We start from the raw sequence: 288,358 nt of genomic DNA on the forward strand, positions 1-288,358 counted from the left end.
GTTAGCTATTTGTGCACAGGGGAAGGAGGCTTCAATGAATACCAAAACCACAGAATTAATTAGTTTTTAGTACAGTCTGAACTTTTTCTGAATGAATTCTCTAGAAACCTTAACACAGCATAATTATTGAACTGAGCCCTAAATTTAAGTAATGGTTTTACAAACCTTTTGGGAAATCATATTTTTTTGTATCTCTAGTCACTCTCTAAAACACTGTAAGCAAGGATAGCTCCTCAGAGATTTTACATATTAGCAATAGGAATTACATTTAATGTATGAAATGCTGAGCAATTTTCCTGGATGTCAAAGCATATTAATATTCAAAATGAAATGTTTATATAGGTAGATGTTTTATATGTGGTCCTGCTGTGCCTTTAGGAGCTCTTCCCATCTATTAATTTATTTCAGAAGAAAGAAATGCTTCCTGCATTAGAAAGGACATATTTTTCTTCCCCTACTCCCTGTTTTTTTCTGAGGCATCAAAAAATGAGATCCAAAAAGGATATCAGAGAATTCCAAGGCCAGACTTTTTATGGTGTCAGTAATGCCTTCATCCACAAGTGTGCAAAATTCATTTTGTTAAAGCCTATTGGAAGTGTTTTGGTATGTCTGGTGGACCTGGGTATCTTCTTCCAACTGGAAAGTATTTAACCTTCACTTGATTTTGGAGTCTTCATCCTTGGAGATGGTCAAAAGCCATCTGGATATGGTCCTGGGCAACTGGCTCTAGATGGCCCTGCTTGAGCAGTGGGGCTGGACCAGGTGACTTCTAGAGATCCCTTCCAACCTCAAACATCCTGTGATCCTGTGAACCTGTCAGAATGTGGTAGCTTGCTGACTGGAGTTCCAGTGCATGAGATTGTCTACATTATACAGTACACTGATTGAGAGGATGTTACATTTTTTTTCTGCTACAAGGGAAATTTCCTGATAAAATACATGTAGTACAAATTTGTTGTTCATCAGAAGTTCTAGGTTTAAAACCCTTCAGATTTTGCAGCTGTAGAAGCATATATACCAGCCTTAGAGAAAACCCTATTGTAAAAAAAAACTTTGCTTTTGCCCTGTACATGTAATTAAAACATGCAAATGACTTCAAGGCTGAAAGTTGCAGCTGAAAAAAACCTGGAGACCAGGTATTAGCAGAAGCAAAGGGTAATGCTGCAAATCTCAGTTTATCCTTGCAGAATGCAGGTCCTGCTGCAGTATGTATCCTGGCTTTCCACTTCTGCTGACCTATCCAAATTCTTTAAGAGCCTTTCTGTCATGGCTAATTTCATCCCATTGGTCTCTCCATGAGTGAGGATGGAAAGAAAGACAGCAAAGTTATTGCTGCAGAGAGTAGTTGAGATTTCCTCCAGAAAAATCTGTGAAGCTGAATAAAATACTATTGAGAAGGACTGCTTCCCACAGCCACATGTGGTAAGACCTTCCAAAAGTGGGGTAGTTAAGGGACTTCCTTATGAGAGCTAGGCTGAGTGTGCTATTGCCTCACTCCCTGCAACTGGGAACAGAGGCTATTTTTGCCTGCTTATGCCACACAAAGAATATCCAAGGTCAGACTTGTTTCCTACGTCTGCTACATATCATGTAACTTGCACCCAGTAAAAAAGACCTGACTGAGCTTGAAGAGTTGATTATTACTTTATCACTGGGGTGCCACATGCAACCATCAGCCCTCAGATCCTTCCATATACTTCCACAGCTGCTGTTACCCTGCTACCAGTGACATGTTGCTGCTCTTCTTTTCTTGTTCCCTTCCTGGGGCTAAATGGTGAGAGCTCAGCTGCCAAAGCAGTGATATAAAGAAGCTGGAGGCAAAAAGAAAATATGGAAGAAGAAGATGATACAGCCAGCATTTGCTGTAGGTCTCCAGAGACATCCCACACCAAGATGCTTTTCTAAGGAACCTCAGCATCAACACATCAGCCCATTGAACTAGAAAGCACCATCAGTGAGAGAGACAAAAAAACCCACGTAATCACTGGCATAATTAAGCAATTAAAAACCTCAGTGTAGACACGAATGGCTTGCTCTTTGTTAGCTTAACAGCAGTTGGAGGAGACTGAGAGCAGGAGGAAGTCTGCCTGTGCTGTGTTCTACACAGTGGAACTGCAGCAGGGAGGCTCTGCTGGAGTAGCTGTGCCTGCTGGCCAGGCACTGTCCCTGTTAGGAAAGGTAAGGAAGCAGCAGTGAGCCAAGCACGTGTGCAGCTCTGCTTTCCCCTGTGTGCCCTTGTCTCTGCTGGTCTGCCCATGCTGCCACTCAGAGGTGATAATCCAGCACGGAGTCTGAAAAGGTGAGCAGAAACTTTTGTAAAATGAAACAACCAGGATCTAGAATGCACTAAGTATAGATTTGTTTGGTTCACCTTACTTCAACCTTCACAAGCACCCTTGATCCCACATCTCACCCACAAGGTTGCCCCTCTCCCTGAGCCCTCACAGTAGCTTACTAGCAGGTGAACTTTGCACCCTAGGGGAGGAACTGGGTCAGGGGAGGAGGAGAGGAGGGAAAATAAAATAAAGCCCTTGTTTGTTGACAGAGCTGTTGTCAGAGCTGTTTTCATTACTCAGAGTGCAAGTGTTGGTATATTTGGGTTCCACTGTTGGTTTTGGTCCTTTCTGGTAATACAGAACTAACCAGCTGTGGTCCCAGCAGGTCCCAGCCTTCTGTGCCTTTACCTAAATGTGACAAGGTAATATAGGGTGATATGCCAGTAGTAAGAGAAGACCTCCACTTGCCCTAACTCTGATACTGTTGTTCACCACGTATCATTTACCCAAGCCTTAAAGAAGGCAAATGTGCCAAACACATTTAGGTGCTTGTTAGGATGCTCATACCCCACCTTCCTGTGTGGTCTGAATCCCTGCCCGATTCTCAATGAAATGTACAAGTACATAAAATAGTTGGTCCATAAATATGAAATGTGTTGGCAAATAGAAAGCCTGGGACCTGTCATCAGTGTGGCCAGGAGAGGCTGTTTAGGCTACTGGTTTATCAGTTAAGTGATAGCTGAGGAAAATAGACCCACTGCGAAGGTAGGGTCTAAAGATAGGGATAGGACTTGCCCATTTGATGTGCAAGCATGGGCTGAGAGTCTACTTTGGAATGAGTCACTTGGATCTTTTTTTTTTTTTACAGATATTTTTAATTATTATGGGTGGGTTTGATTTAGACACTGGAGTTGTTCTGCAGTAACAAGGCAGTGATGGGAATAGAAAAATAACATCTCTAATTCTGCAAAGTCAGTGCTCATAGACTGCTGGTAAAGCACAAACATCTTTAGTTCTGACTTTGCAGAAAAAAACTATGTCATTTTATTAATAGTAGTTTGTTGGGGTTCCCATGTAGTGTCTGATGCTATGGATCCTGTGCACTTCCTAGGAATGCAGTAAGTTCTGTGACAAGCCTCTGCTTTGTGCCATTCTTTTCTAAACCACTTTTCTTCCCCTTGAGGAAAGAAAGCTATATGTGACACATTTTCTGTTTCCTTTTTTATTTTGTGATGTGTTTAGGACTCTCATTAGGAAGTGCAGGGTCAAAGGAATATATTTGTTTTGCAAAGGAAAAGCCTAAAATTTGATGTATTTAATATCTGACCATGTTTTGGGCTGGGTCTATAGAAAGCTGTTCCCTACGTAAGTTTTACCTTTGCAAAGCATGTGTCCTTATGGTAGAGAAGTAACAGAGATGCTGATGAGCTTTCAGTATTAGTGCTGGCTGCCCTTCACCCCCATTGTTTTTCTCTCCTTCCTTCTCTCCCCTCACCTCCTGCCAGCACTAGCCAACACCAGTGTGTCTCCAGGGTACCACAAAGCAAAGAGCAGAACTGACTCTCTGTATGAGTGGAGCCCAGTAACAGGTGACTGAAGGTTGTCTTGGACAGCTTTAGTGGAAAAGCAAGGTAGAAAATACAGTGCAGAGGGCAGTGACCTCATTTCTGTGCTATGAACATTTTGCATCTGGCAGTAGGCCAGGGGCAGGAGGAGGCATGGCTGGAACGTTTGTTCTGCTGCAGAAGACCTGGCAGGGTTTTGGCAGGAAGGAGCACAAACTGGGTAGGTAGGGTTCTCAGATAACATGAACCAAACACTACAGATGCTCACCTAAGACCTTCCCACCAATTAATTTTTTTAGGTGGGGTGGGAGGAATGCAAGAGGGTGTGAAGGGAGGGAGCTGAAATAACGAGGAACAGTACATCATCTTTACAAATCCAGCTGCACGCTAGGAGATCTGAGCAGCTAAGAGCATTCTGTGGTACTTTCCCCATTTCCCCCCTCATTCCCACCAGGCTTGGCTTGCCAGTGCAGGTGGGACCACTTCAACAGGCATACACTGAGGCCAGGATTGACAGATGGCACATGTCAAAAAAGAAAAAAAAAAAAAAAAAAGGCCCAACAAACAGGAAAAAAAAAAAAAACTAAAACAAAGGAAAACTACAAACCTTTGATTTTTCCTCCTGTTACTGAGGGTGATCATAAAAATCAGGACAAATCACAACCACATGGCATCTATGGCTTAAAAGTAGTCCAACATCCTGGCAGCAAAGTGATAGGGAGATAAAATTTGCCTTCCTTGCCTCCTTGCATTAGTTCTAATCCTAGTATACAGAAGAGTCTGGCCCAAGTCAGGCAGTCCATCCCAGAGCAGCTCAGCAGAAGTCTGTCCTGGTGAGTCCTGGCAAGATGTCACACAAGGCCAGATTGCAGATAAGAAGGCACCCATCCCTGTTGCTTTCAGGAGGAGGTTAGGAGCTAAACCGCTCTAAGAAACTGGCCTGTCATGCCCAAATGCTGTATAAAGAAACTTCTGCTCCTGGTACTTAACATTTAAAGGAAAAAGTTTCCCTAAACCTCTGTCCCTGTTAAAAACTCTGATTTCTTGCAGCTAGGATGGGAAACTGCTACCCTGCAAAATATTGACAGTAGCTTTCCACTGAATTGCTGTACTGCAAATTAATGTGATGAACATTTCCCCTGTATATATAATGATCACAAGAAAAATAACCTATTTCTGTTCGTTGGAGATCAACCTTTACATAAGGGCGATGGGGTGATAGCAGTCAGAGTGCTCTTAAGTATGTGCTGTAGCTGTGAGTTTATGATTTCCCCTCCTTTCTTCACCATTTTCCCTTGGCAATGCTGCATGACAGCTGTTCAGTGCTGGGTAGACTCCATGAAAGGACTCTAAGGTTCTGCCCAAATTTGCTGCTTCTTCATTATTCTGACACAATGATTGCCAAAATATTTTGACACCATGAATGCAATGTTATAACACAGTTGTATCCAGGTCTCACTGTAGCTCATTACAGGGAGGTTAGACTTTAATTACTTATAATGCCAAGGCTATTAACTGCTTTGCAGTGCTTTCCTTGGGAAGATCTCAAAACACTTCACAAAGAAGCTCAGTAGTATACTCATACTTTTAAATCTGGAACAGTTTGTTAGACCCCAATTGATCTGCTGACACTGACATGCAAGTAACGCCACCACATTCAGTGAGCACAACATGCGATGCCACAGAACCATGATACAGAGAGCAGAGATCTCCATGCTTTGGCTTTCCAGTTTCTACAAGCTGCTTCCCGCTCCTATTTATAATCCAAAGCTTGTGCCACCAAATGGCAGAAGGATTTTATGCCGTTTCCCTCCTGCCAGTCTCTTAGAAAATGTTATTAGTCTCCTCTCAGGCTGTTTTCTCAGGCAGGGTTGGTGCAGTCTGTTCCCACCTCTGGGACTTGCTAACTCCCACACTAATTTCTCCACGGATAAAACCAGCTGGAAAACAGCAGGGCTCTCACTTGCTTTCTCCCTTTTTATCTGCAACCACTAAGTCAAAGGAACATTCTGGAGATGAAAAGGGACCACATCTCAAGCCAAGGGAACCTTTTTCTCTGCTTTCAGAAAAAAAAAAAAAAAGGCCTGGCTTTTTAACAGGCTCCTTTTTATAACCTCTGACTTTCTGTGCAGGAAACGGCTCTTTCTAGTCTCAACGTTATCTTTTAAATGCATTAATACTGCTGCCTTGGGCTTTTCAGTGGAGAAAGGCTTTCCTACCCAGAAAACTTTTCAGTAACTTCTCTTGGAGACTGCTGCTTTGCCCAAGGCAAAGGCTTGCAGAGTGCAGACAGGATTGAAGAGGATGGGAGAAGGGGAATTAGGGTAGTGAGAGTGAAAGAAGAAAACTCATTGCAGTAAAATAGCGCTAAGCGTTCAGGAGGCAGAAGTGCAAGAAGTGTGTTTTCCCCTACGCCCCCACCCACCACTGTGCTGTCCTGCTGAGGTCAGACAACTTAACAGGAACATGTAGAAAGCAAGAGACCAGGAGAGTGTAGAAGACATTATTTAATAACTCATCTTAAATAACACGACAATGTCAACATGTGAATGATTTACACCTGTCAAAGGTGGTACAGAATATCCTCTTGTGTTTTCCCATTTATCTGGTGCATATGTTTGGAAAATAGAAAAAAATACTGCTCCTATCAGGAGCTTCAGTGTATGATCAAGGTTTAGACACCCCTTTTTAAGACACAGCTTGACAGTGAAACAGAGGTACAAAAGCAACATGATATATAAACAAGACAGGTTTTAAATAAGTTTCTGAGCAAGTTCTCTAGTGAAAGCTATTTTTTAAATGCAGTTTTAAGTCTATAAATACATAGTACAAAAATGCGAGTTTACAAGCCATTTTTCCCAATAGAGTTATGCCATTTGAGTTTTAAGTAGCATCATTCCTCCAACATAAGAAGCATACATTTAAGAACAATAATATTAAGTATTTACATATAAAGTTATTAAGTGTTTGAGGATATAAATTAGTAACAACACACAAAAATAGACATACTGTGAAATAAATAATTAAACAGCTTTACATACGAGGGTATCTATGATATTATACAAACAAAATATACAAGAGTGTAGGACTTCATCTTGCACTTGCTCATATTCGTCACTCGAGCATCTGAGTAACCCCAGGACAGTAATAAAGCTGCTTACAGGGTTACTCAGATGCTGAAAATCAGGTGCACAAAACAACTCTACTAAAACAGCTCCTGACTGAAATGTCTCCTGACTACATCAGGCCCTGTAGAAAACTTGGTGTGAATGAATGTGTTTAGTTTTATTCTTGCGAGCTGAGATACTGTTGGCATTCAGGGTCTCCTTCCATATCTGGAGATACAGGAATTCTTCTTCCATTTTTTGGATAGACACACCAGCATCCAGTAGGCTCTCCATCCAGTGAAGTTTCACACTAGAACATTATTAGCAAAAAAAACCCCACAATAAGTAACTGTAAGCAGAAGATTACATGTGAGATACTGCAATTAGAGGTCTTGGACAGAACTAGGGTCAGAAGGTTGCGACCTGCCATGCAGACTTGTTTTGCATGTGGTGGTCCCTGCCCTGACAGAGCCTCTGACCAAGACACTTGGTTAGGGAGCCATGACCCAAGCTCAGCAACCACAGTAGCAGCTTCAGATTTAGAAGTTTGTCCACTCCATGGTAAACAGCAGTATAAAAAAGCAAAATCTTCCAGAGTGAGAAACCAGAAGAAGGCAGAATATATAAGCTGGTAGGGCAAGAGCAATGACTGGCTCGTCTGTCTCTTCATGCAAGAAGGCAAATATGATGGGGTTTTTTCTTGGGGAGGGGCTTCAACAAATTTCTGTTTGTGCCTGATTAGATCCCAGGTCACAATGTTTGTGACTCACACAGTGCTGCCATGCCCAAAAACAAGGAGTCTTGGTGACACAGATTTATGCAAACCTGCTAAATTTGTGTGCGTGACCTGTGGTTACAAGGGTATGGCTTGAAGTTTGGAGCTTTAGTTAAATTTGCAGATTACACTCAATGTAACTTGCAATGGCTTTTTTTTGAGGCTATAATGGAAATGAGCATAGAACATTATCCATAGGCAGCACAAATCAGTATTTTTGTTCTGCTTTCAGAAGGCTAATCTTACTCCACAGAGATTTTTCACTGACAATGTAACTTTTTCACTGCCCAGGAGCTGAAAGCCTCCTTTCTCCATAGCGATTCTTATACATTCAGTGGGCTTTGCAGGCAGTATAGTGGATATTATGAATTAATGTCAACTGTCAATTTGCTAACAAATTAGGTACATGGAGCTTGATTTGGCCTGGGAGCAAAAAGGGTTAAAATATTTTGGAGAAGGCCTTGCCTGCACCTGTTCTGTGAATGGAAAAAGCTCCTGCCTCTGTTGCTGTCAGCCCATAGCATGCAGCTCACTTTTAAGAGAAGAAGGACAAACCATCTGCTCCCACTACTAAGTATCCCTGTTTTCACAACCTGCTCTTCCAGCAGCTGCAAACTTGGGAGTTTGCGAGCAGAGGACTGTGAAAGGGTTGGCTTTGTCAGGCTAGTTGTAGAGCTAGTGTGAATGGACAGAGGAAAAAACATGTACCTGTTTGCTGTGGTAAAACCCATTCTTGTTGCAGTTGGGCAAGTAGAATTTGTAGATCTCCCCTCCGCTTCTCTGCTGAGCCTTTGCCAATTTATACAGGGCCCTGTAGAGCTCCTTCTGACAAGGTCCCTGCAGAAATACAGTCCAAAGATCGTCAATATCAAAATTGCAAAGAAACCAGCTAAACAAGAAATGATCAGTATAAAGCTAGCAAATAGCTGAAAATACTTATTAGTCATATAATCTGCACCAGGCTGCTTTGCATTTAGTTTTTACTTGTTTCAGTAGGAGCACAGCCAGGAAAACTCTGGTGTTGCATTTAGGCCTTTGTTTTTATTCTTTGAGGTATTTTCTGTCCTCAGAAACAGGAGGATTTAAGTCCTCAAATTGCCACACAAGGAAATTTAACCTGTGTTAAGTAAACACATTACTGCTCATAGGGTACAATCTCTCCTATTATGGGGAGGTGCACGTTAGAAGGCTGGTGTACGTGAGACTAGCCACGTTTTCTGGGTTGCCATGGCCCTGTGCTCTGTTGATGTATGGAGAATAGGTGAAAGACGTATATAGACAGTGCAAGAACAAACATCTGAATGTTTGTTATCTTTTATACAGGACAGAGCTGTTGCCAAAGCAGAATAGAGAGCACCCCTGTGGCTCTGAGACCTAAAGCAAAAGTGCCTGGAATTGGGGATGAAGAACTGTTTGTAATACTCACTATTTTTACAATTTGCTTGCTCCCCTTTTCAAAGTCACAATTGCCATTTATTATTAGTACCTAACATGTTTAAATGAGTGAAAGGGGAGAAGTGACTGAACAAATACTTTTACTTTAGAGTGAAAATAATCATACTCCCTGCTTTTGCAAGACTTCTGTGTATCGGCCCCTCACATTAAGTGGTCCTATTCAGGTCACGTGCCTTATCTGTGACTCTGGGTGACAAAAGCAGAAGTCTAAAAATCAGAACTGGAGCTCACAGTACTTATGTATAATAGTTCAGACTAAATCAGTGGTTAAGTCCTGTTCTGGATGTGCAATGAGGCTTTCTAGGTGGGCTGGTGGTTTGTAGGTTTTTGCCTTTTTTTTTTTTTCATTTTGTCTTTGACCATTACAAAACTGGGCTTCCGTGATGCCCCATTCTAATTCAACGCCGTGCTGCGGGTGTGCTGGCTGCCTGGGACTGGTCTAACTGTGGTACGCTGATGCCCTCCAGTGGAACTTATACCTGCTTGCAAAGGCCTCACACCCCCATTATCCACGAGATTTTGCAGTGCCGAAGGTAAAAGCTAACTTTAATTGTTGAGCTTTATATCTTTTTGCATGCACCTGATTAACAGTGTTTCCTTGTGATCATCAAGGAACACGTTTTGGTTTGCATTGGTGTTTCACGAATAATTGTATATAGGGACTCCCTTTTATTTCACTAAGCACTGGACCAGCAACAAAAGCCTTTGATTTTTTTAACTTAAAAACAAAAGCAGTGCAAGATTTTAATCTGAGCTCCTGGAAATTAAGGGCCCATGTTATAATCTGATAACAAACATTAGGAAAGATTCAGCCTCTGCATGGAGTGTGTATTGGATATATATGATGCATACCTGTTTTTATTGCTTATGCTATTTTGCCTGTTCCTGAAGCATCTGATGAAGGCATTCCAAAAGTCTGTTTGCTGGCTACCCAAAATACTGACATGCTAGTGTTGCTGCTAAAATTTCACACACATTTTCATTTTTTATTCTGAATCAATAGCATCTACTGAAATGGTCTCTGAAAGGTTTGCAAATAAAACCTACCTGCTCTTTCCATCTCTTGAGTTCAGATATCCTCTTTGCTTTCATGTTTTCATATGCAGTGATGGCATTCCAGGGGATGAATTTGTCCTGGCCTATGGGAAACATCAATTGATAGCTCAACAGCTGATCCTGTGTCATTTCAGTGCTTTCCAAAGGCACATCCTCAGGTTCAATAGAGTCTGGAAAAAAATGATAGTAAGGGGAACATTTCAGCATTTATTTCTCCAAGTTAAAAAGGTAAAGAATAAGAAGAATCAACAACAGCAACAAAAAAGTAATATCTAGGACAGAACCATTACACTAGCTCTTGCAAGTGTAATAAATTATGTATGCAACACAGCCAATTAAACTTTTGTCATAAATTCATATGAGGACACATCAGCTGTTTGCTAAAAAGTTGATTATTTTACAATTCTTCAAAATTAATCCTAAAAAAAGAAGCTGCAGCCAGTCTGTTAGAAATGAAAAAACTTTCTTGATCACAGTGCGTTGCAGAGACCTTGCTAAATGAGGAAGGACTGGAGTTAAACTTTAGATTTACTTTAGATTTACTTTTGTCAGCATGATATGTGTCAGTTTCTATTCAGGAGAGGAACTGGTCCAGACCTGATCCTGTGGCATCCTGTACTTTTATTATGTGGCTTGTCTCACATATAAGCAGGGGTAGCAATTCACAAGAGCCAGCAGTAGCTCAAGCTGGCCTGCAGGTGATCAAATAGTCAGGCAATGGCACAAACTGGATCTGCCTGATTATGGCCTGCATGCCACTGCCAAACTCAGCACATGTGAACTCTCCCACTGGAAACAACAGAAACCATTTGCAATTGCAGGGACTCATCATGGGATAAAATTTTGTCACGTGTCTAAATAACTTGTTGGATCAAGGTTATAAACACTATCCAATTGACTAAAAATCACCTGCTTTTCCCTTTGACAGTGCTTAAGAAAAACTGGAGGTGGAAAATTGAGGAGGAAAAGAAGAAAGGGAAAGAAAGAAAGGAAGGATAAAAAGGAAGGAAGGAGGGAAAGGAGGGAAGGAGGGAGGGAGGGAGGGAGGGAGGGAGGGAGGGAAGGAAGGAAGGAAGGAAGGAAGGAAGGAAGGAAGGAAGGAAGGAAGGAAGGACGGAAAAGAAATCAAATACTAGACCTTTTAAACTGCTGGATGTTTAAACACTCAATTTAGTCACTGTTGTCTCCCCTCCTCACCTCCTCAAGTACAAGCGAAACTTCACTTACTGCCACCAATGGCCATTGTTGAGTCAACAACGATTATTTTTGTAATGCTACTGAACTACCTTAATCACCACTGCATGAACATAGCAGTAATGATGGTGAAAATATTAACAGTAATAAATTGCAAAATAATGAAATCACACTGAAGAAGTTCCTTATCATCATATAGTCTAAGATGCTTGATATGTCTTTTTGCTCAAAGATAGTTTTGGCCAGCATGGCACTACTTCAGATACATTTTATTCTTGAAATTAAGCCAGGCACAAAGTATGTTTACGTCTTTCAATTCTCTATCATGACTTTTGGAGATGGACACAAACAAAGTCTAGAAAACATTTGTCCTACTCCTCGTTTACTACTAAAGATAAACTGTCTATATCGTCCCAGAAACCTTATTCTGATTATTTTGCATTGTCCAATTACTAGGCTTTAAGGGTTTTCTTGCTGCCTGTGGGGTAACAGCCTGCTGCGAACATCTCTTGGCTCCCCACCCAGATGCCTCTCACCTGGCACAGGTCAAAGCACGTTTTCCTGGAAACCGCGGTTTGGCTTCCCTATTTTCAAACGCCTGACTAACTTTGCTCATTTTTCTAAGCTCCTGACAGCCGGTCCCCCAGCCTCAGGCGCATCCCGCCTGCTGAGCCCCTGTTCCTCCGGGCGCGGGCTCCGCCGCAGCGCCCGGCGCGCAGCTCCCCAGCCCGGCGGCGCGACCGCGCGGTACCTGCCGGCTCCGCCATGCTCATCCCGGCCTCGCTGGCGGGCAGGCACGTCCCTTGCCCCTGCATGAGGGCGGAGAGGGGCCGCGGCTCTCCTGCGGGGACGTGGCAGCGGAGCCCCTGGCGGCAGCGGGCCGTGTAAACCCCGCACGGCTGGCCCGGCCCGAGTGCGCAGGTCTGGCAGCAGCCGCAGCCGGGCTGCCGGGCCGTCTCTGGGCAGCCGGGGGCGACGGGCGGACAGAGGGCGAGCTTCTCCTGGGTGCACGGGGCGCAGTGCATGGGCTGCAGGGCCATCCCGGCGGTGAGGCGGCGGGCCAGGAGCGCCGACAGCAGCAGGGACGGCAGCCAGCAGCGGCCCAGCAGAGACCGCGGGCTGTTCATGTCGCTGATGAGAAGGGACGGCAGAGAGGGCCGCTCAGCAGGCTGAGGAGCGGGAGGCAGTTTACATACATTCAGCTCGCCCAAGCCATTTATACAGTGCTTTGCCTGGCTATTAATCTTTAACCCCGAGTTAACTATTATCTGAACAGGACGGCTAGAGAAGCATCATTTCACTGGCAGTTCAAGTCCCTGAGCACTCTTCCCCTCCCCTTTCACTTTCCCCCTTTATCTTTTTTCTTTCCTCCAGACATGCAGGAATGCTTTTATGCCCTCACCCCCACCTCTCTGTCCTGGCATAGTTAACAGGCAAAAATGTGGCGGGAGTGGAGGGGAAATAGGCAGAGGGGGATGGATGAGTGGGGGGTATCCCCTCCCCTTTTGGGGAGGTTGGTGGTGGTAGTGGGAGGGGAAGGGGGGAAAGGAAAGAGGGAGATCCCGTTGAAACTGAAGCAACTGACTTCATATTTCCACAGCAACAAATGCAACAAACCCTTGTTTAATTTTCGTCATGTGGCTGCAGGTTAGGAGGACACTGACATACCGAAGAGGAGGCCCCAGGGGTAATAAAGGCATCGGGATCCTGTAACCACTGCACATATGCACGTAGGAGTCCTTGCATTAACATCCGGAAGGGGCTGCGCAGCCGAAGCTGCGGGCATCTCTTGCGTCTGGGCTCAGTTTTGCTACTGCTGCTGGGATGAGAGGAATAACACTCCTCAAAACATCCACTTGGGGGAAACCAGTGTTTGTCAAACAGTCCTGAAATAAATGAGATAACTACTTTTCTGTCTGTCCTGTTACTCTCTGCATCTCCTCCTGTATCACCTGGGGGAAAAAAAAAAAATCTCTTTTGCATGCAACGATTGTCACTGCAATAAAAGTGAATGTATTCAAACTTCACTGTGATGAACAGATTATTTTATCCTGGCATCTGTAGCATGTACTGAGCTTGAAATAGCAAATTCCACTGTCAGGTCACCAATTGTAGCATGATTTTTGTTTGATAATTTTTTTTCATTTAGTCCTCCTCTTCTGTAACGATATAATTTGTGTGAAAGTGAAGCAGAACTGCAGAGCATTGTTTAATGTTCTGTTATTCACTCATTTTTTTCTATTATTGATGCCAAAGGTTTCATTTATAACGTAGTGAATTTTTAACCCCCTATATTCATAACTCATTTTTTAAAAGTATTCTCATTGGTTACAGACTTCTACAACTTGAGACATTTTTGCTTAACTACTTAATCTAAACTTTTTTTTTTTTTTTTACACTTCATTTTTTTTTAAGGCTTTCTATCTGGTTACACAAAAGTTGACAGTCCTTAAAACTCACTAACATTTTTAAGCAAAACTAATTTTATAGATTTTAAAATAATTCTGTGGACTTCACACGTCTGACTAGGAGCAAGTTTTGGCTGAAAACCTAGGGTACCACAATCTTTGCAGAATATTGCAATTAGACTTTTCAAACTTAATGCTCTTTCCTTCTTTCATTTGTAGTTTTTTCACATACATCTCTCTTAGAAAATCACAATTCTCTTACCATTCAATGTGAAGTGAAAAATATACAGAAGAATGTCTTCTTTCCTCCCTCAAAGAGAAAAAGAAAACAATGTAAAACAAAGTCCCTTTCATGGAGAAACATGAAAAAAATTACTAATTAAAAGTAGACCCAGTTGCAAAATGACAAACACCCAAAGAGCTCATATACATTTGTGTATATGTATGCATGTATTCATTCACTTACCTATGTATGTCTCTCTCCTGTGTTAGGTAGCTTTCTATGAACAGAACTGAGGATAATTTTACTACTGAACTGCTTAACAGAAGCTACTTGCACCCAAAATGACAACTCCAGAGTGACTGCTACCATCCTGCCTGCATTTTTTCTGTCTTTAAAAAAAAAGGATGTGAACTAGAGGAAATAGTGTTTAATGGTACACATGAAATGGTTTTTAAAATTATTTTTATAACTCATCAGCATAATTTTTAAGTAACTAGATAAAGATGATGCATGCAAGAACAGAGTCCTTGTCTGACATACAGGTCTATACCACGAAACTTCCATTGTTTTCAGAATCTTGTTATTCCAAAGCATCACTATGTGTTCAGGTCTTTGGGACATTTTTCCTTGCTGAGAGGCAGCTGGGAGTATCTGAACTGACCAGGCAGATCCTAACAACTGGCTGCCTTTTAGAAACCAGATTTTTTCAGTTTACCCAGTAAGATAAACAAAAGATAAATTACCACCCCCACGCTACCCGGATTAGGAAACATTTGAAGGTGGTTTTGTTTTGTTTTGTTTTGTTTTGCAGGTAAACTCAAACTGATGGCCAAGCCTTTTTCCCTTGCTGTCTTTTGTACAATCAAACTGAAGAAACCTAATACTGTGATAAAGCAGACTTAGTGAGCAGATGTTCTTCTGCACAAAAGGTAGACCTATAAAACTCAGTCCCTTTGTATTTTATTTATATAAATGTAATGAACATATGTTAGAACATGCTGTGATAACTTAGGACAGTACCAACCAACAAGGAAATGCTTTTTTATAGGCCATGGGACATCAATGAAGTAAAAGTAGTCTGTATGTTTATGTAGGCTCTCTTTGATATAATACTACAACTCATCTACCAATCTCCATCTCTGACCCTGACATTGCTTTAAAGAACACAAACAGATAACAGTCAGGAGGTTAAAAACATCCATGATGTAAAGTTGTGCTTTCTGAAGACTTCTGATGGTAATTTTTAATTGTTCCAACTGTTATCCCCTAATTTGGACCGCTTGTTAAAAGATACCACATGAATCTGAGGCAAGGGTTACTTTTCTTCAAGACCCTTCCAATTAGTTTCTCAATTATTCTTAGTCAATGACCTAATTTTGCATGTTAAATGAAGTCTTGGATTTTTAATTTTTTTCTTTAAAGTCACATAGAGTGACTCATAAAACATAAAGCTTTATATAAGTTTGTCTACAGGTGATCTTTATCCTCTGATCACCCAAAATTCAAGACTTGCTATGATAGAAGTACAAAACACCTAGTCCCTCCTCTGTCATTTATCCCCCAACAATAATGCTTTATTTAAGCTCTATGGATTATTAGTAATTTTTTATCCACATAATTGACAGTGCTTAGGTTACTTATGAATGATTTGATTCAAGCATTTTTTGATTGATAGTTGTAACTTTGTGGCATATATGCTATTTGGTATTGTTTGTGTATTTTGGTTGGGTAAGCATAACTTTTAGAGTTAGATTCTGGATGTAGATAATGTGTTGCAAGTTTGTGTTGCACTGATATTCTCTAACTTTTGCAGACAGAATTTTGCTATTTTTTTCGTCAGCAATTCATTTTGCTGGAATATTTTAGAAATACCTAAAACTAAAACTGCAGAAACTCTAGTGAGAGAAGTGAAAGCCTGTCTCATGGCAAGTCTAGTTAGGGAAGGCTATAGACTCTGCATCAAATCGTAGGTCAACAGGTTCAAAAAAGGGTGATTTTCTTGGTGGCATCTGAAGTATTTGGGCACTGAGTAAAACACCTCATCCACAATGTTGTGCCTGCGTGGACTAGCCAGATAATTATTTTCTAAGAACTGTTGAGTTCTTCTGGCAAGACAGGTTAAAGTCCTCCAGTCACCCTACCAGCTGCTCCATGCAGTGATGGTACAAGTGTGAGTTTGCCTAGCTGGAGAAATAAACCAGAAACACTCTCACTAGAGATAAAGCTGAAAGTATGCTGCAGAGTGTGGGTTCCTGTGTGGAGAGTCAATATAAAAAAGATTCTGCTTCACCCCTTCTGGTGTAGTCAGCATCACTAACCCCAGGTAGGGATATTCCCTTGGACCAACTATGGAAATAAAGCTTTTCAGTGCCCAGCAGAATGAGCTGTAGCTTAGCAGGGGGGTTGAAGAATGTAAATGGTCCCTGTAGCACGGGCTCCAGGCACCTAGACTAGCATCAGCTGTTCAAATCTCTTTGTATTCTTCAGCCACTGTGTCTCTCTGGTCCCAAAGATGGAAGAGAACCACCAACCAAATAATATGCTCTTTACTGCAGTCCCTGAGAGCTGTAGGGACTGACGACATGAGTCTCCAGCCTTCACCACCATTAGGTTTACTTTCTTAAGTGGTTGCTATCTTATGTTGATAACAGAAAAGGTAAATTCCCCAGAGATTAACTCTAAAAGCAATTTAAATATGATAGGGCTTTCAAATACATATTAAGGCATTTCATATGAAGGACAGTTTGAGACAGTAATAGAAGGCTACTGCTTAATGTATGGATCTGTCACATGGGTTAAATGCCAGTATGCACATGAAACTCCCCTTTCCTCCCCAAACTAATATATGGCTTTTCAGAAACAAGCCTTTTCACATGCAGTAGGGAGAAAATTAGGCAGCACTGATGGAGAAAAAGTGAGATCCAGTCCCAAACCAGGGGTATCAGAGTCAGAGCCACTTGCACAACTTAGGGGAAAAGGGTCCATGAGAAAACAGCCAACAATAATTCATTTATATTGGTTTATACCTCATCGAATGCAACAGTGGATATTTTCTTTCACAATAGAGAGGCTGGATTTTTAAAGCAGCTACTGCTAATGCAAAAATGGAGGAGCCCTCGATGTTTCAAATTCCTGCTCTTTCCTTCTGAGGCTTCATGGAGGTTTTTCTCCTCCGTGAGTATATTTGGCTGTTAGTACTAGAATTTAAAATGAGTCATATGACCCAGACCACAGTAACTTAAGAGGTCCATTTGCTCTGGTTATCCATCCTACAAAGTGGGAAGTTAAAACTGGGGGACAAGCATGCCTGAACTGTGCCTGCTATTGGAACACAGGTTGGGCTTCAGCCAGAGCAGAAGACAGCAGCTTGGAATTCTCAGCAACAGAGCAAGAGAGCTGCTACTGACAGCAAAATGATACGCTGTTAAAACAGGAGGGCACATTTTTCTGGATCATTTACAATTTTTTTTCCACATTTAGGTTCTTTACTTCTGCAGTGGTTCTTAATAAAACAGTTTGACTAGTTTCTTTTGTAAAAAAATCTGTCCCTGCCTTTAGTCCCGGCGCATTTCTGATTTCAACAATATTACTGCTGTTAATAATTATTATAATATTGTTGCCAATAATACCAAGAGTACTTTTTTTCAGGTTTCAGAGCCTCTATTTTTTCCCCAGAGGATGGCAGACAGGACTGTGTGACTTCAGTCAATCTACAGAGCTTGGTGCTTGCATGGAGAACTGAAACCAGGCAAGCTGCTGCTGGGATTCAGGGTAGCCTGAGCTATTTGAACATCACCACCATTGAATTAGTGCCTGATAGTAATCAAGTGTGAAAGCTTTTGATGCTCACTACAGACTTAATCTACATGTATTTACTATTTCAAAGTCTTTGCAGGGGATTCACAGTGAGGTATAGTCAAGTTCACACTGTCCAGAGGAACAAAGATGCTCAGAGGTGCTGGCCTCTATTTGGGAGCCCTGAACCTCTTGGTGTGAGGGGGGCAGGGTTTGCTTCCTGTGAGAAGAAGTAGGTAGATGTGGTCTATCTTGACTTGAGTAAGGCGTTTGACACAGTCTCCCACAGCATCCGTACAGCTAAACTGAGGGAGTGCAGTCTGGATGACTAAGTAGTGAGGTGGACTGCAAACTGGCTGAAGGGAAGAAGCCAGAGAGTCGTGGTCAATGGGGCAGAGTCTAGTTGTAGGCCTGTATCTAATGGAGTGCCTCAGGGGTGACTGACTGACTGGGGCCAGTATTATTCAATATATTAATCAATGATTCGGATGAGGGAATAGAGTGTACTATCAGCAAGTTTGCTGATGACGCCAAGCTGGGAGGAGCAGCTGACACACCAGAAGGCTGTGCTGCCATCCAGTGGGACCTGGACAGGTTGGAGAGTTGGGCAGGGAAAAATTCAATGAAATATAACAAGGGAAAGTGTAGAGTCTTGCATCTGGGTAGGAACAACCCCAGCTTGCGTTATAAGTTGGGGAATGACCTATTGGAGACCAGTGTAGGGGAAAGGGGTCTGGGGGTCCTGGTGGACAACAGGATGACCATGAGCCAGCACTGTGCCCTTGTGGCCAAGAAGGCCAATGGCATCCTGGGGTGTATTAGAAGGGATGTGGTTAGTAGGTCGAGAGAGGTTCTCCTCCCACTCTACTCTGCCCTTGTGAGATCACATCTGGAATATTGTGTCCAGTTCTGGGCCCCTCAGTTCAAGAAGGACAGGGAACTGCTGGAGAGAGTGCAGTGCAGGGCAACAAAGATGATTAAGGGAGTCAAGCATCTCCCTTATGAGGAAAGGCTGAGGGAGCTGAGTCTCTTTAGTTTGGAGAAGAGGAGACTGAGGGGTGACCTTGTTAATGTTTACAAATATGTAAAGGGTGAGTGTCAGGAGGATGGAGCCAGGCTCTTCTCGGTGGCAAACAATGATAGGACAAGGGGTAATGGGTTCAAATTGGAACACAGGAGGTTCCACTTAAATTTGAGAACAAACTTCTTCACAGTAAGGGTGACAGAACACTGGAACAGGCTGCCCAGGGGGGGCTGTGGAGTCTCCTACTCTGGAGACATTTAAAACCCACCTGGACACATTCCTGTGTAACCTCATTTAAGTGTTCCTGCTCTGGCAGGGGGATTGGACTAGATGATCTTTTGAGGTTCCTTCCAATTCCTAACATTCTGTGATTCTGTGATTCTGTGTGAGAAGAGCATGAAGACAAAGTAACTGTGAGACACAACAGCTTCATTTAGGCAGGTCACTCTTTGTGACACCTACTCTTAGGCAAATACATCAAGCATTTTAGAGAAAACCAAAGCTCCTAACTCTATTTGTCAGCAGTTTTAAAGGTCCTTGAAGGAGAGCACATTTTGCAAATAGAGATGTGAAAGGGTTAATCCAACCTGTGATTATATCAAAATCACACTGGAGATAAGATTGAATGTCATGTGAATATTTGCCTGACCTACTGTATAAATAATCTCTGCCATCAAACACAGAAATCACACACAGTTACTGGATTTAAAAAAAAAAATCAATATAATTAATGTATAATGAAACAAAGCAAAAAGCCAAGATTAGTTTGTCAAGACACTTCCTAACAGGTGAAAGCACAGTGCCTCTCTTTATTAATATGAATTTGACTGCATTCAGTAAATCACTGTGATTTTACCTTCTGCAGCAAAGCCACATGGAAAAGTATAAAACTTCTAGTGACCCACATCTTGGTGATGATGGGTCAGTTGTAAAAACTAAGACAGACACAGAGAAGAATTATTAGATGTCTCAAAAGCTTTTCCCTCATGAAATCTGATTAACTGACCTGTTGTAGAAAAGCTTGTATGTGTAACTACAGAAGTGAGATTTTAATTTTCTTTTTGTTGTTGCTGTTGCGATTATGATCAGTGACTGGTTGACATGGTCAACCTGACAAAAATAAACAACGCCCTCAACATCACCTTCTTTTTCATGTAATTTTCTACATTTTCACATATAGAACTTTTCCCCCACCTCTAATTTGATAATTTTATCAGTCTCAAAGATATGTATCTAGTGAAAAACATTGTGCAGACCTATTAAGTATATGCATAAAAGTTCACCTTTAAAAATATCAGTTCAAGTCTTATTTTTCTTTAACTCCATTGATCTTGCATTCTGAGAAGCTGCCAAGGCCAACTGATCTTTTAGATATCATTAATCTGCTCTTTGTTTTTGCTTGCCATGTTCATCTCTTCTCCAAACGGAGTCATCAGAGTCTTTTCATTTGGCCAGTCTCATGTAAGAGCTTTGTTCTGTGTTTTGTTTTCTTTAATCAGTTGTTATCATCACCCAGTTCTGGTCAAAAAAGTCCACCTACTACTGAATATACTAGTCAAGGTCAGGATACAATATTGATTTGTATACTTGCCACCTAACCTTTGTAGTACAATTTCCAATCCTACAGTCCAGTGGCTTTTTCTCAGCTAGCTATGGGCATTCAGGATGCCAAACAGCACTTATTTCTCCACTACACCAGTTCCGTCCCTTCTTTCTTTCCTCTAGCACAGTTACAATTATAACACGTATCCACATTAACATATCTGCTATAATTGAAGATATTTGATGGCAATTGTAAGCCTTATGTCCAATTGTAATGGCTTCCCTGTCATGGCGGCAAAGCCTGATGTTGAGCTATGGCTTATGTAGGTTTAGGGGCTTTTTTTTTTTTTTTTTTTTCCCCCAGGGAGGAGCACCAAGTGCTAAATCGCCCATCTAATTTGTATAAATAGTCTTATGCAGCACCAATTTGATTTAATTGCATGCTGTATCATGCAATAACTTGTTTGGTGCTCTCTTGGCTGGGAAGTATACTTTGAAAGGCATCTTGTAAGTGCTTTTCTGAATCCAGGTCCTCTCCCAGTAAATTTGTCAGCAGTGCTGCCCATGCTGCCCACTCCATACTAGAAAGTTGGATTATTTCATTTCTAGAAAGAGAGCTTTTGTTTTCCTGTCCTAGAGGTATGAGATATTTATTTCACCCTTTCATTGCTGGCATTTCCTCTTTAGGAGGAGATGTAAGATGTAAGCTTTAGGAAGGAGGCTTACGATATCTGCTAGTGAAAGAGGGGACAAACCTACAATGACATGAAGAGCTAAAAGCAAGCCAGTTAGAAGAGGACATGCAGTGCTAGGAAAGGCCAAAAGAACAAAATGGAGGACAATAAAATAATCAAAATGGCACCAACAGCAAGAAACAGGACTTCTTTTTTTTTTTTTTTGATCCCTATGAGTAATGAATGGTGTTTTTCCCCCTTCTTTTTTGCAGTTCTTCAATAAAAATGCATGAAGACAGAGGAAACCCCCCACAAAACCCCCAAGAAATAAAATTCCACAAATGCAAGACTGTGTATCACTGATCAATGTGATCAATGATATCAATCATGTTCAATCTTCTTTTTTAATGAGTAGTTAGGCAAAGTAGAACAACTTTAACAGGTAACTCTTAAAAGGTTTGACTTCACATTAAGTCTAGAGAGGTGATTACTGCCTTGTGGCATACGACAGTTTCAAGGTCCTACCTCAGATGAGAAGGGGATTTGAATTGCAGTCTCTCACTTCCACTAGTTTTATCCTGTGGGCTGCTGAAACTAAAGGCAGATAGATATACCTCCTGCCTGACCGGTGTCTGCTATGCATCTCCTGTGCACAAGACCCATTTCAGGGTGGAGGGATGGATCTGGTGTAAAGTATTGTGAGATCACATGCATGGGCAGAGCCAGGAGGCTGGCAACCATGAGCTGCTGTCACGCTCTACATGTAGAGTTTGCATGCCTGCTGCGACTGACTACACTATCAAACAAAATTTCATTGTATAGGAGCATTAGGCACCCACATTGCAGTACAAGGACTGAGCAGCAGATCTGAAGATTTTTTGGGGTGGCCCGTACATTCTAGGTGATGTGCTAGGATCTGTGCCTAGGTCTAGTTTTTAATAACATTTGAAAATGTTACAGAATAGCTTCAACTGGTCCAACTTTTCTAGGGGCTGCTAAGCTCAGTAAAAACTTCAATATGTTTATTCTTTTTCTAATATGTCAGAAGTGTTGAGAAATGAGCTGTTTTAATAGACATTGTGGACTACAATGACAGAGGGAGCTAAGGGAGACTTTTGTACTTGTGTGTCTTATAGAACAAAACCACACTGAAGTATGGGTCATTGACACTGCTGGGCAATTTATTATTAAAGATTTTGTCTGTAGCAGGAATGTAACTATGTTGTGATGTAGAGAAAAAAAACCCACCTGCTTTTATTTGAGAGTTTTCTACTTTTCCAAGTTATCCTACAATTGTTCAGCTATGATCAGCAAATAAGTAACTTGGTTACCAGTTCTCTGTTATTTAAATGTTAAATATGTTTAAAAATATGTTAAAAATGTGTGCTAAACATTTTTCTCTTCAATCTGGCCTCCTATAGAAGCACTGCAGCTGGGCAGAGCACTCCCAGCTCTGTCAACAGGAGTGTTGCCGTTGCTTCAGTGGGAACAAGGCTGAGCTCATAAATCCAGGGTGAAGACATTTCTGTCTCATCCCTCTGTTCTTGGTATTGTTTTTGTTCTTCTCCATCCAACATCATGCTTAGTCACCATCAGCAGGTAGATTGTGTAATATCCATTCAGAGACAAGGGTACTGAAAACAGTTCCCTAGGTCAAGGTCATAGCTTAGCTCCTGAAGGAAAAATACTGCCCTAAAAGAGCAGTGGGAATTGGGAAGGCGCTTCCAAACATGTTCAGTGTTGCATTTGAAAATCAGGACAAAAGCAAGGCTCAGGAACCTGTTGCAATTCTGATTGGCATTCATCCATTCAGAAAAAAAAAGAGTTATTTTATTTTACAAAATGTGATGCCTTGGGGGCTATCTTCTCGTAAGAATCTACTGTCTGTAGTCCCTAATCTTTTCCAGCCTTGGCACCTGCAATCTATACTTAAGGTCACCAATAATTAGAGATACCTGTTTTTTGGAGGTGTTTGACTCTGTGGCTGACACAGAGTTTTTTGTTGTTGTGTGTGTGTTTGTTTGTTTTGTTTTTTACTCTGTGTTGCTATTGCAATATAAATATGCCTAAAGGAACTTTGCACATGAAGAGAGTTGCTAACTAAACAGTAATTTGCCATTGTTGCCACTAGAGGATGAACATTAAAGAACATTGAAACTGCATACTATTACTGCCTCTCTCAAAGCCTGTTCTGTATACTATAAAAGAAAACTAGCTGTAACATTAAACTTAGACATTAAACTCCAGTAGACCCAGGAGTCTACAGAAGAAACCAATGAAAGTGCATACCCTGTGAATAAAATAAATACTATTCTTTTTCGTTATGCATATACTCACATATTGCACATGAGGTGCAATACTAGCAGTGTAGTTTTGTACATGTCATTTGATACATGTAGTTTCATATTCCCTAACATCCTGGCTTTTAAAAGTTAGAGAAAACCTCTCTTTAGCAACATCATTCACTAGGGCATAATGTGTAGCTTAGTGCTATATAGGTCTAGCTGAAATCCCTTAGTATTCTAACCTATAACTAATTATTAGGTTGGTGCAAAAGAAATAACGGTTTTTGCATTGTTGAAATTTGCCATTTGATATTTGAATATATTCGTAAATAAATGTGGTTATGCTATACATCATTTGAATAGACCTTTTTTGCTTTATTTTTTTTTCTGCTGACTTTTTAATTGCTTTTTATTTGATATTTATTTTAGACTATGGCAATTATGTTAGACAAAAAGCAAATTTGAGCAATTGTTTAATTTGAGTTCAAAATGGGTCATAAAGCAACAGAGACAACTCAGAACATCAGCGACATATTTGGCCCAGGAACTGCTAATGAACGTACAGTACAGTGGTAGTTCAAGAAATTTTCCAAAGGAGATGAGAGCCTTGAACATGAGAAGCATAGTGGCTGGCCATCAGAAGTTGAAAATGATCAATTGAGAATAATCATCAAAGCTGATCCTCTTACAACTACATGAGAAGTTGCTGAAGAACTCAACATTGACCATGCTATGATCATTTGGCATTTGAAGCAAATTGAAAAGGTGAAAAAGCTTGATAAGTGGGTGCTGCATAAGGTGGCTGAAAATAAAAAAATATTGTCATTTTGAAGTGTGGTTTTCTCTTATTCTACGAAAAAAAAAAACCAAACCAAAACCAAACACCACATTAATCAATTCTCGATCAAATTGTGACATTGATGAAAAGTGGACTTCATACGACAACCGGTGACCACCACCTCAGTGGTTGGACTGAGAAGAACATCTAAAGCACTTTCCAAAGCCAAACTTGCACAAAAAAAGGTCACAGTCACTGTTTGGTGGTGTGCTGCTTGTCTGATCCACTACAGCTTTCTGAATCCCAGCGAAACCATTACATCTGAGAAGTCTGCTCAGCAAATTGATGAGATGCACTGAAAACCGCAATGCCTGCAGCTGTCATTGGTCAACAGAAAGGGCCCAATTCTTCTTCACAACAATGCCCAACAACAAGTCACACAACCAGTGCTTCAAAAGTTGAACAAATGAAGTTTTGCCTCATCTGCCATATTCACTTGACTTCTCACCAGCCAATTACCACTTCTTCAGGCATCTCAATCACTTTTTTGCAGGCAAAATGCTTCCACAACCAGCAGGATGCAGAAAATGCTTTCCAATAGTTTGTCATACCCTGAAGCATGGATTTTTACACTACTGGAATAAACAAACATTTCTTGTTGGCAAAAATGTATTGACTGTAATGGTTACTACTTTGATTAATAAAGGTGTGTTTGAGCCTAGTTATACTGATTTAAAATTCATTATCCAAACCCAGAAGTACTTTTGCACCAACCTAATATAATACTGTTGATGTCGTATCAGACACATTTCAGAAAACCCCTGAAGCACCAATTAATTCTATTAATACTTTCTCATGAAATGCTATCAGAGCAATATTGTGACTGTTGTAAATTCATGGGGACCTAAATTAGTGGGAGATGGAAGTTATACAGTCTTCTGTATTTCTTTATAAACATTCCAAAGACAAGGAATAGAAGTGGTTTCCAAAATACTGATAGCCCTTAGTTTTGTGCATCTGTCTGCGTGATACAGCTTCATGACCTGCAAAGACCCAGTCAAAGTCAATTCTATGCTACCACTATCATCAATTTTTTTCACTCCACTGAGGAAAGTCTCTGGGATTTCATTGGAACCAACCAATTCCATGAATCTGTCAGGGTGGCAGCCCTGTTTTCTGGAAATCTTTCCCACCATTTGCTGTTCTTAATCTTAGAAAGTTTGGGGATGCACTTGGCATAAACCCAAAGATTTCTTAGATTATAAGCAGCCATATTCCCTGGATTCCTCTTACATTCAATGTAGCCTGAAGCAGGTCCTGAGAAGGACTTTCCCAGCAACTACATCTCTGGCCTGCTAAGGGCTGGAACTTGGCCCAGTTGGCCTTTAATAACCTTTCCATTTGGCCTAGCATCATTAACTTGGTCATACTAAGCAAAGGCACGTAGGGATACAACAGGTGAGTCTGATTTTCGGCAGAAGACTGACATCAGGTATCAGAGGCTACCAGCAAGTCTGTTGGTCATACAAAACTGGGAGGAATGGTTGATACACGAGAAGGCTGTGCTGCTATTCAGCGAGATCTAGATAGGCTGGAGTACTGGGCAGAGAAGAACCTAATTAAATTCAACAAAAGCAAGTGTAGGGTTCCTGTACCTAGGGAGGAATAACCCTATGCATCAGTACAGGTTAGGGGTTGACCTGCTGGAAAGCAGCATTTCAGAGAAGGAACTGGGAGTTCTGGTGAACAACAGGTTGACTATGAGCCAGCAGTGTGCCCTTGTGGCTAAGTAGGCCAATGGCATCCTGGGCTGTGTTAGGAAGAGTGTGACCAGGATGTTGAGGGAGGCTATCCTCCCACTCTACTCTGCCCTGGTGAGGCTGCATCTGGAGTATTGCATCCAGTTCTGGGAGCCCCAGTTTAAGAAGGACAAGGAATTACTGGAGGGAGTCCAGAGGAGGGCTACAAAGATGATTAGGAATCTGGAGCATCTTTCTTATGAGGAAAGACTGAGACAGCTGTGTCTGTTCAGCCTGGAGAGGAGAAGGCTGAGAGAGAATCTTATAAATGTTTATAAATATCTGAAGGGTGGATGTGAAGAGGATGGCACCAGACTCTTTTCAGTGGTGCCCAACAATAGGATGAGAGGCAGTGGGCACCGACGGAAACAATGGAGTTTACATCTGAATATGAAGAAAAAGTTCTTTACTTTGAGGGTTACAGAACACTGGAACAGGCTGCCCAGAGATGTGATGGAGCCTCCTTCTCTGGAGACATTCAAAACCCACCTGGACACATTCCTGTGTCATCTGCTCTAGGTGAAGCTGCTTTAACAGGTGGGTAGGACTAGATGATATCCAGAGGTCCCTTCCAATCCCAACCATTCTGTATCATATGGACAAGGAATTCAGCAGTGAAGACCAGGCGTGGAAGACAGAAGACTTCTATGTTTTATAAGGAAGGAAGCCACTAGAGGCCAGATTGGAGAAGACATTAGATGGAGACATTTGGAGATAAGGAACTGGATGGGCTCAAGAAGGAGCTAAGATTGACTTTGAGAGGTGATTGGTAGAGAGAAAACCAGAAGCGGTATCAAGACTTTCTGAGACCAGGATGAGAAGCCTGAAGAAGGAACAAGAGTAACTGGCTATCTGGGAAGGTACAAATAAACAAGAGACAGAACTGGGTCATTTGGATTAAGCATCAGGTCATGTGGCCAGACTAATATGTACTTGTCCTAGGAGTAAAGGAGGATTTTATGCTAACCTTGCACTTGCCTGATCTTAGTTCAGCCCCTGGCACAAATCATAGATGCTGATGAAATGCCTGCAAGCTCAAGGGGAATAGCTGCACATCTGCAACCATGCCTATTTTATCTCAAAAGCAGCTTGGGATTTACATCAGCCAGGAGCTCCCTGGTTGCCAGAGGAACCTGTGAGGGCCAGACAAGCAGCCTGGGTAACACACACAAACAAATACCAGAACACTACACTAACTAAACATCAAACCATGTGAGTGTGCTTTTGCTGTTGACCTGAGAGGAAACATCACCCCACTGCCTGGCTACCGCAGAAAGCCAGGTCTGAGGACAAGGCTGTTCTACTGAGAAACTCTGAAGTTTCACTTCAGGAATCATTAGCAAAATCATCCTGATTCCTTTTAAATCCTGAGAGAGTTTGTAAAACCACAACTCCATTTGCATTTTTGAGCATAACACAGCTGCTATTGGTTAGCCTGTTTCATAACATTGGCATGGGCCATGCTTCGGCTTCTCTGCCATCTTGGACATGAGATATTACAAGTTCAGTGTATGAGAAGGAAATGGAAAAACTTCCCTTGCCTCTGTCCTTAATTTGCAGTTTTGTTTGAACAGGGATGCTCCCCTTTGGGGTAATTAGGTAGTGCAGAGGACAGGGGCAAAACCAGAATGGCCGGGAAAGCACATATGCTAGAGCCACACAAGTATAATGCTATGTGTGCACATGTGGTAAATCTGTTCTGAGTGCCTGCTGCTGACATACCGAAGATCACTTTGCAAATGCTAAACTCTGCCTAAAGAGTAAGTAACAGACAGTAGTAGGAACTAAGATGAGCACTATGCTTTTTGCATCACTTCTTGACTGGTGCTTCAGAAAGAGCTGCTATGAGCTGAATTGCTATTTTACTAACACAGCTGTCAAGGAGATACCCTTCTTCCCCCTGCATGCAGCAGCTCCAGAGAAAAACAGAAAACCCGTACCCCGTCAAAACACACAGCTGAGCATTAGGGACCTTCAATGCATCAGAAAAGTGCATTTACCATCGGGGGCAGTGGCAAAATAATTTTGAACCAAAACTTCAAAACAAACTGTCGTGAATTAGTAATCTCTAGAGGCTGGCCTCCCTCCTTGGTGCCTCTAACTATTTCCTCATCTCCTCAGCTAGCAGCAAAAACATTCCCTATTGCATCAGTTTTGATTACTCTTTAGATGAGGAGATTCTCCTTTAGCTAACCATGATTGCACTATGTGTGGCCACTAGGACTTTGTCACTTAAGGAATGTCAGCAATCCTAAAAGATTTGAATACTACACAAAAGAGTATAGTTTGGAAGAGCTGTGGCATGATGAAGAATGATTCTTAGATAAAGTTCTCCCTCCCTTCCTTGTTCCAGGCTTTCAACCATTATAAATGAACACTGGCTCTCATGGACAGGCACTTCTTAATTTGTACCCAACTCTTCCTAGATTTAAGAGACAGAAATAATCACAAAATGAACAAACAAAAAAAACATTTTGGAATGAAAGAGTAAGTTTAACAGGCACTTTAGTTAGGTGTGCAATTTATCTGAACCAGCTGTTCCCACAAGCAGGATGTGATAGCACTAATTCCATAAGTGGTTCAATCAAGCTTCTTCAATTGTCAATTCATGTTCAGTTGCTTCCTGAATGTTTTTAAGTTGTCGAAGAAGCCATTCTCTTTGTTTCTTCCTCTGTTATAGAAAAGAAAATGTAGTCAACCAAATCCATTCAGGTGTCACCTGCTTAAAAAGAACCACCACCACAAAAATAACATAAAACCAAAACAATAAAACCGTACAACATACACAAAAGCATTATGAACTCAACTGGATTTTGGCTGAAGTTTTCAATTTGTTTTAAGTTGAGAAGACTTCACTCTTAGAGTAGGCAAGTTTTCCTGAACATTCACACACCTATGAACAATATGGTACAGGGGAAAAAACAAACTAGAATAGAATCTGATGGCTTCAAGCTGATGTGACAGCCTTCAGAGTCTGAATCTACTGCCTCCCTATCCTTTCTAGGGGCTTTCCACAGCCAGTTATCAAAGTTCCAGGGAATTGAGCTCTTGTACTCCACAGAACAGAAAAATAAAGATCTGTATAAGGTCTATTAATTTAAGCTTTCCATAGGAAACCCCACACTAATCAAAGTACAGCACACAACACTCCATTAGCAATGACTGACATTCCTTTTATAAAGTAGTATGATTTGGGTTGAACAAGGAAAGTAGTAGATTTGTTTCTTCAGTTATAGTTAACTTGCCAACATTAGGAAACCTGAGAATTTAAATCACTGATTTCTTCCCATTCTTAAGTTTATCCTAAAGAAAGATATACTAAAAAAGTGTACTTTTGCACTAGTGTACACAAGTAGTCATGCAAGTTCACAAGCTGAAGTAAATACTGGTTTGGAAAATTGCATCCCATCTACTCTATGATAAGGAATGATAACACAGAGTCTAGCAGGTTATGACTCAATTAATAAATACATGTTCTTGCTGCTGAAGTTGTGGAGATGTTCCATAACTAAAATTATCCCATATTACTAGAAAGACCTGTATATATTCAATATTTGTGGGAAATAGTATAGTTTAGCTATTTCATAACTAAGAGAAAACAATTACCACAAGAGCTTTATCAATTCTCTTCTTTCTGGTTTTTACTATTGGCAGATCTTTTATCCCTGGTATTCCAGTAACAAGCCATGAAGGTCCACTCTTGGAAGTTACTGTAGCCTCCTCAGATGATTTGGTGGGAGCTTGAGTCTCTACATTTGCAACATCATCATCTCTTGGTTCTTCATTTGATTCATCAGAGGCCAACACCGTTGAAAGCCTTCTTCTAGAAAATACAACCTGAGAGCTTTGGTTTATCTCTTTGTTCAATTCTTGTGAGTCAAACACTGCTGAAAGCTCTTTTGGGGACATATGAGGGATATATGCTTCAACACGTACTGATGATACTTGAGCTAATGTTCTACTTAGATTTGAGTTGGGCACTGGAGATCCATAAATTCTCTTAGTGGCATCTTGGTCCTTAATTGACTGATTTGTCGGATGTGTAAGAGAAGGCATTGTTCTTGAAAGCATTGAGTCCACTGGAGTGCTGTGTTTCACCATTCTCTTTTTCAGAAATCTTTTAACATTCAGAAAAGAATCTTCTTCCTCCAACATCCTGAAGTCAGGTTTATTGCTTTCAGAAAGTAAGAGAAAATTGTGTCATTGCTTACATAATGAGAGTTGTTATGTAAGGTGTTCAGGTGCTGCAAAAGCAAATCCAAGATATTCTACTTTCATATTTGAATTCTGTCCAAAAATGGAATTTATCCTTTGTATAGATCAGTGTTCTTCAAAGGTTTGGAAGAGCCATATCGAAAACAGAACATTAGAAGACAGCTTGACACACACACAACACTTACTCTTGCCCCAGATACTCCACAAATGCTAGAATTTTTTTAAGGTAGCTCATTAACTGCAACATCATTAAGACTGTGCTTTCTCCTTCAGAGTATACAAATAATATGCCTCTGGGGTTTCAACTGCTAGCACTTGGTAGGTAGATGAAAACTGTTACATGCCAGAAGAATTACCATAATGTAGCAAAAATTCAAGTGCACTAGAGAGATACGTGGAAAAGTTCTGGACTCAAACAAGCATCTCTTACTCCAATTACCATTTACTTCTCTTATTTTCTTAGAAGGGGGCTCACAAATCTATCATTCCCTCCTAGTTACAAAACACCTGTGTTTTGTGCAAGTCTGTTTTCAACTGAATTTACAACAACGGCAAGGTTGTTTTTGTTAGCAGCATTTCCCCTACCCATTTGTTAACTCCCAAAAAAAAGGGACTTGACTTCTTACACATAGAGAAGCCTAAAATAAATAAATCCACATTGAGATATATTTAAGATAAATATCTTAATTAGATGAGCAGTTAAGTATTTCTAGTAACTGTTGAACTCTTTGCTTTCATGAGGCAGTTCAGATATTTCACGCAGACTGATTTAATGAAGCTTATCAAGGGGGCAATATGTTTTAAGTGCCCATATTCTAAGCCCTGTAGATAAAAGGCCTTGTCAGGGGCTGGGACGACACTACAACGAAGTGAGGCACAGGAGTACAGGGAGATATATTTGCTGGAGTTAAAGGCATCAGTTCTCCATTCCTTGCCAATGTTTTGCACCTGTCTGAGTTTAGCAGATTTTCATATCCACTTTGTGTTTCTAAAGAACAGGAGGCAAGAGATACAGCACTGATTTTTTATTTTTTTTTTTCCTTTTTAGCCAGATTGACTTCCCATAGTCTTTATCGTAGAAGCTTACTGACAGCATGCTTGCATGATTAAACTTGGAGAGGGAATAAGGAGTTTGCAACCACCACTCCCACAAGCCCACCCTCAACTATATATTTTGATACCTTCCTCTTACTCATTAAAATTTAAATGGCCAATTAAAACCTACTTTTAATTTAAACTTAGTTTTAAAATAATGTTTTAACCAAAGTTTCTGAGAAAAACAACATTTTTTTTTAAATATCACACTTTCTCATGCTCTAGATATATATACAAACAACAACTTTTTCTGTTCAGTTGTTTCAATAAAACCATTAAAGGGGGAGAAAAGTGTAAAAACAACAAAGACAGATAAACCATTTAAGATTGTCAGAGTCTACCATGGAGAAAGTATCTTGCAGCAATTTGCCAAATTAAAAAAGCAAACAAACAAGCAGAAAACAACCAAAAAAACCACAGCCTTACCCAACCTACCAGTTTCCCTGATCTCTTCCTCTGCTCTTCATGTGATCTAGCTTCAGCTGCTCCTTCACTCCAGCTGGCTTCCCAGCATTCTATGCTGCAGAGACACATTTAGCATTTTTCAGGAGTTTCAGCTGTGCTGCTAACTGAATAAACTGCTAAATAGAAATCTCGGATGAATTAATCACAGGAAAATGGGCTAGCCAGCTTATCTATGTACTATGTTTGTTGCTGTTTATACTCTGCTGCTTGCTACCTATTTCAATCACAAAAATACATCCAGTGGTTAATTGGCTTCACATGGCTGCTTAAGGCACATTGAGGATCTGTTACAAGATAAGACGTATGTTGATGGACATATGTATGTTGATAGAATGTATCTATTCTCATTCTGATTTTATTTTCTCATTGCTTCTCTTGCCCAAAATATAAATGAGAAAACAAATGTTAAATTTGCCATGAAAACCTCTTCTATTAGGAAAACAGGTAGTGATAAACTGAAGTTTATTTTACTGCAGTCTGAATGTAATGGTGTTTTCAGCTAACAACTTTGGAAATACCAGCAGTTTATCTTGAAGGAAGTGGTTTAGAAATATCAGGTCTTAGATGAGAACTGTATTGGTCTGAAATGGTATGGTTCACATTAAGGACCATAATTATTGGTGACAGAGAAGAGCAACCAAAATGCACCAGCCCTGCTGAATTGCAAATCAGCTCTGTGGTGGATGGCAGTGAACAGCTGCTAATCACAGCACTGTAGAGCAAGAACCGGCAAGAAGTAGCATGTGCACAAATGTTGGGGTAACCCCTTTTGACAAAGCATTACTTGTGAACCTTTAAAATCTAAGCTGATCAGACAGACCTAATTTCAGGGCTCTATGTGGGTGATCTGAGGTTGTAGGGTGCATCTAGCGCAGACAGGGATGAAGGGCTGATCTTGCTGGGATTTGAACTTGTGGTTCCAGGCTGTCTGGGCATTTCAAGCCTAACCATAAACCATCCTTTCTTGCTGCATTAATAATTGCACTATGAATAGAGAATTGGAGCTACCAGTTCAATATTGAAGAATAACAGTCTGTCAGTATATGGGGAAAGTTGCTAGGTTTAAATTATGTGCCCCTAAGGAACTGAAAGAGAGCTTGAGAAATGGAGGCACTTTACAATCACATGGACTGCACAAGTAAACATCCTGGAAATAAATAGTCTGTCCAGGATAAGATATTTATTTCCTAAACTCCCAGGGGAAGTTCCTGCAGGAATATTTTGAGAACTAAACAAAAACTATTTTTGAGATATTTGTGGCTGGGCCAAAAAAAAAGAAAAAAATCTCAGTCCTTTATAAACATAGAAGAGGCTAGACCAACCCTTACCTCATTTTGAATATTAGTAGTTAGTTTTCAAACTAGTGGGCTTGTGGCTTGGTGAGCAAACCGACCAGGTCAGTCATACTGTAGCACCTTGCAAAGCTCAGCAAGCCAGTTCCTTATATAGCACTGGGTGAAGAGTGATGTCCTGACGTGGTGTTGCAATATTTGCACTGTCCTGCTGTGTCAGTGGGACACAATATCGCCTCTCGCAGTGAGGCAGTGATGCAAAAAACGCTGCACAGCATGAACATGCATAAGAGGCTTTCTGGTGAGTCTGAGCAAAATTTACGTCATTTCACTGGACCCCTTCAAAAACTCCTGGCCTTGTCTTCCAGCCTGTGTCTTGCCCGCCTTGCCATACTTGCCCTCACTTTACAGTGTATCGTTTTTGTGGCATCTCACAGTCCACCAGTGCTGTCTGTAACTGCATCATCTTTATGCCTACCATCCGTGGCCTTTTCCTGCAAACCTCTTCAAAAATAATCTTCCCTTATCCTGCAAAGCCATTACTTGCCATTTCCTCTAGTTCCTTACCAAATGTTCTCAAGATATAAATTAGGAGATTTGGAAGTTGGTCTCACTGTGAGCCATGGTTTCTCTTGTGTTCTACAGACTTAACTTTTTTATGAAGTGGTAGCAGGATGTTACAGAGAACGGGAAGAATGTAACTATGCAGAGATCAGACAGAAAAGAGTCCAAAATTAATGTAAGCATGCAGAGCTCAGCAGACCAGCTGCAGTGATGATATTATCTTGACCTTGGTGTGTCTGTAGTCTGGACATGAAACACCCAAGCTCTGGCATGAGTAGCACCTTGAAGGCTTCTTGCATCTTTCGAAGAATGACACATAGTATGTCCTGCACTCAGGCCTATTCATTATGAACCATTCCTTCACTAAAATTATAATCCTTGGTACAACCATCTTCCTCCTCAGCATTATTAGAGCAAGAACTCCATAGGTCTAGATCCATCTGTTTGGTCTACGTTTACGTATCTTCCACTTTTTTTGCTGTATGATGCAAAATGACACACAATTCTAGCAATATTATTATGCGCTTCCATATATATTATATCAAACCTCCCACTGCCTTATATTTATGACTTGAAGAATACTTTTGTTGATCTCATTTTAGGAGATAACTTCATCTCCCTTTCTAAATTTGTTCCAAAATTACAAAACCCACATAGGAAATGATTTAAATGTTTTTACTGCATCCCCTTGTGGGAAATTAATTCTTAATACTTTTACTTCCAAAACCAACAAAAGTGAGGACAACAGAAACAGCACAGTGTTTTGTTCAAATTTCAGCCTTTTCATTCCAATTCAAATACACAAATTCACTTCAGAGACATGAGAGTTTGAGGAGGCCTCATGTGGAAGAGGACAAAACTGGAATGAATTTTCAGTTTACCAAGGAATAACATACATACAGGAACACAAAGAGATACTTTTTCTCTTAGTGTTCTAGTCTAGACTGAGAGAATGCTTCTCCAATTGCTGCTCTAGTATTCATTTCTTCATTTCTCACACTGACAATGCTGCCAAACAGTTTTCCTGAAGGGAACTAGGATGCTGAACCAGCCCTTAGCTCATATGCTTCCCTGCCATATTATATTGAATTGGATATGTAATTGTAGTTTGTGAAGTCACAAATCTTGCAAAAGTGTCCAAGCAATTAGGAGCCAGGTGCAGCCTTTCTTGGGCAGAACAGTATCAGGCCTTTTCCCTACTCTTGCAACTAGTCTGATGTTTTTTGGTGCAGAGGGTGATTCCACAAAGAAGTACACAATAGGCAGTAGGAGCTGGTAAGTGGAGCTCAGCCCTCTACTCTGTCTACCCATGGTAGGATGACCTATGTTTGGAGAATTAGAAGGAAGAAGGAAGAGTCAGAAGATGATTATATGTAGTGGTGGGGAGTAAAAGGAGGGTAAAAAGAAGAAATGAACAGGGGCACACGAGGTGAAAATGCTTTCCTGAAGTTAGAGCCATGTGGAAAGAATAAATGAGAAGAAAGATTAAAGGAATAGGCAAGACAAAGGAAAAATAAAAAATAAGGGAAATTAAACTGTATTTTCTAAATTATTTATTAATAGAAGACTTGGGCCCTGATTATGAGTTATTTATGGATGAAGCTCCATTAAGATGCAAATCTGAGTCAAGTTCCCACAACCTATTCTTCATGTATCTGAGTTTTGTGTACAGGCAAGTCAAACAGGCATGGTCTAAGATTGGTGATCAGGCTGAACTCCTGGGTAAAAACATGAGTGGAACATCTCCTTTGTTGACATGAAGGCTGAAACCTGCAGGGAGCCTCATCATGAAATAACCTTTGCAGATGTAGTGCCTCCCTTGCTCTTTCCAGCATTATGGCAGAGTGGGTCATGCAAAAGGAGCAGAGCCTCTGTCCCAGTCAATCACAAGCTCTCTGGGCAGCCACAGACATTGACATGGAAACAGTCCACCACTTCCTGTGGACTTGGCCTCTTTAGGTACATAAAGCTGGAAAGAGGAAACTGGTGGGACTTTTCAAAAGCACCTCAAGCACTTTATTTCCACTTATTTCAGTGGGAATTACATGCCTGAGCACTATTGAAAATCCCAAGATTCATGATAGGGTATGCAGTGAAGGCAGTAATTTTGTATATGTGTTTAGAAGACACGAATAGGATAGATTTTTGTTTCAGTTGGAAGGGACCTACAAGGACCATTGAGTCCAACAGCCTGGTGACTTCAGGGCTGACCAAAAGTTCAAGCATGGTATAAAGGGCATTTTCCAAAAGCCTCTTAAACACCAACAGGCTTGGGTCATCAACCACCTCTCTAGGAAGCCTGTTCCAGGGTTTGACCACCCTCTTGGTAAAAGAAATGCTTTCTAATATCCTGTGTAAACCTCCCCTGGTGCAGCTTTGAGCCACTGCCACACGTCCTGGCACTGTGTACCCAGGAGCAGAGCTCAGCACCTCCTCCTTCACTTCCCCTCCTCAGGAAGCTGGAGAGAGCACCGAGGTCGCCCCTCAGCCTCCTCTTCAAACCAGACAAACCCCAAATCCTTAGCTGCTCCTCAGAGGACATGCCTTTTAGCCCTTTCACTAGCAAAACCCTTACTGAAACCTCCAGAAACCAAGGACTATATGAATTCTTTGTGGTCTGTTAAACAAGCTTTTCAATGCTTAAACAGCACTTACGTACATTTATGAATTTGCTCTCCAGCAACTTTAAAGTTTTTGTCTCATAAGCAGCATAAGAGGAAGGCTTTAGGGAAATCTGAACAGATGGTTTGGGGGTTTCATAACCTATCAGAAAAAAATGGCTGTGTACTGGCAATGCAGCCATTCATAATGTGTATTTCAGGTTACATGTTTACACATTTTGAGTAGTGTACCTCTGCTATGACTGGGTCTGTCCAGCTCGACAACAAATCTGATTTTGCACATTCAAAACCACAATCTTGATATACTAACTGTGTTTCACAGCTGCTCAGAAAGTCAAACCCTTATTTAAATCACCTTCCATATGATTAATTTCAGTGAGAGTTTGAGGAACAATGAGATTTGGCTCTTTGTCTCTGAACCATCACAAATATGCTTAAATGCTTTTAATGTAGATGTTGATGTTACAATATTTTCGGCTAGGTCCACCAATTGCAGGAAATTGGAAGTAGTATTCTAACTGCCATTTTTTTTTTTTTCTGCTTAAACATAACATTAGGACTGAGTAAACAAAAGCCTTAAGGAACACATCTTTATCCATTATAGACAAGTTCAGTGCCACGTCCTCCCTCAGCATGGACCAGCTCTGCCCTAAGATGCAGTGCTTGATGTCTATGTGAGAGGAGGATTAGGTTGTACATATTTAAAGATGCTACTATCTTAAGACCAATTATAAAACCTTAAGACATTAAAATTGTTGCCTCTCTTCGTTAAACAAGGTTATAATACACAAGCAGCGACTCTGAAACCAATGTGGGAATGCCAAATTGAGAAAAGTATCTTTTTTTATCTGGTGGATTAATATTTGATTTTGAAAAGTCTAATTGCCTCAGTAGTAAGAAACTAGGTACACTTTAGTAGCAGTAGGGGTCATTGACCTTGATAAAATCAATGTGCTACCACCTGCCTTTGTAATTACGTCAACGACTCCTCTTCATTATAGGCTTACTCACTTCAGTATTACCAGAGTCCCACAATGTGTTCTACCAGCATGTTGTTTATTCACTGGACAGTGTCCTATACACTTTCTACGTGTTTCTACACACTAGAAGTCAATCCGAGTTAATATTCAACTGGGACCTTTCCTCAGTAACTTGCTGTGTGTTTTCTGATATGACTGCTCCTTTCTAATTATGTTGGCAGTGCTGCTGAGGAACACATAATATTATTGCCAAAGTTCAATAAACATACAGAGTAACTATAGAGTTTGGAGGAAAACAGTCAGTGGTGCTTTCATGACCTTTGGCAACAGTATGAGCACAGTTTGGCTAATGCCAAACATATGTCTAACTTCAAATCTCTCAGCAACAAGAAAATGATGGATTTGCTTTACTTCATTACATCTAACAATAAACAAACAAACAAAAAAGTCATGTTTGTGCAGTGCAGTAGCGTGGTCAGACTGAGTGTAGTACTGTGCAGGAAGTCAGGCCAGATGAATATCAATGGCTCTTTCTTATCATATTAGAATCGCACAGATGACTCCCCAGATAGTCTGAGATGAGGGAATGCTAATGAAGTGATTGGAGTTCCACTGACTTAGTGAAGCAGAGCATTTGTGATAAGGAAGCTCATCTGCTTTGTCTGTGGTGCTGTAGTAATTGACACGTTTCTCTCTATGAAAGCCCTCATTGGCATCTTCAGACTATGCCTAGTAAATGGAAAGGTAAACATTCATAATAATCATGACTACTTCATCACTAGCTCCTTCTACTTCATTGTGAGCTCACTATGGCTAAATCTAATAATAGTGGACAATGTCTGGCTAGAAGTATAGAAATACCATAAGCCTAGGGAGGATCATATTAACATAATAGTAAAAGCCCGTTTATATTCTCTGAGCCTTGAGCCTGAAAACCTATGCAAATTACTGCTGTAACTGATAGCAGAAATTATCTTCACAGGATTGGATGTTTAGGATCAGATAAGGACTCCTAAGAAGCCTGGCTGTACCTCAAGATCTCCATCCTCAAATGATTTCTCCACAGTTCAGTGGGATTTACTGAGAGCCAGAATTGTCACAGGCAATTTCCATAACATGGCTCACTTTCCAACTATGGCTTTCTTTCCATCAGAATGACCCAAATGAGAACATGGTCCATGACTGGTACCTGTATAATTGTTTCCTTCCATTGAACATCATGTTCCACCAGCAGGAACAGTGCATTAGGTGACCCACTGCCCTAGGGAATGGCTGCAGAACTGGTAGGTTTTGATATATATATACTGTGGCAATACATCAATAATGCCTGGATAATGTACACAATGTTCTCATTTTCCATTTGACCCTTCCCACTATCTCAAATCAATAATATCCTCTGGTAACATTTTTTGACAAGAACGCCTGTTCTCTCTGAAATTTCTCATTCAGGTACTGCATTTCTATAGCATAAACCACCCACAACTGGAACTGGTGTTCTTGTAAAAAACTGGTACCAGAGAACATGAGCAACTCACCATTGATACAACCTCATTCTTTAAGCAGAACAAATTCTCTTACTCTGTGATTATGTTGCTCAAGTGCTTCAGCTGTGTAATGGGGCGTGGCAGAAAAATGTTTCCAAGTACCTGACCTGGGTCATTAATCCAGAATATACACTATCTCATTAACAAATGTGTGTGTGTGTGTGCATATTTTATATGCAAGCATAGATAACTCTGTGTGTATATACATTAAATCCTCCAAAACCACACAGGCAGTGTTGCACATTCAGAGAAAGACTTAAAATACCAATGTGGCACAATTAGTCCAATGAAAGATGGAGGCCAGATTTTCAGTTTGTTTATGTCCTTTTGACTTTAGTGGAGCTATTCTGATTGACACTAAGGAAGATCAGCCACAGTATTTCAGAGGCGAAGGAGAAAACTAAAAAATGGCCACATAAGGCCTCAAACACTTCCCACTGGTCTAAGGGCAAACAAAGAATGGTTCCATCCCACTCACTGTCATCAAGATAATTCTGTATAACTCACACTATGCTATCTAACCTGCAAGAGAAACAGCTTGGGAGTCTTAGTCTAGCACTTGGAATAGGAACCTTTGTATCTGAGCCCAGGCTGTTTTCCATCACAAGGGACTCTGCATTTCCAAGTTATCTCAAGGCCTATCTGCAAGGACAGGCTTGACAGACCTGAGCACCTCTGCTTTAACTCTGAACTGGCCAGGTGGGAGTCTGCTGTGATTTGGAAGTGGTACAAACTACTTTGGTTCTGTGCCCAAACTTACAGAGTCTCTCAAGAGACATGTTACCTGATACAACTTTATCACTTTTCAAATAAATGTTAAGTTAACTTATGCAATTTTACACTTAGGTTAGTTCTGTACCTTGCACAATATAAACTGTCTACACAATCTACACCTGGCCCAAGTAGTCAATTATTCCTGGCTTGTGGAAAGGGAGATATGATCTTCTCTTCCCTGTCTTTTGGTCTACGTGGCCAGTATTTTGCCAGTATTTGCACATGTTTACTTTCCACTGCTTGCACAATTAACGGAGAGCTTGGCCCAAGCTGGCTTCCGCTGTAGTCAATGCAGAAAGTCAACAAGACTCACAAGGGAGCTAAATTGTTCCCATAACGTTCTTCAGTTCAAAGCAATTGTGAAAGTACAATTGCAGGATTTCTAGATGCATGTTCATATCCTTAAAACTGAGAAGTTGTAGTTGGACCCTTGGAAAGGCAGCCTGGTATAGAATAATGATTTATTTGATTTACAAAAAAACACCCCAAACCAAAACAACAATCCCAAACAGCTCTTTATTCAAGCAATTTTTTCCTTTATTTTTAATTTTATTTCAGAAATCATAATAGTGCAAACACTCAGTATAAAAGTTGCAATAAGAAATTTACATTCACATTTAACATTTCAGTCCATTCACTTTTTAACATAAAAATAGGACAAATATTGAATTGCTCTTCTCAATTTAACAATTCTGAAAAAGACTGGAAGATACTCTACAATATTCTATTTACATAAAAATAGACCCGTATTATTAATGCAAATCTATCATTAGAAGTTACCCAGTGTTAAGTTATTGTATTGTACTATGTATATACATACATATATATATATATATAGTGTATAGCTATATAGATATAAAAATTGTTTCTAGGTTCAGTGGGCTACAATAGTTGGAAAACTGACATCTTGACTTACTAGTGCATTCCTGAAAGTTAGGACTATTAATTTTATTTACCGTGATACAGTAGGCCTCCTCCTGGTCCCTTTGAAGTCACTGACAACATGCCATTTGACATCAGTGGGAGAGGATCAGATATTAGAAGAAGGCCTGATCTAACAATCCAAAAATAATTGAGGTTAATACTTCCATTAATTTTACAGGGCTGTAAATCAGACTAAAAGATCTTCTGAAACCTCATATGCCAATTAAACAGAGAAAAGGATACATTTGGTTTTCCATTTGAGGAATGGTGTATCTTTACCTGATGCAAATCAGGTTTTTTTTGAAAGTCCAAGCAGAATATTCAAGTTAGTTTGGAAGCAATGGAGAATTTACTGCAAACATGTGCAGGTTAAGCAGGTGATAAATTTCCTCTTGCATGGTCTTCCTACTGGATACTTCAACTCAACCCACCTTATATTATAAACCCCTAAGACTGTCTATTTCCTTGCTCTTATTTTTTAGTAAAAAGTGGCAACCAGACACAGGCAACATGTCTGCCCTTGAAATGGGTTTGCACAAGTTTAGTAAGCTGCTAGGGAACAGAAATTAGGCTACTCCACTCTAGCTTATCTGTGTCTCTTGTTTGGGGACTTGAGCAGAGACTGCCTATCACTGGCAGGGTTAAGCCTCACTGCCCAGCTTGCTGTCAGCGGCTGGTGCCTGCACTCCCACCACAGGGTACATTTATTTGCCCTTTCAGGTTTGCTGTCGCATGTATTCCTCTTAACCAGATTATGTCACAGAATCACAGAATCAAAGCTGTTTCTTTTCCCCAAACACCTATTATATGAAAAAACAGATTTTTGAAAACATATTTTCTTTTTGAAAAATAGGTTGTTTAACGACCGTGTGATGGAGGACCTACAGAGGAGATGGCAAGCTGGTCTGAGTGGACAGTAACAGCCTGCACCAAAATATGATGGCACTGAACAAATGAAGTCAAGTTAAGGGCAGCAGGCATGCTGATTTCTAAGAAGCAGTGTTTTATGAGCTGCAGGTCACATTTTTATGTCCAAACAAGTGTTGAGAGGCAGGTAGGCATGCCTAGCTCCTTTTCCTCTTAGTGCTATGGTATTTATTACATTTAAGTATTTCCAGGGCTCTTAAAATCCTAGGAAAGCTTATAACGGATACTGTGCCATCATGTATAAGCAGACCAATTTTGATTGTAGAACACATGCTCCATGTGTTTTTTTGCTTCCTACTTCAGACTGCTGAACATTTCATTATAAAAAGGAATCACATACATTTTAAAATCTTTTCAAATAACAGATCAAAAAATACTTAATATCTAATTTCCAAGCAGAACCTATGGAAGTGCAAAAATTAACCTGTCAGTGGAGAGTGCAAGGACTACTCAGCAGGATAATATCCAGACAGGTATGAGTTGCAGCACGAGTTTTAGTGGCAGAGTTTATAAGAGGTCAAATTTCAATGAATCTGGTTGAAACTCTGAAATGTGTGTATTACTACTGTTTTCCACCATTTTCCACATTCCATTTCCATATTGTACACATTCTGTGTACAAACAGACAAATCTACACAAAAGCATATAATGGAAAAAGAACCTCCAAGAAAAGGCTTTTAACCTCTGTTGGAATTTAACTGAAAATAATCTCACTGCTCCAGAATTCTCCGTATTGAGTTAAATTATGCCAGAAATGGTAACTACTCTTGGACTCTGTTTTTTACACCAGTAACTCTGCAAGCATTACCTTCATTTTTACAATATCTTGTGACATTTTTCAAAGCTACCTCTGTGTAATAAGCAGCTGCTTGAATGCAGAAATAATACATTTGGTTTGTTGAAATCCAAATTTGTACAGACAATTACACTTGTAAATAGGAGCAAGTTACACCATCACTTCTTTTTTTTCTTCTTAATTGAACGCTAGTAATGTGACTGTAAAAAAGCGAAAATTCTAAGTGAAGAAGCATTTCTACTGTAACAACTTAAAAGTGTAGTTATCATGAAGCAATTTTGTGATGGCACAGGTAATTCATTTGCATCTATATTTCATTGAAAATTCTTGATTTATTGCTTGAATCGCATCTGAAATGTAGGAACAGACAATCTTTTCACCCATGTGCACTAAGGCACAAAAGGCATGAGAAATCACCTAAAAAACTTCAATGTGCCAGCTCAAATTTTTCATAAATGATGCCATCATTGACAAGTCCAGGGTCAGAGCAGCAGGACAGGCACTTGAAAGTAAGACACAATAGTGTGCACGACTGCAGTAATTAAAGCACACCTTAGCCTTGCCCACAAGAACTGCTTAGCTATTTTACCACCAGCAAGCTTATTTACATCTAACAAATCTGGCAGTGCAGTTACAAGCTGTAGGTGTGTTCTGGATGTTTTTAATCAATGTGTTGTGTAAACCTGTTCTGAAGAGGAGGGCAGCCAGCTTTTTAAAAGGAGCTCAAAACTATCTGGATAGATTTTTTGCAGAACACAGCTCACTGTCTGTGCTGAGCTATCTTGTTCTTATACCTGTGTATGGCCCTCCCATAAACACTTGGAACACACCTTGCACCCACATAGCTGTGCTGGTAGTAAACCCAAGTAGTAAAAAGCTTCACAGTGATGCAGCACTTTTTGTTCCCTCAGTTTTATGCAGGTGTAACATGTCAATGCCACAGAAGGCATAAAACAGGGATCCTAATATAAAAAAGCAGATCCTTCAGCATGCAGTAAGGCACGAGCAAAACCAAGTCCTTTCAGCACACAGGCTATGTATATTATTAACCAAAGCTAATTCAAATTTCAAGGTTCTTCCTCATTATGAGAAAATAGGCATTTAAGGTGACAACTCCCAACCATTTCTAAAGATTCCTTCTGAAATTCTGAAAGTAGTTCACAAAGAGATCTTGAACATTCTTGTGAATGTGAACAGACACCAAAACTCAGATATGGATTTGGCTGTGCAGTTACCATAAATATTAGCTTTGTTGCACTAGTAATCTGTTTGAATACTCTGCCAGCTCAGATGCTCAAGACCTGTCCCATGTCACTGAGAGCTTTGCCACTGACTTCAAAAGGAGTACTGGCTCTTCACCTTTTCCTTCCAGCATTTGCTACCTCACAGGATCCTATTCCTTTTGTTATTTTGTACTCCTATTAACTCAGTGCTTTTAAAAAATTATTTTCCTGTTTTTGTCTTTGCACCAATTAGATTATAAGTCAGACCAGGCCACCCAAGCAGTGTGACATTTTGAAGAAAAATTAAAGAGCAACAGGTAGCCCTCCTTATGTGTATTTCTTACCATTTATTTAGATTTACATATTTATTCATTATTTTGATATGGCCTGAAAACTCAGTAAGAGATGGGATTAAAAGGAATGAAGAGCTGAAAGAAGCCTATACAGAGTTCTGGAAAAAGCCAATCATAAACAGAGATGGGGTAGAGAAGCAGAGTCCAGATTGTCATTAGTTACAACAGTTATGCCACACTGACACATAAAACCCACTGAATTTGAGATAAGTTAGTTTATGACTGTTAGAAACCCTTATCTGCTGTATGAAACTAATCATCAGTACAAGGTAGTGGTTCTTATATGCAGGCAACTGGGATAGGCTGAATGAAACTACATCTTAACTCATTATGATAGAAGTACTTGCAGAAGCTATACTGCATAGTTAACCCCACAGTCAACGGCTAAAACAAACAAATTAATGGATTTCTAAGTCCTATTGTAAAACTAGATCAAATCTCTAAAATACAATAAGTCCTTATTAATCCATAGTAGAAGGTATTTACACTCCACACCCTTTTTCCTCTGCCACCAACCTCAGCTCCTACATTACTCCTCATTTATCATGCAGCAATTTTATAAGTCATTTGAGAAGTAGTCCCAAGCTGTAATGGAAGAGATAGCACAACTTTAAAAATGATGCATGCAAAATACCTCCAGAATTTCAAGTTTTGTTCAGCAGCAACACAGGGAAAGTCAGCTAGAGGATTGGATATTGAATTCTTATTCCTATGTCACTAACTGACATGGGCCTCAAGCTGTGGGTTAGACTGTTAAGCTCAAGGGAGGCATCCTTGTAAGCATGACTTCAGTGGGAGCAGCATGAGCATCAGCACAGAGCCCAGATGGCTCAAAGCCAGAGAACCCAGTGAACTTTCTCCTAATACTTTCTGTTAAGCAATATAAGTTATTTGGAAAAATGAATCCAAAAACCTAACAAAAATAAGGCAGCAAAATTAATTTATGTATATATACATATGTATGTATCTAGGAAAACAATCTATTTGCATTGTGTACTTTTCATATACAATAACTTATTACCACATTATAAATATACTCTGGGTAACATCAATGGGCCAAAAATTCACCTCCTTTTCCTTCATAGTGTTGCACCTGCATACAGCAATGATGGACTTGACACTTGGTCCTTCTTGATGACAATACTACATCAATGCAGTATCAGAGAATACCCACTGAATGTGAGATATTACACCATTATGAACTAGAATATCTGCTTGCTTTTTATATTACAGTAAGTTGAGTTTATTGCTTCTAATGACCAGAAGGTACCTTATGAAGACAGCACAGATGTTGATAACACTTTTCATATACTATGTTATGGATCTTTGAACACTGAGGTTGGCAGATCACAATAATTAAATTATTTTTCTTCTTTATTTGCTGTTTGCATTTTGATTTTGCTTTGCTGAACGCACATGCAACTAGTGGATTTAACTCTGTGCCAGAAGTGATATGTCAAAACCATTTAGGAAAACTTACTGTTTTGTTTCATTTTACCAAAGTCAGGCATGAGTGGCATGCAGTAGGTTGCAAGGAAAAGCAAAAGGACATCCATTTCCAAAGGATTTATAATACCCATGCACATGTAAAATGTCTCTTACAAAAATCATTAACATTTGTTAAAAGTGTGCCTTTTTACCTCTTTTTATACAAGTGTACATGCAATTACCTGTCTGACCTAAAACTATTTACAAAACTTCATAATACAATACACCTTTTAAAGTGAATAATACATGAAAGGCCAATGTTTTCTGTTGCTTTATAACATTGTACAAGATTAAAAAGTAAATAAGGCATTATAATACAGGTTTATCACAAATTAAAAAATGTCAGTTTTCACTGTAATAGAAAACTCTAACTTGAAAGAACATTATGGCTAAATAGTCCTCCTGCTTGGGGAGAATACATACTGAATCTGGACTTGCTGATGTAAAGAAAATGATTTGTTTCTGCTACAAGCAGGAATTCCACACATTAACATGATTTATGCTACTTTCTAATGTGTTCAGACTCCTCAAAGCACTGAAATGGCACAAGTCAGTTTCCCCTCTAACAGTGACTCCAAAGTATTTTCTTTTGCCTTACAGATAAATTACAGGCAAAAGCATGAAAGAGATTTAGGCACATGACCTACTCTTGTTTACAGTGTTGTAAAATATTCAATTCAGTACTGATGCAAGACATTGCTGTAACCCAAAGCAGAACTTGGCCTACAGAAGCTCCTGACCTTCACAAGCATGCTAAACTCCTGGTGATTTCTACAGGCCTTGTGGGTATATAGCAAATGCAGATTCGGCCCTAACAAGCTGAAGCGTTTTGGCTCTCAGCCTCACCTGGAGAAAGGAAGGGAGAATTTGCATCTGCTTTACTGAAGACAACGGAGTGCGACTTGCCACAGTGGGAAGCAGCTACAAAAAACCATGCATTTTACAGTCTGGATTAAATAGCTTTCTAGTCAATGCAAATGGAAAACATTTGGAAACATCTAGCCAGTAATTCAAATGAATGCCAGTTTGTAATCTCAGCAGAGAATAATAATTAAAAAAACATTTAAAGATAAAGGTAGCATGGCAACACTTTGAAATTAGCTCTGAAGACAGTGAAGTCTGAAGGTCTCTGATACTTATCTCCTTAAAGAAAGAAAGACTTCAGTATTACTGTTATCTGAAAGAGAAAATGTGCAAACTGATGTGAAATATTGTGCTTGCTATTGACAGATATCAACACGCCAAAATGGCATCACTTTGTTGTAGGGCTTGTATCTGTTGTTTCAAGCTGACAGCTGCACATAAACTGTGAACGGAAGAGCAGGAGGCTATTCTGCCCACAGTGCAACAAGTTACTGTCCTCAGTTAAACGTGAGGGACTTTGAGGTACTGTGAGACAGAACTGACTTCATGCTTGGGCTAAAGCAAGGTCACCCAGGCAAAAGTTAGAGCTTGACCAGAAAATTAATAAATGCAACACAGGAAAATCAACTGCATGCATTAAGGTGGAGACAACCCCAATCTCACAGAAATGCAAGGAAACCATTCTGATGATTTTCAGGGATATTAGGATGGCCCACATATTATCTTCAGCCAATTGATAATAAACATTTGTTGACAAGCTTCTCTAATTTGGCAGAAAATGTGCATTTGTGGGGTTATCAGAAGTATCACTACTACCTCTTTACATTTATAAAACTTTCTGAACATGTCAAAGAATGCAGAAGAACAGAGAGATTAAATCTATCATTTAACACTATCACACAAGAGCAGAAATAAAATGTACACATGAAAGGAAAATGGGGAAAAATTATATGAATGGGGGGGAAGCATAAAGGCAAGAGCACAGCTTCATTATATCATGATTTCAACAGGCATTTAGTTTTCCCTGTTGGAATGGCTGTTGAACATTGCCTATCATTTTCACATGGCTTTTTACTAATTTGTGCCTTGTCTTAACCTCCTTCATGATTCTGTACTATTTAGTCCAGGACTACATAGAAAAATATAGTTTTTCCCATAGTAAAATCGGCAATAACAACTACAACAAAAATACAGAAAGTGTTAAGGGTAGGAGTCAAACTAAATCTGGAAACTGACTCAAAATACATCATCATTGGTGCTGTAAGCTAGCACATGCACACTGGACTGGCTGCAGCACCAAAAAGCCGTCCTGGTCCACTCAACCTGCTCTGGAGGCAGGTTCCTGCCAAGGGCCGAATGAGAAGCTAATGATGGATTGCGCCTGTCTGGTCCTTTCTATTCAACATTGATAAAACATTATTACAAAAGTCACACACCTCATTCGACTGTTGGCCAGGAGGACCAGGCTTAGAAGAACTTTGGAACAATTCTACTAGCACCTGCTAATCTTTGAAAATATTCAAATGAATATTCCAAATTTACCTTGCTACATGATCTTCCACTGACATTACTCCAGGACTAGGCTAGGAATGAGTCTGGGAATGAGAACAGTCCTGAAAATATTAGAACAGGGGACAACTCATTTCTGCTCACTGTCCATTTAGTGATAAAAGAAACAATGGCAATACTGTGGACCTATTATAATAAAAAAGTAACAAATAATTCCATTGTAAGCTTTTGAGATGGGTCAATGGCTTTATTTGTCTATGTGTTCACATGCTACCAGATGTACTGGGGGATCTGAAAATGCTTTCAATAACTACACATGTAAAAAAATGTACTGGTGAAATTATACCAAATTCACTGATTCAAAAGTTGTGTAACTTGGGCTCTTTGTGAGTAGGACTGAGTGATTAATGCTATTGCACATAATGCTTTCGATTTAGTTAAATATATAACTTACTTATGTGATGATTTAGTTCTTACAAACCTATTAGAAATCATAAATACGCAGTGTGCTTTACATGGATACTACTTATTCAGTTTAATTATTCTCTACATGTATTTCTTTAAATGGTTTAGAATGACTCCAAACCAGAATTAAGTTATTCTAGAAGACTACCTGTGAACTTGATAGCCGTTAGAGAGACAAAGATATGCAGTGACTTTCCACAGATCAGCCAGGGTGCATAGACCTAGTACAATTAGGAAGTAGTTATCTTTTTTTAGTCATTTTAATAACAATACTAATTTTGCTAACTTTGTAATGAAGCACTCACCTGACAGGGTACATAAAAATTAAGTAAAAACCCTGCTGAACACCACTGGAGTCCCACAGCCACCTGCTATGGCTACATGGAGTATGGATACTCCTGCAGCATTTCTTCAACCGTTTGCATCTGTTGACACAGTATTTGTCCATATACTTTTAACACAAACAGTGACTGCTCCAAAACAAATGCTGATTTCAGGAGAATCAGAATATTATTTCCACTGAAATCGATAATGAAATAGGCCAACCAAAGGGAAATGTCACATCTAGTCCATGCAAGTTTTCTACTGTACTGTCTGGACAACTTCTGCAGACTTAGGTGTTTGGTTTTTTTGTTGTTTTTGTTTGTTTGTTTGTTTGTTTGTTTTTAGGTAAAAGGAAGTTTTGAATGTTTTTAAATAACATGAAGTTTTGCTTCTCTTTTGGAAAGCAGTGAGGCTAGTTAGCCTGTGCATCCCCAACAGGACAGTACGGCACCTGTCCATAGAGCACGTCACTCATCAGAATGACCTCCAACTGCTCCCACAGATCAGTGTTTCAATATGAAACCATGAACAATAGGACGTGGGCTGCACTGAAGGAAAAAGCAGTCAAAATATGTTCCCTTTTACGCCAATTAAGAGCAGGCCTCACTCTTCTGGCACGTTTACCAGTGTGCTCCTCATCTGGGCAAGGTTTGACTGTGCTTGTTTCTCAGAATTATAGCTTTCTATAATTGAACAGATTTGAAGAGTGAGCCTGGATAGAATCAAGATATAATAAAACTGTGGCGTAAATTTAAAAATCAATTAAGATGTAAGGCTATGTAGGCAAACATACAAATGTCACAAGCTAGCAACAGCATGTTTTTCACCAGCACAGAACTATTATTTGAGCTGTTTTGAAAGGTAAATCTGAATTCTGGAACTGAGCCACATGACCTGTGCTGTTTGTAAACATCTGAAATAATACCATACTTCTGCTCTTCAATAAAATCAGTACCGTACATAAAGGAATGTTTCTATATTGCATAAACATATTGCTGTGCTTGCAGGGTGGCTCCTCAGTCTTGCACAGAGTCAAATGACCTGTGAAGAGGCAGCAACTTCTAAACTCTACCACTTTTTTTTTTTTTTTAATGGAACAAATATATATTGTTCTTCTGCCAAACCTTTAAGTTCTGTAGTTCGTATACTTCATGTCCTAGTGTTATGGTTTGAATTGGATTTTTTGGACGGTTTTAGAGCATGCAAAGAGAATTTTAAAAAATATATAGGGTTTAGCAATGAGCTAAATCCACCCTTCATTAATCTGCCATTGACAGCACAATGAACACTCTTCTCATTGCTTTAACTCATGCACTGGGAGCGCAGTTTCTCTAACTCTTGCTGTAGCCCTGGAGAGTCTTCAGCTGCCCCACAATCCATGGTTAAATGCAGCTTTGCTAATGCCTGAGCTAATAATGCTGGCTATGACAGAAAGAGAAATCTCTTTGCTATGTCATTGCACATATATGTGTAAATAAATACATATTTTTATGTTTATATCTATATCTATAAATCTCCACTAAGTCTACATAGGACTGTTTGTATATGTGCATATATAGATTCAAACATATATACACACATAAATAATTGCTTGCACATTTATCTCTTTTTTGTTTTTTTTTCATTTACCCTTTGAACATGCCAAGAAAATATTCCTCGTTTCCAGAAAACCAGGTTTTTACTTTTCCTAACAGAATTGCTAGCCCTTATATGTTCCATCTCAAGAGTTCATTACACAGTCCCCAAGTTGTCTTTGGTTGGGTTGTAGTGGTCCTTGGTTAATGCCATGGCCTATGACTTCTAATCTCTTGGTAAAAATTCAGGCAACGATTGCTCTCCAAGTTCATTGCAAATGGCACAACCAAATCTCCTTTGCTCTATGCCTCCTTCACAGCTGGCACAGAAGGAAGATAATGCAGTGTTTGATTTGTTTGAGTGGCAGGTGCCTGGCCTGCCCCAAGCCCAGCTTTTACATTAAAGCTAGCAACTGAGGACACCGATGGACAGCTGGTGCCCAGTTTTGTTTGAATGTTTGCTCGCCCATACGGGTACATTTTCCGCTCTAAGTTTAAAGACCGTGTTTGTGAATTATTTCCATCAGCCTTTCCTTCCAGGAAATAGGTCAACATTTCGCCTTTTCCCTTTACACTGACTTTACCCCTGCACATGAATTCATAACTGCACCTTTTTAATATCCGCTGAACTTCTTCTGTCACCTGTAGACAGAAAAAAACAATCATTAGTTTTTCCTGTTCATGTAAGGCTGATCATTGAACTGCCCACCCCTCCTCATTTTACTTCTCTGTCACAAAATATGCATAAGCAGAATGAATTAGCACCTTCTGCTGTTCTCATGCTCAGTTAGAATTTTCTTAAGGAATTAAAAATCACTGAACAAACTGAAATCTGAGAAACAGGACTTCTGGTCTTGAGCTGAATCATTACACAGACAGATTAAGCTCTGTCCAACAAAAATGTGTAATCAAATTGTCCACTCTTGTAAGCTGGATCAGTTCCAGTGACGTTAATTTACTCCAGAAGAACTTTTGATCCCTGGAGACTAGACTGGTAGTTTGGATAAAGGACTGCAAGAGTTCATAGAGATTTTGAGAAGTGCAGCATAGTTCATAGCCAAGCTCTAGTAGAACAACAATGTTCTTTGTCTGTGTAGCTTCTCTGATCAAAAGCATTCAAGGAATTGTTAAAGCTTCATAAAAGCCTGCAAGATGCAAATGGACATGGATTCTTTCCTTGTAGTCCTTGTTCAGGCAAAATTCCTACAGTACAAGGACTGGGCCATATAGAGTTGGCCTTCCCAAGCTTGCCTCCAACTGTGTGCAATGAACTCTGTTTCTTCTGGTAGGAAATGATTTATTTGTGGATTTATTTACCTCTAAGTAGTGAAGCGTACTGGAAAACAACTATACCTCTGATGGTTGAATCATCTGGAGAATGTCGCCCTTTTCATACGAACCACAAGATCAAGTGAGGCTGTGTTGTCTAAGTGGTCTTGAAAGTGTAACCACATATAAACTAGAAGGTATGTAAAGTTTGCAAAATTGTCTCAGAATGAACTCACCTGAATTTTCCCTTGTACTCCGGTACTATCCATCCGGCTGGCAACATTTACAGTGTTTCCCCAGATATCATACTGTGGTCTTCTGGCTCCAATAACTCCAGCCACTACTGGCCCCACATTAATACCTAAAATCAAAACAATGAGTTTGGTTTCAAACACTACAGCATATTATCCAGGGGAAACATGAATCATGCAAAATAGATCTAACATGAGCACCTTAGATTTTTTTTTGGTCATAGGACATAATATATATTAAGTTAATGCCAATTGGACAAGACAAGAGTATGTGAAAATGGCTCAAGTGTCTTTTTTTGGAGGAAACTACGGAGCTCAATTCTACATTTCTGACTTATTTTGACATCTTGTTTAGAAGATAAATGAGGATGTTTATTCATCAACAACTTGGATGAGGGAATAGAGTGTACTGTCAGCAAGTTTGCTGATGACACCAAGCTGGGAGGAGTGGCTGACACGCCAGAAGGCTGTGCTGCCATCCAGTGAGACCTGAACAGGCTGGAGAGTTGGGTGGAGAAAAAATTAATGGAATATAACAAGGGCAAGTGTAGAGTCTTGCATCTGGGTAAGAACAACTCCAGGTACCAATATAAGTTGGGGAACAACCTGTTAGAGAACAGCATAGGGGAAAGGGACCTGGGGATCCTGGTGGACAGCAGGATGACCATGAGCCAGCACTGTGCCCTTGTGGCCAAGAAGGCCAATGGCATCCTGGGGTGTATTAGAAGGGGGGTGGTTAGTAGGTCGAGAGAGGTTCTCCTCCCACTCTACTCTGCCCTGGTGAGACCACATCTGGAATATTGTGTCCAGTTCTGGGCCCCTCAGTTCAAGAAGGACAGGCAACTGCTGGAGACAGTCCAGCACAGAGCCACAAAGATGATTAAGGAAGTGGAACATCTCCCTTATGAGGAAAGGCTGAGGGAGCTGGATCTCTTTAGCTTGGAGAAGAGCAGACTGAGGGGTGACCACATTAATGTTTATAAATATGTAAAGAGTGAGTGTCACGAGAATGGAGCCAGGCTCTTCTTGGTGACAACCAATGATAGGACAAGGGGTAATGGGTTCAAATTGGAACACAGGAGGTTCCACTTAAATATGAGAAGAAACTTCTTCACAGTGAGGGTGACAGAACACTGGAACGGGCTACCCAGGGAGGTTGTGGAGTCTCCTCTGGAGACATTCAAAACCCACCTGGACACATTCCTGTGTAACCTCATCTACGTGTTCCTGCTCTGGCAGCGGGATTGGACTAGGTGATCTTTTGAGGTCCCTTCCAATCCCTAACATTCTGTGATTCTGTGATTCTGTGACTCTGTGATTCTGTGATTCTGTAATGTGTCTTCTGAGCACCCTGAAGAGCTGCAGATGCTAAACCCTGAATGACATTCTGTACAAAGTATTTCCCAAGCAAATTATGCAGAAGAATGTGGGTTAGATATTTGTCTTTTGCCCCTTTGTAAACCTGGAAAGGCCAGTTATAACAGAGCTCAAAGATAATTTGGGGTTTATAATTATTAGGACCTACAGGAGGGTAAAGATGTATTAACTCTCCTATTTTCATCCTTGATATCTTTGGTGTTTCTTGACCTTCTGCTGCCAACAACCTCACTTTTCTCATTGTCCAGCCCCTATTCTCATAATTCAGCCATGAAAATATATAGATAAAGAAGCTGGAGAAAACTATCTGTGTTAGACTATGCAATGAAATGAGAACAGCAGTGGAAGTACCATTGGGGAGGAGCAGGATGCTGGGAAGGAAGGGAAGAGGGGAACTTGCTATCTAAGAAGGCTGGGAGAATGGACTCTGAGATGTAAGATGTAATAACATGTAAAGGATTTCATGACAAGGTTTGTGTTGTGAAGATAAGAGGATTTGATTTGTTGGAGAAAACAGGACTGGTTGAGGTGATCTGGCATCTGTGCACAAAATCTCCCATCACACTTCTAATGCCAACAAAGCTTTTACAGATGCAACTTAAATGAATAGTTAAGTACAATCAGACTTAGTTCTCAGCAGTTTAGCAATGCAAACCAGTGTAAGCCACAAGACTGGGAACACTAATTATATTGTATAAAATTATTGCTGCAGATTCCTTTTAGGGATGCTTAGATTAAGTAAACACAGTTGAACTGGACTCAACTATAATTCCTTAATACTGATGCTCATCATCCAGCCTGCTGATCTTCTACATGGATGTGACTCTCCAGCTTTTCAGCTTTTCAGTTTTAATCAGGAGTGTGGGACAGGTAATCCTTTGAAGACAGCACAGGGAAAGACAACAAACAACAATGTTCTGCTTGCGTGATAGTTGTAGAAATGTGACTTACCAACTCTTAGGACAAAGTCGTTGTAAGACTGATAGTTGATTTCATCAAGAACGTCAAACATCTCTATTGCAAAATCTGCCAGTGTACTCAGATGGGAATAAATTGATTTTTTAGCCTAGAAACAAAATAGTATTGCACATTAGATTTGTATGGTACTGAGAGGCAAATGAAATACCAAAGTGAAAAACAATGAAAAGCTCAAACTAGATGGCTTAGGAAAAGCATCTAAACCATTTTGTTGTTTGTGAAAAGAAACATTTGATGGTGGCCACAGCACATGCATTCTTTTCTCAAGTACTGAACTCCTTTTTCTTTTTTCATTTTTTTTTTTTTCTTCCCACTCTCTTTATGATTTCTGGGAAGAATGGAAAGCAAAGTTCCCGTGGTAAAGTGGTTCTGTTGCTAGAGAGCTGCAGATGTTTGTTGTGAGCATGGAAGGGAATGTAACCTGCTTTCTTACAAAACTGCTTTGGGTGATGATTATTAATAACTATAGTTTCTGCCCTCTTCTCCCTCTGGGGCTTTTGCTAGCTCCCAGCTCCATGGGGTGTATGTTGTTCCCATTGACAAAATTCCTGTTAGGTTTAATCCTGTGAGATGCAATACACCCCTCTTTTCTTTCCTTTCCAGGCAAGTTGAAGCGAGTTGTTATAAAATGTATCTAAATGAACTAGAGCAAAAGAACCAGAAGGGATTAAATGAAATGCTGAAGTTTGAACTTGTAAAAAAACCTGAAAATATAAGAAAATAGTTTTTACAACTTCAGTCTAATTAAAATGTTTAACTAATTTTCAGAGAATATTGTGGATTCCAAAAGTTAATAAGATTCAAACATAATTACTCAAACTCATAGAAGAAATATTTTCTACAAAGTAGTAAAAATATATGTTATCTGTAGCTCTAGAATTTCTAAAGCATCATATCATTAGGAAGTGGAAAAAGGAGGTTTGCATGTTTGTCCTGTAACTCATGCCCTTCCCCCAGGATGTACCATTGGCTAGTTAAAGACAGTTTACTAGAATAGACCTTTGACCTGACTCAGTCTGGTTGCTTTTATGTTGTGCTCTTATTTGAATAATAAATGTGAATTCTTGAACAGATTTGTAAAGTGAAAGTGGGCTAAAGGTAGGATATGGGGAAAGAAATGCAGGGTCAGTAGCAGTCTAGCTTCAGTGGGGTGTTGCACAACAGGGCTGTAGCAGCTGGCACGAGATGAGAGCTTGCTGGGTTTTTTTCATGATAGTGAGATTGTATAAATGAAGGACTTGACATTGCCTCAGAAACAGCTAGCTATTTGCTTTATTCAGCTCAGTTTGAAAGGTTTCCTTCACGTGGCTGAGAAATTTACAAAAATTAGAGCAAAGTGCTAACAAAAAATTATGAAAGTCGTCCTTCCGGCTGTACAAAGTTTTAGGAAGAATATTTTTATTTACCTGCCTGGCTTTCTGGCATTCTGCTTCTCGAAATGTCAACTAGGTCTACTCATTTCCAGCCTCAACCAAGACAAAGGAAAAACAAGAATTAAATCTAAAGAGCTAATGGCTACACTTCCAACAGAGAAGGAGAATAATATTGAATGTCTGGAGGAGGGATGGAGGAGTGTATAGTTTTATGTAATCCTCTAATCTTCCTTATATTCCTTATCCTTCCATTTCTTTGCTGCCTGATGAATGCTTTGATTTCCTGCAGTGCCCCTCGGGGTTGCAGGACAGAGAACCAGTGACAAATACTGGATGCACTGCAGGTGACAGATACCTTTCAAAAGGATTACTAGCAAACTCCTTTGAACCTGCACTGAAGAACACCACAAGGTTAGCATCCTGGTAAAATCAGGATGATGGTGAAATCACAGATGTAATTTCAAAGGATGCCGCAAAAGAACTTCATTTGTGTGCTGGCCTGGTGGTGTAACTGGAAAGAAATTATTTATTTAAACATCAGAGGAATAGTTACTGGCAAGACTGCCCAGAGCATCACAGAAAGACCACTCTGACGGAGGCAGTGTGCATTTACTATAGTCATCTGCTGAAGTCAAGCTTCAGAAACAATAGCCCTGTAAAATATGAGATTTAAATATTTGACTTCATCAGGACACTGCCTTCTCATGTAAGTAAGTATCCTCAGTTAAGAGCACAGTTAATCTCATCTACTGCCTTCTGCTAATGTCCAAATCCTAAAATAAAATAGGTGGCTCACAAACAGAGCCTGTGTCAGATCTGATGAATCTGGGGCACACCTAGCAGAGGAGAGAACTTGAGTGTCTCTGGCTCCCCATGGACACATATGACTTCGGAGGGCAGCCCGGGAGCTGTGTGAGGGCTGGCAGTGATCATCTGCACATGACGGACTACCCAGGATCATCAGACTTCTGATACGTAACTGGATGCTGAAGACCTAGGGCCAAACTGCCAAGAGGATGTGAGTAATTTCTACTCATTTGCATCACATAAAGAGTGGGAAGACATCACAGAAAAGCTGAAACTTCAAGTTGAAGTAAAAAATATTGTCTGTTTTATACAAGATCTTTAGGTTTTTTTGTAATACAGAATGTTAAATAAATACTACTTGTACAGAAATATTCAAAATTTGCCCCAAGGTCTCAGAGAAAGGCAGAGGCATGACCACCTGCAGTCATTTAAAATGCATTACTATCATAAGCTCAAAGCAGTATCTTCAGTACTGGGCTAACTCAGCTGACTCTTCAGTTAGCAACTATAAAATACAAGAGATAAACACGTTTAGGTTTTGGAACATATACGGCCAAAGTTACCCAATAACACACTTGTTTTCAGCATTGTAGTTCAAAGAGCATTTATAGCAGACACACAAGTATGCCGTTGCCTGGTTGCCTGAAATCACACTGAACAAAATTTGAAGTATCATTTTTTTTTCCTGTCTCAGGACCCAGGAGTCAAACATTTAGCATAAACAGAGTTTTAAAAATATCTTTTTGTAATGTGTAGATTTCTAGGAATGATACAAAGGAGAGCATCAGTTCTAAATACCCTGCAGACCAGAAAATTAGCTGCATGTGATATACTCCAACATGATCCTAAGAGCTGATTTCAAAATGGCCTTGTTTTTTATTTACTTAGCAAGGATAATCGTTGCTAGAAAGTTCACAGGCCATCTTCTGGCCTTTTTTGCTTTTGCACTCCAACTTGGTGTTATTTTGCTAAACCATATGCATGAGAGTACCTCTAAGACATAAGTAAATGCATATCAGAACAGGGTAGAGGTGTCTGAAAATTCTGGGCAGACTAGGTGCATGGATTGCTTTAATTTTAATTATATTCCTCATGTTATTAATTATATTATTTTTCGTAAATTAATTTTACTAATATTAATGTGCATAGTACTCTGTATACAATTTATTCAGTATACTGGCTGCAGGGTTTTCTGCTTTTCCAGATGCTGAGTGCAAATCTAGGAAATCTCTGTCCCAAGACACAAACTTAAGGTAAGAAACACACTCAGGAGTAGTAAGGAAGATATAGAATAAAAACTGTGCTGCAGAAATAGTGGGTCTGAAATTACTTTGACTTTTTATTATTAAGAGGGTAAAAAGAATGCTACCATTAGAGACAAAGAAGAGCTGATTTGGAGGGATCAGGGTAAAATGCAGCAATATACCTAAGCACTAAGTTGCCTGTCTATGATGGTGGTTGGGAGAGGCTGTTTGTTTTGCTTGTGGGTTGCACCCAGACTTCAATATTAAAAAAAAAAAAAAGAAAAAGAAAAAGAAAAAGAAAAAGAAAAAAAATAATAATATTCATGTGCTAGTTTTGCAGCAGCTCGTTACATCTAGAGTCTCCCCTTCCCTGTATATTACAAGGTCGCCTGAGATACCAGGTTTAAAACACTACCACTCTGACTTAGTAGGTTTATATGCCAATTTGCAGAGAACCCAGAGCTGCAGACAACAAAATCCTGAATGAAGCCACATGAGCAACTGCTAGCATATTTTTATTTTCCAGGCTAAAGTTGTTCTTGTAATTTCAGATTGAAATTGTGGTAAAGAAGTAGTACACGTTATCTATAATCACATAGAGTTAGTTGTGTTTCTGATGTTCTTCTGGAAATTCATAGAATCATAGAATCATTTGAGATGGAAGAGACCCTCAGGATCATCGAGTCCAGCCATAACCTAACCTAAATCTAGCACTAAGCCATATCCCTAAAAACCTTGTCTGAAGAACTTTTAAACACCTCCAGGGATGGTGACTCCACCACTTCCCTGGGCAGCCTGTTCCACTGCTTCACAACCCTTTCCATGAATAATTTTTTCCTAATATCCAATCTAAACTGCAATGCAAACTGAGGCCCTTTTCTCTTGTCCTACCACTTGTTACTTGGGAGAAGAGACCAACACCCTCCATGCTACAACCTCTTTTCAGGTAGTTGTAGACAGCAATAAAAAATGGAACGAGAATGGTTCGTTCACAGATGACTGTCATGTAAAATCATCTTACCTTAGTTCCTGAAGTAGGTACGAGTCCCACAGCTGCCATATATGTACTTCCAATTGTCTTGATTTTTTCTATGTCCTTATAATATTCTTTGTCCATAAGCTTTGTTTAAAACATAAAACTGTTAAATATTACATAATATTTTAGACAAGCAACCATAGTCATCAGATAATATGTGCAAGTTGATTAAACCATATTATTTTTGGTAAGTTGAGGCTTGCCCACTTTGAAGTAATTGAAAAAATGACCATTAACTCACATTTTAATACACTACCTATATTAGAGGAATTTGAGGTCAGACTCATTTGCCTAAAAATACAAACTAGGCACTTAGGAGAAGCCCAGTGGACACCAGCTACAATTAAACAGGAAGTTTACAGCACTGTTTGATTAGGCAGTGCAAGATAGGCTGAGTTGCTACAGATAATCTCTGTTGATAGCAATTAGGTAGAACTGAAATGGTCAAAAGACAAAGTGTTTAGACCTTACCTCATCAAAATCAGCAATGATTTCATTTAACAGGCGTAAACATTCCACTCCCATATTATTGCCGTCCAATTCGATGTAAAAATCATTGAAATTTGGGATGGAAGCAAACATCACTCCCACTTGTGAATATGACTGGTAATAAAGGTCCTGCAGTTCATGAGCAGATACATTTTTTATTTTAAAAGATTAATCAAACCAGACATCATTATTATTATCTCTATTCTACTACTAAGCAATAGAATCATGGTATCATAGAATCATTTCAGTTGGAAGAGACCCTCAGGATCATTGAGTCCAACCACAACCTAAATCTAGCATGAAACCATGTCCCTAAGAACCTCGTTTAAACACCTTTCAAACACCTCCACAGGTGGCGACTGCACTGCTTCCCTGGGCAGCCTGTTCCAATGCCTGACAATGCTTTCTGTGAAGAATTTTTTTCCTAATATCCAATCTGAACCTTCCCTGGTGCAACCTGAGGACATTTCCTCTTGTCCCATCACTTGCTACTTGGGAGAAGAGACCAACACCCTCCATGCTACAACTTCCTTTCAGGTAGCTGTAGACAGCAATAAGGTTTCCCCTCAGCCTCCTTTTCTCCAGGCTAAACAGTCCCAGTTCTCTGAACTGCTCCTCATAAGACTTCTGCTCCAGGCCTCTCACCAGCTTTGTCACCCTCCTCTGCACTCTCTGTAGTAGGAGAGTAGCTAGGACAAAAGCCATCTTTTTTGGCAAAGACAAAGACAGGTTTATTAAAAAAAATGTTGAAAGATCTCTCCACTCAAAAACACTAAAGAAAATTAACACTCAGCTATTAAACCCTTTTAAACCAGCTTAGTATTTTTCTCTGTTTAGGCAGGGAAGTAGTGAGTAAAAATTCTGCAGAAAGTCTTAACAGTTGTAGAACTTTTGTTATATGAGAAATATAATTGCATTTTCTCAGCTTCATTTTATAACTAATATAGGAGACATAACAATTTTACCCAGCAGCACAAAACCAGCCTCCCTCCTTCATGTCATTCCCTGAATTGCAGAGTCCCGTATTCAACACTAACAATACAATGCTGTTATCTACAGTAAGGTTTCTGCTTAAGAATTTGGAGGGCTCATGGAAAGTAAACCCACTCTTCTGTGGTTCAAATACATTGAACAAACTCTCAAGAGCAGTATCATGGCCATTACAACTACTCCAGTGCTGCAGGTATTGCAGCTACACCAGGACTATGGGAAAGGGCTTCCTGAACCACTTACACTGCAGCCATTGATGTTAATAGCTACTCTGTCTTTCTTGGTTCTGTACAAGTCTCTGTTTTTAGCTTTAAATGGATGGGTTTGAAAATGGCAGCACATTTCCAGAACTAGAGTGGTTCATATGAAAGTATCTGGCAGTTAATACACTATTTCACCATTCAGAACCAAACTGACCTCATGAAATACTATGATAAATTCCAATATTCAAAACTGATTGAAAAAAAAAATTAGTGATTTGCACACAGACACTTGACTGCATTAATATTGAATGACACAACATTCCCTAATCCTGCTTTTTATGAAAATGCTTCAGAAAATTAGGACACTATAGTGAAAGAAATAATCCAAATCTAGTTATTGAACGCAAGTTTTTACAAAACTATCCCTTTTAACACAAAAACATACAGTTGAAATGTGATGCAAGCTACACAGGGTCACACCCATACAACATCACCATGTATTTAAATTTTATCTTGGTTTACCATATTTCTTGGATTAGACATAAGAAAGTGCTGTGCAACATGTGCTGGCAACAGGTTGAAGAGAATTCTTTTATTATCCAGCTTGACTCTCTCCATATCGTCTCTCTCTTCTTCTGCCTGTGGGGACAGAGAAAAAGAAAAACCTTTCCAAAAAGCAAAAATTTATAGAATCATCGAATCATAGAATATCCTCAGTTGGAAGGGACCCACAAGGATCATTGAGTCCAACTCCTGTCTCTGCATAGAACAACTCCTTAGTTCACACCATGTGTCTGAGGGCATTATCCAGTCTCTTCCTGAACACTGTCAGGCTTGGGGCCATGACACCTCCCTGGGGAGCCTGTTCCAGTGCTCCACCAACCAAACCTCCCCTGTCACATCTTCCTGCCATTTCCTCGGGTTCTGTCATTGGTCACCAGAGAGAAGAGATCAGCGCCTGCCCCTCCTCCTCCCCTTGGAACCCCTCAGTCTCCTCTTCTCCAGGCTGAACAAACCCAGTGACTTTAGCTGCTCCTCATACAGCTTCCCCTCCAAATGATATGCCATTAAAAAAAAAAAAAAAAAAAAGAAGAAGAAAAAAAGAAAGTAAAAAAAAAAGAAACAAAAGGCATTTCTAGAGGTGTTTTAATTACTCTGGTATTTGGCATGAAAACATAAACAGTTCCTGTGCACAGAAATTTCCATGCACAACAGCAACAGAAATTCTACCATTCATGTGAATGTGAGCATTCAGAAGGAATCCCTAGGACTTAACACATCTGAAGTCCTTAATTCAAGATAGTGGTATCTTATTGCAAGTGCCTTGACTCACAGGAGTTAGTGGAAGTCATGCCTTAGGAAACAATTCTAAAAATCAGAGACCTCTTATTGGAAAAATACTGAATATCTAGGGAACTCATTTGGGATTCCTAGATTTGCAAATTCCAGGCTAGTCCTTAGCAGACTCTCTGCAAAATTACTTCTCTGGAATTTGGTCCTTGTTGTTAGAGTGCCTTTTGGCCCCACATTCTGATTTAATTTAGAAAACATTTGATCAGTACCATATAATTCTTCTTATATAAATCACAGCTTATTCTTTGCTCTTCCATCACACTTAAGAGAACTATAACACAAATCTGCTGTGATGCCTGTATGATTTTGTCTACCTTGTTACAGACTGGAAGGCCAAATCTCAGGCATTGTTGAGAAACTACAATCATGTAAACCAGTGAAGAAAACCAGTGAAGAATCTGCTGTAATCTTTGTTAGTGCCCCTTTTGTATCTAGAATTTGCTATCCTGATCTATTACAAAGTCCACATACTTTTCCCACTATACATTTCTGTCTAAGTAGGCGGAAATCAGTCACCTCTTGCCTTTGTACAGTCCTAATATAGTATTTCTCGTTTTTTTTGTTCCCCCCCCCCCCCCCCCCCCCCCCCCGGAAGCTAATTTTTGCTTTCTATGACAAAACTTAGGAAACAGCCTTTTTACTCAAATCACCCAGTCCACTTTGCCTTGCAGTTTACTTCTGTATTACTAAATTTCTTTACAAGTGGAAAGAACGCTATAAAAGAATTGGTTTTGTAAACATAACTTCTTCAGGAATCATTTCCTTTTGAAATACATTCTTAGCTCCTCCTCTAATTTGTGCAATAAGAATCAGAATTTACCCCAGGGGTGAAATATCAGTAAACATTAAGTAGTAGTTAAGCTTTGTAAGAAATAAGCTGAAATTTTTATTCTAAGTAAATACCTATTTCTTGTTTGTGTCCTGTTTTCCTGACACTTTTTTTTTTGCTGTTTAAATTCCTATCCTGTTTTCTTAAAATATTCTTCCCCTATTTTGGTGGTATAATTCCATCTCTGACTTATTGTTGTCAATAAATGTGATAATGGCCTCTTGTGTTTATTCTGATTGTTGGAATTTCAGTGTTCTAATGGCAAAAATAAAAAGCTTTTTCCAGCTGAAAATCCAAACTAAGCTTAGAACTCCATTTTTACATCACACTGGAATATGGAAACTTTTACTTTGATGACAGCAAAAAGATTTGCAAACTGAATCCATGCTCTTTGTAAAAAAATCCACTTTGGGCTTACTTATCCATTCCTCTATTCTTTGAATAAGAAACTTCTTTGTTACTTTTTTCCTAGGAGTGTTAAAGGTTCTCAGTTACACCCCCAATACAATATGGGGCAGAATAGCAGCCTAAAGAACAATACACCTTTGGGCCAGGGTGCAGAGATTTCTGGACAAGTCAAAGTAATCAAGTAGGAGTAGGTAAATGGAGTAATCAGTTTGACGCATTGCATGGATAGTGATGTTGCTCAATCACTGGCAGCTGCTGTTCATTTCTGATCTGGAAATGTGTGATCAGATTCCTCTCCCTTGCCCAGTAGTGGACCAATGCATTTATTTTGGAAGAAATTATTGAGAAGGTTCTTCAGCAATTCGTAAGGTTTCTTATCATTGTGTATGATTCACAACGAAGGCTTTAGAGCAAGCCATAGCACAAGGACAAACCTGCCAGCACTGAAACAGACCTTTGTGACCATGGTCACGTTGCTGAAGTTCTGCCCAGCCTTTGATGCACAGAAATAAAAGACAATTCTAATACACCAACATAAAGTGAGAAAGGACACTCTAGCCTGCTGGTTTTCTTGTTGTTTCCCTCTGATGGCAATTTAAGGCATGTGATGGCTTTTCTCCTTCTTTCTGTCTTGCTTCACTACAGTCATGAAACTACTGGGAAAGAAATGCCAGTGACATCACTGTGTGCATGCAGGTATGGGTGTGACAATGTTCACAATGATGGGATCACAGCTGTGACTAAGGCTGAGAATTGAGCTCTGCAGTGAAGAGCTAGTGGCTCAAACCAAACCACAAAAGTCATGACTGAAGTGGTGGCAAAATCCTCTAAGAACAGTAGAATGCTACATTTCAAACGCACCTAGCAAGTGCCTCTTCCTCTCTTTGGGTGCAAAGCTGTTAACTACAACTTTGACTCAGAAGGTTCAGTTGCCAGAAATGAGATGAAAGCCACTAAGGTCATGGTAGGCCCTTGAATAATACCATGGTGAGTAACCGTAGCAAACACTAAATAGAGACATATTATGCAAACAGCAGAACAAAGGGAAGGTAGGTCAAGTGCTCTTAGCTTTTTGTGCCCTGGCCTATTTCATGTTAGGCACTTCCTAGCCAACAGGGAGAGGAGTGCAGTCTCTCCCTGTGGTTCAGGGAGACATTTGCACTGGCAATGGCTATGTAGGGCAATGAAGAGTAGGCTGTGTTAGCTCTGCCTGACCTAGGCCCAGACATAGAAGCAGAATGTTCACGTAATTAGCATAGCACTCCTTCTGAGCTACTTAGTCATGTTGAAAAGCAAGGTACAATAGCCTAGACCACATGCTGAGTTAATACTGTGTCCTGGTTTTGTTAAAAAACAAGTTTCTCTTTTAGTGAATTTGCCTGTCAGCTAAAGCTTCATATTAGCTGCATTTTCCTGGAGAGCCAGATAAATGTTTTGGTAAAGATAGCAATGGTATGTGAAGTTATTGACAAGCACGGATGGACATCTCGCAAGAGGGGCGACGAGGAACTGGTGACCAAGAAACTGACCAACTGTGTATAACATTCCATTCACATGAATACTTCATATAAAAGTGGGAGATCACGAGGATCTCGTCCCTTTTTCCTTATGGCCGACATTAGGAGAGGACCTTGCTAGTTGCCCCTGCGAACTGAGGCCTAGTGACAGACTGAATCCAGCTCTGGTTGGCTGTGGAGTCTAATCCAGGACTTTGGGTGCCGGCTCTGCAGTTGCTGAGACTTTCAAGATTGGTTTTCTATATTTTTTATTATTTTCTCTATTCTTATTAGTAGCATTAGTAAAACATCTTTAATTTTTTCCAACTCTCTTCTCTCTGTCCTTCTTTCCCTCACGATTGCCTGTCCTGAGTGGGAAGGGGGGAGAGGGAGAGGCAAAAGGGGGAAGTGAGGGGGAGAGGAGGTTAACAATACATCTGCCAGGGTTTTATTGTCACCCCGCAATCTAAATCCTCGACATACTGCTATATTATTGCTGGTACCCCAGCCAGAGTTTCTGCATGGACTGCACCTCTACCATCAAGACATACCAAATGTCTTAACATCCTGCCTTTCTTACAGTGATATCTAGGAATGTTAACTCAAATGTACCTTCGCTCAGTAGGGCTTGTTGCAATAGGACAAGGGGAAATTATTTTTAACTAAAAAAGGGTGGATTCAGGCTAGACATGAGAAAGAAATTGTTTACAACGAGGGTGGTGAAACACTGGCACAGGTTGCCCAGAGAGGTGGTAGATGTCCCATGCCTGGAGACACTCAAGGCCAGGCTGGACAGGGTTCTGAGCAACCTGATCTGGTTGAAGATGTCCCTGCTTATTGCAGGGGGGTTGGACTAGATGACCTTTGATGATCCCTTCCAACCCAAACTATTTAATGATTCTCTGCTACTACTGCATAGAGTTTGAGTACCCATTCTCTTAACCTGCACTGCCTTAGACAGCTCTCATTTATGCAGCTCTTCAGAGAAAGAGCTGGGAAAAGAAGAAAGATCTCCCTGTGTCTCTTGCAAGGGAAGATAAGGAGTGAAGGCGAGGTAAAAAAAGACTTGATCATGCTCGGCAGTGAGGACTCTCAAAGTATTCCATCACATGGCTCGAAGGGAAGTAAACCAATTACTGATATTTTCTGGACCTTTTTCCAGCTTCCTGCTTTCTGCCCTTAGGGGGAATACAATGAATACTGTCCTTCTTGTGACTCATAACTCCTACTAGTGCCTACTCTTTGAGCACCTAAGATAAAAGGAAATGTACGCATCACCCTTTCACAGGCAAAACAGACACTTGAGTGTCTTGGGGCTGGAGAAAGAAGATTAAAATAGCACAGGGAGAAAGAAGGCTAAAATAACACATATCACAGGTATTTACATTCCTGGTGGAAATATTATCCAGACAGCTAAATAGCATCCAAAGCTTCATCTATTTGCTCCTATTCCAATTCGTTAAAGAAAGATGCCAGCATGATATTTATGCAGTACCTGCTGGATCAAAAAACAAGGCAGATTATTGTGAAAATAAACAAGAAAGAAAATACATAGGCATGAGTAACATAATTTTTTATATTTTGCTTTTTCCTTATGCCTATTTGGTATTTGTGGCAGGTACGTAATTTTGCAGAACTTAACTGTATTTGCAGAGCTGCAGTATTTAAAAGCAGGCTTTGTTTTTGCTTTGGATCTGGTGACAAAATTTAAAATGTTCTTTGGTACTATGGCTTTTGACATCAATGTAATTTACAGCTATTGCATTTTACAAAGTTTCATGGCATCCCAGAATTTTTACTATGTTGGTTACTGGTTACACATTCTCTCTTCAGGAAGTGGTTTGAGCTGTTTTATCACCTGAGGTATCAGGTGACTGTTTAATAAGTGGAAAAATGCTGTATCAATGCCACTGACGGAAGTTACCCCATGAAAATAAACTGTCTCAAGATACAGCTAAGCCGGGCACCAGCACCACAGAAACAAAATCTCTGTACCTGAAGGTGGCACTAAAACCACGGGGAAGAGACTCATCACGCTGTTTCTAGAGGGCCAGATTTTTAAGAGGAAGTGTAAGCAAACCTGGCCAGTCTTGCCTGCCGAGTGTAAAATACATATTTCTTGCAAGTGTCATGGATTAGAAAAGACAGCTGAATGATATTCTAGTATTCCCTAAAGAATGCAACAGTCAGTCATATGATTGTATTATTCTTATTTTCCTCCCCTGACAAATCCTGGGTGAGCGAGCAACTCAGCGGTTTTTGGAAGTTTTAGCTTCATACATTTATTGCTTGTATTTATTTGCTTGGGTTTTTTTCAGTTTTGTTGAAGAATTTGCATAAGCAAAAGTGATTATCAGTCACCAATAAGTAAAATCCTTCTCTATTTGCTATTCACAGTTATTGTCATATGAGGCACACAGTCACTCAACGACATTAGGTAGCAAATGAAATTCTTCTCCCACTGCCTATTTAAAAAAAAACCAAACCAACAGATATTTTCTAGAAATACTGTGATATTCAGGAAGGTTAAGTCTGGCACAGAAAAAACTAGCGAAATCAACAGGAACCTATAACATCATTGACATGTGAAGAGTAAGTACAAATATAAATGTTTTAACAACTTTGCATCAGTCAGAAAAATGTATTTTTTTCCAAATAAGTCATATTGTATCATCTCTGTTCTGGTTATATAACCTAGGTGCAGGGAAATTAAATCAACTTGTCTTCAAACTCTATGATTTTTCTAAATCAGTTTTTCTTGTTTGAAATCTGCTTTTTCTCAAAAGACATTTTTTTTTCCTGATGTGGCAGACAAAATCTATGGGAATGTGTTTTCCTCACACCTTAGATAGACCACCGAGCATCTATCTTACTAATAATGGTATTGGTTGCAGGATACTTTCAGTGTTTAAAATATTATTTATTTAGCACTAGACTGTTCGTTGTTCATGATAAAGTAAATGAAAATATTTATCAAATACTTGTTCTTGTAGCTTATGCTACAAATGGTTTTATTCATCTGAGAACATTTTTACCGGATTAGCCTCACAATGAGCCTTACTAAAAGTAAGCAAAGTGCTTACAGCTTCCAGAATAGCCATTGAGTCTGAAATTCTCTCAGTTGTAAGGTAACAAATGTGAATCTTTCTAAAAATGGATGTACCACGTTAGCACACCTTTCACACAGCAGTGTCTGATTACTGGGAGATGTGAATCTCCAGCTCTAGCAGTGGTTCATGGCATAAAACAGTGTTTGCATAAAGAACTCTACACACACTCACTCTGTAAAATGGAAGAAAATCTCCACAGCCCCTGTGCACTAAGTCAATGGTCTTTCTAAAACTTCTGCGACCAAGAATGTAGCCAAGTTAAGCCAACATGGTGCAATAGTAAGTAGTAATGTGGCTGTAAAGAAACATGACTGAGAATGCACAGGGCTCCTGCAGTCCTGCAGCTAGAGAAAACTGTCACTCAGGAAGTTTTTACCCTTGCCTCCTCTTAAAGACTTAACAGTCTTAGCTTGGACTTTGCTTACTATTCAAAGACAGTGTTGACATATAGATATTTCCAACCAAGTCTTCCCAGAGCTCTTAATACTCAGATTTTTACTATGCCAAAGAGCATAACAAGTACAAAGACAATGTTTTCTTTTTACTTGTCCATTTGAATAGGTAAGCAGTATATGCATTTCTGTAACATCCATCATGATGGTAATTCTGCATGTTATGTTAATTAGCCCTTGTATTCAATATAATTTACAACCAATACACAGAGCATAAACTAGGAAGTCATTCCTTATGACTTCCCCCATGTTACTCACTATTATTTATTCCTCTCACTGGAGCAGGAAGACCTAGATAATGTTACACAGGAAGGCATCCAGGTGGGTTTTGAATGTCTCCAGAGAAGGAGACTCCACAACTCCACTGGGCAGCCTGTTCCAGTGCTCTGTTACCCTCACTGAGAAGTAGTTTTATCTCACATTTAAGTGGAACCTCCTGTGTTCCAGTTTGCATCCATTACCCCTTGCCCTTGTTATATTTAATTGAATTTTTCCCCACCCAACTCTTCAGTCTATTCAGGTCTTGCTGGATGGCAGCATAGCCTTCAGGCATGTCAGCCACTCCTCCCAGCTTGGTGTCTTCAGCAAATCTGCTGATAGTACACTCTATTCCCTCATCCAAGTCACGGATGAATATATTGAATAATACCGGCACCATTACTGACCCTAGAGGCCCTCCACTAGATACAGGCCTCCAAATAGACTCTCTCATTGACCACGACACTCTGGTTTCTTTCCTTCAGCCAGTTCACAGTACACCTCACTACCCAGTCGTCCAGACCACACTTCGTCAGTTTAGCTGTGAGAATGCTGTGGGAGACTGTGTCAAACGCTTTACTGAAATCAAGATAGAACACATCCACTGCTTTGCCATCATCTATCCACCTGGTTATGTCCTCATAAATACTATGAGGTTGGTTATGTATGACTTCCACTTGCTGAAGCCATGTTAACTGCCCCTAATGACCCTCTTACCATTGATATGCCTTGAGATGGAGCCAATGATAAGTTGTTCTATCACCTTTCCAGGGATGGAGGTGAAGCTGACTGGTCTATAGTTACCCTTGTCCTCCTTCTTGCCCTTTTTGAAGACTGGAGTGACATTTACTTTCCTCCAGTCCTCAGGCACCTCTCCCATTTTGCATGACTTGGCAAAGATGATGGAGAGTGGCCTAGCAATGGTTTCAGCCAGCTCTCTCAGCACCTGCAGGTGCATCCCATCTGGACCCATGGATTTATGGATGTCCAGATTACTTAACTGGTCCTTAACCCAGTCCTCATCAACCAAGGGAAACTCCTCCATTGTCCTGACTTCCTGTGAGGCTTCAGCAGTACCGGGCTCCTCAGGACAGCCTTCGGCAGAGTAGACAAAGACAAAGAAGGCATCCAGTAACTCTGCCTTCTCTGTATCTTCTGGCACCAGGGCACCCACCTCATTGATCAGTGGGCCTACATTGCCTCTGGTGTTAGTTTTATCTGCAATGTATTTGGAAAAGCTCTTTCTGTTGTCCTTAACCCCTCTTGTAAGTTTTAATTCTAAGGAGGGCTTAGCTTTCCTAGTTGCCTCCCTACATCTTCTGACAACAGCCTTAAATTCTTCCCAAGTGGCCAGCCACTCCTTCCATGAGCTGTAAACTCTCCTCCACCACTTGAGCTTACTCAGCAGTTGGCAACTTATATAAAGATATCCGCTATACAGCTAGTCATGTGCTGCTCTGAGTTTCAAAGTCAGGGGATATTTTTTCCACCTGAAAAGTATATTTGATGCTACAGCAAGCAGAAGCTATTATAACTTTGTCCTAAACAAACTTCTGATGCTGACAGGCACAGCACCTATCTATACTGCAGGTTATAGTACAAAAATTAAACTAAGTGATCACATATTGTTGACTCTGTTAAACAGCACTACTAAACACTCTAAAAACAGCACTACTAAACAGTCTACAAAAGTTGTGGAACAAGATAAACCTAATCATAAAGGGGGTGAAAATGGTCTTGGACGTCAAGACAAACAAAAAATCCTGACAGAGCTTGTTGAACAATTGGTAGGTCGAAAAACTTTAAAAGCAGAAAATAACAGAGCTAAGTCATTCCTGATTTCTCCATTCTAGGTAACACAGTAGAGCCAGTGATGTGTTTAACCCATGTGTTCCAGCCTTGATCTTACACGCAAAAGCAAGCACTCTGATGATTTATACAGTTCTGTTAACAACTTAGTTAACAGGGTGTAGATGAGAACAGGATGTGATCTCTGTGAACTAAAAGAGTGTAAATTTTATCATAAAAGCAACTTCCAAATTCCATCAAAACAAACTTACATCTTCTTCGACTTTCTCTTTCCCTCAGGGGTCAGTGTGAAACCCTTCAGAGGTGGGAACAGGACTGCAGAGAGGCATGACAGGATGTAGACATTTCCTGATGTTCCTGCTTATGGCTAATAAAATTTCTATGGGTTTTGCTGTGATTATGATAGGAAATATATATACATATATATATATATAAAAGTCCACGCTCTTTGTATCTAAATAAATTCCTGATCTTCCTTTGGGAAAGAGTTCCAGAGTTTCATTGCATGATATTTCAACAGGTTTATTTCTTCTTTTCAGTTTACCTGAACATCAACTTATTTTCATCCCTTTATGTATTGTAAGATGAAACAACAACATGGATTTAATATCTTTATCTCAAGTTGATATTGCTAACAGTCAGTTTCCCATGTTTGAAATTCTTACTATTCATAATGCATCTTGGATATAGATATATTACTTTATTAATAACATATTGTTATGGAACAACTGCGAACAAACAAAAGAATCACTTATCCAGAGCAAATGAGTTTTATAGGTCTGTGGAAAGAAAGCTCTACTAATTTTTCTCTGTTAACCCCAACAGACCTGAAAATTTGAAAGTGTCTTAATCCAACTAATTTGTTCTGAAAGTATTTGCAAGCCACTTCAAAAAGTCAGACATCATTTTGTGTGCATGGATACTAGAAAGAAAAGTTCTATGACTTACCTGCACAGCCCAGAGGTAGTCCAGACGCAGCTTCAAGTCCACCTGTCTGGAATGCAGTGCCAAAGCACAAGAAAATAGCAAAATGGCTAGTATTGGTTCATAGCCACGCATATAAAAGGAGCCACCCCTTAAAAATAAAAGGAAAGTAAATGGGTTATTCCAGGTTTTCTAATACCTAGCACTCAGTGTTTTTAATATCAGATCTTTAGTTTAGAACACATGGGCACCTCCTAGTCACTAGCCTCTTCTGAAAAGGCTCACAAGGGCAGTGAGGAGGGTGAGAATAAACCTGATCACATCAACATTCAGCTTCTTGAGGATTTTATAATGCTATACATTATTATAATGTGTGTGCACGCTTTTAATTAGGAAATATAAAACCACTCAAAAGCTCAAAAGCTTAAATGGAAATGGAATTGGAATTGGTTAAGGGTTGCTGAAATGTGGAAGTGAAGTTTTTCACAGTGTTTTTCTATTTCATATTTTAATTAGACTGAAGTGTATTCAGCTGAGGTATGCTGGCATAAAACTACAGAATAATGGTGCAACATTTGCTATTTCACAAAAGCTGATCTCCTGTTGATGGATATTACTAGACCCTAAAATTGTTGGGGGGAGGATGGCTTAAGTATTTCCTGTGCTCTACTGAGTATATAGTCCTAAGCAGCACTGAGTGCTAGAGGACAGTTCATAGATGAGTAGTCAATGTTGTGACTATCCATACAGAAATATGCATAGCTTTTACTTTGCAAGATACCTACCCCACCACTTTTCTGTAACCACTGAGTTCCAGAATAACTATGTACAAAATTGTAACAAAAAGCAGAAGAATCATTTTTGGCAAGGAAGATACTCGTAGAAATATTGCCAAGGTGAGAGTCCCCACGACACAGGAAAGGAAAGCATAGTGGGCTGTGTCACATGGAAGTTCATTCATTGTTTTATTTGTTCCACCAGAAGAAATTATAACTATTGAACTGCTGGAATTGATATTCCAAACCCAAGGCATACAGCCAACCTAGAAAAGAGAGAAGAGGTGAGAGGGGGAAAAAGTTAAATATAAACCAAAAAGAAATGGAGCTGCGATGCGGGCTGACTGTAGGTCATTTCTAATTGGGAAAATACGGCTGTGAAATCCCCATCCAGCCACTCCCCTACTAGAATCTCTCTCCTTTTCCTGTAACACTTCACTCAGTCTTAGGTGGGAGACACTCTTTATTCATTAGATGCCAGTAAGGTCAACCAATTAAGGTCTGGCCTTAGTTGAAAAGTTTCCTGCTCAGTGCTCAAAACCAAAAGATTTTCAAGCTAACATATTCCTGCAAAACTAGGGAACTTCAGTAAACACATTATGTGGTTGTGTGAGTGAGAAACGTTCTCACATAGAGAACATGAAGAAATTTGTTTGTTTTATTGACTACATAAATTGTAACAATTTTAGTTAATAAAATATAAATTAAAAACTAAACATAAATAATATATTTTCTCCACTTCAGAACTACTTCTGTTATCACATGTGATTCAAATACAAGGCCTCATATTTAATTATCCCTGCCATTTCAGTTACCCAAGGAGTTCCATTTCCTCCCTAGACTGGGAAGTAAAAACATGTTTTAGTGCATTTTCTATGGGAAATTTGAGGAAATTTAACCTGCTTCTTACAAAGGCAACATCATGTATATTGGAGCTGTTACCCAAGGAAGGGAGGAATTTCTGTCAAACAGTGCAAGTCCTTAGAGCTCCAATTTGTAATTGCACTCCAATTTTCACTCCTTATGAAGGGAGAGGATAAGAGTATAAGTGCGGAGAGTGGGATGGTAGTGTGAAATCAATTTTATCAGGAACCACCACATAAGCCCTGCACTGTACTTAAGCTTCACTTTTGAACTGTGTTATTAAACCTTTTTATTTCATCCTAACCATTGATAATGAAATTTTATAGCATGCTGTAAAATAACTGACAACCTGAAAGGCAATTAAGCAGTATATATTAAAGGGGGTTGTAGTAATTTAAAAAGATGAGACATAACAGATAAAATGTGAGTTAAACTCATAAAGGCTAATATAATGAAATAAGATGAGAAAGAGTGAAGTGAAAAACGTTTAATGTGATTTTGTTCAATATCCTAAAAATGCTGTTCATACTAAACTCATCCGAAAACACAGGCATGCATGAGGGCTTCATAAATGATGTGCAATCCATACAGGAAAACACTGTCTACCCTACAGCTAAAAGTGAAACCTCAACATCTAGCTCCTCCAACAGCTGAGAATTCTAGAGGTATTACTCGGCAGGAACAAATAATTTCTACCCTAAACATTTCTCCTAAGCATTTCAATTGTTACAGGCTATTCTTGCTTCAGTAAAGGATAAAGTTATACTTGTGATCTATTCTAAGTTGCAACTGAATGATCACTGCCTTGTTGGAGGCCAGAAATTACGAATTCTAATCTGCTGCCTTCTACCGATGTTCAGCATTGCCTTAGGCCTTATGATGTCTGTTTCCCATTCTCACTGTCTTTAAGTGGCAATAATGGTGTTTGTTTCATATGGTCAAAGTAAGTGTCAGATCTATGGGGGCTGATCCAGAAAGGTTCTAGCTGTCACAATATTAATCTCAATCCCAAAGTCAGAAACAGAGCTTGCTGAGATGCTAGCTAGCCTGGATGCACTGCACATATCTATGTGGTTTGGGTTTATATGCACATTAAGAAACATGTATATGTCTGTGTGCTATTGAGGCTGTGTGTTACTCACACAGCTGATGTTCAGGAATTCCCAGAAATGTCTGAACAACGCTAATTCTTGGTACCTCTCAGGACACTGGAATTAGCGGACAAGGGATCCTCTGCCCATTCAGTTCATGGGAATCAGCTTGGCAGATGCTCTCAGGACAGGTCCAGGGATGAAGTGAATACACAAAATAAAAAACAAGGGGCTTGGCATTTCAGCACTGTGAATTACTCAGGAAATCACTGTCTTCCTATTGGTCAGAACATATTACCTAAATCCCACAGGGAGGCATGATTTGAGACATCTGCCTCCTCAGCATTTCCAATTGTGTTTATCATACTACTTTTCTGTGGATTCTTTCCTTTGGGTAACCTAACAGGTTTAATTAATTAGCATTAGCAGCCAAAATACTGAAAATAAGTGCTAGGAATTTGACAAAGCAACTTAATGCCAAATACTTAAGGGAAGTTTAAATCCCATTTGACATTGAAGTCCAAGAAGTATTGAGAAAGTTCACATCATAAAAGAGAAGCTTCCTAGACATTAGATGTGAAAGGATCATGTAAGTAGCACAGTGTAAGCACCTCACCTCGTTACGCAATACTGTCTATATTTTAAGATCTTGTTATCTTTTCTGATCTGCCTAGACTAAAAATATCCCCGTTATTAGAAAGAAATATGTTCTATAAGTTGCCACATCATAATGTTGTTTGACATCATTCCTTGTCTGTCACAAAATTTTAGCCATTGAACTAGTAAGTAAGTTGAACATTTAAAAATTGTTTTCCCATGAAGTACATGACATCAGCAGACTATGTGATACTAAGGTTCGATATTAAAATTTCTGTAGGTCTTGACTAGGCATTATCTGTGTAATTTGCTAATAGCTTTGGCATTATTAATTCAACACCCTGACTCAGGGCAGTGAAAGTTCAATTTATTAGCAAAGGGTTTTATTTTTGAAGAAATATGATCTGCAAGTTTGAATAATAAAACCAGTAGGAATTAACCAGATGAGAATATGGTATGTGTTTAACAGATCCATACCAGGTTGTTCATTAAAAAGAATGCTAAATTAAGCAATACTTGATTTAAATACTCACCACACATCCTTGAGCCACAGAGTATATTAAGATCACAATAAAAATACACAAAATGGTACGAATTTGTATTGTCAGGCACCCTGGAAAACACTAAGGAAGACAAAAAAATATTTATAGATAAATAAATAAATAAATATATTTTAAAGAATAGCTGTTATTTTTTAGTAGTCTATAAAAATAAGTGAATAAGGGATATAGAAATTTTGCCTGGAGTGCAAATTATGAAACAAGCATGCAGTTATTATTTTGTATATGTGTTTTAATGGTAACTGCATTTTTGGAGGTAACAAATGTAAAATTATTATTACTATACACTATTTCTCGCCAGAATTGAAACTCTTTGACAGGTTAGTGGGATGTCTGCTTATAAAGCAAATAATAAACTAGGAAGGCATTTGATTTTTTTTTCTCATGGGCAAATACCCAAAGCATATTTTGCCTCATAAATGATCAGATAAAATTATGAACCAAGAGAACATATTGTCATAGCACAGAATTTTGGAGTGGTATTTGTGTCTTCTGCTGATACTCCTGTTAAATGCCAGGGTAGTTTTAATTATCAGGACTCATTTAAAATATTGAAATTGTCAGAGCAGAAAAAGCAGCAGAAAACAAAACGGTCTGGTGCAATGGAGTCCTGTGAATCTCTTGCTCATCTCCATTTTTACCCTGATTCCATCACTGTGAAGTGCTTGCTGCTGTAAGCATTTATGAAGCCAGTGGCAGAAGGTAAGAGAGAAAGGATAAGTTTGTCAGGCTGTGGCACTTATGGTTGTTCTAGTCATACTGATCTCTGTTTTCAGGGAAACCTGCTTTCCACCGTTTTCCCTTGCATTAAGAATGTTTGGGGCCTCTATTATCAACTGGATCCACAACATGTCCTTCAGACCACAGAATTTCTTCCAGTGACTTCAAGGGACAAGAATGAACTTCAGGAAACAAACAGATTTAAAGGAGGAACAATCCTGTGTCCCTTAAAAGGAGGAGTCTCAGACTTATCAAGGCTGGATTTGACTAAATATCAAATGGAACAAGCAAACATCTAATTTTTGGATGAAAGTGACCAGTCCTGAAGAAAAGCTGTTTACTTCAAGGGTATTATCTACATCAAAAGCATAGCTTCCAGCAGGCAGCGAAGTACCCATACAGAGGGCCTTCTCTGGCCTTGACACAACAGAAATTATGTGTTGAAAATCCTCCCCTTGCATTCACATAAGCAGAGACTTTTCTGCTGTATGTGTGACCATGAATTAGAAGTCTGAGATAGCTATAGGTGAATCAACTTAATCTGGGTTGTGAAACATGAAAATACAGCAATTACAGAAAAGATAAAAAACCATGTGTGATCTGCAAATACATTTTGGCTTCAGTGTGGATTAAGTCTATGTAAATGGAAGTAGGGAACAACCAGCGTAACACCAATAGTAGATTTATATAAGCATGTTATGGGCTTGAGTTAATTGGATACACCAGAAACCAATTCAGCTGTTAGTCAGCATCAGTGAAATATATTGGGATACCAGAGGTCTATCACCTTTAATAAAACAGTGAGCATATTGTAGAACAAAAACCTTGAATTGTAAGAATCTCACATTGAAAAGCTGTCTCTCAAGGGAGGGGATATAGCAGTGTTCAAAATTACACTGTGAAAAAAAGATACAGATTATTTCTGCATTTATTCATTGTTATCATACATTTCAGGTTGGAAGGGACCTCGAGAGACCCAAAAGTACTGTCTGCCTTGACCCTCAGAGACATTTTTTCAGATCTGATCAGTCCCCAGATTGGTCATTGCAGAGGTTCTTCCTTCTCAAGGTTGGACTTTGCATTTATCCATACTGTATTTTATAAAAGTCCTGATGACTCATTCTGCCAACGTATGTGAGTTCCCTTCAGTTACCCGAAAACTGGAATTACTGGAAAACCTTACATGAGTATACTCCACATCTTTCTCCAGGTCATTGATAAAAATGTTTAACATGACAGGTCCCAGGACAAACTCCTTTGGTCCCAGGACAAACACCACTTATTACTGGCTTTCATGTAGAGTATGACCATAAACTGCTATGCTCCGAATGTGATCATTCAGACATTTTTTTACCCATCGAGTTGTCCACTCAACTAGATCAAAATCTATGCACACATGAGGTGGAACATGTGTGTTTTTTTCTATATAAATAAAATACAAAACAATAATTTTGTTTGAAGGAAATATATATTCTATTAATTCGTTCTGCAACCAAATAAATTATCTGACGCTTGTTAAGGGGAGAATCCCCATAGTTCGAAGTTAATGCTGTATTGTTAATAGTGACAAAGCAAAGTGCAAATTCAAAGACAATGTGTCCTGGCACATTGTGTAGACATTTTTTTTTGTCTGTAGTACGCATATGTTTTAAATGTTGACATGCTAGGCTATTGGTTTAAAAAGGAAAACAAACCTTTAAAAGGCAAGGTATGATACATGTCTGAATTAAAACTCTGATGACATTTAAAAGAATTATACTTCTCACTTTTTATCATTCTAAGATTCTATCTCAGCTTTTATGATAGCATAGCATCTGAGGCTTAATTTTCTTTGTTTTCTTTTATTTGTGGAATTTTTATTAACTAAATAAGTACTGTCAGATCCCTGAAACACTAGATAATTGGTACCGTAAAGCAGTATATTAATGGTTTTGAGAGAGAAGTAGTGCATGCTAAAGCATGGAGAAGTTGAATCTCTTGTCCAGTGTAAAATAGCAAATAAATGCCAGAAAACGAATTAACTTCGTGGAATGACCATTTTACAATTTCATATTTATTATACATAGGATATTAATTTTATTTGACTTATTATATGAGGCAAATTTTCACCACAAACTTTCAAACTGCTGTATTCTGAGTTTTTATATTTCTTTATTTTCCTAATGCTGGATTTGATCCTGTGAGGTACTGAATTTCTAGAGGAACCTGGAATCACAGAGAATCAAAGAATCATAGACTGTTAGGGATTGGAAGGGACCTCGAAAGATCATCTAGTCCAATCCCCCTGCCGGAACAGGAACACCCAGTTGAGGTTACACAGGAATGTGACCAGGTGGGTTTTGAATGTCTCCAGAGAAGGAGACTCCACATCATCCCTGGGTAGCCTGTTTCAGTGTTCTGTTATCCTCATTGTGAAGAAGTTTCTTCTCATATTTAAGTGGAACCTTGTGTGTTCCAGTTTGTATCCATCACCCCTTGTCGTATCATTGGTTGTCACCAAGAAGAGCCTGGCTCCATCCTCGTGACACTCACTCTTTACATATTTATAACCATTAATGTGGTCACCCTTCAGTCTGCTCTTCTCCAAGCTAAAGAGATCCAGCTCCCTCAGCCTTTCCTCATAAGGGAGGTGCTCCACTCCCTTAATCATCATTGTTGCCCTGCACTGGACTCTCTCCAGCAGTTCTCTGTCCTTCTTGAACTGAGGGGCCCAGAACTGGACACATTATTCAAGATGGGGTCTCACCAGGGCAGAGTAGAGGGGGAGGAGAACCTCTCTCGACCTACTAACCACCCCCCTTCTAATACACCCCAGGATGCCATTGGCCTTCTTGGCCACAAGGGCACAGTGCTGGCTCATGGTCATCCTGCTGTCCACCAGGATCCCCAGGTCCCTTTCCCCTATGCTGCTCTCTAACAGGTCATTCCCCAACTTATACTGGTAACTGGAATTTTTCTTGCCCAGATATAAGACTCTACACTTGCCCTTGTTATATTTCATTAAATTTTTCCCTGCTCAACTCTCCAGCCTATTCACGTTTTGCTGGATGACAGCACAGCCTTCTGGTGTGTCAGCCACTCCTCCCAGTTTTGTGTCATCAGCAAAGTTGCTGACAGTGCACTCTATTCCCTCATCCAAGTCACCGATGAATATACTGAATAGTGCTGGTCCCAGTACCAATCCCTGAGGCACTCCACTAGATACAGGCCTCCAACTAGACTCTCTCTCATTGACCATGACTCTCTGGTTTCTTTCCTTCAGCCAGCTCACAGTACACCTCACTACCCAATCGTCCAGACCACACTTCCTCAGTTCAACTGTGAGGATGCTGTGGGAGACTGTGTCAAATGCTTTACTGAAATCAAGATAGAACATATCCACTGCTTTGCCATCATCTATCCACCTGGTTATGTCCTCATAAATACTATGAGGTTGGTTATGTATGACTTCCCCTTGCTGAAGCCATGTTGACTATCCTTACTGACCACCTTACCCTTGATATGCCTTGAGATGGCGCCAATGATAAGTTGCTCTATCACCTTTCCAGGAATGGAGGTGTGTCTGACCTGCACCTGCAGGTGCATCCTATCTGGACCTATGGATTTATGGATGTCCACATTGCTTACTTGGTCCTTAACCCAGTCCTCAACAACTGAGGCAAACTTCTCCGTTGTCCTGACTTCCTGTGAGGCTTCAGCAGTACCGGGCTCCTCAGGACAGCCTTCGGCAGAGTAGACAAAGACAAAGAAGGCATCCAGTAACTCTGCCTTCTCTGTATCTTCTGGCACCAGGGCACCCACCTCATTGATCAGTGGGCCTACACTGCCTCTGGTGTTAGTTTTATCTGCAATGTATTTGGAAAAGCTCTTTATGTTGTCTTTGACCCCTCTTGCAAGGTTTAATTCTAAGGAAGGCTTAGCTTTCCTAGTTGCCTCCCTACATCTTCTGACAACAGCCTTATATTCTTCCCAAGTGGCCAGCCCCTCCTTCCATGATCTCTAGACTCTCCTTTTCCACTTTAGTTTGCCCAGCACTTCCCTCTTCAATCAAGCAGGTCTCTTGGCTCCCTTTCTTGACTTCCTACATGCTGGGATGCTCTGATCTTGAGTTTGGAAGAAGCAGTCCCTGAATGCTAACCAACTATCTTGGGAACCTTTAACTTCAAGAACCCTGTCCCATTGGATTTCCCCTAGCAATTGCTTGAAAAGGCCAACGTTGGCCCTACTGAAGTCCAGGGTTGCAGTTTTGCTCGGTATTCTGTTCCTGCCACATGAGATCCTGAACTCCACCATCTCATGGTCACTGCAGCCAAGGCAGCCCTTAACCTTTACGGCTTCAACTAGACCCTTCTTGTTAGTGAGGATGAGATCCAGCAGCGCTCCTCTTCTAGTTGGCTCATCCACCATTTTCATCAGGAAGTTATCATCAATGCACTGGAGGAACCTCCTGGATTGTAGATGGCTGTCTGAGTAGTCCTTCCAGCAAACATCAGGGTAGTTAAAATCCCCCATGACAACCAGGGCCTGTAATTGCGAGGCTGCTCTCATTAATAAATAATAATTAATAAATAATTAATAAATTAAAATTCTGTTGACTGCCAAAACAGCTGAAACAAACCTTAAGTTTGCACTAGCTCCATGGAAATGTTATAAAGAGGAGCAATTTCCTACAAAATTAATCTATGTTTCTACTGTCCATAGACAGAACAGATGATAAACTACTGTGCTTTTATGAAAGAAAAGAGATCATCAAAACTACTCTCAAATAATTGTGTAAGTTTATAAATAAAGATATGCTCTGTACCAGATACTCTGCTAATATACTATTTATGTTTCCACAAAAGCAATTACTTTCCTCCTGTCAAGGGGCATTTTTCTTAACTAACAATTAGTGTGTGTTAATCAGCAAAGCTGATTAAATTTGTAGGTGTTTTCTTCTGCTATTTTTCTGAAAACACAAAATTTACATTAAGCCACTACAGATTTCTTTCATCAAAAAATTAGCCTGTAGGTGCTTTATTCTGATCTGGCAGACCTAGTTCTCTCCTACAACAACCAAATGTCCTTCTACATCATTACTGTTGTGAAAATGTAATGTAGGAGAAATAATCATTACTAAAGGTTTCAAAAAGACCAAGGGTTTCATGTGCAAAACACTGTGCTTCACCATCAAAATTGCTGCTGCTTTGGCAGGAAATGTTTTGAAAACAGAGAGGAAGTTTGCAGGACTTTACACCCAGATACAGTTGGAATGGGAGAACCTGTGTGCTCTCTAGTCAGAAAGGAGAAAAAGCTAGATTAAAGCAGCTGTTTATCTGAACAGTGGAATGATTCAGTAGCTAGTGGTAGGTGTTCAGGGAAGAGATAGCAAAAAAATGACAAAAAACATATCATTAATAGCACTGAATGCTACACTGCTGTAATGATTACTCATGTAAAAAGTCTACTTTCAGGTGAACCATCTTTGGTTTTGAAGTGCCTAATATATTACTTACAATGGACTTGAAAAACCACATAGATTTCAGATTCTATGAATCTGTGAAGAACGTGCCAATGACTTAATACTCCAAAGGACAAACAAAACATAGCCACCAAAAGCAAGAATAGCAATAAAATCTTAAATCACTTACCTGTACTTGTGTGACATGTAGGTACATAATACAAGCCACTAGGAAGCATATGCAGAAAACCAGAAGAACGAGAACTACGGTACTCCTAGAATCAAAACACAATAGAAATAAAGCAATGCAACTCAATAGCAGATGAGAACAAACAGCACAGAGGTCCTTCTGAAGTGGTATTTTGGATGTATGGTGGAGGATCTCCCCCTCACCTTTGCTGTAATACTAACTGTTGCAGAGGAAATTTCACAGTGAATTACATTGCTCTCAAGAATGAGGAACTGGTAAATGCTCTTGTATATGGTGCCCACTCTGACCTCAGCAAGGAGAGCAAAGTGCCTCAAAAATTCAAACTGTATGGTGTGTCAGGGGAGACACTTTCTAATTGTAGGCTAACGCAGAATATTCAGCATGATGACTCTTGTAAGTGGAGTCTGTAACCTAATTACTTGGCCTTGGCAGCTGTATAACAGTTACCAGATGCTCTTCCCTTATAATCTCCTTCTCCAAATTCAGAAATCAGAGGTCAAAGAAGCTTCAATAATTTTTAAAATTCTTAATCTTCCCTCTCCTGATCTTTCAAAATAGGCTTGTTCTTCATGAGAAGTGCGGACCAAGCACTTCCCCAGAAAGCCTGTGTTATTAGAACAGTACCTTATGGATGTGAGTAAGCTGGCAAAAATTAGTTCACCAGTGCTGCTGCTCTGATTTATGCTCAGGGTTAGCCTGGACCCAAGCTAGTCATGGAACAAGGGCCATATGATAGCAGCATAACATGATCTTCACATCTTCTTTTCTAGTCTCATAAGAACAACCCAGACAGTCCAGAAGATGTGAACCATCTGCAGACATTTATTTATCTGTGTCCCTGACCATCACTGGAGAAAGATTGCTTATACAGGGTTTCTAAAAGCAGAAGAGTGCAGTTCCTATGCTCTAGAATTTCTCAGTATTTGGCTTTGATCTCAAATTCATGTAACAATTCCAACCAATACACTAACAGGGAAAATTCTGTGGTGTAGTATGTGTATCCAGAATGGGGTGTGACTGTAGATGCTGTCAGTGCAGATTCTGAATACAAGTATTAATAGATAGCAGGGTGTGTTTTTAGAGAACTGGCTTTTATTCAGGATGATAGTGTGCTAGAAAAAATGTAGAGGACATGATTGTGTCTTTTAAGGCAGCAACAGCCAGCCAACAACCAACACTAGTGCTGAGTGGGACACTGACAGAGATTTGGGTTAACAAGGGGCTACATTGTTTTTTAAAAATAAACTCAGCATAAGACATCATCAAGGCTATTAGTGGCTACACTGCATGTGTGCCTCCATAGTTGGGAGGCTTAGATTGACAGGGACATAGCCTTACTTTCACCACCTCCAACTGAGGATGTAAAATATGTCTTTAACTGAGAAGCTGTTTTGCTCGGATCATCAAAGGAATTGTGAGAAAGTCAAGCCAATTGCTTTCTTTGTATTTATCCAGCAATTCACTTTTCTACAACATTTTATTGTCTCCAGATTTTGATCCTCCTTGGAATACTGTGATACATGTCAAACACTATTCTCATTACTTCCCCCATTATAGTAACACATTACACTTGTTCTCTTGGCTTTTGAGTTCTTTTGTTATACTTAAAACTACTTCAGCAATCTAATACTATATGACTCTTGGAAATTCATTCTAGTTTCAACTATGCTAATACTCTTTTTCTCTTCGTGTTCTAAATTGCTATGTACTGAGCTTTACTTCAGAAGTAGGTGAAAGAGTTCTTAATTATGCTTTAATTACTCATCAGAGGCCATTAGTCTGGAAATTAGACAATTTTTGTAAATGTCTTTGAATTCTTCAGATGAAAGGTGATATATAACAAATTTAAATGATGATAATTATTATTAAAGTCAAAAAGTTGTTTCTCAAACTTCCAATTAGAAATAATAGACTATAAGAGTAAGTGTTATTCTGGCTAGGGATTTTTGAATAGAAAAGACCAGAATTTAAAATAGGATTTTCAAAAACATTATTCTGTGGCCAGTTGTATTCCCACTGAAGTCCTAACAATTAGTAAAAATAAGAGAAGCTTACTTTGAATGTTTTGATATTCTCATCTGGAAAAACTTATTGCTAGTAATTTTTATAGCTTGAACATGATTACATCTACTTATTATACCCCCAGATTTGAAAGGGAAGTCTAATTATTTTATTATTTAATAAGCATCCACACAAAATTGACAAAATCTGAAGTAATCACTAAAATATATCACTCAGCAATAGGCATCAGACACCCATCAAACAAATCACAAGTATTTGGTTATGTCTGCTTTAGTGCAGCCAAGGTCTGACTGCAACTCATGCGGGAATGACGAAACTATGTACTAAGCAGTTTGTGTAGTGATAGCACTGATACCAAAAACCTCAATGCAGCCCGTAAATTTGGGTTGAAAAGCTGGATGGATATTTCAGTACTTAGTTCCCATTAAGATCTGTATAGTTTTATCTACATTGCTATCAATACCTGAAGTACCTTATCCAAAGCCAGCACAACTACATTTAGAAAAGCTGCAGTAACACCTTTGCAGTGCAAAATGCTTTAAATAAGTTTAGCAGATTCCTGTGGTTTTGTTTTCAAAGTGCACCCTTCTGCCAAAAAAACCCCCAAAGCCAACAAAAAACAACAAACAAACCAACCAAACAAAAAACCCTCACCAAAACCAGGGATTATTTATTTGTATAAATATATATATCTATATTTTTATATATATTTAATAATATAGCAAAATGTGGCTCGTTTGGACAAATGGAAGAGATAACACTTAAGACTGAGAGTATACCAACAGAGATCCTCCTGTCTGAAAAGATACCGACCTGGGAGCTAATTCCCATTCCAAAGACATTAACATCTTTAACTGTGAGGGATGCTTGAAGATGTTCCACCTCGAATTATAATGGCCAAAGACAGAAACTTACTGTGGTATTATTAGAAGGTAGACAAGGCCAAATAAGGCAGCTAGAATTAGTGAGAGAACTACAGCACTGGTGAAATACTCGTCCTGAAGCTGGTGGTACTGTTAAAGGAAGGAAGAAAGGAAGACACTGAGCATTTTACACACACCCAGCACCCATGCTTGTCCATTCTCATTAAGAAAGAACTATAATCTAAAATAAAACAAGCCCTTATCCATTTTACAAACATACTAGTAATTATTGCTTAGTTTACATGAAAAAAAAGATGAGGCAAGTCTGCACAACATTTTCCTTGACAGCCTTCCGTTCAGCTGCTCCTGTTGGCCTAGCTGCTTAGATTTCACCCTGTCAGTAGTCAAATCTGGATTAGGCTCAGATATAAATTTATCTTTTGGAGCAAAGAGGATTCAGCTGTTTTGAACCAGAGGGAGGTGGCACTCCCTGCTCTCCACTTATTCCTCACAAAAAGAGGCCAGAACTCCCTTGGTGCTGCCTTGAAGGAGTTCTGTCATTTCATTTGCTCAGGACAGGACATAATGGGTGGGCTGGAGGCAGCTACTACTGAGACACAGGCTCAGTTTTGAGCAGTTACTGTCCCTGATTCCACTAAGACACACAGTCCTTACAACACAGTGCTTTTTAGTGTTGGAAACATAAGTGTTTTCTCAGAAAGATCAAACTTTCAATCTCATTTACACCAAAAGACTTTCTTATTTTGAAAGAAAACAGTTTAAATAACAAATCACTGTGGAAACTGGAAATCAAAGTTAATGCTCAAAACCTTAAAAAAATTTAGTTCAGTGTGACACAGAGCCACAAAACAGTAGTGATGTGAAATCTTAAGGCAAAAGATTAAAATTAAGTACAAAAGTAAATGCTACTGCCAAGTTAATCCAAAATCATATCACATTTGCTTTTTCAAACACATAACCCAAAAGCTTTTTTTATTTTTCCAATTAAACCAATTTATATTTACAACAAAACTCCATACATGATAGGAACAAACAGCTCTACTTTGTTAACTTATATGCATGCTTATAAGTTTGGAGTAAGTTCAGTGCTTTCAGCACAGTCACACTGGCATAAGTTCACAACTTAGTCCAGAGAGTTAAGATTTTTTTTGTATTTTCTAGGATTGATGGGATCAATACTTATCAGGCTACTTATGCAGATGGAAGCATCCTCCTGTCCTTAACACTTCTCCAGAGCAGATTAATCAGTAGGAAGCCAAATTGCCATGTGACAGCATTAAACAGGTGACGCAGGTCAGGCAGTTTAGAGAAGCAAGAGGAAAGCCAAAAATAATGGATGTGTAACTTTATGGGGAAGGATCTTTATGAGTAGAAAGATACTGATCTTTCTTTTTATGGTGTCCAAGAGCTTCCATAGACGGTGGAAATAATGTCTCCCTCTTAACTGAGAGACAGTGTTTAAAGATAGTGCATAGAATTTAAATACTATCTAAAACCAAACAAAAAAACAATGCTAGTTGGCTCATGGTCAGAGAAATCAGTAAAAATAATTTAAAAACCCCTTACTTTATTTTCGCGCTCAACTTGCTTATACTTCAGTGTAATGAAGTTCAAGTCAGCCATCTCAGACTCAGTTTGCCGGGCCTCTATCAAACGACTGATGTATCTGTTTACTCGAGTTCCTGGAGTGTTGTATACAACATTGGTAGAAAAAGAGGAACGATTCCTGAGTTTTTCAGAGGCTGTCCTTAATGCTCTCCTCTGTAGCACAGATGAAGAAAGAAGCACAGATTTATTAACACGGAAATTTTTTGTTGTTGTTCATATAATCTCAAACTAACAGCTAGGATGAGGAATTCATTAAGCAGAACAGCTACAAAAGACAGAGATCTTATCTTTATCTTCTAAAACCTCCTTAGTATAAATGAGAAAACCTCCGCTGCCTTCCTGAATTTCAGTGTTTGAGGACTGATATTGCTGAAGAAACCCTGCATTGCGAGACAGTGTATTTATATTAAAATCATATATCATGCTGCACAATAAATTTTACGTATTAGGTCCCAAAGCTCAGAACAACTGGTTCAGTTAAAGATAGCTTTGTGGAACTTCACTGTGAATGTTCTGACATGAGAAAATTTTCATCAGATCCCTACAAACCCATGTTAGGATTTTCTGTGTATACTATCATATCTATACATATACATATACAAGATACATTGTAAAGTATTGAATGTGCTTCAAAAATGTGTGGGTTATTTTTTAAAAATACAAAAAGAACAGTATTAATTCACAATTGGAAGGCCTTGCACATGGTCAGTTTCAAAATAAAATCTGGAATTCCTGAAAGTCTTCACTGACACTCTGTTTTCTGGAACTAATGAACTTTCCTACTCTTTTCCCACAGAAGAAACACAAATGCATTTAAAATAAAAAATATGAAAGTTAAAAAGCTTTCTGAAAGTAAGATTGAGGCTGATTCTTCAATAAAAGGACATTCTTAAAAAAAAAAAAAAATCAAGCAATCAAGCAATCAATCAAGATGAATTCCAACGCACACATGCCCTGCTCTGGAAAACTGGTGGAGTGATCTAAATAATATTGCCACCTGCTGGCAAAAACACTGGAATGAGCAACCTTTCAAAAGTTTCTTCATAAATTTCTGGATAGAACCACCCATAGAAAAAGAAGTAAGCCAGGTTGCTGGTATGTAAAGCAATTTTGAGTTACAGCGTTACTAGTCACTCAAGAAAGTGGTATTCATATTTTTAAGAGGGACTTTTGAATTTAGCATTTATATTAGGGACTAAGAGGTCATTTGGCTAATCGGTTGCCTGTCATTTTTAGAGAACCATCTAAAGATGCAAAATTATTCTGTTATTTTGCATTTGCTGCCATCAGCTTCAGACTGTGATAGACTCATGATGCAAAAGAACAGCTCTTGGTAATTGTAGAAAAGCCTCAGAAACTCTAATTCCTGCCAAGGAAGCCCTTATTGGGAGCCACATAGGTCAACTGTGGTGGCTTGTTCAAGAGGAAATCCAAATCTGAGGCCTGTTATAATTAATTTTTGTCTTTATTTTGAGAAGGCTGTAGGCATGAGACAGTGGTAGCTCCAGCAGGAACATCAGAAACTCCTCTATCAGTTGGTCAGATCACCCCATAGGTTCTCAGAGTACATGTGCTTGATGCAGCCCTGGAACCAATACCAAAGATGCATGGATTACCTTATCATCATCCTCACATGTCATGACATTGGAGAAAGGGATCTCTGCTTTGAACATCTTACGACAGTGCATGAGCTGAACAAGCAGGTAGCAGACTGTCTTGAACTTCATTCTTTTGGCAGGCTTAATGTCTGAGAGAATCAGTCCAGGAAATATCTGTTGGTCAGAAAACTTATATTTCTAACTGTGTCACCACATTCCCTGGCAGACATTTACACCATCTAGTGGTCAGAACAAAGTAATACTCTAATCAAGAAACACATTTTGATAAACGTATATTTGCAGATGAAGATTACTTCACATTTTCTAACCTGAGATACAACAAATCTATCAAATAGGCAGTATTTAGACACATACATAACATTTTGGGAACTGTTTTCTATGTAGAAATGTAGACTATAAAAAGCATATTAATGAGGAAATCATAAAAGAGGCAATATTTGTATTTCTTTCACCTTAAAATAAATTCTGGAAAAATATGGGAAAAAATAAGAAGGAAATCAGCATTTTTATCAATTGATATTAAAAGTATAGTTTAAATCTTTTTTCTTATTTCCTCATTTTGTAACTTCAGCCACTGGTAAATGCATTAAAATCACAAGAGGGTAGCTTTTGCTTTAAAGATACACTTACATACATGTCCTAAAATGAGGATGCGAGGCACTGAGGTTACATCTTACTTCTTATTTCTTCAAAGCAAGAAGTGTTATACTCAAAAGGTTGGGTATATTCTATTACTTTTACCCCAAAGCACCCAGTTAAGCAAGGACAAATATTTTCTTGGTTAACTCTCAAGTATGTGTTTAACTCCTGGTGACTTTGGTAAACCCTTAGCACATGTTCAGATGCTTTCACAGATCAGACTAAGAGTGCTCCTTTATTCTACTGTCAGTATTATGCCAATCTGGCATGTGGAATGGGTAATGAAGTGTTCATGGGAAATGTGGAAGGACTCCATGCCACCACAGTATGGGACCTGAAGTTTGTAAAATTAGTCTTTTCTGAAACAACAAAAGAAAGAAGCACAGAGGTTTGGTCCTTAGTGTTCCTAGGTACAAAAGACAGAGCAAATCACACTCCAAATACTTTATTCAAATGCTCTAGAACTCACAAATGGCACTGAGGATTTGTTGTCCAGTCTTCAGAATACTATGTTTTACTAGAGCAGTTTACAACATTACTTCACTGACCAGGGAATGAAGAAGGAAGTAATCTGGAAGCATTTGTTTAATGCATATTTTCATGGATACCTAAATTTAGAAGGACAGGACAAATGACACTGCTTATATTCTGAATAGCATTGCAGATATTGATTTGCTATTTGTTTAAGATGTACAGCTATGTACTTGCATTTTCTGGAGAATTCAGGGTATGTCCTATTGACTGACCAATATTGTACATTTTTTATTAGTAGCTAGCTGTGTTATAAATATGTGACATGTTTCAAATGTGGAAAGGTGCCTAGGTATGCACATGTGCTTTATTGTGCAATGAAAGGCTGACTGAAGCTAGCTAGCATCACCACTACTGTACTGCATGGTCATCAGCTGGAGTGTAAAAGGACACCAGTGTATATAGTGTATAATAACGTGTATAAGTGACAGCTTAACAAAAATCTCCATGAAAGGATTCCCAATATGAACCCTTTCTTTTGAGGGCTTTCTGGCAGAAGACTTACCATTGTATTGCAAGAGCCAGATACAGAGAAGATACTGTACCAGGACATTTACATACTAATCATCCTTTAGGTATTCCTAAGGATACCATGTAGATAGTTGCTAGGCTTGAGTATGGCAGATGTGATCAGCTTTGGAGCTACCATTCCCAACAGCTAAAATATACTTTTTGGACAGGTACTCCATGTACAAATTGTCCTAAGGTAGCCATAATTCCTCTAGAAGTACTATATATTTTACGCAGTTGCCATATCAGCATTTTGACACCAAAAAATGAGCAATTTTCTTGAAACTCCCTGCACTTTTGCATTTTTGTTCATTTATTTTTTAAGACAGAGAGATAAAAAGGGAACCAGAGTGATTAAATAAAATTAAATTTGCAGAGAAAGAAATCTCCTACAAATATAGATGAAAATTTAATTTGAATGCAAACAACAAATTTAAAATAATTAATTTTAATTAAGTAATTTAATTAAAAATAAGTAATTTTAGATCTATTGTTTCACTCAGTTTAATTTTTTCTTCTGTAGTCATGTTTTTTCTTTTATTATTGTTCATATGATAATGTCAAGATGACATCTTTTAATCATGTCAGACAAAATCCAACAATCTGCTATCAAAAATCCTAGTAACATATGGATTATATACATCAAATTGCTTCACTTTAAAAAGTCATCTGAAAGTATTATTAAGATATGACAGAACACATCTCAAGAGTGTATATGAGCCATTATACTTTTGAAATATGCTAGTTGCCAATAACGATTCACAGGTAAAAGATATTCGCCAATAAAGTCAAAAGGTAAGCACATGTAGTTTCTATGTATTTCATTTATACAACACAATAAAGCCATCATGAATCTATGTTGTTTTCTCTGTGCTGTATTGCATAAAGTTCATTCCACACTAGGGAAAAAAAAATCAAATCAGCCACAGGAAAGACATAAGCAGACAAAAACCTGTTGGTTGTTGGTAGAAAGATATGGACCCTAGTATTTTACTTTAACATAGAAGGCAGATAATCTGCTTTATGCAACAAAGCCAAGCTGACTAAGAGTGAAGGAGGATATTGTACTCCAAATCAAAAAATACTGCCTTCTCCAGCAGGAGAGTGATAGAATATTCCTTTATTTTCCTGTTACCCTTTGGTAATGGGACTGTAAGGCAGGAAGTTTAAAATCACATTTGTTTATGCTAGGTGAAAAAACAACATATAAAAGTGATGTGACAGCCAGCCTTTCCCACTTTTCTTGCAGCTGCTGTCATCCCAATTAGAACAAATCTCAGATTGCTGAATTTCAGCCTATTTGATCATGAGTCAAAGAAATAAACTGATCAACCTTTTGAGCTGTTAAATCCATCTGCAGTTCACAGCAAATTATGTCACAGGTGTATAGTGTACATAATTGCTCTAGATCTTTCTGACAGTTGCAAGCATTTTTACATTTTAAATAGTATTTTCCAAAGGATACTCCTAAGCTGTGTTTGCTTATTGAGAGGATTCTTGAACCTTCAGGCTTTTGACTGAGTTTTCCTGAAATCAAAAGACCGAGAAGAGTTCTCTTCCTCAACTATTGTTTTAACTTCTCTTTTAAAATACTGCTGGTATTTTGGTTTGGGTATAATTATTTTTTGGACAAAAATAAAACTGAAATTTTATCCACCTGCATTGGAACATTTAGGGCATGATTCAACACAGCAAACCAGGCAGGAGACAGAGGACCATTCCTGTTATAAGCATGCACTTCCTTCCAGCTGGGTAACTAAACAAGGATTCAGAAAAAAAAAACCAACAAAAACCAAACCCCCCAAAATATTACACACTTTTACCTGGGATTTTCAGGATGGTCATAGCATTAGTCAGAGATTGCAGATAATAAAGCAGGGCTGTTTGTGCTACAGAAAAGATTTTCTGAGACTGCTTGGCATGGCTTTGTATGTATGTGGTAACGTAGGAAGAGAGATGTCAGCCTTTACAGACAAACAGCTAATTTTCAAAGGGTGAAGAGATGTGATACTCACTTTCATGGACTTTTCATGAATGTCCGTCACTGTGTGCTATTCAAATGGTAGATGCAGATTTCACGCGATTTACGTTGCCAGAAATAAAAGATTACTAATATAATTGTATACACATTTAGCTGGTGAATAACTCATTAGCACATCAGCAGATATTTTGCAGATGGTGATTAGCAACCTATCAGAAGCTAATTTTTGATTGTATTTTATATTTGAGGTATGCTGTCAGATCTATGAGATACTTATGAATATATAGGTATCATTTATAAGTTGTGTCTGTATGATTTTTTTAATTTTTATTACGCCCTTTCCTGGACACAGCATTATTTGTCCTCGCCTTAGCTCTGGAGCCAGCTGGCAGTGAGTAATAGTGACGGCAGGCCCACTTCTGTAAATGTAAAAACTAACACAGTCTAACAAATCTTTCCCCTCACAAAAACTTGATCACTTCTGCCCATTGCTTGGCTGTCTGTAAAAGTACCTTAGAAGTTTTGCTTAGCTGTCTGTGCTGGGCTGTTTCTCAGCTGGTGAAATTAATGAGCCTTTTCAAAACTTGAGAAGTGCCATCAGAGAGTGAATTGCTGCAACAAATACAGAGAAGTAAGGCCAAGTACAAAACCATCTGGTTATCACTGAAGTTGTGGTCAAACCTTAGGAGGTGTTATACTGCAGGAGAATCATACTTTCTAGAGAAACCATAGAAGTGAAGAAGACAGTCCAACTAAGCTCACTACCTCTTGCTGTGCTTCTGGGAGCCAGCTGTGCCAGCTATAAAACTGAGGCAAAGATACTTCGACAATGAAAGAACAAAGAATTCTGGTGAAAGCCAGATCAACTCTATTAAAAACATATAAATTAAATGTTAAGCATACAGTTTGAAAGTCAGAACAGGATTAGTCAGGTAGATTACCAAGGAATCATGAATGGAAAAAGTTATTTAGCTAGGTATGAATTATAAAGTTCTTATAAAGGGCTCTAAGATTAATACAGAGTAATATGTACAGTACTTCAAAAAGCTAGGATATTTTGAAACTAAGAGAATGTCCATGTGTCTAAAGCGTAGAATATGGTTCTTGTGAATATTTAATATATTAGAAAGACATCTGTTTTTCTAACTGGGTCAGACCCATTTTAAAAGTCCAAGATGTTCATATATGTGATCTGATTTATGGCTAGTTAAATAAATCAAACTCTTCAAATCTTGTCTCAGTGCAATATTTTGGTCACACCACTGTAAGTTCTAGTATAAATATAAAATATATTGAAGACATAATTAAACTTTATTTAAAGGGGAAGTACTGGAATTTTTGAAACTAGAAACTTTCTCAAGACATTATAACATTTTGTATTATCATTAAAAAACATATTTGCATAAGTTTTTAATTACAATAGCCAGCAAAAAAATCTAATTTAATTCAAAAAATTTCTGTATAACTTTGGAAATCTGATGAATTACTTAAATCTGTTTAGAAGCTGAATGTTGTCCAGTTAGACATGCATAATTATTGCTGAATAATAATCATAATAGACTAATATAATGTCTACCAAAATAAAAACAGCAACAAACCAAAAAAGTATTCCTCCAGTGGTGACTTAGAAGTACTCTCACACATAGTGGCTTATACACCAAACTAACTGTCAGATAGGATCACAGAATTGTGATTGTTAGCTGATTCAATAAAAAAATTAAAAAATTTGGAATACTTTATAATTTGTTCACATCTAAAATGTAACTTATCTTCTACTGTTATTCTCATTCTTGGCTTGGGCAATATTTGTGATGGACGATTTTCCTGTCAGACCAAATACGGAAGAACGTGGGGCATGTATCTTCTAAACAAGTAAATAAAATTTTTTTAAAAAATTTAAGTGGGCCTATTTACCTTTCAAATTCAACAGATTCTTGGTCATCTGTTAATCATAACATTGTTTTTCATTCCTGTTGGCATCATACCTGTTAAAGTAGTTTCATATTAATGTCAGAGATGATGCATGAAGAATAACAAACGTGTCTGCATTTCAGCTACTGAGGCTCTGGAGGAAGAAATACAACATTAAACCAGTTGATACCTCAGTTGAGCAACAGAAAGTCCACCTTGTCTGTGCTTCATGAGTAGCTTTCAGTTTCTATGTGTCTGAAGAGTTAATGACTGAATCGGGGTAGGAGGGGAGAACAGGTATTTATTTTTAAGGTAAATAATACTATTATGTGTCTTATGGTCCAATAACCAGTATGCAAGTATATGAAGACTGGAGACAGCTGTTATGTACTGTGACAAACAGTGAAGTAACATGCTGATTCATCTGTGAGCCCAGTGGAGAAGTCAGTCAATATCAGTAAAATTAATGATGTGTTTCTGTCTGCCTGTTTGGCTGACACGCTGTGGATGCATGCCATAGAGCTAATGTCATTAGCCAAGCTGTAGCACAGCATCTGCCACTTCTACAAACGCATCAGTGACACCCATGGGTAAGACAGCATTTGGTATATGTAGCTGATAACAAACTGATCAGTCATTTCTCAGCAGTCACCGGTAGTTTCTCAGCAATCTTGCAAAGATAAAGAAACGTGCTCACACAGTAGCAGGCTCTCATCCTTGCACATGAAGACATGCATTGACCCGGTTTACTTTAATATGTGAATATCAAACTTCTGCTCCTCAATCACTGGTTTATGCAGCAGAATTGACACAACACAGCTTCTATATGTAAGAGCCATATTTATCCTCCTTTCTCTATTTGTCTCTGTAAACAAATCTACCAATAATTTCCTGAAATTCAGCTATTTCACTTCTCATTATTAAATGAAACCTGATACATAATAACATAGGAAACAAAATTATACATAATGCTGCAGGAATGAAAACAAGACAAACAAATCTAGTAGCAATAAGCAACACACCTACCTTAATGGAACCCTCCCTTGTGATTTCTTCTTTATTGGGATTGACTAATTTAGAAACTAATTCTGATTTCAAGAAAGCCACCAGAATTCTCTCTCACTGATTGCTCAAAGAGAATCTAGTCCACTGTTTTTCCACCTGTTTTCTTTCATGCTACCTAAAAACCAATCCAATCATATATACCAGCAGAAGAATAAAATGTGAGCTTGCATGATTTTTGCAGTGGATAAGAACACTTCATCTCTCTAATAACAAAGTGCTTTAGAGGAAGTACATAAGAAACATAATAGCAGCAACCTTTCTGGGATAAAACAACAAGAGTTTTCACTCCTAGAATCAAATTCCCATGGTGACTGGACTCCCAATGTTTCCATAAAAACTTCCTGAGTCATCAAATTCAGGCAAAGAAACTGACTGCAGACGTGGAATTCAAGATGACCTGCTTTTTCCCTGTTTACATTTTTGTCAGGCATCCATTGGTTAACACCCCCAAGCATGGAGCTTTGCCATCACTTCAAAAACTCCTCTGTGTTGTTTTCACACTTACTTTCAGAATCGGATAATTTTCCCTATAAAGGTCAAATCCCTCAATGAAGCTTGTTTGGGCAGAGTCTCAGAAAGTAAGGCTGCAAGCATCTGTATCCTGAGTTGTCTGGCTAAGATAAAGAGCAATAACGTTCCTCTTGGCCTGTAAACATGTTATGGTGGATAACTTCTAAGATAATCTTCATTTGATGTGGAAAAGTTTGGAACAAATTGTATGTGTTTAAATGACGATTATGGACTCTCAAGGCTCCTACTGAAGTCACAATACATTTTGTAGTAGAACAAAAAGCTGCCCTAAACGCAGTAATTGGTAGAGGATGAAAGATGTGACTATAAATGAATCCATTGGGAAACCACTGTTGCCACCTTCATTGCATGCCGACACTCAAGATATTACCATCACACTGCTGAGCCTCTGTTCTCCTTATCCTGAAAATCTGGTTAGAACAAGGAGTCACATTCATCTCCATTAGGGGTGGCTAAATCCTGAGCAACAGCTAAAAAATTAAGTTCCTGCTCAAATATGCTAAAATATTATCTTACTATATTCTTTCCATACTTTTCATTTTCTGTTCTCTGCCAAAAAAAAAAAGAAAAGAGCAGAAAATGTTATTGTCCCTCAATAGCACTGCTGATTTCCTCCTTTTTCCCTAGTACGTCTCCAGGGGTCTGATAAAAGGAAGAAGCTGAAGGTAAGGGGGAGCTTCAGAAAATTTGGAGGGAAGGGCAATTAAGAAAGGGATGACCAAAATAATTGCCGGCGTCAGAGGTGGCAGAGCAAGCAGGGAAAACATTGAATTTGTCATGAGCAGCTCAAGCTAGGAAAAACATGCATGTTTTGGACAGTGAATATTATTTGTTGCAGTAATCTTAGAAAATTTATGCAGCTCCAGCATAAATACCTGATCTGTGGTTCAGTGGTATATACATTTGAAAGCAGGATGGTTGACTTCAGCGTCTTCCTCTGACCTGGATAAAGGGCTTAAGTTGTACAGCTTGGCAACATGGTGGATTTTCCAAACTTCCATGTGATGTTAGTTCAGTCACTGCTGAATTAATTTCATTAACTTCTCTGCTGTGGGCATGACATATCTGCAAATTCTACTTTTTCTGTGTCTATTCATTGGGGAATCCTCCAGGTCCAGTAAAGGAGCCACCAGTATCACAAGTTGTTGCAGAAAGTGTTAGGAGAGCATGAGTAAAATGGCATGGGTATTCCCATGGGAAAGAAAGAGTAAGGAAAACCAGAAAAAAAATAGCCAACCTGTAAGCATTAACATTCTGAAACACCCTTTTGAAGTGAGAGGGAAGGGAAGAGTGAATTAATTTTTTGAAGGAACATATAATATAATTTCTGGTAGAATAATTACAGAATCTGAACAAAACATCAGTGTTGTTGTTGATGGTGGTTTTTTTGGGGGGGGAATAAAGGGAATCAAAGTTTTATTTTTAAACTTCAAAAGTAAATTGATCACCTTCTCTGTATAGTATTCAAGGTTAGCTATTTTAGCATTCCTGTCTCAGTCAAAATCAAAATATCTAATTTCAAGAGTATTTGAAGAGCCTTTAGAGATAAGAAATACCAGTATTGCCTCTGCTTTTAGAATATCATGGAACAGCTGTTAAACTATGAAAGCATATCACAGAATAAGCTAGAATTTGTGGACCTTACCTTCCTACGATGAGATGGCACAATAAAATATGTTTCAATATTATGCTTCTTCAAGAAACTATTTCTTTCATGACCATGTCCTGGTTCTACCTCGTAGTCCCCATTTAGGCACTCTAAGGTGGTCTTTGTAATGTGAACTTTCCTGAAGAGAAAAATTGGACATTGTTGTTCAAAGAAAAGATACATTATGACCGAGTTGTTACTGAAATACACTCTTGTGCAGAAGATCACAAAGAGGCCAAATTACATGCAAAATCCTATTTTTGATGTAAAAAATTTTTTTTATTTAGTCCTTTCAACTAAATAGAACATTGAAATAATTCTATTACTTGCATTTTCTAAATTTAAGCAAAGTGAACAGAAAGATAACTATTGATTGTCCAAACACCTGCAGATTTGTTGATTTGTAGAAAGTGAAAGTCTACACATCATCTTCTACACTGTGTGGCTTTCTTAAGCATTTACCTAACTGCCTGCTTAGAAAAACATCTTGCAGTTTGAAACCTGTGACTTCAAACTCCAAATCTCTTTTGTGCATAAAGGAGAAACTTATTTTTCTGCTCCTCTTCATGTCTCTGACTTGTTTCTTTTAGCACTCTGTTTCATAGGCAGCTTTCTAATTCAATTTGTTTTGGCAGCATAGCCATCTTTGACACTATTGGTGAGCTCTTATCCTGAAAACTTCACATTTTCTTCTGAAAACCCCTTTTATATGAAATGTCTTCACAGAAGACATCTGAAAATATACTACTGTTTTCCTCTATTAAATATGTCTTCAGACTTTTTTCATTGGAAAGCCTTAAAGTAATGAACTTACAAAATACACTGCCAAAATTGTGTAAGGTGGACATATGTAACAAACAGAAATTCACTCATCTTGAGGTTCCATTGTCCCTCTGTTCAGCAAATCATGATCTTGTAAAAAACCAACAGAAGATGGTAGGTCCCAGTCCAAATGTGAGTTGCACACAGAAGTACACCCGTGTACCTTTGCAAAAGTGACTGTATGCACTTAAGTTTGGTCCAAGGAGCACTTAGAATTCCAGGATGTGCCCCATGAAATGGCTGTAGGTTTATGTGCTACTGCATCATTTGCACACACATTATCAATATTTGAGTGCATAAGCAAGTATTTTTTCTATAGCACACTGCTAGTATTGGAAATCTTGCCATGTAAAAGGAGTAAGACATACACCCCCAATATGTGTAGAGGTGCAAGGGTAAAAGTTTCATGAAATAATTAGAGGGTTTTACTTTTATAACATAAAATGGTGAAAACCAAGCATTCCTGCATTCCTAGCATTCCCTCATTCCTACTCTTTATATTTGGCAACCTAACCTTTTACTAACATAAATACCACGGTAATTTAGAGAATTCCACGGGAGAGACTGTACAATACATTGCTGTTATCAAATACAACCCTTCTTATCGATAGCAATTACACTGCAAATGCCTCAAAGAAGGAAATAAATTCTTCAACCATACAGGTTTCTGGGTTTTTTTTCTATGATTCTTTCTCAGACTTACCCAGGCAGTCCTCCAGCTTCCATGACATTAGCTAAAGTCACGTCATTTGACCAGACATCATATTGCCATTTTCGGAGACCCAGGACCCCACAAAGCACCCTGCCTGTATGCAATCCAACTCTCATGTTGAGATCAACCTCTGTGGCTTCTGCAACAGATCTGGGATAGACAGCATTAGAACATTAGTCTTTAGACAATGACATTGCTCTTGATTTCCTTTTTCATTCCTTCCCCCCAAATTAACATATATTTATATGTATATATATATATACATGACTGAATAGACAAGATATTTTTAAAAATCTCAGATGATATATTGAGGTACTGTTATTTTCCTTCACTAGTTTCAAAGCCCTGGTTGTAATTCCAAATAAATAATTTTCTTGGTCATATATTAATTATTGTTAAACCAAAATCTCAGTATCTGCAGCACACAGGGTTAAAAATATTTTTAAAGAAGTTATTGTCTCATGTATGTGGTCACAGTTTAGATTTCTGATGTTCTTTAAGTTCATAATTTAATAAAATTTCAGCTCAATGAAAACCTACTTGGTTAAAAATTAATTTTTTTTTTTCCCAATTGTCTAAGATTGTCACTCTTCTTGGGTAAAACTTCTTTAATATTTCACGTTTTCTCTTTTTTTCAACCGATATCTTTTCCTGTTGCTACTGCTAGGAAAGTGTTGCAATTACTAATAGTCACAGAGAGTTGTGCTGCACCTTCACGGTACACACAGCTAAGCATCATTTCCTATGGTGAAACTGAAAGGGCACAGACATATTTAAATGCTCTTACACTTTCTGCAAATAGAGAAGGCAAATGGATAAGCAACGACTCCACTCTACTATGTTCTAACTGGTTCAGTTACCCAGTTACAGGAGTATAGGACAAATAAAAGGATAAAACCAATAAATCAGTGCATGAGCAGGAGACGAAGAGTGATTAGAAACACTAATATATTTCCAAAGCTCCTGCAACAGTGGCACAGAAATCACCTGCAACTATGCATTTGTACCTGTAAATTAAAACTAACCTTCAGAGATTTTAATTGTGTAGCTGGAAAAGGAGGAATTAATTGGCAAAGTCATTATTAAAAGCATTTTTTATTTTGGTGCCACAGTAAGGAAGGATTCCTCATTTCTGTGAATGCAGGACATGCTATGACTTCCACTCTACGCAATTTATGAATACTGAAAAGGAGCCTTGAAGTCTTACACATTACCTGCAGAGATAACACTGCATAAATCTTTGCAGCTTTTTCTGTTACAGAGACACCTGTCATTCCCCAGTTGAGTTGTAGTCCAAAAGGACATAATATTGGTGAATAAATGAAACTGACTAATCAGCGTAAGACTTGATTTTCATCAGGTTTTTAAATTAAAAGTTTCCAATGCATTTAATAAAAGAAGACCTTAAACTGAGGCTCTGGCTGTAATTTTCACTTGATCACATTTGACAAATATATTTTTTAGAGTTTCATCCAGCTACACTGGATTTGGCAGAAACATCTTTAGGAAGACTTTTCAACTATTTCAGGAGCAGTCACTGTGTCTCTTGTATCATTGTACTTGTTTAAATACAGTTAATGGAAAGGGCATCACAGGTCAGGATGGGGAGTAAGCAGCACAAGCCTCAATGTAAGTAAGGAACTCTGCAGCCATGAAATGCTGAAGTATAAACCATGTCAGCCATCACTAATGTGAGTAACATGGAGATCTCTTTTCTCCCCATAGATGTAGGCATACCACATTTTTCAGTTGTATTTTATGCAACAGCATATAAAGGCTTATGCACAGCTTTCTGAAAGATTAATTATTTCCTTGTCCTATTTCTGCTCACTGCAAGTCAGCTTTCCTTTATTCAGTATCTGTTCTCATTAAAGCCGCAAAAAAGACTTCAAGAAGTCATAAAAGGACTCAAATGTTACAGGACTTATTGTGTACACTGTCTGCTTGACAAAGCCTTCAGGAAATGAAAGGAACTAATAATATAAGTCACCTAATGATAACTTAACCTTTGTATCTTCACCTGTGCATGTGTATTGTGCCATTAACAGACTGATCTTACACCAAGATCATGCCCTGCAGGCCAAAGCCCTTCAGGATTACATCTTGCTTGCCTGTCTATATTCTCCTGCAAAACTAAGTAATATTAGGTTGGTGCAAAAGTAATTGCAGTTTTGGATTGTCAATTTTAAATCATTATATCTAGTTTCAAATACATCTTCATAAATCAAAATAGGAACCATTAGAATCAAGACATTTTTGACAATGAGAAATAAGTTTGTTTATTCCTGTAGAGTAAAAATCTGTGCTTCGGGATTCGACGAACTCTTGGAAAGCATTTTCTCCATCCTGTGGTTTGTGGAAGCCTTTTCCATGCAACAAGTTGTCGAGATGCTTGAATAAGTGGTAGTGGGTTGGCAAGAGGTCAGGCGACTGTGGTGGATAAAAAAAAACTTCATAGCCCAATTTGTTCAACTTTTTAAACATTGGTTGTGCAATGTGTGGTCGGGTGTTGTCATGGAGAAGAATCGAGCCCTTTCTGTTGACCAACGCTAGCTGCAGGTGTTGCAATTCTCAGTGCATCTTATTGATTTGCTGAGCAGACTTCTCGGATGTAATGATTCCACCAGGATCGAGAAAGCTGTAGCGGATAAGACTGGCAGCAGACCACCAGTGACCATGACCTTTCTTTGGTGCAAGTCTGGCTTTGGGAAGTGCTTTGGAGGTTCTTCTCAGTCCAACCACTGAGCTCGTGGTCACCAGTTGTCATATAAAATCCACTTTTCATTGCATATCACAATCCAATTGAGAAATGGTTCATTGTTGTTGCATAGAATAAGAGAAGATGACGCTTCAAAATGACAATGCTTTGGATTTTTGGTCAGCTCATGAGTCATCCACTTATCAAGCTTTTTCACCTTTCCAATTTGCTTCAAATACTGAATGACTGCAGAATGGTTAATGTTGAGTTCTTCAGGAGCTTCTCATGCAGTTGTAAGAGGATCAGCTTCGATGATTACTCTCAATTGGTTGTCAACTTCCGATGGTTGGCCACTACACTACTCTTCTTCAAGGCTTTTGTCTCCGTTGTGAACCATCACTGCACTGCATGTTTGTTAGCAGTTCCTGGGCCAACTGCATTGTTGACATTGCAAGTTGTCTTCACTGCTTTATGACCCATTTTGAACTCAAATAAGAGAATTTCTCAAATTTGCTTTTTGTCTAATATAATTTCCATAGTCTAAAGTAAATTTCAAATAAACAGCAAGTAAGAAGTCAGCATAAAAAAAAAAAGGTGAGAAAAGTGCATTCAAATTATGTATAGAATAACCATATTTGTTTAAGAATGTATTCCAATATCAAATGGCAAATTTCAACTATGTAAAAACCACAATTACTTTTGCACAAACCTAGTAGTGAATTATCTTCTTTGGAGAACATGCAAGTGCATGAGTTTCTCTGTTCACAAATTAATGTCATATATTTCAGATTTAAAACAGTACATAAAACCTCTGGCTAAATCTAAGCGGAAAGGCAGTGGAATTCAAACATTGATAAAGACCACTGTAGACCTTTGACTTTGCCTTTTCCCAACCTGCTTGAGGGGGAAATTTCATCTGCTTTTAGAAATCTGAATAGCAAAATGAGAAGTGAGCAGAGAAATACAACATGGCTGATCAAACTCCTTGTTAAACAGGCTGGACTGTATAATGTACCAACAAAACATAAAGCAGAATCTGAAAACACTTCATGTTTTGAACGAAAGTTTTCCAGAAGTAGTCGCTTAGTAAAAAATCCAAATGAGAAAGCATTTCTACATTTCCCCCAGAAACTACAGTGTTTTCCAGGGGTGCTTTCACCACTATTAAATTTGAGTAGGAAAAAAAAGCTCATGAGCAGTTCACTAAACTTTTTGAATTTACCTTTAAGATCTGTGTGCCCTTTATGCAGTTAATTTCCATAAATATACCCTACTAAACTATCAAAAATGAGGAATGTTAAGTAACAGATAAAGAACAAAGGCAATTAAGTTTTGTTGTTTGAAAACCTTTTCTGCATGCTTTCACAGTACATTGCTCATCCAGAGCATTGCAGCAGAGAGCTAGGGCAGAGACCCTGAGCTGTGGCAGTCTGATGGCTTCAGTGGTCAAGAGACTCACTTTAACAGAGGTGCAAGCTGACTAAGCTTCCATGAATGGTAGACAGATTTCTCCATTTCTGAAAAATGCAGTTGCTGGTTCTCCCAGAATTCAAGGTCAACTCACTCCTGCCAGTCCAAACTTTCTCAGGCCCCAGACCTCCAGAGGAACAGAGCAAAAGCAACAGTGTTGACATCTGGAAAGTTAGTGCTTCTGTCTTCTTCCTCAGACAAAAGATCATATTTGAGATTTCAGGTGGGCTTCCTCAAACTGGCTACTGTAGTTTCTCTCCTTTCTTTAGTGCCTTTGGTGAGCCAATGACCAAACCCATAGGAAGGAGACAATTCAAGCATCAACCTCCACAATGCCCCATGGAACCAACCAGCAACACAATGTGCAGATGCAAAGTAAGCCAAACTTCCATCTGTTACTGGAGGAGTAATTCATATTAGATGGAGTCATCCATATGAGATAAACTCACCTATGTGACACAAAGAAAAGCTTATAGACCCCATTGTGGTGCCTAGATTTCAAGAAGCACAGGTTCACAGACACTTTTCTTCAGACCTCTTCAAATCCCCCAGGGAATAGGAACATTCAATCCAGGGGTCCAGACAAGACCTTTTCTAAAGTAATCCTCTCCCTTCTCCGCCCTGTTATATGTATAGGTTAAACTGAAGTAGTCAGCTCCTGTGATCTACAAATGTGCTCCTACTGTGCCATGTTATCTGCTAACGTAGACATCACTAATGATGCGGCTGTTGGTGCAATTCCCTCTGAGTCACTACTAAAATGGCATCCTAGTAAGATGTAGTAAGGAATATAATGAAAATGTACCATTTATGTGACAACATGAATGACTACAGGATCCTATTACACTTTTGATAAGTTTGTGAATGTTAACCCAAATATTTTGGTCCAGTCCCAAATCTAGTATTTATATCCTGTTCACCCAGATTCCCTCCTCATTTCCAATTGGAAACATTACAGTTTGCTTCTTGCCCTATGGCATTATTGAATGCATTTAAATAACTCCCTCGTTTCATCCCATTTAATCTCCTACGAGGTTACATTTCTGGACTAAGCCAAAGAACTGTTTAATATAATTTATGTCAGTTGATGAAGTGCTCTGTAAAGAAAGACAAACTATGGCTAAGAATGTGTAAAATTGCCCCTGTAACACTAGCTTAAACCTGAACTCTACCCAATTTATGGGAGAGAGAGAGGGAAGAGATTGGGCAGCTGGGTAAAACTTTTCTACATGGCAATTAGGTAACAAATATATCTATTTAGAAGGCAAAATACTGTAGTAAATAGAGTGGAACCTTCAAGTGTGGCAAGCAACTTAAGTAAGATGAAGACCCTGCTTGGCCTAACACATTGTTCAAAATCAAGGTGAGGACAACATCTGCCACATTAGAGTAACATCTGGCCCATTAGAGACATTAATGAACATGACCATTTTTATTATATTACTAACAAAAATATGACACTTAAAACTCACCTGATGAAAGCAACATCGGTGGTATCCAATACTTTACTTCCACTTAAATATTGCCATGATGGCTTAAGTGACTCTGAAGCAGAACAAAAACCTGACCTGTACTGACACATTGACAAAAAACTCATTGGCAGCAGAATTTTTTTTGCATAGGAAAAGAATATAACACTATCTGTTTTGTTGGGGTGTTTTTTAGAAAAATATCCTCCCATAATGGTTCTGGTCTGACTTTAACTGTGTCCTTGAAAAAAAATACTTTGTAGAAGGCAGATGAAACTCTGAAGATTTTAAGTATTTTATAATGTTATTTGAAAATTACCTTGAAGATCTCAATCAAAAAGTAATGAGACAACATTCTCAGATGATACTTATATGCAGCACCATACTCTAGGATAGTTAAGTAACGGTTATATGGAATATGAAGAGCATAGAAAGCATCCATTTATATAGGATCATAGCATCACAGAATAGTTTAGGTTGGAAGGGACCTTCAAAGGTCATCTAGTCCAACCTCAACATGAACTGTGATTCAGCTGATGGATGTCAAAAGTATGCACAAAGATGTGCTTTTTCCAGGAAATGAAGAAATACAAACTTCTAGTGGCTGATTGCTGGATCTGTGATTTCACTGATTCTAATGTTATAATGAGTTTATATATCTGAGTTCAGGGCCACAAAAATTATCAGAGGGATGGAACACCTCTCCTATGAGGACTGGCTGAGAGAACTGGAATTGTTCAGCCAGCAGAAGAGAAGGTTCTGGGGAGACCTTATTGCATCTTTTCAGTACTTCCAAGGAGCCATAAGAAAGATGGGGACAGACTTTTTAGCAGGGCTTGTTGCAATAAGACAAAGGACTAAAGGACTAAACTAAAAGAGGGGAGATTCAGGCTAGACATGAACAAGAATGTTTTTTACAGTGAGGGTGGGGACACTGGAACAGGTTGCCCAGAGATGTGGTAGATGTCCCATCCATGGGGATTCAATAATCACATATGATTCTATAATTCTATGCATAATCATACAAATAGAAGATAAAATATTGCATTCCAACTTCACCGACATAGGCTCTTCACTTCTTCCTTTCATTTGCTCAATATATTTTCAAACAAATTAATTTGAGGAATCCACCTACTAACTTTGGTTTCTGTGAAGGAATGAACAGCTTTTTTCCTAATATTCAGCAGAATCTATTTCCTGATTTGGACATTTTTGTGCAGTTGGCACATGCTTCTGTCAACAAAAGAACCTCACTCAGAATCCACCAATAGCTGAACAGGCGATGCTCCACTTGCAGTAAAAGAAAAAATAGTACTGCCATCCACGGCTAGGGTACTTGTCATGCACCATCTTCCTGTTTCCTAATGTAAGAAGAACAGGTGCATTCATTTCACTAAAATAAACAATATGCATTGAACATGGATCTTACAGTCCTTACTCGCTCTATTAATTCCTCATGGAAAAAAAAAAATGGAATTAATTAATTCTGCATATGTACAAAGGATGCAAAATCAGTCTCTAGCCATTCAACAACCCTAAATAAATCTGGCACTCTCCTACAACCTTGCGTCTTCCCCATCTTGCCCTCTCACCATGCTCTAGCCACTGACTATACTAAAGACTTACAATTTATGAATGCTTCAAAAACCAAAATGCTGAAATTGTCAGTTAGTTATCTTCTACTACAACATCTGACTAAACATGCCTAGATAACAGACTATAGTCCATCCACTTGGAATCAGAGTTGCTGGCATTGAAAGGGGCCTCTGGGTCAGAGGAGACTTGTCTGGTTAGAGGAGAATGTTGCCCAGGACTACATCCAGCTGAGTTTTAAATCTTTCCAAAGATGCAAACTGCACAACTTTTCATTGCAACCTCGCCAGTATGGGACCACTCCGCATAAAATAACAACAACAACAACAACAACAACAATTTATATTTAAATTGAATTTCTTGTATTTCAGTTTGTACCCGTTTCCTCTTGTCCTGACACTGGAAACAACTGACAAAAGTTTAGCTTTGTCTTTTTTACACCCTCTCATCAGATATTTGTTTGCATTCATAAAATTCTCCCTGAGCTTTCTCTTCTCAAGGCTGAACAGTCCCAGTTCATTCCTTCCTTTTTAATTCAACTCCTTTTTTAAGTTTACATTATCATGACAGCAGCCAAAAAATTATAACATAAAAAGGGAACATGTTTAATTTCTAGTATTAAAAAAATTGAAACATTCAAAAAAGGAAAATTCAGACAGTTATATCACTACCTTATTTGTGTACTTGAAACACAGCACAACATTTAAAGATTAACGCTAGATTTAGAAGAGAATGAGAGTTTTCCAGGGAATTAGTAAAACCAAAAGACTTAGGAAAATGTGTACAAGGCCTGTATATGTAACTATGCTTCCAAAGGCCAAGGCTTCCTAATCAATGGAGTATCCATATACTGCTGGAAGAATGCACATATGTATAGTCTGCAGATTTAGGATATTCTGTCAGGATTTTATAGTATCATTTATTATAATAGATTACAAAGTCTATCTATCAATTTTACAAAGTTTACAATAATGATGAACTTGCATTGAATGACAGGGAGAGTATGTATTCATTTGCCCATCTCTTTATACTTTGAGATATTTTATAAATGAACTTATAAATAAAAACACATGGATTGAGATAGAAATGACAAGCAGTCTTCAATTGCTTTAAGTACTCTCATTTTTTTTCTATGCTTTCAAGTCCTCTGTAAAGAAAGCTCAGTGAATCCAGGGTCAAAGAAAAGTTTAAGGTTGATATCAAACAACAAAAATGTGTGGTCATGTCCACGTTCCCCTAAGGCATTAGCAGGGTTTGAACCACTAGTCATTACCTCCAGAGAGATAAACCTAACTTTCTTGAGTAAAACTTACAGTGAACTCTGTGAGAGGATCAAAATACACTCTTCTACAAAAACAAGACTTTCCAGAAAAAAAGCATAAATTTGATTTGGAAAAACAACTTCTTTTTTGTATATTTGTGCATAAATACCCTCACATGCAAATGGAAGACATAAAATATAAGATGTGGTAAAAACTTTATTAGGAACAAGAAAGAAGGTGAAATGTTCCAAACAAAAAATGCATAATTTGAACTGGTAAATCTTATGTTTGCTTATTTGATATATTTTTCTTTATTTAACTGTTTACTATTAATTTTTAAATTTAGATTACACTGTGGTCGATTCACCTTCACAGAGAAGGCATACAATGCAATTTTGCATTGTATACAATGCAAAATTTAGCAATTAGGTGAGGGGAAGCAGAACCTTGAGTCAACTCCATATTCCCAACAGTCCAGCTGACAAGAGAGAGAAAGAATAACTGGCTCACTCTCTCACATTCACATTTTTCACCTTGAGAAAATAATAATCAATGCAGAGCTCTCAAGCATAAAAAAAATATTTTGATCAGCAAAGTGAATTTCACGTTTTTGAAAAGCAAAATAAATTCAAGGATTAAACATGACATACAGAAATGACCACCAAAACAACCAACAAGCTATCATTTTGAGAATACAAACACATATACAAAATGCATACATCAGGACTGGCTTTGAATTTACATACTGGTGTGCAAAACAAGTGGTGTTTATCGCTGTAAAACAAGAAATTGAACTCCTTTCTTTGTGGCAAATGGCAATACGAATATTTCATTATTTCCCAGTAGATTTCTGTTCCCTAGTAAGTACATTTATGTGACTCTGCATACCCATATTTGTGCACTTTTTCCTCACAGTGATTAAATGGAGTGGAAAAATTGATGTCTAGAATGACCCCTCCTAAAATCAGTATCCTGTGACCTGAATGTAGCAGTGTGAATTGCTAGGTGGGCAGTGCTAGCAGACATTGGTGTTTTTCTGAGAACACACTTCCTGAATGCCACATAGAAGATGTAGCGCTCCTGTCTTGGGTTCACTGTCCACAGTACTTACGTGATGGTGTCAATCATATCTAGCCCCATTTCAACACAGCAGTGGGCATGATCTGTTTTGGGCTGGGTCAATCCTGATACACAGTAGTAACAGTCTCCTAGGATTTTTATTCTTCTGCAGTGGTTTTCCTTTAATAAAAACAGAATGGGAAAAGTTTTACAATTCAAATAAATATTCCAATATTTAGAAGATAAATTTTTCTCCAATACTATGCAATCATTGAGGGAATCTTCTTGTGGTCAAATGAAGTAATCGCACTTGCAGATCAGAAGATGCAGTCAGTTTGCATTACCATTGAATTTATCTCCTGTTTGCATACAGTTTAATTTCTACAGCCAAAGACATCGGGATAAATCCCTCCTATTTTGAAAAACCTATGACGGCATGTCATGATTGCTACATCTATCTGAGCAGAAAGTTCATTTCTAAACAAAGAGCACATAATAAAAGGCCTTTAACAAAGCTGTGACTTTAACTAACAAACTACGAGGAAACATGACAAGATGATACTATTCCTTGCAGCTAGACTATGGGGACTTGTACCCATCCAGAGTATGGCACAGAAAAGTAAATAACCTGATTTAATGAATCCAACTTTATAAGAGCCATGCAAAATCAGCATTGTGAATATAATGAGACAGGATTAACAAAAATCTGATTCCTTCCCCAGCAGTGTTCTATATAGACTTGACTTCAGTGGCACAGAAAGGAAGAAAGGAAAAAAAAAAATAAAAAAAGAGAGAGGGCTGTGGTGGGAAAATTTAAAATTTCTGCAAAAGAAATGACCTAATCATACTGGTCTTATACAGGCACATATTCTCATCCTGTCTCCTGTCTACAAGAATCAAAACCTTCCAGAGCTGACCACACTCTCCACATTATTAACCATATTCCAGCTCAGAAGTGACAGCTATATCTACAGCAATCCCATTCTCTGACATGTCAGACACCAGCATTTGGGGCTGGTTTTTACACTCTTTTTCAGCTGTAGACATTACTACACCTGTTGTCTTTAGAACTGTTTCTGAGTATTGAACAAATAGTATAAAATGAGAATTATCTCTATTCAGGCATGGAAGAAGGCATGCTAACACTGTTTGGAAAAATGGGTTTATCTATTTGTCTACTTGTTTTTATAAATTAAGCAGTAAATTCAGATCTTGAATCAAAGAAGGGAACAATCCTTTTGGCTATGCTTAAGTAGTAGAAAAGACTTTTCTAAGAGTGACTACTGAATATATCTTCTGCAGTACAGCAGGATTTAAAATATACTGCCATTTATCATTGCTAAGATATATTTTAATCAAGCATAATTATTCTAGAAGCATTATTACTGGGGCCTTAAAATATTCCCACAGCCTACAGTCACAAATGCCTCACCAATTTTGCTTAGAGTTTTAATTGTGTGCTTTGAGATCCTTGGCTAAATGGTATTATATTAATAAAATCATTATTGATGTACACAAAATAATATGCAGAGCTCCAAATCTATCCTGACACAAAGCACGCCTTCCAAATCAAGGTTTTGGGACAAAAATGACTAAGTTTTTTTAATAGAAAGCCCCAAATTTTTTAGTAGAAGCCACTAAATTATATTGCCAAAATAAGCCGTTAAAAAAAAAAAAAAAAGCAAATCTTAAAGCAGTAAAGGGTACTAAGTAGTTAAAGCTGGAACTCACTTTCCAAAATGAATCCAGTTTTGATTCACACCTTACAATCCTCTATAAAGCCCCTTTCATCTTCAAATTTCATGTGCATGATCTATGGCCAGGCAATGGCTATTTGACCCAGTTAAAAGTTATTCAGAAAAGCCTTTTCAGTAACCTGGGCTTGACAATACAACTGATCAGTGTTCCTATTCAGTGTCTACCTCCAAAATGGCTCATTTCTAATGACTTAGTTTTCTTAGAGAGCTTCCTGTGCTATAAAGCAGTGCTGCACATTTTATAACAGGATACACAAAATTACTGTCAGATTGGCACAGAAAAACTAGCAGTCTGGTAGATAGATTAAGAAAGGAAAAACAAACAAACAAAAACATAAAAAAGCTTGATCCATTACCACTTTTTCAAGTCAGTTTATTACTTGTGCAGGAGAAAAATAAAAGAAAATAAGGGCTACAGCATCTTCTAGAGAGAGATAATTTAAATGGAGGACATATGCCTAAATCATCTGCTGTTTTTGAAACCACCACTCCGTTCCTTATCAGATGTATCCTCACTGTCCTTATTTATAACAATCAATTAATATACAGTAATATCTAGAAAAAAATGTTTGTTTTCTTTTTCTTGACATGTGAAGCAGACTTCCAGGAAGGAGAGTCAGCACAGCTTTGTAATAGCAATCTTTTTAAGGATTGATATGCAAATTAACAAAACAAACCCTTTCCCTCTCTTTGTTTTGTTTCCTCAGCAACTTCCAAAGAAGCCCTCGACACAGCAATATTTTTCACATTTGTGACAGTGATGAATTCAAGTGTGATAGTTACAAATTCCAGTCACAGTTTATACAAGCAATGTCTGTTTAGTAACAGCTGATTATTTGGTTTTATGAACATGATAAAAAGCACCAGAGATTGCTAGCACTGCGTCAGCCAGGCAGCTTCCCCACCTGCAGTGCCTTACTGAGATTATTCCAAGCGGATCTGCAGAATTCTCTCTGGCACAACTGTCAGTCACAGGGCTTGTCAGTGTGAAGTGGAGACCCAGCTGGGAAAGCAGAGAATACTTCAAAGTTGCTAAGCGCTTTCTTTACACTTTCAGACAAGCACTTTATAAAGAAATTGATTCTACCTATGTGTTAGGTAGAATGGGGAGGGCCTTCTGTTTCAAACAAATCTGGGTTTTTGCTGTTGTAGGGTTTGTTTTTTGGTTTTGGTTTTTGTTTTGTTGTTGTTGTTGTTGTTTTGTTTTGGTTTTGTTTTTTAAATGTATTCTGCAGATAGAGTGAAGTCTGCCACCTTAGACAGCAAAACTGGAAATTTGGACCATTATCGCCATATTATTGTACTATACAAATCAAATAATGTTTAGTAAACTCACGATGAGGGTTCTTTTTTTAATAAAAAATAAAGTGAAAATAATTTTATCAAAAAAGGTTGTCTCAAAGAAATAACAAAGTGTAAGGAGCTTGAAGACCTCTCCCAGCTAGGTGTTCTCTTGAACAGAGGGACTGTACTGCATAAATGTAAAGTCTTTTAAAGGAAGATCTTCCTCAGATGTCGGATTGCAACAATTCTTACTGTTTCTGCTGGATTTTTTTTTAATAGACTATCCAAGTTAAGTATTTTTTACACAAATAGATCCAAAGTCAGGGATGCTCAGCACCTTATTTTTGTTTCTTGTAACACTGTCTGGTAGGAGAAGAGCCTCTTTAAAGCTTTTATTTATTTTAGAGATGGCAGATGCTAATCCAGGAAAGAGTCCCTGCTCTGTCTTCTGTCATTGAAACAATCTATGTATTTCTACATACTCATGTGTCTTCATGATATGTGAGTACCTATGAAAGTGAGCCAAAAAGGAAGGTCAGCCGTAAAACAATTTTAAAAGCTAAACACTGAACTTCTCTCTCTCACAAGTCCACTAACTGCAGTGGAATTACACCAAGGATGATTCTGACTCTGTTTGACTTATTTACAGTATCTTTTATGTTTATTGTACACATCTATTTATTTTTCTGCAAGCCTGCTAGCAACCTGATTTGCAGGTGTTCTCTTCAGACTTTTACTATCCTGCCCTCCTAGAATCAGTCTATGAGTAGGAGGGATTTTATTTATCCATAAGTTAGAAAGACACTTTTTTTACTGTTCCTACTAATAAAAACTGCATCAGCTAAGGTACATAATAAAGATTCTTTACCATATTCAGACAATTTGGATTTAGTTATGACGTGCAGAGTAAGAGAAAATATTAATAAGGACTACAAAAAGATGCAACTCGAACCCTACCAGTCTTACACTTTTCTAGAATGCTCTTGGATGTGAGCAGTAGTAACATTCAGTTTTGTTTAGGCTAGAAAAATGTGAACAGGAGTTTGGTCACTACCTATGATGCTTACTGGTTGCAAAGTTAGACTGTAAAAAAATTTTAAAAAAGACAAAAAAGAGAAAACCAAAACCTGGACATGTCCAGGTTCAGCTGCTTATATGTTGAGGTAAAAGGGAGGAGATTTATTAGGCCTGGACTTACACTGAAGGCTTTACTTTGTCAGGGGAAGGCTTTGGCATCCTCACCAAACCTCAGACTTCAGCGTTAGTGACATGTCTGGATATTGCCCCTGCACAGCTTCAAATTAGTACAAATTAGCACTGCATGAAGCAGAGGAGTGGCAGGAGGTGCACTGGCAGCACAGTGAACAGTTCTTGATCTCAAAAACCCTTCATGCCCCCTTCATCCATTCACTGTCTGAAACTGTTTGAATCTGTGGAGTAAAAAACATTACCTGGCTCCCTAAAAAATAAAATAAAATAAATGTGTTAGCTCAATGTTTTCTTCACACATTGAAGAGAAGTGTTGGGTAAAGGGAAACCATCCAAATGCAAATCTCTGATGGCTCAGTTTTCACTGAGAGTAGACTTAATTCTAGGGGGACAGTGGTGAACTATGAGGGTTGAAGAAGGAATATACAACACTCTCCTGGCCCTGTCACTGCTGTCAAGATCCTCATCACTGGAGCCAGGCAGTGCCACAGAGGGGCATCATCACTCTCCTTTACAGGAGTTCAATGAGACAAAAGGAAGATCACAGTGACCCTGAGGAAAGGACCCATCACAGAAATACTTTCATGTTGTTCTTCTTGTTTTCCTTTCTTGGTTTATCAGTCATTTTGGTTTGGAAAGCCCCATTCCAACAGCTTCCTATGAGCAGCCTGCTGTGTGCTCAGAGCTGAAATGTTTGCATCAGGCAGGCAGTTTATATTAATCAGCATGGCATCATGAGTTCAGAGGAAGTACACTAACTTATACCAGCTGTCCCTCTAATCCTCAGAGATCCAAGCCATGATTCAGTAATCCAGGTTAATAACATGACAGTTACAGTCCTTTCTTAGTTATTACAGTATAAAATGACTATTTGGGGAAAAAATGTGATAGCAATAAAATGCACTCCTTATTTATCTCTCTTTACAAACCCAGAACTTCATTCTACATTGTCCTGGGCTTGGCTGTGATAGAGTTAATTTTCACAGCAAGCTGGGAGCCAGGACACAGCCAGGACAGCTGACCCAAACTAGCCAAAGGGATATTCAATACCATATAACATTATGCTCAGTATACAAACAATCTCAATAGAAAATCGGCATAGAAAGCTTTGAATCACTCTAGAAATTAATCTAAATTTATCTATACTATATATGTGTACAAAGACACAAAAGAAACTGGCAGAAAGAATAGCATTTTCTACTGCATCCTCTAAAACTGGAATGATGTCTCTATTTGATTGCATTGAATTCATCCATTAGGCTGGAACAGAAGTGGAAAAAAACCTATATTTTGGGTATCATACTGTGTAAATATATGAACCCATAGATATATATGTGCATTTACAAGATGTACAAACACACAGTTCTGAAAACTTACCTACACTGTCTTGCATATATACACGACATATGTGATAAATGCAAATTTTTATAATTCATCCTCTGCACTATTGATATATTAACCAAGTTGATTCTGCCTGACAGTTATGGGTCAGATACCTGTTTTGAGCCCCCCTTTCAACAGATTTCAACACGGAAGATGCCTGGGTTTTGATGTCTGTTCCCAACATTACTAATCCACTCTTTCCTTTATAGAGAGAGAGAGCGAATGCCTTACTGTTCCAAGTACATTTGAAAGGGCATAATTCAGTGTTCTGCTGTTAAGGAAATGGTGAAGGACAAGCCATTCTCCTTCAGGATCATAGAAGAAAAGGCACTGAATTGGATGGAGTTAGTTGGAAAGCTGTACAGTACAACTAAGCAATACCATATTAAGTTATTTAAGTTCAGTGCACAGTGGGAGGAACAGGAACAGATTCTTTCTGAGATATCAGTTTGCATTTTTGATATTTGTACTTTCCTACTATACTTAATTTCCCTATAAAATTAGGGAACATAATAAAACATAAAAGATCTTGCTATTTTTTTTTCATTCAGCTGTATTATATCTCTTAGACTACAGCAGTATTTACAACAGTGCAGCTAGATACAGAAAAAGATGAAAAAAATGGGTTTAGATTCCCATGAAAAACACTCCTTAGAACCCTGCTTTGAAGCCCCTTTGAAAGGGCCCTCTTTCTGTGCTGATAAAATGTGAGCCTACTTAAGCTAAATTCTCACAGTTAAACTTGTGAAAATCAAAAAATCACAGAATCAGGATGGTTTGGGTTGGAAAGATCATCTAGTTCAAACTCCCCTGTCACACGTAGTGACATCTTCCACTAGATCAGGTTGCTCAAAGCTCAATCCAGCCTGACACTTCCAGGGATGAGGTATCTACATCATCCCTGAGAAACCTGTTCCAGTGTCTCATCACCCTAATCATAAATTATTTATTCCTTATATCTCCTCTAAATCTACTGTCTTTCGGTTTAAAACCTTTTCGCCTTGTCCTATCAATATAGACTCTGGAAAAAACCTCTCTCAAACTTTCTTAGAAGCTCCCTAAATAAAGGCCTAAATAACGTCTCCCTGGACCCTTCTCTTCTCCGAGTTGAACAAACCCAGTTCTCTCAGCCTTTCTTCATCAGGGAGGTGTTCTCTTTGTTACTCTCTTCTGGACCCTCTCCAACAGGTCCATGGCTGTCTTGTGTTGGGTTTCCCAGAGGTGGATGCAGAATTTACCCACACCATCTGCAGCCTTCATTAATGACAGACAATAATTTCACTTATCATTTTACACTGTTTTCAGTAAAACAAAAATATTTACCAGCATGGTTTCTCTGTCTAGTACCAAAATCTATTTTATAACTTGATGAATGTGGGCCAAAATGTGAGAGGTTATTTAAGCCATTTTATCAGATATACTTCATACTCCAATCCTGAGTGTAATAAAGTGACATGGAAATTACCAGCCGGTCCATTAAATTGCAGCATGCTAATAATGATAATACACTTTTGAAAACTGTCCAGCCCATTAGAAAATTTCATTGATTCTTGTCAATTACTGCATATACATTTTAACATTTCTTTTCACCCAGGTTTTGAACTGTCTGTTTAAAAACTGAAACAACTATTTTGATAACCTTTTAATGGAATGCCAGCAAATAGTAACTTTACTGACGTATATATGTGCATATCTGCCAGTCCCAGCATAAAAAACCTTGAGAATAGGCTAACTGCAATACTCCATAGAGTTCAATTTAGCAGGGTAATGGAGACATACTCATAGCAATAAGAACGAATACAGACTTAACAAGAAGAGCTTCTACTGAGGGGCAGAAATAATAGGAAAGGAAAACAAATCTGGTTATGACATAGGAAGTACTACAGAAAATTGCTTGATAAGCTCTGATTGAGGAAAGCTGACAATCTCCAGATGAGCATATGTAAGCTTGTAATTTAGAACTGTACTTGAGAAGTCATGACAAATTATCTGCCACCATGGGAGTCATATCATACATGAACCAATGTAAAATTAGTCAAGATAGCTATAAAAAGGAAGATATTTTTCTTCAATTTTATTGGTAGTTATATTTGCTGACTTGCAATAACCTACTGGTTCTTGGCCTACCTTTTCTGTGCATTCTCATTGCCACAATAAATTCCTTCCCTACTCCACATGGAGCATAATTTTACAAAACAAGGAGGTTAAATGTTTTTAGTACTGGAGAGTGAGAACATATTTAACAGTCATATATGTTCATTTACTTACAAATGAAAAAGGATTTTAGGAAGAATATTTTATGCAGTCATCATGACTAATATGCATGCTTGTCTCCTTTCCAGCTTTCACTAAGTATCCTTTAAGATGCCATCTTTTTATGAAGAGGAATATCCCAGGAGAAACAAGTCTAAACCAAATACACTCTAAATGTTGAAAAACTAAGCCCTAAATTTCAGGAAATGTATATTTTTCCAGATTCTTCTGGAAACAACACAACAGATTTAAAAGATATAAGATTTAAAAAAAACCCTGTCACGTTTGTGCACCAACAAAAGTATGAAATTCAGTTATTCTCCAAACAAAAAGCATGGGAAATCTTTAAGACCTAATCACTGGAAACAGGCATTCCTTTCCATTTGTCAGAATTACTGAAAAATGACAGCATGGAAAGAACTAGCAAGATATTGTATACAGCTGGCTATAAAGATAGTAGTTTCCAGAGAGATTTCCATAAGAGATAAAAAGCGTGGCTTGAGAAGAGCAAAGCTGACTGCTCTGAAGATAGGGCTTCTGGACTCCACTGTGGGAGACATGGTGACCTCGAGGCTGAGGAGAGGTTCTAATAACTGCTCTCCTGATGTACTGCCATGCCCCACATAATAGAACTGCACATAGGCAAAGGACTCCAGGTAGGATTGTGTATACAAAGTCCATTACACACACCTGACTTATCAGACAAACTGCCTCTACAACGATGAAGTGAAACAGGCACTTCTGGGGTGCAATTACACAGCCTCCTTGGATGACACATATTGGATTGAACAGGTTTACTCTTTCCTGGGTCAAAAACTGCCTGGATGGCCAGGCTGAAAGATTTATGGCAAATGGTGTTAAATGAGGTTGGTGGCTGCTTGCAAGTGGTGTTCCTCAGGGCTCAGTATTGTGGCAAGTTCTCTTTAATATCTTTATCAATAATCTGGATGAGAGGTTTGAGTCCACCCTTGGTAAATTTGCAGATGACATCAAATAGGAGAGTGTTGATCTGCTGGAGGGTAGGACAGCCATACTGAGGGATCTGGACTGGCTGGATTGATGGGCTGAGGCCAACTGTATGAGGTTCAACAAGGCCAAGTGCTGGGTCCTGCACTTGGGTTCCAACAACCCCAAGCACTACTACAGTCTTGGCGAAGAGTTGCTGGAAAGCTGCCTGACAGAAAAGGATCTGGGGGTGTTGGTCGACAGGCGGTTGAATATGAGACAGCAGTATGCCCAGGTAGTCAAGAAGGCCAACAGCATCCTAGTGTGTATCAAGAACAGTGTGGTCAACAGGACTAGAGAAGCGATCATCCCCCTGTACTTGGTACTGGTGAGGCCCCACCTTGAATATTATGTTCAGTTTTGGGCCCTGCACTACAGGAAAGACATTGAGGTTCTAGAGAGAGTTCCGAGAAGGGTCTGGAGCTCAAGTCTTACGAGGAGCAGCTGAAGGAACTAAGGTTGTTTAGCCTGGAGAAAAGAAGGCTGAGGGGGAGAACTTTTCGGATGTTGTAGCGAAGTGTTGTAACAAGGTGGGTGTTGGTCTCTTTTCCCAAGTAACAAGTAATAGGACGATAGGAAACAGTCTCAAGTTGCACCAGAGGAGGTTTAGATTGCATGTTAGGAAAAATTTCTTCATGGAAGCTGTTATCAAACATTGGAACAGGTTTCCTAGGGAAGTGGTTAGAGTCACCATCCCTGGAGGTGTTTAAAAGATGTGTAGATGTGGCACTTAGGCACATGGTTTAGTGGTGGATTTGGCAGTGTTTGGTTTGCTGTTGGACTGGATGATCTTAAAGGTCTTTTCTAATCTAAATGATTCTACGAACTCCAGAAATTCCTTTCTCTGTGATAACTGAATGAAGAATCAAAACAATTTGTTTCAGTACAAATGCCCACACTGCAAACATCTGAAGCTGATCAGAATAATTCAACACAGTCCTAGACAAAGATGCATATCTCGGATTTGTGGAATGCACACTCAGGAAGCATACATGACACAGAACTGGCACACCAAGCTCTGTATCCTCCTACCTAAAAAGTACCGTAAAGGAGATTAGGAAAGACCTAACATCTGTAGTACCTGCCCATTTAGATGTTCCTAAAATACTTAAAGCATGTAACATTGTCTTCCTCCCTTGAAAAGTGTTGCACAAACACTTACCTTAGCCATACACACATCATTTGTCCTTAATCCTATAGAGTCTCAGGCATATTCAATATGACTATTCTAATTAAAGCAAGCTTACTTCCTTAGGTCTCTCTAGAAGACCTCTCCAGACAGTTGTTCAGACTGAATTCAAGCTGACCTGCATGATCTGCCTCAGTGGCATCCTGTGTCTGCACTGGTTCTCAAAGGAACTAGGTAGACAAGTCTCCTTAAAATTAGCCTTTGTAAACATCTCCACCTAGTGCACACGAACCAATTTCCACAAAGAAGGATTACATGCTGCAAGTTTATGTTTTCCAGCACTAAATTTCCCATCTTAACCAGCCCACAAAACTTTGTTCATTTTATAGTTTAGAAATACATTTTAATTATCTTCTCATAAACTAAAAGCATTCTATATATTCAATAGAATCAATTTCTTAAAGTGTTGTTTTTTGCAGAAACAGCTAGTTTGAAGCACAGCAAAGGACTGACCTTGACACAGCTAAGAAAACAAAACAAAACAAAAACACAGAAGCTGATTAAAAATATTACTTACTGACCCTTTGCCTAAGGCTCAGCAGCAATGTACAAGACGAGCGTTTGAAAAACATTTTTTCTATAGAGGCGAATAAAAAAGAAAGGACGCAATAAAAATACAAATGATTTCTACTAGGGATTAAGAAGATCAGGATTTTTCTTCCCTGAAAGTTTTCTTCTCTGAACAGAATGCACAAGCAAACTTTCGAAAGAGTTGAATGACAATAAATTGAAACCTAAGGTTTGCTTTCAGAACTCTCTGTCATGAGCTGTAATTATATTGAAGATACTGTGATTTTAAAAATAAGGAGTAGCATTTCAAAAAGAGCAAAACTATTTGCCTTACCAAACAAACAAAAAAAAAATCAAAGAAACAGCATAGAGAAAGAAGGAAAAACCTAATGCTAAAAAGCATAAGCCAGCTTCTGAATGTCAGAAGAACAAACTTTAGGATTACATTGTCCTGGATCTCTCTACAAGAATTTTTTATGCTCATCGGAAGCACCTGTTTCTGGTCAGCTTCAGAACTACACTGTCAAAAAGCAGACTCATTATTCCTACAATATGTCAATGTTCCAAAATGCCAAAGCTCTTCCTAAGTGTCCCAGCAAATATGTTGCCTTACACTTATTAGACTTCCCACAGTAGCGACAGGGATTTTTTTTTAAGCATTACAATTTTAAGACAGGATAATTTTTTTAACATGGATTGCCATAAACTGCCCCTTTCAGTTGACCTTGCTTCCTAAGAAGCAGCAGCACACACCATGCACACTCACACATCACACCTTAGTAGTCACAGGGAATGTAACTATTGCCACTACATTTTTCTTTAAAGTCCCTGCAGTTTGCTCCTTCATCATGCTGAATGTTCAAGCACAGCACTGTTTTAAAATCAGCTTAGTTCTCTGTTTTGACCTAATAATTAATACCTAGAAGTTGATTTAACACAGAGATCATAATCCTTCTGAAAAATTGCACTTCTCAGCACATTTCTTCCAACTGCAGGAGACACAATAACAAGCGGCCCTTTACCACATCAGAAGGTGTCAAGGAAAGCTCCTGTGTTCTGTCCTTAATCACAGCCCAATACAGCATAATTTGAACTAGAGGGACATGTAAATAACAAATCTTCACATAGCTGAAAGAAACCATGAGGTTTATTTTCAAATGTGGAAGAAGAATGTAGAAAGTCTGAACAGAAAAGCCAAGGCTTTTTAGCTCTTCTGCTGTCTCTGATGTGCTTCTTTCCCTGACAAACTGACCTTGCACTAAAAGCTGGCATCTGCCTGTTACCCTGGCTTCAGGTGTCACTGAGATCTCCAGTTGACTGTACCTGGCCACTGCTAAGGGAGGAAGCATGGTGCAGTAGCCATCTCCCTGGCTTCAATGCCATGTCACATGTCACAGCCCATGTGCATTTGTGTGTGCACATGTGGCATCTCCTGTTATGTCACAGTACTTGGGTGTTATTACATTGCTTTATTTTTCACGGCAATGATGACTCCAAAAATTATAGCATTATAAGTTTTAAAAGAGCTTATTAGATGTCTGGTTGACATTTGGAGGATGAAATTCAGTAATGAAATGAAAGTAAGGAGACTATCTGAACTTTTAAAGCCATTTAAACTCTTGCCAATGATTATGGCAGTCTCTTTTATTTCTACGGTATACATCTCTGAAGTACTCTTGTCTGGGGACCTGTACTCTCTATGAGGCACTGCCAGTAGTTCCAGTCATGAATCAATTACACAAAGTGTGTTACAAATTCACACCAAACCAGCACCTCCATTGCATCTTTATTCAGCATTTAAGTTAATCTTCTGTTTTTCATGCAAAAAGGGAACACACAATAATCCCTCTCTGTTCAGATTTGAATAGAAGATCTAGTACAAATCAGGACAAAGCACTTGATCAAATGATAACCCATTTAACTAAGAACAGGTCTTCCTCAACCCTAGCATCTTGCGGAGCAGTAGACTTATTTCTTCTTGGGGTCCTTGACAGCTGTTTATCAAGAGGGAGTGTCTTGCTTTTGGCTGGGACAGAGTTGATTTTCTTCCTAGTAGCTGGTGTGGTGCTGTGTTTTGGATTTATAATATGAATAATGCTGATCATACACTACTGATTTAGTTGTTGCTAAGCAGTCAAGGACTTTTCAGCTTCTCATACTGGCCTGCCAACAAAAAAGCAGGGATTGCACAAGAAGTTGGGAGGGCACATAGGCAGGATAGTTGACCCAAACTGAGTCCACAGACTTCAGATCTCTCATGTTGAAGACTACATCAAGGAGAAGTGAGTTTGGACTGAAAAAATGTGGATGCTGTTTATGTTTGGGACCTGAAGAAATATGTCCTCTTGGCTGCTGTGCAGAGTTTGAAGACAAGATAGACAATGAAGAAGTATAACTTATGTGGAGGTGATAGTTCTCAGCAATGAAGGCTCTGAGGACATGGTTGGCAAACAAGATAGATTTGATGAAATTATGCTTTGTTCAAGAGGAAAACACATTTTCAGCATATTGTTAAATGAAATTTGAAACAAGATATGTGGCTTTTTCAGGTACATCCATTCCTCTCATTTCTTGTTAAATGCTTGTGGTACCATTAGACTGCTAGGAGTTATATGCTATGAACATTTCTCTCATTTTCCTTTTCCTTGGGGAATCTGGTACAATATAAGTGCAATGACCCAAAACATAAGCTTCAGTTATGATATGGATCCCATTTTGCCTACAATAGCCTATCTGAAAAACTAACATCATTTCTGTGACAAGGAGTGCTCTCTATCAAGAACTAATTTTACTCTGTAGCTTCTTATTATCACAGACAGTAGTTTTATGTCATACTGCCAATATTCATATTTTCCATTATCCTGTTTTTTTTCCATGCAGGACAGAAATGTAAATATTGAACTATTTTCTCTCTTTTGTGCAAACAAAACCAGTGACGAACACTGATGGCCTGCAAGGAGGGGGAAGAAAAGTATATTTAAAAATAGCAACTTAAGCTTCTTTCCTAAACAATTAAAATAGACTGTTTTCTCTCCAGAATATTAATTAAGAATGGAAGCTCTAGAAATTCATGATACATGGGGCTAAATCAATCTATTACAGATTTCTGACATATATAGCCCATGCATCATTTTTCAGAAGGGAATTTAAATTAAATTGAAATAAGGATGTTATACTTACTGTAGCTAATTCATCAAATTTGCCAAAGAGCTCATTCAGCAGCTTCACCAGCTCTTGGGCAGTACATTGTGATGCCAAACTTGTGAACCCCACAATATCTGCAAACAAAATGCTGTAAAGAAGGAAAAAGACAAAGAGATATCAGTACAGAAGACATATTGAAATTCTCATTACTTTTATAGCATGAATGTGATGCAAAGCACAAAATCCAAACAAGCCCTTAAATACTACCAATAAAGTGCTAGTTTGAACAAAAATGACAAAGAGTCAGACCAATACACATCAGCCTGGTGCTGTCAACTGTTGTAGAGAACCCTGGGACACTTTCAATGCCTATACACTTATCCAGTGTACATATGGCAAAGCACTTCATTCATGAGGTTGCCCCACCAGCACTCCAGGAGTACAGAGAACAATTGCTTTTCCTCCAGCTGGGATTTTCTCAGCTGGATTGGTTTCAAAGACAGTTTTTCACTAGCAGAGTTCCACTGCCAAATTGATAAACCTTGAACGAGGTTTACTAAGTACTGAAAAACAGGAGTTAGTTAATAACTTGTATACAGTAGCTCTGTGATGTGGTTTTACTGCTCCTTCTGAGGAGCTAGCATCCACAGGGTAAGGCCAGGCTTCTCTGTACTGTGCTGCATGTCTTGGGTAAGTGTCCAGCTTTCATCAGTGTTAGCAAGGTTTTAATGTCCAACAGTTTAATCTGCCTTAACAATTACTTATCATCTGTGATGATAAGGGGAGAGACCTGAAAAAGTGCATATACTATTGTGACAGAGTGAATAAAAATTATTGTGCAGATCCTGAACTTAACAGCATGGAGGTGTGATCCTTTTAATTATTCAGATCCCTTTAACTGTTGGCAGGGGCCCAGACACTGCTGCAGAAACCTAATGCATTTATCTCCTACACCCAGACTACAGATGTCAAACAAGTCTTTATTTATACAAATGCTAACAAACAGTCCCATGCTACATGTCTTAGGTATACTTGACATAGTGTAAAACTTAGCTTGCAAATTGTAAATTAAATTAAACATTACCTACTCCTCTTTCCCTCAACAAAGTTTCACCATATAGATAAAATAGCAGATGCTAGAAAAACAGGACTAATAAGTCTACTGTTTCCCGTTTAACATAACCAGGTCTGAGCTCTTCCATGAAGCTACAAAAAAGAGCAAACACAACTCATGAGCCAGCCCCGTTTCTATAATTTTATTTAACCCAGTCACTAAAATCTCTTGTTATTCAGCGCAGGTTAGGCAACATATTCCAGCACAAAACCAACTCATCTGAAGTTCAACCACTTTAGTCTACAAATAAAAGCTCTAAGTTATCATATTAATCCTTGGGGTGGTCTCTCCACTCTCTTCTCCTTTGAGCATGCTTTATGACAACATTGCTCAAGATGTCCCTGGTTCAGGGGAACAATAGCTATTATGAAACACTCTGCTGTTTAAGCACAACAAAAGGGCTTCTTAAAATATTCAGAATTTAGTAAATTTTACTGATTTGTGACTCTGCTACCACAAATGTGAACGAAGCAAGTGGTGATGGGTATGGTAAAAAGCATTAACAGACTGAAATAACACCAGCGAAGTTCTCTGCCCATTTGCTTCTGAGGATCTACTAATTCTCGTAAATCTGGACTCATATCCTTGTTGTTTGACAGCCCTAGGATGGTCTTTCTGGAAAACCATCAGTCAATATCAAATTATCCTCCTAAATTCCTTGAAGATTTTTCAAATGTATTTAAATGTGCATCAAGGTCTCTCACATGGTTTGCTTTATAACCCATTTGCTTTATGACCTAAATTCACATCAGAATTCATACAACTACAGTTGTTGTAGTTCAACATGTCATATAGTTTCCAGGTTTTAGTTAGTACGGAGGGGGAATGTAGATGCTATTTTATAACAACAGCTTCTGCTAGCTGCCATTTTACATCTCATCCTTTGCACATTCTACATTTTTATTCTTTTCATTTTTCTATTTAGATTTTAAATATGGCAGTTCACATTTTTGTGTGTGTGACCATATTTACAGTAACAGTAATATCTCCCGCAGCATCAACAACATCCACTTGAAAAAAATTAGCTTTTATGGTTGGTTAGGCCTTTGAGGTAATAGCAATGTTTATCTGTTTACCAAGGTCTTTAACAATGAAGAACACACACATACACACAAACCAGAAATGTCCAGTGTTTGTAGATAGTATATAACTATGTCTTAAGAGCAAACAGAGCAACCATTACACTGCTGACTTGTACACTTAAATCAAAACCTTGCAAGTAGTTAAGTACAAAGCACAGGAAATACATTCATGCAGAATTATTCAGTTAAAAGGAAAGTTATTTTATATACGACTACCTTAATAAGTCAGTCTGAGATCCTTGCTAATCCTTTAAACATGTTGAAAGAGTATCTATTAATGCTTAACCCTCAGAATTTGATTCAAAAATAGGTAATTATACAAAAAAGCTAAGTCCAGAAAAATACCCATGAAACATAACTGAACATGTAATTGCAACTTCAGGTAAAATACTTAATTACAGTGTTCTGAGACACAGCTGTAGTTCAGTTATGCTTGTGAATTACTTCATACAACAGTTAACTGCATATATATATCTTAAGGCTAATGGAATATGTTAGGTTACATAATTACTGATGCACTTTTTTAGCATAAGGATTGTTAAAAAAATTGTAATTGCTTTTTTTTTTTTTTTTACAAAATTTCTAACTGCTTTAGTACAATATTCTTAAAGTGTGCAAAGTATAACTCCCATGACTGGACATGGCACAGTAGATGCTGTGAGTACAAGCCTTGCTTTTTTTTTTTTTAGAGAAATTATTTATTTCTATCACCACAAAATATTACAACCATAGCAGCTGCTGCATTTCTTTTGAAGGTAGGCTGAAATAGAAATGACCAAAACTGATTTTTCAGCAGACATTACAGGAAACAGCCTTGCAGACACAAAGTGCAACTGGGACTGAGAACCTGCTGCTTCTGTGGTCAATTGCCATTCAGGGGTAGCAGTCCTGAGGAGGGTGACCCCCTCTCACACACATGGAGCTCTGATATTCTAAAAATGGCATTGAAACTCATTAGCCAGTTCATTTTATTTTAGCTACTGTGCTGACCGATACTGTCTCTTGCACTTCTTCACCTCTTCATGTCCATCTGTTGCCTCTTCCCTTACTACTCGGGCTGCAAGTGTTGTTGTGGCAGTGCCACTACTTACTCTTCATTGTATGATGTCCTTAACACAAATTTTGGCAGCATCTTGGTCTGTGACACAGAGTTTTGACTATGGAGTCAAATAACCCATCTTCACACGAAAATAATAAGACTCTCAAATGTAGGCCATGACTAATATTTATATATTTAGAAAAGCTAAGACAAAGCTACTACAAAAATTATGTCAGTTTTAAGGTGCATTAATCACTCCAGTAGGTGCACCCATTCAAAAGCAAAGTAGTCTTGCTTCACAGTAACTTAATCACTAATTGCCATGGAGGTTCAACATCCTCAGAGAGGATTAAAGCAGAGTAAACTAGGGCTACATTATTTTTACATGAGAGTCCTCGTAATGATATAGTGTAGAAAGGAACACTTCACAGTGATTGCCATTACAAAAACCCCATGCATTAGCATATATAGAAACAGCAAGTGAGAAGCTACTCATTAACAATTGTTTCTCTTAACAACCATTCAGGGATATGACTCTATCTGCTTTAATTCCACAGAAATCTTAACAATGCCATTAGGGCACTCTGGTGAAAAACAAAACAAAACAACAATCTCAATTAAACTGCAACTATTAAAGAAAGAAGAGAAATGAAAGTGGAAAGTGAAAACAAAGGGTATTTCTGTCCAGCAGCATAGCTTGCACATGATTCGAGCACCACTCTCTGTGACAAGTGGTGTGAATGTGAGGGTTAGGAAGGCTAAGTAGTTATCTCAGTGCTAAGCCTGGTGTTGCCTCATTGCCTAGAGACTCAGTAATGCTCTTACTCCTCCATTCCACAACTGAGCAAAAGGACCCCAAGGTTCTATCACTCTTTTTGCTTGTGGGCTACAGCAAAAATCCTGCAAGACTATGCTTTTTGAGATATTCAGCATTTCTCCTGTATTTTCAGTCATACCAAGGTTTTACCAACAAGTTCACAGGATCAGGAAGTTTGGCTAATTAGATAAAAACTTAAATCACTTCAGCTTTTAGACAGACAAGTTATTAGCATCATAAATTCCAACAGAATGTCAATATTCTAATTAAATCCTAGGGGAAAAAGTATCTAGTTATTGAGCAGAGCTTTGTCAAACTTCTGCTCTACTCTCGATTTTAAAGTCTGCTAGAGTGCTGTCCTGGGTATAGCAGTAGAAGGAGGCTAATTTGAAATCTTTCCTTGTGATGGCTTCATTTGAGATGCAAGGAATGCCTTTGCTACTGGTTTTCTCTCTCAGGGTAACAGCTACAATTACCCCGTCCATGACTTAAAACTCCCATTGTTCCTGTAACATCTTCTGATCATAGCTAACAACTGCTTGTAGTTGCAGCTGCACGTGCATTAGCATTGCCTTTCTTCTTGCAGCACTCTCAAAGCAAGGCAAAAACCCCGTTTTGATTCTAGCATTTCTGTGGCTATTTTCTGAAATTTTTGACCAGTCTTACTCTCATTTAGTAAAATAAGCTTAAAACTACTTGTGTTTTTGTATAATAATATTTTAGTTTTAACATTTTTTTAAATGTTGATTGCTAGAGTGAAGCTTAAATACTGTACAGTGTACAGCAATTGCATCTACAATTACCAATGAACAGTTCCTGCTAGATGTTCTATATACAGACAACATGCCTCAACTCTAAAATCCACATAAATTTGGTATAAGACTGTATGCCAGACCATTGCAACAGAGCATATATGGTAGATATCTGTATCTTAATGTGTAAATACAGATTTGTAAGCATTGAAGAGCAGTGTTTTTCTTTCGATTATTCATTTCCCTCCTTATTTATTACTGTCATAGACAGAGGGAAGGAGTGTGCTCTTAGCAAGATTGCTGATGATGCCAAGCTGAGTGGTGCAGTTGAAACACTACAAGCAAGGAACACCATTCAGAGGGACCTTGACACACTTGATGAGTAGACCCATGCAAATTTCATGAAGTTTAACAAGGTAAAGTGCAAGGTCCTGCACCTGGGTCGGGGCAATCCCAAACCTGGATACAGACTGAGAGATGAATAGATTGAGAGCAGCCCTGCGAGTAGGACTTGAGAGTACTGGTGGATGAAATATCAGACGAGTCAGCACAGTGCATCTGCAGCCCAGAAAGCCAATTATATCTCAAGATGTATAACATACTTGCATACCAGCACATTGAAGGAGATGATTTTTCCCTCTCTACTCCACTCTCATGAGTCCTCATCTGGATCACTGTATCCAGCTCTGTGGTCCTCAGCACAATAGACATGGACCTGTTAGAGTGGGTCCAGATGAGGGTCATGAAAATGATCAGAGGGCTGGAACACCTCTCCTATTAAGAAAGGCTGAGAAAGTTGGGGTCGTTCAGCCTGGAGAAAAGGTTCCAGGGAGACCTTATTGCTGCCTTTTAATATATGAAAAAGGCTTATAAGAAAGACAATGAGAGAGTTTTTACCAGAGTTTGTACTCACAGGACAAGGAGTAATGGTTTAAACTAAAAGAGGGTAGATTTAGATTAGATACAAGCAAGAAATTCTTTACTATGAGTGCAGAACAAGTTTCCCAGAGAAGCTGTGGATGTCTTATCCCTGGAAGTGTTCAGGGTCAGGCAGGTCAGGGTTTTGAGCAACTTGATCTAGTAAAACATGTCCTGGACCATGAGAGGGGGATTGGATTAGATGAACTTTAAAGGTCCCTTCCAACTCAAATCATTCTATGACTCCATGAGTCATACTTTTAATGGAGGTTTCCTAAGAATCTTTCTTAAAGTTACCTGGACTATTTGATTTGATATGCAAACAGCTGTTTTGAATTGCTTCTGATATAAAAATTCTGAACAAAATCAAAGCAACAATACAGTGTGCAACTGCAGGAAAGAAAACATAAAGAGACATTTCTCTCATCTCTGTCACAAACAAGGAGTTGAGCTGATTCAGCACAGGCATACAGGTTACATACATCATTATCTCATACTCCTTGACGATCTGGAGCACTTCTGTATTGGCAAGCACTGAGTCATCCCTCTATGACCCTCTGTATTCCTATTTTCTCCTCTGTGATCCCTGCACACCAGCATAGCCAGCACCTGCCCAGTGACTCTGCAGCCCTCCCACAGCACTGCAGGAAGCTGCTGCACCTATTTGGAAAGCCTATGGTTTGGTTTAAGAGATTTTAACTGCTTCCCAACTGCGAGTACTGATGGAGCAAGCCTTTTCTATTTTACTCTGTGGGGTGTTCACAAGCAGAATGCCTGTCAAGTTACACAAGACATTTAAGAGCTTGTTAGGTGGTAAATGTTCACTTTTAACAGCACTCATTCATGTGCTTTATGCACTTGAATAGTCCTGCCGGTTTCAATGGAGCCACTTGTATATAAACCAATACTCAGCAAAATAAGGAGGAGTTGAATGCCCTGTTTTTTCTTTCCTCTTGGGTCATTTGTTTAATTAGAGTACAACTAACAATAAGAATGATATTTTAATGGCACATGCTACCCCAGAAAGGAACCTGTAGGTCTTGGTTTTTGTTTTTGTTTTGGGGGTTTTTTTGTGGATTTTTTTTGTTTGGTTGGTTGGTTTTGGTTTGGTTTTTTGTTATTTTTTTTCTTAAAGATCAACCATAGGGGAAAATTATTAATAACTTTATCTATAACTCACTGTCACAATGAAGAAGCAAGTGCTCTCAAAAAATTAAAGAGGGCTATTAAAGTTAAAAACAAAGGGAGGGTTGTTTTTACAGAAAAATCATTAATGAAAACTAGTTAACTGGGAAGTCTCATGAGCTCAGAAAGCCTACATGCAAAAAGCCTGTTCATAGGTGTCATGATCATGGCTTTTTAAAATGTTGGAATAGGTAAGCTAAATCCCATTTTTTTTTTTTAATCCTGATGCTTTCTAGAAGACAGGACAGATCAGAAGGATTTGTATGTATATTTGTATGTATATTTGCTGCAGACTGTGCTCTGGCCTCAGACTGGGTCAACAACCTCTAAATGGCCATGAGGAATCTTTTTAGTGGTAGCTTTGAATCAGGAAGTATGTTGCCTGAAATTAACATATCTTCTTACAAAGCAACCAGTTCTATTTCACACTTGTAAAAATTAGGCTAAATGAAATTGCTGTAACAGAGGCTTAAGAAATTGGTAGCAGTTCAGTGTTCACTTTCTGTCTCTTGAACTTTTTTTGAATCATAGAATCACAGAATCATTTCAGTTGGAAGAGACACTTGATATCATCATGTCCAACCATAGCTTAACTCCAGCACTAAACCATGTCTGTAAGAACCTCATCTATAGATCTTTTAAAAACCTCCAGGGATGGTGACTCAACCACTTCCCTAGGCAGCCTGTTCTAATGTCTGACAAACCTCTCCATGAATATTTTTTTTCCTAATATCCAATCTGAATCTTCTCTGGCACAACTTGAGGCCATTTCCTCTTGTCCTGTCACTTGCTACTTGGGAGAAGAGACCAACACCTTCAACGCTATCATCTCCTTTCAGGTAGTTGTAGAGAGCAATAAGGTCTCCCTTCAGCCTCCTTTACTCCAGGCTAAACAGCCCCAGTTCCCTCAACTGCTCCTCATCAGTCCTGTGCTCCAGACCCCTCACCAGCTTTGTTGCCCTCTTCTGAACTCCCTCCAGCACCTCAATGTCTTTCCTATAGTGAGGGGCACAAAACTGGACACAGTATTCGAGGTGGGGTCACACCACACCAAACGCAGTAAAATGATCTCTCCTCTAGTCCTGCTGGTCACACTATTCCTGATAGAAACCAGAATGCTGTTGGCCTTTTTGGCCACCTGGGCACACTGCTGGCTCATGTTCAGTCAGCTGTCCATCAACATCCCCAGATGCTTTTCCTCCAGGCAGCTTTCCAGACACTCTTCCCCAAGCCTGTAGCATTTCATGGGGTTGTTGTGACCCAAGTGCAGGACTCGGCAATTGGCCTCAGCCCAACGATCCAGCTGACCCAGATCCCTCTAAGGAACCTTTCTACCCTCCAGCAGATCAACACTCCCACCTAACTAGCTGTCATCTGCAAACTTACTGAGTACTGAGGGTGCACTCAACCCCCTCATCCAGATCACTGATAAAGAATGGGCTGCAGTACTGAGCCCTGAGGAACACCAGTCGTAACCAGCCACCAACTGGATTTGACTCTGTTCATCACAACTCTTTGTGCCCGGCCATCCCGCCAGTTCTTTATCCATAGGAGAGGACACGCATCCAGGCCATGAGCTGCCAGCTTCTCCAGGAGAATGCTGTGGGATACGGTGTCAAAAGCTTTACTGAACTCTAAGTACACAACATCCACAGCCTTTCCCTCATCCACTAAGTGGGTCACCTTGTCATAGACAGAGATCAGGTGGGTCAAGCAGGACTTGCCCTTCATAAACCCATGCTGACTGGGCCTGATTGCTTGGTTGTTTTGTTTTGAGTTGCATGATGCTACTCAAAATGGTGTGTTCCATGATCTTCCCTAGCACCAAGGTCAGACTGACCGGCCTATAATCTTCCGGATCTTCCTTCCAACCCTTCTTGTAGATGGGCATCACATTCATCAGCTTCCAGTAAACTTTCCTGGACACAGGAAATAATAAAACTTCCCTGGGAAATATTTCTTGTTCCCCTTTTCTCATGCACAAATACATGGAGAGGGTTGGAATGGATAACAAAATTTTTTTGTACCATTATCTCGCTTTCAAAATGAGGTGAATTTGTGCCTACTGATCTTTCTTTTTTTTTTGATATGAAACTGCTACTAAATAGAGAGCTTTGATGCTCTTCAAAAATTAACAGTTAATTAAGGAAAAGAGCAGTTATTTCCTTATGTTTCACTTAATCTCCAAATATAGCTAAGACAAAAAAAAATTGCAGAACCACCACAAAACTGCACTAGGAGAAACCAAATAAAAGGAAGGGGAATCATGCAAATAAAGGTGATAAAAAGTTAACATAAACAAAATATTCAGAGCAATTAATTTGGAAATATAAAAGCTAAATAAAAAATAAAGAGTTACAGATCAAAGGGGCCAAACTACATTCCAGATGTGGACTGTCAGTATTTGTTTCTGCAAAGCTCAAGCAGTAAGCATAGGCATTGTGCAAAGGATCTGCTTCTACTGGAAGTAAATTATAGAAATTCAAGCTCTGGCATTGGAGGAACATGGAAGCTTCAGTCTTTCATCTTTCCTCTGCACTTCTGGCACTTTCAGTAAAGTTATATAATAGATTTTCCCTAAGGTACAAGCTTGCACATGTCTCTCTTAGCAGGAATTTTTCATTTGCTAAGTGTGAGCATTTTGGAGGAAAGAAGGGTTTTCCCCACAAACCACTACAGTTCCCAGTGCCCTTGCAAGTTACTTTGATGACACTGTAATTTGTTGTAGTAAGCCATCTATTCAGTGCTCATTTATGGGCTATATTCATTGATGCTCTTCGAAATGTCTCAAATTGAAATATAAAGTGAGTTTTAAACTGGCACCCTCTCCACACAGAAATTTTCAATTGATATTGAAGGGGTTTAATGCTTTGTACTGCAGAAATAAAAATAAAATCCTGGGTACTAAGGTGGTGGTCTGAAGTGATTTCTAACTGAAAAAAAGCTATCTGTAAGCAAAATAAAATCCTCTCTTTACTACAGATGTGGGAATAGCTTATTGAAGCATGACACAACACTGAGGGCTCTGACCTCAATATGGAGAGCCATGTTTGCATTCCCTTCCAGGGGTCTGGTCAGTTGCAGGCAGTCATTCAACAATTATTTGATAGTTGGTAAAATATTGATCAGCTAAATGATAAACCAGGGCTGTTGCCACATGTATTTGAAATATGCCAGTATCTTTTCCCAGTCCATTATTCAATTCTTGCAGGGGTGTATACATATATAAATATATATATGACCGTAATGTATCAGCCTGCGTTTTTCTGGGAGAAAGTGAGGAAGCTACCTGTGTGAATCTCTTATTTTTCACATGCAAGATCTAATACTTAAAGATTTGTTGTTGTTGCTGCTCTTTTATGGGGTTTGTTTGTTTGTTTTGGGTTTTTTTTCTTTCATGCAGCTATTTAGAAGACTGAAACAGATGGGTTTTGTTGCTGGTGAGGCTTTTCCTTTTCCTTCCTTTCCTTCTGTTCCTTCTTTTCCTTTTCCCTTTTTTCCTTTCCCCTTCTTTTTTTTTTTTTTTCTTTCTTTCTTTTATTTTATTGAAAAATCATGTAGTTTACTAACTGCATGCCTACCTCCTCCAGCCTATCCTTTCTGGAGGATAAGGCTCTGACACTTCCATCTATTTGCTGGGAGAAAAAGAGAGCATTGTAATAGTAAAGTTGAAAGTGCAGCTCATTTTGTATTTTCCACTGTGTAGCTCTAGTGTTAAAAACTCCAGAAGTTTAGAACAATAGTTTTTTTGTTAGTTTGTTTTAAAAGTCGCATTTTACAGAATGCTTCATGTGAAGAGGGCAGCTTATAACAATATGGGAATGGTCTCTTAGGTCTGCCCAGCATAGCACTAAACTGCCACTACTCAGAAGAAAAAAAGTTGTTTTCATCTCCTAAAAAGGTAAAGCCCACATCTTACTATTGGCACTCACACCCAGCAGCACTTCCTGGAGGGATGCTGCAGTGCTGTCACCCACACTGGTGTCAGGGTGGCACCTGTAGGGAGTTCCCTGGCATAATTCAGATCAGCAGAGTCACACAGCCCCTATGATGAAACTGGTTTATCAGGACCTGCTAGCTACATCTTGCTGGGTATTTACTCGGACACTATGCCCCCCCTTATCTTTTTTTTTTTTTTCTTTAATTAATATAGTAGTTCCATTACTGAAATATAATGTAATACAGTTTCTTAAAGTACAGATGGTGAGGAGAGGTCTCCTGTTTTCAGTTCTCTTCTCTGAGGGTCTTTCCTTTGACACTAAAATGAGACCATCTTTGCCTCCACTAGCCCCAAAAGTACCATCTTAATGTCAGAGAATGAATTCATCTCTCCAGATGGGGTATTCAGGTTCAAAATCTTTTATGAACTTCACATCAAGCAGTCAGGAAGCCATAGCAGCCTTAGTGGTTATGTGAAACATCATTTCATGTAGAAAACAAAAAGGGTACTCCTGAGGTTACATTTCAAAAAGATCTCGGTGAGGGAGCGGTCTCAGAAGCATTATAATCAACCAGTTCAGCTGCAAAGCAATACCTTTTAAGAAGACTACCCATACTGCAACCAATGTGCTAATCAGGATATAATTATCATTGGCTTGCCTTTAATCTGAATGTAAGTGCAACCAACAGTAGTATACATGTATTCCATAGCACTGTGACAGCATAGCTAGACACAATTTTTGTAAGTATATAAGCAATGTGATCACAAAAGGGACAAAGACAGTAGAAGGCACTCAAGCAACAGAAATCTGGCAGATAGAACACAAGATAAGCACAAGTGACTGAAAATAGACAGGACATCATCCAAAAGCAAAAGATTGGCAAGAAAAAGAAGAAGAAGAAAATGGTGTTGGAGGGGAGAACAACATAAAAGCATGAGGCATAAACAAGGAAAATTGGAGAAGGAGGAAGACAATCCACCTTGATTTTGAATTCTCTCCTTTAGGAGCTCTCAAGTCTGACTTTGGCATTTGAGAACCATCAAGGACCGTAACCAATAATACTAACTTTGCAGCATGAACTCTGGGGTACTGTACACTTAGATCTAACTTTAGATTGGATTGTTAAAGATGAAATGTTTTGTATACATAGTGGTGACGATGATAAAAATTACGTAAGGTTTAACCATTAGCAAGAAGTGAGCTTTTAATGAATAAATTGAGTAATGTTTAATTTTACAGTGTAATACTGACCTAATTTTTCTGTTTTCTAAACACCCCCGTTGCAGCCATCTCTGATTCCCTCAATGACACAAATGCCTTTAGTTGCAACAGCTTAGTCACTAAAAAGTGATCCTGGTAAATATTAGTCAGCTCAATGGTAGACTGAACTCCAAGAGAAGGAACTTAACAGTTGATGAGGGAGAGGAGGAGGTGCTAATGGAGTTTACTCCTTTGCCACATGAGTACACAGTGCAAATCAAAGTAGCTCTGCAGCACCACTTATTAAGCCTGCACCTTGCTTAGTGCTAGGGTGGCACCAAGTAAACCTTTCCGACACTGTTTTTAGTGTGGAAGCAAGGCACTTGGAGAAAAAGTCACTAGAAACAGTATGATAAAACAATACCATTCAGGCAAGACTTATAAGAAATTTGGTTTGGAGGGCAGAGAAGAATAGCAAATGAGAATGCACTTTAACAACAGCCAGTATAAATGAGGGCACTTGCACAACAGTCTGTTACTGAACAGAGCAAGAAGTAGAATGGAGCCTCAGCCAATAACCTCTGAGGAGAAATGGTCATATGATGGGGACAGACACACATTTTTTTTTAGTTTACATCCCACTTTCTTTACGCATCTCCATGCTGTTACACAGAAAATCTACTGCATTAGAAGTAACCCATCTTACTTTCAGGAAAATATAAATGTGTAAAAGTTACCATGTTAAATAAATACTCCTGTTCACCCAAAACATAATACAGTGCAAAAAGCATGAGTACTCATTCGATAATTATACCTGCCTCCCAGCACTGCTATTCTAAATCATTTATTGATTCACCATTATCTCCTGAGAAGACAATTAATTATTCCTGGTGGCCCATTCTCCTCCTCTGCATTAATGACCAATCTTCATTGTACTGCTTGTTTGTGGATTTTGAGGGAGTTTCTGTTTGTTCATTTGTTTGTGGTTTTTGTCTGTGTTGTTTTGTTTTGTTTTGTTTTTCTGTACGACCTGACTGCAATTGCATGTCACTGTATTTGTACTGAATATTCTTTTTTAAAAATTATTTCTTAGGAGATATCAATCCTACCTAACGTTGTCATGCCTTTGAATGTAAATCTTGTGGAAAATCCTTTCAGGAGGCTTCAGGAAATCTTCCTTCATTTCCATTGCAACATTCCTGGGCAAAAGACTCATCAAGAGGCGTTCCTAAAAGAAAACATAAACAACATCAGTTTTGTGGAGCAGTGTGTGACCATTTCCCTCCACCTTCTACAGCCTGTGTGGGTGTCTTTTTTAAGTCTTATGCACTATAAATAAATGAATAAATGAAATAAAACTATACAGAAAGGGGAGATACAGCTTCAAGAGCAGATAATTGTCCATAATTTTCATTAACATCACAATGCTAATAATAACGACTTACTTTATTGTTAGTAACATTTATCTGTCTGGGAAATACTGCCCAGAATCATTTGCTATGCTTTTGCGTGTCCTATTTCTGAATCTAGTGGATGTGTTACATTACAAGGACTATGACAGCTGCTTATTAAGCAGGGAGAGTGGATGACAGATCTATACACAGTCTGAATCAGCAGAGCAGTAATAAGGGTGCAGTTTTAATTGCATCTTATCCAGTGTGGCAATGTCTGTTCCAGCCAGCTCAGTAATGGAATGCATCAGTACAAACCCCTGGTTTAACACATCTCTTCTTGCTATACACTCAGAGAGATTTTAGGCATGGATCACCAACCTCACAAAAAGGACCTCTGATATTTTCGATCTTGTAAGTATTGACCATAAAGGCATACATAGTTTTTCCATATATTCATGGGTATCACCTGGAAAACTTGCAGCAGGTGTTCTTAGGTGTTGTGAGGTGTCCTTAGATACCTGCTTAAGTTTTGTTTTCACACAGAAAGCACTTGCCATTTAAAATGCAGTTCCAAGCTTATCCATCAGGTCTGCTGTCCTCAGCCATGGCAACAGTCTGAATGAATTCACATATATGCATCTGATCTGATTCAGGAATCCCAAGTTCCAGAGAACATGGTAAAAGACTAGATGGAGCAAGGAAAATGTACCCTTGGTGGAAGAGGATCAAGTCACTCAGTGTTCATTGTAGCTTCTATTTAAGTGATGACATTAAACAAGATCTTCGCCATTTTGCTGAAATGGATAAATAAATTCCAAAACTTTTATGGACAAAGAGTGGGGTTTCAGCTTTCCTAGAAAATCAGACTGAAAAAACAGACAAACAACCAAATGACTGACGGACTCTTACAAAGACCAGTGCTGACTGAATAGTTTTTCTATGGCTGTAAACACAATTACAATACAAGACGTGAATAAAAACCTCACAGATAACTTCTGCAGTGCATGGCAAATAGCGCAGAAGCCAGGGAAGTAATAACAATCATTATTACTAGGAAGGTAGCATTGGAGAGCTGCAAGATGCAGCACTTGACAACATTGAAACCTGCAGATGTCAGGTACTACTGTATTAAGGGAGGCTACAAAAAATGGTGATTCCTGTACATGTGAGCCTGACTATTACAACACCTGAAGCAAACTTATGAAAATACTACATCAAATTGTTGTTGCTTGCTTCTTCATTAGAGATGGGGGGGAAAAAAAAAAAAAGGTAGATTACTGAGGAACAAAGAGTTATAGTGTTTTTACAAAGAGGGTTAGCAACCTCAGATTCACCGAGCAAGGAAAGACTTAATTATGGCTTTCTCAAAGGGCAGCCACTGCTGACCTTTCAAGCCAAGAATGGAAGCAACATTATGGCTGTAAAGAATTGTCACTGGAAGAGAGACTGGAAAATGTAAGAAACAAGTCCACACTGGAAAGTATCGGAACACTGAAAATAAATGAAAGACAGCATCTAGCTCTCTAGAAAAAATATAAGAAAAGTCTCTTCTATTTTGGGCAAAATCTCATCTGTCAGTCAAAGCAGGATTGCCCTTCAGGTCAGCTTAAGGAATGATCAAGGACTCAGAGGCTGGAGCTGCAAGAGTATACCAAAACCGTTGGAAGGTTTGGGAAAGGTCTCTGCCTGGTTCTCTGTTCAGCAAGTCCTACCATCATTGTCTGTTTTTTTCATGTGCTCCTGTATGGTTGATCTGATTATAAAAATAGTCTGAAAACCAGGTTAAAGTGAAAACTAGAGGTGCATGACTTGCATAGTGTATTGAATGGAACAAGTGACAACACATTTGTGGTGACATTCATGCTTGAGTGGTTGTTGCCTCTGACAGGGATGGGTGATGACAGAAGAAAATTGAATGAGTGAGACAGGGAACACTAATCAATTGGCAACAACTCTGACTAGAATAAAACAATACTCATGGTGCAGATGTTCTTATTGGTGATAAATGATGTACTGAGGTAGACTCAACACGTGGCAGATTCCAAAACACAGGGAGAGAAAAATGTTTCCATATTTTCACCTTTCTCACTGTTTCACAATGCTGTTTAGGCTTATTACAGCTGGTTTCTACCCAGAAAATTAAAACTTGGCCCTATGACCAACTTATGTTATTTTAGAAATCTGTACTCTCTTACTCTCCTGCTGTAAATCCTCATTCAGCATTAATGTGGTGTAAAGTGAAACCACGTGCTGAAAAAAAAGTTTAGTTTCAGAGACTGCAATTGTCTGCCAATGATTTTGCATGCCCTGCACAAATCTCACTAACAAAATGACAGATGAGTATCTGTATTTCCTTCGTTCACTGCATTTTTCATTAAATTTGTATTTTAAATTGCCAGTCCTAGCTTGGGATTTGAAATGTCAAACTGGGCTGCCTCTGCCAGCCATTTTATCCTCACTAATGAGGATTTCTGCACCATTAATGAAGACTTAGTTAATTTTGAAAAGGACACTTGAATTAGAAAAAATCCAGATTTTTTTCTCCCACAGTAATGAAGCATTGCTAGAAATAAGAGAAGGAACAAACATTTATTTGACTCCAAGGCAAGTCAAAATGTGCATACCAAGCCAGTTAGGAAGTATTCAGTGCTACCTTGGCACTATTCAAAAACTAGGACGATTATGCACATGGTAAAGAAGGAAAATATGCAAAAACAGAGAAATTGAAATAAAACCAAATTGTTTCCCACTGTTAATGACCAAAAGGACCCTATATTACTACTTGTTTTTTGGAATGGTCTCAACCCTAATTGCAAGTACAAGCTCCTGTAATTCGATGCTCACTCCAAGTTGGACCTAGGGAAAAACTAAGTTTTGTAGTTATTCAAGACTTGGTTAGACAAAGCCACAGTTGACCAGACCTGATGTTGCTGGCAGTCCTGCTTTGAGAAGGTTGTTCGACTGGATGTTCTCCAGAAGTCCCTTCTAACCATTGTGTGCCAACAAGGGGGACAACAGCACAAGGATCAGGAGTGGAGGATGCCTGTGGCTTCCTGGCTGAAGCTATCCTGCCACCCTGACACATACAAGTGTGGCTTCTAAAACAGCAGTGAAGCTCAAGGCTCAGCACCCTTTAGCAGTAGTATGATTTCTCTTTCCTGAGAGGAGAAGCAGAAAGAAGCAAGCAGACAACTGAGACTGTTGAAACAACAGTTTCCATCATCTGCACACATTCTGCCCCAATGCTCTCTTCAGTTTTCACAAATTTGGAAGCTTCTCAGTACAACTCCTCCCATCCCCATTCCTGGCCTGCACAGCTTCTCCAACCTGCATCCTGACTCTGCTTTTATGCAAATGCCCAGTGCACGTTCCTAGTACATTTCTTCTGCCTGTCTCCAAATGAAGATGGCCTTCCCCTCCCATTTTGAAAAATCATTGTCTTTTTTATTTTACTGCTTCTTCCAAACACTTACAACTTTCTCAAAGTCCCTTTGAAATTTTCACCTTGATTTATAATATTTCATGCTGCTCACCAAACAATACTATCTAGTCCAATACCACATTGTATTCCTATTGTACAAAATGATTTATTTCAACATCCGTATGGGGAACGACTGTGAAATATTTTCGAATTCCTTCAGCAGGTTGTAAATAATTTATGAACCCACTCTCCCTTAATCAGAAAAGACTGAAATGCAGAAAAATGTTTTAATGCTTCCAGATAGCATCCTTTCCTTTCTTTCCCACTGCCTACTGTGTACTTGGATGACCCTTTACAAATTTCTGCCCATTAAATGGATGCACTTGCTGTGCTTCTCCATGCTAAATTGTATTCCTGTAGATTATCATATGAGATAAATAGAAAACAAAGTGGAAATCTTAGTTATAGTCAGTGCAGACTATTTTATCAAAGGAAATAGTTGTTGACATTTTTTTCTGAGATACAGAAGAGAAGCAACCAGAGGAACTGTAGCATGGCCTCAAAGCTGCAGGCTCTCTTGTGTCCCTGGTTCTTTGAATCTCATTACTCCTTGTCCTCCCACGCTACTGTATACACACATGGAGTGGAATTCAGGACATCCTGAAGGGCCATGCAGAAAAATTTACTGCACTTCATGCCTTTCAATCCCGTGAGAGCAGGACTGTAATGGAGGTAACTCAGTCTCTTTTAGTGAGGTTCACTAGGTTCCTTCTGAACTGCTGCTTACAGCCAGCCTGCTGGTACTGCTGCCGTTGCCCACCAAGGAGGAGCCTGAGCCCAATGCCTGTCTTGGCAGAGAGCTCTGCCTCTTGCAGCTTGCTCAAAATGAGACTCAGAGGCTTCCCAAGCTCATGCTGGGGAAAGCAGTAACTCTGGATAGCACGCCAGATCCTGGTCCTTTCTCATGCTCCCTGGCATCGAACCACATTATTCAGGTTAGACTGCATGCCCATGGGCCACTGTTTTCTGCATTTTCATAAGGACTTTTAAAAAAAAAAAAGAAAGAAGGAGAGAAGGAGGGACGGAAGGAGGAAGGGAGGGAGGAAAGAAAGAGAGAGAAAAAGAGAGATGGAAAGAGAGAGAGGGAAAGAGAGAGCAAGAGCAAGAGCAAGAGCAAGTGAAAGAGAAAGAGAAAGAGAAAGAGAAGAGAAGAGAAGAGAAGAGAAAGAGAAAGAGAGAGAGAAAGAGAGAGAGAGGAGGGAGAGGGAGGAGTGGGAGGGAGAGGGAGGAGGGAGAGGGGGAGGGGGAAGGGGAAAGGAAAAGGAAAAGGAAAAGGGAAGGGAAGGGAAGGGAAGGGAAGGGAAGGGAAGGGAAGGGAAGGGAAGGGAAGGAAAGGAAAGGAAAGGAAAGGAAAGGAAAGGAAAGGAAAGGAAAGGAAAGGAAAGGAAAGGAAAGGAAAGGAAAGGAAAGGAAAGGAAAGGAAAGGAAAGGAAAGGAGGAAGTATTTAACAAAACCAGGTTTGGCACCTTTGTACCTGGCTGATAAAATATGAATATTCTTGTTTGTTATAGTAACACTCCAACAATGATGACAAATAGGAACATGAGCTCACAAAAGAAAGGAGCATTTTGATCATCTGTTCTACAAGTTTTTTTTACAATACAAAACATGAAGTCTAACCCACCATGTTTTGCATTCTACCACAGATCTTCTTTTGTTATTGGTATACTTAAAAGGAGAGTGCCACCATAATTACAAAGGATTTTGTTCCTGGAGAAGACAAGCATTGGATATGCATAAAAATATTAATAAGACTGTTTCAGTGTCAACTCATCTATACAATTTTGAGATTCACTTTATACGTTCTACATCTGTGACTCCAAAGTACATCTTAAATATTACCACCTGCTACCTAATTATACTTTGATAAGTTCATTCTTGCATAATTTTAAAATCCACAGCTTAGTGGGTTTATGGTCTCTGTCATCCTTATATTACACTGCACAGCCATTTTAAATTCCCTGTAACGAAAATTTAAAAAATGAGAGAGAAATGAAGCCCAGTGCAATGCATGGAAGAAAATCTTTGTGTAAAACTATTAGGATTCATTTATACTTCCTGTAAGCTGGGAAAAAAGAGAGCAGATTTCATTAGTGAATTATTTTAAACTATGCTATGGCCTTTCTTCCAAGTAAACACAAAAAAAGCACTGTCAAAGATGGTGACATTAAAAGCCACAAGGTGGCAATGTTTCAGAGCGTTCCTGAGATTTCTTGAAAAATTATGCTTATCAGTAAGTCATTATTACAATCATAATCATAAAAGATCATTCAAAAAGCTGCCATATAATGCACAGGTTTTTGAGTAGTAAGAGGATGGCTAACAACATACAGGTATGGTAGATGATCAATATACTATGTATGAACTGCACAATGGATTCAGGATGAGTTAACAGATGGGTACCAGACCTATTTGACATATTTCTATGGTTAAAATTAAATGTATCCACAAAACCATTGCATAAAACTTAACAAGAAATGCATGATAATTCTTTCAGTTAATGGAAATCTTCCTACTAGAAGTGAACTTGAGTAGGAAGCTAAATTCACAAAACCAACCAGTGCCTTTATACTTAAGTCATCTTTATTTGCCTCACTATGGTGCTGATACTGCAGGCAAGTAGCTATACAGATATAATCAGATGTGTGGTTTAGCCCCTCCTTCCTTCTTCTTCCCCTAGCTTTATATGCTGAGCATGAAATCATATGGTAAAGAATATCCCTTTGGTCCGTTGGGGTCAACTGTCCCAGCTGTGTCTCCTCCCAAATTTTTGTGTACGACCAGCTTACTCACCAGTGGGGCGATCTACTAGGAAAACAAAACAAAACAAAACAAACAAACAAACAAAAATCAAATGGGAGTTTTCAAATTTTCTCATATTTATTGTTAGTTTAATAACTGCCCTTGTTTCTATCAAGCTCCAGTAGGATTTTAATTAATGGTATATCAATGAAGATGAAACTTTTTTTTGGCACAGAGCAGCCACTGAGCATATAATTCTAAATCTTCCCACATAGAAAGAAGATGATTTGCCCCTTCTATTGCAGAGTAAGGAAGACCAGGTTTCAGCTTTCAATGAAATGATCACCTCACAGTAGCACTGACAGCATGCATATGTTTTGAGTACATATGTTAAAAACAAAAAGACATACTTAAAGCACAATGTTCAAAAATTTAATCTCTTTATGAAAACACTTTTGTGATTTAAGTAAAGAGCATCCTTAAAAATGATCAGAAAGACTACCAATCATCTGCCAATGTTGATCAGAGGAAACACAGAAGTGTTATTGCAATTCATAGGCAGGCCTGCAGCCAAGACATGTGAGCTCAGGCTTGCTGGAGGCTGAAGCGCCGCACAGAGGGATCTGTTCCACCCCGAACAGGACTAGGATAACAATTCCATCATTGTACCTCACTCTCTTCTTTTCTTCTGAAGATGCTAGAAAGATGGGATCACAGGCAGCATCAGCTTCACCAACACTACTTCCTTCCGGGGAAAATGGAAGAGCAGATAGAGCTTCACTGGCTTAACCCTGCTGTACTAAGTTTGCTCTAGAGTTATACATTCACGTCTTTCCAGTCCACAGCTATGTCTGGTTTGTTCCATCAATGTAACACTGTATACTTGGGCTAGCATGTATGTATTCCTCGGGAAGTGGAAGTCACAGAGCTCAACCTTCAATAAGGCTGACACATACCCCTCTTCTGCCCTCACTAATCTTCCAGTCCCCAGCTAGTGGGACTTTTCTTGAACACACTACATGTTCCAGCTCAAGATGATACTGGGACTGTGGCCCTCTGTGCTTTTCCTCTGCCCCATGAGATATGACTTTCTTCCTCACCCCACTCCTTCTCCAAAAATCCATATATCTTCACCAGCTCCACACAGATACGTAGCAAACTTTCTGTGGTCTGCTCTGGCACCTTGCTAGGAAATGGGGTCAGCATAGAGGAGAGGGTGGAGAAAGGCCACAGACATCTCCAGTCTTCTTTCCTCGCTACTGGAGCAGACACTCTGTGCAGCTGAGGGTCCAGAATGGAGGAAGAACCAGAGGAATCTTAAGGTCACACTACTGTGCTAGCACCGGTGCTTTACAACATTCTTACTGTCTGACACAGCACATATTTAAAGCTGCACTAGCCACTCAGTATTAATACATGCCATTTCTTATTACAGATTTTTGCTGGCAGTGGAACAAGCAAGAACTCTTCAGTAAATATAAAGCTTTTGATTGCTAGTGATAGAAACATGAGCTTAGAAGTGGATGTAAGCAGACTAAGGATTTTAAAGAAAAAGGAACCTCAAATCAAAAGCAATACTTTTAGAACCTAAGACATACTAAGTGGTAAGCAGTTACCATTTTTTTTTTCAAAAACCACAGATGCCTTTGGTATAGCAATATGAAAGCAAATTATAGCAAAAACCAGTAAAACGGAATAGACACCAAAATCTCCAGGCACTAAGATAAAATACTTTGCTTTGAAAAATCCACCATTTTTCTAATCTAGATTAGAAAATTCTAAAAGCTTTTATCCTTTGCTGCTCATCCTCATTTTGTCTTCACAGAGCAGGGAAGTGAGCCTAACCCACCACCAGAAAATCACATTATCTTCCGAAGAGGAAAAAAATGAGGACCAGCCATGAACATGCTAAGGAAGCAATTAGTGTATGCACTCACTTGAATTGACAAGAGTGTTTCAGATTTAGTCCATTATTACCTTGTCAAACTGGGAAACTCCTAATCAAATGTACCTGAAGGGAAGCTAAACTCCACATAAAATCAGTTTATATTGAAGAGGTAATGAGGAACAGAAACTTTGGTAATAATCTAAATTATGTGACAAATGGAAGTTCATTCTAGAATGGCAGACCTGAAAAAAAATTACCTTAGAATGTATTTTTTTTCCAGTTAACAGGATGTGGTCTAATTCTTTTCCTTCACAGAAGATTGACCAAAAGAAACAGGAAATACATCTATGAAACTATGTGTGTGCAAACAGTGTATACTGTCCAACACTGGAATGAAAGCAAAGTGCTCTCCTCAGTACCCTGTTCATGGAGATAATCTGTGCTTAAGCAGTAACATAGCAACTCAGAAACCACTTGGCAAACTGCATGTGTGGCTACACCAGCTGCTGTAATGTGAAGCACCTATGTGGCACAGGTGCTGGTCTACGGTAGAAGCACCATTTGCATTTAAAGAGTGGCACGGCAAAAGTTGTGTCAGGCTTGTGTTAAAGCATTAGCCATCTTTTTGTTACAGTTAAGACACTTCTAGAAGTTAAAACAATTCTGTGGATAACAATAAAAACACATGTAAGGAAACTTTCCTAATGACATTTTAAAGCTCCTTATGAATTCCCTCTGCTGCGAGAAGAACATCAGGAATCAGTCCTGAGGTTGCATTACTTTATACCATGACATCCTACTAAAATACATAAAAGCATTGCATGAGTGTCCACATAGCACTGCTGTCATGGATATTTATCTAAATTTAGAAATCAGTCATAAGAAAGTGCTTTTGAAGTATCTTTCTTACTATTTAACTTGAGGATCTGATGCACTACAGCCAGAGTTGTTACCAATGACAATTTACCTTAGCAATTGTTATCCATGATGTTATCTGTTATAGATGTATGGTAGTGTATTTTTAATCATCTAATGACAGGTTTGTGTTCTCTTATTTTTCCCTCCTCCTCCATTCTCTCTAAGAGACAATACACAGAGCAAGCAGGAAAAATAAACTGAAAAGTTCAGAGTTAAACACCTCCAGCATATTTGACATTTCCCAATATTTATTTCAAAACTCCTAATAGCCAAAGTATTAACATGGTTTAGAATGATACAACTAGCTTTTAACTTATCTATTTATGTTTGTCTACTCTACTCAGTGTAAGCCAGCATCCACTACAACATAGAAGAGCTTAACATAGGTGGCATGAATATATGTCACACATAAATATATGAGAAAAAACAAACTGCAACAAACAGCAGTCCAAGGAATCCCCCTAGTATGAATGACTACATAGACTTATACTAAAAAGAAAAATTCACATGCCCTAATTTCTTCCTTAGAAATCTGTTCAGTTGCCATATTTCAAACCTTGTGTCCAAAAATGAAATGGTTGATGACTGATCTAATTGACATAGTAACATCAGGAAGCTTTCAGGGAGTGAAATAAAGTTAAAGCAAGTTGTTAAAGTACTCATCTGGCCTGCTGTTACAATTGTGTCTTTTTAAAGGGTTTTATTGATTTTTCTATAATATCATATGCTACATTTTGCAAATAAAATACTTGGGTAGAGTAACACAATTACAAGGAAATTAAAATACATGTACTTTGTATGATTTAGAAGAATATGTTTTTTCTTGTGTGTTACTGAGTTTATACAGTTTGCCATTTCAAGTCCAGTTGCAAGACAACTCTCTCTTACCATTCAGCTGTGTAGCCCTAAGCTTATGTGTCTACCTGATACCACTCCCAGGATAAAACCTCATCTCATCATCAGCAAGGATAGAAGGGATTAACTACCCTTGTTCGTGTCTATTACTACTGAGGATTACTACCTATATGTTAAAAAGTTAGACCACAAGTTTCACTTTCACTTGGTCAAAGTTAGGTAAGAAGAACAGCAATGGTATCCCAAACAATGCAGCTTCTGGCACCAACTGCATTCAGATGACATTGTTGTTCTGCATAAAAAGAGGTGAAACAGAGCTGTAAAACTAGAACACATTTATTGCAACCCCACCTTGCAAGCGGTAACAAGCAGTTCCTAATGACTCCAGGTTGAAGCTGAAGCCTTCCACCTGAAGGTTCACATTTAACCTCAGTAGCCCTCAGATTTATTATTTGCTGTATCAAGGATAGACATGTGCATGACTATTGCAGGACTGGGAACTACCTGATGCTAGTCAGTGGAAAGCTTCTGGGCAATTAGTACTGTGAGGGACAGAGAAATGTGCCTCTTCACAACTCTTTTTACTTGAGAAAGGTGGAAGACAGACCAAGGTTGCCACATAGGTTCATCCCAGCTCTGTGTAAGGATCTAAGCAGCCAAAGGTTGCAAACAAAGCACAGAGTAGGACAAGTTCCCATCACTGCTGCTGCGGTTATTTGGCTAAGAAGTATTGCTGGCCAGCCTGCATGAGTGGGCATGAAGCCGAGCAGTTCAAACTGAGAGCCTGGAATTGCAACATTCCTTATTTTCTCTTTTCCCTATCCTAGAAAAGAACAGATAGATTTTTGAAGGTGGACTTTCCTGTGTAAGATGTGGTTTGATGACAAAATAAATTCAATTTTAAGCATCCTCCTAACAGAACACAGTGCTAATGTGGTACAGGCTCAACCTGTTACCTAAAATTAGTCCACCTAAATTTTTCAAAGATTGCTCTGGCTAGCTTTTGCAGAGGATCAGGTATCACCTCTCACCCTGCAATTTGTGTACACTCAGGATCACCTCCCTGTTGCACACTAGGTAATTTTACAAGAACATTTTTTTGTGCCCACACATGATCCAGATGAAATGTTTGCTGCAGGGCAATTTGCTGATGCATATAGCCAGTATCAATGATTACAGACACAGGTCCAGTGTTTTAATGATAAATTTCATATTTTCTTCTCTGTGTAATATCAAGATTGTTTTGAAGGGGAATCTGAACTCAGCAGGGAATTTGAATCTAAAACACCCTAAGTGGCAGTTCAGAGTATTCTGCACTGAGACTCATGGTATCTTCTATTGAGGCTGGTTCATTTTCCATGAATAGGTATTAATCAAATCTCTGACTCTGAGATGTCCCAGTTACTATACGCAATATTAAGGATATTGCCCTAGAATGAAGCAGACACTTGGAATGCATAGACATATACACACAGACATTTGTTTGCATGATTTAGCATTGCATAAAGACAATTTAGTTAGCTTCAAATGACCTGGTGAACATCTATTGAAGCACTGAAGAGCAACAGCAAGGTGCTAGGCTGTCTCCCAGAACCATCATTACTCCACTAGCATGGTGTACTAGTAAAGGGAACAGTCTTACCTCACAGCAAAACCAATCAGACTAGCTGGAATGCTGTGCTTCCAACCCTGAAGCACAGAGCTGGCTGCCTCAGCCCAGTGCTTCCTAACTCCCTGTAGTTTTTAGTGCTTCCTTCAGCTTCTTATGTTGAAGCCTGCAATGAACTTAAATTTCATGCATGGTGGTGGAGTACATAACTATTTCATGAAAGACAGATGCCACCACTGAATACATTTCTCCAGTCCCAGTGGTTTGAAAGGCTAAATGTGAATTCATAAATAGTTTTTAAGATAGGCAACCCCCCATTCTGGAGACTTCGCTGTTCTCCTGTTGTTTTTCCACCATCATGTTCTAATTGTAAGCAAGTATAAAAGTAACACTTAGAAGTTAAGGAAAGGTATAAGAAGTTGCTTGAAAGATGGTCTTTATTTTGCAACCATATTTGCAGGTACTTATGCAATTAAGACCCAGTGATGATATCTAAGCTGTCTTTGTGGGCTTTGGAGGTTTGAATGATGTCAAACATTTTTCCAGCTTTCCTCGTACAAAAACAACATGCACTTTTCACATCAGCCTATGCTGCAGCAAGTGCAGCGATGGAAATTATAAAGTTTATCTCCAAATCCAATTCATGAATATGCATAAAAATATTCGTATTGTTGTGGAGGGGGAAGGAGATGAGTAAGATTCATTACAAAGTTGGCAAGATTGGGGTAGGAAATAGCTTCCATACATTGGAGACTAAACAGGCTACAATTCTTTAGTTTGGACAGGGAGCTGAGCAGGGCTATGAGAGAAGTCTACAGTATCGTGAATGGCATGGAGGAGGTTACTGTAGAATGACTACTCATAATTTATCACAAAATAAGAGCTGGAGAGCACCCAATCAAGTCATTAGACAGTAAGCCTATGACAAATAAAACGAAGTCATGTTTCACAGAGTGTATAATTAAAGTCAAATTAACCATCACAAAACTGTGGTGAGGACAAACCTATACAGACACTGAAAGAGAGACTAGAAAAATGGAAGATGGTAGTCTACAGGCCTGTAAACACAGTGGTCCAGTTGTACTTCAATTTCAGATAGCCTCAGAATTGCAATGCTACCATTTCCTTGGAGCATCGCACCACTTCAAGAGTTGCCACGCTGGGAATTAATAAGTGGTGATCTACAACTTCCTTTCTGGTTTCTCCTTTGAATCAGATGGCAAGCAGCCTCAGTCAGCAGCAGATTACTTCTTTCTCTATGCTGAACGCATCCCTCATTCCCCATTCCTGCTCACTCCTTTCTCACTCACTTGGGAAGGGGTGAAGCACTGCCTGGAGGCCACTCGCAGAATCGGTAGAGACATCTAATGCTGGGAGTCCTCCAGGGAGCAGGGTGACAATGCCTTGCATGAAGTGGACACAGAGAAAGTGTGCAGTGGGAGTAGAGGGGAAGGGCTCAGGTGCTCTGAAGGAGCAGGAACAGAACAAATGGAGTTCCAGGGAACAGGTTCCACCTCACAATATTTATTCTTAACTGCCTGTTCTGAAAAGGATCGTCTTCATGCTGAGATTTATAGACAATGAAAAACCTTATCCCAGGTGAATTATTATTATTATTTGCTCATGGTCTAAAACTCATTTGGTTCTTGGCCTTCACTCCTGGTGTTACTCTGGAACTGCAGTCTAACATTCAGCAATGTAACAAAAGTATGAAGCCACCATTGAGGCCAGTTATTTGTTGTGACCAAAGAGAACAGGTAACAGGATGAACATCAAACTTAAGTTTAAAAGAGTCCATCTGCTCCCCTTCTCCCCAGCAACGCCTCCAAAGCCTCCTTGCAAACTCCTACATGATAACTCCAAAAATGCTACATGAGATCTTTGCTCAAGCTCATAGAAATTGATTTATCAAAATCATCACATGGTGCTTTTACTACAAATGCATCCCATATAAGGAGAATTGCTGTAAGTAGGACACAGAGGAAGAAACCTCAGTTATGTTTTCAGCAGTAGTATCTGTGTCACAGAGTCAACACTTTAACTCCAGAAGGCTGTTTATGTTCAAAAGCCAAGACCATGTTCTTTCCTTTTCCATTAGAGACTTGCACAGAAATACCATGGAAAGGTGTTCACGTTTTGGATTACAATTGTCAGTGTAAAAGGTCTATGGTATTTAGGCCAAAGCATTTGAATAAGACATGAAAATCTAACCAAAAAAATCATTCCTTTTTATCATGTAATGTCGGTACTTCAAAGAACAAAAATACATGAATGAACACAGAAACTGAACTAGGTCAGCAACATCGCTTTTGCTCTCAAACACTTTTGAGTGTTGCCAGCTGGAAACTTGGGCTAAGTTATGCCACAGCAACTGCAGAATAATTTTGTAGCCTGTAATCACATCTTTATTGTTACGATGATTTTAGAGGTGTTCTAATACAGTGTGAGAGCTGTCATATAAAGTATTTTGTGGTACTTTTGACAGTTAATTAGTGTATTTCACACATGTATTCAGTTTTACACCGTGTTGCATAAGGTTAATTTCATAAGTGTAGGAGAAAATTGTCTTCTCTTCACTGACCTGTATACTGCATTGGAAAAACATTTGCAGGATTCTCTAGGTATACTATCAACAGTAATGGTACTTATAGATAATGTTTTTGCTTTCTTGTGTTTCTATATGCACGGATAAAATATAAAACAAGATAGATTGCTAATGTGCTAACTAGAGAAGCACAATAATCAATATTATTTTAATGTTGGATCCTAGAAGTGGGTTTTCAAAGGCACAAATGGCAGAGTTGCCTAAGTCCTGTGGAAATTCACTGCTGGCACATTTATGCCTTTGAAAATCTGCAGCTTTGGATTACAAAAGACCAGACTCAAACCTAAGGGCTTTGATCCTAATACCATTTTTACACAGTGAACAGAAAAATGCAGTTGTTCAAAGAAAATGTCTACTTATTATAGAGTACGTTCAGATCATAAAAATGCATTCAGTCAGTGAACAGAAAATACTTAATGACTCGCATTATTTCATGCATAGGAACAGACTTGCTAGAGAAAATGCAAGTGAAGGGAAGCAAAAGTGTATGAGGTATACAAGCTTTAAGGACTCTGACATCTTGTATCGCAAGGTTTGAATACCGCTGAAGTCTTTTATCAGCATAAGTTACCATCGTTCCACAGAGGTCAATGGAGTTGTATCTAATGGATTCCAGTGTGGTCCACTGCTATCACCTAGACAGAAAGAAAAATCTCATCCAAACCTTACTGATGAACAGACCTTATTAGGTTTAAGATTCAGATCTGTGAATAACAACACCAAGCTCCAAAATATAGCATTTTTTTGATTGCTTCCAAATCTGCTTGGAAGATTGCTTGATAAAACTGTGTGAAATAAACCATCAAACTACTAAGGTGGCTTTTGAAAAAAGGAATAGGTTGTTATCACAGTTATTGATGTATATCAGTGCAGCCCTCTCTCCTCAAAACGTTTACTTGTGTTTATAGGTCTCATGAATGCAAACAGGTTATAGCACACACAGCCAGACGAGAAGTATTTACAGCATAACACCCACCTAAAAACATCCATGCTGAAAACAAACAAACAAACAAATAAAAAAACCCACAACCAAACAACAGCATCTTAAGTTGCAATAGAATGTTATCTTTGCCTCAGCCCTAAAATGCAACCCCCCGTGGTACTGGAGCCGACAGCAGCTGTGGGATTAGCCTGCACCTCCTGTGTGTGATGCAGATGAAGAGTGAAGAGTGTGTTTGCACTGGGGAGGAAAAGCTGAAGCAGGCAGGGGGAAGCAGCACCCTTCCTTCACCATGGAAACACACACATACCCTATCATGCACTCAGCAGCAACGTCCTGACTTGTAGTTCACATAGCTACAGTCATCTCAGAAGAAACAGAGAAAAAGAAATAAGGCTTAGAAACTGACCTGTTTTTCATTTTCATCCTCCAGCCTCAGCCTGTCCTCAATGCAGTTCCTGGCCTGAAGGAATGCCTTCCTCTGAGCCCTTTCTGTCAAAATCCTCACAAAGACCCCATACAAATTTACACTGACAAAAAGGATTGCATTGGCCACAAGCTGTAAGAAAGAAAGAAAAGTAAATGAATATTTTAAAACACAGATTTTTATGTTACATTTCTGGTCAGCAAAATTTAAAACAAAAAAAAAGGAAAAAAAAGAAAATAATTTAAAAGTGCACCATCTTTAAAAATTCTGCCTTGCTAGCCATGTCACAGATATCCCTTCCCACAACCCAGCTGCAGCGAAACAATTATAGCAGCTACCACAAGTCCAGGCAAGCAAAACTGCAAAATACACAACTTTGCGTCTTCTGAAGTTAATTTCTCTTATGATGATCTGTAGCTTATCACTTTTATTTAGCATAGGTTCTTTCATCAGCCCATTGGCATATCTGTCAATCTAATAAAGAAAGCAGTATCTTCAGCATTTGTTCTATTGCAAGATGCCCAGAAGACTAAAATTATTTTACTATGCCTTTGCAAAGCAGGGAGACTACTGTCCCTTTCTTTATAGTTGAGATGCAAGGCATTGACAAAATCTGTGACTAAATCAAAATGTATGCTTGGGTACCCCAAGCTTCCATAATGTGCAATTTGCACTTGGAAAATCTGCTTTGCTTCCCATGTCTATACTGTTAGCAACCACACTGTATTTTTTGAGAAATCATCCAAAATATTGTTGATGCTATCCTGTAGCAGACCTCTCAGAAGGTGCTGAGTGCTTTCAATTGATGGCCCTTGGCACAAACCAAGCCTCATCACAATAATATAAACAGGAACAATTAATTACTTTGGAATGACTTCTATGAACAGTGCTTTGATGGAGACAGAAATGACCCAATTACCCTTCTGGGTTTTTACAGTATGTGATAAAGTTGTTAACTAACCTAAATAATTCAACAGTGGCTTGCATACAACCTCCCTAAGACAATACTGCCCAAGTTTCTCACCGCATCTCTAATGTCTGTAACCTGTCTTCAGATGGCAAATTCTGCAATGCAATGCAATGCAGTAGTTGATTAGAAAGGAGGCAATAAGACCTATTTACCCCATACATTTTAAGTCTCATTCTCCATATTTACTCTAGTTACTACCACAGCATCATGATAAGGGTTCATGGAACTCACAAATTCCAATATTTGAGAAATCAGCTGGCACATGAATTGGCCATGACTGGGTATAATAAGAGCAAAGAAAGGCATTACAGCAAGTAATATAATTCAAGTACAATTCCTGTTCACCTAAAATAGTTCATAAATACCATATACCTGACATTTATTTCTTAATTCAAGGTATACATTTCAAGCTAGCACATCTCTACTATTCTGTGATCTGCTACTGTAAATTGGAGACCACTGCCATTGTTAGCACTGCATAGTGAGTCCAGCTGTGCCAAAAACACAATAAAGTTTTAAGAAAAATAGAACCATTGACATCATTGTAGAGAATGTTCACTGACTAACAGGACTAGTGCTGAAGGCTTAAATCCAGCCAATATAGTAAGTAAAGATCCAAAATTACATCCAGAAACTCCTTGCTGATTTTGGAGAAACTTTGGGAAATGTTTCACCCTACAAAATCAAGAAGAAAGCTTCTGACGTGTATAACTAATAGCAGTATACATCTCCACTTCCTATGATCTCAGTATAGTGGGGAGAATTGAAAGATTCATTTTGGGTGGGTTCTCCTGACCTTCACGGATTCACAGCTCCTCTTTTACCTTCATACCTGGTTCATACTACTTAACAGGACATCAACAACAATTTCCCTGCAAACATTTTCACCAGCACAAAATCAAAAGATACCCTGTGATAATAAAGGGAGCTGTGCCCAGTGTTAGCATTTTCTTTCTCCTCAGATATTGAAAAAGAAAGAGTTATCTCACAGGAGCTAACACTAGTGAAGAATGGTGTTATGGCTTCCTGTTGAGAACTGTAAAATGTGGGTTCAGGTGTCATCAGTCAGATTAATTTCAACCTGAGGATCTCATATACCAGTTACTTACATGTCATTTCTCAGGTCTGTAGATGGTAAAACATTGAAGATGAGCAGTACATAAGCATGTTATTTCATGATATAGGCTGAGCATGAAGAGTGCAATTCCTATACTGCCTTATTTTGTGTTATCACAGAGAAATGTTTGAGGGATATAAATTTTCAGCGCAAGTTAAAGCCTACTAAAATAAAATTTCTGTATAAATTCCAGTAGAATCCTATGTTTAGAGATATGAATGTGGCCATACTCACCTTTATCCCTGCATTTTATCATGCTGCAATGTCAAGACAACAGTGTATTTTAAAGCTAATTCTTAGAAGTATAATGGAATAAAAATACAAAAGGATTTGTAAAGGCCATATTCAAAGGCAGTAGAAAGAACCCACAGAATAACCTGTTAAGACAGTTACACAGTGCAACTACTTGACTGTGTCCATATACAAACCAGCTCCTAATTATGCAGGGTGAAAAACTAATACTATCTTTATGTGTTGATATCACAGTGGCCCAAGACATAAATAATTACTTCCAGAGAGAATTAAAAAAAAAAAAAAAAGTCAACTCAGTTTCTGGACTTTAACTGGAAACAGTAAAAGACCGTATATTGTAACAATTTGCCAGCTGTTCTGGGACTATCATTATGATTTCACCCAAGTGATGGTGATCACCTGGACTGGGGGTAACCAGTAAGTGCGTTCCTGCAATCATCCAGCTGCTTTCAGACTCAGCAGGGTAAGTAATTTTCTGACATGCTTTGAACAGTTTAAGATAAAACAGAGGCTTAGCTGTCAGCTCTGGCCTGCAGGGAATCAGGAAAAGTGATAAAGCAAGTAAAATATTCATAGATTTCAAAATGTGAGAAAAGAAAGTAGGGCACATTGTCTCCTGAGGTATGAGTTCCTTCCCTCCACAACCCATTTTCTGCTTAATTACTGTTTTTTTCCCAATTGCAAACTACATACATCTCTCTCTTTAGGTTTCTCAAATGCATGCCATTTCTTGGTCCTTTTCATTTTAGTATGTAAATATGTAACACTATATATATACACACAGGCATACATATATAACTTAACATACATTATGTGCCATAACTCCGTAAGAGGTTGAGAGACTTGCTGTTAAAACTAAGAATCATTGAAGATGTACTGAGGCCTTCAGAACTGCTGAAATATCAAGGAATTAAATTTTAAATCCTTCCTACAATATTCACTATACTACTGCTTAGTAGCAGAGAGTGCTCTTCAGGTTTCATCATTGCCTTCTATTTACAGTACTACCAAAGAAACAATTTACTTAATGCAACACAAAGTGTCTCAAAGACATTTTTATGATGCAACCTCTTTCAAACACTGTTACTCTCACATTCCATAATGAGATTATAGGTCAGACAGAGTAAAACAAAAAGGAATCTGGGTCATTAAAGACTTTTTAAAAATTTATTTATAGTTGTCGCTGAATCTTATTGTGCATTCAGCATATGTGCTGCACTTCCGTACCGACATCCTGAGATTTAGGTTTCTCTAGTCTTTGGTTGGGTAGACTTTCTGCCACTGGATGAACTCTGGCATAGTTCCTTGTGCTGGCTCTAGAGGGTGTTACCAAAGGAAGACTTCCAACACAGAGAGCTAGTTCTTGTGGGCTGCCTAGTCAGTGAAGAGGGACTGGCAGCTCCAGCAGGTATTTTAACCAAATTTTTGTCTCTCCTGATTTTTTATCCGTTGAAGTTCCCACGTCTCAAGTTAGTTTTGGTAGGGAACTCCCATCAGGGAGTGAGCAAATAATTCTGGAGGTAAGAAGCATGTAACATTCACATGCATACACAGGGCTTGTGGAGTTCAATTAAAGATCTCCTTTTTTTTTTTTTTTAATTCCCCAGAATCATCTCCCACTTTTTGAGTGTCCCTTGGGATTAGCTGAGAGGCTCTTTGAAGAGTGTCTCAAAACTTTTCTCTCTATTCCAGATAGGATTTATTCTCCACTTCTTTTACCGTCAAAGAAGGAACCCTCATGTGTACACTCATGGCATGCACTTGTTTTCTCAAACAAATGGTGAAAGCTCCTGTTGAGACGCCTCTGTTTACTCAGCACACTAACTCTGCTATCAGGTAAACAGTTGCATAGTAGATGATTCAAACCTGAGGCTGATTTTCATTGTGGAATAGCTTTCTGCTTGACTCACAAAATTGCCTCATAGGAAGATGTGGCTATTTCGCAAACATGCAAATGACTTCTGGATCACTCCAAGACTACAAAGTGGCATTAATATTGATAGATATTGAAATACTCAACTGAAGTACACTAAATGAGAAATACAAATTCCCAGAAAACTTCAGGAGACTCCCTCAGAACTTCATTGTGATTTCTAAAACTTGTCACATGAATGGGACTGAGAAGGCATTTCAATAGCTACCACACCAAGGGTTATAATTTAGTGGCTAATATCAATATTTTATTTGTTCTCAGCAGCATGAGTTCTCCCGATATCCCATGAAGTAGAGTGGAACACGTAGGAAAAATGGCTGGCATTTCCAGGTGAAGGTTGAAATTTGAAGAAAAGACAAGATCAATGCAGTTCTTGTATGTCCTAACCCTCACAAAACTCATTAAGATGAGAGTTATGCAGGGGTCGGATTCTACTTCCGGTTTTCCCTGTTAAGTGAATTTTACTGCAAGTAATTTCTGTGCCACTATTGTTCCTGTTATGTAGACAATGTCACATTTACTCATTCTGTCAAAATGCTTTGAGATATGGCAATGAAATGTGTTTTTGTAAAACACGAATGTCTATTGTGAGGCATGCCTTTAAGGAGTGTCATGAGCAGCTTACCAAAATGAGTCAGTGCTTCCACCATTAAAACTCTTGAAGAGGAAAGCAAGACTGTGCTGTTCATGAAAATTATTGATATCATGAAGAAGACCTTTTAAAAGTTTAAACAAAAATCATTTATCTTTTTCCTGTTATGGAAAATGTTACCATTAAAGCAGTGTTTTATTTACAGCACAAGACTACATAAAAGAGAATGCATGATTGCCTCTTGATCCTGACATGATTTTGTCAAGTTTAGTAATTCACTCTATCAACTCACTTTGTAACCTTTTGAGAACACTTAATTACTGTATCTGCTCCCTCTGTTTGCTTCAAGTGACATAACATAGGAGCAGAACTTCTCCCTAGTTCCTCACTGCATCCCAGAAAACACATCATCCTACTAGAGAAGGCAGCTGAACTAATTTTCTCCAGATTAAATAAACGTATTCCCATTTTTAATAAATATCCTGTTTTAATTTTGTTAGTTTTGTCCTAACTGGTTTATGCCACGTACTAAGAAAATACTGTTCTGCTGTGCTATTCTCTGTGATGTTTGTCTTCATTTGCATCCCTCCTGAATCTACAGCATATTCTCAGAGGGAATTAGTGACTAATTATTTCAGTGATAACACGTTGAATGAGAGCAGATGTCACTGCTGAGGAAAATACAGGAGCACTGGAGTGTCTATAACCATACAAGTGAAGAGAGACTTTCAGGATACCCAGGATGCTATGTCTGTTAACCACAGCTAGTTTTTTTTAAATGTACAGGCACAATGTATAATTGCAGAAGTACACTCTGTGTCTCTCTCTCTGTTTGCATACGTTTGACTAAAGTACAAGACATAATTTATAGCCACTATTTAAAATACATGCCATAAACCTTTCTAATAAATGCCCCCTACAAAAACAAAGTCATTGAGCTCCTCAGTGTTAAAAGTTCATTTGTTGCACCTTTCTTTAAAGGCCATGTCCTTTTAACTTGGAAACATGCACTGGGAGGACCGTTAGTGCAAGGCAACAAACTCTTTCCAAAGCCAACAGAAGTGCTGAGGCTATCACAGACAGAAGAGAATATATGAAGAATATTGCATGTGAAGAAGTACAGTTTCCCAGTCATCCATACTAATCAGTCAAGTCTAGGTACAAAAGAGAACTGGCTGATCTCCAGTTTTTCACTATATGAGAGGCTATGAATGCCTCTCAGATAAGATATGAGAGAGATGATATCTCAGCTATTATATTGCTTTCTTTTGCTGTTACATTATGGTAGTGCACTCCAGACTGTGTAACAGGTTCACAGCAGAACATACACCTTAAATGTATTAATATAATCTCAGTCACTTCAATCTGTGGAAAGCTAACATAATGAGCTACCCAGTAAAAAGTCAAAATATTCACTGGCTTACATGCCACACCCCACTAATTTCTTTGTGCTGAGAGAGGCAAATGGGCAAACGTCACATGTCTTTCCTGATTTAGTTGTTGCATTCTTTTATGGTATATTGTAAGTCACGATCAAACAAATAAGACCTCAGTTCTTTTGTGCTTTTGGGGTGGGTTGTTATGGTTTGGAGGTTTTTGGACATTGCAATTGTTCCTAAGCATCTATCACAAAAATATTTTGCCAAAGCTATTTGAAATAATTTCTATAGAAATACTGGCCAATAGTTTTATTTATTTGTGCATGTTATTTACTTGCTTGACAGAGTCCAGGTGATCAGCCCTTGAAGATGTTCTATATCAAGCAAAAAAATGCAGCTTTCTCTCCTTTTCCTATTAGTTAGTATAATGACATGTTGTGCAATTAGAGAGTAGTACAGTAATCTCTTGTCCAAAATCTGTCTGCGTTTGCTGTATGCAACACATGGTTCCTTGCCAGTACTTGTTCCCCCACTAGAACCCATCTGAACATCTTAATACATTTTATTTTTAAAGCTGCAGTAATTAAATACATAAAGACTTGTGGGGATATACTATCCAAGATAGTTTGAAAGTTTTGGTGGGACTACAGTTGCTACGTGACAGGATCTTCAGATCTTAAATGCAATTTTTCTTCATTTGAATCCTGTACATGACTGAGAAATAACATGTAGCAGCCCTCGTCTTGTGCCTGGCTGCTGTAGACAGTTAGTGTTTCCTATCTAGTTTACAGCTCTCAGACTACAGAGACACAGAATGAGGCCCTGGCTTCAGTTCAGCAAGGGGCGACAGGTTTTCAGATTGCTCCTGTAACAACCCAGGAGGAAGATTGCCCAGTCAAAGAGGGACAGCCTCCTTTTGCAGCCCACTGTGAGCCATCAGTCAAGTGAACTAACTGTTGTCTCATGGTCCTGTGGCATGATTTGGTCATATCCATAAAACATAGTCCACAATGTGCCTCTTATGGGACCTGGCTTACTGAAGACTGATAGCTATGCTCTGAGCTCCTGCACATTCTGGCAGCAGGCACACAATTTCAGCTTTTCCCTGAGGACCTCTTACTCGTCAGCTTCAGTTGTCAAAGTGTTTTCTGTAAAAACTCAAAAGTGCTCTATAAAGCTTTGCCAATAAAGAGCGCCAGGGCGGAGGGCTCATTGGGTCAGCCAGTGATGGAGCTGCTGACAATGCATGGGTCTTCCCAAGTCCCAGCTCTGTTCTCCAAAGGTTCAAGCTAGGTCTTGTCAAGGCTAGGAACTGCTGCTGGGGACAAAGTACTATCCCCAGGGCTTATTTTACATGCTGCACAGACACTGCACCATCTATTTGGTACTGAAATGGCACTCTCCTGTGCTGTACACAGGCCACTTCTTGAATTTTCCTCCTGGAAGGCTGGGTGCATAAAACCTAGGAAATCCAGCACCCATCCTTAAAACCTCTAAATGCCTTTTTTAAATTTAGCTTCAGGGGACTTTCTCAAGATATGGGAGACAGACATGGATACAACCAGGTTCCCAAGTCAGTGTATGTCAGTTAGGTACAATCACAGGCATATAGCAGCTGAAAAAATAAAAAACAGCTCAAGCAACTGTCCAAATATTACACTGTAGTGAACTCACTATTAGGAAATCATGCTGAAATGCATTACTTAAATTTCTATATAGCAAATTCAATTTATTTTTGGTGATGCAAGCAGTGTCAGGTACACATTTTTCATATTGAGCATGGGGCCTCATATTTATTTTATGCCACTAAAAAGAGTCTGCCCCAACAATGTTAAGAAATATACAGAAGTCTTCTAGCAAGTCACCTGCAAACTATATCCAATTACTAAACTGTGAAGCGCTTGGTCTCTTTCCAGATGAATGAAGGCAGATGGAGATAAGGAGAGGAAAAAGTGCTCTGGCTGCCAGTGTACTGCTAAATGAAAACATGACTGCATTAGGACTAGAGTGATCTCAGCCCATTTCCCTCTCCACCAGAAGGATTGCCTGCTAGACCTGACGAATGTCCTCTTATATCTCTTTACTCTTTTTTCCTCTCCATGCACATATTTGAAGCAGTTGGTGCATGATGTCACTTCTGGTCAAATGTCTTGAAAAGATGAAAGTGTTTGCCTTGAGGAAACTATGTTCTATTACACAGACCCCATTTACTTTTCTCCTATTGTGCTTTACAACTTGCAAGAGCTGTCACTGCAGATAATAAGATTTTCGTTCTGCAGGGTCATTTAAGCTGTGGCATCTTCTGTCAGTGTTGGCACTTGAGAGCTTTCATACTGTCAAACTTGAAAGGAACAATTTAAGCAGAAGAGATAGAGAATGATAGCCATTTTCTTGTTCAACTTTGAAAATTATTTTTGCATAGAGAAACCAGCTATACAGTATGTAACTAAGCAATTGATCAATCAAGAAATGGATGGAAGATTGAAAAAAATATTTCCAGTCATAGTAGTACTTGAGAGACTTACTAGGAAAACAAGGGGATACACCTCTGCTTAATAATTCTATTTGACAATTGAATTAATCAGTCAATTATTTCAAAAGAAGACAAAGAAATTCTGAAGATTTAGGACCAAAGGACCAAACTCTATTCATTTTCAGTTAAGTGATCCTAAAAATCAACTTTGTTGTTAGAATCTCTACGCTGTCTGATTAAAAATAGTCTGAGTGTGCTAAAAAAAAATGGAAGCGTGATTCTGTAGTTGGGAATTTGGCTAGTGTTCCAAACTGATTCATACAAACCTCATTGCTGGATCAGGACCTTAGAAAGAACAATATGCTGATTTTATGAGCAACAGGATACTTTTAAAGACATATGAGAGCACATGACTAACAACTTCTTGTGTTATATGATCTTGTGTGTAGGTTTTCTGTTTCTGTTTTAATGTAACATCATTTGAATGCAAAAAAAGAAAAGATTTTGTAAAAAAAGTCACAATATTGTGAATGTCAAGCATTTAAAAAGAGAGTTGAACTGTAGAAATATATCAAACTATTAAATCATTAACCTGGAGGTGTGTAAGAGACAACAGAACATAAATGAAGTGTGGTTTTGAAAGAGGAAGAATAATTGAGGGTAAAGGGAAAATTTAAAAAAAAAGAAAGAAGGAAAATAATTATAAAAAGTGGAACTGAAACATGCTTACTCTGAGCAGAAAAGAGAAACTAATAAGGCAGCTAGAATTACAGATATGATGCCAAATTTAGATAAAATTTTTCACAATTTTGAAGACTGTGCTAATGCTTTTTTCTTTTTTTTTTTTTTTTTCCCCAATGTCACATTTTGTTCTATCTCATTAGAGGGAGGTATGCAAGGTTTTTGAAAGGTTTTTTTTTTATTTGGATGAAAGAGATGACAGGTAAGGATCATGAACTGCTATTCTTTGAATTGCGAATGAGGTAGCTTCCTGGGGTTTTTTTGCTCCTACAGCTACCAAAACACTCAGAAACTCATCCCAACTTTCATTTAAATGATGAAAGTCCTCCTTCCTAGAAACCATCTGGTAGGTCATTTTTCTGCTTTGAATACCTTGTCAGTTCTCATTAGCTTAAGGCTGTCCATCAAATTAAGAATATGCAATGCTAAGAGAAATAGTGCTATTTCCACTTACATATTATAAGAGATTGCAAACAGCAGAATTTTATGCCCTGAAAAAGACAAGAGTGGGATTTAAATGAGTTATGGAGAATCATGAAAATTACAGCGGAAAACTTTTGTAATTTCTTATTCTGCCTCAAAACAAACGAGACAGAGGAGACAGTACGTTAGGCCCCAAAGCAAGCTGTTCACTGGTAAAAACATAATAAGAGTCAATTGCAACTACTGTAATATGTCATATTATGTCATATTACATCTTTCTTAACAAATTCTCTCTTAAGGTTTTGCTGACTACACTTTTTTTTTTTCCTTTTCTTTTTTTTTTTCTTTGCACAAAGAAACAAAGCAATAACAAGTATGGAACAGGACATGTACTCTTCAGTGCTCCTGCATTTTTGCTTGCTTCTGACGCAGGCTCTGTATTTTCTTTAAGATGCAAGATAAATCAAGGACTGCATTTGACTACATCTCAAACAACAAGAAAAATGCCTGACAGGTGTGGACTTGCAGCTGGAAAGAGATGGTGCTAAAGCTACACACAGTATGTGCATTCTGGGAGAGGTTAATGTGGATCAGCTCCAGCTTGGTCTGGTGGACCAAACAATAGTTAGCCTACTTTCCACTGAAGTCTCTGTTCTTAAAGGCACAAGACGCATTACCTGAATACAGACAAGAGATTGAGGCTTTTTCTTTTTTTTCCCCCAATGCAGCAAAAAATAGAGATTACTTTTTTTAAACAACCCACTATCCCATAAGTCTCAAAGGGTTTGTATCATAAAGACTGCACAGGTACAGGAAAAGATGGCCCTGACAACATAAAGATATGTGCTGAATCATGCTAATCTTAAAAGTGTATAAAAGGGGCTCATAATAAAAGCAAATATAGCACTGTTGATTATACAATATGTATATTAGCAAGTGACAATATACACAAGTCTGGCAGATTAATAAATCCATGGCAAAGATTTGCTTACCTGCAGAAAGATTAGATTACAAATCACCTATTCAGTCAATAACTTGTAAATGATTTAAATATTTTCTAATACCTCCTGATAATAGTAGTCTTCTGAAATAAGTAGTTTCTAAATCATTACATGATTATGTTAGAAACAATCCTGGAAAATACAAGTCTATAAGAAAGGAATTAAAAATGAAATATGTGGTAAAGATAGAATCATAGAATCATTTTGGTTGGAAGAAACACTCAAGATCACCTAGTCCAACCATAACCTAAATCTACCACCAAAACATGTCCCTAGGAGCCTCATCTATAGACCTTTTAAATACCTCCTGGGATGGTGTCTCCACCACTTCCATGGGCAGCCTCCTCCACTGCTTCGCAACCCTTTCCATGAAGAATTTTTTTCCTAATATCCAATCTGAACCTTCCCTGGCACAACTTGAGGCCATTTCCTATCACTTGCTACTCAGCAGAAGAGACCAACACCCTCCACACTCCAACTTCCTTTCAGGTGGTTGTAGAGAGCGATAAGGTCTCCCCTCAGCCTCCTTTTCTCCAGGCTAAACAGCCTCAGTTCCCTCAGTGGCTCAATGTCAGACGTGTGCTCCAGACCCCTCACCAGCCTCATTGCCCTTCTCTGAACCCCCTCTGGCACCTCAATGTTTTTCCTATAGTGAGGGGCCCAAAACTGAATACAGCATTTGAGATGGGGCCTCACCAGTGCCAAGTGCAAGGGATTGATCACTTCCTTAGTCTTACTGGCCACACTATCCAACCCTTCTTGTAGATGGGCATCACATTTGCCAGCTTTGCGTGTTTCATGTGCTATATTGCTTTGCTTAGACATGTTAAAAAATATTCTTCAAAACAGGCAGCTTTTCATACTGAACAACTAAAGGCTCAATTTATATAGTCAGAATTAATTAAGCACAAGAACTGAGGCAAGAACTGAGATTAAAGCTTTAGAAAGAACTCTAAATAATTTTATACATGTTAATATATGTTTGTAATTGTGTTCAGATTCTATAAACTATATACAACACTACCCTTAGGGACCTGTGCTCAAAGGGACATTGAGTGAGACAATTTTCCAGTGAAAGGCAGAGCGTAATTAGTTCAGTGTAGGAAATATACCAAGTAATTACATTTTTGCCTGCCTAAATTACGCCTGTAGGTTCAGCTGATTATAGGAATCTGCCAGCTGTTAAGCAGCCACTGTGTTTCACCTCGAGTAGCAGCTTTTCAGCAACACAGTAGGCAAAATAACTCTTCTAAGTCTGTAAAGCACCACCATGCTTCCAAATGGGCCAATATATGTAAAATTCTTGCTTCTCCTCTGTACAACTGCAGAATTAATGAAATCCAGTAATACAACAGGTTGGAGTGTTAGAGCTCACCACTGCAGTCCTTTAAGGTGCTGACAGGGAACACCACTGGTTTTCCAGGGGTTAGTGACTAGTGCATGCACAATATGGCTTTTTGAGTAATGAAGACAAGACTACTGGTAGGAGTAGGATACAAGTGTAAGTGGATCAATAATTTGATTTAGCAATGCAACTGTTTGGCAGAAGACATGGCCTAATGAGTCAGTTTATTTAGGGTGTTAGACTTCTTTTCACAGTCCAAATAGAAAGCCAGTCACCTAATACCCTTCCAAGGCATATGTCCTAAGGCTGACCAGTAATTGTATGTCTTCCGAGCACAGCACAGTGCTGCAAAGGCATCACCAGCTGAGCTCTGAAAGCTGTTTGTCCACAACAGCACAGTCTCTCTGCCAGAAAGACTCAAAACCCTCTCTTAGGAGAGTTTATCCTCCTGGGTGCAATGCTGTGGTATTGTGGCCATAATATTTCTTGTTTCAGTGCTAGAATGGAGTCTGTAAGCTCTGCACTATGCTGCAGAGCTGCATTAGTGCTGCTGCATATGCATTAAATGAGAAGTGGGAGGCAAGGAGCAGCAAGGCAGCTTGACCTAGCTGAAAAGGACACTGCTCTGATGCTACTTGCCCTTGTGCTGACTCTTGTTCTTATCCTGTGCCAGCAGTCATGTTTAACTGGCTCCAGGAACTCACCTGGCCAAAAAATAACCCACACTTCACAAATAATCTTATTTTTCAAATTGTGCCCCTTGAGAGGTTGCATGTATTTCAAGAGTAAGCAACATGAGCTGCACCACTGCATGGAAACTTGTTCCAGTTAAACAAATTTAATAAAGAAAGATGCCACAGATATATGTATTAAGTCATAAAGTATTGGCCCTGGTTACTTCCACAAGGAGGTTAGTGACAATTATGGAGGTGCTGATTTTCAAGATGCATTGTACATTTAAGTTAGTTAGAGTGGAAAAATAATCTAGAAAAGTGGAACCAAAGAAAAATATTGAGGAAGGTGGTTCAAAAACTTCCTTCCCTGGTTAGGCCCTCAGATTATTATCCTCTACTAATTTTTCAAGTAGGTAGCAATGAGACTGAAAAGTGAAAAAGCGATTCAAGAGGGACTTCAAAGCCTTGGTACAACTGGTTAAGAGATCAGGAGCACAAGTAGCATTTTCCTCTGTCATCGCAGCTGCAGGGTATGATGAGGTAAGATACAGGAAGACCCAGCAGATCAATACCTGGCTGCATGCCTGGTGTCACTGGGAGAATTTTGGTTTTTTTTGATAATAGGTCGGTTTACACAACACCTGGCCTGCTAGTGACCAATGGGCCATGCCAGTCTCAAAGAAGGAAAAGGATCCTCGAGCAGGAGTTATCAGGGCTCACTGAAAGAGATTTAGACTTGATTTGAAGGGGGAAGGAGAGAAAATCATGTGCAGCAGAGGTGAACCCAAGGGCAGCATGCCATCATTTGAGGGATGGGGTGCTAGTGAGGCCCTTTGGTCTGCCGTCTCAGCAGAGATAGGGGATGAAGTGCCAAGTGGTAGAAGACACAAGGATTATACACATGCTATAAACTGTGGAAGCACCTAAGAATGGTCACATAGGAATCAGGGCTTCCCACCAGAAAAAGGGGGCTGGATCAATAGCCCAGCTGAAGTGCATCTATACAAATGCACTGTGCAGCAGAAAAGCTATGATGTAGTTCACATCAGAGAAACATGGTGTAATGACTCCCACAACTGGAGTGCTGCAATGGATGGCTATAAATTCCTCAGAGGGGACAGGCAAGGAAGGAAAGAAGGTGTATGTTAGAGAGTGTTTTGATTGTCTGGAGCTTAATGAGGGTGATGATAGGTTTGAGTGTCTATGGGTAAGAACCAAGGGGAAGGCCAACAAGGTGGATATCCTAGTGGGAGTCTGTTACAGACCAACCAACCAGGATGAAGACAGAGGTGAAGTATTCTGCAGAGAGCTGGGAGAAGTCTCATGATTGCTAGTCCTTGTGCTCATGGGGGACTTCAACTTAGCAGATGTCTGCTGGAAATACAACACAGCAGAGAAGAAACAGTCTAGGAGGCTCCTGGAGTGTATGGAAGACATCTTCCTGACACAGCCAACTAGGAAGGTGCCCCTCTGCACCTATAGTTTGTTAATAGAGATATACTCATGGGTAATGTGTCGTTTGGGGGTTGCCTTGGGCATAGCAATCATGAAATGATCAAGTTTTCTATTCTTGGAGAAGTAAGGAGGATGATCAGCAGAACTGCTACCTTGGATTTCCGAAGGGCAGACTTTGATCTGTTTAGGAGGCTGGTTGCAGAGTCCCTTGGGAGGCAGTCCTGAAGGACAAAGGAGTCCAGGAAGGCTGGTCTTTCTTTAAGAAGAAAATCTTAGAGGTGCAGGGTCAGGCTGTCACTTTGTGCCAAAAGACAAGCCAGCAGGGAAGAAGACTGGCCTGGCTGAATAGAGAGCTTTGTCTGGAACTTGGGAACAATTTATAACCTTTGGAAGAAGGAGCAGGCTACTCAGAAGGACTGCAAGGATGCTGTGAAGTTATGCATGGAGAAAATGGAAAGGGCCAAAGCCCAACTAGAGCTGAGCCTAGCTGCTGACATAAAAAGGAACAAAGAGACAAAGCTAACATTAAGTCCACCATCTGTGGCACTAAAATCATTGCACAAGCTATTATTTTGTCATGTGCAGTTGTAAGGAGTTGATGGGGCCTATGATGCAATATGACCAGAAATACATGCAAGAACGTTGTATTTCTGCCTTTATCCAAAACATGATTATGTATTTGAGATGGGATGAGGCAGTTTCTGTACCTTGGCTTCCAAGAAGCACAGCACTGATGACAAAACTGGCTGAATGATCTAGCAACAAAAGTGATAGGTCATCCTGTTTGGTTTTATCTGTTGCACAGCCCCTCCTCAGCAGTTCTTCTGAGTGAGAGAAAACAGACTGAACCAAACAGAGCCAGGCAGAGCACCCTCCAGGCTCTCACAGGCAATGGCTGGGAATAGCTGCATGCCATGTTCTGCACAATAATTAAGCTGGAAGAATAATCTGTGGAAAAATCCAAAGTCTCTTCTGTTTTCATCAGCTAAAAGAGAAGACTTTCACAAACGATGGGATATGGGAAAGAGACCTTGGCTAGTCTGGTGGTGTGAGAAGTGACTGATGCGCATCCCAGCCTGCGTGTCACTGCACAAAGCACTGCAATGGAGAAGTGTGACACTAGCTCTTGAGAAAAAACAGGTTTGGTATCACAGTGTTTTGTATAGCAACCCTGATATTTCACTGGGGAGATATTTTATTTATGTAAACAAATATATGAAAGAATCACAAATCTCCACTGTGAGACACCAAATACAAAGGGCCAGGACCAAAACCAAAAACAGATACATGAGGCTAGCCCTGCAACCCTGTCAAGAGATTCAAAATAGCACAGTAGGAACTCCATAGGAGAGCAAATCCCTTTCATCCCATACAGTTATCCCTTGTCACGTAGTTGGTTTTGGCTATCATCTCCTTTCAAGCTGTAAAGGCCTACATACTTCTCTGCAGAAATTAAAAGTTTGCTGGATATAACATGATAATTAATAATTCTGAGTTATCTAAAATGCAAATTAGGCCACCAGATAAGTTTCATTAATGATTCTTTTAAAGTTAGAACAGCATTTTTTTAAAAAATATTTCCCCACAAATGTAGGTCAGTGACTGAATTCCATTGATCAGATAACTGGAATATCTTAACCTACTTAAAGGAAACTTATAAAGTTATTTCCAAAATCATCCATTGCAAAATGATACATGTATATATATATGTGTGTGTGTGACATCTATATATATGTTTTATATATGTGTATGTATATATAAAAAATATGTTCCTAATTCCAGTTCAGAATGACTGAAAAGCTATCCCAAATATTATAATAAAATCAAAACATATAAAATATAAAACAGCAATTAAATAGTCCTTCATTATTTCTAATTACAGTTCAACACAAATATATAAGCTGCCCTGCCATATTGTCCACTCTCACTTCATGTAACCAATGTTTCACAGCTTTGCAGGTGAGCAAGAAATGCTAAGGCTCTGATGTAATTCCATACAAAATACCCTTTGACATGCTTTATTTGTTTTTCTAATTAAGTGCTTAGCCAACCCACACAGCAATATGGACACATATAACTCTATGAGTGTATATCATGCTCTCCACTCCTGCAAATGACTCCACCTTCCTGGAAACACGCATCCTACATCCCAAATGCAGATGGCATTAATTATCAGAAAGGACTTAAATGTTTACAACAGGGATTTAACCTTTTCATCAACATGCTTCTTTACCAAATATTGACCAAAAAAAAGGGTGGAATAAGGGCAGTGTTGGCCAAACTAGAACCAGAAGTAATGGTGAATTCACAGCTTTCATGCAATTCTGCCTGAAATAGTTACTCAAAGATACACCCATTCCCAAGTGATTTACGATGTACTTATAATAAAATAAAATAATTTTTATACAGCAATTATCCACTCACTCAAATGAATCACGACTCTAAGTTCTACCCATGCTTCTAACACTGGAAACCAGAGGACTTCTAGTCAGCCTGAAGAGCACAACATTGCGGCATCATCTGCAGTAGACTCTCCAGTTTGAGTTTGTTGCACTTAGGTGTTGGCCCTTCCAAGGACTTCTTGTGAATTTGAACAGAATATAATACACAGTGTAAAAAAAGTGAAGTTACAGCACATCAGAAGTATGATCTGGTTTATTAGTCCTTGAAGGTGAGTCACTGACCTCCATATGAGGGGGAACAACAACCATGGCAAACAACCTGGCACCTGGTCTGATGGTCACTCTCTGCCTCACTCTGCCCTGCTCACCTGCTGGTACCAGCACCAGTGTGGCCAGTCTGCAAGCAAAATGCCAGTTCATTTTAATTGCTGGACTAAATAGCCAGGTAGTGGTAACTGTGTGATGATGGGCAAGATTATCACTAAATCAGTGATTTCTCACTATTAGATATGCAGAACTGCAACTGCATCTAATTTTTATTAACGTTATAGAACACAGTGCATGATTTCCCACAGCCTGACATAATTCAAAGGCCTGAATTAATCTTACTGAGAGATTATCCCACTCTGTGGTAGAGAAAAGGAAAATAGAGGGAAAAAAATAAGGGAGAGGAAAGCAATTTCCAAAATCTGCTGCCAACAGCATGGGCATCAGTAAAATCTCTAAGACAAAACTCTACTGAGAACACCACTGAATGTGCCCCAGGCACTAGGTACAGTGAAGCAAGCGTGGAATTGTGAGTGGGTAATAGGCCATAGAATAAGAGTTTATTTTATAATTAAAGGCACCACACTCTTGACCATACTTTCCACAAAGGCAACTTTGATATGAAAGTCTAGATATCCAGATACGTATCCAGGGAGTAGCTACATTGACACCCAAAGCACAGAGAGATTCCCCATCCATAAGAGATGAGCAAAATGTCCCTTGGCTGCTGCACACGGAGGTGAGGCTCACTTCATCCCAAGCAGAACAAGAGCAGAGCACTAAAGTCCTCCTCTCATTCAGCTAATTTCTTGGGTGCTTCCCTTATACCACTCTCACTTGGAGCTCAGCTTTCCCTCTCTCTGCTACAATCCTTTTATACTCTATTTGGCCTCACTTTCTGTTGTATAAATGTCTGTATTTATGACAGGCAGCTGTGACCATTTTTCAAGCCAAAAACTCTTCCTGAAACAGATCAGTGCTGGAGACATACGCAGCAAACCCTTCAACAGGACTAGAAGTGCTCTGCTGGAGTGCTCACTACCAAAAGCAATATCTTCAGAGGAAGGTAAGGGACATGGTGTCATGGTGGCTAGCAACAAAGGCAGAAAGCATTATTTCCAGAAGACATAGGAAGATTTTGAACAGATGGGACAGGTCCTTACCTTCCCTGAAATCAGCTTTTTTATAAATGTATGCAGAGGTACCCCCAACATGGATGCATTAATGACATGATTACTACAATAATTTGTTATCCTACTGCAGTGCTTTAATATTTACTGTTCAATACCAAGCACAATAAGAAGACATTTATTTGAGAGGGGGCTGTGACCATATTTCTGCTTTGCACTAACAGAACAGGTAGTTCAACAAAACCCTGATGCACGCCTTTGCTGGGGGATTTTTTTTCTAATCTATTTTATTAAATTTAGTTTTCGTAGCGGAAGTGCTAAAGCAGTATTGAAGAAAGGGGAATGGAAGGTTTTTGGGGGTTGATTTGCCTGTCTGATTAAACTCTGCCTGACCCTCTTTCCCTTTTTATTTCTCTGCATGTCATTGATTTTCACAGAGGTTAATAATACAAGGGGTGGTGCTATATACTCTGACAGTCAAGTGGGAGGTGGCTAAGGAACAGCTTCTATTTTAAGATAACCTACATGGCATGCTGTTTTTCCTGTATCATAGCTTAAGAAACTTTCCTTTTTCAGCCTTATACAGGCCATAATACTGTTTAAGGGGAACCGAAGAAAATTCTAAGAATATTTTAAATTATTTTTCTAAAGGGAAAATATCTTCATACCAACTTAACTCATCCAGACCTTCAGTTCCCACAGATTTGTCAGTCTTCTTAGCATAAAAACTTAGCACATGCTTCTCATATGCCTTGTCTTCAGTGATTGCTAATGCTCTTGAAATCCCCAGCCCCGATGCTGTATTGCTTGTGCTCATCAGTGTGATTAAGAACAAAAATCTAAGCTGTGCAGTGTGCAGTTACAACCACGATAGCCCAGCCATGATCCCTCCTGGCAACACAGATAGCATTTATCTATTTGATTCTGTATGACCGTGTCTTTCTTTCTCTTCCATGTATGATCTCATAGCAAACTATATTCCTGTTACTGAGCATATGGCCACAAGAAAAGTCTTAAAATCCATCTTCTAAAATATTTTCAGAGTACTCATTCAATGATGGTAAATGTATTCTGTGGTTATTTGAAAATTAGTTATAATCAAGCATAGAATTAACAAAGCAAAAAACAGGAGGTGGTAGATTTTCAGTTTATATAAGCTAAAGTCACTGGAGCTATGGTGGTAAGTATACTCTGGATCAGGCAATAAAGTTCAATTTTTAATTGTGGAATATATAAATAAACCTGTCTCTCCTGTTTGAGTAGGCTGTCATAATTAATCAAGCATGTATCACTATGTTTTTAATGACAGTTCCTGAGCAAACAGTTGCACAATTACACTGGTACCATTTTAGTACACACTTTTGATTGTCTGTTTGGTACCAGTGGTTCTTATCTTGACCTTTGAAACACAACATCCTACTACAGTCTAATAATTAACCAAGGCCAATCACAAACTGACCAGTTGTGCAGTGCGCAGCCAGTGTTCATGTGCACATTTAGGGAATCACCAGCCTGTGGTGCTCATGGAGATGCCTGTGGGGACTACAATGTGACTCACATGGCCATGCAGCAGGAACTCAGTCCTGTGAAGCTGCCATAACTCCTGTGCAAAACAGGAGCGCAGGCTTATAAAGTTCTTTCTGCACCGCTCTATCCGGTTGCAAGTACTAATGTTTGGAGTTAGAGGCTGAATTCTACCAAGATCATGGAGAGTTGCATGACTAGGTACCTTTTGGGTGTTTCAGCACAAATTAAATTCAACAGCTAAGACATTTTCAGAATGCAATACTGCAGTGTGTTCCAGCACAGCTGGAGCATTATTGTAACATAACTTCTGTAGCACAAGTCATCCAGTGGTATCTACCTCAGGGCCAAGCTAGAAATCCAAGGTCTTCTGTCATTGAACAAAGAGAATTAGACCTCCTTCTGCAGAGGAAAGGCATTTAAAATCATTTATCAGAGTTCAATCACTTTTGCTTTGCTGTGCCCAGTAAATGCCCAAAGTAATAGGGACACACTGAACCATTTCTATCTGCATTCATTTGTACTTCACAGCTTGCATGTGTCCCTCCTGATGTGGAATCTGACAAATGGCAAGCGATTCCTGAGTCAATATTCATCAAACTAAGTCCTACTGGTAAAAAGAAGTTATTTCCTGCCTATTCTTAGGTCTTTCTTCCATGTGAATAAGAGCTTCCATCAGCAACCAGGGTTTTCATAGTGTCTGCTAAGTAAAAGTCTGGTTGTGGAGAAATTACTACGAGGCAGCTGAAAGCAGTCAACTATGGGTTGACTTGGGTGCAAAGATATTTGCACAGGTATTTAGGTTCCTAATTGTCTCTAAAATCAATCCAGAGACTGTGCAACATAAATATGTGTGAGGACCTTTGCCTCACAGTTCAAGTTTCATTGAATATATATGGATAATGTAGTATTTTATATATAATTTGGTCACCACCATGTCTTAATTTTTTTCCAAAGTGATACTTAGTCTTTGTAACAGCAAATAGAGGATACCTTTACAAAATTTATAGGTAAATGTCTTTACATTTACTGACCAGTTTGGTGATTAGACCTGAGCAGGTCACTGCTTCTCTGCGCAAAAAAAAAAAAAAAAAAAAAAAAGAAGAAGAAGAAAGAATATTTTCAAGCCTCAGAAGTTAAGATGCTTTAATCCATGAAATACTACAAGCAGCCAGAAAAGCAAATCTTGAAATCTGTACTTTACTCTTCCTTAGGCCATTTAGTCAAAATCCCCAGTGAAGTCAGACACAGAACACATTCCTACAGAAGGTCACAGGCACCTGTACACTTCTCCACAGATTTTCCAGTGTGCTTGTGTTGTGTTAATCATCATCTGAGCTGTCTGCATGAACACAGTGAAGTCAACATTTGTACCTGAGGGAATAACATAAAGGAAGAAAATACTGTTTACTTATTTTCTCCTATCACCTCACAGATAGAGAGAGAGTGAAAGAGATAAATATTAAAAGAGAAAACGAGGGAATCAAAGTAAGAGGGAATGAAAGTAAGAGGGAATGAAAGAAAGAGGGAACAACAGAAGCAAGCAAGAAGGAGAGAGGGAAAAGGAACAAAGGAAAAGGAAAAAAAGAGCATGAAGAAGAAAAAAAAGAGCAAAAAAGAAAGAACAAAAGAAAGAAAGAAATGGATGGACAGGCAAATAGATAAAAAATAGGAAATGATGGAGTCTCTGAACCTGTGTGAACTTCACTGGAGGTAAGATGTCTTAACAAATAGCCACAAGTTCACATGTGACTTCACATTCATAAAAAACCTGACTAACTTTAAAATGTACTAAATCGAGTATACATAATTAAAACAAACTTCTAATCTAGGTCATTGTTTTGTACAGTACTCAGATACGCATGAATGCATTTGGTGAAGAAATCAGGAAGGGTTATGCAAATATAGCTGAGGACAAGATCTGCTTCATTTTCCAAAATTACTGTGCCTAAACCACCTCTTTAGTTGCACAAGAAAACTAAATAATGATCCCACAGTATCTACTGTGTTCTCTAAATTTCACCAGACTAATCACTCTGCGTATACCGAAAATACACTACTCAAAGCACAATTAGAAAGGCATTCAAATACTTTTTTTTTTTATATTCGCTTCAGACTTTACTTTTAATCTATTGAGAAGTCATTTCAGTCTAGCCAAGTCAGTTAAATAGCTGTTCATATGCTACATTAATTACAGCAAGTAAGAAGGGTAGGGTTTACATACTGTCTGTTGGTCCTGCATTAATACTTAAATAGGACATGCAAAAGCTAAGCTTGTAATGCTGTGATCACATGAAGCAGTATATCACAAAAAAGCAGAACAACAACAAAGGATTTGATTCAGAGTCTAAATATGGAAAATGGTGCTGGTCATTGCAAATGACTAAATTATTCAAGGAGGATATTAGTCAAGTGGTATACGAGTGCATATGGAGTTTCTGAAACAAGCTCATTAACACAATCACTTTTTTTCACACAAAAAGTTCACATGTTGAAGTCAATAGCAAAGTAATACATTTTTTCATAGCTACACCCAAATATATTCTGCCAATTCAAAACATCACCCTTTCCACGACTGAACAGTAATAAAAGCCTCACCTGGGATTTAACAGTGGTATTCCAACAAACAGGAACAGCAAAGCACACCGCACTGAGAGGGGACTGCACATCAGCCCCTAGCTGGGTGGTAGAAAGGATACTGCTGCAGCACACAGGGAAACCTGCCACGTTTCTTATATCACACTAGTCGTATTTACAGCCCAAACCTCAGCTACAAGTGCAGCTGTACAATATATTTCCATGCCTTACTTTCTAAATAGTCCAGACTCAAATGAAGATGAGAGAGCTATTTTTTCACAGGGGGAATATCATTTTAAAATTAACATGCTTAAATGTAAAAGAATCCTCCAGCAGACAGACAAATACTTCTCCTTGAGAGCACAGTGTTTATGAAGCAGCAAGCCCTTTAGTTTCCCTGGAAACTGTATTTGTCAGGGGCCACAATTCATATTGTCCCAGAGGCTTTTAACATTTGCATCAAAGCTTCAGAAGATGAGAACTGTCAGTGAGTATTTATCCACCAAAAAAGCTAACTTCACTTTTAGAAGGTTGACGATTGACTGGTGTATTTTTTTTTCCCTGGCTGATGATAAATAATCTTTCAAGAAGGAAAAAAAAAAGAAAAAAAAGTTGTAAAGTTGTACTTCTGCATTGTGTTTATGCAAAGTCAAGAGCAACACACAGGATGTTACACTTGCTGGTCAGGGTTACACAGAGAGCTTCCAAGCAAATAGGAGAGCGAAAAAATAAAAAAAAAGAACACCAACAGTTTAAGTACTGTAAGCATTTTCTGTTTACATCTGTTCAGTAATGACCCTGAGAAATCTCCATCAGATCATGATCTACTTTGTAATCAGAGTAAAGGAGATCTTCTTAGAAAAAGTGTAAAATGTAGAAAGCTAAAATTAAGTAGGCAGAAAAACTTGAGTTTAGGTCAAATACTTAACTGACAAAATGTTCTTAATCTTAGAAGCTGAGAGAACTTTATTTTTTCCAAGAACTCAGCTACTATCAGAGGTTCACAAATTCAAGTTGTACAAAACCCCATGCAGAAAGAGCCTATACACTTCCTACTGTTTTCTGAACTTAGATACCGAACAATAGTCTATAGAGGAGTCTTGATGATCATACTCAAGCAAACCCACCACTGAAGTCATTGGGTGAATTGCTTACTCCAGGATGAAGCAGAACAGTCAAAAAGATATCCTTTGATTTTTCTCATTTCTGCCTCAATTTCTACTCTTGAAAACTTTAAGAAATGGAAGCTGCGCCAAGGTGGATTCCTCTTCTGAGAGTTTTACACAAGCAGGAGTTGAGGAATGCAGAATTTTCTATTAATCAGCTATGTAATAAAAGAAATCAGAAAATATATAAAAAACAGAGAATTCTCCTAGTCATACAGATGCTGAAGAGATGAGTTCAGGGAAAATCTTTGAGAGGTCTATGCAAGAACACTAACAAGGAAAAGAGACAGAATGAGAAATTAAGAGTCCTGTGACTCATTTCCTTTGGGAGGGGAAAACTTACTGAGAAAAGAGAAAAAATAGAAATCAGGCAGGATACTTCTTTCAATAACTTTCAGAATTAATCTGCTCTATCTTTGTGTAGGCGATTGTATACTTTAGACTAGCATTTGCAATATTCAAATGTAATATTCAAATAGCAAAAAATAAGCACAGTGAAAGTTTCACAAATGCAAGCAGACAAGAGGAGGGAAATAGTAATTTTCCACAATATTTTTTAAAACAAAGCCACTTACATTCCTCACACCATAAACTTTTAATCTATTCTTTCATCATTTTGATTAGTTCTGCTAAAGTATGCTCCATCCATGTTCTGTCAAACATACAGCAACAGGTAAAATTTCATCATGTGCATAGTAGGATTTTTCTAACTCAGAATATTTGTGAAGCTGCTCCTGGGAATTCCCATCAGCTAGCAATGGATGCAAGACAGCTTCCCTCTTCTTTTTGTTTGACTAACTACTGACTCCTTCAAGCTTCCTCTCAACTTGGCCAGGTACACATATCTTATTAATACATCTATGTCTTTTATGTCACGGAGCAAAAAGAAGCCAAAATCCTCTGCAGGTATACCAGTGTACTGCCTCCAAAAAGCCTGTTAATATTTCTTTAGAAATGCCAAACAGAAATTTAAAAAATCTTTGTAGAAAAAAGCATTTAAGGGCCATCCATTTTTCAGATTCTACATGCTTAGTGTTAGTTTATTAGCGTTATCAGAATGAAAATAAAATATGCTCTGGCATAACTCCATCCACCTTTATCTCAACATTATATCTGGGATACAGAATTATAATGAATAGCCATTAAAATGTAAAAATTACACCTTGTTTCTTCTAAAATGTGATGGAAAATTATTCAAAAATATATTTGTAGCCTCACTATGCCCAAGAGAGAAAAAATGAAGTGAAACAATTCCCACTACTATTGGAAAAATATATAGATAAATAGCTACACTTTGTTGTCTACATTCATTCTGGGTAAACAAAATGAACTTTTCATCTATATCTTGTGCAGTTGATAACCAAGTTACTGAGGAAAATACATCAAAAAAAATTTTAAGTGGCTCATAAACGTGCTCCAATTAACTGTAACATAAAACTCCTCACTCTTTTATGAACATCCTGCCTCAAGTCATGCAGACCAGAGGAAAAGGTTCATCTCAAATAAAGTGAACAGAAGAAACCATGGCAGTATGACTTAGCCCAGAGTAATTGGAAATATGTTAAACTGTTCCTTGCGGCTTTACGATGCTTAATATGAAGTCTTTACTTTATGAATTTCTTGTGCCCAGACAAGAGTACCTGGAGTAAGGAGACTCACAATCTATTCTGATTGACCTCTGAGTTTCAGAAACTCATCTTGCTTCTCTATCTCTACTCTTTTTCTGTTTTTTTGCCATGTCTTGCAGAGGACAACGGATTGCCTGTTATTTGTGCACTTGTACAGCAAGCAGAGAGTTGAGAAGCTAATCAAAGCTGACACCTGTAGGCATTACCATAGCTTCAATGGTAAATAAGACAAGCTGAATTTCAGCCAAGGATTTGATGCATAAGGTTTGTAAGCAATCCCTTGTTTGCTTTGAGTTACTATTTTCTCAGCTGCAATGAGAAAACAGTCATTGAAAAAGAAGCATCTTAAGCAAGCAGTTCATCCCTGCGACGCTACTGCAAAGTCAGACTGGTTTCAGGACAGAGTATTTTAAAGCATTCCATCATGAATTTTCAGCAAGTACTCTTTTGTGTTTTCCAATAATTTGCTGCAAGACATCTCTATTTGAATACATGCAACTACAGTACTATGCAAAGCCTCTTCCTGCAAAACAAATTTAAATATATTGTGAATCTCCTTCTGCACTTGACAAGGAGAAGAGGAAGGACAGGCACTGATCTCTTCTCTCTGGTGACCAATGACATAACCCAAGGGAATGGCAAGAAAATGTGCCAGGGAAAGTCTAGTTTGGACATTAGGAAAATGTTCTCCACCCAGATGGTAGTGAAGCACTGGAACAGACTCCTCAGGGAGGTGTCATGGCCCCAAGCCTGACAGTGTTCAAGAAGAAACTGGACAATGCCCTCAGACACATGGTGTGAACTGTGGGGTTGTCTTTTGCGGGGACAGGAGTTGGACATGATGATTCTTGTGGGTCCTTTCCAACTCAGGACATTCCATGATTCTATGGATGTAGCAGTGCTGAAAAGTACAGATTATTACAGGGTGTCATCTTACTATCAAAAATAAGATTGCCTTTTTTTTTTTTTTCCAAGTACCTGCTTTGTAACTCAGGTATTCAGATCCAAACACATCCAAAGTAATAATAGAAGATAGAAACTGCCTATTTTGTATGCAGCAAAGATAGTTTCTGTCCATTTTGAAAGAAATAACATATTCACACAAGATTTCCATGCTAGCATGCAAAGCCCATTGATTTCCCATATCAAAATCCCATACAGTATCTTCTACATTGGGCACCAGACACATTATTACCTGCTCCAGAACTAACGGGTTCTGCAATTCACTCACTGAGTCCACCATACTGGTTATAGATTAAAAAAAATATTTATGAGAATTTTTTTCTGTGCTGGCATGAAGAGGCTGGGCATTTAAATACATCTAATGTGTCATCTTGTAGGAATTCTAAATCTTTAAAAAAATTTATTTGCATCTAGCCATTTTAAAAACTCACCTCCCTCTTTTGGTACCATTTAACAAACTAGTCCCTCTATATAAATGGCTTAAGTGGGGATCTTTGAATTATTTTTAAAGGGTTTTTGAAATATAAGAAAATATGATTGTTGGTCCTTAACACTAATTTATGTTTGTAAGTTGCTTATAAATGTTTGGCACCTGAAAGCTGTTCTAGGATCCATTGATTAAAAACATTGTTTTAGTGGCTATATGAAATCAACACAACCTTTACTTATATCACCTGATTTACCTGTTTTCCAAACATCCATATCTAAACCAATGCATGTGTGATTAGCTATAAAGTTAAAAGTTTGGCTGCATTTACAAAATATGCCATCAGGCTACCACTATTCCACTGAAGTTCACATAGCAGTGAAGACAACACAGCTGCTCTTACAACACAAGGATATAAACTGACAGAATGGTAAAAACCAAACAAATAAACAAAAAAACACAAACAAAAAAACAACCAAACCAAAACAAAAAACCCACAACAAACACCAAAACATTTCTGCCCTCTTTTTCACATTGGTTACTCATTCATATTCCCAGACTCTTCATGCCAGCACAGAAGCCCATGCAGGTGTGAACAAGACTAGCTGGTTCTAACCTGCATTCACTCCCCGGCTCATTTAATGCAGGGCTTCAACTGTGTGTGAGTGGTGAAAATGGGTGAACAGGGATGCATATCCACATCGTCGGGACTACTTTTTTCAGTGGTAATAATGACTTAAAATATGGCTGAGAGTAAAACTAAGCCATTAATAGCTTCTTTAGGAAACTGAGAAAGAAATAGCTGGCCTTTTAATTATTTTTCAAGCCTTAATCACTCACCTATATTATTTCCTTCCCACTACGCTCTGGATATCTGATGTTCCTGGAGTCTGAACAAAGTCTAGGTGCTGTTTTTCAACACTAGAGATTCCTGATTCCTGTTCAGAGGGCATTACTTGAGTATCACATGTCATCACACCTGCTAATGGTTCCCAGGTTTACTATTCAGGACATAAACCGCTGATGTGATCATATCACCAGTTATCACCAGGCTTTGTTACCTCTCCTGTTATCTACCTGTGTGTTAGCACTTTTATGCCACTTTATGATTCACACAGAGAGACATTACAACAGAGAAGGCTGTATTGCCAAAATGAACCTGGCTGTGTGACAGTTTGTAGCTCACACAGCTAAGCCTAACAGACAGATTCCCAAAAGCATGCCTCAGGTGGAACAATGTGGAGCGCTACCTACTCTTACCAAAGGCACAGGCACGGCTGACCTAGTATAGAAGGAGTGACTCCATAGCACAGAAAGTGAATGCACCAAAACATGGTGCACCAAGGTGTACCACCAAGGCCCTCCTCCTCTGAATACAAAGATTTGTCTTCCAGTTTCATTGAGTCAGAGAAGAATACGTATTTGCTGGAGTTTCTGGTCTGTCTGCACACGTTATACAACTGGTATAAACATGAGTTAGGGTTTGTACATGGAGCACCCCATGCTGTAACATTGTGCTTCAGACCTTAAGGGTATCATCAACAAGCTAGCGCAAAGAGCAGTTTGCTTCTTGTCTTTGATATTATGTTAGAATAACACTGGCAGTCTTCTGTGTCCATCATTTTTAAAAGGACTAAGTCAATCCATAAACTGAAAGGTGGAACCAGACCTCTGATGTTTATTCATTATTAAAAGGAAATCTAGCATCTGTTTACATCTCAGTAATTTTGTCTCGAAAAAAAATTATATTCCTCCATTCTTCACTATGCCCAAGGAATTATGTGCTGGACTAGAAATTGTCCCCTGAAGAGAAGCCAGGAGAGATGTAAGACATAAAGTATTGTACCTACTGCACAAAGACTGAGAAAGGCAACTAGATCCTATTTTTCCTATGTTACTCCTTTGTCACATGAAACTCCTCAACAGAACTTAATTCAGAAACTGCTCAGTCTACAGACTGATAATACAAAGAAATATCTACAGAAAAAACCAAGAAAAACCCACAACCTCAGAATACTTTGCAGTACGTCACAGAACGAGCTCATGCGTAGCCAATGTCTGCTTACAATAGATGTTGCACTACTGTCATTTGCTCACAAGTCGAAGCCCTCAGTTCTCCCTTGCAACTGATTTACAGTCATTGTGACTTTTCCCACAGTAAGAATCATGGTATTTACCCAACAAGTTATAAGTCAAACACAGCAGCAGACTCTGTAATATGCTGAAAAGAGGTTTGCCCCACATTCTTCTGTCATACATGTTAATACCAGCGATGCAGAGGCCCTCTGAACTTTCATTATAATTCCATGTATGACATACATATTACCTCACAAACAATCTTAGCAAAACAACACTCATGTTTGCCCACTGACTAAGAAAACAACTTTAAGTTTACTGGGCTTGCTGAGTTGCCAACAGTGATGTTACATAAAAAAAAATTGCATTTGCATCTCAGAAACTGGACTGTCAGCATCAGTCTTTCTTATACATTTTAGTAGGTCATCCAAATATCTTTAGATAGTAGAGGAAAATGAACTTTAGTAACCTAAATTTGAACTGTGACTCTAAAGAAGAAAGGACCTTTTCCTCATACAGCTCCATTCTTGAACCTCTTAATTGCAATAAGGAGAAAAACATACATAAACCTCCTTTTCAAAGTTTGTACCATTGAATAAAATCATCCACATTTAAGACTGTGCACAGTAAGATTACAATAACTCAGCAGTGTCATCTTTAGGAATACTTTTTTTTTTTAATTACAACTTCAGAAAAAGGTTATCAGATATTTTTTACAAAGCAGTTCTAAGTCTTTGATTTTTCAGTCATGTCTTTTTTTTTATGAGTGGAATGGTAGCAACTATCATACACATGGGAAAAGAAGCCAATATAGCACCTGATATCTCCCTGTAAAGAAAATTTCTTTGAGAATGTTAGATAATGGATTATATACATGTCAAATCCTTACCTTTACAGAGGACCAGCAACTCTAAGCAAACTTCAAAATACAACTTCAGGAGCATATAAGAAATTTTGTAAGAAAGACAATTTCTCTCTATTTTGGATATTATATCTTTTGCCCAAGAGAAGGAAAAATCATTGTGATCAGTAGCCAAGCTCAGTTCTTCAGTACACTATTGTGCTGGAGAAATGGGGCTCTTGCAAATGACACCATAGAGATTTGGGACTAAGGTTCATGAGTGTAGGCTCATTAACCAATGAGAAAGATGAAGTCCTGGGCCTGAAAGTTGTGCACCCTCAGGGAAATTAGGAAAGATCAACCTCCTTTCCGCAGTCATCCCCATCCCAGGAGAATGTTCTCTCTTTTCTATGTGGTTGACGTTCTCTTTTGGGAGAAGTTCAGTAGAGGTCACTGCACCAAAAACTAGAACAGTCAGCACAAAACTGACAGGGACTGGTTGCACAAAAGCAGGAGAAGAAAAAGAAAAAAAGCAAATAAGCAAAACTTTTTAAAAAATTATTAGGTCCTCTGATGATAAACTAGTAATGCTACAAAAATATCCGTTAAGGATAGAGAATAAATAATTCATAGCTTTGCAAGTGGTTATTGCCCATTTCAATACTTTTATTCATCCTAACTGCAAAATACTAACTGTAAATTTTTTCAGCCTATTCTTCTAAAACCCAAGGGTAAGAAAGGTGCATTTTTCATGTTCCTTGCCCATGGGGAAGCTAAGAAAATTCTATAACTTACTCTATACATTGCCCACCAAATAAATACATTAACTACACATAAGATTTGCACTAAATAGTCAGCAGGTATTCAGGAACTCATTCATGATTCCCTTAATGTTCCTGTCAGGCAATAAATAAGGCTTAGAAATAGTGCTATTGAATTTTAAAAAAGCCATGCCAAACAATTTTGTCAATCACATTCTTCCAGATTTCTAATTTAGCAATACCAATGGAACTGACAGTCCAGCAAATTAAGCTTACTCTCTCCTATTAAACATCATCATCCTTTTCAGTGAAGGATGCTCCAGAATATCCTTATCAGTTTTAAGAACAGCATGCAGTCTCAGATAAAAAAGTACACTACCCTCCTACCAAAGCCATTTCAGCCACTGTATTAATATTAACTGATGTTGTAAAGTGCAGTTTAGAATAAGAACTCCCTCTTCAGGCTGTGATCTCCTCAAAGGAAAAAATCAGACTAATCTTTTTAACAGTGTAAGCAAGAAGTAATGGTGTATTGATAAAGCAGTTTATTTTAACTAACAGATGAAGCTGGACTGCAATATCTTCAATCTACTGCCACCCAAAAAAGAGAGAAGGCTGCATAGAGAAAGCCAAATAAGCTAATGTAAACTTTCCTTCTGGGGAGACTCAAACAGCTATCTTTCCCCACTCTCATTTACATAACTGGGGATACCAAGGGGAAACACACATATTGAACACTGAGGTAACACTCAGTTTGTTTCTCTGTTTCAAAAAGCATCATTATTCCTTATATTTCAAAGCATAGATGAATGACAGAGAGAGCACTCATTGTGGCTAATCCAACCACTGACTTAAACACCATGTTTCTTCAACTCCCACTGCCCCGCTACAGCTGATTTGCATTAAAGTAGCGCGGATCAGCATAGACATCAGTATGATGGCTGCAAATTACAGTACCAGGAATCACACAGGACACTGAAGAGGGGTCATCTCTAATCTCCGGAGCATAGCATCTAAACTCTGTGGCCCATAATCCCAAATGAAGAGTTAGCATCCAAATCTGAGATACTATGACAGCAGTGACCAGAAGTCTGCAGAGTAGACTCCAGAGGCAACCTGCAACAGCGAAAATTTGATCTTAATGTAGCTTCTCTCTCTTAGGGGCCTGTTTGCCCCTAAGGAGATGTTCCTTTCCATGATCATTACTACTTTAATGCCATGAGGTAAATAAACAGATCTTGACTTGCTACAGAGTTCATATTAAATGGTGTGCCCTTTTAGTTAAATCATTCTGGGATGAAATTATCACTGGCAAGAAGAATTCCTGGCACATTGTGTAAATCTCCCCAAAGCTATGTGAGATGATTTTTGGTGTTTAAAATGAGGCTCAGGCCTATATCCTTCACCTTTGAATTAACATTGATCAATTTACCGCAAAACTTCATTTTACCACATTGTATTTCACACAGATAAACTCTGTACAGAAAAACAAACAAACAAACAACAACCAAAAAAACCATTCTTTACTTAGAAGGCATAGGCCTATTCTCAGCTTCATATGACCAAATTTAACAAGTTCTGCTTAAGCACAGTATTATTTTTCAGGCTGTTGATACTTTAAATTAAAGATATATTTTATGTAAATCTCTTTTACAACTGAGTTTATTAGTGTATCCTAATGTTGTGTAGGTGGATAACTACTTTCATCTTCTAAGACAGAATCATAAGCAGGGTTTATGGAAACTGAAAAATATTTCTCTGCTATTGTATTGTATAAATGAGCAACCTATGAAAAAAGAAAAACTGTCAGGTTGGGTAGAAATACCCCTTAATTTTATGTGATAAGCACTGTAAAGAACAGTTAATTATGTTTACTTCTATAAAGTTGTACAGGAGGATACACAGCCACTTGTTACTGTATCCAATAATTAACATCTTGCTCCAGAACAAATATCTGAAAGTTGGTCTTATGGTGGAATATTGTTCTGTAATGTTTTTCACCTTAGCCACACTTAGATAATTTCTCGCAACATGTACCTCTGAATGACAAAGGACTTCTGTGGTTCCTGGACTATAACTTAAGAAATAACTATACTTCTTACAGCTTTGTCTCACTTTATTACCTGCCTTAGAGGCACACTAGATCCACATTTCTGGGATTTTTCACTGTTTCAAATCCTGCTGGAGAAAACCGTTTTTCTGTGTATACAATGTGTTTGGTGAATTTATTTCTTTCAGGAAAGAGCTCATGTGAAAAGTTCATATAGAATATTTATTCCTGTGTTATATTTATTGTACATTTATATGAATTAAAATGTACATTGTATTAACCTGCATTGAAGGGCAGTGCTTTGCCCAGATTACACTTCAGTAAATGAAAGGTAATAGTGTTAGTTTTAATTATTCCAAACACAGAACAAACAGGTGGACAGAGTAGTTAAATACGTTGTTTCCTGAAATTCCTCCAGGTACATATCATAAATATTTGAAGCAAAGACAATTTCTTCCATGAAAAGTTTCTGAGTGGAAGAAAGTAAGAAAGGAAATCACGTAATTCAGAAATTTAAAAACAAAGCATATGGATTATGTTATACTCTTTGATGGTCTCTCAGGCTCATCCATGATAGCATCCTCCCCTTCCCAACAGCAAGGGTCTTGCAGGACTTAATACTGCCTGATTTCTTCTTGTCAGCAATGTTCAAGAGTTTCAAATTACAAACATTTTAAGTCCTAGATCAAATTTTCTTGTAACATATTATGAATTAATGGGAACTTGAAACCTGCACAAAACCATGCCATCCCTTTGCCACAGTCATAAAAGACTTTGTAACAGTTATCCACTATTGACACAACCAAGAGCTTAGAAACAAGGAACCATGCTGTTCTGGCTCACCTCCACATGCTATCCACATTGTTATGTTTTGCACTACTTTATTCCTGTAGGGTAGACAAAAGTATATGGCCTTTTGAATCTAAGAAAGCACAAGATGATAACTAACCGTAACAAACAGAAAACATTATTTTACATTATTTTACGCTAGGTTATGTTTTCTAGCATGGCAACAGTAGAATTTAGCACGCAATGCAATGCACCTAAACAGACAAGGGCCATCTATTGTAGACATGAAGACATTCACAGCTGTGTTTAAAGTAGATGAAAATAAATTGAAACCTGCACTAGCTATACATTGTGTTACGTCGGTTCTGTCCAGCAAGACACTGCACTGTAATAATAACTGGGGAGAACAAGGTGATGAGAAAACAATAGAAGTTCGAATCCAGAAAAAGAAATGGCAGATCACATCAAGGAAAAGTATTGACTATTCTCAAAATTTTCCCATATGAGTTTAGCACTGAATATCCCTAAAATGCCTTCAAAGGGCCAAATGTAATTTTAGGACTGTATAAATGTAGCAGTAGTTACATTTATACAGTCCTAAAATTACATTCGGCTCTTTGAAGACAACCGCAAGGCTGATGTGGCCCTCGGTGAAAATTAGTTTGACACCCCTGGTCTAGACAATAAAATTTTACCATTTTGAACTGAAGCCACCATTTAACCCACTTTGTTGGCATTAAAATGAAAACAATAAGATACATGCAGGCAGTCTAAACCACGCACATATTAAGAAAGACTGCAACCATATAGACATATAATACTCTACTACTATTGCTCTTATTGTATTGCCATTGGTATATATAAAGCGATAAGCTTTGCAGCGAGTTTGCAAGACCTCTGAAGCATGTCAGTCTTGATCTGGGCTAAAAGTTTAGCTTCCAAGGCTACATTTTTTGACCTTCCTGCGCTTTGTTTTACTCAGTTTAGACCTAACAGCATTTTTTTTCTAATTGACCCAATGTCTGTAGGTGATTTGTGTTACTTTTGCTTACCTTTATATGTTAGCACAACAGTTTTATTACTATAACAGAATGATGTAGTGTGCAGAAATATAGGCCTATGGAAACATAGCAGAGGCCTTGAGAAGTGGAGACACAGGAGATGGTGTAGAGGAGTACAGGCATGAAATTACAAAAGATGGAGCACAGGCTTGATACTGAAGACAAAACCCATAGTTATAAAAAGACTCACCAATGGTCAATTAAGGAAATACGGACCCGAAGATGGACAAAACTGGGTTTAGGTGTAACAAAAAGAACAAAGAACAAGTCTCCAACATACATAAAAGAAACCATATGTAGTAAATTTAGAAGCAACATGGAGCTGTAGACCAATAAAGAACAAGGAATGCATGTTAGCAAACTTATAAATATGTCCCCAAGTGGACCCTAGTGCAAAGAAGAAGCCATTAACATGACCATCCCATTCCTTCCAGTGAAGGACTCCAGATGCTACCAACACAGGTAACACCACCAGAAGAATGAAGCCACCAACCACGAGACTTGGAGAAGCAGAGGAAGGGTGAGCATAACATCAAGGAAAGGGGGTAGAAATTAAGTGGGTGTGCAGCAATGTTAGCTGCTTTATTATCATTAAAACATTTTCTGCATAGAAGCCCTCTTTGGTAATAATGGGATCCTGTATGTTAATGATTCTTTGATTAGCTGGTTAAGATTTCAACTGCATGTAAATAAATAAATAAATAAATAAATAAATAAATAGATAAATTTGTAGCTTTATAGAAGTTGCATTTCCTCTTTGACCATAAACAAGATTTCAGGTATAACAAGAATAAGGTATGTTAGCTTGACAAGTCAGTCAGAGCTTACCATTAGCAAATTCAATTTACATTTCCATTGGAAGTTTTTTCCAAATGGAACAGAATGGGAGAGGAAGAGGTAGAGCCAAGGAGAAAGTCTGCCTTTCGTCATGTATTTCTTCACTGCACTAGTTAATAGGCATCTGGTCCATCACAGGGACCCACAAGTTTTATTGCAATACAAACAGTAATACACTAGCCACAGATGTCCATACAAAGGTCATATGACAAATCATTGCAAAGAACTGCTACCAAAAAAACTAATTCTTATAAGATCGTGAATATGGTGACATACATTGCAGGGAAGCTGCATTCTCCCTGAGCAAAAAGGAGAAAAAGAACTGAAGTTATCTAATAAATTGTTATCTATTATTTCTCCAAGTTTGTATGATTCTTGCCAGCTTCCTAAAGGCTTCTTGTTTCTCAAGCATGCAGAACCATCAGCATGCTGTTATTATTTGGAAACCCATGAAAAGTAGCAGTGTCAGCAGTTTGCAGGCTCAGGAAGTCAAAAGCATATTAATCTCCACATGGAAAAAGACACTGAGCTCTATATTCCACAGAAAATCCTATACTTCAGCCCCTAGGTGAAAGCACTGTGGTCAATACCTGGCAATCCCCATGCCACAAATGAAGATTAAAATCTCACTTTAGCTAGGAAAAAAAAAAAAAATTTCAATCTTTTAATATGGACAAAATGTCAGCTTGAAGTTAGAACTACACACAGATATTGAGAATCTCTAAGAACAGAGGTCCCAATCTTTGTAAAGAGACAAAACCAGTGAATTCAAACAGGATATTAGTGCATAGATATTTTTGCAATACTAGAGATATTCTTGACACTCATATTTTAAAAGTACCGCAGAGAATGAACTAGTACTGTCCGTCAGCAGTACTTCATATGCATGAAGGAGAAAACCTGATCTTTGCACCGAATAATAAAAACAACGTAGCTGAGCTGTCTTTGATTTGTAATCCTTTTTATTAGGCTGCTAGACCCTACCTTCTGTGTGAGACAAAGGTGTGGACATTAAGTTCTGTCAGTGATGTGTTCATTAATTACATTTTATACCCTAACAGAAACAGGATTAACTTTGGCATGATAATGATAATTCCTCGTGATATTCCAGACTGCTATCACCCTAACCAAGCAAAGAGTTAAGATAAAGTTGTAAGTATTATATAAATTATTTTAAACAACTGTCACCAGCTTCCTCCACATTATCCTTTTCATAGTCTACCCCATTCTCCACTACCATTTTGGTACTTGCTGAATAAATGAAAGTATGAATCATACAAATAAATAAATAAATGCATTAAATCAGTTTAAAATACAGCTAGAAAAATACTAAAATACTACAACATTTATTTCAACACACTGCTGGAAAACAAAAAATCACTAATTCATGATAGCGCCTTTCCTCTGCTCTTTGTTACTCCTGTTGGAACTTTGGCTTTCACAGAAGATTTGCTTTTTCACAAAGATTTCTGTGATATGTAAGGGCACTTTGCTGGTGTTGCTTTTGAATTTTCTGGAAATAAGTATATATTAAAAACAAACGAACAAACAAAAGAACAACCAAACAAACAAAAAAATGAAATAAAAAAATAAAAAAAAGGGAAAAAATATTTAGAGGGACCAAAAAAGTTATTTAACAGTAAGTCGTGAAACTGTGCACATGCCACCACTGAGTAATTTCTGTGAGCAGCCTTTGCCTTCCTCACCCCATCTGGCCTTAATACCTCTAACACCCACTCACTGCATCACAACAAAAATTAGACTAAGCTCCTTGGCGCAGGGTTTTATATTTCTGTAACTGCTCTGAAGCACCTAACTTATATCTGAAAGGTGCAGAGAAGAAAAAAATACTAGAGTCCAAGCTGTCAAATCTTCATTTGTAGGTTCAGCTGCTTGCAGATACCTTGCCAAATTACATGACAAGAGCACTTTGTTCCATGACTCCAAAAGAAGTGAAAGAATCCAACTAACATGACCAATACGCTATTGCTTATATATACTGTTTATATCATTATCACAGTATAAAATATGACATGTACAACCAGCTGTGAAGTCAGCATGCCTTTTGCCATGAACTTATTCCAAATGGCGTGACGGTTGCGCACAAGTACTTTGCATATTTTAAAATTCCTCTTATTTGTATTTACTTTTGTCTATCACAACATTTGTCTTGAGAAATTAGCAGGGCAGATTAACAGGTTGGAATCTTTTATTTGATGAAAAAACAGATAGTGAGTGGAAAGATTAATCTTAAATTCTGCCATGTTACTTCTCCAGCTGTCTTTGCTTCCCTGCACTTGTGTTCCTCCTCTGCTCTTTCTTTTACACACACCTGAGTCTCAAACCCAATGTGACGTGACATGACATGACATGACGTGACGTGACGTGACATCTAATGGTGGAGAAGAAGTGGAAGAAATGAACTTGTGATCTCTACCGACCACCCACAGATAACACTGTGCTGTCAGAAAACTATCACTTGCAAATTAAATGTGCTTTACCGTGTAGACCTCATAACAAACTTCCCTCGCAATGAGCTTGTCTATTGATTTTAATATGCTGAAGTGTTTGTACATTTATATACATATACATGGAAATTCTAAGCACACCGTAGGACCCACTCAGGGTCTGATTCAGCACTATTGAAGTCAGTGAGGCTCTCGGCATTCAATGATTTGCATATGGTGAGTCCTCACATAACATGGAATGGAAGATGTGCATCCAAAAGCCCGCTTCAGAACAAAATCCTTAACTTGGCTATGCCCATTTTTGAATGGTTTGAACTTGGAACAACAAGAAATGCTTGTTCTTGCTGACAATTTAACTTGTTAGTTTAACTTCAATGGAAGTTACTAGGTCTGTGCTCTCTTGAGGCTCAGACTAAACAAAAATAAAATTTATTCCCTGCCTGAATTGCCCAAAAATCAAAGGCCTCTTTAGCGGCACACTGACCTCAGTGGATGGTACAGGTGCTTCTGCATTTCTAGATACAGCAGATTTTTATTTAAAGATTTAAATTCACCCATTTGCCTGGAGTTGGGGATCAAGAGGTTGGGAGAAAGAACAGAGCCATTCATGCTACTGCAGCTCTGCATAGAGCAGTCCTGCCTCACTGACAGGCTGACTGCATGCTGTGTTTACAAGCACTGGGATAATCATGATAAAATTCAGTGGCTGGGAAGCAGATCCGGATTGCAAGCCAGCATCCATTCTAGCCTTTACAAAAAAGGCTGGGCTACTCTTAGGCTGCTCTCAGGCCAGGCAAATAAAATTCAGATTATGTGGCCCTTCCCTGGCTTTAAATTTATAACCATTGTGAAATTGTTCTTTAGAAAAGAAAAAAACTACTTCTGTGTAAGGGAAGAGTCCCTCCCATACACAGAGATAGTTTTCAAATCACAAGACTTCTTGCTTGCAAATATGCAACAAATCAATGTGCATTTCTGTGCAACACAAGTTCACAAACCAGTTATTTTGCTTGACTCAGAGCTGGTTTCTTCCGTTATCAGCAAAGCATACTGCTTTGGGGACTGCATACAAATTACTGAAATCACTTTGGTGGAGAGGAGAGGGCAATGAAGAAGAAACATACTTGTGTTACATCAGCCCCTAGTCAACCATTTTTATGTATTTTTAAGCTAGCTTCTTGCCTACTGAATAACTGAGTTACACTAGTGTGAAGAAAGCAGATTTCCACTCTTCAAAAGGTTTCACATTCAAGCCCTTGGCTAGACAATTCAGTGAGCAGACGTTATTGTCAGCTTCTTTATGTTGTTCGTCTAGAACAGGAGGTGCTACATTGAGCTGCAACTTGGCATCAAGAAAAATCTGCCTGCATGTCAGAACAGCCAGGATAGCCTGGACTCCCATAAGGACTAATTGGTACTCCAATAAAAAGAGCTATGTTCATCCTCACTCAAAGAGAAACATTCTAGAGTTTTTAACATCCTTTTGGATACTTTTAAGGAGGAGTCCATTCAGTGCTGCTGCATTTCAGCAGCTTTCCCTCTCATGGAAACTCTAAATCATGCATTTAAAAATAGACATCAGATTATCTGGGTAAATCATAAAGCTCAGCTTATCTCTCTCTTCCCCTTCAAAATATACAATTTATTGTCCACCAGCTAAGCAGCATGAAGCCTTGAATAATCCTGTTCATCTCAGTAACCCCACTCTTTTGATTGTCCCTGTGTATCTCCTTTATGTGCATGTATGTCATTCTGAATGTGTGTGTCTGTGCAAGAATGTAAGGAGGAAGAAAGAATTCAGAGTTCTGGGCACAAAGGTGTACAATTCTGCTTATGGCAGCGTTTATGTCCATGCCAACTGTGCGCATCCTAGCATCACAACACAGCCTTACACAGCTATGGAGATTGATGCCAGGATTAAGCAGAAGTAATGTACTAAGTACTTCAATTATGCATTAAACTGTTGTTTAACACCAATCTAGACCTCAGAACCCATGTGCTTCCCCTGAGGGCTGACATAATCAATGCAATGCGAGGGAGGACAAAAAATTTTTCCAATTTCTCTTTCCCAGTGGTTCAGACCTACCACATAACGGGGCCTTAAGCAGCAAACCCCGACTGCCAGTCCCAGCGTCTCCCATACGTCCATCACTCCACCCTCCTCCCCCTGCCAGTGCAGCCCATCAGGCCACGGGAGCAGGAGAAAGCCCTGCAGGGCTATAAATAGCTACTCGGGGGAGGGGACAGAGTGCAGCAGCAGAAGGAGGTTTTCCTGGATTAATTCAGAGGAGAAAGGGAACCGCTATGAAGTTCATTGACATGGCAGGTATTGCCTGTGGACGGGCAGGCAGCAGTTGCCCTGGGGAAACTGAAATGCGCTCGCTGGGAGAACAGCGAGGTTGGTTTCCCCGAGTGTCCCACCTCTTCCAGAGCTCTTCTGCAGAGCGTCGTCCCCACCCCCCGCCTTGAGATCGGCTGTAAGCACGACGGGTCCACAGCAGAGAGAGACGGCGAGGATACCAATCAACTTGATCGAAGTCTTATTAGCACACACAGCTTATTATCTATGCCAAGCTCTACTCAGTCAAGAGGTGTTATTTATACGCACTGAATGTGCACTGACCGTGGATGCGGTGCCCCTGAATCTGCCCCAGCATGGAAACAGTAGTGTTGGCTCCCCTACCCTGTCCCCGGTGTTCCTTCGAGAAAGAAAGCCCGTCTCCTAAGAGCCTTCCTATCCCACTCTGCCTCCCGGAAACTTCCGGGAGCTACAGACACTGCCTGAAGCACAGGTGCGTGCTCGTCCCTTCCACACCGGGAAAACACCGCCTGGCGCCGCCGCCACCCCGTCTGGCTGCTGGGGGTCGGCATGCAGCCTCTGCCGCTCCCCAGGCCGCTCATCGCGCCCCTTCGCGCCTTTCCGCCCTTCCTCGCCCGCTCGCCGGGCACGCACCGCGCGGTTGTGCTGTGCTGCAGTGCCCGGCCCGGCCCGGCCCTCTCTCACCGTCCTCCAGAGCCGCTGCCGGTTGGCACTGACGGAGGTGGCTGTGACGATAAGGTGGGAGACGGACACCACCAGCCCGAAGACGATGGCCAGCAGGGTCCGGACGGGCAGCAGCGAGTAGGAGACGAAGGTGACCAGCATGAGCTGCCACATGCCCTGCTCGGGGGCGCTGGGGGGCTCCATGCCATAGGCGCCGAGTGAGAAGGGGCAGCAGAGGAAAGAGAAGGTGAAGCTGAAGAGTAAGGTGAGCTTGACGATCTGCTGCAGCTGGGTGACCTGCAGGTACTTGACATTGGTGACGATGAAGAGGGAGAGGAAGATGATGCAGTGCACCGGGTGAGAGCCTTTGGAGATGGTCAGGCTGGGGCCGGAGAGCAACTCCACCAGGGCCAGGCTGGCGGTGAGCACGATGAGGACGGCCAGCGCCTTAAGGGTGGATGTCTGCTCCAGCTTTAGGTTGTAGCTCTGGAAGAGAGCCTCAAGCTCCTTGCAGTCAAATTCGTCCTCGCAAGCGATGGCATCCAGCAGCAGCAAGGGAGGGGGGTCCCCCAGCCCGGCTCCCGCTCCCGCCGCCGCGGCAGCCGGCGCGGAACAGCAGCAGTGGCAGCACTTCTTCCTCTTGGTCTTGACTTTCTGAAACGGTATTTCCTCCATGTCAGTGCCATTCATAAACCCCGGGGAAGAAATGCTCTTCCTGGTGTCCCGCGCTGCTGCTCCTCGCTGCTCATAAAAGAGATGGGGGCTGCGAGCAGGAGCCGCGGCCGCACGCCCGCCGGCAGCCCCCGCCGCGGCAGCTCCGAAGACGCGGGCACCGGCTGCAGCCCGCCGGCCGCAACCCGCGGCGCCGGCAAACGCCCCGCTCCGCTGCTACCAAGGAGCCGGCGATGGCTGGGACGGCGGGAGGAGAGCCTCACTTATGTTAATATGCCAACCTTCCTGCCTGCTGTCTCTCTCTCCCCTCCACCACCCTCCTCTTCCTCCTCCTCCTCCCCCGGTGCTTCAGGGATGTTAATCTCCTAATGACACCAAAACACCATCCAAAGGTTTGAAATCAAGCGGAGGGATGGTAGGTGGAAGCGAAGGGGAGTGGGGGATAATCAACAGGCGGGTCTCCCTTCAGATACCGCTATTTGGAGGAGCAGGAGCTACCGAGAGCGGGTGGCAAACAGCCTCTCCGGGGATGAGCGACATTGAGACAAAAAAAAAAAAAAAAAAAAAAAAGAAAACCCACAACAACAAGGAAAAAAAAAATAATAATGAAACCCAGCCAGGGAACTGGGCTAAGATGAGCAAACGTGAGGCAGAGGGGCCGGAGACAAAGCAGGAGGCAAGGAAAGGCAGGGCGATCCCCTTCTCACGTCCAAGAGCATCTCGCCGGGGCTGGGGTGTGAGAGGCGCCTGCGCGCCGCTCGCTTGGGAAGCCCGACACGTCCCCCGCCGGGGCACGGCGGCTGGGGAACCGCTGCCGGGCCCCTCGCTCCTGCGCAGCGTCCAGCGCTCACTGCGCGGAGTCCAGCGCTCCCCGCCCAGCGCCCTCCGGCTCTTCAGGTACACGCGCCTTCGGGCTGCGGTTGCTGTTTGACAGCCTTGTGTTGCCCACCTGCCTTACATCTATTTAAATATATATAAGTATACAAAATCTATATATAACGGTGTAGAAATACACGTAAATATACATACGTATGTAAAGATACTATACATATATATATATTTTTATATATATACAGATGTAGGTGAATCCTGCTTCCTTTGAGAAATAAAGTCTTATCTGCCTGAATAAACATGCTCGTTTTACTGGTTTTCCCTCCTAGATTCTGAAACAGTTGGAAAAAAGTGCAATGGATGAGAAAATTTTCAAGAAAACATGTTTCTGTGCATGCAAAACCAAATACAAATCAGTACAAGTCAGTCATTGACTGTGGAGAGATATTCTTGTGACAGGAGTTAATTATCATCTCACAAAAAATTGCATTTGGTCCCTGATCAAAAACTTGAGTTGGGAGTCTGTGTGTTGGTTTTGAAAAAACCTTCCCAATTCTGCCTATAGTGCTGCTATCGCATACCACTATTAACAAGTTGCTACCAAAGAATACAGGACAATATTGTTTTCTGTAACCATTGCATCTAATTTGTGGGTTACGAGACTGAATCCAAACTTACCAAGTACTAGAGAATGGACTCCAATGTTTCTTTTGGCTTTGTTTCAAGCATGTGTAACAGTCAGGGCTAGGAAAATGTCAAAATAGAAGACATTAATACATTAGGAACATTTGGCTTTTCAGTAGTAGCACAGGAATACTTTCCAGAATCGAAGCAGAATCCTACTATCATGGGTATGTTGAAGATCCAATTGTTGATTTTTGTATCAGTGATGTCAGATTCTGCGTTTGGATTTGGGCTGGAGGGCCTTAAGATCAACAGCAGTCAGTGATTCTTTAAGATTTGTTATAGCTGTGAATGATGTTGGTACTTCACTTCTGGATAGTAATGTAGCTCTTAAAAAAAATCTCTGATATATGATCTAAAGCAACATAGTTTTTACATTAATATTTTAGTATTTTAAGTTAGTCTTAGTGCTCCAGACTCAGTATCAAGTAGTTCTTACAAACTCATACAGACCTCATTAGAAGGGAATGAATCAACATTGCTGGAGTTTGTGTGTTACAGATTCAAAATATTTCACACTTGACACAGTGACTGTTGCTTTGTGTTCATGTGATGCCACTCATAGTGGTTTCCTAGAGTGCAACTTAGGCTCCTAAACACTGCAGAACTGTAAAAATAGCTGGTGTTTAGATTTATTTAAATTCCTTCAGGAAGAAATTAAAGGGGTTAGATTTGCTGACTGAAGTGCTGGAAACAGGAAGAGATGTTTAGCTGAAATTAAATTAAATCTAGGAAAAAAAAAATAGCTTCCTTTGTTTTTGCAGTATCTCTAGTGTGTTTGGAAAGATAATAAAATTCATCTCCTTGTTCCTTTGGTACGTGAATTCACTTAAGTGCATAGACTCACTTCTGTCACACACATAGTAGACAAATACACGTTCTATTTTCACCTGTCTTCAGCTTTCTTCTGAGCTCATATATCCTGAGGGATAAATCACATCTCACACTGCATAAGAGGTGGCATCTGGCTGCCCAGCCCTAGAAACAATCCACTGAAAGAGTTGTCATGCTAGCAGTTATCATTTCTTTTTTCTGGCTCTCTGCTTGCTGCTGGGAAAATGGAAAGTGAGTTACTCCCTACAAGGCACCCTGTGGTTTAGATTATTTTCATGCTTCTTAACAACCTCGGGTTGGGTTAGTTAGTACATACATACAGCAGAGAAGGCCCATTTGTATGAGACATACACATCTCCATTCTTATTAGGTCAAGGAAAAGCGGTGAACTGTGGAAGCTTCATCTTCCTTAGACATTGTAGGAATATGGAAGTGCCACACAGTGATTAATGAAACTCTTACATCCTTTATGCACTGTTACACAACACGAGGCAAATACCTCACCTTACCCTGCATAGTGAAGAGCTCAGTTTTTGCCATCACAAATATAAAGAAGGAACCTCAGAACCTTTGTCTGAAAACAGGCATCTTATTAAAATAAATAATCGGCTTTAAAACTGCTGGGATGCACTGACACAGTGCTGTGTTTTCTGACCAAACTTATTTGCTGCAGATGACAAAAGCCTTGTTGGGATTTTGTGAACTGTGAACAGCACTTTGTGGTCTGTAGTGCACTTCAGGTTCATTTCTAAGGAAGATATGTGGTTGGTTTTGATATACAATACCCTCAAAGTTCTGAATGTTGACCAGATCCAAGCCACCTCTTCCTGTTGAATGCCCTTGTGTTTATAACCCGAGACTGCTCTGGGAATAAATGTAGTATTGGCAGGAAAGGGCAATTAGGGACCAGGTTTATCACCTTTTGCATTGCAAAACCTATCTGTTTTTTTCAGATTTTTCCTAAGATGCAAGCTGACTTGGTTGGTTGAGTCACTGGAAGTGTAAAACATTTCTTCATGGAGAGTAGGGCAGTATATGGATCAGAGTTACACTAAGGAGAAGTCTCTGTACCTTTAATCAGACCTTAGGAGTAGTCTTGAATTAAAGGGCTACTCAGTTTCAGAACATCTGGTTTTATTTATTTTGTGCATGTAGATTATGCATTTAATTATTTATTTGTCATTGTCCATCTTGCTTTACCTTGCGGCGTACCAAGTACCAAGTACCTTGGTACTTGATTTTTGTATTTCTACACTTTTAACAGTCTCAAGCACTTGCTAACTGATGCATTGGCTGGAAATCATCTTTGGAAGCAATACTTTTTACAGCACTAGAGCTGATTTATGACAGTTTTAGAATTAAGCATTAGAAGTTTGGCATCAATATAATTTTGTCTTTGATTAATTTTTATCTGAGTAAGGATTGCAAAGATCTTAATCTTTTATCCATATTTAGTTTTGTCTGCTTATCATTTAAGACAGGGATAGAAATCTTTTTCCTCTCATCCCCTCTGACAGTAAGAGTAAGGGCGCTGCATAAAGCTACTGAGAAATTTCTGCAGACTCAAAACAACTTACTGGTTTAAAGTTTTCTTTTTTGCTGCTTCATACAGGAGCCATTTTTAAGAGATGAGCAGTTACTAAGGCACCCAGAACACAGCTGAGTCCTTCAAGGGTAAAATTAGGTTATAACACTAGTCACTCAGTGTCAAACCTGTCCCTTACCTTCTGCTTATGTCTAATAACAGCACTTTTGCTCACTCAGTTTTCTTTGCACCACACATTGTTTTTGCACTCAGACTATGTTAATCACAATTCTGTCTGTCTATTTAATTGTGTAATCTGTTGGAGAAAAATAAATCACATGAGAAGAAAATTACATTAAGGCCTTGACCTCAAGTGTCTTGTCAGATAAGACTGCTGATGAAGCAATTAGGAGATTTGACCAAAAACTGGTATGGTTAAAGTGGCTAATTTGCCAGCAGAGAATGGGGATGATTTTCTCCAGTCCTCTGCTAAGCAGAGAGTACAGACATTAAGAGCATTTGAATCCTTTACGTCTCTCTTCTATTCTAAGCCTTCCAGGAGACCATGAGACTTTTGTGACCTACTGAACTTCTATATTAATACTAATGAATATATCCAGTGAGCAAGCAACATGCTTTTCAGCCAGCATGGATTTATAGCAGGGCAGCTGGATTCTTACAGCTTTTGACAAGTCATTAATTTCCTTCATCAGTACTACATCAACTCTGATTTATCTATTCTTTATCTGAAATTAGAGACATCTAAATACTATTATATAGGCAGAATTTCAGGAAAGAGGGTTGGTGCATTTTTGTGAGGGATTCATTGATTTTTCTTTTATGATGTCTAGTAAGCCACTAGTTTTCAGGAGCTTTCCCAAATACCACACCGTATCTGGCTATGCTTCTGCCTCACCACTCCCTACTGCATACTCCTGGTTATCCCAGGGAAATGTCAGGGTTTTTCCTTCATGAGCCCATGGATGGGAACAGTAGAAATGACATGGGAAATGTTTCAAAGTTTCTTCAAACAGATTGCTGCATACTTTGCCAAGGGGTATAGAACAGTGATATATATTGATTAAAAAAAAAAAAAAGGGCAACAAAAACAAAACAAGAAATCACAAACCACCTGCAAAACCTAGACAGGACTTTCACTATCTACTTCTGTTATTTCATTTTAAATATGTCAGTTAGAGCCTACTCTTTTTTCAGTGGAGAATAGTGCTCAAGAGGGTATGCTGCATCTGCTCTCAATTGGCTACAAAAGTCTGCTACACCCTCATGATGCAATGAAGGTCCATGCAGAGGAAGGTAATTTACTGAAACCCATGTATCTGCACGTTATACAGCCTTGCGCTTGTGCTAGAGCTTGCCAGCTCAGGGTTCATACTAAGTTTACATGGTTGTGCAGTAGCCGCGTCTGAAGACAGCTTGTTCAGGGCTGCTTTGGGATCTTTATACTGCAATCTGAAGACTAGAAATATCATGTTAGCCAGCAGCAACTGGCAACCTTTCCCCTCCTTTCCTTTCACTAAGGCAGATCTTTCAATACATTGGTATCTTCAGAATCACATTCCCATCTAAGGCCAGGATATAGCCCAAGCAGTTGTGTGTGATTGTTTACTCCAATAAAGCTATTATTTTATCCTTCCTGGTCGGCTTGGTTAACAGACTTTTTCCGATCCAACTCCACAGTTGATATCTCACAAAAATCACAATTATTTAAAGTTGGATCAGTTCTCAGGCAAAATACAAATATTTTTGAGTTTCCACAAGTTTCCTTTTGCAAATTCTTTCAGAAAAAAAAAAGAGAGAGGAAAAAAGAAAATAAAACAAACCCAACCCTTTTCCCTCAACATCTCAGTACTTGTCCATGCAACAGAACAATGAAGATTTCTCAAACCAGATAGCAGATTTGGTAGCAATTTCTGTTATGCAGGTGATCTGATTGATGAGGGCATTCTTAAAAAATCCCTTAGCTGTAAAAACATACTCAGTAAAATTGAGACACTTGGAAGAATATATATTTTAATTCTCCTTGCTTCCATGGTAAGCATTCAATTCTCGTTTTAGGAGTTCTGCAAAGGCTTAGCATCAGGGCGATGTCAGTGTTTGACAACATTAAAAAGCTCTGATCCTGTCCATGAAATCAAGGGAAGTTTTGATATTCACTGAAGCTATATTTGACCTAATATTATAACCATGCTTATTTCCCAAGGAAGGTTTCTGTTCCTCCTTTTGTTCACATTGCCATTTTCAAATGTAAGAGCATGGCTTTGTTCAGAGCCTATAGTGTTCTTGTTTGCCTAGTGAAATGAGGTTTAGATATGTTTCAGAGTTCTGTAAGGACAAGCATTTTGGTTGGTGTAATCCCTTGAATCCTTTGAAAAAGAAAAGCCAAGAATATAAGCAAAAATAAAGATAGAAATCATAGCTGAATTCCACAGTTCACTCCTAGCCATATTTCTGATATATCTATTTTTAAAAAATATACATTAAATAGTAATACATATTCACCAGATCTGATCTCCTTCTGTTTTGGTCATGTCTAAATTAGATTGCAAATATGTTCTGGGATCAGTTATAATAAAGGGAAGTATTATCATTTATGAATTGAACATTTAGTAAACAGCTCCTTTTTTTTTTTTTTTTCTCTTTCTGTTTTAAACGAAGGCTACTAGTTGCTTAAGATTTTTTTTATCCCATATATGTTTTTGTTATGTCAAGTTTTCACTCTTAGTAATGTTCAGGACATGCTCTGCTATCAAAGTGCACTCATTAGCAGTTCTGTAAGTAACTTCTTCAAGTGCCAGATCTGAGGCTGTCTTCTGGACTTCTGATTTGGGTGGAACTCCACATTGATTTTATTTGGGAGTTTTTCTTGAGTAATTGTTCTGAAAACCTGCTTATAATCATTTTCAGAGCCTCCTGTCAAAGAGTGAAAAGTACACTAGCAATATGAATTTAATAACTACAAGGAGTAGTATATTTGCAAGCAGTTCCCACTGGAGGAAAACATTGATCTTTTATACTAATTTTAGTGTTTTCTAATGATAACTATGAAGCTAACAATAGTTTCAAGACATGACATACTACAGACAACCAGTGTCTTCCCTGTCAATTAGTACTTGCACTTCATCACTGAAGTGAATTCAGATAGAGTCCTTTTTTTTTTATTATTATTTTTAATAAACCAAAGGGAACAATCTCCTAAACCAGTGGAATTTTAAATTAAAAAAAATTAATGTTTTTGAAATAGAAAGATAAGCTTGTTACAGGAGGCTAAGTCACAGAAGACAATTACTAGAGATTCGCCTCCTCTAATACCCCCTTGCAAAGATCAAAGTACCCAGAAACAGCATGTATCAGATATTAAACTGCTGCTCCATTTGATCTCCACCAAGGGCCAAGATTCCCTCTATTTTGTATCTAATCTATGTAATGAGATTCTTCATGTAAGTCCTGTGACTAGCAACAACTAATTAGGTCAAATTAACAGCACGTATGCGACTGGATCTATTTTGAGTTTAAACCCTCAAGATGGAGCTACCCTTCTGTTTAAGGTAACAATTGCTGGATGTTCAAAGTACAAAGACAACTTTATGTTGTACTGTGTTTACTAAATCCTTTAGTCCTTTAGACCATTGCTCAACTTTAAGACAGATTTCTGGTGGCCTTCAATGCTATATTTATTTTCTCGTCACCTGTGCTCCCCTTTTATCCTAAACAATTTGCATAAACCTGTATAATGCTATTTAGCTTATGCTCCAGTGTTACTATAAATAGATGAACTGGAAATTCAGCTTAGTGAAGTAATTTAATTATTTTCTTGTCTCATTCTTTCTTCCTCTTTACACAGTGTGCATGTGTTTGTGTGCGTGAAGGTGTGAAAGAGAGACTGTGTACTCAAAAGGAGTTTTAAGGGAAAAGTGTTAGTGCTCTTATTAAAGATTAGAGGAAATACAAAATTTTCTGAACTGATGCAAAAGTAGGAGCCTTAAGAAAAACCACAGATATTACAGGATGTGCATGTGTGTATGTGCTCGTGAGTCTGTATGTTTGTAAATTTAGAGAAGGAGAGTTTTTTCTTTTTTTTTTTTTTAAGACAAAAAAGGCAAACATTTTACATTTTTCCTAATGTGAGGCAAGTTGAGAGTTATGTGGTCAGGTGGTGATGTTACTAACATCTCATACCTTTTTCTTCCTTTGTTTTTTTGTGTTTTAGTTGACTTGCTAAACAATCTGCTTGTCAGTCAAGGTTACAGTTGAAAACCAGGTTGTTTCTTTGAAAACCTATAGGTGCAATTAAAAATCTCATAGAATATAGACTATGTCTATTTGGAAGGGACTCATAGGAATGATCTCATTTTTTGAAACAAAATTTTATTTAAAAGTAGGTCTGCATGCCTAAAAACTTAATTGCATATTTGGTGCAGCTATTTTTATAGCACCTTAGCAGTTAATCCCTGAGAATGCTTCCCCTCCTCAGTGCTGATAGCACTTTAAAGCACAGACACGCATTACTCTAAGGAGAGCTTATCTTTGTTTTTAACTTCAGACTGAGTACGTACAAGCCTTACTACATCTATTATAGATTGAGTCTTATCCTCTAGTCCGAAATACATCTCACTTCTCTAAACAAGGGTAAGTGCTCTTTTTCTTCTCCTAATCCTGTTTAGCAAGACAACACAGTAGTCTGGGCAGTTAAAATAGTCCAGTTAAGTGAAAGGTCACTGCAAGATTACTGCAAAAGTATCAGGTGATGCTAAAGTGCAAATGTATTTTCTTAAGGATTTCCAAAGGATTGTAGGAAAGGAAAGGCAATACTAACATTAAAATTAAAAAGATCTATAAATATCATTGCAGTGATTAAATCTATGTTTATTTTGTTAGTAGACATTACAGTTTTGTCGAGCACCAGCATACCCTTCTGACCTTGCATCAAATTCACCAAAAGCTGGGGAGACCTTCCCCCTGCTTTAGCCCCAAGTGCTGCTCTGCAGTGCCAGTGATGACTTCTGCCTCATGGTGGTCAGCTCTGCTCATTGCACCACCTAAGAGAAATTCCTCTTATTTCAGTGGAAACTATCTTGCGGGCCTGATTCCAGAGGTTAAGGAAGTCGACTGGATATTTTCCATCAGCTCTGCGTGGTTTTCTGCCAGACTTGTAACTTTTGGGCCTCTATGCTCAAGATAAATGTGTGACTGATGGACCTCTTCAGTAAAATTTACAACAGCCCCTGCAGTCAGCAAGGTGCTTCCAGTCATCATATGCACAACACAGACTTACTCACGAAGCAAATACTGAGGAGAAATGCCCCATTGACTAAGTATTCAAAATTCTCACCTGTAGGTTTTGCTTTTTTTTTCCCTCAAGAGCCCCACAGGACCTTCTCCAAGGACTTGGTGGAAAACGATAGCAGCAATAATCCAAAAAGTGATGAAAGCACTTTCTGAGGATGTAGGAAGCTCAAGTACGATCCCTGTCATGCTACAGTATATGCTGGGGGCTGTCCACCTGGAAAGAAGCTTGTCAGAAATGGACATGGGGCTCCTGGTGGACACCAAGTTGAGCATAAAACAGTTATGTTGTCTTGTGGCAAAGAAGGCTACTGGTATCCTGGGCTTCATTGGGAGAAGTTCTGCCAGCAGATCAAGGGAGGTGATCCTTTCCCTCTGCTCAGCACTGGTGAGGCCACACTTAGAGCACTGCGTCCAGTGGGACTGGAGCATCCCTCCTATGAGGAAAGGCTGAGAGAGCTGGGACTGTTCAGCCTGGAGAACATCAGGAAACACTTTTTCACGCTGAGGGTGACTGAGCACTGGCACAGGTTGCCGAGAGAGGATGTGAAGTTGCCATCCTTAGAGACACAAAAGCCATGTGGACTTGGTCCTGGGTAACTGGCTCTAGGTGGCCATGTTTGAGCAGGGGGGTTGGATTAGATGGCCTCTGAAGTTCCCTTCTGATCTCAGCCCTTCTGTGATGCTCCAATTCTGTGATATATGTAGGGAGGGGGCTGCAAACCACTCTGGTGCAACCCCACTCCAAGTGGCAAGCTGTTTTATGTGCAGGAATTGTGTTCTCCATTTTCTACTTCATGTAAAAAAAAGAAAAATAAAAATCATCCAGCTTGCCAAAGAAAAACCAGATTGGATGATGCAAAATCTGCCCTATGAAACATGTATAATGATTGCAAAATACAAAAATATAACTGTATTTTCTAATACACTTGATCCTGCAGGTATTAGATGTATTATATTATAAGTTTCTCATGGGGTTACAGAACAATTGAAGGAACAGTTACTTTAGAGATGCTAGCTGGGCATACCCATGACTTGGGTAAAAGAGAAGATCCTTCAAACTCTGACAAAGCTGGAGTAGTTCTGAGAAAACAGGTGAAAACACCAGATCCCTAGAAAATACGCCAAAAGAGATATGGAAACATTATTTTAGCACTCCAGTTTTATGCAGCAGTTCAATGAGAGATTTGAGGAATGTGATTTGTGTTTAGGTTTTATTTAGTTGCCTAGATCACTCACGGGATCTGACTTGGAGTGTGCAAATTTGTGTACATGAGCAGAAACAGGTAAACTGTGCACTGTCAAGGTGACCTTTTTCACAGTCTTTGAAATATTCTACCTGGAAATGATTCCATAGCATAGCTTTCAAAAGTTACTATGTATAATGATCTCATTTTATAGCCTTTGCCTTTAGCACAGGCCTACTATTTCCTCTTTTAAATATATTGTGATTTATGGAACTTACAGATTCATAATATTATTTCTTCTCCCATTTTTCATCTTTCATACAATTAAACAAAACAAAACAAAATAATATAAAGGAAATGCAAACATCATGAGACACTATTCACTCATCATAACTGAACAGTATTTGCTGTGGTTCAGTAGTGTCCTTGTGTGTACCTCATGTTATTGTGTCTTTATGATTTCAGTGAAACTCTTCATAAACCCCTTTACATTTAATGTTTCTCTTCATCTTATGTAGTATTTCAGTTACACATAGTAGATGAAATACCCTTCTACAATTTCAGTACTTAAAATGGATCGGCCTGTCTTTTGAATAGATGTTTCAAAACCTATTTATCATCAAGAGGAACTTTTTTTAACCTGAGTTTTGTGCATACATTTATGGTAATGAATACAAGCTATTATGCCTGTCATAATACAAAGCATTTCAGCTGGCATTATTTTCATAAATATTTAAAAGCTGGCACACCTACAGCATAGGCTAGGGTATTTTAGTAGAATCTTTTAAAAAAGGCGAAAAGCTATGTGATCTTCATCTAGATGAACTTGGTTAAAATAGCAGTGAAGATGAGACACTTGGGCTTTATTCTGAGATAGCAGGTTAAACTCAGGTGTAGAGATAATTAGAATAAAAACATAAGACATCTTTTCTTCACTGCTTTTTTAACATAATTTGACTAGAACAGCTTAGTCACTTCTAGTTTGGAACAAGTTTTTCTCATACAGTGTAAACACAGCGTATGTGAGGATACATACATACCTCATCTCCTAGGAGACTGCAACTAAGGTGCAGTTTTGGACATGGCTTTGATCATCTTGATCTAGTGAAAGATGTTCCTGCCCATTCAGGGGGATAGATGATCTATGAAGGTCCCTTCCAACCCAAACTATTCTATGATTTTGTGATGCTATGTTACAGATTATGATTCTAATAAGCAAAGAAAATACCAGATTCTGAATCCTGTATCCAATGGTGAGAACAACAATAGGCATACCTGGAATACTGAACCATGCAGAATCGTGTATAGGGAAACATAAAATATCTACAGAAACACTAAGTCAAGTAGATTGCTCCAAAAGGACTTCATTTTCTATTTGTCCAAAAGTAGTGTTCAGTATTAGACCTTACTCTTCCTTTTTTTTCTTGTATTTGTAAACTTCAAGCTGGCTAGATTCATTGCTAAATATAATTTTTCCTCAGACAAAAATAGAGAACATGATTTGAGGAGCCTTTCAATTACCTTTTTAGGTATCTGCATTTATTGAACACCCAACTCCATGTAGCCTTGCACAGGAGCTGAATAACTGTTTTTTATCACAACGATATAACATGTCAATAAATGGAACAAAGCCATTTTTTCTACTTTTCCAATTGCTTTGGTATCATTGCTGTCTCCTGTAGGGAACTAGAAGAGTCTGTTGGGAGCTTTTCCAGAGGAACAACCTTATGTGTATTTGCTGTGGTTGCTAAATGGCATTGTGCTTATCATTTGTGAATCACTGAAGCTTGCATCTGTTTCTTGTAGCTGGGTTTTGGGCCTAAAGGCTTATTTTAATGGCCCATTAAACCCCCACCTGGCTATTTTGTTGCTTACACTAATGTATTTATGCATTCATTTGTAGATTTCCTACGGCAGCTAAAAGCATATAGTCCTTTCCATGATCTACTTTAAGGCACTGCGACTGTTACCCATTTAAAATACACCAAGGACTCAATGGCAATAAGCAACTAGTTCAAGGCAGTGAAAGGGTAGAATTCCTCTTCGTCCTTTTCTTCTAAAACTAATTAAATATAAGGATAACAAAAAGCCATACTTTCTTAGGAATGATGTGAAATACAAAATGCAGCAATAGTTCACTTTATTTTTTCAGTCTTGGAAAAAAAAAGGACTTTGAATGTTGTTCACTCATACAAAAATGTTAGCATTAAACTATGGCATTACTATATTATCCTTTAGGGTTAAGTACGTGTACTTCAGTAATACCAAAGATAATACCATATAATCAGAATTGTAGAATGGTTTGGGTTGGAAGGGACCTTTAAAGGTCATCTAGTTCACCTCCCCTGCAATAAACCAGGACATCATTAGATCAGGCTGCTCACAGCCTTTTTTTTTTTTTTTAACCTTAGAAGTTAGCTGTTCCACTGGAGATCAGCATTTCAGCAGCGTTTAAACTGAGAGAGTGTCAGTACTGGTTTGATAACTACATGGGCAGCAATGGTTGTGCTGACACCCTTGTCAGAAAAGAATACACTGAATCCATCGTATTCGGTTGCCCATAAATCCCCATCTCTGACACTTATATCTGTTGGTCTGCCATTTTAGTACAGAAAAGCATACATGCAAAGATCTAATTATCTTTAGAGAGATGAGCAAGGTCCTCATCCTTTAAACAACATGCAACTTGCTCAGAAACTATGAAGACTTCTCAATGTCAAATTTGGTAATACTAGCCAAACGAAAACCTAACACAGCCTAAAATACAGGTTAGAAGCATTCTTGAAGGCGCAGGCACAAGACGTGCAGAATTTATGCAAAATTTGAATTTTCATTAAGTTGTAAAGAAATCAGGAAGAACACAAACTTAGAAATTCAGTGTTTTAGAAAGGTTTTGGATCAGATCTAAAGAAACCATCAGGCTGATATTAATACCTTCTCAGGTGAATCACAGAATCACAGAATGTGAGGAATTGGAAGGGACCTCGAAAGATCATCCAGTTCAGTCCCCCTGCCGGAACAGGAACAGGTGAGGCTACACAGGAAGACGTCCAGGCAGGTTTTGAATGTCTCCAAAGAAGAAGACTCCACAACTTCCCTGGGCAGCCTGTTCCAATGCTCTGTTACGTTCAGTGATAAGAAGTTTTTTCTCATATTTAAGTGGAATATCTTGTGTTCCAGTTTGCACCCATTTCCCCTTGTCCTACCATTGATTGTCACTGAGAAGAGCCTGGCTCCATCCTCATGACACTCACCCTTCATATATTTATAAACATTAATGAGGTCACTCCTCAGTCTCCTCTTCTCCAAACTAAAGAGACCCAGCTCCCTCAGCCTTTCCTCATAAGGGAGATGCTCCACTCCCTTAATCACCTTTGTTGCCCTGCGCTGGACTCTCTCCAGCAGTTGCCTGTCCTTCTTGAACTGAGGGGCCCAGAACTGGACACAATATTCCAGATGTGGTCTCACCAGGGCAGAGTAGAGGGGGAGGAGAACCTCTCTTGACCTAAATCTTGAACATCAGAAGAAAACTGCCTAGGAAGCTAACCAAAAGGTTTCAGCATTAAGGGAGAACATAGGTACAGTCTAGGAAGTTTTCAAATGTATGAAAAGCACAGTAAACAACTGGAAATAATTGAAAAAAATCCCTCTCAGTTGGGAGAACAATTGGTTTGAAAGTGAAGGTAGGAAAAAAATACTGCTGAAAACAAAGAAATTTTAAAGAAAAAAATATGCTTGCTTTGTAAAAAATATATGAAACCATTGAAGAACAATCAAGGAGAGGTCACCGGTCACTTTCAGTAATTAACTGGATCTGTCATCAGATTTTAATTTGGAAACAGAAAGATTACACCTACACATATGAGAGGCTTAGCATGCATCAAAAGACCTACCCACAATGAACAAACTCATAGGATATAGCTGGGAGAGAGGTGATTCTGGAAAAAAAAATAGCCCCATTATAATCCAAAAATATTGTATACATTGACTGGAGGACACTATTTGTGCAGTGTGCTGATACTCTGTACACAGCAGAATTGCTGCATTTCTTTATCACAGACAAAACCAGCTCATTATGCTCTTTTTTTTCCATTCTGGTAGGTGAAATTCCAAGGACAAATACACAGGCTTTTGGAAGCATTTGTATATATATGGAACCAAAATTTTCAAACAGTTCCATCACTGAAAGTATTTTGATGACATCTTTTGGTTTTAACTAAAGCAGACTTCTGCTAGATGAAGAGTATTATAGCATTCAGGAATAACTGCTGGACCCTAGATGGTGGAATTTGAAGAAACAGGGAGAAGAAGGTCTATTTTGTCCCAAATTCCCAATCGTGATGTTTGCATTTCTTGCAAGGATGTAAGTAAAGATTTCTTTAGAAAAGACATAAATCTCCACACAATCATCACCCATGAGATAGAAAAATCTGTTTGATGTTACATAAAGTATATCTTGGGCCTTCTATTTACAACCCCCGGAAAAGAAACCTAAATTTTGGTTGCTCTATTACCTTCACATTCAGAACTCACTTCATTTCGATACAGGGGCCAACTTGGCCAAAGTCATAGAGCTGAGTCATCTCCACTGACTGAATTGCCATTCCTGTTGATAAGCACTTGTACCTCATAAAGAGGTTTTCTTGTCTAAATTTCAAACAGCTTGAATCTTCCACCACACCTCCTTACTGACTCAAGAAAAAGACAAGCAGCATGCTCAGGTCTCAAAGTTCACGTACAGATAGAAGCAAAGACATTTTCACTTTCAAAATCTCCTTGATATGCTAAATCATCATTTGGTAGTGGTGGCTAAATAGCTGGTGCATACTGGCACTTTTTCTTCTTTTCCCCTCCTAGAGACCATGCATATTGTGAATATGATGGCAGCACAGTCATAGAAACAGGTATTACCAATTGATATTTCACAGGTGTGAATGTGTGCATTATTCCTTTAAAAATTGTTTGGTTTGGACTTTGAACAAGTAGAGACAACTGACACTGTAAAGGTAGCAAATCTGGAAAACAACCAGGAAAGGTGTAATGAATATCCAAAAAGATTTGACCATGTTTGTTAAAAGAAGTAAACAAGCTAAACGTGTGATAAAGTAATTTAACTTTTCCAATTAGTAATGCAAAACCAACTACTTCACTGCGTATTATCTAAGGCAACTGTGTTTCAAAAAGGGACTTATTTTCAGGAAAAAACACAAAAGATGGAAGTTAGCAGATATAAATCACAATTAAGTGCATTAAGTTTTCACTGAATTTGAGGTGGTGGAAGCTATGCGTGGCCTCAGTGATACCACTTTTCTTTGCAGGATGTTGTCCCATAAAAGAATAGACTGTAAAGAAAAAAAAGAAAAGATAAAAATCAGCAACATGCTGTTTGTGTTATAGCTGGTAAATCGATGCTCCAGAGCCTAATGGCAGCAGACAGGGTCTATAAATCTTGTCACATATAATGAAAAGCAGGACTATAAAGACAGATGTGAACAACTGGTTAGAGTAGGCTTAGGTCATATATACTTTAATGTACTTCAAATAATGCTATCTAAATGTTGTTCCAAGAATATTTCCAGCTTAAGTTGCCTGTTATCAGTTTGCAATAGGTAATACATGTCTAAAAGGACATTCAGTTAAAAAACGGTTTTGTAAAAAAAGAAAAAAAGAGAGAAGAAAAAGGGATTTCAGACAACCTACCTTCCTATTTTTCCATGTCTGTACTGTTTAGAGTCATGTCCTGATGGTAAAATGGATGAAAAACATGGACTGGAATAACTGAGTAAGCAAGAGTTAGCACTTGCCATATAAATTGACACTGAATAATATCTTCAAGTCTGATTTCATTGCAGTCAATTGCTATGTGACTGAGGAAAGATTTAGTGAATATGGTTTTTTTCATACACTGAAGAATCAGAACTACAGGTAATTAAAAAAGCACAGTGGTTTTCAGTAAGATTGCCAATACCACTACTTCGCTCTTTATTCTTATAATAGAAGAATTTCTTATTCTTACATTCTTATAATTGCCATGATTTGGCACTTGTACTTTCTTCCTTATAAACTTTTCTTAAGAAGACAGGGCCAAACTGGAATATATCTTATACAGTGTTTTGAAAAGTAAACCAATCTCCACCTCTGATGGATAAACTAAGACACTGGGAGGGGATGACTTGCACAATAGCAACTACTAAATCCTGGAAAACCTGTGAATAAAAGAAGTCTTGTAATCTTGTCCCCCAAGTAACCTGACACAGGAAAAGCCTTTATTTCATGTATACCAAGGAAATAATTTACTTCAGTTCAAGTTTTGGAGGCACGGACAGGATTTTTTAGCTTCATGTGTGATTTCACAGGTAGTGGCTGGCCATTGCCTCATTTTTCTTTGCACTCCTGCAATAGAAAAAACTTTACAGTTTCAAACTGCTACAACATCCTCTTACCCCCATATCTCAGCTTGCATATCTCATTCAGTGTCACTTTCCTAGTTTCAAAAAATGCATCCTATTCCTTTTAATTCATATGCACCCATACCTTTCCCAGAAGTAGCCATCTAGAAACTACGTAGGTGAGGCAATACAAAGAAAGGGGTATAGATCTATGCTGGGATGTATCACAGGCAAGTAGAATAATGTGCAACATGATTTATGCAACTTTTACTGTGCGTTTTCACAAATGTACTATGAGCTATTTAGTGAAAGGCAGAAAAAATTAGAGTCCATTAATCTTTGGACACTTGTTTGACTCTGATATAATGACAATTCTTAAAATGCACTCACTGATATTTTTTTATCAGCAACAAAGAGATAGTTTAGCTTTGCTTTTTGTACATTCACACAATTACATGAAAACTATTATAGGGATGCGTGTATGCCTGTTACTCTAGTTCATCTCCAAAAATTTAGACAACAAAGCAGCCTCTTTTCAAAACAGCAGCTTTCTTTCCTTTGGCACAAATGTCATTATGCTATTGTTTTATCTCTAATTGGGTGGATCACTTAATTAAGAGCTGACATATTGGTTGTATTATTCTTTATGAATTTCTCAGAATTTAAAAGGCTGACAGCTTCATATTCAGGACTGCTGGCAAAGGCAACAAAGAGGCCAATGTTTGTTCCCCTCTAAAATTTTTTCCTCCTCTCTTTATGATGCTTTTTAAGAACAACCTTGTTCAGCAATCCCCCAACACTTTTTTTAATTCCTTCTTCCTTTCCTTCCTCCTACACATATTGGTTAGTGAACTAGAGAATGAAGTATTCTTTCCTCTGCTCACAACTGTTTACCTTTGACAGTGCTTTGAAGGTTTGTCTGCTCTGGGTACAACAGCTAGACTGTTGTGCTGGTCTTGCTGAAAACAAGGAGAGTTCTGCCATTTGCCAAGATACCACAATTTTGGATCCAGACTCTTTTCCTTAGAAACTGCCCTTAATTTTGTCCTAAGGCCAAACTAGAAAGAAGGTCTTAATTGGCTGATATCTTAACACATAATAAGCTAACCAAATGAGACTTCATTAAGCCTGAACCCCAAATATGCTAAACCTGAATCTGTTTGACAAAGTAGTAACATTACAACCAGGAGCAAGCTTTGCTGCCGGAAGACAATAGACTAACTTGCTCACAGTATTGGAAATAATTTGCCAAGCTGCAGATTCTGGGGTTACAGCAGAGACAGCAAAAATTACATGGCAATGGCCATTTTGACTTACTGATAACTACATCTTTCATACATTTGCCCTGGCTGGCACATATCCGTGTTAAAAATCTGGCACAGCCTCTCCTTTACAGTTTTTAAACAGAGTCAATAAAAGTGAAATATGTTCAGAATGTTATGATCTCTATAATTTTAATAGTTTATCTTGTAGGAAAGCAAACAAGTGAACCTTTAAAATGAGTCAATGACATCAGAAAAGAGCCAAATTATTGCAGTTTTAGTGTGCATATCAGAACAGCTATACTTGTTTGTCTCTTCATTTTCATTAATAAAAAATGCAACTTCTGAATCTTAAAAAGGTTCCCATTTTGCCCACCCAATCTCTTCAGAGCAGAGAAAAACATATTGTCTCACATCTGGGTTATTTAAATACAGTCTGGAGCAACAATGGAAGACTCTGCACAAGTTTTCAGTTAACAACATACTGACATAACTACAGCTGTCAGTAGTGTCCCTAACAAAATGGAGCTACACCACTTCATTTGATGATGATGAGTTAACCACTAGGTTGGAAGAGACCAATAAAATTTCCTACAGTTCATCTCTAAAAAGGATCAGAAAATCACAAGGCAACAAGTAAAAATTTACAAGTTATCTTCTAATGGTAACTGATACCCTCCTTCCACAACAGATTCACAGTGGCTTCTTGTTCTTTCAGTCTCATATGAGCTGAAGAGTATTTGATTTCCTATTCCTCGAGGTGGTGAGGCGTATGAAGTTCCTTTGAGAAATTCCATGACTTTGGGAGACAGAGCAGTTGGCATTAAAAAAAAAAAAAAAAAAAAAGACTGGGAGTTGCAGTTGCCCCAATGCTTTTCTCTATATCCTTCTGGTTATTTTTTTAGTTAAAATCCTTTCTATGTTCAGAATATGGATAATTTCTCAAGTGGGCTGTACCTCTAGCCTTACATACATAGACTGTGCCTGTGCTTTTCTCGCGTGCTGTATATACAGGTCTAAACACAGAAGCCTGTGGACAGGTTATATGGAAGTGCCTGAAGACATCTAAGGCCAAAGTTTGCTCAGGCTGCAGGGTTGCTGCAGATCTTAGAAAATAATTACTGCAAATTGCAAAGCAATTTGAGCTCAGGCATCCACAAATCCAGCACAGGTTGGAAACAGGCTGAGTAACCAAACATGGGTAACTTCTCTAGTCATGGAACTAAAGGCTTCTGGTCAGTCTCATATTACTTACTTACATCTAGCTTTCCAGAGCTTTCCTGCTTGCTCTGTTATCCCATCTAAAAGTGTATCTTCTATTTTTCTCAATCAACTCCTTTGGTGTTGTTCTCCCCTAATACCTCCATCTGTTTTACTGCTTGTTCTCCATTACGATTCAGGGACAGAATTTTGTTAGAATATTTATCATCATTACAAGTAGTGGGTATTTTGTAAATGTCTCCATTTGTTTGAAGTTTTATTTTGTCCTGGACATAAGGCCACATGCTTGCTTTATTTCTAAGGACATAAACAACTTGCCTCTTGTTGGGTAATAGAACAGATGTCATTTGCCCACATACTGATTATCAGCAGTCATCACATTCTGCAGAATCAAAGGCGCTATGAGATCTCTTTGCCCTCGGACTTTATTCTTCACAGCACAAGTACAGGTTAGGGGGTTATGTGGTGGGGGTTGTTTCCTCAGTGGTGGGGGGGTGGTGGGTGGAGCATATGTGTGTGTTTGATTTGGATTTGTCCTGGAGCACTACAGATTTGCATTTCCTGATGACTACCACATGATGACTTGCAGCATCAAGGCTGCTGAGGTTGTCTTCACTGGCATAACAGAGAGATGAAACCTAGATTAAAATAGTATCTGTAACGAACATCACACTGCTATCAAGAATATAGTTTGCACCTTGATTGTAGACAACAGAAATCAATGTGGCTACAAATGGAGGAATTTGGTCCAGTGTTTATTATGGTCAGAGGTACCAGAGTGGAAGCTACATCAACTCTATTTGTCTCAAACACACAGTCAGGAGTCAAGAGTATGCATTTGAGAATACTAGAAGCACTAAGGAGCCAGACTTGTCAGCAGTCAGATTTACTCAAGTGCTCACTTGGTTACACTCTGGTGTAACACACTGCTTAAGCTTCAGAAACACTCTGTTCACACTCAACATGCTTGGAGTGAGTTTATGGAAAGGGTGGCATTTTTACTTAAAAAAAAAGAAAAAGAAAATATTGGCTTTGACAAAAAATAAAAGTACTAGGAAAGGTTTTAATCTAATTTCCTAGTCAAGATACCATATAATCCTTATTTTTTCACATGCATGCTACTTAAGGTAACAGGCTATTACATAGAAAACATGCAGCAGTGTGCCTGTACTGTAAGTTTCACAGTATGAAGAATGTTTTGTCTTCTGACAAGAGCCAGGGAGACAGTAATGTACCTGGATCAAACAGTGAAAAGTGATATATGAGACAGGATAGGGAATGCCAGTCTTTCTCATACTGTCTCTGGAGAGTTAGAAAAAAATGAAAAAAATAGAAAGTAAGGGGAGCATTTCACTTACCAATTAATAATGATAGAAGAAATAGTTACTTAAAACCAACAGAATTAAACCCAAGGATGAGGATGATCCCAAATGAAAGTATGGTTAGGGCAGAGCATCAAAACACCGAGGGAAAGCCTGGCTCCCAGTTAAGGAAAGAGAGTGAAAGAAGTTGAAGGAAGGGTTTGAAGAAGTTTAGCTCTGAGGTTTCATTTTAGTGATAGGCTGTTAAAAAGTATGAAATGTTTTGCTAGTAAACAAACAATGTCATACATAAACTGCGCTGAAGTTGTTGGCCAGAATAGAAACTGTCATGGTTGAGACGGACAAACGACATGGACCAAATTCTTTCAAGATGAAAGTAATAGGTGCCATTTATTGCTACAAGTGCATTTTTATACAATTCTACCAGTTCATGTGGCTTTTAACTATTGGTTACAAGTTACAGCACTAACGTCTCATTGGTTAATTTTTCTGTCATCCATATTATTCTTCTATCCCCTTCTCTCTCATGGGTACATCTCTCCTCTCTCCAGATACTTCTTTACTCCCATCCTTCTCAAGGGTAAATCTTAATATCTCAAGGCTGATCTCCACTCTCTTATTTTCTGTCAAGGATTCCACAGACCCGCTGCAGTTTCCCACAAGAAACTCAGACAACTTCTGTGTTGCTGAGAATTTCCCCAGAAGTTTCACTTACTTGCAAAGTTTCCCTCTGCACAAATTCCCAAGCTCTTAAAAGCAGACTTTCCATGTCATATCATCTGATTCTCCACGATCCATGTTCCTTCTACAATGCTCAAATTTGGAGAAACAACATGTCATTTTTAATTCGCTTTGGAGTTACACCTGGTGTAGGCCAACACATAGAATCATCAAGAAAGATTTGGCTCCTCCACCTCCCATCCATTCCCCTCGGATACAGGTCTTGCATCCTTGTTTTTAGCATATGCTTCAGTAGAAGCAAAAAAATAACCAGTCTAGTTCATTGACATTACTAATCTACTATGACAGCACAAGCCAAGCAGACATTGGCAATATCTATTCACTCAGAATAAGAAAGAAGAGAGGAAGAGAATTTAAGAAGGAAAATTCTGTATAGCACAGTATTAAGTACTTCTCTTCCTTTTTCCACAACATAGTAAATAGAGTTGACATATCACTAAAATGTGTTTTCTTTTGAATACTAAACACCTTTCTCTCAATCTCTGGCCTGGAAAACAGGGTTCATTATATGCAAAGCATCTTTCCAGTGACTGGAACCTGAATAATGCATTCCAGCATGCCTGTTTGATGCAGGGAAGACTGTAATGAGTGACTCACATGAAGGAATCCACTGGGACCCTGCCAGCACTACAGGCTACAGTTAGTCCACATTAACCCCTTATTAGCTTCATTTTACAGGCTGGCTACATGTGGGTACTACAGAGCAGTACAATCTGCTAATAAAATATATCTAGGAGGAATCTACTTAAAAACCACACATTATATATAGTTCCAGGAAAGAGTGGACTAAAAGCTATCTGCTTCTCCCTGATTCATCTGCTTTAAAGCTGAAATAACAGAAAATAGGCTGAAAATTGTTTTTGCTGATTCTGTTGGATTAATAGAAGTAAATTCCCTAAACAGCAGGAATAAACCCTCTTCTGTGTTGTACTCTGTGCCATGCAGTATAAACAGTATGGCGGGGAAGAGAGCATAATCTTTGAATCCCAGCCCAGGCTGCCAGGATAAGTTTGAACTGATAATCTCATCTAAATTAGAGCTTTGTATATATTTCAGTTTACAGAGAAGACTAAGATAATTCAAACCAGAAAACAGGAGCCTCCAGGCAGTCAGAGATGTGATCCCTTCTTTACTGTACACACAAACTGTCCTGGTTTTGTTTAAAACAAGACCAGTTCTCTTTTAGTGACTTCTCCTTTCAGCTCAGTTCTTATAAGTATCTGCACTTTTCTGAATTTGGCTGCATGTTTTTCAGACACTATTTGCTCTGGAGCTGCTAATGGTAGCAATGGTGTGCAGAAGAGGCCCAGGTTTAGACTTATTGCTATGGCAGCCAAGGTTACTGTAAATTTTGCACATCCTGTAAGTGAGAGGAGCGTATTTGCAAGGAGGGGCAAACAGAACATGCGACTAAAATTGACCAACTAAGTATTCCATCCATACACCCTATAAAAGTGGGAGATCATGAGGGTCTTGCTCTCTTTGAACATGGCTGGCATCTGAAGAGGACCCTGCCTGTCGTGCCTGTGATCCGAGGCCTCGTTCCAGACCCTGCATCTCTGAATCCCGTTCCAGTTTACTGTGGAGTCCAGCCCAGGACTTTCGTGTGCCCACCCTGCAACCACTGGAGCAACGCCGGGCAATGCTGTGCTACCCTAGGAAATTCAGGATTGGTTTTGTGTATTTTTTTCTCTATTTATTAGTAGCATTAGTAAAGCATTTTTAACTTTACCAACTTGCAAGTCTCTCTCCCTTTTCTTTCTTTTGCCTTTCTTAGTGAGGAGGGCGGAGGGTTAACAGAGAGCATCTGCCACATTTTATTGTTGTCCTGCAGTAAATGGTGACACAAACCTACACTGAGCATTTGCGTGTGTGCAAAGCATGCCACAGATGCTCTTGTTTGACAGCATGATGTGGAATAATGTCACAGACCTGAACAAAAGGTTGATAAACCATAAATATATACACATCTTGTATATGTATCAAAACTTCTGTTTGTTTCACAGGGGGTTTAAGTACAGTTTCAGTGACATGATTACTTTTTAAAAGCTTTCTTTTTGCATTATTTTACCTTTTTACAGTACCAGACCATGTTCAGACAGGCCAGCACTTTTCCTTTTTTTCTGGGCTAATCTGACAGTGCAGTGCAGTGTGGTAGAGTAATCGAGAAAATAGACTTAGAACTAAAGGTGAAAGAACCAAAAATTCCTGTTGTTCTTGAAGTCAATATGCACATGAAATCATGTCATCAATATTTTCACATGTCAAATCATGACAAACCTCAAGCAAATTTGTTACCTTCACCTTGATCAGTAACTAAAGCCTCATCAATCAAGTATTTACCCTTGGGTACAACTTTAATGACAGTATCACATGCTTGCATTTGTATGTAATATCAGCATGTTGGATCTTCAGTAGCATCTAATTATTGCTACTAGTAATACTAGAGATAGTCCACCATGTGAGGCATAGAAATACAGTTGAAATTGGTAGCTGAAGAGCTGTAAAGAGACAAAATTTATCAGTGGTTTATAAAGATTATAGTTGGCTATCACTATAACTATTTCATTTGCCATCTTGCATCCCATTCAAGTGTGGGTACACATTTGACACTTTCATTTGGCCTGTTTTTAAATTCATCAGAATCTGCTTAATTAACATTAATTTTTTTCTTTTTTTTTTTTTTAATTTTAGAATGGCTTTGGAAACAAGGCATCTGTATTCACTGTCTCATTCATCTGCCTGTGTGCCCACAACCTGTAGTAATTTTGGACCATTTAACCATTTATCTTCATCTGGGTTAAAAGACTGAAAGCTATTAACTTTTTTATAGCTTTGTGGAAACAGGTTCCCTGATGGCAAGAGATACAGCTTATATAAAAGGTTTGACTGAGGAAAAAAACCTCAATGTAACTCACATTTTAGTAGACATCAAAAAATATACAGAAGAGAGAAGAAACTCAGGTAGCATTCACCCCTTCCTTGGTACACAAACTTCATTATTGCTTGCAGATGTGCTCAGAGTAAGCACTTTGTTCAGAATTTATAATTGAAATGCTTTATTAAAGTCTTCCTGTAGGTACCTTTATTAACAAAACAGTTGTAAGAATTAAATCAGGCTTCTTTTGCTTTCTACAGCTACCTGAAAGAAGGTTGTAGCATGAAGGGTGTTAGTCTCTTGTCCCAAGTAACAGGTGATAGGACAAGAAGAAATGGCTTCAAGTTGTGCCAGGAGAGGTTAGATTGGATATTAGGAATCTTTTTTTGTAGAAAGGGTTTTAAAGCTCTGGAACAGGCCGTCCAGGGAAATGGTGGAGTCACCATCCCTGGAGTTGTTTAAAAGACATGTAGATGATGCTCTTTAGGGCATGGTTTAGTGCCAGTGTTAGGTTAACAGTTGGACTCGATGATCTTGAGGGTGTCTTCCAAGCAAAATGATTCTATGATTCTTTGGCGAGACCTGTTTTCCATAAATTTATGTTGCTGGTTGCAGCTACAGTATGATCCCTTAATTCTTTATAAAGTTACTCCCATATCTGCTTTTCCACTGTTTTGCCTAACTTGGTGACAAGCTTTTATTTGCTGTATCATTTGCCTGCCCTTTTTTTTAGGATAACCACAGAATCTCTTTTCCAGTCTTTTAGAATTTACCAATTATTTTAAGATTTATAAATGTATTAAAGTATTTCCTCAAGAGGCCACAAAGCTGCTCAGCCAAGTCACATAAAAGTCTGAGGAACAAGCTACCCATCATTACCAAATGACCATCTTGGTCAGGCATTTTTTCTCTTTTTGGGATGCGCATTTTATCCCTTCCTGAATTGCAGGTGCATCACGATAATGTATGTCATCCTTACAGGACAAAAATATATTGTCCTGCTCATTTCAAACAGATATCTCTGTTTTCTTCAACACTGGACCACGGCTGATAAAGAAATTTCCGTTGTTCATAAGACTTCAAATAAATATTCTCCCCCAAATAATTGTCAGCTGTTTATGGTAGTACAATCAGTACTACCAACCATTAACTTTTTCCCCTCTCTGCCTCCACTGTTCATACACCCTTATCAAATTTTCTTCCAGAACAGTCCCATTCCCAGAAAAGGTCTCTACCTTGATCCTTTCAAGATACTTTAAGGAAGACACTCCCCACTTTCTTTGTGTTCTTGGCAGGTTATTCATAGTCTGCCTCTGATCCAAACTAAAATTCTGCATTTCCTGGAAGGATATTCTGAAGGGGTCTGGTGTTTCAGGTGAGGACTACCAAACTTACTGCAAATTCTTCAGCCCTCTCAGTCAACCTTTTGCAGTAGGGGGCTGAGCTCAAGAAAAACACATTGCTAATACTGACTTAAGTACAATGGGTTGAAGCTCAGCGTGAAACTTATGCATAGTGCTAACTTGACTGTACCAATCTGAAAACATGTTGCTTGTGTTTACTTGTACTTTAAGAGCATGCTGCTACCATATGTGTAAGAGCACAATCTGTTCCTGAAGGCAGTTTCTTATTTTTAAATTTTTATCCAAATTTACTCAACTACTGCTAGTACAGAATTAAAGAAAACATCCATACATAGAAAAGTGCACAGTAACTGCTTTCTGCTTGCCCTCTCCAAAGCCCAGCTCTTGCTTTTTTAGTACAGAAAGAAAAGTCTGTGATATTTTCTGCAGCAGAAGAGAAAATATGAGGAGCTCGGTCACAACTACCTGTTACTTACAGCAAACATTCTGCTCAAAGATTCTCTTATAATGTAAGTTTCTGTGACACTGCTTACCTACTGAAATTGGACAAAAGAACAAAATATGGAGGTCAGCTATTTTGTTGCATAGTCCAGCACACTTATTGCATAGTCTTGAATAAAACCTCAGAGAAAAAACAGCAAGAGTATTTTTTTTTTTCCTGTAGTTTCTTCCTTTAATTCCTAGGTGTGATAAAATTGAGATCTGGACCAAACACACACTGTAAATTCAACTCTGATTTTATTTGTAACATAGGAAATACATCAAGATTCTTATTTTCTAGCCTGACTCACAATCAGTCTCAGAAATTAAAGATGGAAGAAAAATATTTTCTTAAAGAGCACATAATTGCTATAACATTGCTTGCACTATGCTATGTAGGTATTGAATAGCACAGATTTGTGAAAGGCAAAGTTCCCCTGCTTATCCCTCTGCATTAATTTCTGTTTTCTAGCTGATACTAAAAGTTGGTGTGGAGAAAATTTGAAACAGTAGTTGTTGGCTGATCCAGGAAGTTGAGCAAAAGATCAAGCTGTTGTCGGATGTGTAGTGCTATCTGTGTATTACTAATTTCAGTGCTGTGAGGATTTCCCTTTCAGTTTGGACTACCTACCACAAAAGGGAGAAAACACAAAGGCAAAAATTTGTTTATTTCTCCTTTCAAGCTTTTATAGCCATTGTGCATTATCTGACATTTTTCTTAAAGCTACAGTTCCTGGAATTCAGTAGTTGTCTAAACATCTTCAGTTTCATTCAAAGCAAAAACCACCTGCCTTTGTAGTGTCAAAGGAAATTTGCAAACCTGCCCTAAAAGTTCTGCAAATGAAAGTAAGGAAAGTGGCAAGCAAATAAACAAAAACCAAAATGCATTACTCATTTGAGATGCAATTTATATTATCTGAATTATCCAGGTTGTAAATATCTCTTACAGCTTTCTTTTATACAAACAAGTGACAAGTAGTCTTTTTCCCCTTTCCTTCAATTCTATGACTGTGCAAGCTGCAGTTCCATTCTCCTTCTTGTGCTGATGGTAAGATGCAGCCACAGGCTGTGGTGTGGTCTGTGCAGCTCCTCATCCATCTTGTCTAACGTGGAATGGATGCCACAATTCCTGGTAGCAGTGAGAGACTGCATTGTGCTGGCTGACATGCCATACCAAGTATCCCAGCCTATCCTTCCACTTTGGTTTTCTCCCTCTTGTTCAATGTTGGTATCGGCTATTGCATTCTTCATATAGACAACCATGCACGAAGTGGCTGTATCAAATCAAACACTCGTTCAGCTCTGAGGATTATCAGGCAATCTAGCACCAGCAATACCAGGTGATATGTTGCCACGTGAAAGCCTGCAGAACAACCAGTTCAAACCAAATGACACAGAGAGAGTGAATGCATTAGTGTTGGCAGAGCCCACCACATTCTAAGAAAAGGGCAAGGAAAAATACCCATTTCCTAGTGGTCACCTACACAAAGGGAAAGAAGAAGTTATCTACCTCTCTTTGGATAATGATACACTTTTCTTGAAAGTTCATTTATATGCTGTCACAACAGAAGTGCAGATTAGGTGTCTTCTTCTTTCCTGTGGGCATCCAAAAAGTCATTGCTGGTATGCACATAATGAAGCAGTGTTTTATTAGCAATTCTATACTGGGTTTTATCCTTTTCTGGGGTGGGAAGGGGAGAAGCTAAGGAGATGACAGAAGCCAGGAAAGGCATGGGAAAGAAATGTCCAGATTTAATGTCCTTAAATTTATGTCTTTCAATAATTATGTATGATGTATAAATATAGTTACATATATTAATATAATTATGCCATTATATTCATAGGAACAAAAGTCCTTTATTGCATTCACATTAAATATCGTAAATTATTCTTTTAAGTTAGCATTACAATTTGGAGATTGGTCTTCTGAGTCATTGGTCTTATTAGAAAGAAATAATAGTCAGTAGGTTTATGGAGACACAGGGCTTTGTTAAGAATTAGTCTATTTCGGACTGTGTCTGCTGCATGCTTTCATTCCTTACTGTCTAAATAAGTTTTGTGGAATGTAAAGGTTCTGATATTGTTGACATAATATTAAAAATAAATAAAAATGAAAATGTTCTCAAACAGATGCTTGACTTAAAAAATGACCTTATCTGTTGCAGATACCTTATTATTATTCTGAATTAAGTTCCTAATTCTTCTCAGTATTCTTGACCTTTCCTAATTCTGAGTTGGGCCTCAGAATCTGCATAGAAACAGAATAATTTTGGTTGGAAAAGACCTTTCAGATCATTGAATCTAACACATGCATGGTTTCTAGCAAAAAAGCATATTAATTATGTGTATGAGCAGTCTCACAAGCCATTTCTGAAATATGGGCACTAGAAATACAGTTGTAAAGGCCTGATTTGAGCATTGTTATGCCCTCACTCAAGAACAGCTGCAATGGGAAACTTTCAGGTTTAGGCAATAAACTGGGCCTGCTCTGTTCTTCATGCACTTTTCTTTCCTTGTGGCAGCTTGGCAAGCTAGAAGGCTCAGTAACAATTTATATGACTAGATGGGTTTTGCTGGCTTCTGAAGAAGGGCATTAGGCATGAAAAACAGACAGTGCTCTTATCACTGTCACCAACAGTCAAAGCAATCCATTCACAGGACAATTTGCTGCCCATCTGCATCTTTTCTGTGAAAGCCTTGTATCAGCTTTGGTCCCAGAGACAATTTACCAGCAAGTCACAAAAACATATAGCCAGGTTGCACTTGACACCTTGAAGTAAAAATCTCCCACTGTTTCCTATAGCAGAGGTAGCTCCATTATACCATAATATGATATCAGTAACTACCTCAGAACCTAAAAGTTATATCCCACCTGGCTCTTTCACTAGAACAGGAGAAATAAAGAGAGAAAGAAAAATAATCAAAACAAACAGAAAATATAAACCAAATGAGCTGCACTGTAATGGACTGCAAAACCAAGAGTAACTATGTCCCCATATTTCCTCTTCATCACAGTAGATCACACTCACTACTGAAATGCCACAGAAACTAACAAGGCAACCTCTAAACAACCTTTGGGTTTTTCTTTTCCCTACAAATGCAGCATGTTGCAGACCACAAAGGTAGAAAGGTCATCCTGTGATTCTCTCTCTCAACTCTGTTGGTAACACTGTTTGGGGAACAGTGGGGGCAACATCTGTGCCTTTGTTTCAGCAGCTGCCACACACACAGCCATTACAGCTCCAGTCCAGTGTGTTTCCAGAACCATGCATCTTGTTTGCCTTCTCCACAGATGCTGCCAAACAGCAAACACTATATCGTTTAGGCATGGAGCAAAAGATCTGACTTGAACATTATTGTGCTGGGTGCACTGTTTCAATATTGGAAGACAAACCATGACATATGGGAGTCCAGCAGTAAGTACTGTTTTGTTTTGAGACCTCCAGTGAGGTTTTCCAGGGATATTCAAGTCCTTACTATTTCTTTTCTACCAGATACTTTCTTATCTATTATATAATGGATGAGCCTCAGTTTCTGGGTCCTGTTGACAAATGCTTGACCTACATGCTGGTAGTTATGTGCAGCTGGGCAGGATTATGAACCACTCTGCATTTGTCAGTACTCCAGTACCTTTGCTCAGCACAGCCAGTGTGCTGTTTTCTTTTTTCTCTTGTTTTGCATGACCTGATGGTTAAAAAAAAAAGAAAAAAAAAAAAAAAGGCTATATGTGGCTTAAGCCAGGGGTGTCAAACTCATTTTCAATGTAATTTTAGGACTGTATAAATGTAGGAGTAGTTACATTTATACAGTCCTAACATTACATTCGGCCTTTCCAAGGCAACCGCGAGGCTTATGTGGCCCCAGGTGAAAATTAGTTTGACACCCCTGGCTTGAGAGCACAATGAGTATCTTGATCTTCCCTGTTCCCTTTTTCTCCTGGTCAGTGTAATCTTAAAGAATTACATTATTTTTTTATCTATTTTCATAAATCACAGAATCACAGAATAGCTCAGGTTGAAAGATAATTTGATTCAACCTTTAATTTTAATTTGAAGTATCTCACTAGCATGATAGCTTAGTCATTACTTAGTACATCAGAATGTGGATATCAATTTTAGGTCACACTGAAAGCTTAGCAAAAGTCACCTTACATTTTGGCTTATAATGAATTGAAAGAATATGCTGAAATATCTACAGAAGCAGCTTCTTCTCCTGCCATCCCTGAATATACACTGTACTGCTTGCTGCTCAAAGAGGATTTCTGAAATTTTATTTCCATCTAAACTCTGCTCAGCCACTGAGAGATGACACATTTACAATGCAAGATAGAGATACACAGCGGATATCCTTGTTTAGATCCAAGTTTGTAACAGTTCACTATACTCTTAAATTGAAATACTGTAATGTTTGAGCTCTTCACTCTCTCTGTGTTATTGTTAATTGTGGTTCCTGTGAATCTTCAGCTATATAAATACAAGATGAGGCTAGGGAGTAGTTCTGAAAAAAAAAAAAGCAGCCAGTGTTTACAGTGGAACGGAAGCCCAACATGAATTAAGACTACAATATTTTCACCAAGTTTACCCCCAGAAACTGGAATTATAAACAAAAATTTTACACTTGAGGCACCTCTCGCCCATTTCAGCTAGAACAGTATCTACTTTAGGAAAACACATTTTTAAGGAAGACGTGGAAGAAGTGAAGAAACCCAGAGCAGGAAACTCAAAGGCCTAAGGAAGAGACACAAAACAGACCAAAACAAAAAGCCTGAAGAGTAAAATAGAGGAAATTCAGTCTTTCTGTGAGTGCTTCAAAAGGAAAAGGGAATAAGCCTCACACCAAATCCATGACAATGGATCAAGAAATAACAGACTTAAATCCATTTTTAAGTAGTACTTGTGGACTAGTATTATTAAACTGAAAATAGACACCTAACCATAATTAGAAAATATACAAAATGACAATTCCTCTTCTAAATGGTATGGGTTAGGGGAGAAAATTATGCATATGTACTATATTTAAATGCTCAGCCTCTTTTAAACAAAACTAATCAGTGAGTTTTCACTCTGAAAAAGTTTACATGACACCAACTCTACCACTAAAAATGCAACACATAAAGTGTTTTCCTTATCTTCAGAGTGCTCTGTGAGAGATCCAGATTCCCTCATTGCAAAAGGCTGATGATGGTGTGGAAAGTGAAATGCCAAATTTGAACACGATTGGTTGAAGAGACAATAGAAAGGAGTGGGAAATCAACAAATTATCTTTGTTTTGGAAATCTCAAAGTCTCATTTTAGGCTTATGGTAAAACACGTGTCTTAAACACAGGCACTGGGGAGGCTCAAATTAGAACTGCCTGCAGGCAGCTAGTCTTCCAGACGGAGATTACTTTGCCTCAGTGGTACTACAGTCTGCATCTGTCCCACCTGTCACATATTGCACTGCTAAGGAAGTATCATCTGCACTACAATTAGTCCCTTCTTTATTTTATTTCCTTTTCTCTTGAACAACCAATGAATGTCACTGGAAACCCCTGTCCCTTCCTTTGCTTTCCAACAAACCAAGTAACCGCAACTAAGCCCTGTGTACAGGGTTCAGGCATTGTGCTGGAAGGCACTTCGTGGATATCCAGGCATTTCAGCAGAATCATAGAACAGTCTAGGTTGGAAGGGACCTTCAAAGGTCATCTAGTCCAACCCCCCTGCAATGAACAGGGACATCTTCAACTAGATCAGGTTGCTCAGAGACCTGTCCAGCCTGGCCTTGAATGTTTCCAGGGACGGGGCATCTACCACCTCTGAGCAACCTGTTCCAGTATTTTACCACCCTCATTGTAAAAATTTCTTCCTCATGCCCAGCCTGAATCTCCCTTCTTTTAGTTTAAAACCATTGCCCCTTGTCATGTTGCAACAGGCCCTGCTGAAAAATCTCTCCCCATCTTTCTAATAAGCCTCTTTATATAATGGAAATCTGCAATAAGGTGTCCCTGGACCCTTCACTTCTCCAGGCTGAACAACCCCAACTCTTTGTCTTTTCTCATTAGGAGAGGTGTTCCATCCCTCTGATAATTTTTGTGGCCCCCATTTAGACTGTCTCCAACAGCTCCATGTCTTTCTGAGGGCTGACAAGCTAGATGCAGTACTTCAGGTGGGGTCTCACCAGAGCAGAGTAGAGGGTAGAATCACCTCCCTTGACCTGCTGACCATGCTTCTTTTAATGCAGCCTAAGATACAATTTACCTTCTGGGCTGCAAGTGCATATTGCCAGCTCATGTCCGAGCTTTCCTCTACCAGTACCCTCCAGTCCTTCTCTGCAGGACTGCTCTTAATCCCTTCATGCTCCAGCCTGTATGGATACTGGGGGTTGCCCCAACCCAGGTGCAGGACCTTGCACTTGGCGTTGCTGAACCTCATGAGGATCACGTGGACCCACTTCTCAAGCTTGCCCAGGTCCCTCTGGACGGCATCCCATCCCTTAGTCATGTCAACTGCACCACTCAGCTTGGTGTCATCCGCAAACTTGCTGAGGGTATGCTCAATCCCTCTGTTTATGTCATCGATGAAAATATTAAATAGTACTGGTCCCAGTACAGACCCTTGAGGGGATTGCACTTGTTACCAGTGTCCATCCAGACATGTTCATCCATAATGTTACTTTTAAGTTTGAGCTATCCAAACTAGTGGTTACAATGTAGAGACATTCCAGCACCAAAACATAGGTAGCAGGAGTTGAGGTTTACTTGTAAGGAAGAAGACAAATGAAAACAGGGTAACAGTTATAAGATGGCTTTTTGCAAGCTGTTTTTCCTTCAAGATTTATGGACATGGATAAGTTTCACATGTAAGTTTTTAAAGAAGCAATGAAAACTAGTAGATTTGTTAACCTATGATGATATTTTCCATTTGATAGTTAGATTGGCAGTGTCAATTCTATCAGTATTTGTGCCTGTATTTGAGGACAAGGTGGTCAAAAATCTCTTGTGAATGTGGCATCAGCTCATACATTTCTGAATGCAGCATAGCTTTCTGAAGAAAATAAACAATTAGGCTTGGAATTAATTCAGTTCGCTCATCTGAGCTCATCTTTCTGATGTTTCACCAGTCTCTTACAAAGTACAAAATAAACTCAAACCTGAGCAACTGAATTGAGGTGCCTTTGCCGAAGTGGACCATTTGATTAAGTTCAGGAAGCATGTCTGGTTTGTTTCTGGTATGCTTCTATACTTGTCAGCTAGAACAAATCAGACAGAATTAGGTTACATTTTTGTATTCTGAATTAATCTTCTAGTAGGTACTTATTACTCACCTGAAAAATTCAACAGCTTAAGTGAAAATACAATAAATAAAAGCAATGCAAGATATTCAAGAGGTGAGGCTGGATTTGAATTTTTTCCAATATATTTTGCCTATAAAACACCTTTAAGCCAGCAAAAATGTAATTGTTTTGTTAGTATTAAGCTCTCCTTGTAAAGCTTAGGAAAAAAAAAACACCAAGCAAGATGGACTAACCTGGAAAAAGGCTCAAGCCTAAGAAATACTGACACTCAGAAACTTCCCTCTGAATTATTGTTGTTTCTGGAAGGGAAATCTAATCCACATCCATTTTTTACAGTCATACATGCTGATTAAAATGGAAAGGATTCAGAGCTGTGGATGTCACTTAATGCACAGCTCCCTGATCACAGTGAAAAAGCCTCCGCTCTCCTGCATATCCCTGGAATTAGGGTTGTAACTTCCAGCACAACAGCAAGGCTTGTCACACTCAACAAGAGAACTATCAAACCACAGCAAGGTGGCTACTTTCAAGTTTATAATGATAAAAAGTCACTAGCATAATTGTAAACTGGTGACAATGCCCTTTTCTTCTTTCCTCCTCTATATAATTTGCTATAAAACACCAGCAAGTGTCTGTAAACCTTCCTCTGGATATCAAATAAGCTTTGTTGACAGGAGTCTTTGGCAGATGGTACACAAGTGAAATGGAAGATCTTATTAAGTTTTCTTGGATAACACTCTTTAAAACCAAACAGGTAGCATGGGACTATGCAAGTGGCCATCCCCTTTCCCTTATTATTTGATGTTTAGAGGAGCATGAGGAAAGGAGGGCAGTAAAACAGCCTTGTTTCAACAAAAGGGATGGAGGAGAGTAGGAAGCATGGTAAGAGGCACAGGGGCAGAAGGCATCTGCCAATGAGAACAAAAGTGCTAATGAAGAGCTTTCATACTTTATATATTAGTCAAGCAGACCCAGCGTGCCAGGCATTACTGTCCACAATCTATTTGATAAAAGTGATGTGAAAAAAAACACAAGGTATTTCACTTCATATCTCCTCCTTCCATCCTCAAAGACAACTTCTTATACTCTTTAAAGATGACTTGTGTTTCACTAATAGTTTAAGGGAAACCCAAGTGATGCCCCAATTTCTTCCATTCACCTGGGAAAGGAATTTCAAAGTCCCAGTCTGCAAGAAGCTAGCACCTGGGGAATGGTGTCCTTTAGCTCCCAAACTTCTTGCCACGCCTTTGTTGCATCTTTGCCATACCAGGAAATGTCATGCTAAGAACCCAGTAAGCAAAAATCAAAGCACCATGTTTATATAGTCATAAAAATTGCTCTGAAGCACCCTACAGGTATATCCGGAAACAGGACTGACACACTGACATGTGTCTCTGCTAGAGATTTCTCCTTTAAAAAAATTTTAGCCATGCAGAGAGAAAGCAAACAAGGGGACTAAAACCACCAAAGGAAAAGGTGGTTTTAGAACAAATTGTTTAAAACAAGATGTTTTATGGAAGAGACCATTCCACCATTTGAAAAGACCACTTATTGCCCTACTGGAGGTCAGGTTGTGAGGAGCATATCAGGACACCAAGGCAAGAGCAAAGTTTCTTGTTCAAATGTGCAGTTTCAGTCTGTCTGTCTCTCATCATCCTTTGCTGAGCCCAGCAATTGTACATGTAGTTCAGGTTCATTCTGTGAGGCAGGACATGCATTGCAGAACCTCACCAGTTCTTCCAAAGCAGTTCAACCAAAAGGAAATCCTAGATCCAAAGCATCTTCAACTTACATAAAAAACATGCCCATGTCATGGCTCAGTATTCTTTTCAGAACAGAAAAGTGTGGAGTTAACATTCTCATCAGGCTGTGGATCACATATTTGCTTCTGTGCTAAGTGATCATAATTGTTATTTCCTTCAATTAAGTGCCCATAATCAGCTGCTTTAATATTGTGCCAACAAGACAGCTGCATTAGAACAGTTTCGTTTCTTTTCGTATCTTTGCTTGCACTAATCACAAACTTTTATGTGAATGTCATTGAATTAGGCATCAAAAAATCCCCAGTGTCATGATTAAACATCTTCTCTAAGAAGGGAAATTGAGTCACAGAAAGGTCCTTTGCTTTGGCCATGGCAATCCATTTCAACTCTGGCAGCAGATAGAAAAAGACCTCCACAGTGCCAGCACATCAGACAGCATCCCCTTCACATAGGATCATGCTCTTCTGCATCTCATTCATACAGGGATAGTCTGTACAGAAGTTACACTTCTTCTAGCATCTGGGAGAGAAGGTGGGGCAAGGAAAAGAAAGATAGGAGGAGGTGAAGAGGGAGGGGACAGGGAGCAGTTGCTTCCAAAATAAATGTTTGTCTTTTTTATAACATAAGGAACAAGGTGTGGGGCAGCTGACATGGGAATATGAGTAAGGAGGCTGGGAATCTATTCACAGCTTCTGGCCTGTGTCTAACTGCATGGCTTCAAACAGTTAGTTTTCTCGGTTAGTTTTCTGTTTCTTTTGTATCTTTACCTGATTAATCCTCAGGTGATTTAACCTGGGGATTGAAAATCATGCCGGCATACTTTGGGTGGGGAATTAAAATACTGCTGTTCAGCGTCAAGCATGGTCAGGCAGGGCATCTCTTTGCAGGGCACTGCTGGCCTTGGTGCTACCACTGGAAGGAGGAGGTGGAAGGGATCCCTTATTGCCTGCTCGCAGTATGCTGGAAGGCAGTGGCAGCAGTGTCAAAGGTTGTTTGATGAAGTGGCAGTCAGAAAGCACATTTCAGGTTGCTGCCTCACTGTATTAAGGGCCTATTTTTATCCAGTAATTTAAGTTCAAGGACATCTCTCCTCCAGTTTTGGAGCTCTTTGTTAGCTCTTTGCTCTAAATTATTAAAAGACTGCACCTCCTTCTTACAGGCAAGTGCAGGAGGCTTAAACAAAAAGTGGAGCTGGTATGGTAAGCATATGTTTTTTTCAAGGACAGATGCCTAGGGGAATGGTCCCTTGTATCCAAACATTGCCCAAAAAAGGTCGTACCAAAGTGGCCATTTGCAACACAACACAGGGTGGCTTCACAGCTGCCTCTTCTACAATCTGTGCTGCCAGTGCCTTGCAGGGTATGTGCAGAGAACTGGAGACAGGTATAAAACACAATACAGGCAGCAAGCACTCCTGTATTGCTGCTGAAAGAGCTCTGAAAGGCACCCCATATTAGAAATCCAGTTCCTCCCCTTACACTCAAGGCTGCTACAGGCTGGAGGGAGAACCCTGAGTTTTCACATAAAGCATTATAGATACTGAGACCTACACAGAAACTGTCTTCCTGGACTCATACTTTATGCCACTCTAGTGGGTGGCTGGATGATTTGTTTCAAGCATTTTTAAATGCTCCTGAAGTAGTCTAGGGAAAAATCTACTCACTTTGATGTCTACAATTTTCCCCAGCTCCCACACTCTTCTTGGTTCCTCCAGGAGAGAGTATTCATTAAAGATCATATTTCCTTTTTGGTTTTGTAATTTGTAGACTCTCAAGAACAGAAGTTACCATGAACAGCAAGGCTACGGCCTTCCCTCATGCTGTGAAATATTAGTAGTAGTCATGCCTTCAATATATTTTGTAGAAAGCATCTTTAAAAGCATTCAGCACAAGCCTTGTTAAAAATTAACTCTTTCTTCCAAGGATTTGCCAGATGATCTCAAGCTACATCCAGCAAGGATAATTTTATAACATGTATGAAATGAGATACTTTTAATATTTTATCTAATTGAATATTGACTAATTAGTTTGCCATGAAGCTGGCACATTGAAAGGGCAAAAGGACATAGAACATATCCTTCCCTTTCCCTTTCTTTTTTCAGGGTGGTAGGTGTGAAAGGCCACCATCTTAGTTTTGAGGCAGAAAAGAATTTTTTTTTGTTACTGAAATAACATCAATACCAACTTATATCATTATAAACACACATGGGCACCACAAATGTGACCCAAGCAGTTTATCATCTAAGCAACATGTAGAAAGGGAGGAGCAGAATTAAAAATGAGCGATGAGTGAATATAGATAGAAAATTATGTATTCATATATTTCTCTTTTCTTGGTCAGGCAACACGTGGATCTCCAGACATTCACATCATCAAGTAATCTACTTTTCTGTATGCTAGTAGGCATGAGCATATGGGTAGATTTCATCTCAAGCAAACTAGGGTCAATAGTCAGGATGATCTCAAGGCAGAAGGTCATAGACTGCTGTGGTTAGTGATGACCTGAGAAGGTAAATATTCTGAGTTAAAAGAGAGAAAGACAGCAATTCTATCTGAAAACCAAAATGTCCTCCCTACTGCTATACAGAATATCTTTTGCAGATCATCCAATCCATGATTCATTTTACCCAAGCAGAGTATAAGGGAAACAAATACAGAGATGATCCCACAATAGGTGCAGAGTCAAGAAACAGCAGAAAGAGGAGAAAAGGGAGAAAAAGTTTTGTCTTTGTTAAGATTTAACATTCAGGCTAATGGTCACTTAAATTCTAAGAACACTGCACATTCAGTGCATCTCTGTTTATCCTCAAACAACAAACTTTGTGGAGATTACAGCATATAAAGCAAATAAAGCAAATACCTGAGAACCTATTAGATTGGTGCACAAATAGTTGCAATTTTTGCATTGTTGAAATTTGCCATTTGATGTTGGAATACATTCTTAAATAAATGTGGTTATACTACACAGCATTTGAATGTACTTTTTTTGCTTTATGATTTTTGCTACTGACATTACTTGTGGTTTATTTTATATTCATTTTAGATGATGGAAATTATGTTAGACAAAAAGCAAATTTGCGCAATTTTCTTATTAGAGTGCAAAATGCATTGTAAAGCAGCAGAGACAACTCACAACATCAACAGCGCATTTAGCCCAGGAACTGGTAATGAACATACATTGCAGTGGTGAAGAAGTTTCACAAAGGAGACAAGAGGTTTGAAGATGAGGAGCATAGTGGCTGGCCATCAGAAGTTGACAACGATCAATTGAGAGCAATCATCGAATCTGATCCTCTTGCAGCTACATGAGAAGTTGCTGAAGAACTCAGGGTTGACCACTCTATGGTCAGTCAGCATTCGAAGCAAATTTGAATGGAGAAAAAGCTTGATAAATGGGTGCCTCATGAGCTGACCAAAAATCCAAAGCATCGTCATTTTGAAGCGTCATCTTCTCTTATTCTATGCAACAACAAAGAATCATTTCTTGATTGGATTGTGACATGCAATGAAAAGTGGATTTTATATGACAACTGGTGACCACCAGCACAGCAGTTGGACTGAGAAGAACCTCCAAAGCACTTCCCAAAGCCAAACTTGCACCAAAAAAGGGTCACGGTCACCGGTGCTGTGCTGCAGGTCTGATCCACTACAGCTTTCTGAATCCCAGTGAAACCATTACATCTGAGAAGTCTGCTCAGCAAATCAATGAGCTGCACTGAAAGCTGCAGCTCCTCCAGCCAGCATTGTTCAACAGAAAGGGCCCAATTCTTCTCCATGACAATGCCCGACCACATATCACAAAACCAATGCTTAAAATGTTGAATGAATTCGGCTACAAAGTTTTATCTCATCTGCCAGATTCACCTGACCTCTTGCCAAGTGACTACCACTTCTTAAAGCATCTTAACAACTTTTTACAGGAAAAATGCTTCCACAGCCAGCAAGATGGAGAAAATGCTTTCCAAGAGTTTGTAAAATCCTGAAGCACTGATTCTTACACTTCAGGAACAAACTTATTTCTCATTGCCAAAATGTGTTGATTGTAATGGTTCCTATTTTGATTAATAGAGAAGTGTTCAAGCCTATTTATAATGATGTAAAATTCATTGTCCAGAGCCACAATTACTTTTGCACCAACCTAATACATCTGTACTGCTTGTCCTAAGGTAGAGTTCAATTGAAAACTAAACATTGAAGGGTTATGGAATACATCCTATTAGTATTATAACACCTGAGATTTTTAACCTCTCCTACCCTGTTTCAGTATTCCTGTATCACCATTAAATCTCACAGAACCCTTACACCTTTCTGATGGCACAATTCCCTGAAGAAAACATGGATTCCCAATATAAATAAATGTATACACCTTTTTTTTTTTTTTTTTTTCCCCTGGAAGAATGCTGCTTCTGCATCATTATAGTACTGGTGGGTTCTTCAGGATAAACAAGAAATTCTGCCACAAGTGTGGCAAAAGGGAGATGCTTAAGGCAAGAGAATTTGTCTAGATCTCTAGCCTGCCCAGATTTCTCAACATTTTTGGTACAGAATAATCAGTCTCATCCAAGTGCTATATCATCCAAGCCTCACAGCATAGAAATGAGGAAAGCTGGCATATCGTTTCTTTGGTCTCCTGATGTTCTGCAGCACAACCAAATTGACAGTTATTTCTGACAGCAAAATAGCCATGTTAGGAGTAGCCATTCTGCAGTACAATGAAGTTGACACATAACCATGAAAACATTTCTTCCAAGTCAGTATATCCCTGGTAAGATCTGTCTTTAGAAATTCAAATGTTACAGTTGGACAACAACTGTCAGATATGAGCACATATAAGACATTATTAGGTTGGTAGCTTTTGTTTCCTGAACATATCTGACTTGCAAGTGAAGATTCATTCTCCTTTCAATTAACGAGTCTTCACTAAATTCCTTCAACATTTTTTAGAAATAGAATGTCCTGAGCTGGAAGGGGCTGACAAGGATCATCAAGTCCAACTCTTGTTCCTGCATATGACAACCCCACAGTTCACACCATGTGTCTGAGGGCATTGTCTGGTTGCTTCTTGACTACTGTCAGGCTTGGGGCTACCTCCTTGGAGAGCCTGTTCCAGTGCTCCACCACCCTCTGGGTGAAGAACCTTTTCCCAAGGTCCAATCTAAACCTCCCCTGGCGCATCTTCCTGCCATTCCCTCAGATTCTGTCATTGGTCGCCAGAAAGAAGAGATTGGTGCCTGCTCCTCTTCCTCCCCTTGTGAGGAAGCTGTAGACCATGACAAGATCTCCCCTCAGTCTCCTGCTCTCCAGACTGAACAAACCAAGTGACTTTAGCTGCTCCTCATATGGCTTCCTCTCCAAACTCTTCACCAACTTTGTAGCCCGCTTCTGGACACTCTCCAGTAGCTTTATATCCTTTTTATCTTGTGGTGCCCAGAGCTGCACACAGTGCTCCAGGTGAGGCTGCACCACTGCAGAGCACAGAGGGACAGTCACCTCCCTCACCGAGCTGGCAATGCTGGGCTGGATGCACCCAGGACACAGTTGGGCCTCTTGCCTGCCAGGGCACACTGTTAGCTCATGTTCAACTTGCTGCTAACCAGAACCCCTGGATTCTTCATCATGGACTGGCTCAATCCATCACACTCCTGACATGACATGTGGCAATAAGAAAAAACATTGACATTTAAAATGTACATTGATGCTTTTCTATCTTAAAAAAAAAAAAAAAAAAGTTTTAAAATGCTGTTTACTGCACCAAATGTTAAATATTATCCTTAACATTGTTTAATGGTATTTATTCTGGAAGCATTGTTGAACTTCTAAGACTCTTCATACATTTTAAGGGGGATTATCTTCTCAGCTTAAATTTATGTTTTTCTCACCATGACAAGGTGTGGAGGATTAACTCAAGCAACTCTGAGTGCTTTCAAGTACACTTGCACATAGACATCTACTCTGAAAATAAAACTAGCATCATTTCAACTCAAAACTGTTGTGACCAGCTATTTCCTTTTGAAATAAGAGTAACTAAATGTTTTCATCTTATGAAATTATCAGTCTGTTTCTCATGAATGAAAACAGTTGAGGTCCTCTGGTTCTTGAGCTTGCTCTTGGGAGTCTGTGTTGTAGAATTAACTATGATTTCAGCAATACAGGAGAGGAACACTTATTATAATGGCACCTTGGGGCATTGTTTTGCATGATTGTAGAGCCCTGTTTTGCAATAGCCAAGGCAGATGACAATTTAACTTTAAAAGTTAATTCCTGAGTACCTTCAAATCACATTCTGTTTGGTCCATAGTGATATTTAGCCTGTCTCGGGAAGATACAGAGTATAGGGATCCAAATAATGTGTCAGTTGAGCAATGGTTTTCTGAAATTTTGTTTAAATAAAACATTTTTTTTTAAGCCATACTTTTATTTTCATAATTTTTTATTCCCCCTCACATTATAGGAAGTAGTTGCAACTCTCAGTGTGTCCAAGTTGGCCACAGTTGCTCAAACATTTACTTCAAGTAGATTCGGTAGGGCAGGGAGCTGAAAGAATGTCTCAGTGTTTAGGATTTACGCTATAGATGTGGCTATATATATATAAATATATAATAATAAAAAATAGATTATATATATAATTTAGGGAAGCAAAACTGAAGCATGCTCTAAAAAGATTTCACTGAGCATACATGATGTGAGTGGGATATTCTGGCAACACACATGACTGCCACTGAGCCCAGACCAGCCATCACCCACCAAACCTGGGTACAGTCAGCCGAAACGTGACTCAGGAAGAGAGTTGAACAGTGTCTGTGCTTTCCTGTTCAGTCTTCCTGTTCAGTTTTTAATGGTTCTGTCTTCATTTGGGGAATTATTTTTCTGCTGTTAGAGTACATTCAGAAGGCCTTTAGTCTATTTTCAAACAGGATAAAACTGCATGGGTAAATCACCACCAGAAAAAAAAAAAATTAAAAAGGTAAGCATCAAGTTCTGGGAGGTAAAAAATTACAGAGGGATCCTAAGCAGGGGGAGAAAGGGAGAAGAACAATCTGGGACTGTGAGCAGAGTGTGAGAAAAGGACAGTACGAACAGGGTGGGGCACTGGAAAGAGTGGGAAGGTGTGAGCATCAGTCAATGCTTATAAATATCTCAAGGGTGAGTGTCAAGAGGATGCAACCAGACTCTCTTCAGTGGTGCCCAATGATAGGATGAGGTGCAACAAGCACAGACTGAAGCATAGGAGGTTCTGTCTAAACATGAGGGGAAACTTTTTTACTTTGAGGATGCCAGAACACTGAAACAGGCTGTCCAGAGAGGTTGTGGAGTCTCCCTCCCTGGAGACATTCAAAACCCACCTGGAGGCACTCCTGTGCAATGTACTCCAGGTGAACCTGCCTTAGCAGGTGGATTGGACTAGATGATCTCCAGAGGTCCCTTCCAACCCCAACCATTCTGTGATTCTGAGAGAGACGATGAAAGGACACAGTGACATCTCATAAGCACACACTGCTTTCTACTTATCCTGGGATATGAAAGTTTTCCTCATCGGAAATTCTGATCCACATGAGCTTCCTGCTCTTCTGCTGGCACTTGCACAAGGATTTTGTACTAGCTTGAGAACAGAAAAAGGAGACATAGAAAGACAGACACTAGTTTCTGTTCATCTGCTTAAAATTACTGTAAATGCCTTCTGAAAAGCTACCAGTGTTTGGAGACACAGAAGCTTTTGGTTGGTTTCTTTCCTGTACCTATTAGCTATTATGCAATTCAAATATTACAAAGTATGTCAGTTATCCTCAGTAGAATATATATATGATGATGAATTAGTTTCTTTGTTCTTCTAAATTATGGTATATGTGAGAAAAACTAGCAAGGAGTCCTGTAGCACCCTTTATCTTGGTCATATTAGTGACACAGCTACACATGTACACAATTACTACAAGCACCTTTATCTAAAAAATAAAATCACAGAATCACACAGAATCACAGAATGTTAGGAATTGGAAGGGACCTCGAAAGATCATCTAGTCCAATCCCCCTGCTGGAACAGGAACACCTAGGTGAGGTTACACAGGTAGAGGTCCAGGCAGGTCTTGAATGCCTCTAGAGAAGGAGACTCCACAATCTCCCTGGGCAGCCTGTTCCAGTGTTCTGTTACCCTCACTGAGAAGAAGTTTCTTCTCAAATTTATGTGGAACCTTTTGTGTTCCAGTTTGTACCCATTAACCCTTGTCATATCATTGGCTGTCACTGAGAAGAGCCTTGCTCCATCCTTGTGACACTCACCCTTCATATATCTGTAAACATTAATGAGGTCACCCCTCAGTCTCCTCTTCTCCAAGCTAAAGAGACACAGCTCCCTCAGTCTTTCCTTGTAAGGGAGATGCTCCACTCCCTTAATCATCTTTGTTGCCCTGTGCTGGACTCTCTCCAGCAGTTCCCTGTCCTTCTTGAACTGAGGGGCCCAGAACTGGACACAATATTCCAGATGTGGTCTCACCAGGGCAGAGTAGAGGGGGAGGAGAACCTCTCTCGACCTACTAACCACCCCCCTTCTAATACACTCCAGGATGCCATTGGCCTTCCTGGCCACAAGGGCACAGCGCTGGCTCATGGTCATCATGCTGTTCACCAGGACCCCCAGGTCCCTTTCCCCTACACTGCTCTCTAATAGGTCATTCCCCAACTTATACTGGAACCTGGGGTTGTTCCTACCCAGATGCAAGACTCTACACTTGCCCTTGTTATATTTCATTAATTTTTTCCCTGCCCAACTCTCCAGCCTGTCCAGGTCTCTGGATGGCAGCACAGCCTTCTGGCATATCAGCCACTCTTCCCAGTTTGGTGTCATCAGCAAACTTGCTTATAGTACACTCTGTTCCCCCATCCAAATAATTGATGAATATATTGAATAATACTGACGCTAGCACTGACCCTTGAGGCACTCCTAGAGATACTAGACTCCAACTAGACTCTGCCTCATTTACCATGACTCTCTGGCTTCTTCTCTTCAGCCAGTTCGCAGTCCACCTCACTACTCAATCATCCAGACTGCACTCCCTCAATTTAGCTGTAAGGATGCTGTGGGAGACTGTGTCAAATGCCTTACTCAAGTCAAGGTAGACCACGTCCACCACTCTGCCATCATCTATCCATCTTGTTATGTCCTCATAAAAGTCAATGAGGGTGGTCAAGCTCAAGCATGACTTCCCTTTGGTGAAGCCATGTTGACTGCCCCTAATGACCTTTTTATCCCTGATATGCCTTGAGATGGCACCAAGGATAAGTCGTTCCATCAGTTTCCCAGGGATGGAGCTGAGGCTGACCGGTCTATAGTTACCGGGGTCCTCCTTCTTGCCCTCTCTGAAGACTGGAGTGACATTTGCTTTCCTCCAGTCCTCAGGCACCTCTCCCGTTTCCCAAGACTTGGCAAAGATGATGGAGAGTGGTCCAGCAATGACCTTAGCCAGCTCCCTCAGCACCTGTGGGTGCATCCCATCTGGACCCATGGATTTATGGATGTCCAGATTGGATTGCCTAACTGCTCCCTAATCCAGTCCTCATCAACCGAGGCAAACTCCTCCATTGTCCTGCCTTCCTCTGGGGCCCCAGCGGTACGGGGCTCCTCAGGACAGCTTCCGGCAGAGTAGATAGAGACAAAGAAGGCATTCAGTAACTCTGCCTTCTCTGTGTCTTCTGTCACCAGGGCACCCACCTCGTTCATTAATGGGCCTACATTGCCTCTGGTGTTAGATTTATCTGCCATGTATTTGAAAAAGCTCTTCCTGTTGTCATTGACCCCTCTTGCTAGGTTTAATTCTAAGGAGGCCTTAGCTTTCCTAGTTGCCTCCCTACACCCTCTGACAACAGCCTTGTATTCTCCCCAAGTGGCCAGCCCCTCCTTCCATGATCTATAAACTCTTCTCTTCCAGTTGAGCTTACCCAGCAGCTCCCTGTTTAACCACGCAGGTCTGGTAGAAACCTGTCTTTCCTGAAAAGGACATAGACATCCATGACCACATTCCAGTCATGTGAGCTGTTCCACCAAGTCTCTGTAATTGCCACCAGATTATAATCTTCTGCCCTAACACAGGTTTCTAACTCCTCCTGCTTATTCCCCATGCTGCACACATTGGTGTACAGGCATTTCAGAGAGCGAGCTGAGCACTCTGCATTCACCTCAGGGGTGTGGGGGCGCCTCTCAGCCCTCATGAACTCTGGAGTGATGCCCTCTTCACTTACTGAAGAAAAGCCCTACAAAAGTCAAAGAAATGGCCTTATTGACTGCTTAATAAGCTTGTTCTTTTCACATCTAGTGGAAGAAAGAGGAAGACAAAAATGGTCAGAATTTTAAGTACAAAGAGTCCCCTGAGACATGATAGAGGTATTGTGTTTATTTATGTAAAGCATTCTCAAGGCAATATTTATTCTAAATACTTTTCAAGGGACTTTTATCAATCCTCCTCCAAACTGAAGAAAGAGACAAATCCTAAACCAATGATTTTGTCCAATTAAATCAGTTATGAAATTTTACAAATTAAGCGATACATATCACAATCTTTCTTTATTTCTCATCATTTCAATGACAAAGACTCAGATTACTCAGATGGAAAGATGGCTTATATTATGAGAAGCATATCACATACAGCATGCTCTAGAAAGACCATTCACTGTGCTTCAGATTTCTTTTCTGTTGTTGTTTGGATAGTAAGACAATATTACACTGATCCTGAGTAATGGGCTCTCTTTCCCTCCCATATAGCTTTCTCTCTGAACTTTGCTAAGACATCTTCGAAAGTTTTTTCTGGTTTCATTAAGAAATTTCCATGTGAGCAGTCAGTCATTAGCTGTTCATTCCCACTCTTCCCCTAATCTAATCTTCAGTGGGAATTTCCTTGATATGGAGACACTTTATATCCACACTACTCAATAAAAATGAACCTGGGCTTCCATATTTGTATTCCTCAAATTATCACACATTTTATCAGTTTCACATTTTGTAGTTGATTTACTTTAGCATTTGATGTCTCCATACTATAGAATAATAGCTGTTGGAAATAGAAAAGAATTGCTGTAACATTCAGGTTAGTCTTGCATTAGAGCAAACAGGTCCCACAGGCTTATTCCTCCCAAGATTCTATTACAGCATTACACTCCTTACAACCCCTATAACTCTTAAACTGGATTTTATAGAGTTATCAAATGCCTGCTGTATGGAAATAATGAGCAAAAATAAAAGTTTGTACTTGTATAAGAAATATATTTTAATTTAGATAATTGTTTTATCTAAACATTAAACATTTATCTAAAAATTTTATCTAAACATTATATAATTATTAGATATTGTTTTATCAAAACAAATTGTTTTAGATGTCTTACTTGTATAAGAAAGATACCTATTTCTACTTTTCTGCTATTGTAGAGAAATAAATACTACTCACTGTATACTAGCTCTGGTGTTCCTTGGATCTGTCCATGAATCAAAACAGCTGACTAACTGAAAACCAATTACACAAAAACTAATACAGGTAAAAGGCGCCAAACCCTACAGATCATTTTCTGCTTGTTCAGTGATTTGAACTGGTTCATGATGAGAGCTGGACTTATTATATATCCAGTTGCAGATGGAATAAATTTAAATATCATAAGTTCTGAGATAACCTGGCTGTTAAAAAAAAATTAGTCTAAGTCTTGATTTCTGAGTAGACTGAAGCACAGAGAAATACTGCTCTTGTCTAGGAGCTGAATTAGACAAACATTTGCCTTTTCTCTAGTTCTCCCTTGGTCTAGATCCTCTGTCTTGGCCACATGGTCCCATCTGAGCAAATGTTTCAGTTCTCATGCTACTTAAGTCAATAAACAACAAGAATAAAATCTTATTTTCTCTTTTTCTCATATTTTATTTATTTATTTATTTTTACTTCTGAGTTAGCTTTCTATGGGGATAATCAGTTGAATTGTCTAACTAACTGAACTAACACCAGTTGATTAAATGCAACAACTCTGACAGATATGCAGGAGAATGAAAAAAAATTTCCCCAAAACATTTATGCTAAGCTCATCTCATTATAACTCAGGCCTAACAATGTTCTTAGATGACAAGTACAAGTCACAAATTGTTGGCTCTGTGGAGATGCATCACCTTGGTAAGAATAACATTCCATGTTTTTTGTTTTATCTACTCTCCTGTTTGCTAACTCATATCCAGAAACATTATCTGATTTTTAATACAAACTGACTCTGCTAGTCAGATGCATTTCAAACTACTTTGAAAAAACATTTTTAGTTCTTTACATTCAGCAATCTTATACTCCCCAGGGCGCTGAAAGACTACTTTGACTTGCAATAGGGACTCTCAACATTCTGGCTTGCAATAGACAGTGAAAATTCACAGAATGGCTATTCTGCTTCTATCTAAAGTTTGTACTTGGTTCACAAGTAGAAATGGCTCAGGTATCTGTTCCAAGAGCACTAAAAGAAACAGAAATGTTGTTTGATGTGCTACAAAATTTTTTACACCGTGTCAGAGTTGCTATCTAGGTGTAATATCAACGCTTCTCAGAGGAACTGCGAGTTTAACAGCCCAAATACCTACCTGTGCTGCAGTGAGAAGTGGGTGGAGGACTGCTCCAGACAGAGCAGTGCCTATCTCCTGCCTAAACACAGAAATGACGCCAAAGGCTTTGGGGAAAAAAACAGGTCATGCAGCTTGGTGTCATCCGTGAACTTGCTGAGGGTGCACTTGGTCCCACTGTCTACATCATTGATGAAGCTATCAAACAGTACTGGTCCCAGAACATACCCCTGAGAGCACTACTTGTCACCAGTGTCCATCCAGACATTGACCCATCGATAAACCACAGGAGCAATTGCAGGTAAAGGATTGTGAAGAAATACAATGAATGAAATGATGCTTTAAGGATGCAGATGCTTATCTTTCAAGATAAATGCAGAGGAAGGAGCAAAATGTCTGTGTAAGGAGATGGGGAAGATCAAAGATACACGACCATATCTCTGTAAATCAGTGTAGTTCTATTGACTTAAAAGGAGCTTCACAGATTCACTAGCTGAAGAGATTTGCCGTTAAGAACTGTCATTCCACTATAAAAGCTAGCTGTATCTTTGTGTGATTTTTGTTTCTCTTTCTACTCCTGTTAACACTGTATCAAAACCAGTTTAAATAATTATGTATTTTTTAAACTAATTACACACTAGCCACTACACACTTCACCATTACAGTCTTAAAAGGCTTCACTCCAATGTGAAATAAACCTCATATCAGTTTATATATATTCTATTATCATCCAGCATCATTATTCCTCTCCCCATGTCCTTTAAATTAACTGTTAAAGAGCTAGCAGTTTTTGCTTTGAAGGATAGCCACACTGAGTTGCCTACAGCAGCTTGGGAAATTCTATTTTCTAATGTTTCAAGATTAGTATTATTTCTTGAGAGCCAAGTAAATATAATTATGTATTTCTCCTATCAGTAAGTCATAGGAGGGGCAGGCGTACAACTCTGGGCTGCCACAGTTCCATAGTTATTTTAAGAAACTGATCTAACATCTACCACTTACTTGTTCTCATCTAACCTCTGGTCAAGTCTCACTGCAAAGGCAGAAAGTTTGGGGAATCTAGAAGGAGGAAAGCCTCTTCCAGCAGAACACACCTGCAGGGGCAGAGAGTACTTTTGCAAAAGGTCAAATGAAACCTTGCAAGGACTCTGCCTAAAAGCCCAAATGTCAAACTGTCCATTTTAATAAAATACTTCTTGTTGGGTTCCCTCAGAACTATTTGCTACAAGTTATCAATTCCAACAAACACAGTACCACACAATCCCTTGCAGCTTTAGGCTGAACACTTCTCAGTGAGGGCTCTCACCATTTGAAAATTCTAGTGCTTTGGTGCTTAAAGGAGGCACAGGAAGACGACTATTCAGTTACCTAGTGCACAGATACAAGTTAATGGAAACAGTGGAAAAACATAGGCACTCTTATATGTGGAGATTCTGCAAGGGTCGAGAGACCACTTTTTGTCTTCCTTCACACATTGCAGAAGATGAAAAAAATTTGCAACAATTATGCATGGGCAAAAATAAGATAATTGCATAATATTTCCCAAAGGTGACTGTAGAATGACCATTCTCATCATTATTATATAATTATGTTAGCTTGGTGCAAAAGTAATTGTGGTTTTGAACAATGAATTTTAAATCATTATAATTAGGCTTGAACACGTCTTTATTAATCAAAATAGGAACCATTACAATCAACACATTTTTGGCAATGAGAAATAAGTTTGTTTATTCCTGTAGCATAAGAATCAGTGCTTCAGGATTTTACAAACTCTTGGAAAGCATTTTCTCCATCCTGTTGGTTGTGGAAGCATTTTCCCTGTAAACAGTTATTGAGATGCTTGAAGAAGTGGTAGTCAGCTGGCAAGAAGTCAGGTGAATATGGTAGATGAAACAAAACTTCGTAGCCCAATTTGTACAACTTCTGAAGCACTGGTTGTGTGACACAACAAGCTGTTTGGCCTTTGTCATGAAGAATTGGGCCCTTTCTGTTAACCAATGCCAGCTGTAGGTGTTGCAGTTTTCGTTGCATCTCATTGTTTTGCTGAGCAGACTTCTCAGATGTAATGGTTTCACTGGGATTCAGAAAAGTGCAGTGGGTCAGACTGGCAGCAGATCACCAAACAGTGACTGTGACCCTTTTTGTGCAAGTTTGGCTTTGGGAAGTGCTTTGGAGGTTCTTCTCAGTCCAACTGCTGTGCTGGTGGTCACCGGTTGTCATATAAAATCCACTTTTCATTGCACATCGCAATCCAAACAAGAAATGATTATTTGTTGTTGCATAGAATAAGAAAAGATGACGCTTCAAAACGACGATGCTTAGGATTTTTGGTCAGCTCATGAGGCACTCACTTATCCATAACCTTGGCTGCCCTAGCAATAAGTCTAAACCTGAGGCTCTTCTGCATACCATTGCTACCGTTATCAGCTCTGAAGCAGTGTCCAAAAAACATGCAGCTAAATTCAGAAAAGTGCAGTTAGTTAGAAGAATTTAGGTGAAAGGAAAATTTACTAAAAGAGAACTGTTCTTGTTTTAAACAAAACCAGGACAGCTTGGCAAGATATCACCAAGTATTCCCTCAAGTATCTATCAACTGCTGTTTCCATATAACCACATAAACAAAATTGAGGTTTGCTGTATTTAAACCTGACTGTCTGATTTTTCAATGTTAGGTGTTCACTTGTGGGACCTACAGGAGCTGGCCTGAAATGTCTGTGAATGAACATCCAGCATCTGTTCTTTTTAAAGTATTGGCCTCATAAACAAATTTGAACTGCTAGCAGAAGTTTCATATACAAATATAATGCAGTAAGAGTTCCTGAGAATAAAAAAAAAATGCATATTATTTTTACTTTATTAAAATTGCCCTAGTTCTGAGTTTTAGGATGTGTATGCAGACTTTGCTAAAACACATTTTTTTAAAAGATTACCAGCTACAAATAGGTGGAGAGAACAAGATACAGATTGTCATTGTGGTACATATTTCCTATGCCTTTCTTTGAAAGGCTTTAGGATTTTTTGAAGATTAGTCATACTGAAATTTTCTTTCAATAACAGACAGTTCCTTCAGGTGTCCATTGCAGAAAGCTATTTAGAGTCTTTGGATGTGCTGCACGATTCATAGCTACAGATAATCATTACTTGTGGTGACCAACATAATCCACAGCCAACTAACTGTAAGGATACTTAGCACACAATATCAGAACAAGCAGCAAGACCCTTAAAATTGCTGGGGCTGATTTGCCACAATAACAGTTAATACTGTGTCATCGCAAACCTAAAAATATCCCCTTCCTACACACATCCCCAATGCAAGGTGTAATCGATCTGCTTTCTAATTGATGTTATTTTACACTTCAAAGGTGATAATTTTAAATCCAATACCATGCATACAGGATATCATTCCACATTCTGCAAAAGTAAATCAATAACAATTCTCATCCTGTTGTAGTATTAATATGTTACTTCCTGGTTTTTCTGTACACAGCACACCATGTGTGTCTGTCTGTGTGTGGAATTTGTTCATTAGCTCATCTTCATTTACTAGAGGCTGGAATGCTTACTGATAGGAAATGCATTCGAGCACACATCAGTTGACTTAATTAGTGTTTAACAGCCAGCCTATAGAATTGCAGATTAACTCATCTGTAACTAAAATCTTAGGCTTGCATGTTGTGTTCAGATCCACATACTTTGCAATGAACTTTATGGGAAAAACAACACACTAGAGTAACCATCAAAGAAACCGAAGAAACTTAACAGCCAAGAAAATAATTTCTACATCCAGCTATTTCCATAATCCATTTTGTTTCCTCTCTGAATAGGCTTTGTAGCCAATCTTAAACAGGAATGAATATATTGGAAGTCATGTAACCTTTAGATTTCAATCAGTCTCACTAACTTCATGTTGATGAAGACATTATAAAAAGGACTACAAGATATCTCAATTGCCTGTGTGGGTGCAACTGAGTAAAGGTAGAAAAGAAATTTAACAAGTAGAATTTATTAAACAATTTCCCTTTTGAAAATTATTACAGTTCTTTAAGATGTAAAAAAGTGTCAACTCATCCCCATAGTGACCTGCAAAGAAAGAAATGTCAGCTAAGGGTATGCTGTCAGCATAAAGTTGAGACAGTCAGTTATTCTCCAGTGTTTTTGAATATAACTCCTTTAATGTCTGAGAGACTTTTGGATCAACAACAGTGAAGCACTAGCAAAATTTTATGTGTGACTTTGTCTTACACGGAACCGTAAGGAAACATAATTATTACTTTATTTTCATTAATGTGTGAGTTCAGCTGATAACAACTATAACATTTATTTTGTGTAGTTGAATTCCTGTTACCAGGTGGGAGAAAAAAAGTGTTCATAAATTCCTACTAGAGCTTATAGAGCTATACAGGGCTGCTAATCTGGGAATACTGGAAAGCTGAGCCATTCTGCTGGTATCATGAGATGGAAAACAGTACTCAGTGAAACTCAGGAACCTAGTCCTACTTCTGAGCCTCAGGGTCTCATACTATCAAAGGGGCACAATATCTTCCTGTCTCAAAAATCTGTTCTGCTGACAATGCCTTGAAAGTATCTCTATACATTGCTGAAAAGCCCCACAGCCTGCACAACTGCCTGCCCCATCTATTTCCTCATCTCTTTCCCAGGATGGTCCTGCCCCGACACCAGCTCTGCTGTTTGCCTGGCTGCATAGTGAGGTGGTCCTCCTGGCAGAGAGATAGGTCTCTGGACCAGCACCAAAGTGTGACTCGATCATAACTGAGGACAATAGAGGTATCAGCAGAGAATATGGAGGTCACACCTATTAACCCATCATTATTCAGAAAGCCCTAAATATAAATTAAAAAATCTTAACAAATGCATAAATACTTCATTTTTTAGCTTGCTTTCTTTGTAACTAGAGAAGTTGCTTAAGTAATACTAGGAGAAGCAAACAATCCAAAAGGTAAGATGGTGAAAATGAGATGTTCCTTAGATAAAGGACAAATTTATTTTTGAGGAAATGCTTTGAGTTGTACATCCTGCCAGCCAAAGGTCATGACACAGGGGCCTAATGACAGAAATATCTGTCATACAGGAATAAGTAGTGCCTCTCGTCTCTTGTTGTAGTTAAAATAGCACAGGGCAATTAATTCTTCACTACCATCAGGCTACTACTGTACTGAGCATGTCACAGTTACAGTGCAAATCACTGTGGGGTGGGAAACAGTCCTACCAGTGAGATTAAAACAGAGTAGATTTGAGACATTTGAGGATGGCTTTGTCCTGAGTGTGGTGCATGAACACACTCTTCACCTATGACTACCAGTATAATGCCTGAATATTTTTATGTCTCTATTCTTCTTGTCCTCAGCTTATATTTGCTCAGGGCCAGAGAGCAGACACAGATCCAGGGTCTGGGATGAAGCCAGATAGCACTTCATTAATTCACTTACCTCTCACTATAGTGATTATCGTAATAAAGAGTAATACATTAATTAGCATTTGAGAAGATAAAAAGAATTGAGACATTCTTCAGTTCATTCTACAAAACAAATGCATGTTTAGTTTTAGCCTGCATCAGCTTGTGTGTTAGCCTATGTTTTAGCCAACCACTTTTGGTTTAAACAAATGCAATAGTACTGACACCCTTCTTTCTGGATGTATGTTTCTGTGCCACTGATTTAACAGCACAACAATGCAAGGTCATGCTTTCATTTTTATGTAAGAAACTTCTAAGATACATATTTAATCAATTTTAAGTGCTCCCTAGCATGTTGTAATACTGTTCTTAACAGGGCACGTATGCATGTATGGCAGGTAAGCATGTAAGCCTGCATTTGTGTGTAAAATAGAAAAAGAAATAAAAAAATCAAGAGATGTTTTGGCAAAATGTAGTTGAAAGAAAAGTGTTTAGTTCAATAACAGGCTGGTATAGAGCGAGATCATCATAAGGACAGAGATAAAGACATCTGGTACCCCACACATAAGGTGATTTACTGTGGATTTAGGCAGACCCTTCTGATACATTCCTAGAAATGCTAAACCCTTAAGCTGGCACACCCCACAGTAAAACAGCAAAAGGCTGAGGACCCAGAATCCTCTTTTCAATATTGCTTCACTGATATTTTTCAAAACCCTGCAGGTAGTGAATTGTGCAAGCAACCTTAGCAAAGCTGTTTGCTTCATTTTGCTGATTACCTGACGATGTTTTATTTAGCCTTATCAAAGAGAAGTCATTTTACCATAATACACATTCAGCACACATTCAGTTACCTATGACAACCAAGTTTATTTTTTTCCATAGTTACTGAAGTCAAGTTCCATGATAATGTTATTAAACAAAACCAACTTCCTAAAAGAATAAAAATAGCAAGCAGCTGAGGAAAGCAGAATAATCTGGGTCAACTTCATTGCACGACTAGAGACCTTGATTCTGTTAAGGTGACTTCTGTTTTTTAATATTTCCGTTTTTGTACTTCAGAGTTTAGTAAGAATAAACAGGCTGAGTCTGTTAGATTAATGTGGCATTACTTCATTAAAAATTTATAAGTAACCATTTCTCTGATATCCTGATGATCATAAATACTAAAAAGAAGCTTATGCAGTTGTGCTTCTCTCACAAGTTAGTTTCATTCAGAGAATCTCAAATACTAGTATGAATAAATATTCACAAGGTGAAAGCAGGATTCTTACCTTTTCTACAATTTACAACTTAGAGCTTTTTAGAAGTCAACCTTAGTAACTAATAGCAATACTTAGTAGTAAAGGTTGATTTTTAAATATATATATATATATATATTTTTTTTTTTTCTCATAAGAGTGTCATTTAAGATAAAAGTAGCACTTTCTTTCTACTTTAGAGGTAAGAAAACTGAAGGTGAGTGCAACAAAATGTGTTGTTAAACTGATCACAAGTGGTGTGTGGCTGCCCTTGGTGTACAACTTTGCTCTGGTTTCCTCATTCCTAACCCCATCCGTTCCATGATGAGGGCATCTCATGCTACTGAGGACCGTAAAGGTGAGCATGGCCCCTGAAGGATGCTGAGAGCCCAGTGCCAACTAGCAATCAGTGCACATTGGTTTTACTACAGGGCTGTCTCATATGCTACCTCCCCCCTCCTCCCCTGCACACCCTTTTAATCTAGTACTGTGGAGCCTTTATTTTCTTTGTTTAATAATTTCTAATCCAGAAGAAAGCAATTCATAACTGATCATGTCTGTGTTCTTTTTAATTATGAATATGTATACTATAAGCACGAGGAAATTTTTCTTGGCAATAACTACATAAATATGTGCTACACATTGTTGTGGTGGGAATCCTAATTGACTAATTGCCAGAAATTAATATTTGAATTCAAGCACCAATATTAATTTTATGTCAGCTGGAGATAGATGCCAGCTTTGTCAATACTAGTTGTAATGTACAGAAAATTAGAAACTGAGAATATTTGATTATCACTCTCGATGACTATTTGATTGTTCATCAGTAAAACGTCAGAGGCTAGTTGTTCTATTTTCCACCAAAAAGGCATTTTCACTGTCTTGACATGATTCCTCGCCCATGTTTAATAAAGGAACGTAAAATGAGTACAAAAGCTGTAAATATGTATATCCAGCAAAACTGGAATGTTACTTTGATATTTTTTTCAGTTTAAGGAGCCAGTTCTTTCAGAGAACTCTAGCTGAGTAGAAAGGCACCTTACTGACTAGCAGAAAGAAAAACAAATTGGACAGTGATATCTGTTTTGTGGCAGATTTCACCTACACTGCAGAAATTGCAGAATATCAGCGCTTTAAAATTACTAACACATGCCGCACCTGGTTCCTGAATAAACAAAGCACAACATGGGACTCTCCCTTGATGACTTATTTTTATGAGATCACTGAGCCAAGGCAGAAAGCTTGAATTACAAAAGCAGCAGCTTGAATAGACCTGCTTATTCCTGCTTCAATTACCTTTTCTCAGTGAAGACTGCTTATTTTATCAATAGCTCTGTCAACATTTTAAAACCCCCTCTGAGTAATTCAGATTGTTGAATGTAAATAAGCCACCTGCTTTCAAAGATCAAAACAAGATTTATTTATTTATTTATTTATTTATTTATTTATTGACTTACATATTTACCTATTTTGTTGAAGGCGGGGCCCTGCATACAAATAACAAAACACTCCCCATGTCTTTCTTTAATCTCTGATTTTGAGATGTGCAGATAATGCTCGAACTGAAAATTTTACTGTACAAATACGCAATAGGAAGGGAACTTAAAGAGGCATGTGCTTGGCTACACAACATCAGATGAACAGTGATGCAACCCAGAATTTGACGTTTTGTGCCCAAACAGTTCACTGTAGTGCAAGGGATCTCTAGGAAGGACGTGACAGGATCTTATCACAGAAGACGGCAAAATAAAAGACCCCTTTTCAGGCAATGCTGTCAATAGTACAAGGAAGGCATTGCCACTCATGATAGCCCATGGAGGACAGATCGATGTTTGATGTCATTGGTGTGCACTGAGTATCTACCTCTGTGTTCAGAAGGTTGGGAAACACGGGGTCCAGCATGGCAAACACAGCAACTTGTTCTAGAATGTAAAGCTATTTAGGTGACAGAAATGCTCACATATGTTTTGATTTATGGAAATTATACCAACCTCTTCTTTCCTTCCATCTCAACATTTTATGCTGCCACAAGAGTAAATATAGACTCTAACAGAGGGCAGAAGTTGAGTATGTATAGCATGACACACTCATTAGCATAAATATCCTTGTCATTTTAATCTTGTACTGTTAGAGCCTGTCAAGCCTTGTTTTCCTTCTGCCTCTTTTTTTTTTTTTTTTACTTTCTCCCATCTAGCATCATCTCCAGCTTTCCTGAGCGTGCAACAGGGATAGATTTTAGCACACATTTCATAAGCCAAAAATGCATTTTGAATTCCTTGGAGCTCTGCATATTATCTACAGATTCATGCTTTACTGTCATTTATCTGCAGAAGAGCTAAATATTTATTTTCACTTCTTGATATCTTAGGATGCACAGTATAACACAAATATATATGTATTTTAACTCTGAGACAATTCCTATTTGGCTTACTGTATCAGCAGTACACTTTGCAGAGTGAATATGAGGAATTTCATACAGTTGTAACAGTTCACAGTCTCAAAGCTGCTCTCACACTGTCAGTGGGAGCTTTGCCATTAGCTTCAACAGGGACAAGTTCAGTCTTCATATTTGAAATCCAGACATCCATAAGAAATAATTTACTGTATCTTTAAAAGCTCTTCTCTTACCTTTAGTGCAAATGAAATTACTTATATGGACTGTGTTCCATTATACTCTTTTAATTATCCTTCAGCCGCCAACATTTTCTCACTGTGTTTTAGGGTTTTTCTAAGAATACAACTCTCAGAGCATTCCTTTTAAAAACATTTCTCTTAAGTAGCAAGTTTTTGGTTTGAAGGCAAATAACTGCTGTTATTTATTCAGTTTTTCCATTGACATTGTCCAGCTTAAAGTCTGAGATTTGAGGTGACTGTCAAACATGTTTATTTCTCATATGCAGCACCATCGAAACTACACAATAATGACAGGCAAACAAGATTTTCAGGTTTCTCACAAGTGTTGGAAACATACAGACAACAATCCTACCACACCTACATCAGTGACTGTGATTTATCGTAAAATGGAGATTTTGATATTTCTAGCATTTCACATGCTTTGGATCATGTTCAAGCAATGTAGAAGCATCTTCCATAAGTTAAGCAGCAATGCTGTGAAAGATGACTGTAGTGTAACAGAAGCTCTATTTTATTATAGAAAACAGTTACAGATAAGATACTCTATGTAAAGGTTATGGATTTATCGATCAATTTAGGTAAACAGACCAGTCAATGCAGAAGAATCTCTTGAAAGAAAAAGAAGCAGATGGTTCACTGGCACATAATATATTTCCATCTTCTCATCTCATGATGGTGGGGGATGGAGAGAGGGAAATTTAGAAAAGAAAAAAATGTTTTGAAGAAAATCAAGGGCATATATGCCCCTGAAAACTATATGCAATCAGGTTCAAATTTTCCACTTGGTTCCAGCTTTTTGCAACGGAGATCTCTACCCCTAATATTGTTAACTAGATCATGACCTGCAGCATGCCAACAGTGAAAGAATGAGACAGGGAATTGATCTCTTTTTCTGATGTGACTTCCTATCTATTGAAATGTTGTTTTGAAGATAATAGCAAAGTCATGTCAAGACAATTAGGCCCATGCCATACAAGGAATCTGATCCATTTGTTAAATATCACAAAACCAGTCTGAGTTGCTGTCATCTCCAAGCACCAGGAAAGAGTGACTGAGGTAAAAATTTATGCCCTTTGAACTATTCATACAGTTCCTATAATATTTGCATGCGTATTACTTCCAGAGGCACATTAATAGGTTGACTATTGGTGTTACAAAGAAGCAGCAGCAGCAAGGGAAGAGAAGTGGTATGTGTATCATAAATATGCAATCTAGTCAATTTTAAAGCTGAAAATTTTAAAGACCGCATTGACATGCCTTGGTGAACTATTTGGCTGATGACCACAGCCTCTATTTGTCACAGTTTCCTTGAGTCATTACTGGTTTAATTTTTTTATTTTTTTATTTTTTTTTCCTCAACAGATATACTTAACTAGGCCAAATAGATAAAAAATTGTAACATTCTCCCATGAATGTGTAATGTTCCTAGGGATGAGAAACAACTCCAGAATCTCTGTTTTATTTGGAAACCATACTAGCAGATGTCGTTAACTACTTTTGGAACTAGTAGCACAGAAAGAGGAGCTTTGGATCCAAACCTTTTCTAGCAGGGCAAGCCCAAATATTTGGTGGCATCCAAATATTTTTTTAGAAACCAATGGAATTATGCTTAACAATTTTTTATCAATTTCCAAATCTTGAAATATTTCTTTCCATGGAGAGGTGGTATGCCTAAGAGGACTTATAGTAGTGGAGGTTTGGTACATATATGAAAAATTAAAGGCTTACTTGAAGTAGATCAAAACAGCAGCGTCCTGAGTCTTCAAATCAGGCCTCCAGCCTGAAATACAAAATCTCTTTGGAACGGATTAACAAAAAGATAATAAATAACTTTCTCTTTATATACCCAAATTCAAAATTTAAACTTTAACCCTCCTGTTCAGGCAATGCCCAGAAGCATTTAGATATATTTCCTGAGGGATAAGTTTTGTTAACACCTCGAGCCAGACATATTGCTCTCAGGGTGCAAGAATGTCTTCCTCCAAACACAATAAGCTGCCCTGCTCTTAAAGTTCAGACAGAATTCATCAATGAAGTGAGGAAGATCAATGGTCATCTGTGAATCATGAGCTGCTGTGCAAACTCTTGCAGGGTAACCAGATTTCCTGATCTCCTGACCTTCAGGCTAATGTTTTTGCATAGTCAAGAACCACAAAGTGGCTGACGGTAATACTTGAAGAATGGGAGCTCTGGAATGATCTCACTAGAGGAATCGATATTCCATTGCTGATAGAAATGGAAGGAGTAATGTGGGCTCTGCAGTCTTATGAGCCTGTTCTGAGCTTGGATTTTAGATTTACTGGTTCCTGAATTCCTAAACCCAAGTCTGCTTTTTGCTGTGGATATACAAGACTATCTGTCCTTTGAGTAGTTATTGCTCCTGGCTGAAGAACTGTAAAAGCTAATCTTACTTTCCACCATTGTTGTTCTATTGCCCTCAGTCTCTCTCCCACACACACAGAGCTAGGAAAAGCTGCTTGTGCAAAGCTCAGACATTACAGCACTCGTTGAGAACATACATCTCAAGATAGGGTTCAAAATTCCTTTTGGGCCATGGGTCTTAGAGAGAAAGTGCCAAAAATCATCAGGCTATCTAATATACAGCTGAAAACCAACGAGTTATTCTTTTCAGAAACAATCGAAGATTCATCAAAACATGAATTTGATTCACCCACATCAGCACTTAGCCGCCAAGTGAAAGTTTCTCTCTCTCTTTCTTTCTTTCTTTCTTTCTTTCTCTCTCTTTCTCTCTTTCTCACTTTCTCTCTTTCTCTCTCTCTCTCTTTCTCTCTCTTTCTTTCTCTCTTTCTTTCTCTCTTTCTTTCTTCCTTTCTCCCTCCTTTCCTTCCTTCCTTCCTTCCTTCCTTCCTTCCTTCCTTCCTTCCTTCCTTCCTTTTGGGGGGGATTTGGGCTTAGAATTTGTGTATAAGGTAAGAAACGGTAAGAAGAACAAAGAAGAACCATTCTGCAGTAAGGTGGTATCTGAACCAATAAGTAGGATCACCCTTAAAGCCATGAAAAAACTTGTATCTGCTGACCATCCATATTGACTTCACATCAGTGGCAAATCCTTGCACATAGTTCCTAGCCTGTCAAATCTGCCAGGGTGTTTTGAGCTTAATGATAGCATTGGCACCATGAAAAGACTTGTCAGCCAGCAGAAATCTTAACATTCCTTGCTTCTTTCGGCCCTTTCTTTCCCATTATTTCAGCAAGCCTTAAGAAGAGACTATAGCAAGTACTAAAAGATGACTGGTTCTCATGGAAGAAGGAAACTTGGAACAGCATTTAGCATTTCACCCAAGAAATAATAAGCCCAGGTAGAGTGCTTCCAATGGCAAATGCAAATGTAGGGTAGTAAAGCATATTTCACAGTTAATGGATGATACTAGTATAGGGACACACACTCAGATATGCAAGAAAAACTGACAACAGAAGCTCAGTTCCCAGGAAAATCAGCAGAAGCCTTCCATCAGATTCAGTATATAGGAGTGTTTTTTGTTGTTGTTGCTCAAGTAGCTTGTACTTTCTGCTTTTCATCTTTACTCATAAGGCCACAGCATTGTGTATGCAGATGGTGGCAGAGTATGGATGAGCCAAGACACAGTAACACTCCAGATTTTCTGCAGCCCACATTCTCCTTATCATACAACAACAAACGCAGTCTTTGCAGTATGTTCTCTATTATAATAATAAGAAAAAATTCTGATCCAATATTAGAAATTTTTTTTTTGCATCCAGGTGCACAAAACCTAACAGATAGACTAGCTATTCCCCAACCTTGAAATAGATGCTCTGCTGTCATCTGAAAAGGAAATGCTGGCACAGAAAATGAGATCCAGATTGATGAAATATCATTGAGATCTGAATCTTGATAAGAATCTTGATATAGACTGATGGTTCCTGAGGGTACTGTTCAGTTCCTGACATACTTAGAAGCATGACTTTAAACTGCCAAACAAAATACATCTCAAAATGTATACTGGTCATGCCCTACACATGTCATCATCTGTCTTTTACACAGATACTTTCATAATATATCATTTATTGTCAAAACCTCTCGCACAGGGGCAGTATACCTGCAACAGGAATACTTTATTGCTGCTCTGTCAGACTTCTGTCACAAAACTTCATAATATTTTGCAGACTTAGTAATATAGGAGATTGCATAATTTACCTGGCCTTCATTTTTCAAACAATAATATTCTGATGTAAACTAGAAAATTTAAAAAGATTCCTTATAAAAAGGTTTTGAAATATATCACAGAAGTTTCATTAAGACACCATGGATGCCTAGAGAAAAGGGTCAGCAAATAAAGGTAGACAAATGAATAGTCACGTGAGAAAGAACTTCCAATATCTTAAATTTCCCTTTCCTCCACATACAGCAGAAGCATTTTGTGGATATTAACTTGGCTGGCATGGTTTGTTTCCTCTCCATTGCCCCTTTGGGCTACTCTTTTTTAGACCCTTAGAGCTGTATGAGAACATAGATCTTTGGCTATATTTATATTGCAGGGTTAATGGGTAGTCTTAAGAGAACATTTAAGCACGCTAAGCCCCACAGTCACTGCCTATCTTATACTTATCTTATACTGATAAGATTAACTTGGATTTGTCTTCCTGCATCCCTGTTGTGCTTACAGAGATACAAGCTCAGAATACTAATTGACAGATTAAGTTATAATATAAAAAGCCATAATTGTGCCATTCTCAAATCCACCAGGACTCATTCTTGACTCAAAGCATGATTGAACCTTACCTGCCTTGTGCTTCTGAGCATGCACTAAAGACCTGTCTTTATATACAAGTATATAGAAATTTATGTGTGTAATTGTATGCATGTAAGTATCTATGTTTGTATATGTAACTGTTCATACATGTGGATAAATAATGGAGATAATAGCTCAAATAGACACTTGAAGACAGCACTAACACATCCTGTCTTTGACTGAACTCTACACATAATGAGAACATCTTACTTTGGAAAAGGCTGGCTTGAAAAATTAAACAGCAAGATGATCTTTCAACCTTTAGAAAAAAGATGGACAGAAGATCCTACTTCTGACTTGGATATTTTAAGCTTTAAAAATGTTTTCATTTTAGTTCCTTATTTCCAGAAACATGGAAGCTTTAGACAACATAGTTATTATGCTCTTGTAAAATGGACACATTTTACCATAGGGACTTAGAATCAGATTTTTGTAACAGTTTGACCCTTTTTTCCTCTTGTTGTAATATTTATTTGTGTAACAAATAGCACAGTTAAACCTGAGGTACGCAATACTTTCTTTGTCTCAGTCTTCACCAACAAAGTCTCCCAGGCCTTTTTGCCTAAAGTTCAGGGAAGAGACAATCTACCAGAAATGGAAAAGGATCAAGCTATGTAAGTCCATGGCACACGATGAGATGTATCTAGGCACGCTAAGAAAGCTGATCGATGTCACTGTGGCACTCTCTGTTGTCTTCAAAATGTAATTTAATTAGGGAAGACCCACAGCGGCTAAAGAAATACGAATGTGGCACTCATCCTCAAAAAAGGCGAGAAGGATGATTCAGGGACGTGCAGGTTGCTTTGCCTCACTTTGATGCCCAGAAAATCATAGAGTCCTCTTGACATCCATTTCTGGGCAGATGATGGAACAAAAAAGTAGCTAGAAATAACCAGCATGCATTTACCAAGGATGAAAGAGGCAAAAGCAACCTGATTGCTTTCTGTGATGAAATAACTAGATTTGTGCATGAGGAGTAAGCAGTAGATGTTGTTTACTATGACATTAGCAAGGCTTTCTGTATGGTTTCTCATAGTATCCTTAAGATCAAGTTAGAACACTACAATCAAGAGAGATAGATAACTAGACTGGTAAAAATGGTTAAAAATGGTATTGGTAAACAGTTTGTACTCCACTTGGACACTAGTAAAAAACAGAGTATAACAGAGCTTTATAGTAGTTTAACATCTTTATCAATTACCTGGCGGAAATGGAGTTTGTAGAGCATTCTGACTGAGATCAGTATTTTCTTCAAGGCGGAAATTCAGAGCTGGCAAGACAAGCTGGAGAAATGGGCCAACAGACACTGCAGGGAAGTCAACAAAGACAAACAACAATTTTGGCAACTTTGAGTGGATTAATCATGCACTAGTACAGGCTGGGAATGGTGTGGCTATGGAGCAACTCTGCTGCTGGTAGGAGATGAGAGACAACAGACATAAATTGAAACAAAAGTGATTCAGTTTGATAAAACTTTTGCCCTGTGAGGACAGTCAAGCAGTAGAACAGGCTTATGCAGTCTCCAACCTTAGAGGTTTGCAAGACTCAAGTGGATAAAGCACAGAACAACCCAATCTCTGGTCAGTGTTAGCCCTGCTCTGAGATGGAGGTTGGATTAGAGATAACCCGTGGTGCCTTTCAGCCTAATGAGTATTGTGTTTCTGTGGTTGTTGCATACACATGGCTGTGTAACCACCTGCACCCTTACACACACATACACATTTATTCTTTCTGCTTAAAAACATAAAATGCAGAGAGATTGTACAATCTCTGTGAACATCTATTGTCAAGTATAATCCATTGATTTATATAGTGCCATTGATTTATATAGAATATATAATAATATATTCTATATTATTATATAGAATAACGGCTGTCACTACTGAGCTGTTGGCCCCCTTTTAAAAAATTTCCTCTTTATGCAATAAACGGGTATAAATTTTACACCTAAATTCAGTTGTCATCCTGTCAAGGAAATACCAAAGAACACTGAAGTCTTTAGAACTGACAAAGAATTTGTGTTCAAATCAAAATGAATTTAATGAAGTTTTCTACTTTTAACGACTGGGATGCAGGAATTTTTACTGAATGTTCTATTGTACTCCACACAGATTGTGTCAGTCATCTAGTTCATAAATACAGTGAGCAGGTAAAAAGGGGGCATTTTGCCAGGCAGAGATGACCTAGGAATACAGAAATATAATTAGTTTCACTTTAAGAAATTAACAATAATGAGGTGGGTAAGAGACATTTATTAAATATTAATGACACATTTACTTAGCTAAAATCTCTTTCTACAGACCTACACAGCTCAAGGAGCCTACTCACTTGCTTCCCCACCCACTTTACTTGTGGCATCACCACTAATCTCAGTGGCATTTAAAGATAATGCTTCCTTTCAGTGTAAGACTGTATTTCGGTTAGAGTTAGTAATTTTTAAGTATGTGAGTGTAGGAGACTCTGGCCTTGGAAATTCACATACTTATTTGAGCCATCCAAACCTCTCAAGTGTGGGAGACTGGGCCAAAAAATCCCTCAAGCCTGCTGCTGTCATGAAATTGCTACAGTGAGCTCAAAAAAAAACCAACCAACCAACCAACCAACCAAACCCCCTCCCCCCAAAAAACCAACCAACCAAAAATTACAGGACAGGAACAGTATGGTTTTAGGCTCCATTTTTCTGAATTGCCCTCTTGGGAAGAGTGGGAATGTAAATGACTTCTATTCCATCTCTCACTGATAGTTAAAGCCACTGAGAAAGTAATGCCAGGCAAGCTACAACAAAACAGTACGACTGCCAAAATCCTGAAGCTTTTGCAATCAGGCTTTGGGCCAGGTCAGAGCATTTAGAAAGCAACAGCAGCACTAAAAGATTGTCTCCGCATGGCAATGTGGAGTGGCTCTTTCTCAGTGCTGAAATTATTCAAATTCACTGTAGCTTCTGGCAGTCAATCCCACAGGGTTGCTGTCCCACTTAAGTGACATTAATAAAGGCATATTTTATAGTTGTATGATGAATTACTGTTATGAGGATCCAAAGAGTAGTAATGGTAAATTGTTTCTTTATTAAGGACTAATGGAAAAGAAAATAAACAGGGTTACAGCTGCACTCCTTTTAAGAGATGTATGGGTTTATTTTGGACTATGAGAAATCCTGTTCTACACTGGTTTATGTTGCAACTGAATAGAAGTGACCTGCAAGCATGCAAGGACAATATCTATATCAGATCAGTTAGGAAGCCACCTGGCTGTCCTGGAAGCCCAGCAGGAGCAGAGCCCTGCCAACAGACTCCAGAAGCATGGGTGAAACACCTCATCCTCCTGGGCCTCAGGACACCATATGCAGTACTTGACTACAGCAGTTAAAGGCTGAAACTGAGACAAGGCCTAGCATTAGTCTTTCCTACCCTAGGTTAGTTAAATGCCAATGGATACATTTATAAAAGTTATTATGGAAATTCTTTGAAAGTCTGTTCCATTATACAAATTTTGTAGTTTTATTTGTGTCCTGATTCTATTGTTACTTGAGGATGTCCTAGCATTTCCAGCCGCAGTTTCTATTGTGACTTACCTGGCAGTCAAGTAACTCAAGGCAAAATTCTGGTTAGAAAAGCCCCTAGGAGAAATGCAGGTTTAATCATCATGCTAATTTGTTATCAGGGCTCGAGTTTTTTGAAGGAAAAAAGAGTCAGCTTATTTTTTGAAGTGAATAGAGAAAATAATGATATGTTCATATAGCTAACTCTCTGTAAGTAATGTTAGGCCTTATCTGTGCTAGAAGACAAAAAATAGAACAACAACAGAATACAAATAAAGTTAGCCTAGTTTAGACGTAAACACCATATGCAAAATAATCTGAATTAATGCAATTCAGACTTGATTTAAAAAAAACTCATTTCCAAAATTATTTCTGCTTTCCGAATTAAAGAGCATTTTCCATAAGACAATGTTAATTGGAGACTCCTATAAAGATTTTACTTACTCTTAATTTTAAGAACATGAAATTTCTGAAGATTTCTTTCTCTGTATAGTGTCTTATTTGGAAAAGCAGATGTCAACAGAACTTTTAATTTATGCATATCCCTGCTTTTCATATATAAATAAAAACTGTGGAAGTAGGAGATGCTCAGTATTTTAAGTATACCTTGAGATGTCACTGAAAAACCTGGGCTTGCCCTCTAGCCCTCTTGTATCATCACATGGCACTGTGATGTTTAACAGCTTAGATTAGCAAGTGATAGTTTTACTACTGCAACAGAATTACCTAGACTGATGTGATTTCAGTCCTAGAAAGGAAAAAGAAAAGTATCATTGAAATGTGGTGGACAGACACAGATATATTTTAGGGACCTCTGCTCTGGTCCAGAACTCCTAGGCAGTTAAAAGTATATTCCTTAACATATTTGTACTGCGGTTCTACATTTCTTCACCAGAAATGTTTTGTTTCCCTCTCTTCTTCTTTTTACACCTCATTTCTACATTTTCTGCCAAATCAAGAGAATTTTTGGTACTGAATCCTCTCAAAATCAGTTGAAGTATTTAGAGTGCACCGAACTAGATGTGTGAGTAAGGGCAGTTTTGTCTTAATGGTATTTTCTTGGTACAAATTTGCCAGTGCAAGAACTATAAAATAATTCATTCATGGCTTGAGTTTGAGTCTAACCTTGGACACATCTAGATATATCTATCCATCCATTTCTCTTCCGCCCCTCAACCTATTCTGCTGGTGCAAAAGCTGTCTAAACTTCATTTAATATTAGTTGGAATTGAAATTCTTTATTGTAATAGGAAATGGAAGATAATGTGATTTATTATTCTATATATAAAAGACATCTAGCATAACACAAATCATGGAATAGTCCACGTTTTTGGATACTTCCTTGATAAACAATATTCCTAATATAAAACATGGGCTATAGCAAGGTAAAATTATAGAACAGGAAAAGTAACAGCAGTGTTTTAAAACCCTAACAAAAGGGCCAAGTTTACTTTGAATACATCTCTGTATTCACAGACTGATTCTAAGGCCATGGAAGTTGACGAAAATACTGTCAGTTATTTTAAGGATCCATAGTGTAGGTCCTAATAAAATTCTAACATTTCAATCTGCTGTGTGATCTGGTTGATTCTAGATTTAATATCACCACGCAATTACTGAGTATATGAAAGGCTATTGTCAAGTACAAACATGATATTTAACAGCACAAATTTTCCCTAACCATTAAGCAATGATGTTGCTCTTCCTGTATGTATCACTCCCTTTATTTCTATTAACATTTTAATGCTCCCAAATGAAGACAATCTGATTAGATGGCTCCCAGAGTCTCAAGCCTGATGCCATTGTGCAAAACCTTTGTTTTATTAAAGGGATAGTGCTCTCTCCATGTTATTACTCTGTTCTGCTACTACAAGAACAGCTATAAAGTATCTAGTCTATTACTGAAGAATGCTTCTGTTAGGCCGTCTGTGAAAGGTTCATATAGAAATGGAAGTCACAAGATGATGTGCATTCCTAATTTTGATGGGAATGGTACACTAAAGCAATGTTAGAGACTTCTAGTAATAGACTTTAAGGTCCATAATGGGTTGTTGGACATTTTTCTAAGCCAAGGGCTCTTGGCAGGGAAAGTCTTGTGATTTCACTACTTATTTTGCTCACTGCATTGGACTAAGGCAACCACAAGTATAGAGGGATAAATATTGTTAGTGGGTTGCCACTAGTACATTGCTGATTTGGTGGACCTATATTATGGTCATTAGATTTAATATTCTTCAGGAAAATCAGAAGCTGATGTAAGCATTGAGTGTAATGTACCACAGTGAGGATGCCCTTACTCAGGTCCTGTTATTAACAAAGTCTCAAAAAGAGCATGTATCTCTTTAAAATCCGAAGTAGAGAATAAACTAATGAAAGCTATGTTGTGCAATGACCAGGGACCAGGACAAGAAGGTCATGACAGCTGGGTTTCCATCTACACTTTATAGGCTATCCATAGATTGACTGTGTAACAATTTGCTAATTTCTATGTGGATCAGTCTCCTTCGTTAAAATGTATATGCCTTGGGCCAAAAATCTACCAAGGGACCACCAAGTAAATTAAAGGTCCTTACAAACAACAAATGAATGACAAAAATCACACTTAACTGCCCTTGTATGTTCACATTGAAGTCCATCCAGAAGGCTGGAAAGGCACAGTGAAGGACAAGTTATTAACATTGGGATTTTGTAGTAGCACTTTTCTGTCTTATATTAAAAAAAGACTAGACTAAAATACCTGAATGACTAGATCTGATTTTGCATTTTGATATTACTTTGTTAAAATCCTTTTCATGTGCTGGGAGGTACCACTAAAATAGATAAATAAAATTTCAAGAAGTGAAATAAATTAGATTCAAGAAAGTATATTGGTCATAAAGTATATAATTCTTCATCCCTGGAAACACCAATCTCTCTCTTTCAAAAGACAAATTCTACCTTGGACAAAAACGTTAGCCAATGACAGAGTTTGTTCTTCAAAGAAAAAGGAAAATATTTGTGGAGATGTGAGGATTGTCTTTTGCCTACACGAACTCTAGGGTTTAACAAAAAAATGAAAGATAAGTTGCCTTGGAAAGTACACTGCCTCCTCTGCTCCTCATAGTACTAATTTTCCTTTTCCTTTTCCTTTTCCTTTTCCCTTTCCTCCTCCTCCTGTTCCTCCTCCTTCTTCTTCTCCTCCTTCTTCTTCTCCTCCTTCTTCTTGTTCTTCTTCTTTTCCTTTGTCTTGCTTTTGCTTTTGCCTTTTTTTTTAATAGCTTGTTGTGTCTTCTACAAATACTTATGGTAAAACAGGCACACATAAATAGTCTGTACTACTATTTTCAAACAGTTTGCACTCACACATCAGTCATTTGCAGTGTGGAAAATTTGATGCCTGACAAGAATAAAATAACACAGTGAAGAGGGTGGAGAATCATCTGCATAACTAAGCATGCAGTTGTATATCTTGTATTAATAGATACAGAGGACTGGCAAAACTTTTAATTATCTGGTTTCTCTTGGAAGCTGGAAACAGTGCTTATGAGAAGTTTTCTACACCGCTATAGTTGACTATGCAAGGTCTTCTGATAAGTTTGTGTGAAGTATGCCAAATTAGTTTAAAACAGAAAGGTTTAGTATTAACATGTTTTATTTTACTCTGAGATCTAGGGATTACTGAGTCAGATGCAGAAGTAAGAAGGTCTAAGATACTGGCATGTTCCTGTTTTCATTTACCCTCTCTCATCTGAGATGCTGAACAAGATTGTAACATTGTGAATGAGTTTAGTATGCTCGAGCATATCTAACATGGCCATAGATTTGGCACATCAGACAGGATGGAAAAAACAAACCTGGGAGGGAATAAAAAATTTAGTTTTATGCCACATTGCATAATTCCAGTTTAAAAAAAAATGTTCTGCAAACCTAAAAAAAAAATTCCTACAAACTAAGACCCTAATAGCCCTTGTTCTCCACGTCAGTTCTTGTCTACTTGTTAAAAAAACAAACAAGCAAACAAACCAACATCAGAGTCATAAAAATCAAACACTACAAACTTCAGAAATGCCAAAATTAGAGGCTTTTGTGCAGTCCTCTGTTCACTCATCCGTTTCTCACTTGTCCAACAGTGCTAGGAAACCATTCTTTAATCCTGTGCTATTTTCCTCACAGGGTCTCTGCTCCTCCCTGCAGTACCTGAGATGACATTCAGTACCTGAAATGACATTCAGTACAATTGACTTCTTCCCAATGATCAATGAGTAGGTACTGGTGGATGAATGATTGGACATGAGCCAGCAATGTGTGCTTCCAGCCCAGAAGGCCAATCATATCATTGGCTGCATCAAAAAGAGTGTGGCCAGCAGGTCAAGGGAGGTGATTCTGCACCTCTACTCTTCTATGATGCACAATCCAAAGAATAAAATTAAAACTCAACAGCTCTCACTACAAAGTCAGTCTGTACCCCCTTAGAATACTCACAGGAGGACATAGAGCTGTCCTTTCTTCTTCTCCTTCCTGTTCCTTCAGGCATCTTTCCATCTACTGCTTTTGACATCACAAGCTTTTTTGTGACCATATGGTAGACTGGCAATAAAAAAAAAAAAAAAAGAAAAAAAAGAAAAAAAAAAGAAAAAAAAAAGCAGTGGTGAGGTTTAGCTCTCCTTGTTTCCCTGTGTTTGTTGGTGCTGTCAGACAATCACAGAAGTAGTTCTGTTGCCACAAGGAAGAGAGACAGCACTAGGATTGGGGTGGGGAAAGATGAAATGGCAGAGCCAGTGTAAATTAGTTATGAAGTCATTATTGGTACTTTCACATAGACAATTAGCTGTAAATAACACGAAAATTGCCTTTCAAAGGCATAATCTGAGAAATAAGTTATAAAAAGTCTTAGCAAATGTGGAGAATATCAAAAGAGCAGTACCACATGCTTAGTGGCTGAAAGCATAATTCAGACATAACACTTCATAGTAACAAAGACATCCATTTAGTTTAGTACCATGTCATGACTTATCGTGTTCATGAGACAGAAAATGCAAGATAGAGTAGTATTTATAATTACCATATAATATAGCTCAAATGAAACTCAGCACTTTATTGGGTAAATATATTAAAAAAATCATACATATACATGGTCTATTTATCCAGTAATTAAAATTGAGGTGCTTAAAAAACAAACAAACAAATATATATATATGTATATATATATATATAAGGCAACAACCCACATAATGATATGCTCTCCTTCACTTCCCTCCAGTCTTCAGATTCATGCTTAAGAAGCAGAGAAGAGATGAGAAAAGAAAAAATATGCTTTTGACAGATAGGCAATAGAACTGGTAATGGTTCAACTCACTGTATCTTCCTGTCCTCAGCACAGGTTGCTTATATCTTACATATCAATACCTGCTAATACAGTTCTAGAGCTCTGAACAACTCTGGGCATGGTTCTGGGCAGCATGCTCTAGGTAGCCCTGCTTGAGCTGGTGGCTTTGACCAGATGACCTCCAGGCATCCCTTCCAACTTCAAATAGTCTGTCATCCTGTGATTTGATGATATGTTACTTTTTAACACAGTGCTTAATCTTGTATTGTGCTCTTGCATGAAAGCCAAAGTACATTGACTAAACATCTGAAGTCACGGTCCTCCTCAATGAGGTCAGCCATAGCACTCAATAAAGCTACAATTTCACCAAGAGCTAAATTCAGTATTTTATTGCAGAATTTTTCTAATTTGCCTAAAATATCAAGAAAGAATTTTCATATTTCCCACAGTGTAAGAGGAACAGATTCTCTTTGGAAAAGACTGGCAGCAGTAGTGACAAGACACTATCACGATTTCATGGTATTTTTAACATTTTCATTTACCTCTTGCCATTGACAAGAAATGCTAGCAAAGTCCCACTAGAGGCTGATCTTGTAGCATCTCAGTTAGAAGTATTACAGAAAGATTTTCAGTCTACTTTTGCTGAACCAGAAAATACAGTCAGTTCAGACAAACATAATCAATAGGCCAAGAAAAGCATCAAGCCCCATTAGTAAACATGTATTAAGGAAACACATGTACATACAGTTTGTGACAGGTATTGATGAAATGATCAGTCTAACACTAATGGTATCTGATGTAGTTTGTAAGGGGGGAGGATTAAGTATAATGTTAAGTGCTCTGTGAGGAACACATTTAATTTCTGGTAGTGCCTGTTGCTGAATCACAAAGTCTTTCAAAATTTTTTAGAATTTATTAGAATTTATAAAAGCAATGTTTTTAATTGACCTAAACATATTCCTATCTAGTTTTTTAATAGATAGGCTAGAAAGGTTTTTCATTATTTACATAATGGAAGCACATATCTACAGCTCCTAATCCATAAGACAATGGCATTGCCAGTATGATATTTAGCTTTCATTATAGAACATGGAATGAAGAAAAAAAAGTTAAAAAGCTGGAAACGAAATGCATCAAATTCTTTCATAGTTAAGCTAGTGTTGAGTTTAAAACCATGATAATTATTTTTCACTAATAAAACCAAATTTTCCATCACAGAAGAAGCATTTGTATATTGTGTTTTATTTAGATTACAGAAAGTTGTAGGCTATGATGTGTTGACCCATAAACTAGCCTAGTCTACCTGCTAAAAAAACCCCTAGTTTACTCTTATTTCACTCTCATTCATTATATTTTAAAATATTTTCAATAATAGTTAAATACAGAGTAAAAAATAGGGACCAATAGATTTCCATTTTATGGAAAAAATATATATATATATTTAATATATGACAACTGGACATTAGTTTGGCTTTGTGCTAAATTGTTCATGTCATTCACTGCACCCAAGGTTTTTTCCTGTGATACGATATTGTATTTCATGACATTGTGCAAAATAAATGTTATAAAGCCATTTATGATCTCACAATCATTTACCATACAGCATTACACAGCAAATCTGCTACTTAAGCATTTGCTGTAGGAACAGATTTCTCTACAGAATCTAAGTCTCATTGATGCTGCACCATAATTCTAATATATTGCAAATTCAGGATTATTTTATTTTTTCAAAAATGTTCTGTATTCTGACAAATAAAAAGCATTTCCATTCCCCAAAAATGATTTAGTGTTAATTTAAAAAGATCCATCTGAAAATGTACATAAGTTTTAAAGAGAAATTATGGGAAGACAAAGTAGAAAAGACAACAGACTTGAAGAAGAACATTTGTGAATGATATTCACTGATTGTGGTTTCCTAAGAGTTCTCTATTTCTACTTTACTCTGCTGATGTTACAACATTCTCACTGTTTTATGAATACAAGACAGGACAATGAAATTATATATAATGTATAGTTCATTACAGCTGAGTGCACTACTCTCAGTTTATCAAATGAATACTGCCCATTTTACTGTTTATTCCTGAATATATTTGATTTTCATAAGTTTATTTTTAAAAATTCATCTTTAATGCAAACAAAAGGCTATGTTATGTTCATATGGATATTATCTAATTCTGGTCATGCACTATTATTTTCTTTTCTTTGGTCTAATGAGCTAACACAAGCAGGCAGTGTTTATGATCAGATGTTGGGTTTTTTTAAAAATTCTTCAATGAGTGGATGAAAAAGTGGTAAGAAGATGGGAAAATGCAATTAATTTGTTTATCTGTTTTAAAATATTAAAGAGAGGAGGTGAATGTAGAACGAGATAAGGACTAAGCAAAACAAGTCAATTCAATGTGAATCACGCTAAGCCATTTATTACAGAAACAAGTCTCCTTATATACGTAACTATATTCTAATCATGCGTCCGCGCTCCAAGCATGGATTCGCTAAATGAGTATCGTGGGCTGTCCGTGCGCTGGAGTCTCACTGATGATACAGTCGATGATTCACGCCACGCCAGGACCCCGGTGATTGAGGAACGCCCCTCTTTCTCACAGCAGACTCTCTTCTCAAGGCAGCCTTGAGATTCCTTTGAGCCAGACTAATTCATCAACAAAGTCTTTATTTACCAAAACCCCCTCCACAGGTGAAGAAACCAGAAAAGAGGCAGGGAACTACTAAACAGAAAAATAAACCATAAAAGGAAAGAAACATCCAATTTTTATTTTACTTATCATTTCAATTGTTTTATCCAGCAGGAAATTTGATGCATAAAATTGTTGACTACTAATTCCTTTGGATAAAAATTAAGCCCTCTAACAGTCTGTCCATAAACTTTCTTATTTGAACTTGGAAATTAGACTTGCCCATTGCTTGTAAATGGCAAAATGAGAGCAGTCTCTTCTTCCACACATTGGTCCTTCTTACATATCAACTACTGCTGAGCTGACAAAAGGAATTGTGTTAATTTACACAATACACTACGTCTTTAATCTCCCCTCTTCATGAGATCTGGCTGTTTGCTTGTATAATTTCTTAAGTCAGGTGCTATCCCTTCCTTAAAAGGCACAAATATAAAGCATTACTTTTACTGCTATGATTTCATAGCACTGTCAATATTAATCTTATCAGTGAAAAATTAACTCTTGGATAATAAAAAAAGAAAAAAAAAGTTATTTTGAGTTCAGCTTTGAAAGAATAGCTGCTTGCAATTAAAAAAAAATACTACATAGTCAGGCTTGTAAACCAGATTTTAGAAGTCCCTTAGGCATTTGCACCATGGAAAACATAACATGCAAAGATTCACACACCAGTTCTTCCTTCTATAGTATCCTAAAAAATACATGTCCCTAGAGTTGGAAAGCAGTAGTCAAGGTTGTGACAACATCTGATCCTGTGAAGATCATGAGGGTCAAAAGTCATGCAAGGAGTATATTCTGAAATAAAAGCAATAGTCTGTGACAGCTCAGACTATGGGAAATGGGTACCAGCCTCGAAACAAACTGCCTTCATTTAAAACAGAAGGGAGTAATGCTGCAGGAAAAGTATTTCTTAAACAGTCTACTGTTTATGCATGATAATTCAGGCTTAGCAGCCCCTGAAGGTAACCTAGAGACAAATAACCTTTGTAGCCAGCACAGAAGAAAAAGTAAATTGATACTGCTACCAACCTACTCTCTGTCCCCACATAAAATCCCTTATTAAACTGTATATCTTGCTCTGATTCTCAGCTCTTTTCCATCCTAATATGGTCTCATAACATCTATGAAGTGTTTTCTGATTAAGACCTTACATTCTTGCTTGTTTTTTTTTAGAGTGTCCATTTAACTAAAACAACATATTAATATATAAATATTCTGATAAGGCACTCAGTCTTCATGGTCATTCATATCTAGCACTGTCACAGTTCAAGATTTTCAAGAATGTTTCCAGAAAGTGAATAATATTCAGGAAAAATATTGCAAAACTGGCTAGTATTATTAGCAATGCCTCCTTTATCTTGAAAAACGAATCTTTTAAGTTGTCCCATAACATTTAACAAAGAAGCATATTTTTGGATAGACATTATGAAATTCACAGTGTGCTTACAGTTGCATTGCTTAGCCTTTGTACAACTTTTTTTTTTTTTTTTTAATTATTTAATCAGTCAATATAACCTCCATTTCTATCATATCTGAGATCTTCATAATCCCAGTTCATATTTGGAATTTAGGACATAGAATCATTTCAGATGGAAGAGACTCTCAGGATCATTGAGTTCAACCATAACCTAACATAATTTTAGCACTAAACCATGTCCCTAAGAACTTAATCTACGTGTCTTTTAAACAAATCCCGGAATGGTGACACAACCACCTCCCTGGGCAGCCTGTTCCAATGCCTCACAACCCTTTCCAGGAAGAATTTTTTCCTAATATCCAATCTAAACCTCCCCTGGTGCAACTTGAGGCCATTTTTTCTTGTCCTATTGCTTGCTACTTGGGAGAAGAGACCAACAAACTCCATGGTACAACCTCCATTCAGGTAGTTGTAGAAAGCGGTAAGGTCTCCCCTCAGCCTCCTTTTCTACAGGCTAAACAGCCCCAGCTCCCTCAACCTCCCCTCATAAAAATTGTGCTCCAGGCCCCTCACCAGCTTCGTTGCCCTCCTCTGAACTCTCTCTAGTACTTCAATGTCCTTATGATGAGGGGCCCAAAACTGAACACAGTATTCAAGGTGGGGCCTCACCAGCACCGAGTACAGTGACAAAATCACTTTGCTAGTCCTGCTGGTCACACTGTTCCTGATACAAGCCAGGATGCTGTTGGCCTTTTGGGCCACCTGGGCACTCTGCTGGCTCATGTTCAGCCGGCTGTCAATCAACACCCTCAGATCCCTACCTGCCAGGCAGCTTTCCAGCCGCTCTTTCTGAGCCTGTAGCACTGCCTGGGGTTGTTGTGACCCAAGTGCAGGACCCAGCAGTTGGCCTTGTTAAACCTCATACAACTGGCCTCAGCCCAACGATCCAGCCAGTCCAGATCCCTCTGTATGGCCATCCTACCCTCAAGCAGATCAACATTCCCACCCAATTTGGTGTCATCTGCAAACTTACTAAGGGTTCACTCAATCCCTTCATCCAGATAATTAATAAAGAGATTAAACAGAGCTGGCCCCAATACTGAACCCTGGGGAACACCATTGGTGACCGGCCACCAGGAAAACTAATAGCATCTCTTGTTAAGGATGCCAAGAACTACAATATTATTGTTCAGATGCATGACAGTTAAAGTCTTTCTTCTCTTTTCTGTAGAAATGTCAACATTTGTCAAAACTGTTTACCAGTTACGCATTAAATGTTATAGGTAGAAGACTTTTATTTTTCACTGTGTCCTGTAGAGCATTTTTAGGGGTGCAGTTTTTGTACAATGAATAACTGAATCAGATATAAATATCAACTCCTTTGAAGCTAGTTATTTCCCATCAGCTAGCCTTTGTAACATGCAGAACACTTTTATCCATGCTTAATTCAGCAATATGCATATTTACACAGGAAATACACCTAGCTCTAGCTGTTTGATCTTTGTTTACAATATGTCCACTTCCTATTTACCTTGGCCTTTATTCCCAATACAAAGAAAAGAAACATTGGTGCAATTTCCTATTATAGCACAGAGTAAGAAAGGCAAAGTACTAAGATGTCACCAGACGTCTAGTTTGCACAGTTGCAGTTTTTCTGTAGGCTTGAGTTACACAAAAGCAGAATAAATTATGGCAGAAAGATAACCAGGAGAAATGTCTCTGATGCAAATTGGGTTGTATATACCATAACTAAATATCCGATGGGGAAAAACGGTGAATACTTTGACTGAAGGCAAAAAAAATGTGTTATAATACCAATTAAGAATGTTGAAACCGGAGCCACTCTTCTGATCTGGAAAGGAAGATTTTCAAAGACACCACGTTTAAAGAGTAGATGGGGGTTCAGTGCTAATAAAACCAATGGAGATGTAAACAACCAAAGGCCAAATCTGAAAATGCACTCACGTCATATTTACAATGCAGCTAGAAAAACATGGCTGCCAACACTATTTAAGTTGGTAGTTTAAATTTAACTTGTGGGTTTTTTTTACAGTATGTATCAGTAGTGCACTATAATAACTTTTCAAGACCATCGGTTGTTCTAGGGTCAGTCCTGCTTTCAGTTGTTCTGCAGAATAGATACACCTAGACCAGCTTTATATTAGTCACCTGAGGTGCAAGCAGCAAAAGAGAGGTCTAGATTTTTGCAGGTATGATAAAACCTGATTGTTTTTCTGAAGTTTGAGGAAGTCAGAACCCGCTTTATTCTGTGACAACTCATGATCCAAGATGCAGCTGGCCACCCATTCAGGGTGGGAGATGTGGATTTATGGAAATTGAGAAGCCTGGATGCTCTCAAGGTTGGGTGCTCAGTATCAGAATCCTGAGTGTGTGTGGGACACAAGGCTTAGAGAAATGTAGCCTAGTGCAAACTTTAGGGTCACAAACCAATAATTTTTGGGGATTAAGCAGTTAAAATTTTTGTTAGCTTGAATAATGGAAAAGAGGTATAAGATCTGAGTCTGGAATCTTGGAAGGAGGTCACATGTTAAATTAAAGGGTGAGGGCATGAATCAACAAATATGCTTTAAGTGTTAGTGTATAGTAGATAGCAAGTATTTAACATAGTTGTGAAGTCAGGCTTTGACGATGAAGGGCTAGGTGGCGATAAGCCTTCCACTACAGATGTAACATTGTGTAAGCTATTCCATATTGTATTTTCAAAGGCACACTTCTACTCAGAAATATATATGCAAACTGCACAGTTTTCAGAGGTAAAAAGGAGACACTTGAGGAGTTTGGTAATGCTTTTTTCTGCAGCAAGAGACTTGATATCTGTTTTTCATCTTCCTCCTGCCAAATTGAAACAGGTAGCAAGCAAGGTAAGAAAAAGCTAGAGGCTTTGCATTGTGTAGAAATAATTCTTTAATTTTTAGCACTGAAGAGTGTTAAATATTCATCATGTTTGTTTCTGCTGTTCAAAAACACAATGTGCTCTATAAAGACTCTAATAACTTTCAGGTGACTTTGTAGAAAGATAACCCTATTAAAGGAATAAACACATAGCCATATTTATCTAATACATATAACATGTAAAAATTCTGTTGAAGTCTCACTTCAGATACCTACTTCCTCTATTGAATCTGGTTCTCACTCCTAATGCCCTTTCGAATTTACCACCCTTAAGTTCAGAGATTTTTCCACTTCAGATTGCCAAGCCATAAAAGAAAAGACCTTCCACTGTATGTGATGCGCAGAAGCAATAGAGGCAAAAATAACTTCTCTTTGTTCAAAATGCAATGCAAATGAGCTGCCTGCTGCCTAGATTGAAGAATCACCTATATTCAATGAACGGCAATGACAAACAACCCAGATATGACCTGTTACACTTTCCAAACATGTACTCAGTATCTTTCACTCCGTAGTCATTTTCCCCTACAGTTCTATAAGCAGAACACTGAGACTTCAGAAACACTTTTTAATGATAAATTAAATTTTTTCTTCATGCTTTGTTTTACTTAGCTGAAGTATTTAATATTGATGATCTTTTTAAAAATACATGTTTTATCCAGATATAAGTTCAGACACAACACAGCAATATTTTGGTACGAGGACCAAGTGAAATAGGACTAAGGGAAGAAAAGGCAATTTCACCAAAAACAAAGCTGGAGAAGCCACAGCAAAGTTCAACATTTCTGAGAGATGCTTTTACTAAAAAAAAGTGCATTTGGACTTTTTCAGAACTGGTATTCAGTTCCTGATTTCTTCCTCTTCATCAGGAAATTCAGAAACATCCTTAAAATGAAAGCAGAAATTCTAAAATTATCATCTGATGCCAGAAATTTTGTTGTTGTTTCTTTAAAACTAAAAAAAAAAAAAAATATAGAACCTCCAAGCATCATACTGACAGGATAAAAGTTGATAGCAATACCAGCAATGCATGGGTTCTCCCTGATAAAAAATGTCAGATAGCGTATTCTGCCTAACCATTGCAACACAATGCAGATGTTCTTTAAAACTTTCAGAACAGGTATTTGACATTGTCCAGAGACACCAGGAGGGTAAAAAGTGTCTTTAGATAATTTAGGGTAAAATATTACATTATTGTCTTTGTCTTAACCAGGGATAATGACTACTCTCCTTAGAGTAATGATCTCCTGCTGATTTTCCTCATGGATTAATCAATATTATGCTCTTTTCTACTTTATTATGTACTATTATTTATCAGTGTTGCTTTATTTTATCAATTGTTTCCAAAGGTCCCAGAAGAGGCCAAGTTCCTGTTTCAGGCACTGAAAAAAAGAACACTTCAAAACCACTGTTACTTTGTGAAAGGACCCACACGCTGGCTAGTAAGGTTTCTGCTGGGAGTCCTAACAATATTTTATTGTCCTTATCCCTTCCTGACTTCCTCTTATGTCTTATTCTTGTTGCCAGTGTGAGCCATCAGGCTTCTAAGAACAACTCAGAAAACTTATGTAAAATTATGGACAGACCACTATAGTAAACAAAATTTAGATGTTGCTACTAATTTAAGGATAACAAAGATGGAAATATATAACATTACATACAACAACCAGTAACGGTCATTTTTATGCTTTCACCATTCAAGGTAAAAATTAATAGAGTTAAGGGATTAATAAATATCAAACCAATATCTGTCCATAACTAGGATGTTAGCTAATTATTTTGCCTACGCACATGATACCAAGATTTCTCCATTTGCATTGAATCTATGAGGAGAACTCTAGGATTCTTGGCATCCTTGTCACATTAGGCTCTTTGAAAAGTAGCACTGAAACTTCCTCTAAAATTTAATTCCTTAATATGATATAGATTTATTTCCATTTAAATTCAAAGTACACCCATACACCACTCCATTTTCCCTTTCCATTGTTCTAATACATGTCATACCTTGGCAGCTTTAAAAAACATTATACAACAGGTCGTATGCATTCACACCAAGCTGATGTTAAAGAGCTGTAAGTCCACTGCACATGATTCCTCAGTCTCAACACAGCTATTGGGAGGAAGGATCTCCAAAGCTTGGAGAGAGCATGTCTGTCTTCAGAGCTGTAGTCAGCTTTGTCCAGAATTTATTCTTCTGGCCTTTTTTGGAATGTACATGGCTCATCAATGTAGTGTGAGTTCCCATGAGCTGACTCAGTTGATTCACTCTGTAATAATGCTAGTGATTTCACTGTATCTTAAGGCTTTTTGCATTCAATGAGTATCTGCCTCCAGTTGGAGAAAGAAGAGCTCACAGATGGTTGTGTCTAAAGGTAGCACCTCTGCCTAGTAAAACACCAATGGAAAAAGTCCAATTTATTGCAAAGTAGCGTATCTGCCCTTTGTTTGGCAAGAAAAGAAAAAACTGCTCCACCAATGTAAACCTCTACAGAAAAATAAACAGTTCAAGAGAAACAACACCCCTGCCACCCCAGAATTGTGTGTAAAAATTTGCTTTTAGAACTATTCACATTTCTTTTCCTATAAGTTTCAGATCTGGAGGGGAGCAGGGGAAGAGGAGCAAAGACTTTCTTTGTACAATGTGATGAAATGTATTAATTAATGTTTGACTCAAATAGCCAGAGACTAATAATACAACTAAGAGGTAGGCTTTTACTGGTATGCACGTGTGTGCATGTGTTCATGCATATGAGTGGAGTTGGAGGTGCAAATACCTACCCTAAAATCTAGGAGGGCAAATAATAAAGGATGTGTATCTGGGCATCTCCTAGTGAAAACAATTATTAAACTTATGTAGCATCTGATGAGGAACAGAAAAAGATCTCCCACGGTCTTGATGCAGATAGGTAAGTGCCAAGGCTCTTCACTGAATTTTATTTTTGCAGATTGTCACTCAAATGCCTTTTAAGTGTAGCATTTTCAGTGCTGTATGCAATACTCTGGTGATTACAGGGCAGCTTTTTAAAAAGTGAAAATGAGTATGTACGTTTGCAAGTCAATATAGCTTCTCATTGGTGCACATCCTTAAGAACAACAGATGACCTATGGGTCAGATAAAAATCGAGCATTCAGAAACTCAAAGAAAAAAAATGAAAACGTTTTTGGGCATAAGTCTGAAAACATTGACCATGCAGCCAAGACATGAGTGTGAACATATACATTTGTTAACAATCAGCAAATCATCAACAACAACAACAACATCAACGTAATTGATTATAATTGTATTTGAGGGGTGATTCCTTTACTATCAGTTCTATCAAGTCACATTAAGTGGTCCATAAAGCAACATTAATCAATACACTCTGTGTTCTCAGTTAAGAAGTGAGTGTGAGAAGTGTTGAAGAGCAGAATTCACTGATCAAATATGCTTGGGAAGCAGTACATCAACATGATATACAATACAACCACATTTTGACAGGATTCTCATTTAGTTGCAATCAGCCCAAATAATGGTTTTCATTCTTGTCTAAATGAACAGGGTGTTTAGAAAGTGTAACAGCCCATTTAACTCTTGGGATTGGTGCACCATATGCCACTAGGACAAAATTCCTCCTGGCCCAAAATGATGGGAGTAACTCCTCTAAAAGCATGCTGTGGTGGCTACCAATGAAAGCTGAAGATCTTGTTCAGAAATAGACCCAGTTTTGTCTTTATCTCTTAGTCATTGTCTTTGATTGCAATAAACTGCTTCACTCTTTTCCTTTTATTTATTTTATTTTTCTTCTTATTTTTAAAGAGAGTGGGGAAAAGGAAGAGATGTAGTTAGAATTGTTGAAACTACTGTGAACATCTATTATTATTACTGTTACAGGTTTTTTTTTTACTGTGGCACCTTGTGATTTTCCTCAAATATCTGAATGAGTTTGGGCAGGTGCAGCTCCATGAAGTACAGTTAACCTATGTAATAGAAAAATTTATGCATCTATATTCTTTCATAATACTTTGAATTAAAGTTGAAAAAATCTCCAGTGAGCAGCTAACTGCAATATGAAGCTGAGTATCTTGCTTTTATACTTCATTGCTTTGTACTGTACTGCCAGAAAGCTATTTTTAGACCTCCTCTGCAGCTGCACAGTTGTTGCTTATATCTTTCTTGTCTAAAGGAAGTAAGATTGCACTACTGAGACTTTGCCCTTCTCTCAAGGGTAAACTAAAATCCATTAAACTTATATATATGCTACAAACTCTGCACATTAGTGGCTAGGATGGAAATATTATGTAGTTATTTATAACAAGATATCCATTTGCAGAAGATAAATGAATAGGCATATCTGAAAATTATTGCCTCTTCATTCTCCCCTAAAGTCATTGTCTTTGTGCCTAAAGCTTGAAAGTTTTGTTTGCTGGCACTGTGACAAAGTAATCAAATGTATCTCCATAGAACAGGCCAGTGCTGCCTACAGTTCCACAATAAATAACTTGTGAAACCTAGCACAAACATTCAAACAGATCCTGTATTGCTCCAAAGAAATCCACACAAATATTTCTGATGACAGGGGATGTTTTTCAAACACAGTCACTCAAATTACTGGGGGATAAGTAAATAGTAGAATCAGAGAAAAATATTCATTTAATCTACCTGAATATAGGTAGATAGGCATATATATATATAATGATAGAGATGAGCAAATGCCTATACATGCGCATGTACATGCACACACATGCTAAGTCATTGTAAAATTGACTATAGACACTGTGAAGGTGTCTTTTTGTAACTATACTCTTATGTATTACAAAGATTCAGATACATATTATTTAACCACCGGCTTTTGTAGTTGATGCTAAAACAGGGAACTGAAGATGGAAGAAATAGAAAGAGAGGACAAAGGAAATCTGAACAAGAGATTCCTTTGAGACATTCTTTCTGTAACATATCAGCCATGTTGTAAGATACAAGAGCCCCTGAACTAAAATAATATATGACTTAACACTAGTTCTAACATAAAATAATCATCTTCTCTGGTCTTCTTTTCTGAGTCTATGTTACGCACCAAAATATACTCAAGTTAAAGGGCAAAAGTTATATCCAAAAGCAACATCCAGGGACTTACAAAGACGACCTACCTAGCTGTGATTTCCCCTGCTATTCTTTGGAGGGATCTTTTATGGTCCTCATATTAAATCTACTTCGATGAAATTTATACACACACTAGATGCAAGAAGTAACCTTGTCAGTCTTTCAAATAAGTCATTCTGCCTTTCAAAGAACTTCATCAGTCTATGAAAATTTTCTTTATAGCTTGTGGAGAAAAGCAGAGAGATATTCTCTAGCAGACAGCTAGTTGATCTTACAAGATTGGATGAGGTCTACAGTCTCTTACAAAGTGCTAAGAAAAACAGCAATAGTAAAATTATTAGCAGGAAGAATTAAAGTTGTTATACTAAAATTCTGAACAAGATTAAGACTTCTCTGAAACAGAAGACAGACAGCAGCCACATCTAGGTTTCTGGGCTGGGAAGGTGAGCCTGGGTCTGTTACTTCATGCTTTACAAGGCAGACATGATGAGTCATTCAAAAAAGAATGTGTATGTATACATGTATGTGAAAACATGCTGTCTTTCTTCTTGTAATCCCCTATTGGTGATCTCCAGTCTACTTTAACCAAATCTGTGCACTATCTGCATTATATTCTCATACATTTAAACAAAAACAAATAAGAAGTCAACAAGAAGGAAAGGCTATATGATGAATGAATGAATGAATAGGATGGTGTTGCTCAGTATGAGAAAAATGACAAATCAAAGCAGGACATAGCATTTGACTGATTCCTGGGCAGCTCCTCCAGCCTTGTCTCCTAGCTTACCACTAATGTTTTGTGGGACTGGCACCACAAGTGAGTCTACTACTGTTTTAGCCATGGGAAGAAAAATCTAGGAGGTAACTTTATTCAGATAATTATGGGAACAAATAAAATGTATCCTTGAGGACATGTCTATCCAAAATTAATGACATTAAACACAGATAATCCAGAATTAGAATATCATGTTTAGGATATAGAATTGTTTACTAAGATTATATTGAACTTCTAGACTCAGAGAGGCCATGTGGGAAAATTAAAAGAGATGCTTTGAAGAATTTAAAACAGTTGTGATTTTACTAACACATGTCTATTCTGGCAGAGAAAAGCATGTATTGTATATATAAATGCCCAGGATATGTTTTATTGGAAGTTCAAAGCCCAAGCTGTCACATTTCCATGGCCATTTGCAGTGTCTGAAAAACAGAGTTCATGTGCAAAGAAACCTTGAGATGGGCACCTTGAAACAAGGCAGACAGGTAAGTAGGGACTAAGAGGAGTCTCTCAGATGCAACATCAAAATACTGAAAAAGTTTGTGTCAGCTTCTGTTCTACTTTACAAAGCATCCTGAGTTAAAACAAACTCATGTGCATAAACTGAAGAGAAACATTCTGCTGAAAAAAAAGCACCTTTCCAATCCTAAACCTAAGAACAGAAAAACCAATAATACTTCTGCTCCTTTGGCTATTTATCTCCTATTTAAACACACACTACAGACAGGGCTGTGATTACCATGATTTGTAAGACCTTCACACAGTCATCCCACCATCTTCCTCCTCAGTCTTGCTTCTAACACTAAACTCTGTTCAACACTTCCTTTGATGTAAGGGTGTATTTGTTTCAGTGTGACTCCTCCCATTGTTGGTGCACACCACGTCATTGCTCAACAGTTCCCACAAATCATCCTGTAGCTATCTGTACCTTATCTGATGTTTACATAGCAGTATTCCTGATATTGGACATAGGATATTCCCTTTTCTTTGTATCATCTATAATTTAGTAGAATGGAGGAGAAAAGGTACATAACACTTATATCCTCCAGCTTAATTTAAAAGTTTCTCTTGTTGTGTAACACAGAAATCTCTTCCCTTTCAACTTTGGAACATGGTTACTTTGCCTTGGCTGATGATCCATCAATTATTGAGAGATTCTATATCTACCCACAGCTAGGTCCAGTTCAGAACTGACAGGCATCCTGTCAGTGAGCCCCCAGCCTGCACTGGGGTTACCTACAGCTCCCAGCTTGGCCCCCTGTTTGTGCTGCTTTCTGATGGGATGGCGCCTGCTTTCCCCAGACAACTATTCATCGGAGTGGTAGCACTAGGGTTGCTTGACATGGAGCAGACATGAAAGAAGATGACCTACACTTCTACTCTTGTGGCTATGCTCACAGGCTGAGCATGTCCAGTGTGTCATCACTGTATTAAAAAACCAACCAACCGAAGAAAAAAGAGTATGGGGAAATAAAATACCAGACTGCAACAAACTAGTTCGGGAGGACACTTAGGATGAACGAATGCTATCACATTCTTTTTTACCCGTTTTGGTACTAAGGGAAGGTCTGGTGGAGCTCTCTTTGACCATGCTTCTATTGTTATGGTATTAGAATAAGGCATAAAATATTTCCCATAACTCACAGAAAATTTAAACATGTCCAAAAAATCCTTATTTGAAACTGGGGGGAGGGGAGTTTAGGGGGTGTGTGTGTGGGGAAATAGAAGTGAGAACAAAAGTGAGGTTCGGAAATCCATTCTTACATATCCATGGAAAATGAATTTTTTTTCTCAGTAACTCATAATGTTCTACTTAACAAAAACTGCTTTCCATTTTCGTTACCTTAAGGTTGAGATTAAACAAAAAAGAAAGCACTTTCTACTGCAGAACTAGAATTTTTTCAGTTTAGCAATGTCAAGCAGGAGTTTTACAAAACCAGAATGTTTATCCTGTGTTAAATTATTAATTTGTTTTCTGTGCTGGCAGTTGATGAAGCCTATTTTGTAGTACCAGACTTCCTCCAGACCCTGTAGATATAGGTTAAGGCACCCACCTCAACACTAACAACTCCAAGGTGGAATCAAGCATTTAAAAGCTAGATTGAAGGACAAGCATTACAGGTGCTGGAGACATGAGACTTGCACTGTAGACCTCAAATGACTACAACTAACCATCACAGGCACTTTACAGTGCCTCATTTCCTTTATGTAGAAATACAAAATTAATGTCATGTTTCTTGTGCAAAGAAATACCGCTTTGATCTTCTATTCTTTGACATTTATACAGCAGTATCTATCTGAATATTTAATAAATGTGCCAGTTTCTCTCCTGAGCAGAGTATACAACAGAATCCAGCAATGAACAGCATAGGTCAGGAAAACAAAATTAAAAACAAACAAACAAACAAGTCCCAATCAACATCCTGAGCAATCTTTTGAGTTAGAGGCCATACAAATCTTTAAAAAGAGAAATACTTATTTTTTAAACATATTTCCACCTTTGTTTGTGTGTTTTTTCCTCCTCTTCAGCACTCCATGTGACTGACCTCAGGTCAGCTTCCTTTTGCAAAACCTTTTGCCAAGGTTTCTTAGAGGTTTAGACAGAAATTGCAGCTTCTTGGCATCTTCTCTCAGTTGTCACTGGGGAAAAAAAAAAAAAAAAAAGTGTTTTGCAAGCTATATTTTTAATTACTAGCTTAGGTTTGTGGAGTTTTTGTTGTTGATTTTATTTTTTTCAATGTCATTTATTATTTAAAGCTCCCTTTTTCACTCCTGCTGTATTTGAGTTGGATTCAAGGGCTGTCAGTTAGGAATAAAAACGGGCAGCTTGAAGAGAGCCACTGTTAGCTTTTAGAGGTTTACCAATCTTTTACCTTCTTCTGTGAGAAAACGTAACACTCAGGAATTTGGGAGGTTAAGCCAACTGCACTCTTTACTCATTGTGACTGATATTTTGGCAGCTCGCTCTCACATGAGACAATGCTAGATCATTAATATAGAAGTGTGTTAACAAAAACAGAACCAAAATTTCACAACTGACACCACGAGAACTCCAACGGGGCAGGCTCTCATAAATCTAAGTGACTGTTTCAGGAACTAAATGCAGAGATAAAATATCAATTTACACAGTCATTCTCTAGAAAGACATAGTCATGTAATTCAAGAAGCATCAAGATTTACCGAAGAAGGAACAAGAATCAGGACTTCTGTAATAGTTATAAGGAAGCAGTTTGGTACAGTGATGCTGCTCTGGAGAAACATATACATCCAGCTTTCTCTGACATATGATCCCAATGCATTTGTTCTATACTTGGAAGATATATAAATGTAATTTCTATTGTGAATAGCATTAAAAAGTTTCCTTTCCTAAATAACCCAATAGCATTGTATACATAGATTTTTTAAAAAGCACTTAACATTTTATAGTAATACATGCCAGCTGTCATTAAGAGCAAAATCCCTGTAGTACCTGAGGGTTGGAAAGCACCCTTTGTTTTGTTACTTGCAATAACAGGTAGTAAACTGGCAATAATTGGAACTAGTTGTTCTTTTGTTTCTTTGTTAATGAAGCTTTATACTAGAAGGCTTCTTTGTGTGTGGTTCTAAAGAGAAAATAAGTAGGAAAACATGTCTGTCCTAATGACATTTTAGGAGGAACATGCTAGACTACATCATTGCTGGATGCTTTGATGAGATGACAGCAAAGAAGAAATTCTACTACCACCTTTTCTTTCTTTGTCAGAAGCATTAGCATAAAAATGGATCATCTGAGTTAAAAGGTTTGTTCTTATTACAATCGTTACCACTAAAATATACTCACGATACCATGAGCTTTCCCAAAATAATTTTCTTTGTTTCCTTCAAATATGTCATGATATATCTGTAATACAGGCTGCTGGTGAAACACATTGCAAACAAAATCCCCTTTTTTAGAAACCGGATCTTTATTTCACATACTATTGAGCACTTTCAGGATATAATATTTCATAAATAAGTAGGGGAGAGGAGACTAAATTTTATATCAAACTCTTCTGTGAAAATGCTGTGCGACTTCATAGTTTCTAGTCCTCCAGCTGACAGTGTTTCTTCATACGTGTGGGCTAGAGTTTTTATCAAATAACAGTTTTATGAAAACAGGTATTTCAAGCCTGGCAGTAAAATCAGCAGAAGTGGACAAGTGATAACAAGAATCACACACAAAAATGTACATGTAATGTTCAGAACAGTTACTACAGTTATGGTGTGTTTCATGATTTTTCTAAAAGAAACTAACCCTCATATAAAAAAAAATATAACCTTGTCTTGACTTGAAGCATTCAAAATTGCACATAATTGTCATTTCTCAATTTTTTAGCTGACCATGGAAACACCAAGTGGCTTGTAATCACAAAACCACTTTACTTTGCACTTGGCGTCACCATTCAGTTTGCTGGTGAACAAAGTCTTATAGACAGCTCATCTTGATGATGGCTGGTAGTTCATATGGAACACAATTGTCAACAGCTCATTTCTTTCATTTGAGGTCCTGGTCAAGCTCCTGAAATTTCCATTTATTTCCTATTTCAGACTGTAGTGTGCAGTGTAGTTCCCCACCTTGAAGGGAAAAAAGTGTTTCATGGAGCAGATGCACACAGGAATAGCTTGAGTCTACCATCGCCACCTAAGTCTGTTAGAAAATACTGAAGGGGATCTCTGTTTTAGTGACTTTACAAGTGTTGTGTCAAGATTAACAACTTTAGAATCCTTTCCTTCTTACCTAGCAAGACACACTTGCTAAACTTACAGTGAGATTCACTGGAGTTAGAAATATTTTTTTTCTGTAAATGTTTTCAAAATATGTCTAAAATAAAATGCTTTGATCAGGATACATTTTCCTGCAAATACCTGTGTAGTATAATTTCATCGGTATAAATATGTACACAGCCAAAACATAAAATATATGTTATCCCATTATTTTTCATGAATAATATTTTGCAGATCGCACAGTTCCAAAGTGCTCATTTGTGCTGTAAAGACTGATTTGTGTATGTGAGTGAAGGAAGTAAAGGAAGTAAAGATTCTACATGAAATCAAGTGTCTCTAGCTACTCTGGACATAAGGAGGCAGAAACAATGAGAATTTCACTGTGTTTACCTACCTCAGAGTCAAAGTTCAAGCATAGATAAGAGAACACTCAGTGAAGCTTATCACAGAAATTTGTCACAGAAACTTGCAAGTCCATTACCTGGCCATTTCCCAATACATTTATTTTTGCTCTATTCAGGTAGTACCACCTGTATCAACCAAAAAGAGGTTTGAGCATTAGAGTTAAAACACTTTTAGATTTTTCTTCATTATATATGAATGGTTTGTACTTTCATCTATGTCTTTGAATTATTTCAATTGTTTTGTGTATTGAAAATGAAAACAAAAAGCAGTAGTAGGCTGAAAACATGTTCACATGAACTCTGGAAGGCTGTGCTTTTCCTACAATGACTAAATCACAAACTTCAGTTTTGTAATAACTAATTGCCATCAGCATCGTGTTACATTCGTTGTATGTATTATTTGAATAATTTTGTTTTGTGTTAGGATGCTCATTCTAATTTATTCTTTTGCCAGCTTGACTACTGGTGCAATTTTATTCTCATTATCACAGTATGATTTTTATTGCTCAGAAATGCACAATATGAAATGTGATATTTATTTTTAAGAGAAAGTATTTTCTCCTTTACAGATTGATTAATAATGTAAGGAAATATATTAAAGAGAAGAAAAAAAAAATCTAACAACTTTCAAAAACTCTTAAGAAACTTCGTTCAACATTCATAGGGATAATGTGTATTGTAGGAAAAAATACAACAAGCCTGAAATTATTTGCACATAAGCAAATTTTACATTAAAATACCATATTTCTGTCTTCACTGTTCCAAGACAAAGAGACGATGTCTCACTGCCATCTTTAGGTATTTAAATAAAGCCCTAAAACTAGAAATGTAAGGTCACAAGATAAAAGAGAGAGGCAGATATCTACAGAGAGCACCACAGTTGCAAAAACAGCTGTTGTCTAACTCCAGCCCTCTAAATGGCTCCTTGGAGACACAGAACTCCCTCTGTGAAGTGCTGGAAGATACCCAGCAGGCAAAAAGTGCGAGAAGACAGGAATGGCAGAGAGAAACTATTATGGACTGACCAAAATCCCACATTAAGTATGCCCCTGTACTGTTCAGGGGTCAAGGGGTGGGGAGGAATTAGAGGAGTCAGGAATAAAGGAGTGAATTAAGCATGGGAAGAAGAGGACTGGGGGAATGTGTTTTAGTTTTGTCTTTGTTTCTCTGTTTGCCTTTGCCTGACTAATCTAGAGGGCTGCTATGATGGAGTGACTGTATTAGTGGACAAAGAAAGAGCAACTGATGTCATCTACTTGGACTTTTGCTAGGCTTTTTACACAGTCCCCCTTAACGTTCTTACATGTAAATTGAAGAGATGGATGGACTGTTCAATGGATAAGGAATTTGCTGAATCTCTGCATGCAAGAATTACAGTCAATGGCTCAAATGGAAATGAGTAATGAGTAGTGTCCCTCAAGGGGACCAACACTATTTAATATCTTTATTAATGGAATAGACAGTGGGACTGAGTACACACTCAGCAAGCTTGCTGAGTGGTGCACTTGATATATTTGAGGGAAAGCATGGCACCCAGAGAGGGACTTTGACAGCTTTAAGGAGTGGGCCCATGTGAACCTCATGAAGTTCAACAAGACCAAGTGCAAGGTCCTGTATGTGTGTCAGGAAAAACCCCGGTATCAATACAGATTGGGGATGAATGGATTGAGAGCAGTACTGTGGAGGACAACTTGAGGATAGTGGTGGATCAAAAATTGGACATCAGCTGGTAATGTGTGTTTGCAACTTAGAAAGCCAATTATCTCCTGGGCTGCATAAAAAGAAGCATGGCCAGTGGGTCAAGGGAGATGATTCTCCTCCTCTACTCCACTCTCATGAGACCCCACTTGGAGTACTGCACCCAGCTCTGGGGTCCCCAGCGTAAGAAAGATATGAACCTCTTAGATTGTGTCCAGAGGTGGGGCCACAAAAATGAACAGAAGGCTGGAACACCTCTCCTGTGATGAAAGGCTGATACAGATGGAGTTCTTCAGCCTAGAGGAGACTCTTTGGAGACCTTATTGTGGTTTTTCTTATAAAAGGCCATTGGGAAGACTTATAGAAAAGTTGAAAAGAGGCTTTTTATCAAGGCCTGTAGTGACAAGACAAAGGGAAACAGTTTTAAACTGCAAGAGGGTAGACTTAGGTCAGATATGAGGAAGAAAGTTTTTATGACAAGGGTGATGGGACAATGGACCACATTGCCCAGAGAAATGGTGGATGCCCTGTCATTGGGAGTCTTCAAGGTCAGGTTGGATGGGCTCTGAGCAACCTGTTCTAGTGAAATATGTCCCATGGCAGGGGAGTTGGACTAGGTGATCTTTGAAGGTCCCTTCCAGCCCAAGACTTTCTACGATTCTGTGATTCTCCTCATTCAGCTCTATTTTAATAGGCAATAAATTAAAATAATTTTCCCCAAGTTGAGTCTGATTTGCCCATGGTGGTAACTGGTACATATTCTGCTTGTCCTTATCTTGTCCCATGAGCTTTTTCATCTCATTTTCTCCCCCTGTTCTGTTCAGGAGGCAGAGTGAGACAGCAGCTGGGTTGGTATCTGGCAGACATCCAAAGTCAACCCACCACAGCGTATCTCTTGAAAACAGCTTAAGCTGACCTCAGCTGATCTATCTGGCATTATAAACCTCAAATAAAATCTTGTCAGAAAAATATCAATGTCAGTTTTGCTGTATTATTAATACATTTCTGCTACCCATCATGTCTCTGTTGTAACTAATAAATTGTGCCTTATTACTTGTTGTTAGAAAAGATTGCATCTTTTCTGCCTATAGGAAATTGTATGACCTATATTGACATTAACTAATATTGTCTACTATGAAGTAAATCATTAAGGAAATCATTAAGTGGTTGCCATTTGTTCCATGATGAAGCTGAGGAAAACTGTGTAACCACACGATTAAAGGCTGCATATATGCAATGTTACTCAACATGAAGAAACTTTATTAAGACTGGCACCAGGCATTTTAATTTAATTACCTCTAAGTGCCTCACTTTCCGACTATACTCTTCCAAAGTGCTCATTTGTGAAAAAAATTGTGAAAAAAAAAGAAAAAGAAAAAGAAAAAGCAACATCTATACTTCTATAAACAATTGGAAAAGAAGTCAGTGAAAATTCTGTAGAAATTTCAGAGAAAAGTCAGAGAATAATATTGTTTCATGGAAAGAGCTAAGGAAGCACTGCACCTTAGCAGAAATATAATAGTTTCAAGTGGTTGGGTGCCATGTAAACTTAATATCAACCTTGCATTTTATTGCGTTCCTTATGTCTCTGCTATATGCTTGTTTCCTCTCCTGAGGGCAATACTTCTGGGAAAGTTGTTTTATATGCAATTATATACACTCAGCTGTTTGTTCTGGGCACTTGTATTATCCTACAGATATTGGAGTCAGATGTGCAATTTTATTCATAATGTCTTATAGAAAGACACATGGAAACAAGCAAAAAGACTTCATATTGACTGTTTATGCTAAAACACACCCTTCAGGCATGTATTCAATATATATTAATACACTAATGATTACCCCACATTCCAGGAGTCAGTATATTTATACTAGGTATACTTATTCTTGCATTTTTCTACTGTAAAAAAAACCAACAAAACCAAAATGACTTAAAATCTACACAGAGGATTGCCTAATTTGAGCCCACAAATACCACCTGCTATTTATTCTAGGTTCTATATGAGTTGAAGTAAAGTGAATATAATCAAATGCATGATGACAGAACCATATTACTGAGTTAGACATATGATAGCAGGTGCTATGATAGTGTCTCAAGGAAGACATGAAACCTACATTCTCTCACATAGATTAGAAGGATGAGGAAATTAATATTATTTCTCTTATCTAATATTTTTTTCATAGCTGATTTGCAGGGCACCTTTCCAGGGAAATGAAGGCTTAGAAAAAACATATTGGCAAGGAGAGGACCAAAATGGATGTTTTCTGAGTAGTAGGACTGACACATATATATTAAATTCCAGATTTGCAATAGGCGAATACTAAAAGAATTGACTTAGATCTTCTCTTTTGCATTTAGGAACTGATTCAAATCTGTCTAAGCAAATTGAAAAAAGTCACTGTTTTGTGGTTCAGTTGTTTAAATAAAGCTTTCATATAAGAATCTTAACATAGTTTACTCTCAGTTTTTATTACCTACATTGGAGATAAGCACTAGGCCTTCAAAAATGAGAATGATCACAATGCAAATCATGATTTTTGATGCCCGTATTTTCAATTGATTCTCTGATCCAAAAACCTTAGAGTATGATTTTCAGAAGTATAATTCTAAGTTCTGTCATTTGAACAATTTCTAATTCTGTCATTTGTTGTCTTAACTTTGAAAAACACATTTTCCTTGAATTCCAGGCACCCAAATGCAGTATTGGCCTACAAAAAGTACAAAAGTACAGATAACATCTCTCAACCATCAAGCTAACAAGAATAGATACGCAAGTAGGTATGTGAATAACCTCAGTATACTTGCATGTTACAAAAGCACTAGTATAGGCCTAATTAAACAACTAATTCACCTCTGAAACCACAGTTTTTAAGATATTTCAATAAAGCATCCTCCCTTTATAGTTAAGAGATGTTAAATAGTTATTCCCAGTGTTGTTTGAAAAGATGGACACTTTCTTTAGCTACACGTAAGAGCAAAACCTTTGTAGCTTCTGAGTGGAAGCGAAGCATTGCCATCCCCTTTCTTAGCAGCCATAGTCCTGCATCTCTCCTGACCTGGAAAAAGGCAGAAAGTACTCTGAAAAGTTCAGCTTTCTCATGAAAACAGCTATGCTCTGTGTAGTAGGTGTGAGAAGAATTTGATTGCAGCAGATTCTATAAGGAGAGGGTAGTTGCTCTGCTTGGGAGGGAGGGCAGAATTTCACAAGGACTGTGAGAAAGCATTCCCAAATTAGTTCCTGCCTGGATAAGACCACACCAATATTAAGTACTTCATTTCAGAATATGTTTGTTCTTTCAGATTTCTCTTGGAAGAGCAAGACATCACAGTTCTTCATAGCCCATAAATTTTCTGCTTCAAGTCTAAGGGAATCAGGTGTTTCATCTGAGACTCAGATAAGTGATCCAAAAATCAAGGGAAACTGTTCCTTGTCTTCCTGTCCCTGTTTTTTCCTTCACATTCTCACACACCACTAACACATAATTTATCCTACAGACAATTTGAAGGCATAACTATTCCTTTGTTAACTGAAACAAAGTGAGTTTAAATAGAAACATAAATAAATAGCAAGCAAGTTTAGTTTTCTTTAATATATCAGAATCTAAGATTGCATTGCTCTACAACTTTTGATCCCTTTTGAATAAACACATTTGCCTTGCAGCTCCTTAGCAAGATTAGTCACTGAAGTAAAGTGAATTTTAATGGCCTCAGCAGATGTTTAAAGTTCTGCACATATAGGAACTGAATAAATACCTGAATATGGACAGTTGTAACCAAGAAGCTCCAAATCAAATTTTGGTCTCCCTGATAATATTGGTAAAGACAACAGGACTTTCAAGATATTCAAAAGCAGAAAAAAAAAAAAAAAAGAACTTTAAGAGATCTAGGAGTTACACAATCATAACAAATATGAATCTTTCAAATGAAGCAACTTTTAGATCTCATAGGGAGCCTGTAGAGGAAGTCACTTGAAGCAACAGTATTAGTTATCAGGCAACATGCAGGCAAATCTTGATTAGCCTGATGATGTATCATCCTACACTCACTTCACCTTGAAGTGCTGTTTTAAGCCATCTATTGTGAAAGGACAGAGTTGTCCAGAAATAAAGACAGAGATACTGCGTTGTTTCATGCCAAATTCTTCTCTGCCTGGCAGTCTACTGAGACCTGACAAGAGTAAGACAGCCAAATAAACAGTAAGACTGTTATATTTCATTATATCCATTACACCTCATGTATTTCTTTTGTTCTGCCACTGTCCACAGTCTTACAATTAGATTTTAATATCTCAAGTCTGAATGATACAATTCTGGCTGCAGCTGTGGCTTAGGCCTTTGAAATGTTCTCAGTTTTCATGCATTCCATCAACAGTGATGTTTTAGAGCAATGAACTATGGGACTCTACTACAGATGCTGCCATAATACTGATATTTCGTGGTCCTTTATATTAAATTCAGTCCACCAGTGGCTTAAGTTTTGATTGTGTCCATAGAGAAGCATGAAGGCAAAGCTATTTCTTAAAATAAATGGGTTATACAGTGTAAGTGGTCTTGTGCCAAAACCTTCCTGGCATGCAGCTAACTAAATACTACAGTTTCAAACAATTACCATTTATGACTAGCTCTAGTTTCACATAATATACCGTAGTGACCAAGGAGATTTTTCTACCCAAATTGCCAGACTTGAGCAACAGAAGACTATGAATTGTTTTGAAAAGCAGGGGTTCCTGAATGCTGTTTGAGAACTGTACATTCTTTGATTTGGATGGCTACTCATGCAGTCATAGCAAATGAGCTTAACATCCTTCACCGAGAGTACATATTACCATTTTAGTTCCAGGAGAAGCGGCAAAAGCAGTCCTATAACATATGTCATCACTAACTTACTGCTAAAGCCACTATCTATAGGTCCTGAGGTTTTCTTATTAGTTGTTTCTTTTTTTGCTAGACATTTTTGACATTCAGATTTATTATTCACAAGTTTCTTTTGTCTAGGAGCTGGGGGGATAGGTGTTAGCAACACCGACTGTGAAACAGTGAAAGGGAGAAAATGAGTTAGAAATTGAAATGACAGCTTTGGTGACAGCTTTTTGTTCATCTAGTCAGCTGTGCTATACTACAGTCAAATGAAATGTTTCCAGTGTACATAGAAAGAAATATGAAGGACCGATGAGTATATATTTCTTTCCTTCTTTTAGTATGGCAATTTGCAGAAATGAAATTGCTACCAAATGTTCCTTATAATGGAAGTTGTTACTGCATGTGAGATTTTAAAGTAGTAGCATATATAAAAACATAACTTAGCACTTAACCTTTCAGGAAACTGCAGGTAAGCTCAGGGAAAACTATCAGTATGAATAATTCCTGTCATGTCTTGTTCAACTCAGTTATTACACTATCTGTTCAACTGGATCAATACAGTATAAAATTAATTGTGTACATGTGTTGTAAGCTACTTTCCAAATACAGCTGTTGGTGTCTGATGTTTATGTTTAGGAGGATGTAGAGGGTATTTGATATGAGGGACATAGAGTCAAGCTGTCATGAATACAAAGAACTCAATAATAAACATATTAGATTTGCATTTCAACATTTGGGGATTTAAAGAAATCTTACTGCTAACAAGAACTTTGTGTGTGTGTCTCTGTCTGCATCCCTGTATACATTGTTCTCATTGCCTCACTATTCACCACAACTCTTTGGGCCCAGCCATCCCACTGGTTCTTTATCCAGTGAAGAGTATGCCCATCCAAGCCATGAGCTGCCAGCTTCTCCAGGAAAATGCTGTGGAAAACGGTATCCAAGGCTTTACTGAAGTCTAAGTACACAACATGCACAGCCTTTCCCTCATCTACTAAGTGGGTTACCTTGACATAGAAAGAGATCAGGTTGGTCAAGTAGAACCTGCCTTTCATAAACCCATGCTGACTGGGCCTGATCTCTTGGTTGTTTTGTTTGTGCCACATGATGGCACTCAGGATGATCTGTTCCACGTCCTTCCCTGGCACAGAGGTCAAACTGACATGCGTGTAGTTCCCCAGATCCTTGTTCTGACCTTTCCTGTAGATGAGCATCACATTTGCCAACTTCCAGTGAACTGAGACCTCTCCAGTTAGCCAGGACTGCTGATAAATAATTGAAAGTGGTTTGGTAATAACCTGCATCAGCTCCCTGAGTACCCTTGGATGGATCCCATCTGGCCCCATAGACTTGTGTGCGTCACCTGTATGGTGTAGCAGGTCACTAACCATTTCCCTTTGGATTATCTGGGCTTCATTCTACTCTCCATCCCTAACTTCTGGCTCAGGGGAGTGTGTACCAGAAGCACAACTGGTCTTACTCTTAAAGACTGAGGCAAAGAAGGCATTTAGTACCTCAGCCCTTCCCTTGTCCTCTGTCACTGTTTCCCTCTCACATCCACCAGAGGGTGGAGATTCTTCTTAGCCCTCCTTTTATTGCTCCTGTATTTATAGAAGCATTTTTTGTTCCTTTTCACAGCAGTAGCCAGGCTCTGCTCTAGTTGAGCTTTGGCCCTTTCAATTTTCTCTGTGCAAAAAGTTCTTCAATCAAAGCAGCTCTAAAGGGATTTATTGCTTCTTGGGTTTGGTGGGGTTTTTTGCATCATGTTTGACTGGTTGGATGGTAGTTGTTTGGGTGGGGTTGCTCGGTTTGTTGTTTTGTTTTTTGCTTTGTTTTTTAATTTTGCTTATTTGCTTTTTAAGAGTGGAAGCAGGCTTTGATTTTAAGAATCACAAATACAGTTCTTTTTGTTTCAACAAATCCTTCATTGCCAATTCCTTAAAATGATAAATTGATATTTTTGTAGTCTTAGAGGTATTAAGTATAAAATAAAATTCTAACAGAAAATACACTAGATTGATTCTTACATCTTACAGACATATTCCCTAATGATGAATAAGAGTTTACTGAAAATATGCTTATGTTGACATATGAATTACTTTGAAATTTTATTTTGATCAAATAATGGCACTGTCATTCTTGTCTCAGCAAGAATGCAGATCAGGTTTATTAACCAATTATTTAATCACTTGCATTTCTCTGAAAAAAAAAATAAGCAGGAGAATCAATTAATCTCAATAGTGCCTACAGAAAGAGAAAATCAAATTACAATAAGTACAAAACAGTTGAAGAAAGTACTCAAATTACAATGATGGAAAAATAAATTGTTTCTCATACACTGTTTTGAAAATATTCTTTCCCTGAGAGACAGACCACTTCCATGCCCAAAATTTAGCAATTCTCTCTTTTATTTAATAGAAGTTATCATTCATGTTGGCAGTTACTATGATACTTTTGTTTGGATGTAGTTCTTAGTGGAACCATTTTCAGAATAAATTACTGCATGTCAGTGATGAAAACATTAATTCAATACCTCAACACTGCAGACAAAAAACAGAAAGTCTTTTTTACTAGGGTAGGCAGCAGAGATCCTGGCCAAGGAGGAGTAGCAAGAATTATGTATCTCTTTGTATGCAAAAGCAAAACCTATTTGGGCTTGGTAATATGTGGAAACCAGTTCTGGATGCATGCAGCACTGTTCATCACATTATGCGTCTGTACAGACAAAATATGTGCTTTATATCC

The 288,358-nt window shown here is 38.6% G+C and overlaps 3 protein-coding genes across 3 annotated transcripts; all 3 read right to left on the reverse strand.

Annotated features, from left to right (window-relative positions):
- Positions 1-7,126: 7,126 nt before the first annotated feature.
- On the reverse strand, positions 7,127-12,555 carry IGFBP1 (insulin like growth factor binding protein 1; the record flags this gene model as incomplete). Its single annotated transcript, XM_080338747.1, has 4 exons — positions 7,127-7,258; positions 8,432-8,560; positions 10,226-10,404; positions 12,180-12,555. 4 exons carry the CDS (start codon positions 12,553-12,555, stop codon positions 7,127-7,129), a joined length of 816 nt encoding a protein of 271 aa, XP_080194873.1.
- A 15,985-nt stretch (positions 12,556-28,540) lies between these two features.
- Positions 28,541-30,111, reverse strand: CCDC201 (coiled-coil domain containing 201; the record flags this gene model as incomplete). Its single annotated transcript, XM_080340145.1, has 2 exons — positions 28,541-28,627; positions 29,563-30,111. The coding sequence occupies 2 exons, from the start codon at positions 30,109-30,111 to the stop codon at positions 28,541-28,543; spliced, it is 636 nt and encodes a 211-aa protein (XP_080196271.1).
- A 20,145-nt stretch (positions 30,112-50,256) lies between these two features.
- ADCY1 (adenylate cyclase 1) lies at positions 50,257-190,539 on the reverse strand (the record flags this gene model as incomplete). The annotated part of the gene is made up of 20 exons (XM_080339294.1): positions 50,257-50,595; positions 51,459-51,583; positions 53,802-53,916; positions 58,274-58,372; positions 58,760-58,906; positions 60,493-60,609; positions 70,634-70,760; positions 71,395-71,651; positions 74,471-74,560; positions 80,848-80,932; positions 83,806-83,903; positions 85,341-85,535; positions 86,999-87,154; positions 95,815-95,956; positions 97,343-97,501; positions 106,955-107,082; positions 120,673-120,784; positions 133,794-133,912; positions 149,527-149,676; positions 189,871-190,539. The coding sequence occupies 20 exons, from the start codon at positions 190,537-190,539 to the stop codon at positions 50,257-50,259; spliced, it is 3,429 nt and encodes a 1,142-aa protein (XP_080195420.1).
- Between the last annotated feature and the right edge of the window lie 97,819 nt (positions 190,540-288,358).

The sequence above is a fragment of the Nesoenas mayeri genome (genome assembly GCF_963082525.1).
Source record: "Nesoenas mayeri genome assembly, chromosome: 2".
NCBI classification, from domain to species: domain Eukaryota; kingdom Metazoa; phylum Chordata; class Aves; order Columbiformes; family Columbidae; genus Nesoenas; species Nesoenas mayeri.